Genomic DNA, 276,975 nt, shown 5'->3' on the forward strand with positions numbered 1-276,975 from the left:
GCCCCTGGGGCTCAGAGCCGGTCCCCTGGGCCAGACCCACAGTCCTTGCCGTCCCCCAAAGGCCCCACCTGCACAGTTTCCCGTGGCTGTGCCCTCCGCTCCCATGTCCCTCTCACTCCACTTAGCCCCACTGGCTCCCTGGTGATTTTTCCAAACAAGCCGGGCTCACTCCCGCCTCAGGGCCTTTGCACTTGCTGTTCCCCCGGCCTGGAATGCTGTTCCTCCAGAATCTCGGTTGCCCCCCTCTCCCCACATCCTGTTTGCTCAAATGCTGCCTCCTCCGTGAACTGTTCAAAGTGTAAGCACGGGGCCGTGAGTTCTAACCAAAGGTAGATTGAAGCACACACAGCCTTTGGGGGCAGAGTTAGCTCTTGGAGCAGAAAGGGGACCAGGCTTGTTGAAATCCAAGAACTAAGACCATAGAGAACCTTGTGCTCCAAGGGCTGAAGGGCCAGCCAGACTGCAGGGCAAATGCCTCTCCAGGAAAGCTTTGAAAACAAGAACTAAACCTTAACAGCCTGTCTCGGGCCCTGGACGCTTCACCTGTCCTCTCTGGGCACCCCGAGCCTTCCTACTCCCGTGTGGCCCCAGGCGCCCTGACACCAGCCACCACCCTGCCAAGCAGCTGCTCCCTCTGCCCAGCAGAGCGCCCCGCAGGGAGGCTCTGGGGGTTTCCGGCATGGGCTCCCAGAAACCTTAACAGCGCGGTTTCCTGCAGAGCCCCAAGAGAAGGCCAGGCGGCAGGGCTGCGGTGACTAACTCCTGGCTTTTTGTCTTGTTCCTCCGCATCGAAATCACACCCGTGGTTTGTAACTCATTCGGTTTCTATTCCCGCCCCCAAAATGCTAAGCAGAACACAATAGAGAGTGTACCTGTTCTCCTAGCGGATCTGACCAGCAGCCCGAGCGCGGGGAGCCCTGGTGCAGGGCCAGGCTCTGTCTGAAGCCCTGCAGTGGCGAGCCCTGCCATGCCCAGCTCGTGACCTCAGGACCATGCCGAGACCACGCCGTGCAGCCTGCGCGCCTCACGTTTGCGAAGCATTCCTGGATTCCTCATGCCCTCCCCATGACTCAGCATCCGCCTCATTTGACCTAAAGCTGTTTTAAACCCAGGACACCTGGAAAGCTGCCTCAGCTAAGACGTCCTGCTTGGATCCCCCTGCAGACCCGGGGCCGCTGGCAGGGAGTCCACCCTGCAACGTGAATCACCATTTAAAAATCAGGATTTCACCTAAAACCGCGGCAGACACGCATGGTTCCCCATCCGGGATCTATTTCCCCTTATTTTTTGGTTATGAATCCTGATTTTTTTTTTTGTCTTTTTAGTTGTTGTTGTTTTTGTTGTTGTTGTTGCTATTTCTTTGGGCCGCTCCCGCGGCATATGGAGGTTCCCAGGCTAGGGGTCTAATCAGAGCTGTAGCCGCCGGCCTACACCAGAGCCACAGCAACGCGGGATCCGAGCCGCGTCTGCAACCTACACCACAGCTCACGGCAACGCCGGATCGTTAACCCACTGAGCAAGGGCAGGGACCGAACCCGCAACCTCATGGTTCCTAGTCGGATTCGTTAACCACTGCGCCACGACGGGAACTCCATGAATCCTGATTTTTAGACAGAGCAGAGACGTACCAGCTAAAAGACTACATTTCCCAGCCTCCCTTGTGGCAAAGGAAGACTGTGGGATTCCCCATAAGGTGGAAGTGGAGTGGGCGGTGGGTCTTTTGTCACTTCCCCCCTCTCGGCTTCCTCCTTGGGAACTAGGATGAGTGGCTGGCGCTCCAGCAGCCACCCTGATCTACGAGTTCACTTTGAGGATGGAAAGGACGTGCTGGGACGACGCGGGAGGAAGGCAAGAAGCCTGAGTCTCCTTGGTGACTCCACGAAGCCAGGAAACTACAGCTGAACTACCTGCCCCTGACTTCGTTTCTATGAGGCTGAAAAAAACCAAACAGTCAGCTGCTTCCTTACGTGAACCACCGTACTGGTGGGTGTTTTCTCTTTCACGTAGCCGATCTAGTCCTGAGACACTGCTTCTCCTGAAAAATCACAGTATCTAGTAAGCTGGATATTTACTTTATAACAAGCGTTATTGAGCTGTAACTCACACACCGCACAATCCCTCCTTTGCAGGGGAGCCCAGAGCTGAGCTGCCAGCCCCGCCGTTCACTTCCAGGACAATTTCACCGCCCCGGCAGGGACCTTATTCCAGAGCAGTCACGCCTCGCCCCCCCCGCCGCCTGGCACAACCCACCCTCTGTCCCCGGGGTGACATCTCCTGCCCGTGGCCACCCCCCCTGCTCGGCACGGCACTTTCCGGGCCGCTCCACGCGGCTCCTCTCCACGGCGGGCTGGTCTCTCGCCTCTGGATTCCTCCACATCCGGGCACTCCTGCTGGGCTGCCACCAGCGGGACTGAGTCCCAGCCGAGGCCAGACGGGGTGCAGCTCCCCGACCTCCCAGCTGGGCCCCTCACCAGGCTCATGCAGGTGGCCGACACCATCGCACTTGCAAGCCTGTCTCCCCACAGATGAAGGGACCGAGGGCAGCCCAGCTCCTCCGCGCCCTCTGCGGCTGGCTGGTGTCCCCTCACGGGACAGGAGGGAGGCAGGTGCTCGGGGCCTCTCTTCCCCCCATCACTTCACACACTGAGAGCTGAGTGACAGATGGGGATTTGGGTCTCCGTTCAATGCCATTAACGGATGGCACAAGAAGTGGCAGCCTTAGGGCAGGCCCCAAAGCGTTTTCTTTCATTATCGTTACGATCCGGGAACCGCCCCGCACGCAAGAGAGCTGGAACCCTCTGGTCTTGATCCTTGGGAAGAAACTGTGACGGGGCGGGCGGGCGTCCTCCCCGCTTTCCAAACGAGACCGGGCTCCGCCGGACGGCGGACTGGCCCAGAGTCCCCAGCAGGGCCCGGCCCACCCCGTGCTGCTCCGAGGGTCTGTCGCACAGAACAGCGGGAAACGAGCACTCAGTCGTCGTCGTCTTCAAGGTCTGGGCACCCCCAGATCCGTGACCAAGGGCAGGTGGGGGGTTACACCCTCCAGAAACTTCTTGAGGGTCCGCGGGGCCGGGAGGCAGGCAGGGGGCCCACCCTGGCGCCCAGGCCTCCTGGGAGCTGTGCCAAGGCCTCTCGGGGGAAGTGAAAGCCTTGGTTCAGCCTGAGTCAGGCGTCCCGTCCCCTCTGAGCCTCGGCCCAGGCAGCTGAGTCTCGTGGCGGGACCGGCACTGCCCCCTCGGCCTCTTCCGTCCGGTCTCTCTCGGGCAGATGGACGGCCACCTCGTCTCGGGCCGGCGAGGCTGGGCCAGGCTCGTTGGGATGTGGCCGTACAAACCAGTGCTTTGCAATTCTTCCTTCCCAAGCCTGGGAAATGCCAACAGTTGGCAGCTTTGTCCTCTTTGGGAGGCCGCAGAAAGCTCCCGGGTGGGGGTGGGGCAGCGCTTAGGCGGCTGATGCCGCTCGATGCTGAGCCCAGCTGCCGCCCATCTTGTCACCTGCAGGGCATAAACCCAAGGTGGGAGAGAGGAAAACAATGCCGCTGGGGCCCAACCTTAGAGGAGGCACCTGGTGGACAAGGCCGAGTGGGAGAGAAAGGCTGACTGGGACCTGGTCCCCCCAGGATCTCGGGGCGCCCATGGTGGGAGACACGGACCGTGGCTGCGAAGGCAGGAGTGCAGAGGGTGACTGAGGGGGAGGAGCGGTCCGTTGCAGAGCATGAAGGAAGGCTTCCTGGAGGAGGTGCCCTTGGAGCTGGTCCGGAAGTTGGGAGGAGGGGTTCCGCAGGGTATTCTGGAATGAAGAAGGAGCTTAAGCCAGAGCAAGCGCCAACTCCTACTGAGAAAGGACTGTGGGAGAGAAATTGGGGGGCAAGAAAATCCTGGGGAACAGGGTCAGTGCAGCAGCTCCTGGGCTCACAGAGGGCGCACCTCTCACCCGCTCCTGGTTCAGAGAAGATTCAGACCCACAGACGCTCACCTGCCGGGGGAGCCAGCGGTGGGCCCGGCTCAGCATTGCCTTTCTCCCCAGGACCCAGGACCCAGCCATGACCAGGCCTGGAGGCCTCCACGGGCAGCGGGTGGTCAGCAGAGCGCCTCCTGTGGCCACTCGAGTGGCCCGGGCCTCCTCGTGGTGGAGGCCGAAGCCAACAGCGGTGTCCCAGGAGGGCTGGGTGGTGAGTCCCTGGGCCTGGGGGCAGTGCAGCCGGACTCAGGGACGGAGCGCAGACCACCTCTTCATGTCAGAAGCTGCGAGTCCGGGATTTTGGAAGACACCGAGGTTGCACGCCAGGGCTGCACCGCGGGGCCCTCGGGTGGACCCTCCCGGGCTGCACTCACGCGGCTCTCAGGTGTTGCTGTCTCTGCATGCTGCTGTCAGTGTGGACAGGGTACCTTGTGTCTCCTGGCCTTTGCTGGCCGTGTGAACACGTACAGGTGAGGCTGGGCTGCTCCTTTGGTGCCGCAAGGACGGCAGAGTCCGGGGGACTGGGGGTTGCTCCAGAAGGTGGGGGATGGGGCACAGGTGAGCCCCCAGGAGCGGGGCTCTGGGAAGCACCCTGATCAGAGCAGGAGGCCCAAGTCCTGCCTGCTGCTGGCGGTGGGCACGTCCTGGACCCCTGGAGGCCTGGGGCCCTCGTCAGCTCTAAGATGCTCAGTGTTTCCTGAGCGACGCGGGTCCTTGGCCCCAGAGGTACCCACGTGCTCGCGTTTGGGTCTGTTAACCCCTGGCGGCATCACGAAGCGCGGCCCGGGCACAGGCGGGGAAACCGAGGCTCTCCTGGCCCCTTGCTGGGGCGCCACCCTGAGGCGGGAGGAGGGTGTTGGGAGAGTCCTCCAGGCACCAGACCCGGCGTGGGGTGAACAGACATCAGCCAGGCAACCTCACTGGACCCCTGAGCCGGAGGAAGCTGCGTCCCAGTGAATTGATTCACAGGGAGGAAGAGGCGTGTGCGGGGCACTCACCTCCTCCTGCCTCGCACGCGCCCTCCTGGCCCCAGAGCAGCGGATCCACAGCCCAGAGACGTGTGGCAGGACGGGGAGGGCGTTTCTGCCCGGGGCGGGGGCGCAGGGCAGGTATGTGCGCCCCCCACCACCTTAGGGCTTTCCCCCAGAACCTGCGACCGTGGCTGCCTCAGGACTGGCTCTGTATCAGGGCCGTGGCGGGTGGACGGCTGTGCCCTGCTTTTTCTCTCTTCTTCCCCAAGATGTGTTTGGCAACTGCGTCTGAGGCCTCCAGCTGCACCTGGGCACAGCGTGTCCCCGTGGGCACCAGAGGTTGCCAGATAAGCATGGGGTGAGCTCGGATCCGCGCCAGCTGACACGAAACCTCCCTTGACACGGCCAAGTTACGTCACCCGGACCAGCAGGTGCCCCCAGACAGACAGCACGGGGCCTGGCAGGGACTCCGCCTCTGCTGGCACCTCCGCTCCATGGCCCCTGCTTTCCTGCTTCCCCGAGGTTCCCTGCAAGATTCTGCTGGAAGAGGCAGTTCTAAGAGGGGAGGGTGCAAACCGCCCGGCTGCCACCCAGTCACACTGCTGGACGGAAGAGGACGCGGCATTGCCCAGGGTCCCCGCCCGCCTGCACAGACCCAAGAGGCACCCCCCACCCCGGCTCATCTCCCTCCATCTGACCGACTCTGACCTGGCTGCGGGCACCCTGGCTGCGGGCAGGCTGCACCTGGCAGAGTTGTCTCCCAGAGAGACTAGCAGGGTGTCCAGTGTCCGTGGGGGCCCCATCCTTCCCCCGGGCCCCCTGTCCAGTCTCTCCAGAACCCAGGACTCTGGCTTCCTGATTTGCTCCTCCCCCCAGGTGCCAGGCTGGGACAGTGGTAACAGCCGCGCTCCCAGCGCGGGGCCTGACTTCCCGAATCTCCGAGCGAGCGGCTCAGACACACCTGTGTGAGCTCCCGGTCCCCTTTCCCAGGGGGAGGGGGGTCCTCAAACGAGTGGGAGGAAGGGAGGGAGGGTGGGGGTGGGGACAGTCAGAAGGCTCATGGGGCAGACGCCTGCTCCTTCCTGGCTGGGAAACTGAGGCCCAAGAACCCACCACCACGCTCCAGGACGTGCGCGAGAAGCCGCCTCCGACACCTCTGCCTCCTTGCCCCCGACCCAGGCTGTTTGGGGTCAGCAGGGGAGGTGGGCTCCAAGGGGGCTTGAGGCCCCAGAGCTTCGCCCACCTCCGCAGCTGCCTGGATCCTCGGTCTGTCCCTCTGTGTGAAAATGGGAAAGACGGCCCCCCCCTCTCCGGCAGTTGGGAAATTCAACTCCAGGCACAGGTCGCAGGTCATGCCAGACCCTGCAGCCCCCCGCCTGAGTCCTGGTCTTGGCTGGCGTCGTGCTCACCACCCTGAAAGGCTGATGCTGCCTGACCTGGCACCACCTAGCTGCCCTGGGAGCAGATCTCACAGCCTCGCACTCAACAGGGCCGGCGGTGGGGGGGCGCTGCCGTCAGGGTCCGGCAGGAGTCAGGGCGCTCACAGGAGGGTGTGTGAGGCTCACTGGTGACACACCAGAGGAAACATGCCCCAGGGCTGGCACCACCCCAGGCCTGAAAGGCAAGAGGAAGGGGCAGACCTGGAGCCCAGGAAGAGCAGTCACACAGCCCACCTGGCAGGGAGAGGCCCCCCCACTCCCTCCTCCTGCTGGTCAAAGCCGGAGGGCACCCAGAGCAGGGGGCTCCCAGCAGGCCAGCCCTGGGAGCCCGGGAGGGGCAGCAGCCGGCTGTCACCTGCTCCTGGCTCTGGGGGTTTTTTAACTTCACTGCCTGCTGGAGCAGGTGGCTTCGCCCAGCTGCCAAGGCCCTGGCTTGACCTTCTCCACCCCCTCTCCTTCTCCCCCTCAAGCTCCCGTTTGGAATCTGAAAAGGTAACTGGAAGGCAGCTGCTGCCAAATTGCCCCCTGGGCTCAGAAAGGGGAGGAAGCTGTGAGGCTGAGCCCTCACCCACCGCTGAGCGACAGAGCAGGCAGGGGCTGCAAACACCCCCCAGGCCCCCTGGACCCGGCTTCCACTGCCGCCCCCACCAATGCACCTGAGGCTGAGTGCGGACACAGGACGTCCATTTGCCCAGGTGTATTTTTAGAACCTCAGTCGTTCCTATTCTCGGCGCTCAGGCCTCTTTTCCAGCTTTTCCAGCTGCTTCGGATAAATGATCAAAGCTGGAAGTCCAGCTAGACAGGGGTGGCTCCAGGCCGGGGCCTATATTCCCTTCACACAGAGGGTGGGGCTCGCTCCTGCCTTGGCTCACCTCCACGGTGTCCAGTCCCAGCTCAGAGTGCAGACCAGATGCTCCGGGCAGTGGTGCCCCCTGGGGTGTGAGTGTGGGGACCCCCCCTCCTCCAGGGCACAGGTGACCACAGCATGAACCAGCCTGCACGGCTCTGGGCCTTTGCACGACGCCCCCAGCCTTGCCCTGCCTCGGGTCCCCCACTCCCACATTCACACAAGCTGATCTTGGTCAATGTCTCCAAGAGCCCCCCACCCCCAGGACCACCATGTACAGCTGTGTGGGCCGTGCACTGCCCAAAGCATCAGGCCCAGGGCTCCAGTGGTTGAAAGGCAGCCCCCACTCTGCCCTCCAATCCTGCATCTCTGGATGGCACCCACCTGCAGGGGGTGCATTTTTACCTTTGTACACTGGCACCTGTGGGCAGATGGCAGCCCTAGGCATGGGTGGGCTGTGCCCTCACGCTCTCCCCTGGCACCAGGCAGCTCTGCGTTCCCCTCATTCACACGTGACCTTCCCTCTCACCTCTGCGTGCCCTGCCTTGACCTGGGCTCCAAATGGACAGACAGATCACCCCCACCCCCTCAAGAGGACTCTTTGCCCCCCAGCCCCCACCCCCTGGCCTCTGGCCTTATCCACCCCCTCCAAGGGTTCTAGGCCCGAGCACCCTCGAGGTTTTCAGGAGGATGCACTCCCACTGGCTCCTGAGAGCTCCCCCACTTACTCCAGGCCCAGGAGGTGCAGCTCAGACCCCGACAGGGCCCTTTCCCACCCCTGCTTCTCCCAGGGGCTGTTTGCCAGGGGTGGGCCCTGCAGGTCCCCGACAAGCTCAGTACGCCTGCGTGCCTGTCCCTGAGCAGAGGGCCTGTGTAAACACCCCCATCCAGACCTCAGACACCCACGTGCACGCGGCTGTGCTCATGCAAGTGTGCACCCAGGGCCTAGTCCTTCCTTACCCTCGGGGAAGGGCGTCTATGGATAAACCTGGCGTTTGTGGGTCGTGGGGGAGGTCAAGCCGCCTCTGTACCTGCCTCTGGGCCCCGCCGAGTGACGAGCCACCGTCTGTTGCAGCAGCTCGTCCCGGGTGGTCTTCCAGGGCCTGAGGACCCTGGGGGGGGGCGGCGCAGGCAGGGGAGTGAGACGGGGCGAGGCCGCATCACTGGGCTCCCCTCGGCCATCCGCTGCTGGCAGCCTCTCCCCGCCCAGAAGAACGTTCCTGGCCTTCGGCTTCTTTGAAACCCCCTAGGTCCTCCCTTCACGTCTGGCCTTTCCTTTGTCGGCCGAGGTGAGCCCCCTTTCCTCGAGCTGTGGGGACCTAAGGAGAAGATAGGGCAATACAGCTGTCCCCAGCCAGGCTGCTCCCAGGGACAGAAGAATCGCCCGCAGACTGAGCTCCAGGGAAGCCCCTCGAGTGTGGACACAACCTAACCTAAACTTTCCGGCCACAAGGGTGGCCTGGGAAGGTCCAAGCGGAACTGTCCACCTCCAGGAGGCGACTTGAGAAACCGCCCAGGCAGCCTTGGCTGCGGTCACGCCGGTCCAGTCACAGCGCCGAAGCCAGAGGCCCTGAAAGAAGGAACGGCCAAGCTGGACTTCAGCAAAATGGAAACCTGGGCAGAAGACCACGGGAGGAGAGAGATGGGCTCAGCCGGAGGGAGGTGTGCACAGAACACACGGGACCAAGTTCTTTTTCTCAGTGCGACTGGGCGGCTGTAAGTGCAGCGTCACTGGGCGGCTTCCGACGGCAGGGCCTCATGGCTCACGGGCCGGAGGCTGGAAATCTGAGGTCGGAGGGCCATGCGGACGCATGAAACCGGGGCCACAGGCCTCTCCCTGTGCCCTCCCGCCGTGGGAGTGCCAGGGAGCGGGCTGGGGTCTCTGTTAGAAGCACCCGATCACCATGAGGGCTCCACCACCGTGACCTCAGCATTCCCCCCTCTGATGCCATCACCCTTAAAGTTAGGGCTTCGACATACGAATTGTGGGGGGAGAGGGGGCCGTGGAAACAGCCAGACCATAACAAACTCTTATGCAAAACACACAAGGACTCTTGGCGTGCTCATCGTGGCGCAGTGGTTAACGAACCCGATGAGTATCCATGAGGTTGCGGGTTCGATCCCTGGCCTCGCTCAGTGGGTGAAGGATCCGGTGTTGCCGTGAGCTGCGGTGTAGGTCGCAGACACGCCTCGGATCCCGCATTGCGGCGGCTGTGGCGTAGGCTGGCGGCGACAGCTCCGATTCAACCCCTAGCCTGGGAACCTTGGGGGCAGCCCCCCGCCAAAAAAGACAACAAATATATACATACAAATACTCTTAAAATGCAACAAAAAACCAAACCGACTAAGAAGCGGGCCAGTGATCTTAACAGACACGTCCTCAGAGGAGACAGCGTGACGGCCACCGTGAAAAGTTGTTTTACGTTATAGGTCGTCCGGTAAATGCAGATTGAAACGCCTGTGAGACCAGCAAACTCCGGAACCCGGATGCCCCCGCGCACTGGCGGGGACGTGGGGCCCCAGGAGCGCGTGTTCACCGCCAGGGGCGTGCGACTCGGGGCGGCCGCCGGGGGTGGGGACAGATGGGCAGTTTCTCGCAGTTAAACACGCTCTTGGCCACAGGAGCAGCTCGGCTCCCCTGATCCTTGGCATTCACCCCCTAGAGCTGAAAACGTGGTGCTGACGCTGACGCTCGGAGCTGGGGTGTCCTCACAGTCTCTCTGGGAGGGGCAGCCCTTGGCCAGCGCCCAGAGGCCAGCGCCCACACGCCAGCGCCCACACGCCAGCGCCCAGAGGCAGGTGCACTGCGTGCTGCTGCTGCACCCGTTTTGCGGACGAGGCTCAGGGTGTGGGGACACTTGCTTGTCTGAGGGCACACGCAGCACCCAGAAGCAGGATCTGAACCCTGAGCCAAGGGCGGAGAGGCTGCATGTGGGGTGTGCCGTAGCCCAAGCAGCCCCCGTCCGGCCCTGAGCAGGGACAGGGGCCTGGCCAGCCGTCAGCGCTGACGTTGACAACTGCGCTCATGTTCCCGCACCCAGGGAGCCTTTCGCTGAATCTCTTGGCACCGCCCAGCCTTGAGATGATGGCAATTAGCCCCAGGCCGGGTACTGGCTGTGGGGGAGGTGAAGCTTTGGCACCAAGGCTCACGGTGCACGGCCCCCCTCCCCGCTGCGCCCGCCCCCCCAGCCGGGGTCAGACAGTGCTCTGGGGGGGGCCCTCTCTGGCCTCTGAGCTGGGGACTCCATCCAGCCAGCAGTTGCGGGGGACTCATCCCTGTCCAGACGGAGACCGGCTTTCCCTCCTGCCCCATCCCCACAGCCCGAGCAGACGCACCGTTTGCCCCCTGAGGCATAGACACCGTGAGAGTCCTGCTCCCCCCAGGACAGAGCTGAGCCAGGACTCCGACCCTGGGGTCCCGACTCCAAGGCCTGGCCCCTTCTTCCCTGCCGGGGCCTCTGAGAGGGGCGGTCAGGAGACGGAGGGCCAGGGAGAGTGGGTAGGGACCTGGCCCCGGGGCCTGGCTGCTCAGCTCAGTGTCTTCAGCTGTAAAATGGAAATACTTGTTCACAGATTTCAGAGCAGCGCTAATCCCAACATCCAAAAACGGAGACAAGCCAGGGTCCATCGCCCGATGCTGGGTGAACAAGGTGTGGTCAGGGCAACAGTGGCTCCATTGAGCCCCAGAAAGAAGGAAGCCCGGATGCCAGGAGAAGGAGTGTGGCAAACACAGTGCCAGTGAGAGATGCCAGTCACGGGGGCCACCGACTGTATGATTGCGTTGACATGAAACACCCAGAACGGGCAAACCCACTTACAGAGAGAGCCGGCTGCCGCGGGCAGGGCGCTGGGAGAGGGGCCTAAGCGGGGCCGGTGTCCCTCGAAGACGATGAATGGTCTAAAACGGATCACGCTGGTGGCTGCCCAGCTCCGTGAATATACCAAAAGCTGTTGATTTGCACACTTTAAGTGGGTGGATTGTATGGCTTGGGACTTATTTCTCTCTAGCGCTGTTATGAAATATGGAAATGCTATTAATAACACCTGCCTCTTGGTGATGAAATGAGGCGACACAGGCACTAGGCCTGGCACACAGCGACCCTCGGCCGGAGCACCTGCAGGCTCGCGGCTGGGTGTGGTCCAGTGACAGCAGCAGCCCTGCATTTCTAACAGGGTCTTGGGCTGCCCTGGTGCCTCAGCATCCAGGTTTTAGCAGCTGCCCAGGCGGGTCCCGGGCAGGTAAATTTGGAAAGCACCAAACAGCAAGGATACCTCTGCCATCACACCAGGGCACACTCTCAAACTGAGAGAGCCCATCAGAACCCCAGAGGCTGGGGCCCACCTGCAGACTTTCTGATGATTCTAGGCTCTGGGGCTGCCCTGAGAATATGCATCCTAACGCCTCCCCAGGTGCTGCTGCTGCTGGTCCAGTGCCCTCACCTCCCTGGGGACCGAGTGAAGGACTGAAGGACACTGGGCATGACCAGGGCCTCACGTCACATCCGGTCCAGGCTTGGACCCTGAGGGCCCCACTTCCGGCCCCTTCCCAGAGCTGACCACCCCCGCCCGAGGAGGGGAGGCAGGCCACCCTACAGAGCAACCGCTCTGGGTTCCAAATAGGAAAGGGATTGGGGTGGGCGGAGGCCCTGGGACAGAGCGAACCAGTACAGGCTGGGCCGGCACCTGCCGCCTCCGCGCCCTGCCTGCTGAGTGTCTCAGTGGCCCTCGGCCGCCTCCCAACCCACTTGTTAAAACCTCCCACTAGGAAATGCTCTCTCGCCTGGATTGTTGGGATTTTTTCCTCTTAATGGAACAATGTCTATGAAGCAGATTCTAAACAGAGCCCTTGAAGACAGGATATGATTTAAGCCAACCCGACTCTACGGGGCGTGGGGCTGGAGGCGGACTCTGTGCTAACTGCGTCTTGGCCGCTAGGAGTCCACTCTGCAGCCGGGGGCGTGACCGCTGCAGCTGTCCTTGACCGGTTCCTCTGACCGGTTCCTCCCGGGCCTGACCACTGGCTCACTGTCGTCTGCCCCGCCCCCCTATCTGGAAGATCAGTGGCCCTGACGTCCAGGGCTGGCGGCCTGCTCCGAGACCCTGTCCCTGCTGGTTCGTGCAGGCCTCTCTCGGGCCACGCCCCTTCCCTGGGGAGCTGCTGGCTTCCTGGAAGGCCCAGAGGACATAGCCAGGGCCTGGGAGGGGGGTGACAGGCAGGAGGATGGGGTCTTTTGTGTAAATGAATGAAGACCAGGCTTGGCAGTAAAGACCCCCTCATTCACGCAGCCCCTTGGGGCAATTTTGGAAAGACGTCTTTCTCCCAAGTGCGGCTGGTGGGACCAGTACAGGCCATCTCGGCTCCTCTTGTCCCTGGGCCAGGCAACTTGTGCAGTGCACCATCTGAACAACGGTACTGGGAGCCTGTGGGCACGCCTGCCTCTCCTCCTTGGCACCATGCCAGTACAACACATGGGCAAACAGGGACCATCAGCTCATCACGTGCTCCTGTCAACCACATGCTGGGGAAACAGCCGAGAAAGGTCTGCTTCTCAGACCTTAAGCCCAACCTAACCCTTAACCCTTAACCCTGGCGGCCACCTCCCCCACCTCTGCAGCATCTCATGTGGGTCATGGGCCCACTGCCAGGGGCTCCGGGCTGCACGTTTCTGTCTTTCTCTGGGAAGGACTTCAACGTGCCAGTCAGCCAAGGAGTGCCAGTGTCAGCCACACAGAGGGAAGGCGAGCCATTCCGGCCACCATGGGGGAGCAGGTAAGGACCCTGGCGTGGTGAGAGGAGGCTTCCGTGCAGGATTCGCACCCAGGCCTGGATCGTGCCTCCCCCTCCACCGCTGCAGGGGAGGGCTCTGAAATCGCCCGAGTCAAGTGAGAATCACCTCATCCAAGCTCCTTTCTCACATGGTGGCAACTGTGGCACAGGAGGGGCAGTAGCCTGGCAGGGACCCCTGGGGGCGAGTGGGGATGCGGGGCCCGCGTGGGGTCTCCGGAGCTCCCGGCCCCGAGACGGGGCAGGGGCAGGGGATAGGATGCCGTTCAGTCAGACGGAACACAGGTGCCATCCTGCTTTCCAAACGAAACAGCTGGTACCCGGCTTTTACATCTTTAAATTCGGGTGTCTTTTTCAATGTTTTCGTCAGCCGGCTGTAAAAATAGAGCTGCACAGACGCAGGCAGGGCTAAGCCGGGAGCCAGCCTGAATATTCAGCTGAAGGGCGCGGAGCTCAGGAAAGCGTGAAGCCTGGTGAGTTAACCAGTGCCCCTGAGCTGGGCCAGCTGCTCGTTCCGTTTCCACTTCCCGTGCTTCCTCCCAGGCCTGGGAGCCGAAGGAGGGGAGCCGCTGCGGAAGGGGCGTAGGCTGCGTCTCTGGGTCCCAGCAGGAGTGGACTTGCCTCTTCCAGGAAGCCCTCCAGGTTTCCAAGAAGGTGCTTCACCTCCCAGGAGAGCCGTGGAGACCTACGTTCTCTTTCTCCCCGTCTGGGTCCTTCAAATACACTCTTTGCAGCTGGAAGCCCGCCTGGGGGCGGCCCTACCCGTCCCAGGAGTTCCAGGTGAAAGCAAGGACACAGGTCCTCCATCTCACCTCATCCTGGTTTTCATCTCTGTGAGGTGGGCAGGTTGATCCCAGCATCTAGGTGTTTATCTTCCCGCAGAGGCTCACCCGGCGTGACCAGTCCCGAGCCGGGCGCAGGTGTCGCTGAGCCAGGCGGGCAGGGACCTGGAACTGGAGGCCAGCGGCCTGAAGACCATGAGCTGAGGCTGGGGCAGGTGGAGGCCGTGCCCACCTCCGTTTCCTGCCCCACCCGCTCCGGTCGCTGTCTACACTCGCAGCGACTCCGGCCGTGCTCTAGCCCCCCTGACCAGTCCTCACATGTCTCTCTCTCTCTCCCATCACACCTACCACTTTCTCTGGTCTCTGTTTTTTTTTTTTTTTCTTTTCGTTTTTTTTTTTTTTTGTCTTTTTAGGGCTGCTCCCATGGCAGATGGAGGTTCCCAGGCTAGGGGTCGAATGGAGCCCTTCATCAGGGGAGGGACTCGTGGACTGGCTGCCAGGTTGGGTGTGTGCATGGTGCGTGGGCACTACCTCCTACCTTCACCCCCTGCCTGGGTCCCCGCATCGCACTGTGGGTTCTACACGCGCCCAGCCGCCAGGTCTGTGGTGATACAAACCACGTGATGGAGAAAGCGCAGGTACACATTCAGGCCAATTAATGGCATAGAAACAAAACCATAGTCTCTCAGCCGTGGCTCTAATTCCCCTGGGGTCGGCTCAGCAGTTCCTTTAGGGCTGCAGCCGTCGGGCAAGGTAGGGTCTAAAGACCAGCCCTGCAGGGAACCTCGCTCCGACCCTCCCCTGCAAGAGCCACCCTGGCTCCGGCCTGGCTGTGCTGGAGGCAGAGCTGTAACCCATGACCTTCTTCTCCCAAAGTCAGGGCCTTGCTGCTGTTCCCGGGTGCCCAGGGTTCTGCTTCAGCCCTGAGGAGAAGGCCTGCCTGTTTCAAACCCTCACTCCACCACCTCTGAGCTGTGTGCTCCTGAGCCGGTTGCTGAACCTCTCTGAGCCTTCATTTTCACATCCGCAAATGGGGACCATATGAGTATCTGCATCACAGGCTTGCTCTGAGGGTTAAACAGGATGAACTGGGCAGTGAGACCACTGCCCATGGAAGATGTGCCAGCCTCACCCTCGAGCAGTGCGGCACGGCCATGTGGTGGAATGTCCCTGGGTGGTAAAAGAATGACACTCTGACACCTGCTAGAGCACAGATGCACCACAAACAGCTTCAAACCGGCTCAACAGGCCTGGTTCTACTCCCACGAAACGTCCAGAACAGGCCAGTCTGTGGAGACGGAAAGCAGGCTGGTGGAGGGTTGGGGGAGGAGAGTGGGTTTGACACAGCGGGGAAGTGCTGGAACCGTGGATGCTGTGGTTCATGGCCAACAGATGCCCGGGGAATGTGGGGCCCTTCCCTCTGCTCCCGACTCTCTTTCCACTTCCCGTGCCAGGGGAAGGTACCCCCCACCCCCACAACACACACACAAGGGTCTTGGTTCAGGCAGTTAGTGCCAAGGAGGTTGGCAGAGGGCAGGCCTGGGGCCGGGCAGCCCTTGCTCAGGTCAGAGGTCAGGAGCTCAAAACTGCAGGGTCCAGGAGTTCTGGGTCGAGGGGGTGGGGACGAACCTTCAGCTCGCCCAGGAGTGAGAGCAGGAGCCCTGCCAGGCCCCCAGGCGTCCCAGTGCCAGGGCGCAAATTGCCCTGTGTGTCGGCCAGGACGTGCACCTCTGGTTTGCATGGAGCCCTGTGAAGGAGGGAGCCAGGAGGCGAGGCTGGGCCCACCAAGGGGTCCCCAGGAGAACAGGGACCCTCGGGGTCTCCAGCACCCCTGTCCTCCCTGGCAGTGCCCTCCTGGGCTGCCCACCTCTCCCTCCTGGTCTGTCCCTGGGGCCCGAACTGCCCCCAGCTCTGCTCTTCCAGGCACCATCCACTCAGCGGTCAGAAGCTGGCCGGGACCTGGCACAGGAGTTCTCAGAACCGGGAGGCAGGTCTGGTCCAGGTGACTGGCTCCCCGGGCCAAAAGTGGGAGCAGCCAGAGCTGGTCCTCTGGCACCATCTGGTGTCCATCTGTGTGAACTGCAGCTCCCGCACCACCGGCCCTTCATCCTTCAGGCAGGTGGAGCTGGGCAAGCAGGCGGCTCTCCAGGCTTCTCCACCTTGAACACCCGGATGACTTCCGGTGTCCTTCCGCCCCAGCCTCTGGGGCCAAACCAGCTTTGCCCAATGTAATCAATGGTGTTTTTCCAAAATTTCACCCCAGTTGCCTACAGTGCCAAGGATGTTGGCCCTTCCTTGAGTCACTTCGTTCCATCTAGTCCTGTAAGGAGCACCGCCTTGTGAGCCTGCAGGCCTGGCCCTCCCACTCCGAGACCCAGGCCCAGCACAGGGCCGCTCTGCATAAAAACCTGCGAATGCTTCTGCTGCCCAGACCTGCCCTTCATTCCTGCAGACAGCACAGGGCTGGGAGCCAGTGAGTGGCCCGACTCCCCACAGGAAGGTCAGAGGTCGGTGGGTGCAGAAAATCCTCCAAGTGGAAAGCAGAAGCCAGACACAGGAGAGAGGCACCCCAAGATCGGGGGTGGGGGTGGGGGCGTCTGGGGGGCGGTCGGGCACAGACCGAGGCCGGCCAGGACCCGCCGACACTCCTGACCCTCGAGTAGAATGATGGCTCGGTTGCCTGGAGGTCGTGAAGGGGTGGGTGTTCGAGGTCTGTGGCTGGAGACAGGTTTCCTGCTGGCCAGGCAGGCTGGACACAGGGTCCAAACGTGCCCGCAGGAGGCGCTGGACCGGGCGGGGCAGCAGGGAGCTCACGGAACCTGCCCGTCCTTCGCCGCAGCTGCCTCTGCCCCACTAATCACCCGCATCTCCATCGCGCAGGCGCACGCACGCACGCAGGCGCCACGCCCACGCGCATGTCTATTTCACCGCGCGCTCCCGCACCTGGTGCCCGAGTCCGGACCTGCCTGCCGTCAGAGGCTCCGGAGACCTCGCCCCGACTCCTCCTCCGCCACCCAGCGCCACCTTGTTTCACCGAGTAAGTCCCTTTCCTCCTGGAATAAACGTCCCTATTTCCTGCAGGCCTTGTGGTGGAGGCTGACAGCTCTGGAAATGGCTCAGGGAGACGTGGCTTTGCCCAGGCCCCACCCTCCAGGCTCCGGGCTCTCTGCCCCGCTCACTGCCCGGCTGCCTGCTGGCTCTTCCTTGCAAGCTCCGGGGGCTGAGCTCCGACCCCAGCCCTGCTTGCTGGGTGGCCCCAGCTCACCCATGACCCTCTCTGAGCCCTGGCTTCCTGGGCTGGTCGTGGGCAGGACCGAGCATATAAATACACTGGAGCAGAGGGCAGGTTCCTGACGTTATTCGCTACAGCTGATCACTGTTTGGACAGAAGGACGGTCTCTTCCCAGCCGAATGGTCTTTGGTGTCTAACTCAGGTCCTTCCCGGGAGCCTTCCGTTCACGGCGCCCACTCCCTGGGGGGCTGACACCCTCTGGGGAGGGTCTCCCTCGTGGTTGTCCCTGGCGAGGCTTGGTCATGTCGCCCGGTTTCCCGCCAGGCCCTGCGGTGGGGATGGTGAGAGTCCGCCCTTGGCCCCGCCAGCATCCCCATCCATCCTCAGCACCCCTTTCACAGGCACCCAAGGACCCTGAGTTCTTTCCTTCCACCACCAGAGGGAGAGGGGGGGTCTTGGGGGCCCGCTCCGGCCTTGGCCTTGCTGTGTGGGAGCTGCCTCCTCAGCCAGCTGGGGTCTCTGCTGGAATGTCCAGCCTCTTTCTCACCCTTTGCGGGACCTGGCCCACCCTCACTCCGCTCTCTCTAGGGGGGCAGTCCCCCACCAGCCAGCACCTCCATCTTCACCCCGCGGGCTCCAGCCCCCCCTTCCCAGGGGCACCGAGACTCTGGCCCAAGGCTGACAGTGAAGGGTGTCTCTCCCCCAGGTCCCCTGCCTGGGGCTGGAAACAGAAGGCCCATCAGCCAGCCCCCTGGGCTTCCGGGACCTGTGTTCCGCTTTCTCTGTCTCCCCTCCAGACCAAGGCGCAGGCCGAGCCCAGACTCTGCTTTGTGCTGGACAGCTGAGCCCGCAGGGGATTCTGGGTCAGGGAACCGTGTCAGAGCGCGGCTGCACCACTGCCTGGCACCACCGCCTGGCATGCCCTCAGCCCACCGGGTGTGTGGGGGCAGACACGAGAGGTGGTTACGAGGCCGGGCAGGTGCTTGTCAGCGTGCAGGAAGCGGCGAGGGCTACGGAAGGTCATTCCCGGGGTTGTGATGTTGGGACGGGTCCCCTCTGGGCCACTGTGACCCAGAAAAGTGAAGAAACCATCCCGAGTCTTTCTGCCCCAAAGCCCGGCTGGTCTGGGGCCACTGCTCCTTCCAGGGGCCCTGGTCCTCGAGCCCAGAGCATGGGCACTGTTTTCAAAGGGGTCCGTCTCCACTGAGCTGAGGCCTGCAGAGGCAGCTGGAGGAGGACAGGGACCCGGCTGACCCGTTGCCCACACCCCCACCTCCAATGGGGGAGGAGGGGCCGTAAATGGCTCAGAAGCAAAACATGTGCCTCTCAAGTTTCATGTAAATCAGGTGTGCCCTGCTGGACCCAAAGGAGCCTTAAAGCTCCGGTCCCGGCTGCCGCCACCTGGGGCTCCCTGCACCCCTCCCGCTGCCCCAGGACCGCGGCCAGGAGGCCTCTCCCCTCCACCACCCAGACCTCAGGCGGTGCCACCTGGGGGGAGGGGCGCCACCTGCGTGGCGGGTCCACACCCTGCAGTGTGACCAGACTCTCGCCCCTGCCTGTGGTGGCCTCTGCTCCTTAAACTCATCAGGCAGCCGGAAGAGGCTGCTGCCTCAGGGCGAGTGATTCCAGCTGAGGGCAAATGCGGCGGGTCCTTTAAGATCTAGGGCAGCGATGGCTTGCAAGGCAGGTCTCCGAGGAGTCAGCCTCCCCAGGACTGGGAACCTGTGCCCTTGCCTGGGCCTGGCTGGAAGCAGACCGGAGTCAGGCCCCGCCTGGGTGGGAGCGGGTGTGAGGGAGGGGCTCTGTGCTGCGTGGGCCCCCCCACCCCCGCCTTGCACCAGAGGCCAGGAGTGCAGGTCAGGGGATCTCACTGTCCCCAGGAGAGCACTGTCCCCCTGTGGCTGAGGGTCCAGTCCCCCGACATGGGGTCCCAAAGCCCACCTGGGGAACAGCTATCCCAGCAGGGCTGGCACGCGCTGGCCCAGTGACTGCCCCCCTCCCCCCCGGGAGTGGGGAGGGGTGGCCTCCCCACTGAGGTCTCTGCCTGAAGTGCCCCCCGCCCCAGCCGTATGTGGCCGAGAGGACCTGTCAGCGGCAGCAGGAGCCCCAGGACTGAAGCCAGGCCAGAGTGGGCTGTGGCTCCCAGCAGGCCGAGGCCGGGGTCCCAGGAAGTCCGGGGCTGGGCTCCACGGTTTGGCGACTGGCAGCAGGCGGGGAGCGCAGAGGGAGCGAGCCCAGGAGGAAGGTGATGCCCAGCGAGGTGCCTGGGACACACTCTGCCATCCCTCCTGGGAGCAGCACCCAAGTCCTGCTTCTCCCAGACTACAGGTGGGGACGCCCAGGACTCCTGCAGACTCTGCCCTGCTCGGGCCAGGCGGCCTCTGGACGCAGCCCCGACACACTCCTCGTCAGGACTCACCTGCCGTGTCACTCGCCCTTCCTCCTGCCCCCCCGACCCCGGGGCCAGGGTGCCCATCGCAGAGGCTGAGGGCCGGCCAGGGGGTCCCTGGAGAGCAGCAGGGGAGCAGGAAGTGGGCCAGGAAGCCTGGGGGTGGTGGCCGGTTAGAGGGCTGCTTCCCAGAGCAGAGGCCCTGACAGCCTGCTCCCCCGACTCGGCTCCTGGGATCCTGCAGGAATGGCCCTGCGGTGGGGGACCTGTGGGGCTGCAGGCCTGGGGGCAGCTTCAGGAATCCGGCACCAGTCAGCTCGGGAGGCGGGCCCAGGGGACACGGTGGCTGCCAGCTCCACCACCTCAGGGCCTGTCCCCTCTCCCGCCCCCAGAGCACCCAGGTGCCCGGTGAAGCTGCGGCCCCATCCCAGCCTTGCACCCGTGCAGGGACAGGCCAGAGCTGGAGGACCTTGCGGCAGGGGCTGGAGACCAGTGTTTATTGTTCGTGCCTCCAGCAAACGTCCACATCTGAAGGGGGGGGTCCGCTGTGCGGCGGGGGCAGAGCCCTCTGGGCAAAGGCAGGGCCCTGGGGTGGCCCCAGCCCAGGGCCTGGCGTGACGTGGAACTCGCTCGGTGTCCGCGGAGCCCAGGGCGGGCGGCAGGGGCTGTGGTGAGGGTGTGATGCTCAGCCCTGCGTTGCCTCTCGGACCAGGTGGCCGCTGGCACCCTCTGTGGACGGCTGTGGGGTGGGGATGGGGGCTTCCCTGAGGGAGGGGCCTGGAGCCCCTGGTGACAGCCTGGCCAGGCCCGGGCCGCCGTGCCCCGTGCAGGACCCTGGGCCAGCCCTGCCCCGAGGTCCGTGTAAGGCCCTGAGGGGGGACGCCGGGGGAGCCGGGGGTCAGCGCAGCTCAGCGGGGCCGCTTGCTGTCCAGGATGGCCCTCCAGTCGTCTGCCCACGAGTGTAGCCTGCGGCTGGGGGGCTGCAGCTGCGTGTGCCTGTTGTGACAGGCGGTGAAGAGGACGTGTTCCCAGCTGGGGTTGGGCTCGGCCCCTGTGGAGGGAAAGCAGCATCTCAGTCCTGCCCGGAGCGTCCTCAGTCTGCGGCTCATGCCTGAGACCAGGTCCCCCACCCGCCCCGCCCCCGCCCCCGCCCCCGCCACACAGCAGGTGCGCGTCCTGCCAGGCCTCTGCTGGAGGCGGAGCCCCACCAACACCCCGCCCTCCCTCCCCCGAGCCTGCGCTTGGCATGGGCCCCACAAGCCCCCAAGCTTAAACCCCTCGTGTCCACGTGCCCACACTGGCACTGCCCGTGGTGGTCCCGCCCATCATGTTTGGGCCTCTCCCCCGCTTCCCACGGAAGCGGGGTGTGCCCCTGGCCCCTCAGGGTCACAGCTCCCTCCGCCCACACTGTGCCCAGACCCTCCTTGGGAAACCATATGGTTTGGGAGGTCAGGGGTCGGCACCCCTGTACCCGTGGACTCCAGGTACTGACCGGTGTCGAGATGGGCGTGTTTCCCAAGCCAGCTCCAAAGTCATTAGGGAGGAACGCTGTGTTCCCACTGGAGGGTCCACAAGCATAGGATTTAGCCCCCAAATGACTGGTGGCTGTGGGCAGGGGAGAGTCTGCCAGAGTCCGCCAGCAAAGCGAGGAGAGCAGAACCCGGAGACAGAGAAACTCAGCTCTGACTCATGTGGTTTGAGCTCCTGGATCCAGCTGTGTCTGAAGCCCTCTAGCTCAGCTTTTCAGTTCAGTGAACCAGTAAGTTTGCTCTCTGCTTTTTAAGCCAATTCAAGCTTGGTTGGTGTGTTTGGGGGGACGGGGACACCCATAAGCCAAAGGGACAAATCCAGCTCCAAAAGCACCTTCCCCTCGAGAAACCAGGCTCGGCTTTGCTGCTCTACATCTTAGGTTCGGTCCAAATTCCTTTTGGAAAAAAAGGGTTCTGTTGCTGAAAACAAACGTTTGGAAGCCAGAGTCTGGCCCTCATTTTACGGGCGGGCCAGGCTTCCAGGAACTCACCCGGCCTCTCATCCAGGGCCGGGACCCCCGCGTCTGGACCCCCAGCGCTGCCCCTTCTGAGGCCGGCCGCCAAGCATCGTCCCCCAGAGGGAAGAGGCTCAGTGCCAGGCTCAAGGCCAGACAGGACGCCTAGCACACATCTGGCGACTGGGGTGGGGAGCCCCCGGGTCGGGGCTCGCGGCCTGGCCCCCCACGCCCGCCCCTCCCCCTCTGCGGGCCACTCGCCTGTAATGTCCACCCGGTCGTCTATGAGCAGGTCGGCAGAGACCACGGTCTTGTCTCTGGTCAGCACGATCTGCTCCAGAAAGTCGGAGCCCAAGTGCTTCTCCACCCAGGCGTACTGGAACGAGACGGCAGAGCGGGAAGAGGCCGTGGGGCCTGGGAGAGGGGCCTCCGCCAGGGCGGCCGCCCCCCCTGGGGACACCGTGGGCTCGCCCGTCCCCACGGCTACACAGCAGCAGAATCACGGCTCCAGGGGACGCCCCAGCCCGCCCAGCCCCCACGCCTGCTCCCAAGGGTGCAGGTGCGGCGCTCCTGGGAAAGGAGAGGAGGACGGAGCCCAAAGCATGGGATGCCCTCCAGCTGCCCTCCTGGCCACCCGCTGAGCTGTCCTCAGGAAGCAGCAGGTGGCGGCTGCGTCTGCACGTTTGGGGCGCAGGGAGCAGGGCTGGAGCCCCCACACTCCTTTCTCCTCAGTGGTTTCTCCCAGCAAAGGACCCCAGCAACTAAGCACGATGCCCTCTTCTTAGAAAGACCCCAACACAAAACAACACACTGTCCCCAGTGTGTTGGACTGCCCACCCGGCCAGGGCGAGGGCCCCCGTGGGCCTCTGAAGGGGGCAGGGCAGCCCTGGCATGGCCACACGGAGGTGGGCTGGCTGGGGCTCCACGTCTGCTCTCATCACCCCCCATTTAAGCCTCATGACATCCCGTGAAGTGGATTCAGGCCCCGGATTCATCCAGTTTCGTTAAAATCCACGAAGGATGCTTAGAGGAACACGTGGCCTACAGCGAGGACTCCATCGACGTGGCCGGAGCTAAACCTTAATAGCCCCAAATAGCACATCAGAAACTACGAGGGAGTCCCCGTCGTGGCTCAGTGCCTAACAAACTAGCATCCACGAGGACGAGGGTTCGACCCCTGGCTCAGGATCCGGCATTGCTGTGAACCTCCGTGCAGGTCGCAGACACGGCTCGGATCTGGCATTGCCGTGGCTGTGGCGTAGGCCGGCGGCTACCGTTCTCGTTGACTGGGAACCTCCATTTGCCTGGGGACCTCGCTATGCCTCTGCTGTGGCCCTAAAAAGACAAAAGACGAGAAAAAGAAAAGAGAGAAACTGCTAGAACTAGCAGTTTAGCAAAGTGGCAGGTCGCCGGGTCAATGTACATTCTCCAGGTTTGGACAAACGGAGACACACGTCCACTGGCAGGTGTCACACTGTGCAGCCCCCATGTTAACAGGTTTTGCTCTCTTTTTAGGCCGTGCCCGAGGAATGTGGACATTCAGGGCCAGGGATTGGACCTGGGCCACAGCAATGACAACGCCGGATCCTTAACTCGCCGCGCCGTCAAGGAACCCCATGAGCTGCAGCACCGGGTGGAATCTGCGGATGCAGGACTGCAGACCCCGACGGCTGATGGTGAAGTCACGCGGGTTTTCAACTCTGTGCGGGTCAGTGCCCCTGAGCCCTGCGCTGGTCACGGGTCAGCTGTGTTTTGGCGGCGCTAAGAGCCCTCCGAGCTCTGCCCAGCTCCCCGCCCAACCCTGGGAAGTCGCTCGTCTTTTACTGTCTGCGCAGTAACCCCTTCTCCCCAAAGGCACAGTTTTCCGAGCTTCACTGTGAGGGAGAAGCTGGGAAACCCACAGGTCGGTCACACGCACGGAGCCCGGATAGCTGAGCCGCGGGAGAGGGTTCCGGGCCGCGGCCTGGTCTCTGAACGGATGGCGGTGGCAACTCTCTTTACGGAGGTCCGTTTCCCTGATTTGAAGTTGTATCTCAACAAACCTGAGGAGGAGTTCCCACTGTGGCGCAGTGGTTAACAAATCCAACTAGGAACCATGAGGTTGCAGGTTCGATCCCTGGCCTCGCTCAGTGGGTTAAGGACCCGGCGTTGCTGCGAGCTGTGGTGTAGGACGCAGACACAGCTCCAATTAGACCCCTGGCCTGGGAACCTCCATATGCCGCGGGAGCGGCCCTAGAAAAGGCAAAAAAAAAAAAAAAAGAGCAACCCCCCCCCCCCCAAACAAACTTGATATAACAAACAAATAGTAGCAGGGGCACTGTTGAAAGGCTTCTGAGATTTCTGCCAAAGGGCCAGCCAGCCGGGCTTGGTCAGTTCATGTCCCACAGTCGTGTCTGCAACTGCTGGTTCCTCCAAACCTCTGCCATCCCTAGTTCTCAGCACTTTTAAGTGATTGTCACCCCCAGAGGGAGAGGTCACCGCTAGCTGAGTTTCTTTACCCGTGCAGTTAAAGGGATCTCGCGCTACCGCCCTGTTCTCAGGGAACTTTCTGTTCACGTCTGCAGCATCTTTTCCACGGGTGTTTGCCGTTTCTCCAGCATGTACAGCATGCCGTTTTCTCCTTTAAATCACCCCGCGGTGGCTACTTGGTGCACGTGGGCCTCTGTCACTGTCTCGGCCACGGCCCTCAAACGTCCCGCCTACATCACTGCAGCGGTGTCTGCGTGGGCTCCAGGCTGGGGGGTGTCCCACCGCCGCCCCGCACCCTGCCACAAGGAACCTCAGAAACACTGATGGGATTTACGACAGCTTGGCTTAAAAACCCTTAAAAGGCCTCTGGGTGCCCGTAGCTTTTGTAAAGGCCCTTCCTGCTCCCTCTGCCTCCCCCCCTCCAGTCCCCTCCCCCACCCCTTCGTCTTTGCTCCCCGGGTTCCCACTCGGAGCTCCCAGGGCTTTGCTTTCTCGTTTTCGTGACTTGGCTCACTTCTTACTTTCCCCAAGGAGTCCGCTCTGGCTTCCTCCCTGTGTGGCCACAGAGCCTGTGACAGCGTGATAGCCTCTCTTCCTGCCACACTGTCATCAGCTCCTGAAAGCAGAGAGGGCGTTTTTTTTTTTTTCAGCCGGGGAGGCCTAGCGTTGTAGCAGGAGCCCAGCAAATGTTTGCTGAATGACTGCCAACCAGAAAGCATTTACTTTTTTATTGCAAGAGTAACGGCTTACCAAAGAAAACTCGGGGGAGTTCCCATTGTGGCTCAGCGGGTTAAGGACCTGACGCTTGATGTCTCTGTGAGGATGCGGGTTCAATCCCTGGCCTCAGTGGGTTAAGGATCCAGAGTTGCCGTAAGCTGTGGTGTAGGTTGCAGAGGTGGCTCTGATCTGGCATTGCTATGGCTGTGGCGTAGGACACAGCTGCAGCTCCAGTTCAGCCCCTGGCCTGGGAACTTCCATATGCTGCAGGTGTGGCTGTAAAAAAAAAATAATAATAATTCGAAAATCAGGGAAATTTAGAGAAACAGCTATAGTTGGCAGAATTTCCTTCCTTCCTTTTTTTTTTAACTGATCACTTTTTAAAACATTATAATTAAACTGTACAGGCAATTTTGCACATAATTTATTTTTCCAGGATCCAAGAATGCAAAAAAACCCAATCAACCATAAAACGCTGTGAGGGTCCCAGCCCTCCCCCAACACCCTTCCCCAGGCCCTGGGGGAAGCGAGGAGAGGCCCAGCAGCGGGCGACTGACTTACCTTCTCGAAGGGACAGTACTTGTACATCTTGATGGGGCTCGTGCAGATAAAGACCTCGGTGCTGGGGAAGAAGGGGAAGGGGAGGCTGAGCGGCCATGCCACCCCCAGAGCCCAGCCCGACCCCAGAGCCCCGCAGAGACCCCAGCCCGGCCAGGACCCCAGCTTGGGTTGGGGGCAGACCCCGAAGGTCAGCAGAGCCAGCAAGGTGCCGCCCCTGGGCTGCGACAGGAAATGCCCCAGAGAGAGGTGGCACCAGTGAGGAGGCCCTTCAGGACCAGAGCCAGGCATCCCAGGACACACGTGGCTCTGTGCCGGGCCGGCCCGAGGGGCCCCAGAGCCCTCCTCGCCCCCGTCCCCAGCCCGGCGCCTGGCAGCAGAGCCGGCTGGTCCCCATGGCGCATCGAGCTGGCATCTGCCTCCGGAACCTGCATCTCTTGTCTCATGAGGCCCAGCTTGGGGGAGACGCAGCTTCCTGGTCCTTCTCTCTGGCAAGTCAGTCCTGGGAGGCCAATGTCCGGTCTAGGGCCCTGGCCCGAGGACATGTGCCTCCCAGCCACCCCCGTGTCCCCAGCCTCAGCAACGTCCGTGCCAACCTCGCGGGGCGGGTCCCTGACACTCAGCCTCTCCTGCCTTCTCCCTCCAGCCCTGAAACCCGGCCTTCCGCCTGCCCCCCAGCCCAGTGTTTCAGGCACAGGGGTGACAGGAGCCTCCCCCACCAGACGTTTCTCTAGGCAGCCGGGGCCACGGCCACCCACTGCTGCCACCTCCTCTGGCCACTCCTGCCCGGCCCTGGATCTCTGCTCGCTCACAGCCCCGCACACCCCACCTCCTGGGCCACCTCAACTCCTCCCATCTGGAGCCCAGAGATGCCCGAGCCCTGGGCCCTCAGGTCACCGCACCTGTCGCGCCCGGCCCCACAGCCACCCCTCCCCACACCGGTCTCACCCACGTGTCTGCTCAGTCCGAGGACATGTGCCTCCCAGCCACCCCACTCCCTGCCAGACTGAGGAGGCCCCTGCCCGCTGTCCCCCAGGTACCAGGCTTGCGTCCTCCGTGGCCGACTGACACGTCCACGCAGACATCTCACCCGCATCTCACACTCGGCATTCGACCCGCCCCCCCAAACCTGTGCTGCCTTGAGTTAAAGGCTTTACTCTGTGTATCCTGCTGCTCCAGCCCAAAGCCTAAAAATCACCCCTCTCCCACCTTTCCTCCGCCCACAGTAGCCACCGCCAGCCCATGGCATGGCCTCCAGCTAGGTTTTGGCTATTGTCACATGTCAAGCGCTCCTTTCAAGGACAGTTCATGGTGCTGGTGACTGGGGCACCTGTAGTGGGGTACACCATGCGAGGTGCTGTGGGGAACCTCTGCTCAGTGTGTGTCACCAAGGAGCCAGCAGAGCTCTCAGCACACCTGGCTTTGGCCTCGCTGCTCTGCTGCTGCACAGAAACACGTGCACAGGAACCAAGGTGTGTACTGCAGCCCCGCTGCGCAGGGAAAGCCGAGAAACAACTTAAGTGCCTACATGGAAATCATTAAGAAATTGAGGATACTGGAGTTCCCGTCGGGGCGCAGTGGAAACGAATCTGACCAGCATCCATGAGGACGCAGGTTCGATCCCTGACCTCGCTCCACGAGTTAAGGATCTGGTGTTGCCGTGAACTGTGGTGAAGGTCGCAGACGTGGCTCAGATCCTGTATTGCTGTGGCTGTGGTGTAGGCTGGTAGCCACAGCTCCCATTCGACCCTGAGCCTGGGAACTTTCATATGCCACGGACACGGCCGTAAAAAGACAAAAAGACCAAAAAAAAAAGAAAAAGAAAAAGAAAGAAAGAAAATTATGATATACACGCATGATAAAATACTCCACATTGTTTAAAAAGAATGTGCGTTCTGTACTGTTGATATGTAAAAATACCTAACATGTTGTTAAACTACAGAGTAACACACGGGACCGCGTTCCTGTTTGTTTGTTTGTTTGTTTAAAACCCCAGCAACTATTATGTGAAGATTGACTCAGAAGATAGCTGAGTGTGTGCCACGCGGGACTGATCCACGGCTGCAACCGAGAGAACCCCCAGCCCCAGGGGCCAGCTCTGGAAAGAGGAGACGGAAACAGTGTCAGCTCCGAGCACACGGCAGGGCCATAGGCTGCGCGACTCCGCCCGGACACGGCCCCGAGGCTGCAGGCAGGGAGGGCTTCTCTGAGGCGGTGACTCCTAAGCTGCTCAGAGTTGAGGATGAAAGTGATGCGGCCGCTTGAGGAACGAGGGGACGACGGTCCCCAGAGGATGGGAGGACAGGGGCCGTCAGACCCGGCGGGTGCAAAGGCCCGGAGGGCGCGGGCGGGGCGCTCAGGGCTCCCCTGCGGTGCGTCGGAGGCGGGGAGTCTTGGGAGGACCAGTGGCCCGACGAGGCGGTTTAACAACATCGCCTGGCTGCTGGGTGGCCCGTGAACGGGCAGATCTCTACAGATGCGCAGGAAACGCATCTTGACAGGTCTGCGAGTGCACACCCCCAAATCTTCCAACGAAGGCAGGGAGGGCGCAGGGCGAGAGCAGGGGAGAACAGGCAACGCACAGCTTTTTTCACGCGTCGTCACGATTTTTTTTTGAGTTGCTCCTCAGAATACCCTCCGGCGGTCACTGAACAACGACGCCGCTCGTTCCCACAGAAGATGCTCCAAGCACGGCGGCCTCGGCTCCCGGCCTCGACCAGACCCTCTCCCTCCCCTCGGCCACTGCCCCTCGTCCACCATGAACTTGCCCTTGGGGACGAGCCAGGTCCGGACGCACAGCACCCGGTACGAGGCCTCCCGGGGCGCAGGTGCCTCGGCTCCGGGCGCGCAGCTGGCCGCGTGGCTACTGACCAGCCCCCTCTCTCTGTCCTCGCTTGAGGCGCTGACCGGCCCGAGGGACTGTCCACCCAGCCAGGTGCCCAAAGGGAAGTGAAGGACCAATGCCTTTCGCCGAGTGGAATTTCTGCAAACGCGCACACGGGGAAGCTGTGCAAAGATGCTCCAGGCCCGAGCACACGGGAACAGAACCGCACCCTCCGCCCCTGACGAATCCCAACGCACCTACGCTCACGGAAAGCTCTGGAAAGTCGCCCGGGAAAGAAAGCTCTCCTGGGTGTTCGCCACACTGCTCTGGTCAAAGAACACTCTTCTCCTGCAAGCCGGTCAAACCCGCAAGAGGACAGCGGGACTGACGCGCTGTGCGCGGCCGCCGGAGGACTGCCGCATTGTCCCCCCCTTGCGGATGAAGAAACCGAGAAACCCAGAAAGATCTGTGACTTGCCCAGCGGCGGAGGGGTGGATTCTGGAGAAGCAGTCCCACCCCAGTTCTGACCAAGCCTTGACGGCCTTGCTCTCCAGCTCCCCAGAATGTGGCCCAGGGAATGCGGATCCAGACCAAGAATGGCGCTTTTCACAGCGTGGGCGCCAAGGCACACACTCTTCTTGGCTTCACCTGGCGCCTGCTGCTGCTGCTGGAAGAAGCCCTCCAATGCTCCTCCAGTGCGGATCAAGTTCAAATCCTGGACCAGAACAAAACAGGCTACCTGCCGGGCCTGGACTCAAGTCTAAGATGAATTGCTAACCAAACAAGCCTGTGAGTCAGCTCAGACTCTGAGCAGTTGGGGTTTCTCCGATGCCTATTCCTCGGGCTAGAGCTCTGACAACTGGGGGAGGCAGTTAGGTGTCACATGAAGGCCGAGTCGCACCCTATGTTTGACCTGTCACCGAGGTTGCTAAATTCAAGCAAAACTGTGGCCCATAAAAGTTATACCAACCTAGCAGCTCGCTGGTGGCCCAGTGGGTGAAAGACCTGGTGTTGCCACTGCTGTGGCTCAGGTTCCACCTTTGGCCCAGGAACGTCCACATGCCTCGGGTGTGGCAAAAAAATGTTTTTTTTTAAAGAAAAAAAAGTTATTGATTTCCCGTCGTGGCTCAGCGGTCACCAAACCCGATTAGGATCCATGAGGATGCGGGTTCGATCCCTGGCCTCACTCAGTGCGTTAAGGATCTGCCAAGTTGCCTTGAATTGTGGTGTAGGTTGCAGATGTGGCTTGGATCTGGTGTTGCCGTGGCTGTGGTGCAGGCTGGCAGCTGTAGCTCCGATTCCACCCCTAGCCTGGGAACTTCCATATGCTGAGGGTGAGGCCCTAAGAAGAAACAAAACAAAACAAAACAAAAAACTTATACAAACCTAGAAATAAATCCCAAGCTTTAAGGTCAATTGACTTTTGACAGGGAAGCCGAAAACCACTCAGTGGAGCAAAGAAGAGTCATTTCAAAAATGGGGACGGCTGCCTTTTCCTCACGCCATGTGCAGACTTAACTCCAAAGGATCAAAGACCTAAACGTAAGAGCTGAAACTCTAAAACTCTTAGAAATAAATCTTTGTAACCTGGATTAGGCCAAGTGACGAAAGAAGCAGAGAGAGAAACTGAGCTATATCAGAATAAAAACCTTGTTTCCAAAGATACCATCAGCGACATAAACACCACCCACAGACCGAGAGGGTCCAGCTGCAGGTCACACGTCTCGCGGGGACGCGTTATCTAGGATATAGACGGCACTCGTGCAAGTTAACAATTAAAAAAAGACAAATAACCCATTTGGAAAAAAGTAGCCAATGATGTGAATACATGTTTCTCCAGAAAAGATCTAGAGGTATTTAAAGAGTTCCCCAGAGCGTGTGCTCCACACCACGAGTCATCACAGAAACGCGCATCAAAGCCGCGGCGAGATCCACGCCACGCCCACGGGGACGGCTGGGATGCGAAGGACCACGACCCGGGGTTCCCGTCGCGGTGCAGCGGAGACGCATCTGACGAGGAACCCAGAGGTTGCGGGTTCGATCCCTGGCCTCGCTCAGTGGGTTAAGGATCTGATGTTGCTGTGGCTGTGGTGTAGGTCGGCAGCTGTAGCTCCGATGAGAAGACCCCTCGCCTGGGAACCTCCATATGCCACAGGTGTGGCCCTAAAAAAAAAAAAAAAAAAAAAGGGCCATAACCTTTTTGGTGTGGGGAGACAGTGAGACCTTTGGATGTTGCCTGTGGGACGGGAAAATGGTGCAGTGTTTTGGAAACTAGTTTGGCTTTACCACATGACCCAGGAGTTCCACCCCCAGATAAATACCAGGGAAATGGACACATGCAGCCACAAAACCCGTATGTGTTGCTCACATCTAATGCTCACATCTAAAAATTGGAGACACCCCGTGTCCATCAGCTGAGCAGATGGACAAAACGTGGCCTCTCCAAACCAAACATCGGAGGGAGCGCGAGCCAGCAGGGACAAGGAGTGAAGGGCGATTCATGCTGCAGTGCACACGAACCTTTGCAAACATTAGGCTGAGTGAAAGAAGCCACAGAAGACCACACCCTGGATGAGACGGACATAAAACAGGCAGAACAGGCAAAGCCACGGACACAGCAAGTGGGTTGACGTTGCCAGGACCACGGGGGGAGGGCAGCATGGACAGTGACTGTTCAGGGTCCGGGGTTTCTTGCTGGGAGAGGGCGATGCTCTGAGGTTGACAATGGTGATGCCCAACAGCCCTGTGGGCACCTGACAGCTATGCACCTGTGCCCTTTAAATGGGTGGTCCTATGGGACTTGTACCTCAACGAAGCTTCTCTTTTTGTTTTTTTGTGTTTTTTTGTCTTTTTTGCTATTCCTTGGGCCGCTCTTGCAGCATATGGAGATTCCCAGGCTAGGGGTCGAATCGGAGCTGTAGCCACCGGCCTACGCCAGAGCCACAGCAACGCGGGATCCGAGCCGCGTCTGCAACCTACACCACAGCTCACGGCAACGCCAGATCTTTAACCCACTGAGCAAGGGCAGGGACCGAACCTGCAACCTCATGGTTCCTAGTCAGATTCGTTAACCACTGCGCCACGACAGGAACTCCTCTTTTTGTTTTGTCTTTTGTCTTTTGAGGGCCCCACCTGCGGCTTATGGAGGCTCCCAGGCCAGGGGTCCAATCGGAGCTGTAGCCACCAGCCTACACCACAGCCACAGCAACACAGGATCCGAGCCGTGTCTGTGACCTGCACCACAGCTTGTGGCAACGCCGGCTCCTTAACCCACTGAGCGAGGCCAAGGATCGAACCCACATCCTCATGGATGCTAGTCAGGTTTGTTAACCACTGAGCCACAACGGGAACTCCAACAAGGCTATTTTTTCAAGTCCTCGGGGAAGCACTGTAAGTGCTGCTGGGCTGTGGTGGGGGGTGTGCACTAGTCATGGAGCGGGGGCAGCAGACATCTCCCTCCCTCCCCGCCACCTCCCAGGGCCGCCCCCTTTCCCAACAGGCCCCCCCCCACCCCTTCACACACCCGGCTGTCCGTGCAGCACCCATCACAAGCCAAGGGGGGGTCTGCATGTGCGTGAGACTCTGTTTACCACCTGCCCTCTGGCTGGACCGCACGCTCCTCGCGAGCAGGGAGCGCGGCTGTTTGCATGTGTCGCTGGGGCCCAGCGGCGTCTACCGAGTCCTTTCCCGGATGTTTGCAGAATGAATGAACTCTGAACACCCACGGCACCGGGTCAAGTTGCACTTGACGTTGTCTCCGGGTTCCTGCATCCAAACATCTTAACAGCCCAGGGACCGGCGAGGACGGAAAAGCACGGCCGCTGCCCGGGAGCAGCCCGAGGGACAGAGGTGAGCAGAGGTGACGGCGGGAAGAGGCAGGGACACCGGCCGGAGACAGACTCACCTCTCCAGGTTGGCCATCTGCTTCACAGCTTCCACAGCCCCTGGGAGAGGCTCGAGGTCAAAGAAGAAATTCTCCGACTCCCATATGCTGATGGCCTTCTCCTGAGATGACGAGACAGGCAGGTGACATCCAGGGTCCTGCACCCCCTGCCTGCCCCCTGCTCCTCACCCCCCGACACCCCCGCGGCCCCAAGGACAGAGCTGGTGTGGCTTCCAGCCCCTCTCCAGGAGGAACTGGGCTTCTGCAAGGACCGCGCAGGAACCAGCCCAGGGGCCGGGGGCTGTGGACTCTGGAGCCGGCTCTGCCGGAGGCCGGGCTGGAGTCGGCCGGCACAGAAGCCGACCGTTGTGAACCGGCTCCATTCCAACAGCTAGAGGCACCTGCAGACCCGGTCTTGCCCCCGCCCTGAGCACACAGGATGGGCGCCGGCGGAGGCCCATGGGCAGAGATCCGGGCTCCCTGGATCAGCCAGGACAGCTCTTTCTCTGTGCTGTGCCCTGATGCCAATCAAGACGTTGCTTAAAAATGGAGTTCCCGTCGTGGTGCGGTGGAAACGAACCCGACTAGGAACCGTAAGGTTGCGGGCTCGATCCCTGGCCTCACTCAGTGGGTTAAGGATTCAGCGTTGTTGCTGTGAGCTGTGGTGTAGGTCACAGACACGGCTTGGATCCTGTGGTGTAGGCTGGCAATTGTAGCTCTGATTAGACCCCTAGCCCGGGAACCTGCATGTGCCGTGGTTGCAGCCCTAAAAAGCAAAAAAAAAAAAAAAAAAAAAAAAAAAATTCTGCTGCTTTTAAAGTTTAAAAGCCAAAAACCCAGGCCCTCGCTTTACACGTGAGAAAAGTGAGGCTCAGCATGGGGCAGGGATTTACTTGCTGTCACACAGCAAAACGGTGGCTCCCAGCTGCCAGGCTAGGCATGTCCACCTGAGGATGCCGCCCAAATTCAAGTCTGCAGGAGGCCACACCCTTCCAGGGCCACAAGGATGCTCTCAGAACTTGGCCTCAGGGCCTCTGTCTCGCAGGGCGGGAAGGCACCAGAAGCCCTATCTCGTGTGGTCAGCCCCGTGTTCAGAGCTGGCGCCCCCCCTGCTCGGTGACCAGCGCCCCAGCCTCCCTCCCCCCAGCCTGCCCTGATACCCTAGTCAAGGCGCTTCCTCTCTCTGGGGTCAGTTCAACTGTCCTCACTGCGTAAAATTCTAAGTCAGTTACAAGGAGCGCTTCCTTCCCTCCGCCCTGCTCACATGGTGGCCCGTGAAGATCAAAGGGGACACAGACAGAGCGGACAGGGTAAAGCAGAGATGCCTCCGCGTGTGGGCTGGGGGCCTGGCTGAGTGCTCTCAACCACAGAGGCTGGGCCAGCTCTGCAAGGGGACACTTGGGGGTGTCCCTGTGAGCGGTGCTGGGGGTAAAAGGCGCAGGCGGCTCTGTTAAAGCCCCGTGGCCGGCAGTGTTCCCAGGAGCTCTGCTCCCAGGAGTTCTGTTACTTGGAAGACAGTAACTGGTCCCCCGAGACCCAGAGTCCACACTCTGGCATAACAGCCCGCAGGGCTGCTATCCTTTGAGAGCTGGGGGTGGCTTGGCCTCATCCCACTAAGCAGACCTGGAGGAAATGAGGGTCTATGAAGGACACACACGGGGCGGGGAGGACGCTCCTGGGCCTGCCACCACCACGGGGGGGTCTTCTCCAGGTTTAAGTTATGATGAGGCGTCAGGGCTGCGGGAAGTCAGCACCCCGGGCTCGAGGAAGGTGGCCTTCTGAAGAGAAGGGGCCTTAATGAAGAGAAGGGGCCCAGGTTAGAGCAGGATGGAGGGCAGGACTTTAGGGGGTGGAAGGACCTTGGCAGGCAGGCTGTTCGGGTCCCGCCTGCCCCTTACGGGCTGTGACTGGGGACAGGACAGGTCCCCAGAAGAGAGATGATAACATCTGCCTCCCTGAGGAGACAAAGTGGCCACCCGGGTTACAAAATAGGCCCGAGCAGCGCCATCCACTCCCCTGGCAGCCCCCTCAGGTGGCCAACTGAGAGACAGCAGCACACACTGGCCCTTTAAGCCGGGTCTTGGCAAAACCCGTTCCTTCCATCAAGCAGTTTCAATTCACACGTCAAGCTCTCTGTCTAGGAACCTGCCGGGATATGCTCCCTCCACCCACCGCAGACCCAGAGAAGCGCACTGCACCGCACGGGTGGCGGGCGGTGTGCTGAGCTCAGGTACTCAGGTGGGCTGGGGTGGGGGGCAGTGCATAAGCCAAGGAGTTGATCTGGACCCACCGGACACTGACTCCCTCTGTCCTGGCGGGAAGGCTCACAACCTCTCTGGGCCTCAGTACTACTGGCAGCCACGCTTGTGCTGGCGAAGGGCAAAAAGAATACGGTAATAGATGTTCAGCAAATCACAAGGAGGAAGAAACGGGAATGGGACCTGATGCCAAGTCCACCAAGAACGAAAAAGTCAGTTGGCGATGGAGCGTTAGAGAGGTTACACGTTCCGTTCTCCCGAATTTGGGGAAGCCCTCGATGACAGCCAACAGCTACAGAGCGCTGGGTCCCCCAGGACCCCCTGCTACCAGAGGACCACCCAGGGCGCGGGCGGCGACCCCCCAGGGCCACGTGGGCCGGGGCGGGGATGCTCACGCTCAGCCCGGGCTGCAGGCGGCCGTACTGCTCCGACACCCAGAAGCCGCGCCGGTCCTCCAGCGCGATGAAGGGCTGGTCGGGGAAGCGCGCTCGGAACTTCCTGAGGAAGCCGCCCTCGAAGTCGGCCAGCACGCCGTCCATGTCCACCAGCACCCGGAGAGCGCGGCCCCCGGGCCCGCCCGACGCCCAGCGCTTCCCCGCAGGCCCCGCGGGCCGGGTCGCGCCGCGGGGCCTCCTCGCGCACCAGCCGCGCAGCCGGATCATGGCCCTTGCCGGGCGCTCGCCGCGGGCACCGGGGCCATGACGGCGGGAGGAGACACCGTTCGCCGGGGGCGCGGGATGCGGAGGATGCACACCGGGCAGGGTGCGCGCGGGATGCGGGATGGCGCGCAGGGCGGGGTGCGCGCACAGGGCGGGGTGCGCGCGGGGGTACAGGGGTGTGCGGGGCCGGGGGCGCGCGGGGTACAGGGGTGTGCGGGGCCGGGGGCGCGCGGGATGCGCGGGGCGCGCGGGGCGCGAGCGCGCAGGCTCTGGCCCCAGAGCGAGGCTGCGGCCTCCCTGTCCTTAAAGGGACACGCGCCGGCGGAGGCGGGCCGGAGGGGCGGGGCTTGGAGGACAGCCCTGGGCCCCGGGATCTCCGCTCGCCCCTTCTCCCAGGACCCAGGACCTGGGCTCGCCCTTCCCAGGAGGGCCAGGCCAGTCTGTCTCCGAGGCTTTTACTGGGCGCTGACGGAGTCCGCAGCATGGACAAAGCCCTGCCGGCCTGAAACTTACATCTTAAAAGGGGAGACGAACAAAAAGCACAAAAACCTACAAAAGAGACAAAACAGCCTAAGGCGGTGACAGTGAAGGAACGAATCCAGGGTTGCGCACCCTGAACGCCGCCTGCTTTTCAGTGGGATGTGGGAGAGGCTGACGGAAGAACAAACGCCTTGCAAGTATCCAAAGCTGGAAGGAAACCGGTGACTTTGAAATGAACCCATCTGCAAATGTGGCTATGTACCCCGACAGAGCTTGCTTCCCCCCCCCCAAAAAAAAACCCCAAAAGCAGGATGATGCAAGAATGGGTGGTCAGGGAAGGGCCCTCGAAGGAGCTGACGCTGCGGCGGAGGCACAATGATGAGAAAGGGGTGCCGAGGCCGGGGCCCCGCAAAAGCCCGAGGCAGGGCCGACACCGCGCTCTCCCGGTCTGCAGTATTGCGCTCAGGCTTGCTCCCCGGTGCTCTGCCTCCGTGGCTCCCACGTAGCCAGCAAGCCCCCACCCTCGTGGAACTGACATTTTCGGGTCTTTGCGCAAATGTGTGAAGGAAGGGCGGATGGGCCATCCTGGGGTCAGAGAAGCAGAGTGGCACAGCTGCGGGGTCCCTCTGACCTGGGCCCCAACCCAGGCCCGCGGCAGGTCCTCAGCACCCGGGCACGACCTGTTCTTCTCCCGGCAGCTCTGGGATGCAGGGCTGGAGACAAGGTGTGCCTGGTCCCGGTATCCAGAACAAATGCGGGAATGCGTGACTGTGACCCCTGGCCCTGACTTTGTCACCTGGCGTCCTTGTCGCCCTCTTCATTTTCATTACATCAGCATGCTTTTCTTCCTAGCTTCATCGTGACAACTGTCACACACAATGTGACAGAGCTGTGGAGTGAAGACACGTGTGCCGCCCCCTGGAGGCTCCAGTTGATGGTCGGCTGTATTCGCTTTAATTTCAGGGCTTCCTCTGTCCGTCCACCCTCCTGCCCGGACAGCTGATGCCTTGACGCGTTTCACTGCAGACAGCCGTTCGCTTCGCCCCTGACCACATCTGCCCAGGGCGTTTTGAGTTCAATATATTTAAAGGTTAGTTTTACAGGGAGTTCCCGCCGTGGCACAGTGGTTAGCGAACCTGACTAGGAACCATGAGGTTGCGGGTTCCATCCCTGGCCTCGCTCAGTGGGTGAAGGATCCGGCATTGCTGCGAGCTGCGGTGTAGGTCACAGATGAAGCTCTGATTCGACCCCTAGCCTGGGACCCTCCCTATGCCACAGGTGTGGCCCTTAAAAAAAAAAAAGTTTCTGCTTTGTTTACTGATATGCCCTCAGTGCCCAGAACAGCCCTGGCACAGAGCATGTGCTCAAAAAATTCATTCCTCGGAGTTCCCATCAGGGCTCAGTGGTTGACGACTGAGTATCCATGAGGATTTGGGTTTGATCCCCAGCCCTGCTCAGTGGGTTAAGGGTCTGGCGTTGCTGTGAGCTGTGGTGTAGGTGGAAGAGGAGGCTTGGATCTTGTGTGGCTGTGGCTGTGGTGTAGACCGGCAGCTGCAGCTCTGATTAGACCCTCAGCCGAGGAACGTTCATATGCCGAGGGTGCGGCCCTAAAAAGCAAAAGAAAGGAAGGAAGGAATTCATTCTGCATTTGCTCCACAAGCAGCTTTGAGTGCCTTGAGCAGCACAGACATTATTAATCCCAAAGATACGGTTACTTGACAGCTGATAAAATTGAGACTAAGTGGCAAGACGTCACCATGTCTGGAGCAGCTGGTCCCCAAAGCCAAAGGCAGCGGACACGCGTGGGTGCCCCACTCTGCCCCCAGCCCCCCCCCCAGCCCCCCAGGCACCTGGTCCCACAGGGTCTTCACACAATTACCATGAGGCGGCGGATGTTAATCCGCTTATGCGGTGGAAACATCCAGCACAGACAGATGAACGACGTGCATTTTAGTGTGGTTGTTTTATTTTATCTGTTTTTGGCTGCATCCACAGCATACAGAAGTCCCTGGGCCAGGGATTGAGACTGCACCACGGCAGTGACCTGAGCCACACAGCTCGGTCTGGTGGCAACACCAGATCCCTAACCCACTGAAGCACAAGGAAACGCCTGGCATGGTCTTCCGTCCTCCCTCCCTCCCTCTCTCTCTGTCTTTCTCTCTCTCTTTCTTTCTTTGCTTTTTTTTGGCTGCCCTGCAGCATATGGAGTTCCCAGGCAAGGGATCAGACCCGAGCCACAGTCAACGACCTAAGCCGCAGCCGTGGCAACACTGGATCCTTAACCCACCGTGCCAAGCTGGGGATCGAGCCTGCATCCTAGCGATCCCATGAGGCTGCCAATCCCATTGCACCACAGCGGACACTCTGTGGTCATTTTAAGCAACAGTTCTGACCCTTCTATCTTCAAGAGGTGGGGCTGGGTTCCCTTCCCTTTGGCTGTGGAGTTGATTTAGTTTTTCCCTTCTGATGAGCAGAGCAGTGCAAGCCATGGTCTTGGCCTTCCAAGGGCACGTCAGGCCAGGCTTGGGGCCCTCCTGGCGCTCTGGCTCAGGTCACTCACCCCTCCACGTCTGAGGAGGCTCAGGTAGCCCTATGGAGAGTCCCCCAGATGGGGCACTCAGGCCTCCCGCCGATAAGCAGAGGGGAACTGAGACCTCCATGCTCCATGGCACCTGTGAGGTGGCATCTGGCTGCAGGTCTGCCAGCCTCATCATGCTTTCAGATGAGGCAGCTTTGGCTGACTTCTAGGCTCTGGCTCAGGACACCCCCTCGGCTGCTCTCACCTGGTACCCAGGAGCTGTGAGATAACAGGTGTTTGTTGTATCAAGCCTCTACCTTTTCTGGGGATCTTTTCACGTCCACAGACACCAGCGCACAAGGTCACCGGGAAGTGTCAGGACTGGGACGGAGGGCAGCCCGTCTGACTCTAAGTGTCTCCGTGTCACCGTGATAACCTGTCTTCCCCTGAGCCTGAGCGACCCATGCCTGCCAGGCCCCTGAGAGGGTCTCCATGTCCTGGCCACTCGGCCGGGGGCTGGCTCCCCATCCTGGCCCTGGGAGGCAGCGACGGGGCCCAGACGCTGGGGCTCATCTGCCAGGGTTTTAATCGCTGCCGTTTTTCAGTCGCGACACTGACACGTGTCTTCACACTCCGCTTGGCTTCCATGTCAGCTGGAGGTGACAGTAGCGTCTGCCTCTCAGGGTTGTGATGGAATCACACGAGTTCTGACACTTAGAGCATGTAGGACTGAGTCTTGCCGGCAGCAGACACTCCATACAGGTCAGCTGAATTGCCTGAGTGTGTTGTCTTCTATCAGCCAGCTGTGACGACGCACACACACCACACGCAGAGCACTGCCTGCTACCTGCGAGATACACGCCATCGCCTCCCAGGGCGGAGGCAGCTCAGAGAGGTGGATGGACCTCTCCCAGGTCACACAGCTGGCATTCGCTCAGCTGCCCAAGTGACTTCAAACCAATCCTTCCCAACATGTGACCCTCCGGCCTCTGCATTAACGCAGGTATTCAGCTAACCGGTTCTGGTGGGCAGAGAAGTGACACACTGAGGGCCTACTGTGTGCCCGGCACTGCGCGAAGGGCTTTCCAGAAGCCTCTTTCTTCACCTACATGCCGAAGCAGCAATTCGCTCAGATTAGCACACAAAAGGCACATAAAAAATTCTTGTTGGAGTTCCCGTCGTGGCTCAGTGATTAACGAATCCGACTAGGAACCGTGAGGTTTGGGGTTCAATCCCTGGCCTTGCTCAGTGGGTTAAGGATCCGGCGTTGCCGTGAGCTGTGGTGTAGGCTGCAGACGTGGCTTGGATCCCGTGTTGCTGTGGCTCTCATGTAGGCTGGCGGCTACAGCTCCGATTAGACCCCTAGCCTGGGAACCTCCACATGCCACAGGAGCGGCCCTAGCAAAGGCAAAAAGACCAAAAAAAAAAAAAAAAAAGTTCTTGTTGAACTGAAAATAGCCCAAAGCACACAGAAACTGGTGTTTCTGATAAACCGAATTATTCTGCCCTAGTGCCCAAGGTCCCCGGCTCCTGACCGAGGCTGCTGCTGCGTGGACCCAGGGCCTCTTCCGTCATCCAGGCTGGCACTTTGGCACCTCTACCAGCCAAGGTGGAGGTGACGGGAGAAGAAAGCTTAGCATCAACCAGCGGAGGGCAGGACCATACCGGCTGTTCTTGCTCTCTCTAGAGGGCAGGGCTGCTTGTCTTCGGCCCTGGCCCTGCGCTGGTCTATACAGAGGGTGTGTGAGCCTGAGGGCCTTTCAGGTGCCTGCTGGCCTTGCTCTCAAGACCTGAGGCCCCAGCCTTTCACCTGTTTTCATGGCTCTCCCTGCACAACCGACCTTTCTGCTTGCAGCCCTGGATACACCTGAGTCACCAGTGTACCCGTGCAGGATGCCGCCTCCGGTCCACTAACTGTGGGCACATCCTTCAGATGTTGCCAGCCAGCAGGGGGCTGTGCTGACCCAGCACCAAGTTAGCAGGGGCCCTGGGAAGAGGTGCTGGTGGTACCATGGGCTCCAGGAGCACATGGTTTGTCACGGGCTACCCCGGGGGGCGGGGGGCGGGAGTTCGGCCCAGGGTGGGAAGCCAGGACCAGCATCCCCGGCCCCCTCTCTGCATGTCCTCGTGCGTTCCCAGTTCTAGAAGCTCGTCCCCATTTCTCCTGGTATCTGGGACCCTCCTGTCATCGAGTTCTCTCCACGAAGGCCTTGCAGCAAACCTCAGACAGAGGTTTTGCCTTTGGCTTAGAGAGGAAAAATTTGGAATTTAGAAATCTCAACCAAAAAGCTGACTTTGAGTCAAATAACTTTTTTGTTCAAATTGCCGCTATCTGGAGCTCCTGTCCTGGCGCAGCGGAAACAAATCGGAGTAGGAACCGTGAGGTTGCAGGTTCGGTCCCCGGCCTCGCTCAGTGGACTAAGGATCTGGTGTTGCTGTGAGCTGGGGTGTAGGTCGCAGATGAGGCTCGGATGCGGCGTGGCTGTGGCTGTGGTGTAGGCCGGCAGCTGCAGCTCCAATTCAACCCCTAGCCTGGGAACTTCCATATACCGCAGGTGCAGCCTTGAAAAGATAAAAAAAAAAAAAAAAAAAAGACAAAAAACAAGACAAGAACAAAACACAGTTTACCTGGTGTGGTCCCTGCCTGTCTTTCCACCCCCCCGTCACACTGCCCTCTCCAACCACTGTCATCTCCTGTCCTCCTCCCTCTCATGTGCTCCCCCCCCAGTGCAGGGAAAGTGCACGCGCTCCTCCCACTTAGGGAAATCCCTACTCATTCTTCAGAGATCATTCTGTGTCCTTTCCTCCAAACGAAAAAAACGTCCCTGTCATTCCCTGGGTAGGTCAGTTTCCTTGTGTTTTTGTTTTCTTTTGCTTTTTTTTTTTTTTTTTTTTTTTTGGCTTTTTAGGGCCCTAGCTGTGGCATATGGAAGTTCCCAGGCTAGGGGTAGAATCAGAGCTGCAGCTGCTGGCCTACACCACAGCTCACAGCAATGCCAGATCCTTAACCCGCTGAGCAAGGCTGGGGATCCAACTCATGTCCTCAGGGATACTAGTCAGGTTTGTAACCGCTGAGGCCCAAGGGGAGCTCCCTTGTTGTATCATCTTCAAGAACCTTGTTTTATTCCTTCAGAGCACTGGTCTCTTTGCTAGGGTCTTTATTTGCTTGCTAGCTGCTCAGCAGAAGGCCCGTGGATTATGAGGATTCTTGTGTACAGTGTATCTCTAGCGCCTGGCACAGAACACTGCAGATGCTCAGGAAATGTGCGTTGGAGGAAGTTTAAAAGGTATGTTTCTTTACTCATTCCCTATCACGCACCAAATCCTGTGCTAAATCCTCAGGGGGAACAGGGGTAAGACAGGTATCAGACCTCAGGAACTTCATGCCCTGTATGAGCCATGGACATGGGATGGGTTCTGAACACATTTCCGCAAGAGTGCAAGTGACAGGAACAAAGTGCTCTGAGAACTAGCGGAGGAGGGACGGGTCCATCCAGACCATTCCGCGTCTACCCTGAGTGAAGACACACGTCTCTAGGTGTTGGGCGCGGCTCGAAGTGCTCTACGGGGTGGTGTATCGTGAGCCTTTTACAGACGGGGAAACAAGGGAAAGCAGCCGAGGAATTCGCCCAAAGTCACGCGGCAACTAAGTGGTAAAAGAGGGAGGTGAGCCCAGGCTGCCTGCCTGGCCGGAGTCACAGGAAAAGCCTCAGGGAGGCGGTGGGCGGCGAGGAATGGCGGCTTGAAGGATCCGGGCAGGTGGAAAGCGGCGGCTCCTTCCCAGCGAAACCCGGAAAGAAGGCGCCTCCCGTCAACGACGCGGAGCGGTTTCACCTGCGCACCGGCGAGACGGAAGGGAAGGCGAGCCGCGTCCCGCGCGGCCGCACCGGAAGCGGCTCCATGGAAACAGCGCCCCGGGCGAGGCGAGATCTCGCGGGGCCGGGGCGGCGGAAGTGACGTCACCGCATCGAGGCCCTCGGTGGGTCGCCGGCCCTCGTCCCGCGCGCGCCGTCTCCGCTGCCGGGCCGCCGGGAACATGGCCTCCGCCCTGGAGCAGTTCGTCAACAGCGTCCGCCAGCTCTCCGCCCAAGGTGAGGCGGTGGGCGCGGGCCGGCGGCCGGGGCTCGGCCGGGGTCGCGGCGCTCGGCGTCGGGGCTGACAGGCGCGCGCGAGCCGGGGGCCCCTCCGCCTTCACGCCGACCCCCGCCGTCGGAGTCCGGCCCCCTCCTCCATCCCCCGCCGCCGGGGCCCCGACCTCGCGGCTCCCCGCAGCCCCTTCCGACCCGGCCGCGCAGCCCGCCCTCTCGCGCCTCGGGGCGCCCGACCCTCGGGGACTCTGGCTCCAGGTTCCCTCCCGGGGGCAGGGTCGTGACCGTTGTTCCTTTGCCTCTAATTTTCACGCCGTTGGCTCGTTCATCTCGTCCCCTGAGTATCGAGCCCGGTCCGGGAATTAAAGTAATTGGCCGCTGCTGTGAGGTCCTTTTGCTCACGTTGCTTGTTCGTGAAATAGCCCCTCTCCGCTGAGTTGTTAGGGCTGAGTGGGAGGAACCGTTCAAACTGTAGGAGCGCCCGTGACCTTGGACAGGCACCCCTCCTCTGCTGAGTCTTGGCCCCGTGTGTATGCAGGGCAGGTGCTGTCCAGCTCGCCGTCCCGAGGTTAGCTGAGCTGTGGCGCGTTGCTCAGCGCGCTGTTCTGTCTCTTTCCCTCGTTACTGGTAGGAGTTAGGTTGGTGGTTAAGGCACAGCCTGGGAGCAATCCATTCGCTCATTTGTGCCCAGACCTTAGTTTCTGCTTCCCGCGGTGCAGGGTGCCTAGACGCCTTGCCTTGGAGTCCTGTTTCAGTCACTCTGTGCCAGCCGCCTGATTTCCCTGGGCCAGTTTTCTTATTTGCAAAACAGAACTCAGGCGGTGGATGTGAGCAGCACGCGGGGGGGCAGGCAGCTGCGAGCTTTGCACACACGCTCTGTGCAGTTGCTGCTGTAGGAGCAGTTGGCCAGGCAGGGGCACCTTCTGTGCCTCTTTGCCGAATAGCAAACGTGAATGCCTTTCTGTTTGCTCTTATTCAGGATTTTCTGATGGGGACCTTAAGTGAAGGGAACGTATCAGCTTTCTCTGGCCACCCGTCTGGCTGGGCAGATTTCACATGCTCCTCGTGACACTCAGGTCTGCTCTCCCTGCTTCACCGCCTCACTGCCATGTGGCTTCATGGCGACCCAGCATTTCTCTTAGGTCTCAACTCAGGATTGCTTAGTTAACTAGGGGAAATAATGGACTTGAAATCCCTGTTTCGGAGTTCCCGTCGTGGCGCAGTGGTTAACGAATCCGACTAGGAACCATGAGGTTGTGGGTTCGATCCCTGCCCTTGCTCAGTGGGTTAACGATCCGGCGTTGCCGTGAGCTGGGGTGTAGGTTGCAGATGCGGCTCGGATCCCGCGTTGCTGTGGCTCTGGCGTAGGCCGGTGGCTGCAGCTCCGATTAGACCCCTAGCCTGGGAACCTCCATATGCCGCGGGAGGGGCCCTAGAAATGGCAAAAAGACAAAAAAAGAAAAAAAAATCCTTGTTTCTGGGTGATTCAAATCATTGCAAGTGTATGTAAATTAGTGGGGGTTTTTAAAGTGGTGGATTATTTAACTGGAAGAAGCTACCTCATTTCTGCCAGTGAGATCGATAGGATTATGATGAGTTGGGAGTTCCCTTTGTGGTGTGGCGGAAATGAATCCTTAGTATCCATGAGGATGCAGGTTCTATCCTTGGCTCTGCTCAGTGGGTTAAGGATCCTGAGTTGCCGTGAGCTGTGGTGTAGGTCGCAGACACGGCTCAGATCCCTCGTCGACTGGCTGTGGTGGAGGCCGGCAGCTGCAGCTTGGATGCGACCCCTGGCATGGGAACTTCCATATATATGTGCGGGCGTCCCCCCTCAAAAAAAATTACAGTGAGTTATCTCCCAGTTCATCTTGTATTGTTACCTTTGGTTTTGTGTTTGCTTTTTTTTAAGGGCATGTGCATGTTCCCAGGCTAGGGGTCGAATTAGAGCTGCAGCCGCCAATCTGCACCACAGCTCACAGCAATGCCAGATCCTTAGCCCACTGAGTGAGGCCAGGGATCGAACCTGAATCCTCTTAGAAACTAGTCAGATTCGTTACTGCTGAGCCACAACGGGAACTCCTTGTGTTTTTATCTTGGAAGATGATACCTAAAGAGATCATGGACTTTTTTGTTTTGCAGTGAGTGTGATAATAATGGAATGGTTCCTTTATTTTTGGTAAAAATTTAAAAGTATCATAAGAAGTTCTAGAAAGTATCAAAGTAACTACAGTCACTTGGATTTTAAGCATTATGCTATAGAAGTGTTTTTTTAATGGGAAAAGTCACTCAGCTACTAAGTGGAAATAGCTGGTCTGGGTAGCTTGACGTTCAGAGTCAAAGACAACTATTGCAGGAGGACGTTTAGGAGGTTAATGCTCACAGGCCTATGTGTACCCTGCATTGTCACCAGAAAGCCAGCTGCTGGGATTCGGGAGCCCACAGCCTGGCCCTGGGGTCTGTCGGCAGAATAACCCGCCGAAACCGATGCGTCTGCGCCATCACTGAACGTTAGGGACGCGCAAAGCCAGCCCCAGTGAGAGCACCTTACACCTGTCAGAATGGCAGCCCTCACGAGCGCAGATGACACGTGCTGGTGAGGATGTGGAGAAGGGGGGCTCTTGGTGGGAAGGAAATCAGTGCAGCCAGGTCACCACAGGGAGAGTGGTGTGGGGGTTCCGCAGAAAACTGGGAACAGAGCAGGCGTACCATTGGGCAGTCTCACTCCCAGATGTGCGCATGTGTACACACACACGTGCGCGCACGCACACACGCACACGTGTATGTATATGTACATACACACGCATAGTCAGAAGGAAACAAAGCACTGACTTGGAAAGCTCCCTGCACCCCAGGGTCACAGCAGCAGCATTTATAGTCGCCGAGGCAGGGGAGCCACCTCAGCGTCCGTCCACAAACGGATAGAGGCGATGGGCGCGCAGGTAGTGGGACACTGCTCGGCCGTCAGATGATGCAATTTCGCTGCTTGCAACAACGTGGATGGACCTTGAGGGTATTATGTTTAGTGAAATAAAGGCAGAGAAAGTCAAATACTGTATGTTATCACTTACATGTGGCATCTAAAAAATAAGACCAACCAGTGACTAAAAAAAATCGAACACCTGACATACAAACTGTTGGCTACCAGTTGCCAAATTTTGACATACACATACAAATACAAATACAAATTTTGTGTTTGTATTGACATACAAGCAGACTCTTGGCTACCAGTTGCCGGGGGTGGGGGCGGGTAGGAGCAGGGGATTAAGGCGTACGGAGCACTACGCTACACATCCGTAAATAAGCTGCACGCATGTATTGTACAGCACCGGGAATATAGCCCAAATCAACCGTATCTCAAAAAAGAAAATTCCGGAATTCCCTGGTGGCTCAGTGGGTTAAGGAGCCGGTGCTGTCACTGCTGTGGTGCCGGTTGATCTCTGGCCCAGGAACTTTCACATGCGGTGGACGTGGCTACAGAGAATAGAAAGAAAATTCCGTGGAGGGGAATCAGTGAGTCAAATTGTGGGCCGGTTAGATCCTGTGCCTTGGTTGCTAAGGCAGGAGGTTGTGGTTTGGGGAAGAATCAGTGGACCAGTTAGGAAACGGACTCGTTTGCAAGCTGGTCGTTGATCGATTGGCTGCTAAGCAAGCTCTGTGTTCTGAAGCTGGAGGTGAAGCTCTGCACCCGACTTGACCTTGAATTACCTGCTGGGACCATCCCAGGTGACGTGCAGAGAGGACGAGTAGCTGGGAGTAGCTGGAGCTGCGGCCGGGGCCACCCAGGCCGACAGACGAGCGCTGTGGAGGCTGGGGGAGGTGGGCAGGGAGCGCGCAGCTCGGAAAGCAGCACGCACAGGGGCACGAGGCGAGGATGCGGGTGCCCAAGGGGAGCGCCCACAGGCGCCAGTACAGAGTGCGGGCTGGCAGGCACAGGGGAGGAGGCAGATCCTCTAGAAGCTGGCGAGGCAGGCCCGGCAAGAAACAGTGGGCGTCTGAACTGAGGCGGAGGAGCGGGAGGAGTGGGGCTGAGGCCTGGTGGCGCTTTGGGTGTGAGGAGGGTGCGGTGACAGAGCGGTGGGGAGCAGGGCTGGAGGGACGGGGGGAGTGGGGCTGAGGCCGCAGACAAGGCCGTTGCCCGCCCGCACCCTCTGGGCGCTCACCCGCCGTCAGGAGGAGCAGGAGCCGTCTGGAGGCACCTGCAGGTCTGGGGTGGGACGGCTCGCGTTGGGTTCGTGCCGGAGCTGAACCGCGGTGTCACTCCTGTTTTCCAGGGCAGATGACTCAGCTCTGTGAACTGATCAACAAGAGCGGGGAGCTCCTTGCGAAGAACTTATCCCACCTGGACACCGTGCTCGGGGCCCTGGACGTACAGGAGCACTCCTTGGGCGTCCTTGCCGTCCTGTAAGGGCATCGTCCTCTGGGCTGGCGCTTGCTCACGCCGGACCCCGCGCTTTCTGGCCTGGCTCTCTCGCTGTAGGAAGTAACCTGTGTGAACAGCATTGAGCTCCTTTGCACAACTGAAGTCACACTGTGGTCATCCCAGCTAACCATTGCTTCTACATTTTGTTCTGGGTGGTTTGTTTGGTTTGGTTTTTTTCTGCTTTTTAGGGCTGTTCCCGCGGCATACGGAGGTTCCCAGGCTAGGGGTCAAATCGGAGCTGTAGCCGCCAGCCTACACCCGAGCCATAGCAGCTCGCTATCTGAGCCGAATCTGTGACCTACACCACAGCTCACGGCAACGCCAGATCCTCAACCCACTGAGCAAGGCCAGGGATCGAACCTGCAACCTCATGGTTCCTAGTCGGATTCGTTAACCACTGAGCCACGACGGGAACTCCCTTGAATTTTATTTAAAAAAAAACGAATGGCCGTCTCAGCTGCGGGTGCTGTAGTTTGCACTTACCTGAACACGTAGATTCCCGTGGGCCTTGGGATTGCCACATTTTCTAACTGAGAACAGAGGGACGGTGGCGGGCAGGCCTGGGGACGGCCCTGAGTGAGAGCAGCGAGCCAGCGCAGCCTTGCTTTGAACTCCCTTCACGCAAGTTTAGGCCCTGTCCCCCACTGTTTGTTACATTGAAGTGTAGTTGATATACAGGTTTAAGCTTTTCTTAGACCAAATTAAGTGACGTTATTTCAGACTGTCTGTTGAACTCATGCGACTGTGTGTATTTGATGGTTGAATTCTCTTCTCTTGATGTTTCAGTCTTGTGACTTGGGATTTCATGCTTGGCATGAAAGCCGAGATACTTTAAACAGACTGAGAAGCAGTGGACCTCGAGTGAGGGTCCAGCCTCGCTTGCTCGGGGACCCCCGAGACAGGTGCGTCCACTGTCCCAGCACGAGGTCTGGCCTGTGCACTGCGGGACGGAGGCTTCCGGCCACGCGTGCCTGTTTGAGCACAGACAGTTTGAAACAAGTCGAAGGTTCTCGTGTTTACTCCCCAGATGCACCCGCCCCGTCTCAGGGACTCAGGAGCTGCCGCAGCCACGGCTCTGGGCAGCGCAGGCGTGGGGCGGGCCCTGCGGTGGGAGGCTCTGCTGGCTGGGGCTGCTGCCGAGGGGTCACCTCTGTCTTCTGCCGAGAAGATGGGAGAGCGTGACGCATGCGTGTCGACTTCCACACGTGTGTCTGTCGAGTGGGGCGACGCGCGTGGAGGCGTTTTGAGGCTCCGGGGTGTTTGACGTTGTATGCGAGTTGAAGGAAACCTGGGGAGAGCCCCAGCTTGTTGGTGAGGCCCCTCCCGGAGCCTGAGTCTCTGTTTTGCCAGATGCCAGGCATGGGGCCCCGAGCTGCTTATCTTTCCTTCTTTCTTTTTTTTAGGGCCACACCCGCGGCACATGGAGGTTCCCAGGCTAGGGGTCTGATCACAGCTGCAGCTGCCGGCCTGCACCACAGCCACAGCCACGCCAGATCCGAGCCGTGTCTGCGACCTACACCACCGCTTACGCCAACGCCGGATCCTTGACCCACTGAGCGGGACCAGGGATCGAACCCGCAACCTCATGGTTCCTAGTCGGGTTTGCTAACCACCGAGCCCCAGTGGGAACTCCCCATAGAAAATTATTCTTAAGAATGTTTGGGGATTCCTGGCGGTGCAGCAGGCTGAGGCTCTGGGGGCGTTGCTGCCGTGGCGCAGGTTCAGTGCCTGGCCCTGGAGTGTCCGTGAGCCACGGGCTCGGCCAGAAACAACCTGGTTGAAGGTTGGGTGGATGACCTGATACGTGGCTTCACGTCAGGGAGTTTTCTTTTTCGAAAGTTCTCTTTTGAGCGTGTTTGTCGCAGCCTCCGCGCGCGCGCGTGCGTTCCGTGTCTTGATCACACCCAGAGCCGGGCCAGGCCCGTGTCCCGGGCTCGGGGTCTTCACTGCGAAAACCGCCGAGGCGCCTTGGCCGTCCCAGCGTGTCGGAGGCAGGGTCGGCCCGGGCGCACGTCGCTTCCGCGAGCTGCCGTCGAGCCGGCAGGGCGAGGCGCCTCTCCTCTCTGCTCCAGGTTCGTGAAGTTCTCCATGCCCAGCGCGCCCGACTTCGAGACGCTCTTCTCGCAGGCTCAGCTCTTCATCAGCGCCTGCAACGGCGAGCACATCCGCTACGCCACGGACACTTGTAAGCACCGCCGTCTTTGCTCCCTTGGGCGGCTGTGTCGCGCTCTCGTCGCCCGTTCTCACTGTGTGGTTGTTGTTGTTTCTAGTCGCCGGGCTTTGCCACCAGCTGACCAATGCGCTCGTGGAAAGAAAACAGGTAAGGGTGCTCCTCGCGTCCCCGGGGTCTCGCGTGCCTCCAGCCGGCGCCGGACCCGCATCGTGGGGGTCACAGCTCGGGGCTGAGCGTCTCTCCCTGGAGAGCGAGGTCGGCGTGGGGGTTCCACGGGCCGTGCGGAAGCGCCAGGCCTTTGCCGAGGGCGCCGCCCCGACGCAAGCAGCAGCTGCTGCTGCCGGAGTTGACAGCTGCCACTCTAGTGCCCTTTATGTCGTAAAAGGCCACTTTTTACTGCGTTCCGCCTTTTAACTTGCGGTGCTGAGATCCTCTCAGGATAGCGGAGCGAGTGGCCTCAGATGCCCCTGCCCCGGACCCCCGGGCGGGTGCCCTCACCGGCTCGTCCTGCTGGCCTTTCTCTCCTGAGCCGTTGGAAGAAGGTTGCAGCCCGGGCGCCCCCGCCCTGAAGCTGCCATGACTGTTTCCGAAAGCTCAGGACGACCTCTCCACGACCTCGGGGTGGACACGGACGGAACCTTGACCGAGCCTGCCCTTGGTCAGAGTCTGCCCGTCGTTTCACTGACGTCCTTTAGAGCAAAGGAAAATCTCAGACCACAGGTTGGATTATGTTATCCTGTCTCTCTCGCCCCTTTTACTTATTTATTTTTCTCTTTTTAGGGCCACACCCTTGGCATGTGGAGGTTCTCAGGCTTGGGGTCAAACAGGAGCTGCAGCCACCGGCCTACGCCACAGCCACAGCCACCGCCACACCAACCCGAGCTGCATCTGCAACCTACACCACAGCTCACGGCAACCCTGGATCCTTAACCCACTGAGGGAGCCCCGAATCGAACCTGCGTCCTTATAGATACTGGTTGGATGTGTTTCCGCTGAGCTACGACAGGATAGTCCCTTTTAATCTGATAAAGTCTTTATCTTTTGTGGTAGCGACACCAGTTATAATTTGAATGTTGGAAGTTGAGCTTTAATGCTTGTGGTGTGAGCGAGACTGGAAGCTTGGAGCCAGTTGGTGTTTCGTAGGAGTGACACATGATTGTGCTTTGAGAGAGACGATTAGAGCAACTCGACAAGGCTTTACTGAAGAAGACGTGTTGGTGACGCCACGGTCTTGTGGTCACGCCTCCTCCCAGGCAGCCCGTTGAACCTGCTTGATTCTCGGTCTGGTTATTCCTGGTCTGGGCAGGAAAGCGGACTGTTCGCGTCTTGTGGTCTCACTGTGAACGGTCAGTCGCTGTCAGGCACGGGATGCTGTTGGAGAGAGTGTGCAGGCTGGGACTGCCCCGTGGGCAAGTGCCGGCTGCTCCGTGGGCAAGTGCCAGCATCCTGACCCACAGTTATGTTTCCTAAGTGTAGGTCTCATCTCTTGTAAATAATTGGGAAATTTCTGGAGTTCCTGCTGTAGCACAGTGGGATCTGAGGCATCTTGGGAGCCCTGGGACCCAGGTTCGATCGCCAGCCTGGCACAGTGGGTCGAGGATCTGGTTGCCACAGCCGTGGCTGGGGTTGAAACTGTGGTTCGGATGTGATCCCTGGCCCGGGAACCTCACTTGCCGCAGGGCGGCCAAAGAAACAAAGCAAAACAATAACCTGGAAATTTTTGTTTAACTGTAACCAACTGTTGAGTGTGGTACGGCTTTTGACTATTGACCTCCATTAATTTTGAAGCTTTGTGATTTTAAACAGTTGTGCTGAATTACTTTATTTTTATTTACGTATTTATTTTTTGTCTTGTTTTTTTAGGGCTGCACCCACAGCATGTGGAGGTTCCCAGGCGAGGGGTCCAATCAGAGCTGCAGCCGCCTGCCTACACCACAGCCACAGCCACACCGGATCCAAGCCGTGTCTGCAACCTACACCACAGCTCACCGCAAGGCCGGATCCTTCACCCACTGAGCGAGGCCAGAGAGCGAACCTGCAACCTCAATGATTCCTAGTCAGATTCATTTCCGCTGCGCCACGACGGGAACTCCCATGCTGAATTACTTTAAGAAAACAGTCTCTGGGTGTTCTCGTTGTGGCTCAGTGGTTAACGGAACCGACTGGGAACCATGAGGTTGCAGGTTCGACCCCTGGCCGTGCCCAGTGGGTTAAGGATCCGGCGTTGCCGTGAGCTGGGGTGTGGGTTGAAGATGCGGCTTAGATCTGTGTGGCCGTGGCTGCGGTGTAGGCCGGCAGCTGCAGCTGCGATTGGACCCCTAGCCTGGGAACCTCCATATGCCGCGGGAGCGGCCCTAGAAAAGGCAAAAAAGACCAAAAAAAAGAGAAAACGTTTTCTGACTCAACAGGGACAGAACTTCCTGTTGTTGCTCAGAGGAACTGCCAGTCGTGTTGCTTTGGTTTGTGAGTGGCAGCGTGGGGTCCGCGGTGCTGACAGCGGTGTTGTTCCCGGCAGCCCCTGCGCGGCATCGGCATCCTCAAGCAGGCCATAGACAAGATGCAGATGAGCGCCAACCAGCTGACCTCAGTCCACGCCGACCTCTGCCAGGTGGGCCGCCAGGACGTCGCCTGTGGCAGAGTGGGCGGTGGCGGGGTGGGCGAGGACGGTGGGAGTCCGCAGGGGTGCGTGTTGCCAGGAAGGGCGTCTTCAGGCTGCGGCAGGTACCTGTGGACGGCCGCTCAGCCGCTCAGCCGGGACCCAGTCGAGCGTGGGGTGCTGGTGACCCGAGCTGTTTTCTCGTGAGGGGCTCTGGCCCCCGAGGATGAACATGGTGACTTCCTGCGCTGTGACTCCAATCCTGAAGGCAGAGGGCAGAGGGCAGAGGGCAGGGGTGTAGGGAGGCCTCCCCCGACCCCGCTCTCAGCCCAACCCCCGCTCCCCAGCCCCCTCTCCTCGCCAGCCCCCACCCCTGCTCTCCAGCCCCCACCCCCTCTCGCCACCCCCACCCCCGCTCTCCAGGGTAAACCTCAGATGTTGCCTGCATGTGCCCTGGGCCTTCCCCTGGCACGGCCGCCTGCTGCTGCCCTGGGGCACCGTCCCTACCCTTAGCTGGGGGTCCAAGGTGGAAGAGGAGGAGCTGAGGAGAAACCTGGCTGTTCTCAGTCCACCCGGTCGGCAGAGGCGCGGTCAGCGTGGACCGTCGCGCCTCCTCGCGGCGGCGGCTCTTGCGAGGAAGGGCGGCGTGCTCTGAGCGCCGAAGGGAATGAGTGGCGCCTGGGCGCTTAGCTTCTCTTCCTCGGTGGAGCGGGAGCCCCGACTTGACTGTTGGGAGTTGCGGGCTCCGGGGCGGCTCCTCCCGCTGGCGCGGTGACTGGGCCCCTGTCCCCCCAGCTCTGCCTGCTGGCCAAGTGCTTCAAGCCCGCGCTGCCGTACCTCGACGTGGACATGGTGGACATCTGCAAGGAGAACGGGGCCTACGACGCCAGGCACTTTCTCTGCTACTACTACTACGGCGGCATGGTCTACACCGGCCTCAAGAACTTCGAGAGGGCGCTCTACTTCTACGAGCAGGTGGGCGCCCCGAGGGCCCTCGAGGGGCGGGGGGCCTGCCCTGCTGCCCGCAGGGCTCCGCCTGTAGCAGACAGACGCTCTCGGGGCCCGCGTTCCCCCGGCCTCCAGGAGTGGACGTGACGCCTCCCTCCCACCCTTGTGTCTGGAGGGCCACTTGGGGTCTGAGGCGGGCTGCAGCGTTGGCTCAGACCCGTGCCGCGAGAGGCGTTTGCCTGATGTTCCTGAGTCCTGCCTCGTTCCGAGCGCCTGTGAAGGTAATGAGACGCTCCTAGCCTGGGGGAGCTCACATTACTGGGGGTGCCAGGGTACACACTCACGCCCACACCTGTCACTGGGCAGTGCCTGGGCGAGTGGGGTTGTCGAACACGGCTGGGGGCCTAGGGGCAGTGACAGCACTGGAGGAAGCAACGGATCAGCTGAGGCCTTCCAGGCGACTTGACGTTGGAGCATAGTCACCAATGCCAGTTCTTCAGAAACCTGCAGACACGCACTGCACAGCCACCGAGTGCCAGCCTGTAGGCCAGGAGCCGGCTGGTGGGCGCACGGGTGGCCCTGAGGGACCGCCCCGGGCCCTGGAAGGTGTGCCGAACGCTCAGAGCAGGCTTCTCTCCGAGTAGCTGACGTGTAAAAACACCGCCTCTCGGGTTTCCAGATGGAGACTCTTAGCTGAAAACCCACTTATTTCCTCTTTCACCCGAGTGACAAGCACTGGCCCGTCTCCTTCACGTCGATGTGGGGTTTTTGTTTTTATTTTCTTTTGTCTTTTGTCTTTTCAGGGCCACACCCAAGGCCTATGGAGGTTCCCAGCTCCGAGTTGAAGCTACAGCTGCCAGCCTACACCACAGCAACAGGGGATCTAAGCCGCATCTGCGGCCTACACCATAGCTCATGGCAACGCCGGGTCCTTAACCCATTGAACGAGGCCAGGGATTGAATCCCCAACCTCATGGTTCCTAGTTGGGTTTGTTAACCACTGAGCCACGACGGGAACTCCTCGATGTGGGTTTTGTTTATTTTTATTTTTTTTGCTTTTTTAGGGCTGCACCCATGGCATGTGGGAGTTCCCAGGCTAGGGGTCAGAGCTGCAGCTGCCGGCCTGCACCACAGCTCATGGCAACGCCTGATCCTTAACCCACTGATTGAGGCCAGGGATCGAACCCGCATCCTCACGGATGCCAGTCAGGTTCGTGAATTGCTGAGCCACGACAGGAACTCCGGGCGCGATTGTTTTGAATTCTTAAGCTTCAGGAATCCAGGTGAGGGGGGTGGAAAACCAGCTGCAGAGTGGGAGGCGCTGTCTGCACGTCGCATTTCTGATCAGAGGCTGACATCCGGGGTGTACAAAATGCAGCAGTTCGAAACTAAACTTTGAACACGGGCAGTGGACGTTTCTCCGGAGATGTGCTGGTGGCCAGCAGCGCTAGTTATCAGGGGAGTGCAGCTCCGGGTGCCCTGCCCCCGGGCAGCGGGCCTTAAAGGGAGGCGCTGTCGGGAGGGAGCCCTGGAGAGGCGGGCCGTCGGCTCCCCCACCCCTGCCCGCGGGGACGGCCAGTGCTCTGGCTCCTCATGGGCAAAACCTGAAACTGCTGCAGGACCCAGCATGTCCACCCCTGGGAATCCGCCCAGGGGTCCGCTCAGAATCGGACGGGAACGTTCCCAGCAGCCTGGGTCTCCACCCAGCCCGGCCCTGGAGCCGCTGCAGACGGGCGTGCCCGGAGAACGTGGGGCGAAGCCGCTCTCAAAAGGGCCTGCCGTGCCGATCGCGTGCCACGGCCCCTGGGGTGTGGAGTAGAGGGAGCTTGTCTGGGGCTGGGCTCTCCTTTCAGGGCTGTGAACATGCCTGCGCTGGGGCAGCGGTGACAGTGGCACAGCCTGGTGAACTCACCAGACCCCGGGGAGCGGGACGCCTGCAAAGCGTGACGCCGCCGCTGCGGTCTCGGGAGGTGCCGTGTGCCCCGCCGCGGCCCTCACCGCGCTCTCCCCGCCAGGCCATCACCACCCCTGCCATGGCCGTCAGCCACATCATGCTGGAGTCCTACAAGAAGTACATCCTGGTGTCTCTGATCCTGCTCGGCAAGGTGCAGCAGCTTCCGAAGTACACCTCGCAGATCGTGGGCAGGTTCATCAAGGTGAGCCTCTAGGGAGGATGGGCGTCCTCCTGTCTGTCTCGGGGCGGCGCCCGCAGCGTCGGGAGGGCCCCAGGCGAGGGGTGGAATCAGAGCTGCAGCCGCCGGCCTCCACCCCAGCCGCAGCAGCGCCATTCCGAGTCGCATCTGCGACCTCCACCACAGCGCACGGCGACGCCAGATCCTGAACCCACTGAGCAAGGCCAGGGATTGAACCCGCCACCTCATGGTTCCTCGTCGGATTCGTTAACCACTGCGCCACGACGGGAACTCCCGCAAACTGCTTCCTTAGAGGACGTGTTGTGTCTGTGAGACCCTCTGCTTCGTCTGGAGGGTCCGAAATCACAGGCGTGCACTGGACGCCGGGAGGCTGGATTCCAGCCCGCGCACCCCGCTCTCTACTCTGCCGCCCGCTGTGCTCTGGGCGATTAGAGCTTTAGGTGTTTGAGGGCCTGTGCGGTTGGTCGTCTTCCACCCACGTGAGCCGAGATGCTCGTGGCCCCCGCCTCTGCTCCCCCAGCCCCGCTCCTGGGCCTCCTACTCCCGGAGCTTCCGTCTGTTCCCTGAGGACCAGCCTTGGGAGCACAGGAAGAAGTGACCTTTTTATGCTGCCTTTCCTGTACGGAACCCAGAACTTCAGGAGATGACTTTGAAAGCCTTGGTGACGAGAAGGCCTCTGCGCCCCTCGTGTCCTTGGCTGAAGAGGCTGCGTTTCGGGGGGTGGGGAGCGGCCCTGGGACCCCACGGGAGGGAGGGAGGGCGGGGCTGGGGCCGGCCTGCACGGCCTGTCGCAGGGGGAGTGCTTCTGTCCGCTGGGCCCTCGCGACTCGAGGGCGTCGGGGAGGGTGCCCAGGTCGATTCTGACCTGAATCCACGTGCGCCCGTGCCCTCGGGCCCACTCGCCTCCTCGGGGCCCTGCCCCCGGTTCTGCCGTTGAAGCAGGGCACCGTCCAAGGCACCTAAAGCGGCTCGGCCCCAAGCAGGCCCTCCGCCCAGCCGCCTCGTTCCCGGCCTCTTACCGAAGCCCGGCCTCTCCGCGGCACTTGGTGAGGCGCGCGCGAGCAGGTGGGGCTGAGAAGGGTGGCGGAGGCGTCTGTCCCAAAGGGGCTCCTGGAGCCGCTGCTGGAGAAGCCCCGCGGGCCGTGACGGAAGCCGCACACTGTGTGCTGCTGGGCAGCGGATTGCTTTGTGCTGCAAAGTAGATCATTGACCGCAGACTGCTCCGTAGCGAGAGTCTCCTTGGTTTGCAAACGAGGCGTTTGCTCTGGGTGAGTCATCGCCCGTTTGCTGACAGTGAGCACTGGTGAACGGGCCTGCTCCGATTGCGGGGCCGTCAGGTGTTCCTGTGCTTCCTGTGAAGGGTTCGTGGCTCTAACCCTCGAATCCGGCTGTTTTCCCCTCCCTTCGGGCCTGCAGCCTCTCAGCAACGCGTACCACGAGCTGGCACAAGTTTACTCGACCAACAGCCCCTCGGAGCTCCGTACCCTGGTGAACAAGCACAGCGAGACCTTCGTGCGCGACAGCAACATGGGGCTGGTGAAGCAGTGCCTGTCCTCGCTGTACAAGAAGAACATCCAGCGGCTCACCAAGGTGCGCGCCCCCGACCCCCGACCCCGGCCCCGACCCCCGGCCGGCGGCCCTCTCGTCCCACCTGCTGCCGAGGGCCGGGCCGGGCTGAGGACGGCCGAGTCCTCAGAGGGTGCGGTCGGTACCTGTGGGTCTCTCGGGGGCAGGTTCGGGGTGTTTGGAAGAGGGGGGGAGACGACTGGGGCAGAGGTGACGCGGAGCCCGTGAGCGGCCCTGGGGCTGACCTCTGACCCGTGACCTGAGAGCGGGCAGTAGGTGAGCCTTTTGAGATGAAAGTAGCGCTGGTGGGTTGATTGTGGAGAACATGCTCATCATCAAGAGTTGAAACGGGCAGGACGACGCGAGGAGGGAAAGCCTGCGTGGGCAGCGGGCCGCGGGCAGCTGCGGGGGGAGCTGCGGGGGTCGGCGGGCGCAGAGCAGCGGGGCGGGGGTTGTCTTGTAGTCGACCTAGCTCGGGTCCGGGGACGCAGCGGGACGGGGGGGGGGGGGGGGGGGGGGGGGGGAGGGGCAGCCGGAGAAGGGGAGGGGCAGGGGCAGGGGCAGGGCGCTTGGGAAGGAGCAGCCTTCCGCTGGCTCCAGGGAGGCCGCCCCAGCCTCCGGACCAACAGCAGGCAGCAGAGAGGCTGTGAAGTTACTTTGTAAGAGGAAAAGGAGGAACAGGAAAGACAGAACTCAGAGCCGTCAGAAGCAAATGTCCCCTGTCCGCCTGGGGAGAGCCAGCTTGACCCACAGGCTGCGAAGAGCGGACCTAAGGTTCAGGGTCGCCAGCAGCCTCACCGCCCGCGTTCTCCGTGCGGTCCGGCTGCCAGCACAGCCCCCCTGAGCCCCCGTCTCACCATCAGGAGGAGCCGTAGGCAGACCGCTGCACCGGGGGCACCGTTGCTGGGGTGCAGGTAGAAATGAGACCCCGGCGGGGATGGAAGACAGGCTTGTCCTGAAATGTGTTCTGCGGCGACTCTCAGCAGACGTGAAAGGAGGGCCCCGGGGCCTGAGCGGGGTCGCTGCAGGGGGATGACGCGGGAGTGAGCGCACAGCTGGCCCCGAGAGGTCCGTGTGGGACACGGTTTTCTGTGTTGGGTCCGAGAAGTCCAGAGCGGGAGCTGGGCCCGGCCGGCCTGAGGGGCCTGTCCGGTCCGTCCAGGCCGCCGTCCATGTGCCGATGAGCACTTGGCAGGGCCTGGGGAGGCCACCGCGGCTGCTGGTGGGCAGGGACGGTGCCAGGTCATGGAAGGGAGGCGGGGTCTCTGAGCCAGGTTAGGGGTCTTCCTCGAGAGGCCTCAGTGGGTGCCGGGTGCCTGCCTGTCTTGTGGCATTGCTGGCCGCAGGGCAGCGGGGGCCGAGGGGCTCTCGTGGGGTGTCGGGTCTGCTGCTCCATTTCCGTGTCTCAGCGAGCATCTTCTAGATTCCTTGCCTGTGCTGCCACAGACGCGTGGTGTGCTGGTCTGGCCGTGCCTTTCCCCTGTTCTTCAGCTTGTCGCCATGGCAGCGGGAGCCTGTGTCGTGTGACCTTACTGCACACCCTGGTCATGATTCACTCGGCCGGCCCTTGGGGTGGACGTTCCCGTGAGGGTCTACGTGTTTTTGAGGCGGAAAAAGGATAGTTCTGCGTATTCAGAAACGTTGGCTCTTGTGCTGAAGTCCTTAGATCTTTCTTAGAAGTAACAGTAGTTTTCATTGGCTGGGGCTCTGCTACTCTGTCTGAACTAAACGACATCTAGATGTTTTGGTCATTGGCTTATCAAGAATTTTCTTTCTTTTTCTTTAAATGTTTTTGTCTTCTTAGGGCCACAGCTGTGGCATGCGGAGGTTACCAGGCTAGGGGTCAAATCGGAGCTGGAGCTGCTGGCCTGCACCACAGCCACAGCCACTCGGGGTCCGAGCCGTGTCTGTGACCTACCCTGAAGCTCAGGGCACTGCCGGATCTTTAACCTACGGAGCGAGGCCGGGGATCAAAGCCGTGTCCCCATGGGTCCTCCTGAGCCACAGCAGGAACGCCTTATCAAGAACTTCCAGCATCAGAGCCTGCTCTGAAAATGCCGCGGTTGTGGATACTGCCAGCTGCCCTAACAAAAGAGCTCCTTTAGTCTGTCCCTTAACGGGGCGTTTGCGTCACGTCCCTGGCAGGCCAGTGGTCAGCAGTGATTCCCCTCAACTCCCCGTCTGTCCTCACATTCCGCCTTTGTCTTTCGAAGGATGAATGTGATTTTTTCTCGGTTTCCTGTTGTTTACTAGATGGCACAGAATTCGCAGGTACAGAGCTCGCCGTCCATTTCGCACGCCGCGGCCACAGCGTTTCTTTGCCCAGAGGCAGCCCGGCGCCACCCGGCACCTGGGTGTCCCCCCCCCCCCCCCCCCCCCCCCGAGACTGTCTGCGCCCGCGAGCACACCCGTTGCCGTGCGGTACTGGCGCACGGATGCGCTCTCGCACGGATGCGGGCGGGCTTGCTGCAGATGATGTTCGATGGCGCACAAGCCCCGCGTCGCATCCCCTGCGGCTCTTGAAAAGCATCCCTGCCTCAGGGCGTCTTTACAGGCGTGGGCGGAGCTGTGCTGCGCTGCCCTTGGCCAGCCTGCCGCCGGACGTCGTGGTGGCTCTGGCCTCTGCTGTCGCAGACAGCGCCCCGCGAATGGCTTGCATGCCGTTGACCTCGGTCGGCGTCGTCCGGAAAACCGACCCCGAGCCCTTCGTTCCTCCGTTTCGCGTCCTCTTCACAACGAGAAGCACCTTAGACGACAACGAAGAGCAGGTTCTCACGCCTCAGTGGAACTCTGCGCACTTAGCGAAGGTTCTGTCCTCGGTGCTTCTGTCTCCATTAATCGTCTCCTGCATTTCAGACCTTTCTAACGCTGTCGCTACAAGACATGGCAAGTCGGGTGCAGTTGTCCGGCCCGCAGGAGGCAGAGAAGTACGTCCTGCACATGGTGAGTGCCGTTCTGGTTTTCAAAAGTTAGCGAGTGGGGTTGGTGCTTCTGAAGGTGGCCGGTGTTGGTTTTGGGGGGACGCTGACGTGGACTCCCTGCCATCTTTGGGGTCTTCCAGCCCCGGGGACTTGTGTGATGGATGTGGTTGCGTCCTGTTTGTGCTGCTCGTTTGTGGTGTCATCGTAAACTTCGTCTAAACACTCCTGGATGGGGCAGATGCCTGAGGAGGAGGGGGCTCTGGCTCTTGCTGCCGAACGCCGGGGGATTCAGGCTCGGGGCGGCACCTGGTTGTAGCTCAGTCATCCTCAGGCTGCTCGTTCTCCTCAGATGGGCACTGGAGTGTGCCCAGTCCTGGTTGTGATGGGCAGCCTCTTTACTACCACCCGGCTGCCTGCTGGCGCATAAACAGCGCCATCCTTTCCAAGGCCGGCGGTGATGGGCAGTCTGGGCAGCTCAGCTGCACCGTGACAAGTGGACCGGTCACTGTCTCCTGCCAACGGCTTTGTTAGGAGTAGCAGTGCCAGGCTGGGATTTTTTAATTGGCGTCTCACTGTGTAACTTCATGGACAGGCTTTGGCTTGAGGATCCACCAGACAAACCCCTGGCTGTTGATGCAAATGAAGCTCACAGACCTGGAAGCTGCCTTGGAATCAGCGTTGGCAGAAAAAGCACCAGAAGGTGATGTCTGTGGCCGTGGAAGAAAGATGTGTCAGGGTCTCACATTTTACATGCAGATGTGTGGAGCTCCCATCGTGGCTCAGCCCGTTGAGAACCCAGCTAATATCCATGAGGACACAGGTTCGATTCCTGGCCTCGCTCAGTGGGTTAAGGATCCGGTGTTGCTGTGGCTGTGGTGGAGGCCGGCGGCTGTAGCTTTGATTCAACCCCTAGCCTGGGAACCTCCCTATGCCGCGGGTGCAGCCCTAAAAATAAAACCAATAAATTGCAAGGGCAGTGTAAATTGTATTGCACTGAAATTGTTTAAAGATGCAACCCAGGCACCTACGGTCAACCAATCTATGACAAAGGGGGCAAGAACACACAGGGGATGAAAAATAGTCTGTTCAGTAGATGGTGCTGGCAAAACTGGAAAGTTCCATGTGAAAGAATGAAATTAGAACCTTGTCTAACACCGTACGCAAAAATAAACTCAGAATGGAGTCAAGACCTCAAGGGAAGGCCAGCTGCTATCAGACTCCTAGAGGAAGACGGCAGAAGGCTCTCGGACATGAATCGCAGCAAGGTCTCGTTTGATCCACCTGCTGCAGTGATGACAGGAAAGACACAGAGAAACCAGTGGGACCTACTTAAACTCAAAAGCTTTTGCCCTGCAAAGGAAGCCATTAAAAAAACGAAAAGACAAGCCACAGAATGAGAGAAAATCTGCAAATGATGCAACAGACAAGGGCCTCATCTCCCGATACACAGACACGTCATACAATTCAACAGCAGAAAAACAACGGTTTCCAAATGAAACCGTAAGTTTTTCGATGACCTAAGTAGACATTTCTCCAAAGAAGGCATGCAGATGGCCAGCAGGCACGTGAAAAAATGCTCAAGATCACTCATTACCAGCGCAGTGCCAGTCGGAGCTCCAGTGAGTACCACCCCACACTGGTCAGAATGGCCACCATCAGGAAGTCCACAAACAGCACATGCTGGAGGGTGTGGAGCAGAGGGCGCCTCCTGCACTGCAACCCCCGTGGAGACCAGTGCGGAGATAGCGCGGAAAACGCGGTGTGGGGCTGCCTGTGAGCCCGCAGTGCCACTCTCGGGCGGCTGTCAGGACAGAACGCCCACGGGAAAGGTCGGTGCCCCCGCCCGTTTGTTGGTCCGAGTTCGTCCTAGCACCGCATCCACAACGGCCGAGACGCGGAGACGAGCCGGGTGTCCTCTGACAGCACTGGAGTGAGGGGTGTAGGTACGCACGGGGGAGTAGGCCTCGGGCGTCGGGAAGAGAAACGAAACGTGGATGCAGCTAGAGAGCCTCCTACTGAGCGCAGTCAGTCAGAGAGAGAGAGGCCGACACCCTGCCACAGCACGTACGCGCGGTGCCTGGGCCCTGGCACCGAGGAGCCCGTCCGCAGGCCAGGCCAGGCCAGGCCAGGGCCGAGGAGAGCAGGCCCGGTTCCGGGGCGCGGGGAGGGAGTGTGTGGAACGGCACGTCGGGGCCTTTGGTGGGGCTTTTTTTTTAGGTTCGATTGCTCCGTGAATTTTATTTATATTTGTAGGTGTACAGTGAGCATCACAAGGCAACTTTATAGCGTTTCCCTCCCACACCCTCGGTGGATCCCCCCACCCCCCAGCTTGTCTCACTGGGAAACCAGAGGCTTTTCAGTCTGTGCGTCCGTGTCTGTTCTGCAGAGAGGTTCATTGTGCCCTTTTTAATTTATTTATGTATTTATTTATTTTTACTCAGTGACTTTTATTACGTTTATAGGTGTACAGTGATGATTACAACCCAATTTTATAGCGTTTCCCTCCCACACCCCCAGCCCATCCCCCCACCGCCAACCCGCCTCCTTCGGAAACCAGAGGTTTTTCTAAGTCTGTTGCGTCCGTGTCTGTTCTGCAGAGAAGTCCATTGTGCCCTTTTGCCAGATTCCACATGGAAGGGACAGCATGTGGCGTTGGCGTCTCACTGTCTGACTGACTTCACTTGGCTTGATAGTTTCTAGGTCCATCCATGTTGCTGCAAATGCCGTTATTTCTTTCCTTTTAATGGCTGAGTAACTGGTGGGGTTTTGTTTGTTTCTTAGGGCCGCGTGTAGGGCATATGGAAGTTCCCGGGCTAGGGGTTGAATTGGAGCCGCAGCTGCTGGCCTGCACCACAGCCACAGCCATGCAGGATCTGAGCCTCGTCTACAGCCTACACCACAGCTCATGGCAACGCTGGATGCTAAACCCACTGAGTGAGGCCAGGGGTTGAACCCGCATCCTCATGGATACCAGTTGGGTTCATTACTGCTGAGCCACGATGGGAACTCCAGTTCGGGGTTTTTGGATGCAAACTGTTGTATCTTGAATGTGGGCAGTGCGGCCCTGCTGTACAGCACAGGGAGCTGTGTGATCGGGAGACTTTGCTGTACAACAGAAATTGAAGAAACTGCAGATCAGCTATATCTTAGTTAAAAAAAAGTTTTTTTCTCAAGATTAAAAAAACAAAATGGTGTAGAGGCTGGTGGCTCAGCAGGTTAAGGATCCGGGAGCTTCCGCATGCCCCAGGTTTGGCCAAAAAAACCCCCAGAAAACAAAAGACAAGGGGACTTGGCAAACATCCCATTATAGAAGCAAGACACAAAAGAGCGCGGGTTGTGTGATTGCGTTTCCGACACGTCAGGGTTGGGCACAGCCGCAGAGAGACGAGCGGTTGCTGGGGCTGGGGCTGGGGGTGGGGTGGGGGTGGGGGTTCCTTCCAGGGGCGGTGGAGCCTTTGGAAGCCAGGTAGGTGCTGGGCCTCCCACGTGTCATTTAATCTGCCCAACTGTTCGCTCTAAAGTGGATCACTTTCCTCCTGTGAGTTTTACCTCGGTGAAGTAATTCCAGGGCGGGGCGTGTGCCTGCGAGCGTTGCACCCCTTGGCACCTGGAGGGGGGGCCTCAGCCGTCCCAGGGGTTCCACGAGTGCGTGTTGACTAAACAGATGGCGCGTAGAAGCACACGCAGGGATTTCAGCTCTTTTCTGTGGTGTCCGCTGATGTCCGTGTCCCAGCCCTGCGGCTCCCAGTGCTCGGGCCTGAACCGCGTCCTGCCCTCTCTCTGGTAGATAGAGGACGGTGAGATCTTCGCCAGCATCAACCAGAAGGATGGCATGGTCAGTTTCCACGACAACCCTGAGAAGTACAACAACCCCGCCATGCTGCAGAGTATCGACCAAGAGGTAGGTGCCAGCCCGGCTTCTTGGACCGGTGCTTGTGATTTTGTCTCACTTTATGTGTTTGTTTATTTCTTGTCTCTTCTGGGGCCGCACCCATGGCACATGGAGGCTCCCAGGCTAGGGGTTGAATCTGAGCTACCGCCACCGGCCTATGCCCCAGCCCCAGCCCCAGCCACGCAGGATCCGAGCCGTGTCTTCGACCTACACCACAGCCCATGGCACTGCCAGGTCTTAACGTCCTGAACCCACTGAGCAAGGCCAGGGATCGAACTCACAACCTCATGGTTCCTAGTCAGATTCGTTAACCACTGCGCCACGACGGGAACTCCCGGTTGTGATTTTGTATTTGAAACACCGCCTCTGTGTTCCAGGGTAATTTTAGTTTTAAATGCGGCTCCTTTCTAAGAATGTCCTATTTCCCAGAAAGTCCATTTCAAACGGACGGCTTCAGACTCTCTCGGGTTGTATGTTCCACCGAAGTGGTGGGTTAGACTGCTCGCCTCGCTCACCAGAGCCTCCTTCAACCCTCAAGACACCTGAAGGGGCTTACAATTCGCACGGGGTGTTACTGCTGTTATACTGTCCACCCTCGACTCTTGGTAAAATGCTTCTGGGGCTCCCCGTCTCGAGTCAGGAGGCCCTCCCCCCGCGGGGCGGAGGCGGCTGGAGGAGGCTGGGGAGCTGGGGCCCCTGCCCTGCGGAGCTGGTGCTGCGCCAGGGCCGCTCTGGGTTCCGGACTGGCGTCGGGACTGGGCGGCAGCCTGTGTTTCTCAGCTCCGCCCAGGGACAGGATCGACGCCGCCGAGGCGGCTCAGAACCCGGAAGGCGGTGCTGCATGGCTCCCTGTGGCGCCACAACCCCGTTGGCAGTTCACAGGTTTTGAAAAACCTGAAGACGGGAAGGTTTTTTTGGTGACTCATTGGGTGGCAGATGTCGCCTGGACTGACACTTAGTGTGACCGTTTCTAGGTTCCACTGCAGGGTGCTCGTGTGTTTGGGGGCGCTGCCAGAGAGCCTCCTGGGCTGGGAGGCGACATGCACGCCCTCTGCAGTTAGCTTTCTGGGTCCAGAAAATTCTGGCTGCAGAGCCTGAGGGGCCCCGGCGCTGTGGCCCTGTGGCTGCCGCGTTGACAGTCTGGCAAGAGGGATGCGCCTGCCCGAGCTGCCCACTGAGCCCACGCAAACCCGCCCTCTGTGCAGATGCTGAAGTGCATAGAGCTGGACGAGCGGCTGAAGGCCATGGACCAGGAGATCACCGTGAACCCCCAGTTCGTGCAGAAGGTGCCTGGGGCCCTCCTTAGCGGGAGGTGGGCTGGGTGGAGGAGGAGCGGTCCCCACACCAGGAGTGTGAGCTTGGCTCCAGGTTGAGCGTTTAGTCCCGAGTTTCTGAAAAGCGCGGGGGCGGAGCTCACGAGACATACTCGCTGGGAGCGTTTTCAGACTCCAGGCCGGAAGTGAGTTTAGGGATGGGGTTCCTGGCATTGCCTCTGCTGGGGGGGACGGGGCGCGGGGCAGGTGAGAGACCGTGCCTGCCTCCCTCCCTCCCAGAGCATGGGCTCGCAGGAAGACGATTCGGGAAACAAACCATCCAGCTACTCGTGAAGCCGGCGTCCGTCTGGGTTGAAGAGCAGCCGTGGCCCTGGCCGAGGCAAGTGGGGTGAGGCCGGCAGGGAGGAGCAGCCTGCCTCGCCCGGACCTGGAGACCGGACGTCGCGTTTGGCAGCTCCAGTCCCGTGTGCTTTGGGAAGGCGTCCTCTCTGCAGACAAAGGATAACCTGTCAACCTTGCAAGGCCGGCCTGGGTTTATTTACCCTCAGGTCAATGTCATGGCATTAAATCCACCTTTCTGTTTAAATTATTGGAACACTGATGTGTCTTCTGTATCACTTTTTTTCCTCCGAGAAGTTTCTGCAGAACGCGTTCTTTGTGCGTCGAGGTAGGTCTTAGGAACCACAAGCTTTGCGCCTCAGGTTGCTGTCGGTTGTGTCAAAGGAAAAATAAAGCTGGGCGAGTCCCTCGGGCAGGAACCAGTGCCTTGCGGTTAGAAGCGACTGCGCTGGAACCCGAGCGATGCTGCCGTGCCCCTTGTAACGCGGGCGAGTGCTGCCCTCTTTGTCATCTTGAGCAGGGCGCTTTTGTGAGACAGGTGCCGGGTTTCCCCGCTTTTTCTTCAGAGGCGTCTTCCGATCATCCGCACATTCACGTTTTGATTATATGTCGGGCTCCTCCTCTGCAGACTCTGAAGCGCATCTGACTCAGGGTCACTGACCTCGCCCCCTCGCCCCGGAATGGTGTGGACGCTTGGTAAAGTGGGGTCAGATTCACCTGGAATTTGCAGTCACGTTTTCATGCCTAAAAAGTTGCCCTAGGAGTTCCCTGGTGGCTTAGCGGGTTAAGGATCTGGCGTCACTCCTATGGCATGGGTTCGATCCCTGGCCCGAGGAAGGGAGTCTGCATGCCGTGGACAAGGCCAAAAAAGTGGGTTTTTTGCCGTGGACCCTTGTGGCAAGGACTGCTTTGCTGTAGGAACGCAGCCGCAGACCGCCGGCTCCGTAAATGACTGGGTGAGGCTGGGGTCCAGCACAGCTTAGGGACAGACAGGCGCGGGCTGGCTGTGAGCCCGCCCCGGGACTCGGCTCTCCAAGTGAGCTGTGTCATTTTCACTTGTACGCCTGTACACCTGCCTGTTCTTGGGAGAGAGGAAACGTTTCTTCCGTCAGTGCGGCAAACGACAGCCCCTGAGTCGTTTTGTAAAAGCAATTGGACAGTTCCTGAGTTGCCTGTGCCTGAATTAAAGTTGCCTAAAATGTGTTTGAGGGGCCTAGTGGCTGTCGGCCATGAGTGTTTATAGGGAAAGGGTAACTCAGTGGGCTTCTGATGTGGATACTTAGTTTTTTCCCAAAACAGGGTTCATCGAGACACCACATCATTTTGACGCGGAACTCCCCACGCGCCCCGGCCGTCGCAGCGCCCGGGGGGCGCCCTCCCACGTCCTCTCCGGTGGTGGGGCCCTAGCTCTGCAGAGCCAGGGAGTGGGGCGCAGGCCCCGGCTGCGGCAGGGCTCCCACATGCACAGGTGGGGACCCAGGTCTGCCTGGCGCCTCGGCCACCCCCTAAATCTGCTCATCCCTTGGTGAGCCTTTTCCTTTTCTAATGCCTGACTAGTGCGTCCGCTAGATTGTTCTGTGAAACCGGTGGGTGGTCTCTCTCTTGACAGGTGTTACTCTTGAAAGTTCTCAGGGAGGCTGGTGGGCTCATTTGTTACAGGAAGTGACACTGAGACTCCCACCTGCTGCGCCCGAGGAGCGCGTGCTCTGGCTCTGCCTGTGCCTGTAACAAGTCACAGCCTCAGCTGCTCCTTCGAGGTGGTTCTCAGCGGCAGGTTGTTCTCTGAACACGCGCACCTACGAAGACCTGGAGCGTCTCGAGGGAGCGTTTGTGCCTAGGGAGTGAGGGCAGGTTCCGAGTCCCGAGGATGTGGCCCTCTGGATCCTGGGTGCTCCGTGGCTCGGCAGGTTACGGATCCAGCCTTGTCACGGCTCTGGCCCAGGAGCGTCTGTGTGCTGTGGGCGTGGCCGAGCAAATAGAAAATACTTGCTGTGGGTGAATGAGAGCCACTCGGAGTTCAGTACGTGGTGTGTGTGTGTGTGTGTGTTTCTGTCTGTGCCCGGCGAGCCCCCAGACAGTGTTCAGCCTCCAGTGTCGACTCTCAGGGGAACTTGGCCCAGAGTCTCCAGTTTGGGATGAGCTGGTGTAAAGAAACATCTCCGAGTTCCCGCTTTTGAAATGGTGGCAGGTGTTTTCGGAGCCAAAGACCGGCAGACGGGCCGCGAAGGGCTGGAGCTTCTCTGCCCTGCACAGAGTGCAGCGCGCCTTCCTCGCTTTGTTCAGGACATGGGAATTGCGGGTGGAATATGACCCCGTGAAAGATACCCCTGGCCGCAGTAATGGGAGGAGCCTCTGTACTCCGGCCGGCGACAGACCCTCTCGCTTCTCCAGCACCTGATTAGGCAGAGGGTCTTAAAAAGTGAAGTCCTGGCTCGTGAGCCATGATGTTCGCGGGGACCCCCCGTTCAAATTCCGCCACGGGTCAGTTTCTGATTCTCTCCTATCCCTTCTTTTCAGAAATTCAGTTTGGGGTTTGTAAATTTTTTTTTTTTTTTGGCCACACTCAAGGCATAGGGCAGTTCCCAGGCCAGGGGCTGAAACGGAGCCACAGTGGGACCTACGCTACAGCGGTGGCAACGCTGGGTCTTTAACCAACTGCCACGATGGGAGCTCCTGGATTTGTAAATTCTGAGTTTCTGGGTTGCACCATGAAAGCAGTGAATTTGTAGAAGAAAACTGCTATTTGTATGTACGTTCGAGCAGTTGCAAAGAGCCCAGAGTAAATAAATGGTAAATGAGGTACTTGTGAACAGGAAAATGGGGCAGGTACTCTTTGTAGGCACTTAAGTTACTTAATGGTGACATTGCTGCACAAAGACAAAATCCCATCTGTAGCCTTTCCTAAATCAAAAGCTGAAACCAGAGCACTTAGGCTAATTGTAAAAGGCATTTAATAAGCCTCCATCCTCCAAGGACTGCTTATTATTATCATTAGACTGAAAAGCAACCAGTTGGGATTTAACAAGCAGCTGGTATTGGATTAAGATACCAACAAGCTATCATATGGATTTAATTGGGGAGGAGAGATAATTTTTAAAAGTTTTCTTAAACTGCTCTGATAAAAAAAGGCAAAATAAACACTCGTTTTGTTTTAAGAGATAATATTGAATGACTAGTTCTTGCCTTGCAACTGGCCGGATACTTAGATTTAGATGCATTTGTCTGATAGCCCAAACCTCTGCAGGACGTACAAGTCTTGCGTGAGTTCCACCTTCTGACATATGACCCGTCACTTGCTTGCTGTCAAGCATAACTGAAAACCCAGGAAATACTATTGTTGCTGGAAGAGGTGAAAGCTTGGATTACTATTTATAACAGGAGATCTATTATAATACTCTTTAAAAAATGACGTGATTAGACATATTCAATCGAGGAGTTCCCAGCATGACTCTTGCGACTCAGCTTGTGACTTGGGGATTAATGAACCCGACTAGCATCCATGAGGACTCGGGTTCAATTCCTGGCCTCGCTCAGTGGGTTAAGGATCGGGCGTTGCTGTGAGCTGCAGTGCAGGTCAGAAGCCGCTGGGCTCCCACTTGGCTGTGGCTGTGGCGTAGGCCAGCAGCTGCACATCTGATTCAGCTCCGAGCCTGGGGACTTCCATATACTGCGAGTGCAGCCCCAAAAAGACCAAAACACAACAAAACACTAAAAATTGTAAAAGAACATTTGTCTTCTCGGTTGAAGCAGCAGGATATGCAATGGGATTTCTTCCCTTTAAGATGTTAAGCTCCCGTTAAATAAAAGCAGCATGGCAGCAAAGTTTGGGAAGGTTGTGTTAAGTTCTTTACTAGTGTGGAAATCAGTTGATCAGATTTATATTCAGAATTGCTGCTGTGTCATTTTCAGGGTGAATTTTGTTCACTGTGACAGATGTGGGAAATTTTTCTTTTAGAAATTGAAAGGGCGCAGACTAGGAGGCCGCAATCATTTCTTGCACCTTTCCACTAAGGCTTTCAAAAAGCATTTCACAAACTCAGTAAAACTCAGGCGTTGATGACAGAAGTAAACCTAGAACTCCAAATCAGTATATCCTTGTGGGGGTTTTGTTGTTGTTGTTGTTACATCCCCCACCCCCACCGCTGCCGCATTTTAGGGCCGCAAGTGCAGAATACGAGGTTCCCAGGCTAGGGGCGGAATCCAAGCTCTAGCCGCTGGCCTACACCACAGCCACCGAAAAGCCAGATCCCAGCCACCTCTGCGACCTACAGGAATCCGAACCCGCGTCCTAATGGCTTTGTTTCTTTCTTTGTTTCCGCTGAGCTGCGATAGGAACTCCTGTGTTACTGTTTGCTTCGGAAATTAGTTTTTGACTTATCAGCCAGTATGCTAAGTTCTTGGCTGTCCAATATCAAGAGGAACTGGATTGCTAGGACTAGTTAATAATGTAAGGGCAATAACTAGCCTCAAAACTCCATCCCCTGTAGTCCTTAATCTTCTACCACAAGGTGCCCATCTGCTCTTTGCTCGGCTCAGAAGTGACTCCCGTGATTTTTTTGTTTTTCTGCCGCGCTTCTGGCACGCGGAAGTTCCTCGGCCGGCGGTCGATCCCACAGCTACAGCAGCGAGGCGAACCGCTTCAGTGACAACACCGGATCCTTAATTTCCTGAGCCACCAGGGAACTCTCAGACCCGGTGATTTTACCCTTGGTCTGGGGCGGTCCATTGACACCCCCTCACTCTAGGCCGCCTGGCCTAACGCACTGAAGCCTTTCGGACTGACCACTATACAGTCTGAATAAAAGACGCCCAGGTTTTAGAAGATTATCTGTGGATAACTACAGTTTTTAGTGGCGCACACGCTTTCCCGTCCCACTTTCCCGGAGGCGCGGGCTTTCTGCGTCACTCGACGGTCTTCTCCCTCGGCGTCGCCCTATGTTTACGTCAGCGGGCGGACGGCCCCATGCTCGCACGCCCCACCGAAGACCGGTTCAATCGGAAATTTAACAAAAACTAATGGTGCAAGCAAAGGGAATTACAGCGCCCTTTATGGAGTCGCGACGTTCCCTTTTTTGTTTCTTTGGTGTGCACTGGGAATTCTAGGAGAGCTATATTTTTCAAGTTTTTTTTTAAAAGGTTCTTTAATTGAAGTACCCCTCTGTCCTGTAATGGTTTCCTCCGACATCCCCCGCCCCCCGTCTGAGCGGGCGGAACCACTCCGGAATTTTCAGAGGGTTAGCGGGCTGGGGGTAGTGGCGACGGCGTTCTGCTGGACTTCGGGGCCGCCGGGCTCTCCAGGCCTTCCCGGGGTGTGGCTCCGCGCGTTTCCTCCGCGGCCTGGGCGGTGGTACGGCCATCACCCCCTCCGCGAATTGGCCATGATACAGTCCGCGCCCCCACCCGCGGCTTGGGCGGTGGTGTGGCCCACGCCCCCACCGCCTCCGGGACGGGTGGCACGCACCGCACCCCCTCCGCCAGCCGGGCCATGGTACGGCCCGAGCCCCCACTACACCTCTGGGCGTTGGTACGGCCCGCACCCCCACCCGCGGCCAGGGCGGTGGAACGGCCTGCCGACCCTCTCCGCGGCCTGGGCGGTGGTACGGCCCACACCCCCTACCCGCGGCCTGGGCAGTGGTACGGCCTGCCACCCCCCGCGGCCGCGGCAGTGGTACGGCCCGGGCGAGTCACGCGCCTGGGGCCGGGCGCCGTGCACCCGCGGGGGGAGGAGGTGACGGCGCGGCCCCGGACCCCGAGGGCAGCCCCAGGGGCTTCGGGACTCCGCCGGCGCCTGGCGTCGCCCTGGTCTGTCCGGTTAGTTGACCCGCGGGTTCGGGGCGAGGGGAGGGAACCGGCCGGCGAGGCCGGGCTGAGGGGCGCGTCGGCGTCGCCGCCCCCGCCCGGGGTCCCGCGGGCCCTGGAGGTGAGGGGCCGTCGGGTGTGGCGGGTGCGGTCCGGCGCGCCCGGTCGGGGGAGGCAGGTTCGGCCCGGGGGTGGGTCGCGGCGGCTCCGGCGGGCCGGGGGCCGGGAGGAGTCCCCGCGGGAGGCGATGGGTCGCCAGCCGGGGGACACCGGGCACAATCCGCGGGGGCCGTCGGGGCCCCGTCTCGGGGCGGACGTGCGGGAGGCACCAGCTTGTCGGCGGTTGAGTGCCGGTGCCCGCGACGCCGCGTGTGTCCCCTGTGTGTACAGCGAGGCTCCGGGCCGGCAGCCGCCCTGCGCCGGGTCCTCGCAGCGTCGGTCCTCTGCGGCGGCTGGGGTTAACCCCGGGCCTGGGGCGCACCCCGGGAGGGCGGCATCGTCCCGCGCGCCGGCCCCGGCGGGAGGGCGGGGGTTGAGCTTTTGCGTGGAGTGTGAAGGGGAGGAGGCCGTCGGGCGGGCGGATGTTTCTGCCTTTTGCTCGGATCCTGGAAAGCCCGTCGGGCGCCCGGCGGAGACGGGGGTGGGGAGGGGGTGCCAAAGAGAGCTGCCCGCTGTTCTGGCCCCGGCGGCGGTTCCCTCCCCGCGGTGAGGCTTGGCCTGTGCTGCTCAGCTTCGGGCGGTGCCCAGGGGCTTCGGGCGGCGCCCAGGGGCTTCAGTGCCTCCTGGCCGTCGCCCGGCCTGGCTGGAGACGGGCCTTTTCCCGCTTCCACAGGCCCTGCGGTCTGAAGGGTGAAAGTGGGGGGATGCGGCCGCTGCCCCCTTATGACCAGGACTAGCAAGGAGCAGCGAGGACTCTGTGTCTCTAAGTATCTTACACTTTAGAAGGTCCCTTAAGTTTATTGCAAGAGATCGTTTGTGAAATGTTCCTGTAGAGGCGTGAACTCAGGCCTGTCTTTGACCCCAATGTCCCTTCTCCGTCAGTGGCTGCCTGAAAAGTGAGAACCACGGGAATCGCCAAGTCCTTTTTGGGGACATCCTAGTTTCATGTTGGCTGTGAGCCACTTGAGTTGTTGCTTGTTGCTGTTAGAACCTGCTGTGATTTTTTTTTTTCCTTTATCTAGAAACCCTCAGGTCCCAGGGCTGAAGAAAGACTGCTGTTGGGAAGCGGCCTGTCTCGCTTTGGCCTAGGCGCCATGCGCGTCCCGTGACTGCCAAGCACGGAGGTTGGTACTGCTGCTCTGCAGACGGGGTGAACCTCGGCCAGGTGCTGCCGCCGCGTGCGCCTCTCGCTGGCGAAGGTCTTACTCGTCGTTCTTTTTTCGTCTCTCACAGGAAAATAGGGTCTTTTCAAGCTTGCTGCCTTTGATTACTTTGGGTCTAGGTACCTTTTCTTTCGAGGTTTTTTTATTTAGGGGTCGAATCAGATCTATAGCTGCTAGTCTATACCACAGGCACAGCAACGCAGATTCCGAGCCAAGTCTGCAACCTACATCACAGCTCGTGGCAGCCCACGGAGTGAGGCCAGGGATTGAACCCACGTCCTCGTGGTACTAGTCTGGTTTGTTACCGCTGAGCCACAGCGGGAGCTCCTCCTTCCGAGGTTCTCACTCCATCGTGTTGCCTTGCTCCTTCTTCCACAGTGGGTTTGTTTTTTTTTTTCCCCCCATGCCCACGGCCTGTGGACGTTCCCGGGCCAGGGATTAGACCTGTGCCACAGCAGCGAGCCAAGCTGCCTCAGTGACAACGCCGGATCTCCAACTTGCTGCACCGTAAAAACTCTCACGGGAGTTCCTGTCGTGGCGCAGTCGTTAACGAATCCGACTAGGAACTATGAGGTTGCGGGTTCGGTCCCTGCCCTTGCTCAGTGGGTTCAGGATCCGGCGTTGCCGTGAGCTGTGGTGGAGGTTGCAGACGCGGCTCGGGCTCGGATCCCACGTTGCTGTGGCTCTGGCGTAGGCCGGAGGCTACAGCTCCGATTCGACCCCTGGCCTGGGAACCTCCATATGCCGTGGGGGCGGCCCAAGAAATAGCAACAATAACAGCAACTACAAAAAGACAAAAAAAAACTCTTACAGTGGGTGTTTCAGCCATTTACTTCAACCATGTCGCTTTTACCTTTTTTTTTTTTCGTCTTTTTTAATTTTATTAGGGTTGCACCCGCGGCACATGGAGGTTCCCGGGCTAGGGTCGAATCGGAGCTGTGGCTGCCCACCTACGCCACAGCAACGCAGGATCCATGCTGCGTCTGTGAGCTACACCACAGCTCATGGCAATGCTGGATCCGTAACCCACTGAGCGAGGCCGGGGATTGAACCTGCAACTTCACGGCTCCAAGTCGGATTCTTGAACCACTGAGCCGTGATGGGAACTCGGCCCTTAGCCTTTTAAATCTGGTCTGTTCAGCTTCTGTGAGTCCAGTCCTTCCTTGGTGTCCTCCGAGCCGGTGCCCCTCAGTCTGGTGTCTGCAGACCCCGCAGTGACCCTTCCACCCTCTGTGGCAACAGCAGTCCTTTCTGCTCGGCTCCTGAGTTCCTGTCTTTCTCCAGCGGCAGCGAGCGGGTGTCGCCTGTGTGGGAGACCTGTTGTGGAGGAGAGGACCCCTCCCCTGTCGGGGAAGGGGGACGGGCGAGCCGGGCCCCGGGGCCGATGAGGGGCCCCTCCGAGCAGGGCCCTGCGGGGGGGGGAGGCTGAGGGGTGACCGGCTGGGGTCCGTGGGGAGGGTCCTGGCCCTTTACCCTCGGCGCTGCCCTCTAGTCCTGCAGCCCAGCCCAGACTCTCCCTGACCTCGGGGCCCTCCCGCTAAACCTAAACGTCCTCCTGTCAACTGTCTGTCCCCGCACCCCCCCCCCCCCCCCCCCCGGCGCCGTCCAGGCCGGGGCCTGACTCACTGCCCACGGGCCGCCTCCTCAGAGGCCTGTCTCGTGGTGGGTCCTGCGGCTCCTGCTGTTTGGCAGGCACGGGCCGGTTGGCCCAGCGGGCGGCTGCGAAGCAGGTGGGCAGGCTGGAGAGCGGCCCTGAGCTCCCGGCAGCAGGAGGGCGACGCCGGCCCCGCCGTGCGCGCTCAGGCCGCTTGGTGCCTTGGCTCGGTCGGCCCTCTGCGGGGGCCTGGCTTGCTGGGCGACGCGCGCAGGGAACCTGCCCTTTGACTCCGTGGTGGGGGGTGGTGTCCCCAAGAGAAGAGGGCCGGCGCCCAGGACTCTCTCAGACGCCAGGCGCCTGAACGGTTACCAATGGAGCAGGGCTGTCTGGGGCACTTCCTGTGGTGACAGAAATGGTCCCCAGTCCACCCTGTTCCCTTAAAACGGTGGCCGTGAGCCCCGCGAGCCTGTGAGACGAGGACAGGGCTGCTCGGGAGGGCGAGGCTCCCGCTCCCGTCTCAGACGCGTGGGCCCAGAGAGTCCTCGTCCCTCCTCGAGCCTGGCTTCCAGGCCCTGCTGTGTCACGCGTGGCAGGTACGCTGGCCCGTCACTGTCCCCCTCTGGGCCTCCTCTGCCCTTGGGGGCCCGCTGGGTGCCCTGCTGCCCCCGCTGCTCCGCCAGGGCCCTGCTGTCCCTGCGGTCACTTTCTGCGCACGGGGTCTCTGTGCTCTGCCGCCCTGCCTGTCGTCTGTCACCTCGACGAGCCCTTCTTCCCCTGCGTCTAAGCTCTGGGGGCCCAGGTCCCATCGAGGTGCCCCCCGCGTAGCCCACCCAGCTCCACGTCGCCTGCCTTCCTGGTCCAGCCGCCCCCGTCTCCGCGCGCCCCAGTCCCGCTCTGTTCCACCCCCCCCCCCAGCCCCAGGATCCGAGTAAAATTCACCCTGATGCCGTTTCTTACCAGACCCCAGCAGGGGCGCTCTAATCTCTGAGAAAGAGTCGCGGGTGTCCTGTGGCCCAGAGGGTCCCTGGAGTTCTTGTAGTGTCCCGCCCCGGCCCCGCCTGTGCAGCCCCCACACCCCCGGGAGCCCTTCTGTCTAAACCCCTCCCGCCCCCCGCAGGCATCCTGCACCCGCGGGCCTGCCCTCCTGACGCGCTCACCGCCCGTGTGCCCCCAGGAGGTGAGCTCCGAGGGGCGGCCGCGACGGGCGGGTTCCCGGGGCCTGGGCCGCAGCGTCTGGTTCTCGCTGGGGGTCTGTCCTCGGCGGCCGGCTCGGCCTCCGTCCTCGCAGCAGGGAGCCTCCCCGTGCTCCGGGGCCGGCAGTGCCGTCGGGTGGAGGTGCCGGTCAGCACGCGGTGTTGCCCTCTCCCCACAGGCCTCGCGCCCGCCCCCGGACGCCATGAACGCCATCGTCGCGCTCTGCCACTTCTGCGAGCTCCACGGCCCCCGCACTCTCTTCTGCACGGAGGTGCTGCACGCGCCGCTTCCGCAGGGGGCCGGGAGCGGGGACGGCGCCGGCCAGGGTGACCAGGCCGAGGAGGAGGAGGGCGGCATTCAGATGAGCAGCCGCGTCCGCGCGCACAGCCCGGCGGAAGGGGCCAGCGCGGAGTCCAGCAGCCCGGGGCCCAAGAAGTCAGACATGTGCGAGGCGAGTGTCCCCTGGCCTTGGGCGCCTGTTCTCGGCAGGGGCTCGTGGGGCCTGGCAGCACGGCCCTGGGCCCTCGCGCTCGCTGCTCCCCTCTTGGTCCTCTCCTGTCGCGTGAGCTCTCGTGTTTGCGCCCTGCCCTGGCAGCGCGGTTGCCAGCCCCCCGCACACGCGCGTTCGCACACTGCGCCTCTTGGGCGTCTGGCCCCGGACCCTGTTGTCAGGGGAGTGTTCTCCTCTCGGGCCTGCCCTGCCGGCCGGGCCTCTCGGTGCAGCTTCGGGGCTGTGGATTGGAGATCACGTGTTCTCGTCAAGCCGCGGCTCCTCTCCAAGGACCTGGGCCGGGACTCGCGGTTGGGCGGGGTGGACCTGTCAGTGCTGTGTGAGAAGCATGCCAGCCGCCCTGGCTTGGTTGTGCCGAGGAGCCGACGGCGTGACGAGGTGGATTGATGCGTTGCTGGAAAGCACGGGGGGCCTGGGGGAGGGAGCAGGAGGTGACCGAGTGTGTCCCCTGGGGCGGGGTCCGGGCTGGAAGAGTCTTGGAGGACTCCGAGCCCTTGAGCTGGAGTGGCCTCGGGGGGTCCCGCACAGCACTGGCCTCAGTACCCCCCGTGCTGGTGGCTTTGTTTTATTGACTTCGTGTTTTAGGGCTGCACCCACGGCACGTGGAAGTTCTCAGGCGGGAGGTCCCGTCGGAGTTGCAGGAACTCCATGCTGGTGGCTGTGGAGGGCCCCAGCTGGACCGCGCAGAGGGTCTGGGTGTGTGTCCCCGGACAGCCGCACCGACACCACGGTCCCGTGGCTTCTCGGGGACCTCTGCCGCACAGTTGTGCTGGGACCCAGGACAGGCCGGCACGTCTGCCAGCCGCTCCTCGGCGCTGCCCCCCGGGAGGGGTTTCTGGGTCACGCGCCCAGGGCTCGCCCTGCTGCTCGATGCTGGTGGGTCGGGTCTGCTGCCCTTCGTTCCCTCCGCGTCCTGCTGCTTCCTGGTAGGAGGTGCTGGGGTCTTCGGCTGGTGGGGCCGCAGGACCCGGTGACCCCCTCGTGAGGGCAGCTCGTCTCCTGCGCCACGCTTGCGCGAGCGGCAGGGCGCATAGCTTGCTCCCCTGCCAACCGGCCTCCCCTGCTTTCTCGCGGGCAGGGCTGCCGGTCCCTTGCCGCCGGCCACCCCGGCTACATCAGCCACGACAAGGAGACCTCCATCAAGTACGTCAGTCACCAGCACCCCAACCACCCCCAGCTCTTCAGCATCGTCCGCCAGGCCTGCGTGCGGAGCCTGAGCTGTGAGGTGAGCGGCCCGGGCCCCTCGCGCTCCACGGGCCCCGGGCCCTGGGGCCAGCGCCGCCTCCGTGACCAGCGGAGGGCGGCTGGTGGTGCTGCCAGACAAGGCCGGCCGGGCCGAGCGGGAGCGGGCGGCCTCAGGGCTCCGTGTGCGCCCTGCCCTGCTGGAGGCTGGCCTGTGGCCAGCTTGGCGCTTGAAGCCCCCGGCCCTCGGGGAGCGGCTGTTCACGGACACGCTGCTCACGTCCGGTGTCGCCTCCCCCCCTCGTTGTCCCCGTCAGTCGCCGTGTGCTCTCCGAGCCGCCTGGCGGGGGTCGGTACGTCTCAGATATGCAGCTGCCGATGTCGCGTTCCCGCCTTAGCCTGTGTCCTCGTCACAGAGGATGCAGTCTGGGGGCAGCCGCTCCCTGTCACGGGGTCCCCCTGCTGAGAAGCACCAGGCTCCCTCGCTGCTGGTCCTGGGCGCCGGGTGCCCGCCTGGCTGCTCCCTGCGCCCCTGCTCCCCTGCTCAGGGCGGGTGTGTGCTGGACGGGGTGTCGGGAGCGAGGCCCATGTCTCCTCCGGGTTTCGTCACACGGTCGTCGCTGCGGGGCTGTGTAGACCTGCCAGCACTCCAGGGTGGCCCCGCGGAGCGAGGCTGCGACCTTGCGTCGTGGTTTATGGCTCGAGGTGGGAGGAGGGAGCCCGCCGGCCCTCGCGGTTCTCAGGGTCGCGTGTCATCTCTAGGAGGCGCCTTCCCTCTGTCCCCTCGCCCTTCCCGCTCTCCGCGGGGTTCGCCGAGGACGGCGTCCCGGAGCAGGTGTCCCCGTCCCGCAGGTCTGCCCCGGGCGCGAAGGCCCCATCTTCTTCGGGGACGAGCAGCACGGCTTCGTGTTCAGCCACACGTTCTTCATCAAGGACAGCCTGGCCCGCGGCTTCCAGCGCTGGTACAGCATCATCGCCATCATGATGGACCGCATCTACCTCATCAACTCCTGGCCCTTCCTGCTGGGCAGGGTGCGAGGGATCATCGACGAGCTCCAGGGCAAGGCCCTCAAGGTGACCGCGGACGGCTTGTCCCAGCCGTCGTCTCCCGGCCGAGGCGCGGGCGCCTCCTCCTCCGCGGGCTCTCGAGTCTGTGGTTCTGGTCCTGTGGGCTCCGACTTTGCTGCACGGCTGGCCTTGCCGTCTCTGGCCGTGACCTTGGCGGCCTATGTGCACGAGGTTGCAGAGCCACGGCCGACGTGCACCTGCGGCAGCAGGGCTGCGGCTCAGGACAGGCCGGTGGCACTCTGGTTACAAGCTCGTGTCTCGTTGATGTTCTGCAGCTGTCGGCCGGGGGGGGGGGGCGGGCAGCGGGGCGGATGGTCGATGGTCAGCTCGGCCGAAGTCGTGCTGCTTCTGCCTGCTGCCAGGCTCGGGGTGGGGCTGGAGGCCTCGCACCTCTCGCCCCTCCTTTCCCCGGGGCGGTCACGTGTCCCACCTCTGCAGCTCTGAGCGGGGGTGGGGGAGGGGGCCTCCCCGGGCCCGTGGAGGGAGGGGGACCCGTGCAGGGGCGGCTGCAGGAGAGCTTCCCGGCCGAGCCTCGTCTCCGGCGCCCGTGGGCGGAGCTGCTCTGCTCGCCAGAGTCTGGCGGCCGCCTCCAGGCTGGGGTGCCAGCTGGGCCCGGGCGCCCAGCCGGCTCTGACCCCCGGCCTGTGCGTGTCAGGTGTTCGAGGCGGAGCAGTTCGGGTGCCCCCAGCGCGCGCAGAGGATGAACACGGCCTTCACGCCGTTCCTGCACCAGAGGAACGGCAACGCCGCCCGCTCGCTGACCTCCCTGACCGACGACGACAGCCTCTGGGCCTGCCTGCACACCTCCTTCGCCTGGTAACGCGCCCCGCACAGCTGGCGGGGGCGGGCTCGGGGTGGCGGGGGGCCGGGTCGCATTTAGGTGGGACTCGCTTCCCGACGTGTCTTGTGTTTGAGCAGCCCCACCTGTGGCACTTGGCGGTTCACGGGCCGGGGACTGAACTGTAGCCTCGGCCCTGCTGAGTCCCTGCCTCCGCTGCCCCAGGCCGGGGGTCAGCCCCAGGCTCCCCAGCATCCCCGGCCGCCGCGGCCTGGCGGGAACTCCCTAGTGGTCTTTTCAAAGTGACGTTTCTGTGCCGGGACGAGCGGTCTCCCCTTTCTCGTGAACAGCGGGGTGCGTTGGTCTTGCACAGCCTGGGGGTCTGCACTTGCCAGGAGCCCCGCCCGGGCTCCCAGCGGAGTTGCTCTCCTAAGTCTTGGCTCCCTCTCGAGGCTGGCATGTCGTCGCCGGCTGTGTGGGGCAGTTGGATGGGACCTGCTTGCTCTTAGGACCGACCCCGGCAGCCCCCTCCCTGTGCTTCCTGCACGCGCTGTTTGTCACCAGTGTGCCCCTGTCGCTAGGCGCTGCCTGGCGGGAGGAGAAGGCTTGTCTCCGCCTTTTAGAGGGAAAGCGTCACCAGATCTGGGAGCGTGTTTGGAAACCACCCCGGTCTGTCTTCGGGCCGCAGGGGGTTTCTCCGCCCGCTGCAGGCTGCGCTCCTTCCAGGGACTCCCCCCCCCCCCCGCCGACCCGCATCCCTGTGCAGCGTCCCCATCAGGGCCTGGTGTGGAGGCTCCTCTCAGGTAGACCCCTGAGTGCAGCTCCCGAGAACCTGCACACTAAGGCGGAAGCACCTGGCACACAGTTCCTCCTGTCTTTTTTCCCTAATAAAGCGATTTTGAGAGAACAAGAAGGGGGTTCCCATTGTGGCTCAGCAGAAACAAACCCAGTTAACACCCACGAGGACACAGGTTCAGTCCCTGGCCTCGTTCAGTGGGTTGAGAATCTGCTGTCGTCATCAGCTGGGGTGTAGGTCCCTGCAAGGCTTGGATCTGGCGTTGCCGCGAAGTGTGGTGTAGGTTGTAGACGTGGCTCAAGTCCCGCGCTGCTGTGGCCGTGGTGGAGGCCGGTGGCTGCAGCTCCGATTTCACCCCTGGTCTGGGAAACGCCGTCTGCCTCAGGTGCGGCCCTCAGAAGCAAAAAATAAAAACAAAAATGAAAAGGCAGGAGGAGCCAGGTCAGGTGAGGCAGAAAGATTCTTTTTCTCTTCAGTTTGCAGATTCTCAGGAGCCTCACTCAAGGACTTCCCTGTCAGAAGTGTCCTCTTATTTAGGGAAATTTTCACACGGACTCCACGTGTAACGAGCAGCCCAAAGAGCTGGACGCTCCCATTGTCCTGCTTTAGCAGCTCCCTGCGTCTTTACTGCCCTTTTATGTTCTTCTCGCCTTTTCTTTAAATCCTTTCTCTTTTTTTCCTCTTTATCTTCTTTTTTTTTTTGTTTGCGCCTGCAGCGTATAAAACGTCCTGCTACAGCAGTGAATTGAGCCCCTACAATAACAGTGTCAGTTCCCTAAGCTGCTGGAACTCCCTTAGGATTTTGTGTGTGTGTGTGTGTGAGTGTTTTTGCCGTTTCTTGGGCTGTTCCCACAGCATATGGAGGTTCCCAGACAAGGGGTTGAATCGGAGCTGCAGCCGCCAGCCTCCGCCAGAGCCACAGCAACGCGGGATCCGAGCCGCGTCTGCGACGTACCCCACAGCTCACGGCAACGCTGGATCCTGAACCCACTGAGCAAGGCCAGGGATCGAACCTGCAACCTCATGGTTCCCAGTCGGATTCGTTAACCACTGCGCCACGACGGGAACTCCAGCCTAAGTTTTTTTTTAAAAGCGAGTCTTGGTTGTGTCGTTTCAGCCGTAGAGCCGCGGTCACATCCGTCCAGATGAGTGAAGTGGCCCGATAAGGCCACACAGCCCAGGCCGCGGTCCCTCTGCGGGCCCTGCCGCCGGGCGGACTGTGTGGTGGGGTCAGCGCCCCGCACAGGCGCTGGACCGTGCGGCAGGCTTCTCCGTCTAGACCCCGCCACCCCGACTTCCTGCCTTTGGTTGGAGGCCTGGGCTACGTGTGCTGTAGGGTCCGCTCGGGGCTTGCTCAGCCCCTTCTCTTGCGGCCGTGCTTCCTGTTAACCGTAGTCGGGGCGAGAGGCTGGCCTGCCCCCGGTCCAGTTCTGCCCCGGGGAAGGCGGCGTCAGGGACGCTCTGTTCCGCAGGCTCCTGAAGGCGTGTGGCAGCCGGCTGACCGAGAAGCTCCTGGAAGGCGCGCCCACTGAGGACACCTTGGTCCAGATGGAGCAGCTCGCAGGTGAGCGGGCGCCGCGCCTGCCGGGGCCGGGGCCGCGGGGCCGTCTGCACCCCGCCGCCCAGCGGGAAGCCCTCGCAGAAGCTGGCTCTTCGCACTTCACCTCTTTCTCGCCGTTTCCTGTCTCGTTTTCCTTGACGGCCGCTGGCGAGGGCTGTCGCTCGGGAGAGACTCAGGACGGCTTGGAGCTTTCGCGTCCCTGTGTGACGTGAGCAGCCGCTTGGCCTTTCTGACGGTGATGCATCCTTTGCCCGTTTCTGGCCGCTGCGTGGCAAACAGAAGTTCCCGGGCCAGGGGTCGAGCCCAAGCCACAGCAGCTGCGTCCTTAACCACCGGGCCACCAGGGACCCCCGTTCTCTGCGTTTAAACAGTAGAACCTTGTACGTCACTGCACGTGGCGGCTCCCGAGCCTTTCGGCATCGGGGCCACCCTCCCTGGGTTCCTGGTCTGCCGCGCTGTCTGGCCCGGCCCAGGGGCGCTGCTCTCCTCCGCGGTGAGGCGACTCCCCGCGGTGCAGACCCAGGGCTCAGTCCCCAGCCTCTCTGGGGTTGTGCAGGTGATTGGCTGGACGCCCTGGAGCCGTTCCCAGGTTATTCCTGGAGTCGGGGGACTTGCATCGTGTGGGGGGCAGCTGGTTCAGCCAGAGCGGGACCTGGTCAGGACACAGCCTCGCCTCCGGATTTGTGCCCACACGGGGTGGCCTCAAAGTGGGGGTGAAAGTTCCCAGCCTGTGAAGACGGCAAGGGCTGCCTGCGTCCAAATGTACTCAGGCGGGGAGCCGGGCGTGCGTGTCGGGGGGAGGGGACGCCCGCGTGCGGGGCTCCCTCTCAGGTCTGGGACTGTGTTTGGCCGCGAAGGTGAGCAGAGGGGCTTAGAGCACACGCTGGGTGGGACAGAGCCGCGTGACGTCCTGGCTCGAGGGCACTCGTGAGGCCCTTTGCCTGTGACGTGGCAAGAAGACGCTGTCATTTCCACGGGTGGGGAGGATTAGGTGACCTGACAGATGCTTCCTGTCTGTGAAGTGACCTCAGGACAGTAGGATGCAATGACACCAGGTGTGGCGGCCCTTGGACACTCAGTAACCACAGGCTGGTGTCGCCCTGTCGCCGGTGGCATCTTCCCGCCGGCTTGGCGGCCCACGCCGGGGCTCCGGGGTCAGCGAGGAGTGCAGACGGCGGGAAGCTTCTGGCCGGTTGAACCACGCGTGTCCTTGGGCCGTGGTGGCCGTGTGCAGGGCGCAGGGGACGCCGGCGCCCAGGGCAGCGCGGTGGGGACTGAGTCGGCGTCTGTGTTGCAGACCTGGAAGAGGAGTCGGAGAGCTGGGGCAGCCCCGAGGCCACAGAGGAGGGGGAAGGCCCTGCGCTGCCAGAGGCCGCGGGCGGCCGGGAGCTGGCCCAGCGCCCCCCGGACCCGGCCATGCTCTCCGACCGTGGAGCCTGGCAGCCGCGGAAGCCCCCCGTCTTCAAGTCCCTGCGGCACATGCGGCAGGTAGGTGGCAGGTAGGGGAGCCGGGTCCCCTCCTCGCGGCTTCTCCGTATCCAGCGCCTTGTCCTTCGGGCCTGTCGTGCGCAGGAGACGCAGGAACTTCCTGGGGGGCGGCTGAGGGTGGCGGTGGCCTCTGGGACGTCATTGAGGATACGGCGGCCTTTTTCAGGAAAGGCCTTACCGTTGGCGTCTCACGACGCATCATTCTAGACCCTTCTAAAGGAGTTGAACAGCACCGTGGGTTTGTGCACAGCCTAGGTGCCTCACACATTGAAAACGGCGTCCGTTCTCACAGGGAGTGAGAGACCCCTGCCGTGCCCACCCCAGTGCCGCAGGTGCGCCCTGGGCCGTGAAGCACGGGAGCGGAGCCTGCGGTGCAGCGCGTGGCGGGGGCCGGCGGGGCCGGCGGGCGGGCGGACGGCGCGCTTGCGGAGGCGGCCTGTCCCTTTTGTCGGGTGGAGTTGACTTTGACATCGAGCGTGAACCTATCAGAAAAGGGTCGTTTCTCTTCTGGACAGTGAAGTGGAGACTGACCTCAGGGCAGGGGGTCTGCGGGGCCTTGGGATGAAAAAGAGCCGCCCGTCAAAATCCACCCTCGATGCGGCCGCTCGCGTGGGTTAAAGCCGAAGAGGCTTTGATCCCGCCGGCTCGCGCTGACGTGATTGGGCAAAGCCTCAGCGTGTAGAGCAGGAGAGAAATGGACAAAAAGCCAGCACTTAACTGCCTCAAGTTTTTGAGAACAGCGTCGGGAAAAAGATGTTAACGTGCGCAGGAGCCTCGGGGTCAGCCTGCGCCCTCCCGCCCTCGGGCAGGTTCGCCCGGCCTCCCGGCAACGCTGCCTGTCCTGACCGGTCTCCGTTCACGCTGCGGAGGAAGTTTCTAGACCATCGACCGTGTCTTGCAGGTGCTGGGGGCCCCGTCTTTTCGCATGCTGGCCTGGCACGTGCTCATGGGGAACCAGGTCATCTGGAAGAGCAGAGACGCGGACCTCGTCCACTCAGCCTTCGAGGTCCTCCGGGTGAGCGGGTCTTTCTTCTTACGTGTCGGCCTGGCGGGTCGCCCAAAGCCGGGGGAGGATGCAGCAGAGACCGGGCGCAGGGTCGCGCCTGCGTCTCGGGTCCGCGTGTGTCTCCACCACTCCCAAGGGCGGTCGTCCGTGGTTTTCACTCCAGCCCGGGGTCCACGCTGTGCTGACGGGTGGCTGACCGTCCCGGCGGCCGCGCCCCCCAGCCCAGGGCCTCTGAGAAGCCGTCGCTCGGGGAGGCGGGTCTGGGCCCCCGCCATCCGCTGCTCAGGGCTCGCCGAGAGCCCCTGGGGCGAGGTGTGGCTGCCTCCCCGGAGGCCGAGGGGGCGCAAGGCCCAGGTCTGGCTTTGCGAGTGTGCGCGAGTGTGCACGCCAGCCCCTGCCGAGGCCCCCGAGGGCGCAGAGTGAACCGGCCTCTCCAGAGCCTTAGAGGCTTTTGGGGGGTGAGGCGAGAGACGGACGCCTGAGGTCAGGGCAGCGGGAGAGCTGACGTTGCCCAGCGGCGGGGGACCCGGGGGCTGCGTTGGCGGGGCCGGTTCTGAGGCGCCCTGTCCCCCCCAGACCATGCTGCCCGTGGGCTGCGTCCGCGTCATCCCCTACAGTGGCCAGTACGAGGAGGCCTACCGCTGCAACTTCCTGGGGCTCAGCCCGCACGTGCACATCCCCCCCCACGTGCTGGCCTCAGGTGCGTGCCCTGCGCTCTCCGGGCCCCGGAGCCGAAGTGTGGTGACGGGATCTTGGCTGTGGGTTCGAGGACGGCGCCTGCCGGGAAGACCCACGTTGCAGGACCTGCTCTCCCGGGGGCGCTGGGCCCGTTTTCTGTCCTTGAAGTGGGTGAGGGTTGGACGGCACAACCTCCTGTCAGGGTGGCTCGCTGGGGAGCGGTCCTCCGTGGGGGCAGGTGCCAGGCCTGGCGGGAACCCCTGCGGTGGATGGGGGGGTGGATGGCAGGGACGTCTGTGGTGTGGCCGAGTGAGGCTGCCCAGGTCCAGGCCTGCGGGACTGAGGCCTCCTTCCCGGGCCCCCCAGAGCGCAGGCCTGCGGGGCTGCCACCCCCTGAGCACCCCGGCTGGGGCGTGAGCGCAGGAGGCAGCGCGGAGAAGGCAGGCTCTAGTCCCAGAGACCCCCGCAGGCTGCGTGACCCCCACACAGCCCGTAGCTCCTCTGTGTCAGCTCCCGGTCGTGCGCTGGGGCCGGCCGGCGCCAGAGTCGGACATAGTGATTCAGTAGTTAATCCATGGGCAGCGCTGCTCTGTGGCCTTAGCTTCACGAGGCAGACGTGCGCCCTGGACGCTCACGATACACACAGAAGACGCTACACCCGGAGCGCAAACCTCCGACGGGAGCCCTGCCCCGTCTGGGTGGCCTGAGGTCGCGGGGGCCGTTGGCCGGGTGTCAGGAGCCCCCGGGCAGCGCCTCTGTGTTGCCGCAGAGTTCGCCGTCATCGTGGAGGTCCACGCGGCCCCCCGCTCCAGCCTCCACCCGGCCGCGTGCGAGGACGACCAGTCCCTCAGCAAGTACGAGTTCGTGGTCACCAGTGGAAGCCCAGTGGCCGCGGACCGAGGTGGGCGCTGCTGGGCAGGGCGGCCTCTGGCCGCAACGGGGCGGGGGGCTGCGGCTGCCCGCCGCCCGTGCTGACGCCCCCCGCTCTGCCCCGCCGGGTCCGCAGTCGGCCCCACCATCCTGAATAAGATGGAAGCTGCCTTGACCAACCAGAACCTGTCCGTGGACGTGGTGGACCAGTGCCTGGTGTGCCTCAAGGAGGAGTGGATGAAGTAAGCGCCGCCTGGGCCCCGGGCCGCTGCGGGGGAGGGGGCGCCGCTGCCCCGGGAACCAGGACCTGCTTCCGGAAAGGAGGCGGCCGCGGGGAGGTGGCGCAGGCACGAGACCAGGCGCTCCGCGGGAAGCGGCCGTTGTGTCCCGCGCGGAGTCGCGTGTCGTCGGGTTTAACGGGTCAGACGTTGTCCCGACTTCAGGGGATTGATGCAGGGAGGCCCCCGAGCAGCCGCTTCTTCTCCGAATGTAGGGCGCGGTTTCCGCTGTTGTCCTCCTGTTTGGACGCCCCAGCGTGGGTGCCGGCGGGCAGGCGAGGGACCCCGCGCCGCTTCCAGAGCTGCTGCCGGTCCGGAAGCCCCCGGGGCCCCTGGGCCCCAGCCCTGGTGAGGCTGCTGGGGTCGCTGAGTGTTCGGTCTCGGTTTCCTGCAGCAAAGTGAAGGTGCTCTTCAAGTTCACCAAGGTCGACAGCCGGCCCAAGGAGGACACGCAGAAGCTGCTGAGCATCCTCGGGGCGTCCGAGGAGGACAACGTCAAGCTGCTCAAGTTCTGGATGACCGGCCTGAGCAAGACCTACAAGTCCCACCTCATGTCCACCGTCCGCAGCCCCACGGCCTCCGAGCCCCGCAGTTAACCCCGTGGGCACCTGCTGGGGAGCGGGGGCGGCTGTCCTGGCCACGGAGCTCGGGTGCGCTCCCGGGCCGTCGCGGGCCGTCCCCCCGCGTCCACACGGCCCATGTGGAGCTGCTGCCGATACGGAGTGGGCGCCGCGGTGCCTGCGCTTGGCCCTCTGGGTGGGGGTGGATGGACCTGGCGCCGTTCTTGGCGCCACCCGACAGACTGTCAGCATTGTCCGGCCCTGAGGGGGGCGGCGGGAAGCCTGTGCCCCGGAGCCCCCTGCCCTCGGGCACCTCAGGCCTGTGGCAGACACGGATCTCCCAGCTCACGGGGGGTCCGTCGGGCCGCCTCAGCCTGAGCGCCGTGGCCGCGGTGTCGCGTCCTGGATCGAGGTCAGCGCTCGGGCCTTTCTGTCCCGGGATTCAGCACGGGTGTTCCGGGTTCCCAGTGTGTCCGCGCCTCTCGCTGTGGTGGTGGAGGTCAGCCGGGGCCCGATCCGTAGGCCTTGCTGGCGGTCTGGTCTTGGGTTCGGGCCTGGGAGGGGCCTCGGGGGTGGGGTGAGTGTTTCCCCAGCTTCGGGTCGTCCGGAAGTCACGCTCTGAGGTCGTGGGAGGCCGCCCAGCACGGCAGCTGGAAAACCACCCTGCAGCCTGAGGCCAAGCCCCGGTCTTGTGTGCGGAGGTGGTGGTTTGTGGAAAGGTCGAAGGAGCTTGAGACGGGCCCGGCTCTGCGTGGAGTTGAGAAACGCGCGTGGTTTCCGTCCGTGTCACTCTGCCCTTTGCTGCTTCTTGAGACACTGAGGTTTGGCGGCAGGGAACCCTCCGAGTGTCGGGGGTGGCTTGCGACGATTTCGTCGTCCCGGTGTACGTTTGGAAGAAGGAGTCACGGTTAGAAGCTTTCCCAGTGGTTTTGCTGATTGGTTCATGGTTTCTTGTGTTTAGTCTGTAGTTAACGTGAAGGCCGTGTTTGTATGAGTGGGCATCTGTGTCGTGCAGCAGCATCGAAACAATAAAGGTATATTTTTCTAAACGGCCGACTGTGTTTTCATCGGTCACGTGCCTCAGAGTTTCTTGCGGTCCGTCCCGGAGAACAGCACGGCTGAAGCAGTTCTGGCGGTGGAAGTGCTTCGGAGCTCTTCCCGGCTGGAGGCTCACACGTCCCAGGAGAGGACTTGGCAGGTGCTGGGTAACCTTCCGTCAGTTTCGCTCTTCGTGGAGGGTCCCACCTGCAGCCATGTGCACGTGCTCCTGGAACAGCACGCGTGGAGCTTGTGGGAGCACGAAGTGAGAAAGCCCCTGGCCTCCAGATGCCAGGGCTCCGTGCTCCATTGCCAGTTGCTGTTTTATGTATTTGGCTGGGGGTGGGGGCTGCCCCCACGCATGTGGAAGCTCCTGGGCCAGGGAGCGAACCCATGCTGCAGCTGCAGCCTGCACCACTGCTGCAGCAACCCTGGGTCCTTAACGCACCACACCACGAGGGAAATCCTGATGGCTGCTTCTGGTCAGAGTGCAGACCCAGAGGGAGGCAGCCGTGGGCTGGCACCCCCCCAAGGAGGCGAGTGCCGGGGGGGCTGGCACCCGCTCCCCTCCACTGTTTCGCTTTCCCCTCTCGGGCCAGACATTAAGGACGAGGACGCTCAGAAACCATCGCACGTGGAGTTCCCGTCGTGACTCAGTGGAGACGAGCCTGACAGAGGTCTGAGAGGATGCAGTGGCCGTGGTGCAGGCCAGTGGCCAGGCTCCGATTGGACCCCTGGCCTGGGAACCTCCAGGTGCCACGGATGCGGCCCTACGAAAAAAGCCGGAGAAGAAATTTGCGTGTTTGAGAAGGTTAGCAAGTGTCTGCTGCATACGCCCAGGTGAGGACTCAGCAAAGACCTGAGAAAACCCGGAGGCTCCTCTTCTGGCTGGTTCTTGGCAAGGAGCCTATAACAGTAAAAACAAAACAGACCCCCAGCAAACCGCAGGGGAGGGAGAATCTGGTGCCCAGAGCTGTCACGTTTTTAAATGTCCAGTGTTCAACCAAGAAGTTGGAGACCTGCAAAGAAACGGGAGGGTGTGGAGAACCTGTTGAAAGGAACCAAAAACAATTCAGAATCTGTCCCTGAGAAAGAAAGACTTTAAAACAAATCTCTTTTTTTGTTGTTGTTTTTTCATTTTTAGGGCCGAACCCACAGCATGTGGAAGTTCCCGGCCTAGAGGTGGAATCAGAGCTGCAGCCGCCAGCCTACACCACAGCCACGGTGACACCGCAGCTCCCGGCAACGCCAGATCCTTAACCCACTGGCCAGGGATCGAACCCGCGACCTCGTGGATGCTGGTCGGGTTCGTTCTGCTGCTGTGCCACAAGGGGAAACTCGGGGAAACAGCCGTCTCCCAGATGCTCCAAGAGCTGAAAGAAGGTGCGGAGAACGTCTTGTGTGGACAGAGCGAAACTCCCGAAGGGAGAGAGAGCCGAGAGTCAGAATAGTCTGCACCTGGAACAACCGTAACGGAAACGAACAGTTGAGTAGAGAGCCTCAAAGACGCCGCCGAGCAGCAGGGAGCATCTGGGGCCCTGAGGAGAGGCGGGACCAGAGCCCTGCCCGAGGCTGAGGAGCCGCAGCTGCCAGGCGGAGGGACGCCGTCCGGAGGGATGTGCTGCGGGAGCCTGAGGGAAGGACGCGACGGCCAGGAGCGAGCGAGGTTTCTCGAGGTGTGACTGTGCACGCGCACCGCGGAGACACTGCCTGTGAGCCCGGCTCCAGGCCCCTCGGGAAGGCAAGCACCTGCCAGGCGGGCTCACACGGGTGCTTTGGTTTCCCAGTGCACGTGAAAGAGGGTCCCACGGGGTTCCTTTCGTGGCTCCGCCGTTAGCGAACCTGACTAAGATCCACGAGGACGTGGGTTGGATCCCTGGCCTTGCTCCGTGGCTGAAGGGTCCGGCGTGGCCGTGAGCTGGGGTGTGGGTCGCAGACACGGCCCGGATCCTGCGTTGCTGTGGCCGTGGTGCAGGCCGGCAGCTGCGACTCCCTTCGACCCCTGGCCTGGGAGCTTTCGTATGCTGCAGGTGCGGTCCTAAAGAGAAAGAAAAAGAAACTTATGTCCACGTGATACTCTCGTCTGTTAAGTGTGCGACAGCGCCATCGTCTTTATAAAGCAAGCGGCGTGCGCGCTGTCCATCGGCGCGGCCTTCAGTGGGTTCGGGTCAGACGGCACTGATCACAGGCCCCGACACAGGAATGAAACGTTTGAAACACTGCACGAGACACCAGCGTAGGACGCACAGACCCAGCGTGAGCAGATGCCATCGGGATGGTGGTGTCCGCCGTCTGGCTTGACGCGAAGCCGACCGTCAGTCTCTAGAAAACTCTCGGCCGAGCTCAGTAGCAGAGCGAGGAAGGACCGTACGGAGCCGAGCAGGCGCCCAGCCGGTCTCCAGGAGAATCCCACCGAGACGCGTGACCAGACTCTGCAAAGACTCGGAGCAGGGCTGAGGGCAGCAGGAGGGCGTTGAATCGTCGTGGACACGAGAGGTCCCCGGGGAGGCGATGCGCAGGTTTCTGCTTGGGGCCGGGAGGCCGCAGGACAGCGGGCCGGCGGACGGGAGGTCTCAAGCGTCAGCCTCGACTCTTCTGTGGGGCAACGTGCCTGCCCTTCCACGTGAGGGGGCAGCGGAGACGCTTCCAGAGGAAAGCGGGGAGGTCGCGTTCACCAACCTGTCCTGCCCGAAAGGCTCAAGGGAAGCCTGCAGGGTGACACGGGAGCCGCGAGATGGCGTCTCAAAGCCGTGTGGAAAGTAAAGAGGTCCGCAAAGACGAATACCTAGGCAGTTGTGACACCGAGAATCACCACGACCGTGCCCTGCAGCTGTCCATGCTGTTTTCTATACCTTAAGGTACATTTAAAGAAAAAAATTAATGTAAAAGCTAGGGTCGCTATGGAGTCCCTTGGTGGCACAGTGGTTAGCGAATCCGACTGGGAACCATGAGGTGGCGGGTTCGGTCCCTGGCCTTGCTCAGTGGGCAAAGGATCCGGCGTCGCCGTGAGCTGTGGTGTAGGTCACAGACGCAGCTCGGATCCCGAGTGGCTGTGGCCCTGGCCACAGCTCCGATTCGACCCCTAGCCTGGGAACCTCCATATGCCATGGGAGCGGCCCAAGAAATGGCAAAAAGGCCAAAAAAAAAACCAAAAAAAAAGCTAGGGTCACTATAACTTTGGTTGATGACTCGAAATTGTATTGTATACACAACTCAGGGGACTGTACACTTAAGAATTATTGCTGTTTCGTGGCACATGATCTGTAAGGATGCAGCAGTCAAAAGGGTGGGGTGGAGCTGCGGAAGAAGCAGCATCGTCTGTTGTTGAAGTGAAGCTGCTGTAAGTTCAAATGGGAACGTTGCAACTTTAAGATGTTCAACAGTCTCCTCTCGGTAACCACAGAAAAGTTATAGGGTGTACGGAAGAGGAAATTAAGAAGTAATTTAAACATTTCACTCAAGAAAATCAATGGAAAAGAAGACAGGATGCAAGAAGTGAGAAAAATGCCTTAGGGCCTGTGGTAAAACTAACACCGTGACAGCTTAGTCCCTCCGATGCGTGATGACTTCAAATGTAAATGGACTAAACTCTAATCAAGAACAGTGGTTGGTGGGGGGAAAATGTAATTGTAATGTATACATGTAAGGATAACCTGACCCCTTTGCTGTACAGTGGGGGAAAAAAAAAAAAAACACAGTGGTTGGGAGTTGCTGTTGTGGCTCAGCAGCTTAAGAACCTGGCATCTATCCATGAGGATGCGGGTTCGATCCCTGGCCTTGCTCCGTAGGTTAAGGATCTGGTGTTGCCGTGAGTCGTGGTGTAGGTCACAGATGTGGCTCAGATCCGGTGTCACTGTGGCTGTGGTTTAGGCCAGCAGCCTTATCTCCAGTTTGACCCTTAGCCCAGGAACTTCCATATGCTGTGGGTGCAGCCCTAAAAAGAAAAAAGGAGAAGAAAAAAAAAAGATTTGTGTATTTACCTGGTTATATGCAGACACGTAGACTTTAAGTCAAAAAAGTTTTCAAGAGGGAGTTCCTGCTGTGGTGCAACTGGACTGGTGGCGTCTCTGTATTGAGGGGACAGAGGTTCGATCCCTGGTCTAGCACAGTGGGTTAAGGATCCAGCTTGGATCCAATGCCTGGCCTGGGAACTCCATGTGCTATGGGGGATTTTTTTTTTTTTTTTTTTTGCAGGATTCAAGACCATTATATGTTAGCAAAAAGCTTTCTGTAAAGTACAAGAAGACACGACAATTATAAGCATTCACACAACTAATGTGTGAAAAGGCAGAATCGCAGGGAGAAATAGTTCTGCACTAACAGACTCCGTCTCCCATTTATAGTAACGGGTATCGAGAAAACAGAAGATAAGGAAGCGACCTGACCAGCACAGCACACCAAGTGCCTCTAACACAGCACAGACCACTCTGCCAGCAGCACGCCCGGTCTCAAGTGCACGCAGACGTGTTCCACGACAGTCCGTGTTTTAGGCCACAAATGAAGTCTCAGTAGATTTTATTATTTTTATTTATTCATGTTTTGTCTTTTTGCCTTTTCGAGGGCCGCTTCCTTCGGTATATGGAGGTTCCCAGGCTAGGGGTCTAATTGGAGCTGCCGGCCAACGCCAGAGCCACAGCAACGCAGGATCCGAGCCGCATCTGTGACCTAAACCACAGCTCACAGCAACGCCGGATCCTGAACCCACTGAGCAAGGCCAGGGATCGAACCCACAACCTCATGGTTCCTAGTCGGGTTCGTTAACCACTGCGCCCCGATGGGAACTCCTCAATAGATTTTAAAATATAATTATACAAAGTATCTTCTCTGACGACAAGGCAAAGTTAGAAATCAATTACATAAAACCGGGAAATTCATAAAATTGTGGAAATTGAATAACACCCCCCCCTTTTTTTTTTGGCCACATCCAAGGCATAATGGAAGTTCCCAGGCTGGGGGTCATAGCAGAGCTGTAGCTGCTGGCTTATGCCGCAGCCACAGTCACGCCAGATCCTGAACCCACTGAGCGGCGCCAGGGATCGAACCCACATCCTCATGGATACTAGTTGGATCACTACCACTGAGCCACAGCGGGAGCTCCTAGACAGCACACTTTTACGCAACTGAGAGAGAAAAGCAGGAATCACAGTGGACATCAGAAAACCCTTGGAAATGAAAAGGATGTGCCGAAATTTCTGGGATGTGGTGAAGCCGTGATGAGAGGGCAATTTATAGCTACAGATGCTTCTGTTAAAAAACAAGAAAGCTCTTGGGAGTTCTGTACGCCAGCATCCTTCTAGGGGCTGGAAACAGAGTTACCTGTTCATTGAAACGTATCATCTTGTGGAGAGGGTAAATGATAAACAGCTTAAACCAGTGAAAATATTCCCTATGAACAAGCAAGAGGGAGCTCAGAGAGAGAAAGCAGTGCATCCGGCACTGGGGGGTGGGGAGCCCACCCCCTTCACCGGGCAGGCTGAGGCCTGAAGGAACGGAACGAGGAAGGGGCTGCGTCCTCCTTCCTGGGCTTGTCCCTCTGCTCCGGCTCATGGACACAGATGCGGGTATGCGTACATGTATTTATGCAGAGGGAAAGTAAGTTGAGGATAGAAAAACAACAGAGAAAGTCAAGAAAGCACGAATTTGGTTCTTCCAAAATCAAAATGGAGTTTCCATCGTGGCGCAGCAGAAAGGAATCCGACTGGGAACCTTGAGGTTGCGGTTCAATCCCTGGCCTTGCTCAGTGGGTTCAGGATCCCTCATTGCCGTGAGCAGTGGTGTCAGTCGCAGACGTGGCTCGGATCTGGCGTGGCTGTGACTGTGGTGGAGGCCGGTGGCTGTAGCTCTGATTGGACCCCCAGCCTGGGAACCTCCACATGCCGCGGGTGCGGCCTAAAAAGCAAAAGAAAAAAAGGCAAAACAGTGTGGTTTCGGCATTGGGACAGACCAGCGGAGTAGATGCAAGGGCTCGGAAAGACGAAGCCTCGCACACAGGACCAGACGATAGCCGAGAAGGGCCACGGCCACTCAGTGGGGACAACTGGGTAGCCACATGCAAAGGAGCAGAACCCACCCCAAAGCGTATGTAAAATTTAACCCAAAATGGCTCGGGGACCTAGATGTGAGACCTAAAACAGTACAACTCTTAGAAGAAAACAGTAAAATTCATCGAGCAGTTTTAAAAACAACAAGAAGAAAACGTAGGAGAAGATCTTGACATTGGATTTGTCACGTCTTGTTGGGTGTGACGCCGAAGGTGTAGATGACAGAAAAATAGACAAATTGGACTCCTTGGACATTTAAAAATTTTGCGCATCAGAAGACACCATCCACTGAATAAAAAGGCAATCCACAGGATAGGCGAAGATATTTGCAAACTGTTTATTGATAAAGGACTAACATCCAGAATGCACAGAGAACTTCTAAATTTCAACAGCAAAAAATGCCCAGTGATTTGAATGGACACGTCTCCGAGGGTGTCCAGGTCCCCGAAGGAGCACTTGAAAGGATAACAGCGTCACTAATCGTTGAAGACGAGCAAGTGCCCACGACCATGAGACACCATCTCGGACCCGTCAAGCGGGCCACCGTCAAAACACACGACGGCAAAACCGCGGGAACCAGCAGTGCTGGCGCGGGTGCGGAGGAACGAGCCCTTGTGCGCCGTTGGTGGGAGTGGAAGTAGCTGGGGGTGAGTGCCCGTCGGGGCACAGTGGAAACGAATCTGACTCGCATCCGTGAGGACGCAGGTTCCATCCCTGGCTTCGCTCCGTGGGCCAAGGAACCGGCGTGGCCGGGAGCTGCGGTGCAGGTCGCAGACGCGGCTCGGATCTGGCGTGGCTGTGGTGGAGGCCGGCGGCTGCAGCTCCGATTGGACCTCTGGCCTGGGAACCTCCACATGCCACAGGTGCGGCCTTAAAAAGCAAAAGACAAACACCAAAAAAAAAAAAAGAGTTCTCAAAAGATTAAAAATAGAATTGCCTTGTGAGCCGGTAATTCCACTTCTGAGTGTACACCCCAAAGGTCTGAAAGCAGCGTCTCCAAGAGACAGCCGTTTACCTGTTCATGACATTATCATCACTCTTACTGCTTTTCTACGGCCGCTCCCGCGGCACGTGGAGGTTCCCAGGCCAGGGGTCGAATTGGAGCTGTAGCCACCAGCCGACGCCAGAGCCACAGCCACGCGGGATCCGAGCCACGTCTGTGACCCACACCACAGCTCACGGCAACGCCAGATCCCCAACCCACTGAGCGAGGCCAGGGATCGAACCCGCAACCTCATGGCTCCTCGTCGGGTTCACTAACCACTGCGCCACGACGGGACCTCCCTAGAACAGCATCTTTAACGGCAGGCAGAAGATGGACGCAGCCCCAGTGCGGGTCAGCCGTTGAGGGGACAGCGCAGTGCTGGGGATTCACGTAGGAACCTATCGGTCGTCCTGGAAAAGGAGAGAAATTCCGTCACGTGTCACCACGGGGATGGACCTCGAGGCTGTCACACAAGGACAAAGGACTCCACTTACACGAGGAAGAGTCTGCATTACGGAGACAGAGCAGAACGGTAGTTGTCGGGGGCTGGGGTGGGAAGGGCAGAATGAGAATTCCCTTTGGCAGGAACAGAATTTCAGTTTTACAAGATGAAAAGTTAAGGGGGTGGATGACGCGTGCAGTATCTCTGACCTGTACACTTAAAAGTGGCTCAGGAGCTCCCGTCGTGGCGCAGTGGAAATGAACCTGGCCAGGATCCATGAGGACGCAGGTTGGATCCCTGGCCTTGCGCAGTGGGTTAAGGATCCCGCGTGGCTGTGAGCTGTGGTGTCGGTCACAGATGTGGCTTGGATCCCCCGTTGCTGTGGCTGTGGTGTAGACCGGTGGCTACAGCTCTGATCAGACCCCTAGCCTGGGAACCTCCATATGCTGTGGGTGCCGCCCTAAAGAGACCAAAAAAAGAAAGAAAAAAGAACGTGTAGGCAGGCCCTATACTGACTGGTTTTTCTGGAAAGCTTCGGGCCCCACCCCCAGCGTGAGGCAGGCCTCTAAGACTGTGCTGAGACCCAGATGAGCTGGACGGCGGCTCCGGGGACGGAAGTGGTTTTGTGCTTTTGCAGCGCCGCACACGCGAGCATCTCCTCCGTGCTCAAAGGTGGTCAAGGGCTTCCTGTTGCTACGTTACAGACGCAGTGCACACTTTTCCAAGGAAAGACCGTCTGGAGTGTTCGTTCAGGCTACTGGGCAGTTACCTCGTCTCTCCTAAGTTCTTCCATTTGTAATTCTTGAGAATAAACCACAATTCCTCGTGGCATCTCACACCTCCCGCGGCACACGGAGGGTCCCAGGCTGGGGGTCGAATCAGAGCCGCAGCTGCCGGCCTGCACCACAGCCCCAGCCACGCCGGATCTGAGCCGCCTCTGCGCCCTACACCACAGCTCAGGCAATGCCGGATCCTTAACCCGCTGAGCGAGGCCAGGGATCAAACCCAGATCCTTACAGACACTCTGTCGGGTCCTTAACGATGGGAACGCTGCCCTTTATGAGTTGCTTTGGAATCTCTTTCTACTAAATCCAACCTGAGTCCAAAGTTAGTTTCTCTTGGTTTGTTTCCCTGCATGTGGGGCAACCTGTCTTGCTTCTTTGCGTGTCTAATAAGCTTTGGTTGAAAACTGGGCTTTTTTTTTTCAGACCCGCACCTGGGGCACGTGGAGGTTCCCAGGCTAGGGCTCCGCTCGGAGCTGCAGCGGCCAGCCTGTGCCTCAGCCACAGCGACACCAGATCCTTAACCCGCTGTGCGAGGCCCGGGATTCCCCCCGCATCCTCATGGTTCTTAGGTTTGTTATCCCTGAGCCACAGTGGGAGCTCCGAGAGCTGGACGTTTTGGGTAACCGAGTGGCGCCACTCTGGGTTTTATTCTGTGTTTCCGAAGCTTGTTCTTGGGAAACAGGCCTGGACTGGCACTTCAGCACGTTTCTCTCTGCCGTGCGCTCGCTGGCGCGACTGCCCAGTGGTTTAAGTTCTTTTCATTCAGGGTCGCCCCTGAGTCTTTCTGATGGGACAGTCAGCAGGGATTTTAGCAGAGGGCTTACCCAAAGTCGCTGAGCCTGCGGGCCTCTGCCGGTCACTCTGGTTGTGGGTCAGGGGGTGCTCACGTGCCAGCTCCCCACTTGGCCAGGGAAGTGCCGAGAGCAAACTCGGTCCCTTCCTGATGTTCTCACTTCCAGGATCTCTGTCACGTTTCTGACTGATCTGCTGCTCGCCCCAAGCGCGACTGCCAGCTTGGTCAGGCGGCTTGTTCTCATTCTTTCACAACTCAATCTGCTTTTTCTTTCTTTTTTTTTTTTTTTAGGGCCGCACCTGCATATGGAAGTTCCCAGGCGAGGGGTTAAATCAGAGCCACAGCTGCCGCCTACACCACAGCCCCAGCAACGCCAGATCCTTAACCTGCTGAGCCACGGCGGGAGCTCCGACTCTACCATTTTTAGCCAGCAAAACTGCAGGGTTTTGCAGCCGGCCCCACACGGCTGAGAATACCGCTCTTGGCACCCGAGCCTGGGGCGGGGGTAGGGTGGTGAAACGTTGGGGGCAGCCCCAGCCACCAAGGCCACCTTCTCCGCTGCTCCAGCCTAAGTGGCTTTCCATGCCCTGAGGTGGTGTCGTTGACTCTTTCCCCCAGCTCCGTGTTCTTGCTTGTTTTTGTTTTTGTGGCATGTGGAAGTTCCCGGGCCAGGGATCAAATCTGAGCCGCAGCTGTGACCTGGGCCACAGCTGCAGCAACACTGGACCCTTGAACCCACCGAGCCGGGCCAGGGAATCAAACTTCCATCCCAGAGCTGCACACACACTGCCCGTCCCGTTGCGCCTCAGCAGGAACTCCCACCTTCTCAGTCTTTACTCTGATTTCATAAGACGGTCTCAAAAGAGGAAGCCACCTTGGGACATGCAGTGAGGAAGTAGGGGAGCCAGAATTAAACTCAGGAGCTCTATTTAACACGGTTTTATTGACGTACGGTTGACATACAATCAATTATGCTCTTTAAACCTTGTAACCTGGCACGTTTCACTTATGCGCGTGCCCGCGGAACCATCATCACCATCGAGGTGAAAACACACGCCCGCCACTTCGCGTCTCTCTGTACTTCCTCCCACCCCCCTGTCCCCCGCCTCTGGGCACCACGGATCCTCTTTCTGTCACTACAGTTTGCGTCTTCGAGGGTGTCATACAAAAGGAATCACAGAGCACGTGCTCTCTTTGTGAGTGAAATTCAGCCACGTTGTCGTAAATACGAAGTTTCTTTCTTTCTGTTGCGAAACAGCATCCCGTTGCCCAGACGCGCAGACGGTTATCAGTTGCCGGACATTCTGGCGTTTCTAGATTTGAGTGATTACACAGAATCCTGGCGTGAACGTCTGTGTGCGAGTCCTCGTGTGCGATACTTGGGGTTGTAGCAGGAGCGGGACAGCTGGGCCGTGTGGGAGGTCCATGTTTAGCATGTTAAATACGCTTTTGATTCGGAGTAACTTCAGCTTTACCCGAAAGCCGCTCCCACGCCCTGCGCAGCCACTCCCTCACTTGCGTGAGTGTCCTGCGTTGGTCGCAGTGCAGAAACGAACGCCGGGTCCTTTCGGTGAATCCCAAATGCAGATGCTATCTGGACGTCACCGCTTATTCCACCAGCATCGTCTTTCTGTCCCAGGAGCCAGTCCGGGGACCGCACTGCACTTAGTTGTCACGTGACAAGTCTGCCTCTCCCTCGTCTGCTCCGGTCTGTGGCAGTGTCCAAGCTGTTCCTTCTTTTCATGACCACGGCGTGAAGACCAGCCCGATGTCCCGGGGAATGTGTAACACGCTCTCCAAGCCGGCTCCTGAGGTGCCTCCCGTCAGGACGGAGCTGCAGCCTGGGGCTTTGGGAAAGAGCGTGCAGAGGCGGTGTGACCTTGTCACTGCCTCCCGTCTGGGCTGCGTGATGCGCGCCGCCGGCTCTGGTGACCTCAGCCAGCACTGCGGAAGGGGCTGCCTGCAGTTCTTTTCAGGGAAAGGTGACTCTCCTCTTTCCCCACTGTGGGCACTCAGTCCTGCTCCCGCTCGGAGGGCAGATCCCGTGATGCCATTCTGGAGGCGTGTCTACGTAGATTCCTTGGAATTCTTGCCTAAGGCATACCGTTTTCGCTCCAAATTTTTTTTTTGCCTTTTTTTTTTTAGGGCTGCATCCGTGACATAGGGAGTTTCCCAGGCTAGGGGTCAAATCAGAGTTGTAGCCGGTGGCCTACACCACAGTCACAGCAACACGGGATCCGAGCCAGGTCTGTAACCTACACCACAGCTCACAGCTCATGGCAACAACGGATCCTTAACTCACTGAGTGAGGCCCGGGACGGAACCTCATCCTCGTGGTTACTAGTCAGATTTGTTTCTGCTGAACCACGATCGTAACTACTATGATTTTTTTTTTGGTCTTTTTTCATTTTCTAGGGCTGCTCCTGCAGCATATGGAGGTTCCCAGGCTAGGGGACTAATTGGAGCTATAGCCCCCAGCCTACACTACAGCCACAGCAACACGGGATCCAAGCCGTGTCTGCGACCTACACCGAAGCTCACAGCAATGCCGGATCCTTAACCCACTGGGCGAGGCCAGGGATCGAACCTGTAACCTCATGGTTCCTAGTTGGATTCGTTAACTGCTGAGCCGTGACAGGAACTCCTACTACATTTTTTTTTTTATTCTGTCCGTTCCATCATTATAGAGTAGTATCTCAGGTTTTTTTTTTTTTTTTGTCTTTTTGCCTTTTCTAGGGCCGCTCCCTCGGCATATGGAGGTTCCCAGGCTAGGGGTTGAATCGGAGCTGTAGCCACCAGCCTACGCCGGAGCCACAGCAATGCAGGATCCAAGCCGCGTCTGTGACCTACACCGCAGCTCACAGCAACGCCGGATCCTTAACCCACTGGGCAAGGCCAGGGGTTGAACCGATACCTCATGGTTCCTAGTCGGGTTCGTTACCCACTGCGCCGCGATGGGGACTCCTAGAGTAGTATTTTATTCTTGGGTTATAATACAATTATGCATTACTTGTGTTGTTCCTCAAATTGTCCCTTATCTGTCGGTTGCCCCTGTGCCCTCTGGCAGCGGCCACAGGTGGACGGCAGGTGGGTGCACAGAGGCAGTGGGCTAGTGGGAGGTGAGCTCAGACACAAAGGGCGATGGCTGCTGAATACGCAGGCGCCGTGGGCGGCAGGCATCTGTTCCCAGTGGAAAGCCGGTGCCCAGGTGCGGTGCGTGACGAATGCACGGGCGTTGGGGGTAGTGCGAGCCAAGGCCAGCTGGCAGGCAGCTGAAGTGGGCGGCCTGTGGGGGAACGCGCAGGCGCAGTAGGTGGCGGGTGCGTGGCCGCGAGGTGCGAATGCGCAGGCGCAGTGTGGGCGGGCGCACCTGGATGCGCAGGCGCAGCAAGCCAGCGGACGGTGGACGTGCTGTCGCAAGGGGCGGCGGGCGCTGAGTGCGCAAGTGCGGTGTGTCGCCGGCGCACGTGGCCCGCGGGAGCGCAGGCGCAGGCGCAGTCTTCGGCGGGCGCACGTGGTGGGCTGGGCCTCGCCGGCCTTAGCAACATGCGGCCGTTACGCTGGCAAGTAGCGGCTGTGGCGGTCGCGGGCCTCGCGCTGGCCCTGGAGGCGCTCCCCGCACTGCTGCGCTGGCTGCGGGCCGGGCGACGGCGGCCGCTGCGCGAGGTGCTCTTCTTCCCGTCGCAGGTGACCTGCACCGAGGCCCTGCTGCGGGCCCCGGGCGCCGCACCTTCCGGCTGCCCGTGCAGCCTCCCCCACGGGGAGAGCTCGCTGAGCCGCCTCCTGCGTGCCCTGCTGGCCGCCCGCGCCAGCCTCGAGCTCTGCCTGTTCGCCTTCTCCAGCCCGCAGCTGGGCCGCGCGGTGCAGCTGCTACACCAGCGTGGGGTGCGCGTCCGCGTGATCACCGACTGCGACTACATGGCCCTCAACGGCTCGCAAATCGGCCTGCTCCGCAAGGCAGGTAAGCGGGGCGCAGGGCCGGGGGAGGCAGAGGCGGAAGTGGGGGGGTGTTTGTGGAGGGGTCTGAGGACGGGGAGGCTCGCTCGCGTACCCTGGCGGCTTTGCAAAGTCTGGGGAAATTCTAGGGCCTTATGAGCAGCAGCTGTGCAGAGCGTTTTACAAGGAGACCTGGGTGGGAGCCCCGGGGGAAGCAGGGCCTGTGATTCCCGGGGTTCGGTCTGCTGCCGCCTTCCCCTGACCCAGACGGCTTTGGGAGCCGGAGAAGCCTGCGCCTTGGGCATAGATCTGGGGGTGCAGCCCTGCCAGTTCAGGTTTTGGCTTTTGCAGTCTGAAGTGCTGTTGGTTTAGTCGGAAAGCACTTAGTAAATAGAGGGGAAAGGCTAGAAGCAGGTCTGCAAACGGAAGCTGTCGGGGCTGAGAAGTCTTTGTGTTCAGGGCACAGGTGCGCGGGACCAAAGGGAGGAAGAAGCTTTTCACCTTAAATTCCCCGGGAAACTTCCCTTTAGAGCTTCTGAAGCGACAAACTGTAATACAGTAAAGCGTATTTAGTTAATTTGCTTCTCCAGTTGCAGAACGACAGGGAAGTTAGGTCTCTCTTCCTGCCTCTCTTCTTGGAGTGGGGCCAGGTGAGCTGGAAGTTGGGTCACTTTGAAGACCTCATGCATCCTCCTGGGCCTCACCTGTGAGTCCTCCTGCTGCTTCCGTGTGGTGCGGTCCTGTGCGCTGCCCTCCACCATGGAGGAGGTACCGAGAGGGTCATTCCTGCACCGGCTGCCGCCTGACCTGTCAGTTCTGGTGGCCGCCGAGACCCGAACACGCGTGGGGCCTTTAAGATTTGTCCTGGCTGCTCTCAGCGCAGCCCCGGCCTCGTGCTGACCCGGGGAGTTGGCTCTGCGGGTGAGATCACTTGAACCCTCTGGTACTCCTCACAGGGTTTGAAGCTTCGTTTAAATACCGAGGATGCCCCCAGGCAGTCATGAGTCGCTCTGGTCTGTCCCTGCTTTTGATGGGGGAAGCTTGGGGGGTTTAGGCAGAGTGGTTTTATTTACTCAGTTTTTAGAGAGGTCTTGAACCTCAGGTTTGGGGGAACCCTCAAGGGTCCCTCGTCCAGACTCCATGTGCAGCTTGATCTTCCTCTGCTGGCACCCCGGCCATGGCTCACCCTCACTGGGCGAGCCAGGAATCTGTGAGCCATAGCTGCCAAGACCTTCCGGGCCTGGGACCCAGTGCTGAATGAGGAGGTCCCGCTGGGGAGGCTGAGTGGACCCAGGCGGGTCAGGAGGCGTGGTAGCAGGTGTGGCTGCGTGGAGAGCGGGCACAGCTGCTGGAGAGCCTTTCGAGCCTCGCGGGCGTGAGGAAGGGCAGGAGGCAGGAGGGGCCGCAGGGCGCACTTCTGCTCCTTGCCCTGGACGGTCGGAGGGGCTGGACGCGAGCTCGGCTTCAGGTCAGCCTGATCCCCCACCACCAAGGGCTGGGGCCTGCCCGGCCCAGCGCTGCCCATGCAGGCAAGACAGTGCTCGCAGGGGGATCCGGTTAGGGGCGTGAAACCGCAGCAGATGCTTTTTGCTCTGATGACCACTGGCTTTCCGGAAACCAGTAACTGCCTTGTCGGTGTGGTGGTGGGCCCGCGGGGCTGGCTGGGGGCCCACCCAGGTCAGGGGGCTGGGAGCCGGGGGTGGGACTTTTCCGCAGAGGAAACTGAGGAACCCTGAGAGCAGCGGATGGGCAACCCTGGAGCCTTCACCCCCCCCCCCCGCCACACACCCATGCTCCCTTTCCTCCGCGTCGCCGCCCCTGGGTGGGTTGAGGTGGGTCCCAGGCTGGCTCAGCCGCTGTCACCAGGCCAGGCGTGAGGGGTGCGTGGGGAAACTGGACCCGAGCGGCCGTCAGCGCCGTTGCAGCGTCCGCTCCTGGGAAGGAGCCCAAACCCGGCCGAGGGGCCGCGACAGGGCGGGGGGGGGGGCGGCGGGACAGCGGCTGCGACGTGTGGCTCTCCGCAGGCATCCAGGTCCGGCATGACCAGGACCTGGGCTACATGCACCACAAGTTCGCCATCGTGGACAGGAAGCTGCTGATCACCGGCTCGCTCAACTGGACCACGCAGGCCATTCAGAACAACAGGGAGAACGTGCTGATCCTGGAGGACGAGGAGTACGTGCGGCTCTTCCTGGCCGAGTTCGAGCGCATCTGGGAGGAGTTTAACCCCGCCAAGTACACCTTCTTCCCGCCGCAGAAGCAGCGGAGCCGCTGAGGGCGCGGGGCGGGGCCGGGGATGGGGCCGGCCCATTAAATTCTCCTCCTTTATTTAACCCGGCGGCCGAGAGCAGTGTTTGGGGGCGGTCGGAGGGGGCGGTCGCGGGGCGGGAGGGTCGGGCCCGCGCCCTCGGGGGCCTTCGCTGCTGCCTGCGGACACCTCCTGTTCTGCGCTCCGGTTCTTCCGTCCCCCCCCCCCCCCGCCCCCCGCATTGGTCTCCTCCGCGGCACCGGGAAGGCCCTGGCGCCGTCTGACGGGTCGGTCCGTGGAGCCGGAGCCCGCGGCTGGCGGGTCCGCTGCGCCTGGGCTTCGCGCCTGGGTCCGTTTTGGTTACTTTCGTCCTCTTAGTGCTGGGAAAGGGAACCTCCAAGTTGGACGTAGGCGTTCCCGTCGTGGCTCAGTGGTTAGCGAACCCGACTGGGAACCCTGAGGTTGTGGGTTCGATCCCTGGCCTCCCTCAGTGGGTGACGGATCCGGCGTTGCTGTGAGCTGTGGTGTGGGTCACAGATGCGGCTCGGATCCCGTGTTGCTGGGGCTGTGGTGTAGGCCGGCGGCTACAGCCCCGATTCGACCCCGAGCCTGGGAACCTCCATATACCCAGAGGGTTCAGCCCTAAAAGACCAAAAAAAAAAAAAGTCTGAGCTAGTAAGTAGCCTTCCTGAAATATACTTGCAATAAAATAAACTTCCTGCAGGGGGTTGAGGAGGCGGGACTAAAATGCACCTCCAAGGAGGCTGTTTTGTCCCGTTTTGTTTTGGTCGATGCCCAAAGAGACCAGCGCCCCGACCCGCGGCTGGCCTGTCGCGCTGGCCCTGACCCGAGGCAGCAGTGTCCGGGGTGGACCCTGCAAGTTCATTCGTTCATCTGAAGCGCTGTACTGGCTGCACGGAACTGGCTTTTAGAGGGACTGATTGCCTTAAAAGTAAGACTTTGTCGGGGAGTTGCTGTTGTGGCTCAGCGGGAACAAGCCCGACTAGTATTCATGAAGATGCCGGTTCGATCCCCGGCCTCGCTGGGTGGGTTAAGGGTCCCGCGTGGCTGTGGCTGTGGTGCAGGCCGGCAGCTGCAGCTCTGATCTGACCCCTAGCCTGGGAACCTCCCTATGCCTCTGCTGCGGCCTTAAAAAAAAAAAAAGGCTTCGTTGGGATTCACACACCATAAAAGTCACCGTTTTAAAGTGTGCAGTTCAGTGGTTCTCCGCGTGTTAACAGAATCATACCGCCGTCACCACTAACTTCAGAGCGTTGTTGTCACCGCAGAAGGAGGCCCTGTTTGTGGATTTCCCTGCTGTGGACGTTTGCCAGAAATGGGCCCCATGGCACGCGCCCTGGCCCTGCTCTCGCCCATCCGCTCCCCCGGCCTCACAGCTGAAGGGCCGCTCATGGTGCACAGAGACCACGCGTGCACACCGTCCTCACCGCGGACGTTAGGGTGGTTTCGCAGATAATGGGGCGGGGTCAGCGTTCACATCCAGCTGTGTCCATGGACCTGCAGCTTCGTGGCTTGAGGAGGGTGCACCTGGGGCTGGAATCGCTGGCTTCTACGACTCTGTTTAAGCATTTGAGAAGCCGCCAGACTTTGCAAAACAATTGAACTGTGTGTTACCTTCCCACCGGCAGTGTTCCAGGCTCCACATCCTCACCCACAAAAAAGGTGTTACCCTCCACTGTTACAACTTAACCCTTTCTGTCCACGCCGGTGGCATGCGGGAGTTCTGGGCCAGGGATCAGATCTGCGCCACAGCAGTGACAGTACTGGAGCCTAAACCGTGAGGCCACCATGCAGTTCCTGTTATTTACTTTTTATTACTCAGTTTATTCCATTTGTAGGTGTACAGTGAGCATCACAGGGCAACTTTATAGCGTTTCCCTCCCACACCCTCGGTGGATCCCCCCACCCCCCAGCTTGTCTCACTGGGAAACCAGAGGCTTTTCAGTCTGTGCGTCCGTGTCTGTTCTGCAGAGAGGTTCATTGTGCCCTTTTTTATTTATTTATGTATTTATTTATTTTTACTCAGTGACTTTTGTTACGTTTATAGGTGTACAGTGATGACTACAACCCAATTTTATAGCGTTTCCCTCCCACACCCCCAGCCCATCCCCCCACCGCCAACCCGCCTCCTTCGGAAACCAGAGGTTTTTCTAAGTCTGTTGCGTCCGTGTCTGTTCTGCAGAGAAGTCCATTGTGCCCTTTTTCCAGATTCCACATGGAAGGGACAGCATGTGGCGTTGGCGTCTCACTGTCTGACTGACTTCACTTGGCTTGATAGTTTCTAGGTCCACCCATGTTGCTACAGATGGCATTCTTTCACTCCTTTTAATGGCTGAGTAATACTCCACTGTGTGTATGTACCACCTCTTCTCGATCCACTCCTCTGTCGAGGGGCGTTTAGGTTGTGTCCGTGTCTTGGTTATTGCAAAGAGTGCTGCAGGGAACGTTGGGGTACATGTGTCTTTGCGAGTCGTGGTTTTCTCTGGGTAGAAGCCCAGGCGTGGGACTGCTGGATGCAGGGGGAATTCTGTGTTCGTTTTCTGAGGCATCGCCATCCTGTTTTCCAAGTGGTTGCACCAGTTTACATCCCCACCAACAGCGCAAGAGGGTTCCTTTTCCTCCACACCGTCTCCGGCACGTATGGTCTGTAGACCTGTGGGTGATGGCCATTCTGGCTGGTGGAAGGTGGCCCCTCGTCATGGTTTTTGTTTGTTTGTTTGTTTTGTTTTTGTCTTTTGAGGTTCCCAGGCTAGGGGTCTCATTGGAGCTACAGCTGCCGGCCTACAGCACAGCCACAGCAATGCCAGATCTGAGCCATGTCTGTGACCTACACCACAGCTCACGGCAACGCCGGGTCCTTAACCCACTGAGTGAGGCCAGGGATCGAACCTGTAACCTCATGGTTCCTAGTCAGATTTGTTAACCACTGAGCCATGACGGGAACTCCTTGTAGTGGCTTTGATTTGCTTTTCTCTAATAATGAGAGCTGTTGAACATCTGTGTTTTTTGGCCATCCGTGTGTCGTCTTTGGAGAATTGAGTGTTTAGATCTGCCCATTTTTTGATGGGGTTTGTTTTTTTGGTGTTGCACTGTGGAGGTGTTTGTAAGTTTTGGAGATTAATCCCTCGTCGGTCGATGCATTTGCATGTATTTTCTCCCATTCCGTGGGTTGTCTTTTTGTTTTGTTTAGGGTTTCCTTTGCTGTGCAGAAACTTTTAAGTTGAATTAAGTCCCATTTGTTTGTTTTTACTGTCGTGACTCTAAGAGGTGGATCTGAGAAGATGTTGCTGTCGTTTATGTGGGAGAGTGTTTGGCCTGTGTTTTCCTCTAAGAGTTTCATAGTGTCTGGTTTTATAATCTAGGTCTTTAATCCGTTTTGAGTTTATTGGTGTGTGTGGTGTGAGGGAGTGCTCTCATTTCCTTCTTTTCCACGTGGCTGGCCAGCTTTCCCAGCACCACTTATTGAACAAGCTGTCCTTTCTCCATTGTGTATTCTTGCCTCCTTTGTCATCGATGAGTCGGCTGTAGGTGCGTGGGTTTAATTCTGGGCTTTCTATCCTGCTCCACTGATCTAGATTTCTGTCTTTGTGCCAGTACCGTACGGTTTTGATGACTGTTGCTTTGTAATGTTGTCTGAAGTCAGGGAGCCTGATTCCTCCAGCTTCATTTTTCTTTTTCAGGATGTTTTTGGCTATTCTGGGTCTTTTGTGCTTCCAAACAAACTTTAAAATACTTTGTTCGAGTTCTGTGAAAAATGTCCTTGGTAGTTTGATAGGGATTGCATTGAATCTGTAAATTGCCTTGGGTAGTGTAGTCATTTTGACAATATATTGGCTCTTCCCATCCAAGAGCATGGGATGTCTTTCCACCTATTTGTGTCATCTTGGATTGCTTTCATCAGTGTCTTATAGTTTCCAGAGTGCAGGTCTTTTGTCTCTTTAGGTAGGTTTACTCCTGGGTATTTTATTCTTTTGGATCCGATGGTCAACGGGACTGCTTCCCTAATTCTCTTTCTGCTCTTTCACTGCTAGTGTATAGAAATGCCGTCGATTTCTGTGTATTCATTTTGTATCCTGCGACTTTGCCAAATTCATGGATGGGCTCTAACAGTTTTCTGGTAGAGCCTTTAGGATTCTCTAGGTATAGTGTCGTGTCATTTGCAAATAGGGATAGTTTGACTTCTTCCTTTCCAACTTGGATTCCTTTTACCTCTTTTTCTTCTCTGACTGCCGTGGCTAGGACTTCCAGAACCATGTTGAAGAGTAGTGGCGAGAGCGGGCATCCTTGTCTCGTTCCTGATCTCAGCGGGAATTCTTTCAGCTTTTCACCGTTGAGAAGGACGTTCGCTGTGGGGTTGTCATCTATGGCCTTTATCATGTTGAGGTGGGTTCCCTCTATGCTTCCCTTCACTTTCTGAAGGGTTTTTATCAGAAATGGGGGCTGGATTTTGTCAAAGGCTTTTCCGCGTCTATTGAGAGGATGATATGGTTTTTATTCTTCAGTTTGTTTGTGTGGTGTATCACACTGATGGATTCACGGATATTGAAGAACCCTTGCATCCCTGGGATAAATCCCACTGGGTCATGATGTACAATCCTTGTAATGTCATGTTGGATGCAGTTTGCTAGTGTTTTGTTAAGGATTTTTGCATCGATGTTCATCAGTGAACTTGGCCTGTAGTTTTCTTTTTTTGTGGAGTCTTTGTCTGGTTTTGGTATTGGGGTGATGGTGGCCTCATAGAGTGAGTTTGGGAGTGTCCCTTCCTCTGCAATTTTTTGGAGTAGTTTCAGAAGGAGAGGTGTCAGCTCTTCTCTGAAAGTTTGATAAAATTTGCTTGTGAAGCCATCTGGTCCTGGACTTTTGTTTGTTGGAAGTTTTTTTCATCACAGTTTCAATTTCAGTCTTGTGATGGGTCCATTCATCTTTGCTGTTTCATCTTGGTTTAGTCTTGGAAGATTGTACTTTTCTAAGAATTTGTCCATTTCTTCTAGGTTTTCCATTTTATTGGCATATAGTTGCATATAGTAGTCTCTTAGGATCCTTTGTATTTCTGTGATGTCCGTTGTTACTTCTCCTTTTTCATTTCTAATTTTATTGATTAGAGTCCTCTCTCTTTTTTTCCTGATGAGTCTGGCTGGGGGTTTATCAATTTTGTTGATCTTTGCGAAGAACCAGCTTTTCCTTTCATTGATCTTTTCTATGGTTTTCTTTGTTTCTAGTTCACTGATTTCTGCTCTGATCTTTCTGATTTCTTTCCTTCTACTCACTTTAGGTTCTGTCTGTTCTTCTCTCTCGAGGTGCTTTAGATGTAAAGTTAGCTTGTTTATTTGAGCTTTTTCTTGTTTCCCAAGATGGGCTTGTATTGCTATAAACTTTCCTCTTAGAACGGCTTTTGCTGCATCCCGTAGGTTTTGGAGTGTTGTATCTTAGTTGTCATTTGCTGCCAGGTATTTTTTAATTTCCTCTTTGATTTCTTCAGTGATCCATTCGTTGCTTCATAGCATGTTGTATAGTCTCCACGTGTTTGTGTTTTTTTTGCAGTTTTTTTCTTGTTGCTTTCTAGTCGTATAGCGTGGTCGGAGAAGATGCTTGATGTGATTTCAATTTTCTTAAAGTTACCGAGGTTGGATCTGTAGCCCAGGATGTGATCAGTCTTAGAGAGTGTTCCATGTGCACTTGAGCAGAATGTGTATTCTGTTGCTTTTGGATGGAATGTCCTATGAATATCTGTTAAGTCCATCTTATGGACTTCAGGGCCTGTGCTTCATTCAGGGCCTGTGTTTCCTTGCTGATTTTCTGTCTGGATGATCTGTCCATAGCTGTAGGTGTTATTGTCGATTTGTCCGTTTCAGGTCATTAGCAGCTGCCTTATATATTGTCATGAACCTGTGTTGGGTGTGTAGATATGGAGAATTGTTCTACCTCTTTCTTGGACTGACCCTTTGATCATCAGGTACCGTCCCTCTTTGTCTCTCATGGTGTTATTTTAAGGTCTGTTTTGTCTGATAGGAGCACTGCTGCTCCAGCTTCCCTTTGACTCCCGTTTGCGTGGAGGATTTTCTTCCATCCTCTCCCTTTCAGTTTGTATGTGTCCCTAGAAGTGAAGTGGGTCTCGTGAAGACAGCGTCTGTATGGGTCTTGTTCCTATTATCTTATTTTATTTAATTAATTTATTTATTTTTTGTCTTTTGTCCTTTTAGGGCCGCACCAGCAGCCTATGGAGGTTCCCAGGCTAGGGGTGAGTCGGGACTACAGCTGCCGGCCCACACCACAGCCACGCCAGATCTGAGCTGCATCTGCTACCTACACCCCATCTCACTGCAACGCCGGATCCCCAACCCACTGAGTGAGGCCAGGGATCACACTCACAACCTCATGGTTCCTAGTCAGATTCGTTTCCACTGCGCCACGATGGGAACTCACCTATTACCTTATTTTAAAAAATTATTTAAGTTCAGTTATAGCTGAGGTGTACTATTATGTAGGTTTTAGGTGTACAGCAGTGAGTCACAATTTTTTTTCTTCTTTCTTTCTTTCTTTGTTTTTTTGCTTTTTAGGGCCACAGCTGTGGCATATGGAGGTCCCCAGGCTAGGGATCCAGTTGGATCTGCAGCTGCTGCCTACGCCGTGGTCACAGCAATGCCAGATCTGAGCTGTGTCTGCGGCCTACACTGCAGCTTTCAGAAACACAGGATTCTTAACCCACTGAGCGAGGCCAGGGATCAAACGCACGTCCTCATGGATACGAGTTGGGTTCGTTTCCACTGAGCCACAACAGGAACGCCCTGATTCTCGACGTGTAAAGGTTGTGTTCCGTGTGTCGTTCTGAGAAGACGGTGGCTGCATCCCCTGTGCTGTGCTCAGCATCCTGTGACTTACTTTTATACACACAGGGGTCCGCACCTCTGGATCCCCTGCTCGAGTCTCGCCCCTCCCCTCCCCACTCCCGACTGGTAACCACTCGTTTGCTCTCTGTGTCTTTTTTTGTTTGTTTTCTTGTCTTTCTAGGGCCGCGCCCACAGCACAAGGAGGTTCCCAGTCTAGGGGTCCAATGAAAGCCACAGCTGCCGGCCCACACCACAGCCACGGCCACGGGGGATCCTTAACCCACGGATCGAACCTGCGTCCTCATGGACGCTGGTTGGGTTCATTAACCGCCTGCTTTCTGCGTCTTTGGGTCTCTTTCTTTTGGGTCATGTTCACCAGTCTCACTGATTCTGTAGATTCCACACAGAAGTGACGTCACAGCGTTTGTCTTTCTCTGACTTACTGCTTCACCAGGCAAAATATACGCCATCCATGTTGTTGCAAATGGCAACATTTTATTCTTTTTTTATCACTGGGTAATACTCTACCATGTGTTTATATGCACGTCTGTGTGTATGTGTGTCACAGTTTTTAATTCAGCCTTCTTTCCATGGACAAGCTCAGGTGCTTCCACATCCTGCTCTTGCAAAGGCTGCTCTGAAATGGGAGTGCACGTATCTCTTCTAATGCGTGTTTTCAGTTCCTTTGGAGATATTCCCGGAAATGAAATCGCTGAATCGTATGGTGGCTCTGTTTTTTTTTAGTGATTTGAGAACCCTCGGCCCTGTTTTCCCTGGTGGCTGCGAAGTTACACTCCCACCACCCCGTGCCCCTTTGGTCGGCGGCCCTGCCGCCACGTGTGATCCGCGGCCTTTCTGACGGTGGCCGTTCTGCCAGGTGTGAGGTGGTAGCTCGGGTGGTTCGCTCGGCGTTTCCCTGATGCCTAGCGATGCGGAGCCCTCTCTGCGTGTCGGTTGGCCAGCTGCGGGTCTTCCATTCAGGTCTCCTGCCTGTTTTTCACTCCGGTTGTGTGTGGGGGTTTTTTTTCCATGTTGAATGGTATAAACTCTTGGTATGTTTTGGATATTAACCTACTGCCACGTCATTTGCAATTATTTTTCTCCTCTTCAGTCGACTGTTTCGTTGATGGTCTCCTTTGTTGTGCAGTTTTTAAGTTTACTTAGGTCTCGTTTGTTTATTTTTGCTTTTGTTTCCTTTGCTGTAGGAGACAGATGTCAAACTATATTGGTACGATTTATGCCAGTCTTCCGCCTCTCTCCGTCTAGGAGTTTCACGGTTCCCGGCCTTCCACTTAGGGCTTCAGTCCATTTTTTAAAACTCGGGTGGTGCGCGTACAGAGTCCTGTTCGTCTCGGGTGGGCGGCCTCTGTCCCGCTCTTTTCCGCCAGGGTTTATCCCAGGCCGTGGAATCCGGGTCCCCGCGCCGTGCGCCAGGGCCTCCCCTCGAGCAGAACCGTTTGCACCTGCGAGTCCGCCGCCTTGGCAGCCGCACGCCCGTGCGGGGTTTCTGCTTTGTAGCTCAGGCCGAATGTGTCCACCTCAGACCCCGCCTGCACGAGCTGTCACGGACTTGACGTCACTCGGCGTGGTCATTCTAGGTCCATCCGTGGTGTCGCACTGGCATCGTTTTGTTCTTGGTCACGGGGAGGCTGTTCCGCTGGGTGCGCAGCACATCTGGGGACCTGCTCCTCCACCGTGGACCCTGCGGTTGCTTCTCTGGCGAGGCTGCTGGGAGGCTGCGGGTCACATGGGCGCAGGCACCTCTTTGCGTGGTGGTTTTCTCTGGGAAGATGCCCAGGACGGTGCGTGCGGGCTGTGGAGGGCGGTCCTGGTTTGGAGGGACCCGCCACACTGATCTCCGTGGGGGTCGTGCCGTCTGCGCCCCACCAGCTCTGGCGGTCCTTGGTCCGCGTGTGTTGGGGTTTGTCCTGCGAAGGATGGTCTGATTTCGCGCTTTTCCGGGAAGCGGCCTCTTCCCAGCACCCGTCTGACTCGAGCTGTAACCTTGCGGGACTGCGCTGCTGCCTCGGTGTGGGTTCTCCTTGCAGTTTCCGGATGACTGATGATACCGTCTTGGCGCGTGTCTTTGGAGATGGGTCTCTTCAAATCCTCTGCCCGTTTTAAAGGGGGTTGCCTTTTCCTTGCTGAGCTGTAAGAGTTCGCTGGGTGTCCCGGATGTAACCCCCGGCACAGGTGTGCTTTGCAGGGAGTTCCTCCCGCCTTTGAGAACCGTTTTCACGTTGTCTTTTCTCTTTCGGCCCCCCCAGTGGCCTGTGGAAGGTCCTGTGCCAGGGACTGAATCCAGGCTGGAGCTGCGACCTATGCTGCAGCTGCAGCAGTGCCAGCTCCCTGGCCCACTGCACCAGGCCAGGGATCAAACCAGTGCCTCCACAGAGACAGCCCGATGGTGAACCAGCTCGCCACAGTGGGAACTCCTCCTTGTACTTTCTCGATGGCATTGTTTACAGCATGTGTCATTTTGATACAGTTCAGTTTACGAGCTTTTGTTTTACCTGTTGGTGCGTGGGTGTCCTGAAAAACCATTGCCCAACCCGAGGTCACAAAGACTTGCTCCATTTTTCCTAAAAATCTCATAGCGAGGTCTATGAACTAACTTAATTTTTGTATGTGGTGTGATTGTAGGGGTCTAGCTTTATTCTTCTACATGTGGGTAGCTAGTTGTCCTTGCACTGTTTTTTGGCTGTTTTTTGGTTTGTTTTTGATTTTTGCTTTTTAGGGCTGCACCCACAGCATATGGAGGTTCCCAGGCTAGGGGTCTAATTGGAGCTACTGCTGCCGGCCTGCACCACCGCCACAGCAACGCGGGATCCGAGCCACTTCTGCGACCTGCACCACAGCTCCTGGCAATGCCGGATCCTTAGCCCACTGAGCGAGGCCAGGGATCGAACCTGAAACCTCATGGTTCCGAATCAGACGCGTTTCCGCTGCGCCAGGATGGGAACTCCCAGCACCATTTGTTGAAGAGACACTTTTTTCCCTGCTGAACGGCCTTGACACCCTTGAAAACATCCAGGGCTTGTGGATGTCACTGGCCTCTTGGCTCCGTCCCAGCCCCTGTGCATCCTCCCGCCAGGGCCCCACCCTCTTGGCGGCTGAAGCCGGGCTGTGTCCCCGCGCCCGGCTGTGTGAGCCCCCTTGTTCATTCCTCCCAGGACGGCGCTGGCTGCCCTGGGTCCCTGTGCGTTCCCACGTGGGGCTCGGGACCCGCTGGGCAGCTTCTGCACACGCAGGTGGGCTCCGGTTCGGGCTCCTCGGATCTGCGACCAAGCGGGAGACGAGTGCTCTTCCAGCGTCACTCTTCTTTGCGGCCCACGAACAGGGGGTGGCTTCCCGTTTAAGACTTTGATTTCTTCAGCTGGTAGTACGTGTGAGTCGTACCTTTCTTTTCACCTCTGCTTGCTTTTTATGGCTGCTGCGGTGTCACATGAGGTTCCCGGGCCAGGGATGGGGTCCCAGCCACGGCTGTGGGAGGTCCTGTTGTGGCTCAGCAGAAACGAATGTGACCAGCCTCCATGAGGACACAGGTTCAGTCCCTGGCCTCACTCAGTGGGTTGTGGGTTAAGGATCTGGTGTTTCGCCGAGCTGTGGTGTAGGTCGCACGCAGACGCGGCTTGGATCCTGAGGTGCTGTGGCTGTGGTGTAGACCGGCAGCTGCAGCTCCTATGCAACCCCTAGCCTGGGAACCCCCACATGCCGTGAGGGTGGTCCCAAATAGCAAAAAAAAAAAAAAAAAAAAAAGTGCTCATTTCACATTGTTGCCAGTGTGGAGAAATGCGAGTCTTGACTCCTGGGAACTTGCCGAGCGCCTTCATTAGTTTCAGTAGAGTTTTCGGGTGGATTCCTTAGGATTTCCCACCAACAGTATCCTGCTACGTGCAGGTGGAGGTAGTTTGGCTGCTGCTTTTTCCGTATGGGTGCCTTCCCTTTCCCTTCCTCATTTCTCTGGCCAGACCCTCTAGCCCAGCGTTGGACAGAAGCGGGAGGACAGACCGCCTCGTCCTGCTCCCAGCCTGAGGGGTGCGCCCGGCTCTCACTGCTGGGGGAGCTTAGCTGCGGGTCTGAGAGGTGTCCCCTCAATACCGACGGTGTTGCCGCACTGCTCGCTGGTCGGGTGTCCCGTCACTTCCACGAATACCAACTGATTTTATAAATGGCACTTAGGTAGCTTTAAAAAGGCAGCCCTTAAAACCATCAGGACACAATTGTATTAGACCAGCGTCCCAACGAGTGTGTGTGTACGTTTGAAAGAATAAATTTTAAAAATGGGTGAAACACCTGGGAGTTCCCATTGGGCTTAGCAGGTTAAGAACCAGACTAGTGTCCATGAGGTTGCGGGTTCGATCCCTGGCCTTGCTCAGTGGGTTAAGGATCTGGTGGTGGTGTGAGCTGTGCTGTAGGTTGCAGACGCAGCCTGGATCCCGTGTGGCTGTGGCACATGCCTCAGGTGTGGCCCTCAAAAGGCGTAACAACTGGGAGGTCTTTTGACAAGTGGAAGAGCACGGAAAGTGTGTGTTCTGAGATGTCTGTACTCAAGTTTATTTTCGCAAAGTTGTACGGATCTCCTACAGGTAGAGGCTGCCTTTAACTTCTCGGTCAGAATAGAAGTTTGGACCCTCACAGTCATTTTCGCATGCTGTATTTCAAAGGTTGTGACATTTGTGACGATGTTGTGGGGGGAAAAGCACTTTCTTCTTTTAAATTTATTTACTGGGTCACAACCAGAATCTTAAAAAAATGGAGTATAACAGGCGTTCCCATCGTGGCTCAGTGCACACGAATCTGACTGGTACACAGGAGGGCGCAGGCTCAATCCCTGGCCTCACCTGATGGGTTGAGGATCCGGGGTTGCCACGAGCTGTGGTGTAGGTCACACATTTGGCTCGGATCCGGCGTTGCTGTGGCTGTGACATAGGCTGGCGGCTACAGCTCTGCTTCGACCGACCCCTAGTCTAGGAACTTCCATGTGCCTCGGGTGCAGCCCTGAAAAGACAAAAGGAGAAAAGAGAGAAATAGCGGTGTGAGCACCGTGCTGTGTGTGAGATTGTAGGTCGTGGCTGGTGTGGGTGTGTATTCATGCTGGGTGGTCATGCTGTAAGGTGCGTTTCTCTTTTTCAAACAAAAGCAAAACTGTTGTAGATACGTCTTTTGCTCAAGGGACAGGCAGGGTGACAGGTATGGGAGGTTATAGGTCCTTTTCCTTGTCAGCATTTCCTGTTGTCTTTGGCCCCCGAAAGTTTCTGTAACTGAGCCAACAGACCTTGAAATTAGATCAGGTTGAAAAATGTGTCTTGACTCTTTCTTGTGTGTGACCATGTAAAATCACCTCATTTAAAATGCTGACAACCGGAGGTCCTGTCACGGCTCCTCTGAAACAAATCTAACTGGTATCCGTGAGGACACAGGTTCGATCCCTGGCCTTGCTCCGTGGGTTAAGGATCCGGCGTTGCCACGAGCTGTGGTGTGGGTCGCAGACGCGGCTTGGCTCTGATGTTGCCGTGGCTCTGGGGTGGGCCAGCGGCTGCAGCCCCCATTCAACCCCCAGCCTGGGAACCTCCATTTGCCGAGGGGGTGGCCCTAAAAAAAAAAAGCTAACAACTAACCCAAAACTTAAAAAGCAAATTATAAAAGTAAAAACAAACAGCTTAGAAACTTCTGTGATACTGGCCAGGTTTCTTATTTTTTTACCTCAAGCGTACTTTGTATGAGTCTTCCCGTGAAACAGACCTTACCCACAGCATGCAGAGGGTGATGCAAAAATAGTTTATTATGACATCGTTTTTGTAAAGTTAGGTCGTATTTACAGAGTAGAAATCGGCGACACCCATGGGACTCCAGCACGTCACACGGGAATAAACAGCTTGGCGGGGTAGCCCTTCGGGTGCAGTGAACAGCTGATCTGCGTCCTCGGAGCCCCAGCCGAGTCACGAAGGGCCCGCGAGCAGCTCCTCCCGCAGAGGCCCCTGCGCCCGGCCCCGGCGGCCCGCGAGCCCCGGGAGCCGCGAGGCTGGAGGCCGAGGCCCCTGCGCGGGACCGCAGTCGGCAGGCTGGGTGTGCGGGCAGAGGGTGCACACCCGGGGGTGACCCGAGCTCGTCCTTGGAACGGAAGCGCCCGACGGCCGAGCACCGCGCTGTGCTGGGGGTGACGGCTGTGAGCTCGTCCCAGGCCGACCGGGAACCTGGGCCCCGTGGCCGCCGTTCCTGCGTCCTGCGCCCGCTCCCCGGCAGCTCGCGTGGATGCTGAGCGGGGACCGCCGCCTGGCGGAAGCGCTCGCGCGGCTGCGGCGGCCTCCGAGGCTTCTCCAGTCCGTGGGCGGGCCTCGGGGAACCTCCAGGATGCCGCTCGCTGCTCGCCTGGCTTTGGGTCCTCGCCGCGCGGCGGGAGGTCGGCGGCTGCTGCGCGAAGGGAAAGCCGAGGCCGCGTTCCTGGCGCTCGGGGCGTGCACATCCGCAGGCGGCGCGCCGAGGTCTCTGCGCCCCGCGCCCCGGAACCCCTGCAGCGCGCGGCCCGAGCCGCTCTGCCGGGAGAGGAAGGCGGCGCGGCGGCGGCGGTGGCGGCACAGGCGGCCGGGCTGCGGGGGCCACAGCTCCGGGCGTGGGGGAAGCGCGGTCCCCCGGGGCAGCCCCCGGGCCCTGCGGCTCTGCGCGCGGCCCCCGCAGGTGGCCGCCGTCTGCTGAGGGGGCTCCGGGTTAGAGCAAGACCCCCACGACCCCCGTTCTCAAGCCCCTGCTGAGGACGAGGGGCAGGTGTGACAGAGGCCGTCGGGGCGGACCAGGGGCCCCTGTCCTCGGAACCATCCACTGTGGTGCCTGAGGCTGTCGTCCCAGCTTCCAAAGCCACGGGGCGTGAGGGGCAAACCGGCACTCACGTGCCACAAAAGCCCGCACCCTAACTCGGGAGTGCCCTTGACGCGGCTCCTGGCAGCGCCTTCCCCTTCCCGGGGCGGCCGCAGGGCGGAGGGAGGCAGCTGGGCTCCCAGCAGACGGAACTGGGTCCTCGGCCCCACGCGGCCTCGTCCCGCCCCTGCCCAGACCCCCACTCCCCTCCGGGCCCCAGGGGTCCCCAGGGGTCCGGCCCTAGGTGCCGGGAGCGGTGAAGGACGTGACCTTGGGCGGACCTCCGGCGAGTCCCAAGGCCTTTCCCGCCTCCAGAGCGGAAGCCTGGGCTCCAGCCTCTCGGCGGCTCGAAGGGAGAGCCCCCGGAGGGACGGCGTCGGGGCCCTGGGACGAAAGGCGGAAAAAGGGTGTGCAGGTGCCCGCCTCTGGAGGCTCGGGGGTCGGCGAGTCCTCGGCCGCGCTCCTTGCTGAGGCTGGAGGCCGCCGCGCCGGGCACCGTCTCCGACTCGGCCCAGGGGGCGGGGACGCGAGGGCGACAGCTGGGAGCTGAGATCGTGTCCAAAGCCAGTTGCTGTTGCGCCTCCACACCAGGGCTCAGCTGGCCCGAGCTCGGGGTGGGACACACTCAGAGTCGCTGGAGCTGGCAGAGAAGGGAAGCGTCCAGGTGACGTGCGGACAAGCCTTTTCTTCGCGTGTGGACTCCTCCGGCTGCTCCGCGGCCTCGTCCTCTGCGACCCCTCGGCAGGACTTGGGGTTCCTCGTCCTCTGTGACGATGGCGGCCCGCGATCAGGGTTTCGTTTCTGTGGTTGTGTCTCTAAAGGAAAGCGTTAAATGCCCAGCCTCCTCAGGACGGTGGCGAGCAGACTCGTTTTCGGGACGGTGACTGTTGATGGGCGCCCTTCTCGTCACTCTGAGTAGGAAGAGCTCTGAGCTCCTGGAAGAGGCAGGGCTTTACAGCGGAGGCCTCGCTCGGGGCGGCGGTGGCGGCGGCGGCGGCGGGGGACCAGGGCCACGCTGCACAAGGCGGGAAGGCGCGAGGCCCTCAGGCCCCGCCAGGCAGCGGGTAGGCGGCGTTCAGCGGAGCTCGGTGGAAACCTTCAGGCCGTCCGCTCTGCGCCGGGGCCTCGCCCGTCCGAATTCCGCCAGGCAGACAGGATCGCAGCGCGGCTTCTCAATCCCACAGGCCCCGCTCTTCCCGAGTCTGGCCCCAGGTGGCCTTGGAGCCGAGCGAAGGGGCCCGCGAGCCAGCGCCTGGGTCTGGACACCGCCAAGGCCAGGCTCCGCTCCGCTGGCCGGGGCGGGCCTGCCTCCCCTCGGTGCCCACCTCCCAGCTGCTGGATCCGTGTGACGTGGGCTCAGCTCTTCTCAGGCCCCCACTTTCCCAGCATGGCCTCCACCAGTCACCCCAGCATGGCCATGGCTTCCTCCCAGAGTCCCACGCAGTCCGAAACCTTAGACCACAAGCATCAACCTCCGACGGCCAGATGCCGTCTGGGGCCTCACACGGCTGCCCCGCAGCCAGCACGGCAGTTGGGAACAGTGGCTTTCAAACCCGCTGGGGCCCAGGGGGCCTTTGCAAGCAGTGGGGCAGCCAGGCCGGCGTCTTGCACGGTCACCGAGCAGGTGTCCACCCAAACCGCCGGCCGACCCGAGACGGTCGCGTGCTGCCCGCGGGATGCTCGCCAGGGTCCACTGCGGCGGCGAGCGGAGCCACACGAGGCGGCACTGACCCGTATGAACGTCTTCCTTCCAGGGGACGTGGTGACCCTCCCACCACGTGGTTTGTGCCACGGAGCACCCTGAGCTCAAAGTGTCCCACAGCCCCCACCCCCCCCCATGGCCCTGTCTCTGCCAACACAGGCACCAAACCATGCCCACGAAGGCAAAAAGGAGAAACACACCGCTCGGCCTCTGCGCGTGCATCCTTTCTTCCAGTGGCAAAACCCCTCCCCAGGGGCTGGGGCGCTGAGATGCTGACCGTGCTGTGCTCTCCTGCCCGCCTGCTCCCCTGGGGGAACGGCACTTGCCAGCCCGGAGCGCAGACCTGTCCCCAGCTGCAGGCGGACTTGGGTCTCTGGCACAGAGGCTGTGGCAGTGCCGGCTGCGTGCCCCCCGCAGCCCGTTTCTGCGCCCTAGACCTGACCGTCTGTCGCAGGAGGGGTGAGGGTGCCTGAAGCCTCACAGCCAGGGGTACCCACTGCAGACAAGTGACTAAGATGCGCGCCTGATCTTCTCCAAAGGCCCCCCCCCGCTCCCACACTGGCGGCCCAGTCCAGCGGCGGGGCTGCCTGGAGAAGGGCCTGCACAGGCGGCCCGGGAAGTCACGGCACCCCGCCTGCCCCTGCCCCGGACGACACCCCTGTTCTGGGAGCACACGCCCCTCTGAGCTCGACACCAGATGTCCCGTCCTTACTAGAGGCGACGCCAGCCTGTGTGGCTGGGGCATCTGCAGAGCAGAATTAAAAAAAGCTAATGTTCCCGTGCTTTCACAGCCACAGAAGGATAAGCAGCAGCCACGAGGGACCAGCATGGCTCATGAACAGGGAAGGCTGGGTGCCAGCGAGAGCTCTGCTTGTGCAGAGAAGCGGTCGCACCCCGGGGCCTCTTCCCGCACCAGCGCTTTCCCCAGGTGACCCGGTGTGTGACCCTGATCTAGAATCAGAGCAAGACGGTGCCTCCGTTTTCACCCCGCGGAAGCCGCGTGCCCAGGTGCTGCAGGGCCGGCTCTGGCATTCATCTGGAGGGGAAGATGCTGTGGGCAGGACTGGTGGAGAAGAGAGGCAGCAAGACCAGACTGACGCCCCCCACACCTTCTGCCACACCGCCGCCACCTCACTGCCAAGGTGGCCCCCACCTTCACAGCAGGGTTGCTCGTGCTCCGGGTCCAAGCAGAACTCATTTTCGTGGGGCTGTGGTCAGGATTTCAGCAAGTGCTGCAGCGTGGTGGCAGGCGACTCAGACCGCCAGGAAGGCAAGGCTGCTGCTGCAGGGGCCTCGGCTCCGACGGGCCCCTCAGGGGAAGAACACGTCCCAGGGGCCGGTTCTCATCTGGTTCCGACATCCTCGTACCTTCCCGACTCAACGCAGGGCTCCCGTCAACCTTCTCTGAGGCGGCTGGAGGCGGCTTTTCAGGAAGTTCGAAGAGACAGACGGTCTCTTTCCTCCCGTGAGTCTCTGCGAGCGTCCGTCCTGGTCTGCGGTCGCAGGCCGAGACCCCAGGCTGCGGGTCAGCTGTTGCTCTGGTGTGAAAAGACCAGGCTTCCTCATAACCGAGGAGGTGAGCGGAGGAAGGAACGAGCGGGGCCGAGTTTTGTGCAAGATTTAATAAAAAACAAAAATAGGAATGGCTGCTCTCCACATTTTCCAGGTTGTGGAAGGTCTACCACGGCTGTCCAGGGGGTGGGGGGGGGGGTGGTTCGAAGCTGCATTAGTGGAACAGGTGTCAAACGCTGTCCTTCTCCCAGGCCGAGAGGTGGGACGCGGGGGTCACCAGCCACCCCGGGGCCGGACTCCCCTGCGCCCCGCCACGTCGTGCCCTGTCGGCCCTGGGACCCGCCGCCACACGTCCCCGTGCTTGTCCTCTCCCAGTGACCCGCGTGGGCCCGGCCCCGCAGCGCACGCGGCGAGACAGAGCTAGCTTATGGACAGGCTGCTGGGCCTTAATACTGGCGGGAGTGCGGCGGCGACGGAGGGAGCCGCGGGGAAGAGCTGCTTCGGGGCAGACGGCGGGGGCGGGGGAGCGGCCCTCAGGCCGGGCTCTGGCGCATCCATACCCACAGTTCACCAGGACGACGACGACGACAGTGACGACGAAGGTACAGACACGAAGCCGCGCTGGGCGAGCCGCCGGGGCTGGGGAGGGTGTGCGTCCGAGGTGAACGGGGCAGCTAGTCTTGCTCCAAGTCCCTGGACTCAAAGAGCTTCAGGCGGTCGTGCACCGTCAGGCCTTCCTTCAGACTCTGGGGGAGAAAGAGACGGGCTCTTAGCCGGCGACCAGGCCAGAGGCGGCGCGGGGCGGCTGGGGCGGCTGGAGCGTTGAGGGCAGGCCGGGGAAGCCGCAAGCAGAGCCTTGGGCTCTCTGGGCAGGCGGGGGTCAGAGCGCTCGGCCGGGAGAGAGGACGGTGCTGAGAGCCAGGAAACGGCCTGCTCGGCCCTGCATGCCCCCAGGGGAGGCCCCGAGCTCGGGCAGGCCTGGCCTCCCTGTGCCCTGGCAGCACGTGCTCCGCAACCGGAGGCCCCGGGCGGGGGGGGGGGGCGTCCACTGGCTGCCCTGCAGGTGTGGGAACTCGCCGAGGATCCACGGAGACCGAGCACAGAGACCCGTCTTGTCGGCGCAGGACCGGGGTCAGGGGGAAGGAAGTCTCGCTAACGGGGGCAGTGGCCCTCGCCCGCCGGGCCCTCGCCCTCGCCGGCTCTGCAGCGCCGGGTATTGGGGCCAGAGGAGGAGCTCGGCTGGGAGCTGCCCTGCGTCCCCCAGTTCCCGCCTCCGCCCAGAACAGCTCTGCTGGTTTTCTAAATGAAGCTGCCACCGAGTGGTCGGAGGCAGGGGCCCAGACCCCACGGCCCGTTCTGGGGTCCTCAGCACACACAACCGCCACGGACGCGCGCCAGTCTCTTCTCAGGAGCGCACCTGCTTCAGGCCAGGGTCACGGTCTGCAGGGCAGCCCTGCCCCCTGCCACGCTGCCCTAGCTGGGGACCTGCCCTGGGTGGCAGGGGGCACTGTGCTCCTTGGCAGGAGCGTCTGCGAGGGCTGAGCCTTCGCGGGAGGCCCCCCCAGGAAGCATCCTCTCTGCCCACCCCCCCCGAAAAGCCGCCGACTTTCTGACCCGGTGGGGGCCAAGCCTCTCTGTCCCTCCGCGGGAGGCAGGTAGAGAAGCGCACACACAAGACACACATCGGTACCATCGGAGCTGCCTCGGCACCAGTTACAGGTTTGGTTTCCGGGGAAGTGCGTTCCTGTCTCCTGTGGGGGTGGGAGGGTTTCCACGCGCAGTCAGGACGAAGGGCCGCACAGACTCGGGCCCCGCGTCTGCTGACAGCACACCGCAGCCCCGGCAGCTCCGCCCGGGGCCTGAGGACAAGTGTCAGGGCCCTGTCCGCCTCAGGGCCAGCAGGGCTGTCCACACACCAAGTGCCAAACACGGACTCCAGTACGGCTTCGGGGTCCGTGGCCACACTGCCCCGACACGACCGATCTCGGCAGATCCTGCTTCGGGGACCGCCTCCTGGGCTTCCTCCCAGCCCCGCGGGGGCCTGGCCTCGCCCAGAGCCCCAGGCACAGCTCGGGGGGGGGGGGGGAGCCTGATGCGTCCCCCTCGCTTCCTGCCTCTGCTGTAGCCCTCTCCCACCAGAGCAGAGGTGTCCCCGACACACCGCGCCGCAAGGGCCCTCCCTGGGGTCCTTCCCCAGAGCCTTTCGTCTGCTGCACACGCCGTCGGCGGACAGGCCCTGCCCCAGGCTCGCCCGAGCAGGGTTTCCTCAGAAGGGCCTAGCAGAGCACTTGCCCTCTGTCACTTGGAGACAAAAGGCCCAGATCACTCGTGGCAAACTTACAACAGCCACAGGTCAGCCTCCAAGAGCAAGAAAAAGCAAGCCATCAGTAAGAAGACCATCAACCGAAGCGCCAGTTTTCCTTTGGCTGAACAGGCTGCTTTTCTGGTTAAAGGCGGAAGCCCACAGTCTTCAACATGCCTAGACCCTGTTTGGTTGTAAGTGACTCAAGACTGTAGGAAAATGAATGAAACCAAAATCAGTTAAAACTACTGAGAGGTTTCTTTTGGCTGCGCTGGTAGCATGCACAAGTTCCAGGGCCAGGGATCCAACGCAGGCCACCGCAGTGACACCAAGTCCTTAACCACTAGGCCACCAGGAAACTCCAACCTGGACTTTTTTTCTTTTTTGTCTTTTTAGAGCTGCACCCGCGGCATATGGAGGGTCCCAGGCTAGGGGTCTAATTGGAGCTGCAGCCGCTGGCCTGCACCACAGCCACAGCAACGCGGGACCTGAGCCGCATCTGCGACCCACACCACAGCTCACGGCAACGCCGGATCCTTAACTCACTGAGCGAGGCCAGGGATTGAACCCACAACCTCATGGTTCCTAGTTGGATTCATTACCCACTGAGCCACGACGGGAACTCCCAACCTGGACTTGCTTAAACTTTGTAGAACAAACTCCTCAGCCTGCCACAGACTCTGGCCCTGCAGCCAGGTTTGTGTCCCTCTGCGGAGCCCTCCCTGCTGCCCTCAACCTGGAGAATCAATTTGGTCAGACCACTGGCCGAGCTGGTGAGCCCACTCTGGAGGGACCCAGGGGCCCATGTCCTGTTCGGACGGCCTGCTGCTTCTCAGCCGGCATGCCGTCCCTGCCTCCGGCGGCGCCAGCCCCGTCACGCGCTCGTCCTGTGCCACTGAGCGGCCCCTGAGTTAGGTGCACGCAGCATCCGCTCCCTGGGCATCTGGGCTCACCGCCGCGGCTGCTTAACTGAGGGGGTGCTGCGAGGATGGGGGGTGCTGTCAGGCCCGCCTGTCAGTGGGGGCGACGGTGTCCCCAGAGGGCGTGCGCGTGCACACACACCCCGTCTGCCATGCACGTGGCAGAGCTGAGATGCTCGCTCTGTGTGGGCAGCCCGTCCAGCTGGGGGGAGCCCCCTGCTGTGGGGTCCCCCCTGTCAGGAAGTTGCGGGGCGAGGTTAAGAACCTCGGCTTGGGCTGTGCGTGGCTGGAGGGGGAGGGACGAGAGGGACGAGGAACACAGGTGCTCGCCTTGGAGGTGTGAGCAGTGCATGCAGGTGGCACGCCCTCGAGGGCGGTGGGCAGGCGGGTGGTGGTGAGAGGTGGTTTACCTACACGACAGGGGACCTGGAAGCGGGTCGCTTCAGTTTTCCCATGAGACCTGCTCAATTACGGACTGTCGGAGGAAAGAGCAGAAAACAAGACACACACGGTAAATCCTAAGTGCACCATGCGGGTCAAGGCAACCCCCCGCCCCCGCCGCCCGGCCTTCCCGCGGGGGTCGGGGGTACACGCTGAGGACGGGAGAGCACCAGGCGGGGGGCATCCGTGTTCAACAGGCCACAGGAGGAGCAGCCCAGACAGAGCAGGAGCGGCCACCGGGCGCTGGTCCGAGGGGAGCCTGACCCTGCGCCTCCACCGTGGCCGTCAGGAGACGGTCCCACAGCCTCGCCAAGGTCCCACAGCGTGTGCCGGGTAAGCGCGTGGCACCGGGGGGACCCTCCACTGTGACCCAGGGTGGGCTGGACCCCAGACTCACCTTGGACCGGATGCTTCTGATTTGTCGGCTGACACAGGATCGGTCTTTCTTCAAGAAGTCGGGGTTGCTTTTAGATTTCATTATGTCTGAGGGAGGAAGCAGACCCCGAGCTCATTCTGTAAACGCCCACACTTAAGATGTCCCCTCAAACAGGTAAGGGCACCCCAAACCCCCAGCCCTAAACCCCAAGCCCTCTGGGGCGGCTCCCAGGCTTAACTGAGGGGGTGCTGTAGGATGGGGGGTGCTGTCAGGCCCGCCTCTCAGTGGGGGTGACGGTGTCCCCAGAGGATGCGCGCGCACACACACACACCCCCCCGTCTGCTTGCTCTGTGCCTCGGGCAGCAGCGCTCCGCAGGGCTGGAGGCTTGGCCACGGGGCAAGCCCGCCGCCTCCCGGGAACCCCAGGCTGTTCTTGGGGTTCTCAACCGTGTCCCGCTCTCGTCAGAGCCGTGAGGTGTTTCCCCCTGTAGCGATTCCGACCGCGACTGCTGAGGCGGCCCAGTCCCACTCCCGCACTTAGCGCTGGGCCTCCGGACATGGGCTCCCCCGTCCTGAGTCCTCTCCTGCCCCCAGACCCCTCGTCTTGCCCGCCTGCCCACACAGACCCTCCAGCGGAGACACAGTGCGCTACGGGGGCCCTTGCAGGCCGAGGGCCAGAAGGGGCGTTTCTGGACCTCAGGGAGCCAGGGCACCTCTTCGGCGGGCAGCACCCCCAGCCTGCCCCTCATGGCCTTCTGCACATTTTACAGCAAAACCCCACGATCGGGAGTTCCCGTCGTGGCGCAGTGGTTAATGAATCCGACTAAGAACCATGAGGTGGCGGGTTCGGTCCCTGCCCTTGCTCAGTGGGTTGAGGATCCGGCGTTGCCGTGAGCTGTGGTGTAGGTCGCAGACGCGGCTCGGATCCCACGTTGCTGTGGCTCTGGCGTAGGCCGGTGGCTACAGCTCCGATTTAACCCCTAGCCTGGGAACCTCCATATGCCGCGGGAGCGGCCCAAAGAAATAGCAAAAAAAAAAAAAGAAAAAAGAAACCCCTCAGGATCAGGCAACCTGTGGGAGCTGCTTCCACCAAGTGAGTGGGTTTCTCAGGAAAAGGGGGACACAGTCTGTCGTCTTTGAACGCACGTGCTGTGTCCACCCCAGCCTCCGGGGGCAGGAGGGCGTCCTACCCAGGGGGCGCCGAGCTGGGGAGGGGGTCTGGCTGGGAGGCGAGTGCCAGCGACTCCACGCCTGAAGCACCCCTAGAGGCTAAGTGAGACCCCAGAGCCCAGGACTCACCGTATCCGGCCACGGGCGCGTCTTCCGGGGGCTTCTCACCCAGCGCTTCCGTCGCGGCCTTCAGCTGCTCCTTCAACCTGCCGATGTCGCAGTCAGCCTTCGCCCTCACGATGCTCAGCTCCGTGTAGATGTCTTTGTACTTGTCACTGGCGTACTTCTTGTCCTTGGGGGCAAAGACAGAGCAGAGGGTGCTTGCAGCCGGGCCCCGAGCTGCAGCCAGGCTGGTGCAGCCTCGACCCCACGGCTTGGATTCCTAAGTGACTCTGATGCCAAGCGCACCTGCGGGAGAGGGGGGGCCCCGCGGAGCCCACCCCAGGGCCCAGCTCCCCATGCCTGCGGGCTGGCGCTCCAGGAGAGCGGCATTCAGAACCACCTCGTGAAAACGAGATTTACTCCGGAGAAGCCTACGTGGTTCTCCGCCCGCCTGCAGCCCGTCTCCCAGGTCCGCCCGCGGGGAGACACGTTACCCGCAATGCCGTCTGCAGCTCGTCCTTGAGAGAGCTGATCTCCTGCTTTAGGTACTGAATTTCTGATTCCTTCACCCGCAACAACACCTAGAAAGAGCGAGAAGTGAGGGTCTGACGTGCAGCAGCAGAGAGGCTGCCGGAGTCCTGGGAATGGAGACAGGGCACAGAACGGCCCTCCCGCACCCGGTGGGCATGCGCGGGCACCTCTCGGCCCACCCCTCCTGGCACACAGCCCACAGCCGGGTGGGTCAGCAGACAGAACTGCAAGGCTGCTGACGGCTGTGACAGCACAGAGGGAAAGGGACAAGGAAGACACAGCCTTGCCCCGCCGCCCGAGCCGAGAGCCTCTTCCTCAGCCCGGGGCTGGGACCCGTGAGGGTGTCCTGCTGAGACCGCAATGCGGCCTCGCGCCCCCCCCCCGCCACTTAGGACGGCGTGTCAGGAAATTGTAATACGGAGAAGTTTAACTGCTCTCCTAAAAGGACGCCTTTTGTGTAAAATCCCATCATTCTGTCTTGAACCGGGCCTCCCGGTGCTGGTGACTCTGCAGCGGCCCCAGCCGTCTGGCTTTAGGCCGTCAGCGTTCACGGCGCGGGAGAAACGGGGGGCGGAAGGGTGGGCTAAAGGGCCCTCCACTGCCTGGCGGCGGACTTGTCCCCATGCGGCCTGGCGCACGCCACTTGGGGCCCTGTGCGCTCGCCGTCCCCAAGCTTGGGCTGCCCCTGGCCCCCCACCGGGCTCATGCGGTGGACCGGGGCACGCGGCCCGGCTCTGAGTACCTCTAGCTCGTAGGCGTCCTTGCCCTGCGCGAGAGGCGAGCCGGCAGCCTCGCCACTGGTGTCCCCAGTCAGCAGTGTCCGCAGCCGTGAGATCTCTGCAGCCAGGCGGTTGTTCAGCTCCTGGGGACGGCAACACAACCCCACGGCGCTCTGCACAGCTGCTTGGGCCCCCGTCCCACAGCAGCCAGGGTGGTGCCTGGGACACCCTCGCGGGAGCCAGGGACACAGGCTCGACCTCTCGGTGCAATGCACGTGCCACCCTCGCCACTTGCTTTCTGTGCCTTCTTTACAACTGACGGGGTCACCTCAGGCCACTGCAGTGACTAAGTGGGCCCCATCCTGCTGGCATGAAGCTCCATGTGGGCAGTCGTGAGCCCACGGGGGCCCCGAGCCCAGGCCCCAGGCCCCAGGTCTGTCAGCTTCCTGCCTCGGGAGGATGAGTGGTCCAATGCTGAACCCACAGAGAAGCTGTTTCTGTTTTTTGTTTTACTTCTTTCTCAGGCCATACCTGCGGCATGTGGAAGTTCCTGCGCTAGGCATCAAATTGGAGCTGCAGCGAGGCCACAGCAACACAGGATCTGAGCTGCATCTGCGACCTACACCGCAGCTTGTGACAAGGCTGGATCCTTAATCCACTGAGCGAGGCCAGGGGTTGAACCCACAACCACACAGACACAATGTCGGGTCCTTAACCTGCTGACCAGAGCGGGAACTCCCAGAGACACTTTCTTCAAACTAAACCTTCCTTGAGCTACTCTATCAGCCAGGTTTACGTGTACCTGAGTTTTCTAAGGAGCAAAAGCCACCTCTGAGGGAATAACGTGACAAAGACGAACGGGGCAGTGCACGGTCTCGAGGGGAGGCAGGCAGCGTGCCTGGTGGCGGCAGCAAGGAGGAAACCGACACGCCGGGGTCTCCAGAGGCCAAGGGCAGCGCGGCGGCAGCAGGAGGCCCCGGCCCCACCGGCTGTGCCACCCTGGTGGTGACGGACACGGGCAGATGCGCGGGGACGCTCGCGGCAAGCTGGATGCCGAGGCCCGGCCCCGCTCGGGCGGCTCACCTGGTTGTGGGCGTTGAGCTCCTGGTTCTCGCGCTGGCACTGCCGCAGGGCCTGCCGCTCAGCCTCCAGCGCCTGGGCCAGGTGGGCGTTCTCCAGGCACTTCTGCGAGTACTGCTCAGACAGCACCTCCAGCTCCCGCTGCACCGACTGCAGCTCCTCCCTGGGGAGAGGCCAGTGCTCAGTCCTCGCCCCCCCCCCCGCGTCAAGCACGAGGGACGACGAGACCCAACTCAGAAACAGCTCCGAGCGGGGGGGGGGGGGGGGGGGTGCAGCCCCCGCCTGTGCCGCTGGGCTCAGGCAGCTCCGGCCCATGGCGGGGGGTGGGGTGGGGGGGGTGGGGAGCTGACCAGTCCTCGGACAGAGCCCCCGACCTGGCCCACACCTGCCCGAGCACACGCTGCTTCGGGGAGAGGTCAGACTCATGACTTTCCAGCGCTAACTGTGGGGCCTCATGGATGCCTAGAACAGGGAACCGAGGACGAGGGGCCTCCGGCCGGGGGAGCACTCCCACCTGCACCTGGGAGACCCTGGAACAGCTGGTGCCGCCAAGGCCCTCGCAGCGGCCGACCAGTGGGGTGGTTCCACCAAGGGCAAAGCCCCTCCTTCACCCCTTGCCTCTGCAGAGGGCACCGGCGCACGGATTTCTTTTTTTTTTTTTGCTATTTCTTTGGGCCGCTCCCGCGGCATATGGAGGTTCCCAGGCTAGGGGTCAAATCGGAGCTGTAGCCGCTGGCCTACGCCCCAGCCACAGCAACATGGGATCCGAGCTGTGTCTGCGACCTACACCACAGCTCACGGCAACGCCGGATCGTTAACCCACTGAGCAAGGGCAGGGACCGAACCCGCAACCTCATGGTTCCTAGTCGGATTCGTTAACCACTGCGCCACGACGGGAACTCCCGCACGGTTTCTTAACAACTGGGGGCGGGGGGCTGTGGCCGATCAGGCCGAGTCCCCGCATCACGCACTAGACTGCGTTCCCCACGCATGAGCTTCCAAAGCAGCAGCGGCCAGTGGAGGCGTTCCAGGCACGGCCTCTGAGCTCGGGCCTGAGGACCGGGGTGGTGCTGAGAAAGTCTCCCGTGCTGCCTTGTGTTCGTCTGGTTTTACCGCCTGGTCTGTCTCAGTAACTGGCGCTCACTTGGGCTGGGACCCCAGGACGCTGCTGCCCCTCAGGAAGAAGGCTCTGAGCAGCCTCAGTGCCAGCCTGGGGACCCATGGCTCTGGCTCTTACGACGACACGGGGAGGGCGCTGTGCCCCACCAGCAGGGCCACCTCCTGCGGGCAGGGCCCGACTCACAGGTACTGCCGCCGCAGGGCCTCGATGTCGGCGTTGACGCTGCTGATCTGGGAGCGCTGGCTCTTCTCCAGCTCCCGCTCCATCTCCTCGCGGTGCGCGTTCTTCATGGCTTCGATGGCTGCGGACGGGCCGGCCGTCAGCAGCGGCCTGGGAGGCGAGGCGGCCCCCACGGCGCGTGCTCTGCCCGGTGGCACTCGGGCGGAGGGAGGGGTCCCCGGAGCGCCCCCCCCCCCCCCGCCAAAGGGATGCGGGTGTGCGTGCCGAGGTTCAGAGGAAAGCAAACTGAGTGAATGTCAACACTCAGGTCAAGCTGGAGTTTATGAAGAAAGGCCATCGGGCTGGACTGGCTTCCTGGAGCCAAGCCCTGAAGCTGCCGTGGGGTAGGGGGAGGGACACGAGCCCACAGCGGCCACCCTGCTCGGCCCCAGCTTCCTCGCCAGGGAGGTGCCGGCAGAGGCCCGTGCTGTCAGCGAAGGGGCCAGCGAGACTGGGACAGCCCCTCACGTGCCTTGCGGGGCCGGCTCTGGGCTCGCAAGCGCTCAGGGCGCCTACGCCCAGCCTCTGCTCCAAGGGAGCGGCCAGGGAATTCTCGTGGATGCCGAGGGCGCATCGCGGCTGTGAGGCAGGGTGGACGCCGGCCACCGCTCAGCGTGTGCCCGCCACCCTCCGACTGCGGGCCGGCTCCCACCTGAGATGGTGGCCGCGGTCTCCTCTGCCAGCAGGCGGTCTTTCTCCTCCCGCAGCTTCTCCAGTTCCCGCTGGTGCTGCCTCTGAAGGTCCTCGATCTTCTTCTGATGTGTCTCTTCCATGGCGGCAAACCCGCGCTCACACGTGGCCTGCAAGGTGCAGAAGGGGCTTTACCGACAGCACGGAGGCTCCGCGTCGGGCGTGACGACCCATCACGCCGCGATCCTGGCGCCCCGGGCTCCGGGCACGAAGATCACGCTCTCTGGCGCCGACGGCCACGCCGGGGGCCGCCGGGAGGTCGCTTGTGCTCCTACACCTTTCACGTCCTCCGAGTTATTTTAGAAAAAGGTGTCAACACCGTAAATTCTGCCTGATTTCTGTGGTCGCTCTGAATGCCTTATCTGTGCGGACAGAGAAGCGGCAGTGGACCGTAACATGGCTCATCTTGGACCTTCTGGAACTACTGCCAGGGAGGGCCGCTGGGCGGCGGTGGCTGGGGAGGCCGCGTCTGGACTGGGTCACACAGCTCGCTGCCCTCAGCACCGTCACAAACGGGGTGTCGGCAACAGCCGTCCACGGCGACGTGCCTCGGTCAGCTGCAGGGCGCCAAGGCTGTTCTGTGAATGACAGGGAACCAGGCGGCCCTGCCACTGGCCAGCTGGCCACCTCACCTGGTCACTTAACTGCTCGGGTGTCCACTGAGGGGACGAGATGAGGGCTTCTTTCCGAAGAGGCACGAAGGGGGGCCCTTGTCGGTGCCTGCACCGACTGCACCGAGACCCGGGACGCAGAGCCGCAGACGCGCTCTCCACACGTGTCTGTGCTGGTCTCCCGCCCAGCCTGAGCGTGGGGAGGACACCGGCGCGCGCACAGCCGCACGGAGCCGCCAGGAGCCCGGGCCTGCTGACCCGCAGGCCGGTGGGCGTGCCCGCGGCCGTGGGGCGGCCGGGCAGCTGCTCCGTGCACGGAGGCACGCTTTGGGTCTACACCCTTGCAAGGTCTGTTTCAAAGGAGGGCGGTGCCTTTGGGATCTTTATTTCTTAATTTTTCCATTAAAAGTATAGTCGATTCACAAGGTCGTGCCACGGCTGGTCTTTAAAACCTGGAAGGCGAGCCTGCAGGTTCGACGTGGGGAGGGGGGGTCCCCTCCCGACCTCCCAGCACGTGGTTCAAGCAAGGACACGGAGTGACCTCTGACCGTGCGTGGGAATCCAAGCCCGCGGTCAGGGCCAACCTCCCTGCATCAGACCTGCTGCCTGGAACGTGGCCTTCCCCGCCGTCCACTCCCCGGGCACCCTCCCCCGGGGCTCCATCTGGAAGCTGGCCGTCTCCTCTCAGGGCCCTCGCGCCCAGGACCTGCGGGCTCAGTGCGGCCTCTCAGGCAGCACAGCTGGGAGATCTGGTTTGATCTCAGTGCTTTAAAAACAAGGGTCAAAACTTTTTCTACAGAACCACTAAGGTATCTTTCAAGACTGGCTGCTTCTTCGGAAAGGACACGTGTTTAAAAAATGGCAAATCTATAAACAAATCTTAATTTTTAAACCAGTAATCCCTAGGGCCAAAGTTCCTCCTCCACCAGCCTGCAGCCATCCTAAGTGGGCCCTGACCCAGGCCAAAATCTGTACCAGCCATGGCTGTCGGCTGGGCCCCTGCGAGAGCTGTCTGCTGTCACGTCTGCATGTCCCACGGGGGCCAACCAGAAGGGGCACGGGCACGGGACAGAGGGCGCACAGAACAGGCACGTCTGAGCCCCAAGCGCAGCCATGTCCCTGCGTGTCCAGTGTCAGCACAAGGGGCCCCTCCCTCCCGGGTCCTCGCCGACTGGTGTGAGGTGCCCACCTGGGCCTCGTCTCAGTTGCCCCCCATGCAGACTTGCGGGGTGTGTGGACAGTGGCCAGGAAGCTACCTTCTCAGGCGCCCAGCTCTGCAGCCGTGCCCGCATGTACCGCCCGCCACACGAGGAGGCAGCCCCTGAAGCCCCCTCAGGCTTCACGGTGGCTTTCGAACCATTCTGACTGAGCAGTGGAAGTGCTCCCTGCCGCTGGGCACAGGCCAAGGGGCTGGCTCAGAGCTGGCAGAAGGGCTCTGGGACCCGGGGTAGCATCCTGTGGACGGCAGCGTCGGCGTAGCATTTGGCTGGAGCTGGCTCTGTGTGCCTGAGCCCTGGGGGGGCGGGGGGAGGGGGACAGAGGGCACGTGAGGAGACAGGTTGGTGGGGTACGCGGCAGGGTGGCGAGAAGCCCAAGAGGACGAGGCCCAGAAACCCTGGGCAGCACAAACTGGACGGCCCCACCCAGCCCAGAGCACCAGGGACTGAGGATCTCGCCCACCAGGGGCGTGAGACGGGGCAGGGGTGCGGGGGAGAGGTCACGTCTCGAGCCTTGGAGAAAGGAAGGCCGTGCCCACTTGGAAGCAAAGCCGCTTCGACGCAGCGCTGCCACCAGAGCCAAGCTCTTGCGGAGCCAGGGCAGGGGCGGCCCTCGACGCTGGGTGGCACACGTTCCTTTGGAAGCTCAGGTCTGCTCTCCCGGGACAGGAGAGGAGCTTCTGCAGGCCCAGGTCTGCACAGCTGGGAGGAGGGGGTGGGAGGGCTGCGGGGCAGCTACACGCCCTGCCTGGCCAGGCAGCCCGCGGAGGTGGTGGGATGAGCTGGGCTTCCACTCCCTCTGCCGGGCAGCGACCCCGAGCCAAGAACCGCCTCCCAGCTCCGCCCCGTGCTTCTCGGGATCCCCCACCGCCCTGCTTCAGCATCAGAACCTTGAGGCTCTCAAAGTCCCTCTGGCGCTCCTCCTGCAGCGTGACCGCACTGCCGGCAGGGCCCCTGTGCTCCAGCTCCTCCCGCGTGGCGTCCAGCTGGGCCTCCAGCTCCTGGATGCGCTCTCTCAGCCCCGTCACAGACTCGGCCTCCCCGGTGGCCGCCCGCCCCTGGCAGTGGTGCAGGGTCTCCTGCAGGCAGCGCAGGGTCTGCGCGTAGTGCTCCTGCAGGGTCCGGAGCTCCTCCTCGTGAACCGTCTGCAGCTCCCTGATCTTGAGCTGGAACCTGCCCTCCAGGGTCTGCACCTGCTCCACGGGGGGCCGCTCCAGGCCCTGCCCACCCCTGACCGGGGCACCTGACTGGCCCAGGACCGTGCCGGGCTCAGCCTGCGGCATGCCCTCCACTCTGCTCGGCTGCTCTGCCACGCTCCTGACCCCCTCCTCGTGCCGCCCTTGCGGGGCAGACAGACGCGCGCCAGGCTCGCTCTCCGCCTCTTCCAGGCGCCGCCGCTCCTGGCCCAGCTGGGCGACCCTGGCCTTGAGCTCTGCGTTTTCCCTCTCGACGATGGCAATCACTTGCAGATACTCGCTCTTCTGCTGGCGGAGAAGCTCCTCGTACTCTGCCCTCAGGGCCCTGACGGCTTGCTCGTGCTCCTGGCAGGGGCCCCCGCTGCCTGGCCGGGCCCCCTGGAGGCCCTGGCGCTCCTTTTCGTACTCCAGCCGAACCCGGCAGGCGGCGTAGCACAGCTGAGCCTGAGCGATGGCCCCCTTGACCAGGGAGGAGGAGAACCGCCCGAGGCCCCCCAGCCGAGCACTGCAGGAGCGGGTCCGGGGCGCCTGGAGGAGCTCCCGGCAGTCCCCCTCCGACCCCCCGGAGGGAAGTGAGGCCAGAGCGACCGAGATCTCCCCTAAGAGGCCGGCCTTATCTTTAAGCTGCAGGGCGAGTTCCTCCTGAATAGCAACGAAGGCCCCGGAGCTCTGGCGGCACCAGGGAGGGGGCTGCTGGGAGCCAGCGCGGTCCTGATGACCCGGGAGCTCTCCTGACGGGCTCCCGGCCCAAGGCGCCTGTACACCGAGGGCTTCTGGGACCCGCTGCATCCCTCTGTCGAAGTCGGGGGTTTGGTGCGCTCCCAGGATCTCCCCCAGCACGCGCTTGTGCTGCTGCAGAGCCAACTGCGTCCCCTGGAGAGTCTCCTGGATGCCCTGCAGCCTGCGGTGCAGCGTCTCCCTCACCGCGGGTGCGGCCAAGCTGAGCTCTGCCCTGACCCACGCGGCGTCGGCCCGGGCGGGGACCTGGGCCGGCGCGGCGCCGGCTGCCTCTCCGCCCTGTGTCTCCAGGTGCTTGCTCAGGGACTCGACCTGGTTCCAGAATTCTCCATCCACCAGCACCTTCTTAGCCCAGGCGTCTGCTGGGGCCCCGGGACAGACCTCGGCACTTCCAGACTCCAGGGGCAACCTCGCTGACGGAGAAACCTCAGAGAGGATGTGCGAGATATCTGATGTGGTGTTTTTCAGGGCATCTGATATTTGATTTATCAGTGCGGCCTCCAGAGCTATCTGATCAGACAGGAGCCTGAGCTGCTCCTGCTCCGTCGCTTCAGGCAGGTGCGCGGGCTGCCGCCAAGTCACCTTCCCTTCCTCCGAGAAACCCCCTTCCCCTGGCTGAGCCTGGGCCCCACCGTCTGCAGGAGCTGGCTGGTGACGCAGGGCCTGGATGGCGCCGACGAGCAAGCTCTCCACGCTGGCCAGGGGCCCCGCCTGGGCCTCCCGTGCGTCTTCTGGGCCGGCCCCCGGCAGGGACCGCAGCTGTTCCCGGCAGCTTTCTAAGCAAGCCAGGGCCTGACTGTTTTTCACCTGGAAGTTACCAAGCTCCCCGACGTGCTTCTGGACGACCTCTGCCCGGGCCTGTCTCTCCTGCTCCAGCTGGGAGGCCAGCGCCGCGACCTGGCGCAGGCTGGCGCGGAGCTGGTCGCGGAGCCGCGCCTCGGTGCCGGCCCACTGCTGGTGCAGCGCGAGCAGGGCCTCCTGGCTCTGGCCCTGCTGGCTCTCCAGCTTCACCGTCACGTCTTTGAGCTTCTCCTCGGTGACATAGAGCTTGGTCTCCAGCGAGTGGATGATGGCCAGGTAGGCGTCGGCGTCGCTGGTGGCGGGGAGGGAGCCGGGGGGGGCCTCTGGTGACACGCTTTCCTCCGAGGGCGACCGGTCCGGACTGGTGTCAGAAGACGTGCTGCTGGTCCAGGTCCTCTCGGACCCGTCAGGGTGGCTGTATTTCTGGCACTGGATCGTGGAGAAGCGGATTCTTTGCCTTTTCACACCCGGCGCTCCCAGGTCGGGTTTCGAGGGGCTCGGCGGGTGCCCCTCCCCGTCAGAGCCGTCTGGCCGCGGGGCCGCAGCGCTCTCTTCCCCCCTGGGGCCGAGGTCCCCGAGCTCCTCCCCTGGGGCCTCGTCCTCCCGCTTGGCGCGCCTGCCGCTGGCCGCCTCTGCTCCTTCCACAGGGCCCTGCGGCTCCTCCGAGTCCTCGTCGGGCTCCCTGAAAGCCTCGTCTTTGGGCCGGAGCTTCGCGTCCGCGTCCTCGAAGCCGCTCCCCAGGGCCACCGTGTTCACCAGCGCCTGCCTGAGGTCCTGCCCCTTCCTCTCCAGGGCCTGCTCGTGTGCGTCCCGGATGCGCCGCAGCTCCTCCTCCTTCTCCTGCAGCCGCGTGTGCGCGCCCTGGAGCTGGCCGGCCACGCTCCTGTAGGAGTGCTCCAGGCTCCGATAGTCGGCCTCCCGCCCCCTCAGCTGCTCCTGCAGCGCGGCCACATCCCCGTCGGACAGGGCCATGCGGCCCAGCAGCTCCTGGAAGCGCTGCCGGACCAGGTCCCGCTCCTCCCGGAGGCTCTGCACGTGCTCCGCCAGCTTCTGGATGCTGGCCTCCTTCATCTCCAGCTGCTCCTCCAGCCGGTGCACGGCCTCGCTGCCCTCGGACTTGGCGCTCAGCTTCTCCCTCTGGAGGACCTCCAGCTGCTGCTCGTGGTCCTGGAGCCGGTCCTCGAAGGCGCTGGCCCTGTCCTCCGCCTCCTTCAGGCTCTGCAGCAGCTCCTGCTTCTCCCTCTCGCAGCTCCCCAGCAGCAGCTCGTAGTTGCGCTGCAACTTCTCCTCCATGAGCCTCTGGGCCTGCTCGCTGGCGCCGAGCTGCTGGCTGAGGTCGGCGATGCGCTCCTGCAGCCGCTGCACCTCCTTCTGCCTGTCCCGCTGCAGTGCCTGCTGCCTCTCCAGGTCCCGCAGCTCCTGCGTCCTCCCCAGCAGCAGGGCCTCGGCGCTCTGGAGCTTCTGCTCGCTGGCCTGCAGCTGGGCGCTGAGCGCGGCCTCGCTCTGCTGCCGCTCCTCCAGCTGCTCGCGGACCTTGTCTCTCTCCAGCTTCAGCTCACCCTTGAGCTTGGCCAGCGCCTGCTCCTTGATGGCGAGCTCGGCGGCGGCGGTGCTGAGCCTCGCCTGGAGGCTCCGGATCTCGGCCTCGTGGTGCCGGATCGCGTCCTTGGCCTCCCCGTAGCTTCGCTTCAGGGCCTGGATCTGCTGTGTGATGAGCTCCTGGCGCTGGCACTGGGCCTCCAGCTCACTGTGCAGGTCCTGGTTGACTCTGTGGAGCCTCTGCCAGGCACCGGATGGGGAGGTGGCCACTTCAGTCTTAAAAAAACCGATTAAATACTGGTTAGTAACACTCGGGCCTCCCAGTTCTGAGTGTCACACCTCTGGCCAGGGTCAACCACAGAAAGGCTCCTTGGTGGGTCTGCCTTTTATCCTTCGCACAATTTGTTTTTCGTTAGAAAAAAATCCCAACAAATCATCTTAATTTTGGGTAAAGCAGCTGCTTCCAGGTAAACGGAAAACATGGACATTAGCATCAAAACAGCACTAACCGAATAGCTTCTAGGAGAAATAAACCAAACAAAACTGAATAATGGAGCACGCCGATAACAAGCAAACAAAGACTGCGGGACAAGAGACGGGGGGGGGGGGGGCATCGCACCCCTTTGTTTGTTTTGCAAAACAAAAGGCACAGCTCTAGACAACGAACCCCACGAAAGCGCAGGACCAGGACCGGGCGGTGACGAGGCCGCTTCCTTCTAGGACAGGGCAGAAGGAAGGGAGGCACCTGCGGGGGGATGTCAGCAAGGTGACATCGCCAGGCCTCCTGCGCCAGCGGAGCCGGTCCTCTACAGTGACAGGAGGAACTACTCTACCTGCAGGAAGACAAAACGAGGGGGAGAACGGAAACCGTGGGGCACACATGAGAGGGAGCAAACCAAACCAACCTTCGTGGCGTGGAACAGAAGAGAGGGAAGCGTGCAGAACAAAAGAAAATGCAACACAACGGAAACAAAACTGCCCAAACTGAAAGGCGTGCACACTGGACAGGATTAACTCAGAGGAGTGAGAACAGCTCAGCCTAGACGGGCCTGCCTGTGGCTCCCTCTCCGTGCGCTGGCGGGAAAGCCACAGATGTGACACTCAGTTACGGCAAGTTAGAGACACACTTCCCGACGTCCACACCGTGCCAGCTCCTGCTCCCGGCCGTTAGCGCAGTGCCCACCCCGAGCTGCAGGTCCTCCCGACCCTCAACCCCAGAGGCCCTCGCTCATTCGGACTTGCGATCAGAGACCTTTCAAAGCAATACATTCGACCCGGTGGGGAGGGGTCGAGGTGCCGGCTGAATGACGGGCTGGAGCGAGCGTCCAGGTCGGACCCGGGGCGGGTCCTTAGGTCAGCACCTGGTGTGAAGGGAGTTCCCGCAGGATGGTGGCCCACCCAGGGTTTAAAAGAGCCTCCCCAAACCTGGAGGGTCTAGGTGAACGACTCAGAAAGGCCTGGTGAGACGCACCCATCGCCAGTCCCTGGTGCCTCAGGGTCTGCAGAGGGCATGGCAACAACGTGGGCACCCCGGGCCGCGGCCACAGCGGGGAGAGAGGAAGCAGAGGGAGGCGCGAAGCCGGGAGGCAAGCGCGCCACCGTGCAGACACGTCTGTGGAGGAACTAGCACGGGATCTGGGCCCGAGAGGTGAAAGGGCCCCAGGGGAGCAGTGCTAGGTCTACACGGCAGGGCCCTGACGTGAAGGCCGGCGGCTCCAGTTCTCCGCCCCCTCGCCCGTCCTGCTTCTCCCCCAGCACTCACCCGGCGGGCACCTCCCCCAGCACAGCGCTGCCGGGGCAGGACTGCCATCCCGAGCCCTGACCCAGGGCAGGGCCTGGCCCGCAGATGCGGAGGTTTCGGCAGACTTTGCAAAATGTCACATGAGGAGAAGCGCCCAGGACCGCCGCCCGGAGAGCCTGCTCCGCCGGCAGGGTCGCCCAGAGGCCTGGCGCTTGGATTTGCATTTTCCCAGCCTGTACCCCACGGGCGCCTGGGGAGCTGCAGCAGCCCTCAGCCCTACCTGCAGCACGTAGCCCTCCCGGGCGCTCTGCTCCCGGCCCAGAGCCACCCTCAGCTGGTCCTGCAGCAGCCGGTTCTGCTCCAGAAGGTCCGAGGCCTCCTTCTGGCTCTGCTCCAACTGTTGGCAGAAAGACACATTTTAAAGCCGAGTGACAGTAACAGAAGCAGCGGCAGAGCACCAGCCCGCGGGACGTGTCTGACTGCAGCTGGGCTGGGCTCGCCAGACTCGCTGCGGGCCTTCCAGGGGCTGGCCCTGCAGTATCTGGAGTCGAGGGTCCAGCTCGGGCCACAGGCCAACCTGGCACCCACGTGATTTCCAGGCCTGCTTGAGGACCAGCAGGCGCAGGCCCCACCAGGAGATGAGGGCTTGGTGCTCATGGCAGAAGGAAGCCTTCCACCCGCCGGGTGCCCTGGGTGGCCTCCGCGCAGTCCAACAGGCCCCTGGGCAGGCCTGACTCCAGGCTCTACCTCAGCTTCGACACAGCCACGCCGTCTAGCAGGCTGACGGGAAACGCTTCCTAGGAAACCGTGTTGGTGAGACGGGGTCCTCAGAAGCGAGCTGCTCCTCCCTCCTGCTCTGAGTGGTTTTGAGCCCGGGTATCCCCTGCCTGCCCCCTTCCTGGACGTTCCCCGCGTGTGCCCTGGAGGTGAAGGAGCTGGGTATGCCGCGGGCTGTGCCACAGGCATGCACGGGGCCTTGGCTTTCAGGCCCTGGCCTGCCAGGTCCACTGCGGCCTGCTGACCGGCAGGCTCCTTTTGGCTCCTGAGAGCAACCCGGGTCGGAACTGTCGCTCTACTGCACTCTGCCTCTGTGACTGCACGAGCAGGTGCAGAAAATGAAGACAAAATCTCTGTGCTGATGCTAGTGATTAATGCCAGCCACCTGAATTTCACAAAGTGTGAAGGTGGGAAGTGGAGACAGGCCAAGGAGGCCAGGCTGTGACTTCCTCGGCTGCTCTCTTGCTAAGAGCAACTCTGAAGCGTGTTCTTTTCACCCCAGAAGGGGGCCATAATGCTGCACCTCCTTGGGCACGAACCTCTGTTCAGACTTACAAAGCCAGGGTCCAAATCCTGCAGACAGGCTTTCTGGGTACATCTTCACGGAGGAAACGGATGTCACAAAGGCGGGGACCAGCCGCCTCACCTCTCTCTGGGGAGTCTCGCTGCCCCAGCCCCAGCCGCCTGCCCTGCACCCTCGTCAGGTCCCCGAGGTTCCCAGGGCTGCCTGGTGTCCAGGGAAACCCAGCTCTGTTCAGCCCCTCTTCCACCCAGACCGCCAGTTCATGCCTGAAACGGGGCCCTGCAAGCCCACCAGCCTCAGCTCTGGCACCCCCGGCTCTGCATGGTCGACTCTGGTCCTTGGCAAGGCCCGGTGCTCCTCCCTGCCCCCTGCACACCCCTGGCCTGCGCTGCCTTCTGGGGACCTGTCTGTCCACCTGTCTGTCTCCCCGTGGGGGCCTCGGCAAGCCTCTGGTGGGCGGGCCGTCTCTCTCGCGGAGTTGGGCACGGGGGCAGCTGGGGAAGGCTGCCGCCTGGAGCCCGCCCGCCCGGCCCCAGCCGCCTCGGCCATTACCTCCTTCTCCAGCAGAGAGGTCAGCTCGTGGGTGGAGAGCCGGTCACCCCCGTCCTCAGAGGACAGGTGCAGGGGGGCGATGGGCACCTGCTTCTCCTCCCGGAGGGGCGTGGTCTCCACCTGATGCCAGCGCTGCTCGATCTCCACGTGCACATTCTGTGTCCGGAGCGCGGTGGTCACCGGCGGGCCCGGGCCCCGGTCGACCTCCATGCGCAGGGCTGCGTCGTCGGCGCCCAGCCCCTCGGCGCGCTTGCGGCGCTCCTCCCGCCGCCGCGCACGCTCCCGCTCCAGCTCGCCGGGCTCTGTCTCGGGGTGGGCGTCGGGGGGCCCCGGGGCGCCGCCAGCCCTCTCCTGGGCCAGGGCCTGCTGGATGGGGCGGAACTCGGCCCAGTCGAAGGTCTTGGAGCGGCCTTCCCGCCGGCGCTCCCGAGCCCGGCTCCTCTTGTGCTCTGGGTCTGGCTCCCTGGGCTCCCCGCCCTGCGTCTCCCGCGGCCTCGGGCAGGTCTCCAAGGGGGAGCTGCTGCGCTTCTTTTCCTGTGGCAACGAGCTGGGACACACACACAGCCTGTCAGGCGAAGTTCCTGGCGGCCGAGTGCCGGGCAGCGGGCCCAGCTCCCTGCGTTCACCACGTCCTCTCTCTGTTTGGCCGCGGCTCACGCAGGCAAGGGGAGGGCCTCGGCCCGGCGGAGCGGCCTTGGGGGACCCCGGCCCGGCGGAGCGGCCTTGGGGGACCCCGGCCCGGCAGCGCGGCCTCGGAGGGACCCCGGCCCGGCGGAGCGGGGCCGGCGGAGCAGCTGCAGATGGCCCAGGTGTCCAGCGGGGCCACCCTGGGAGGCTCCCCTGGCGGCAACGACACCGACGAGCGTCATGATGGCGTCTCCGGGATGATGGGGCAAAGGAGCCTGGCCCCACCCGGAGCCGAGGCCGAGAGCCCCAGCAGGCTGTGCTGGGCAGAGCCACCATCCAGTGAGGTCGTGTGGGAGGTGGCCTCTGTGGCACAGGTGTCCTGGGCAGTCCGTGGTGGCAAACAGAATGAATGAGACCAGCCACTCTCCTCAAAAGCAGGTAACATGCTCAGGCCTGTGTCTTCTCTAAACTACTCTGGTGGCTGGTGTGACAGAGGGATCAGAGGAACAGGCCCCGGACCACCTGTGGGCAAGTGAGCTTGATGGCCCAGGTGGCACCCACAAGCCCATGCCACACAGGGGCTCTCCTGAACTCCCACCTGGTGCAGGGGGCCAGAGGGGACAGAATGCTCAGGGTGCCTCCTGCCACCTGGCCATGCCAAGGAGAGCCCCAGTCTGTCCCCACAACAAGGCTTCCTGCACAGGGGGCTTGGGGGACCGGGGGGCGGGGGGGGGGGGGGCTCTGAGGATAAGATGCCAAGACCCCAGCCTGAGCAAAGGGGCCTCTGGACCGGCCCAAGCCCTGAGAACAGGGCTGGAAGCCCCTCTGGGCACAAGGGCTGGCCAGGGTGGAGCTCCAGGGAGCGCCTGTGTTTACGTGTGGCCAGAAGACGGGCCCGTGGAAGGGTGACCACAGCAGAACCCTGTGGCCTCCTGTGCCAGAGACAGCAACCCACGAGCTTCCGATTCAAAGCCAGGACTGACCTTCCAACGATGACGCTAAACTGACACCTCAGCCGTGTGAGGTGTCTGGACGCCACAAAGCCAGACCCGCCACTCCCTCCAGCAGAGGAAGCCCCCTGAAGCTCCCTGCAGACATGGGGCTGCAGTGCAGCTCGCTCCCACACCTGACACTGGTACCTACTTCTAGTACATTGATGCACTAAAAACCCATCTTGCCTGCAAACTTTAAAGGCCCATGAGGAAGAAGCGGGGTGAGGGGAGCCCTTCCAACCCTGAGATGCGCGGACCCTGGAGTTGGCTCCAGCAGGTCTATCCTCCCACACAAAGGCTACACCTGTCCCCGTGGGCTGTGTCCCCGACGGCGGGAGGTGCACCTCCTGAACCACGTGTTCTCGAGGCCGACCTTTGTGCTCTTCCGAGGCCAGATCCCCTGCCTGCCCCGGGACACCCCAGGCCATCGTCCCCCCGGCCAGGCCCCAAGCTGCCGCATGGGGCCTCCACATGCCCGCAGAGAGCCCTGGCCTCTGCTGCTGGCTGTCCAGACTCAGGAAGAGCCAAGCTCCTGTCATTTAACAGACAGCGGGGTGGACAGACAAGGTTGGGTGAAGAACGAGTGGAACGCGGCCTCCGTGCTGAGCGCGGTCAGTGCCCCCAGGAAGCGGGGGAGGACCTGACAGAGGTGCGACGCGGCCCCAGGAGAACTCAGGGACGCCACCACCCACGTGGCCTCCGACACAAGACATCGCTCGAGAAGCATTGCAAACTCCAGGCTGAACTGCGTGAGCCAGAGGCACTCAGGACCGATGAGGGGCCCCGAAGCGGCCCGGAAGCGTCTCCTCCGCTTCTAGTAAAAGGACTACAGCGGGTTTCCAACCACGGCCAGGAGGGGGCACGTGGCGAATCACAAGGCTCACGACGCACGGATGTTCACACAGGGAACAGTGTGGCCTCCGGCACCGAGGGCTCCCAGGAGGAGTCTGTCCTGGCTGCACAGGAGCCCGGAGACGGGGGAGCGGCAGGGAGAAGGAAGTGCTCGGGTGGGCTGTGAACGCGGCGTCTGGGGCTGCCCTCGCCCACCGGGGCTCAGCCCCGAGGCCCGGCGCCCACCCCAGGGAGACGCTCCGCTGCGTGCAGCGCCCACAGCAGCACAGATGCGGGGTGGGCAGCGGACGCTGGGGCGGAGGGAGCGCGGGGAGGCAGTGCCTGGGGCACCGGGGCTCACCTCGTCACGTCCGGGGCGGAGGTCGGGTGGACGTGCTTCACGATGGTCTGGATCCAGTTCCGCCGGATGCCAGACGTCATGGCAGACAGGGTGAAGGCGCCCTCCTTGGTCTGCACGAAAGACGAGGTGTCGGCAGGGACCGGCACCTTCCCGCCCCAGGAGGTCCCATGGGGAGCACTGCGGCCAGGTGGCCGTCCCCGGAGTGCACAGGGGCCCCCTCGGGTCAGCAAGGGCCAAGGGAAGAGCACACCCGAGGACGCCCGCTGCTGCCCCGAGGCGTCTGCACCAAGATGCTCCCTGTTCTGCCAGGGGCTCCCGACCAGAGGAAGGCGTGTGCGTGGGGCAGCAGCGGGAAGGGGGCTGGGCGGGCCTTGCAGGCCGAGGAGGCTTGGCGGGTGGCCGGGCAGGGAGCAGGCCCAGCGGAGGGCAGCCGCGCACAGCAGGCCCCGGGGGGGACCTGGGGGAGGAGAGAGGCAGGCACGAGGCTGGGCTCGGGGGCCGCTCCACAGGCTGAGGGGTCAGACGGAGGCGGGGTGTGCACAATGTCCCCGACTTCATGCACCCCTGCTTGGGTGAGCTTGTGGGGTGCCCGCCAGAGGGGCTGAGGGAGGGGACTGCATTCCATGGGAGCGGATCGCGGACGAGGGGGCAGCACAGCCAGCAGCTGAGGTGCGGCCTGGAGACACAGTCCCCGCGGTGCCACCAGGGGCGAGGGGGCAGGGGGGCAGGTGGCGGGCTGCGCGGGGCCCATGTCCTTCACTGCCTTTGCGGGCTCCTGCCAAGCAGGAGCGAGGGCGTCAGAACCGTTCCTCAGGCTAATCGTGAAAGGACCACGCGAGCCGTCAGCAGCGGGAGAGGGGAGCTCGGCACGGCCCGTCTCTGCTGGCGGGGCCCTCGGTGACGGCTGGGGTCGGGGGCTGCTGAGCTTGTGCGCACCGGCTCCCGCTCCCGGTGTTTCTGGAGTCTGATCGGCCGGCCTCCCCCCCACCCTCCTCTCGCACCTCTGCCCAAGGCCCAGGCCTCCACGTTCTGGTGCTTTCCACAGCCTCTCTGCAGGGCAGGCTCCCAACTCGGAACTCAGGGCTCCCATCGTGTCCCTCTGTGCCCTGGTGGGTGCCACTAAGTCTGGTGGCTGGGCCAGTGACAGCTTTGCCACTTGAGGTCTTAAAGCTCCCTAGTGACCCAGGCTGAGCCCCTCCAGGAAGCTGACACCCCCCCGCCCCCCGACGTAGACCTCTCAGTCCACGGGGCTCACGGAGAAGCACCTGAACTTGGGCTAAGCCACGGTACCCACCCGTGGGAAAGTGAAGAGGGCTCGGCTGATGGGTGAGATCAGCCAGGCAGCACGGGTGACTTGGAAATGCCCGGCCTGTGATGGCCAGGAGGGCACACTGGCACCTGTGTGGCCTAGGCCTTGGCTGCACTGCACATAAAGTGTCCCTAGAACAGTGAAGCTGCAGCCTGATCACTGATGGGAATGGCCTCGTCCCGGCAGGAGGCCCTGCCCAGAGGAAGCTGCTCTCGAAGATGGTGGGGTGGGGGGGTGAGGGAGGGGACTCATCGTGCGGCCCGGAGAGCCCAAACTGGGCGCTGTCCACAGAGAGGAGACCAGGGTTCCAGCTCCCCAAGCACATCCATTCCTCCTGCAGGGACGCAGGGCCGAAGGGCAGCACAGGCCACCGAGATCAGTGCCACCTCCAGCTCTGGCTTGGGGCCCCGCAGGCCGAGTGCTGTGACCAGTGGCCTGGGGGCTGGAGTCCTCTGAATGACTTCACTGGCCTTGGGGTCTGAACCTCAGTCTCCCCCAAGTGTCATTAACATCAGCCACTGCCACCTGCCAGAGCCACGCCAGGTCCAGACACAGCTGAGTCTGGCACCAAAGAGCAGACAAAGCGACGCTGCTGGGGTCCTGGCGCCGGGGGGGGCAGGCTCGGTGCTGACCAGCTCCTGCAGCCCTCGTGAGGGAAGACTCGGCTTTCCCCAAAGAGAGGTCTGGCCTCTGTCCCAGCTCCTGAGCCCATTGTCAGAGCGGGAGCTGGCCGGGCTGCACGCAGTGGGCGGGCCTCTGGGGGCAGGGCTGGACCTTGTGTTCCACCACGTGGGCAATAACCCGCCATGCAGAGGCCTCGTTCGAAACTGGCACAGAGGCTTGGGCCCTGTGCCAGGCCCGAAGCTCGAGCTGGGAACGCGAGCCTGAGGAGGAGCAGCTTCGCGTGCGGGGCCTTGCCACGCAGTCCACTTCTCCAGGCAGAGCCTCCCTCTGCTACTGCGACCCGACCGCTGGTCTCAAGCCTGGCTGCCTGCAGTAGCCCCTAAGCCGCCAGCGGCGATGAAGCAGCCAGTGCGAACCCTTGCATCTGTCTAATCAGATTTTTTTTTTTAGGGCGGGGGAAGCGCCTTGCTTGTCTGAGTGTTCTTCACAAGACTGTGGGGGAAAGAGATTTGTGGGCGGAGGCGTGACGGGACCAGGGGCAGAACGAGAGGCACCCCTCCAGCAGCCTGAGACTCAGCTCAGCGCCCTCCTCAGTGGCCCCAGCCCCAGCGCTTAAAGAGGCAGAGGAAAAGCTAAGAACCTCCAGTGACAAGAGGCTTTTAGACAGCCTTGACAGAAAGATGCTCACGCCTGTTTTTAGTTCCGATCACAGACTGGGGGTGGGGGCGGAGAGCTACAGGGCCGACGAAGGGACGGGACCGGACGCCCACACCGGCAGAAAGGCCCGAGGCCCCGCCCGCCTCTGAACCCCACCGCGACTCACGTGGATCTGAAAGCCGTAGTTTCTCTGCACGGGATACTCTGTGACGTCGCAACACGTGGACAAGTCAATTTCCCCGTCCAGGTCCGCGGCCTGCAGAGGAGGCGAGAGGTGCTCGGTCAAGGCCAGCGCCTGCGAGCGCTGTGGCTGGCGGGCTCGTGTGCTCACCGGCCAGGACGCTGCCCGCCCCTCACCGCCTAGGAGCACCAACACTGCCGTCTGCCGGGGTCCTGCCGAGGACCTCCCTTGCCGGGGACTCCCAAACCGCCCTAACCCGCCTAAAAACCGAGGACCCCAAAGAGCTTTCGTTTATGTGGGCTTTGTCGATGAGATGAGCCATACTTGAAATGAGCTGGAAAAAAGTACCTATTTACTTTTTAAGAACACAAATAAACCTATTTCACTTTTGAAATAAAAAGCATCATCTAAAAAGCCCGTAGATGTCTGCAAGGCGCTGTGATGCCTCGCGTCTGAGGCCAAGTGGACTGTCACGCGGCCCTGTCCTCCAGCTGTCCCCGCTGTTTGGGGCGAGGTCTATGTGGACGGCCTAGGCTGACGCGGGTCGGAAAGCGGGGATGTATCTGCACCGTCGTTTCAGGCCCTCGTGGCTCTTCTTCTTCGCCAGGCGGCAGTTCTGTGCTCTGCTCGGGTAAAGCCACGGCTTCCCCTGCTCTGGGTGGATCTCTTATCCACACGGGGTTTGGGGACGTCTTGTCGCCTGGAAGGTGCTGAGCTGTGCATGTCTCGCAGAGACTGATGCTCCACAGGTCAAATACCACGCTGCCCTGTCACCACCTACCCGGCAAAGAGCACGAGCCCAGGGAAGCCGGCAGGCTGGTGAACGAACACATCCGCAGAGGACCGAGTCTGCTGGGAAGCTCAAATTACTCTGTCACTGGTAACAAATCTGTTCAGTCGTTTTCCTGGAAGTAGTAGCCTCGCTGGGTTTATTTTCAAGAAAACAGCTGCCCAGCACCCAAACCGCGGGGGCTTCGGTCTGTCCATTGTTCTTCCGAGCAGAGGCAGTGCTCCCCGAGGAGAGGCAGCGGGCACGGTGGGCAGGGGCACAGGCCTCCCTACCAGACGCGGTCACACTTGGACATGCAGGACAAACGACCCAGGCAGACTTCCCATTTTATTATTTTTCTTTTTAGGGCCACGCCTGCATCTTGGGGAGGTTCCCAGGCTAGGGGTCGAATTGGAGTTGCCGGCCGACACCACAGCCACAGCCACACGGGGTCTGAGCTGAGTCTGCGACCTACACCACAGCTCACGGCAACACTGGATCCTTACCCCACTGAGCGAGGCCAGGGATCGAACCTGCCTCCCCATGGATACTAGTCAGGTTCTTAACCTGCTGAGCCACAGTGGGAACTCCAGAGTTCATATTTTAAAAACAGATTGTGGGAGTTCCCGTCGTGGCTCAGTGGCCAACCAGTCCGACCAGGAACCATGAGGTTGCGGGTTCGATCCCTGGCCTTGTCCAGTGGGTCAAGGATCCGGTGCTGCTGTGAGCTGTGGTGTGGGTCGCAGACGCGGCTCGGATCCCGCGTTGCTGTGGCTCTGGCACAGGCCGGTGGCTACAGCTCCGATTCGATCCCTAGCCTGGGAACCTCCATATGCCGCGGGAGCGGCCCAATAAATGGCAAAAACACACACAAAAAACCAAGCAAACAAACAAAAAACAAACAAACAAAAAAAAACCCCAAACAGATTATTAAACAGATGGGTGCTCAAGGGTCGAGCCCTAATAAAATCGGTACTTTTACTCTTCCGCCAAGGCCCTTTCTTCAGCATTGTAAGAGTGGCCGTGAAGGACTATGGCCACTGGCCATCTGCTACTGTGGCCGACGAGGCCAAGGCACAAATCATCAGTGCAAACGCCAACACAACAGAGAAAGTAAATGACAGCAGAGTTTCATACCAGTATTTTTGTTATAAAAAGCCCTGAATGGCTCCCCAGGGTCTGCAGATGCCTCTCTGAGATCGGCTAAACCCTTACCCATGCTCCCTCCGTCCCCGACTGCAGGTGCGCCCAGAGGCCTGCCACCCACACTGACGTCCCTGACGTCCCGCCCCTGCAGCTGCTTCGGCTCTGAGCACACGAGCAGCCCTCTAGTGCTGCACACTGAGGCGCTTCCGACCCCTTGCTCCTACAGAAGTGCAGCAAGGGCTAACGCAGAGCACGGATCTCTTTCGGATGTGAAATTAGCTGAAGGATTCCTGGATAGGAATGCAAGCAGTAAGATTTGATTTTCCGTAGGTGAAGAAAGCGCCCCTTCTGGTTGGTTCCACAAGGGAGTCAGAACGCTCAACTGGGACAGCCATGTTCGCGGCTACTGCCCGTCCTTGTCAGAAGACGAGGGACAAGATTTAGTTCAGTTCTTTAAAAGGCTCAATTCACCACAAAACCTCCTACAGAAAAAACAAAACTGTTTATCTTGACTTTTAAAATAAGACGTCTTTATTTATTTATTTATTTATTTTTGTCTTCTTAGGGCTGTACCCACGGCACATGGAAGTTCCCAGGCTAGCAGTCGAATTGGAGCTGTAGCCGCCAGCCTACACCACAGCCACAGCACCGTGGCATCTGAGCCATGTCTGCAGCCCACACCACGGCTCACAGCAACACTGGATCCTTAACCCACTAAGCGGAGCCAGGGGTCAAACCTAAGTCCTCATGGATACTAGGCAGGTTCGTTAACCACTGAGCCACGACAGGAACTCCTAAAATAAGACGCCTTTCAGGGTTTTTCAAAGAACAGAGAAGAGAAAACGCCAGTGAGAGCCCCTGTGAGCAGACGCCTGCATAGGTCCAGAGGGCCAACGTCCCTGCAGGGATGGGTCCTGGGAGAGGCGGGCCCTCTCGGGAGCCAATGCGAGGGGACTTGAGCCCTGGAGCAGCAGAGCCTCCTGATGCCCATCCGCCCAGAGGAGTGGAGCCACTCACCTCCTCAGCCACCGAGTCCCTGTAGAACCTCAGGCTTTGATCAGCAAGGACAAACCAGTGCTTCTTCCACTGAAAAGGAAGGGAGAACCAGCACTCAGCTCCCACCTTCTGCTCCGAGGCGACCCAGCCAGGGTCCTGGGGGACCCCCCTGAGCACAGCTAAAGCAGAGGGCCCCTCCTGCTGGTGGTTCGCACACACGGGTGACCTCTCCCTGGTGACATGGCAGCATGGACAGCGGGGGTGGGCGCTCGACCCCACAAAGTGGCTGGTGAGCAGTGCTGCAGCTCCAGAGGCTGCAGCTGCAGACGGAGCTGGGCCCCCGCAGTGGCAAGGGGGCTGCCAGTGGCCCCGGCCACCCCTTGGCTTAGCCGGGGGGGGGGGGGGGGGGGCGCCCACCTGCAGCCAGACTCCCAGATCTTCACTGTGAGTGGCAGGGAGGGAGCTCGAGTCTTCACGCACGGCCAAGGGGTTGACAGGGGGCGAAAGAAAAAGAACGGCTTGGCAGGCGCTCAGAAAGCAGGGTGTGGGCTGGGGCTGCGGGCTCGGGGGCCTCCGGGTGTGGCCCAGCAGGCTTGTCCTGACACACTCCCACCATCCCAAGCAGCTGCGAGTGGCTCCCTCCTCCTGCTGCAGCTCCCGCGCCCCCAGCCCTGCAGTTGCTACCCCACAGGCGGGCTGCTTCCTCTCCTGGGAGCCTGTGCTCTGGGGTCTGGAGAGGATGCTGGGGGAGGAGCCAGTGCTGGGGCCACACCCACGGCCTGGGGCGGAGACCCCGCGGGAGCGGGAGTGTGTCGGCACACGCGGTGCAGGGAGGCCGGGCTGGGGCTTCCCTGTTGCTGCCCCCGCCCCGCCCAAGGCCTGTCTTTCCAGGCAGATGGGCTCTTGGCCATGGTCCTGGTCCAAGAGACGAGGGGGTGAGCTGGAGGTGAGGACAGCTGGTGCCCCCACGCCCACTGGGGCCAAGGATGGCTGGGCCTCACACCTGCTCCCTGGTGCCGCAGGCCACTCACCTGGCCATCCTCGTACTGCTTGGTCAGCCAGCCTTTCTTGAAATTCAGCAGGTCGGGCTAAGAAAGGGAGAGGAAGAACAGTTCAGAGGAACGCCCCGAGTACTGCAGCTGCCGGCAGAGGGTGACAAAGGCGGCAGGCGTCTCTCCAGAGGACGGGGGCTCCGGGGAAGGGGCTCTTCCCCGGCCAGACCGGCCCGCGAAGGCCCTCCACAGGCGCCCGTCTGGAAGGAAGGATGCTGGGCCCGGGCCCTTTCGCCGTGAGCAGCACAGCTGGGCTGCCCGGGAGGCAGAGAAGATGGGCCCGCACAGAAGGGCTCGTCTCATGTGGAGGGAAGATGGGCAGCCATGGCAGAGGGGAGAGCGGGAAGTCCTCTCAGAAGCCACGGGAAGATGAGCAGAGGCCACGCCTGGCGTGGAGCAAGATGCGAGTCCGCCAAGACCCTCAGGCCACCGGGCCAGCAGGATGAATCCGAGTGTCCGCTTCCCTACAGAAGAACCCGGGCAGGGCGCTGTCCCTGCGGGTCCTCGGGCACCTGGGTGCTGGGCCCGAGGAGCAGCACGAGAGCACCTTCAGGGCCACCTCAGCCCAGCAGGGCCCGGCGGGGTCGCACACCTGGGCGCCAGCAAGGCCAGTGTGTAACGAGACGGGAACCATTGCTCCCCTCAGCCCCACGTCCACGTTCCTACAGCCTCCTTGACCACAACAGGGCTGTGCTGTCTTCTCCCTCCCTGTTCTGAGGACCCAGGACCACAGACCACAGTGGCGCTTGAGACAGCGGGTGCCACGTGGCAAGACACCTACCAGGCACACATGCTCTGGAGCCTCTGCTCCAAACGCACGCAGACTCCGGGGAAACCAAGCTTCCTCCAGGAAAGAAAGCCGGCTGCCCTGGCCCCGCCTAGAGGTCAGGGCGCGGCTGAGGTCCCCGCCTGCAGGTCAGGGCAGGACCAGCCCCGGGCTCCTCAGAAGGGTGAGGACAAAGCAGAAGGGCGTCTCATCCCAAGGCTCTGGCCTGCCACTCGGGGCTCCCTGAGGAGCGATGACTGTGCTGGAGCCGCCTGACCACCCCTAGCCGATGGCCACAGCTCCCACGCCTTGGAGCAAAGGCCGCTCTTCCTCCGCAGGGACCCCACGAACCAGACAAACACCCAGGGAGGGGGTGCTCCTGCCTCCAAAACATCACAAAAACAAACACTCAGAACAAGAAAAATGGGTTCCCTGCTGCGGCCCCGAGCCCCCAGAGCCGAAATGGTGCAGCCCAGCCGGACGGGCGCATCCACTGGACCTCGTGCTCAGGTGCCCTCGGAGCCCAAAGAAAGGCAGAAACACGGCCTCCGCCTCCCACGCAGACACGAGGGCCCATGTGCAGAGGGGGCAGCCTGTGAGGAGGTGAGGACAGAAGCGGCAGCGTCTCTGGGCCTGGGCTCACCGTCAGGGAGGACTCCGTGGACCTCCTGTCCAGTGACTTGGCTCTTCGGTGTGGAGACAGGGGGGAGGCCGAGGTGTCCGGGAGAGGCGCGTCGCTGGGGAGGTCCTGCGGCAGAGAGCAGCCGGTCAGCACCAGCCAGCCTGCGGCGGCCGGAGTCCTGGGAGGGAGGGCCGGGCTGCAGGGCCGACTTCCAGGCGAGGCGGGGGCGGGGGGGGGGGGAGCGCTGCGGCGTCCCGCTCCCCGGGGCCGATGGGACCTGCGCCCGGACTCCTGGTCCGGCGCCTCCAGCTTCCCGTGGTGGCTGCTAAGTCGCCCTTCCCTTTCCGACGCACTGGGCACCAGCTTTCCTGGCCCCCTGCCCCCAGCTCCGAGGCGTCACGGAGGGAAGATGCAGGGCCCCGCTGAGACCAGAGAGAACAGGGAGCAAGATGAAGTCGGATGCGGCAGGGCCACGAGAGGCAGGCGGCCTGGAGAGGCAGGTTTCAGAAGTGGAACCCACCGTAAGGACCGAGCAGAGAAGCGGGGCCGTAGCCTCTGCCCGAAAGAGAAAGGGAGGAAGGCGGGCCGCCCCCGAGAGCAAGAGAGGGCGTTGGCCGCGGCTCAGGATGGCAGCAGAGGCGCGGACGCCGGCGGGAAGACCCAGAGGGCAGGCCTTCCCTCGAGAAGCTCGCTCATCCGAGAAGGAGCCGAGAGACACGAGAATCGACGAAAGGGGCGCCCAGTGGGCTTGGGGCCCGAGTGCAGCCCCGTGGTGAACACGCACCCGCTTCCTGGGAAACGCCCTCTTCTCGCTGCGGCCCTGGCGCGTGTCGCTCGATGGCGAGGGCCCGGCCGACGCGTTGGTCTCCATGTGCTCTGCCTTCTCGATGTCCAAGGCCTCAAACTTCTCAATGACCTGAGACCTCCTGCAAGAGAGGACATGAGGCTGCTGAGGTGGAGACAGGGTCCCCAGAACCCGAGGGGACATGGTCACAGTCTCGGGGGCTCCTTGAGCCAACACCCCCGGCCTGGCCCACACGCGCCTCCGGGGCCGCGCACACCCCTCGCTCAGCCAGCTCATCGCCGCCGCCGCCGCTCCCCCACCCGCCCCGCAGCGGGAGCTGCGCAGGGGCGGCAGCAGCTTGCGGGCAGGGGCTGTCCTTCGGCTGAGCCCGTCCCCGTCCCCGTCCCAGCTCATCACCCCGTGTGTGTCCCCTCCCGAGCCACAGCTGGGATCGCAAGGCAACCACCACCTGGGAGGGCGCGCCACCCTCGTCACGTTCCAGAGCAGCCCAGGATGCAGCCCCCACCCCAGGGCGCCCCAACTGAGCAAGAAAAAGGCCCATGAATTAACATTTACTGCCAACAGTCAAAAGAATCAAAACCCAAATTAAAACGAGAACAAAGCGAGTTGATTTCTGTGAAAGGGTGGGCGGCATCGTCAGGCCATCTAGGCTGGAGCCGGAGCTGAGATGGGAGCGAAGCAGGCGGAGGAGGGGCGCGGAACGTCACAGCGACACAGCGCGAGGAGGTGGGCAGGGGCAAGACCTGAAAGAAAACAAGGCTGGAGAGTGAGTACACAGCAGAGGACCGCGGGTCAAGATCAAATCATGGTCAGTCAAAACCATCCAAAGAACTAAAGAAGCAAAAACCCGAGGTGACGACCGCGGAGGGAGACCAGCCTTGCCCCCGCGTCACGAGGGGCTGTGGGGGATGCGCCCCTGTGGGCTGCCCGCCCGTCACCGGGCCCGAGGCCTGTGCTCCCCGAGATGCCCCACTCCCCTGGTGGGAGGGCTCTCCCGCACCCGGGACCAGGGCCAGGGCAGCAAGGGCCAAGCCGCTGAGCCCAGGAGACGGAAGTCTAGCCCCCCAGGAAGGAGGTGGTGGGGGCCCAGGGCGGCTCTCCCTCGGGTGGGGCGACCAAGCGCTTGGCTCCTGGGTTCCTCCGGGAAAGCCGTGATGCTGGGGCAGAGCCCAGGCACCTGGCTCTCTGCTCCCACCCATGCCCCCAGGCCGAGCCAGGAGCCAGCAGGGCAGGCGCGGCCGAGGGCGGCCAGGCGGGTGGCAGGAGAGGGCGCGTGGCATGAGTGCAGGAAGCCAGGTAGCGGCGTAAGCAGGCTGGCCGAGGCATCCCGTCCTTGACGGTTGTGGGTGGTTTGGAGGAGGTCCCGGGCCCGCTCAGGCCTTGGAGCCGCATGTGCAACAAGAGCTCTCCCCATGGGCCCCGGCCTGGCCAGCCCGGAAGGGCCCTGGGGAACAGCGCCCGCCGGGTCACATGCGAATCGCCTGCCGCAGCACTGCCAGGGCCGCGCGGGGTCAGCTGAGAGGAGGGGCGCAGCCCCTGCGGGGCTCTGGTGAGCTGACCCTGGCTGACTGTGCCCAGGGGGGGCCTTTTAATCGTGGGTCCCCTGGAGTCCTGCAGGTAGGACAGCAGAGCCTCTCGGAGGGGCTAGTGATGGACAGATCCGCCTCCCCGGGTTCTAGCTGAGGGGCAGCTGGGACCACGGGCAGCTGGCCCTGGTGCGGGTCACCAGCAGTGCAACAAAGGCCACGCCTCCCCACGCTCGCTCGGCACTGGCTCACAACCCAAGAAGTGTTTCACAGGCTCCGGGGTCCGTCGGCGGACCCCTTCAGGGCCACGGCCCGTCCAAACTAAGCCCCGATGTCCCCCAGCCGGGCTCCTGGGCAGCTGCGCCTCTGGGGACGGTGGCCGACCTCCTGTCATCTGGGGTTCGGTTCTACACAGACATTGCAGGGCTACTCAGGACCAGAGAGCAGGCCTCGGAAAGTGACAACAGCCAGTCAGATGTCATCGGGGTCAGTAAGGAAGTGACGTTACAGCGTTAGGACACAGAGGTGAGGGGCTCAGGGAGCCAGCACAGGGGAAGGCCCACCCCCACGGTGGCAAAGAGCAGGTGGAAAGCAAAGCCCCAGAGATGCCGTGTACCCCGCGCCGCCAGCCGAGAGGGATTTAAGCCAAGCAGGTGTGCTGAATGTTAATTCTTTGGTCACCGCCAAACCAGGTGTGGCTGCCCACTCAGGGGCCTGCAGGACGCAGCGAGGAGGCCCCGTGGCCTCCTGCAGCCGGCAAGCCGTTCACGTGCAGTTACGTGAGTTAAGGACAGCCTTGGCCTCATCCCGGATCTGTCCCAGGAGCAGGGCCCTCCCGTTCCCGGGCCGGGCCTGGGCTCGGTGGCACAGCTCTGCTGGGCCAGGCTGTCCCCCTGAGGTGTCCCCTGCTTCTCGACCCCGTCTCTGCCCCCATGTGCTGGGATGGCTGCTGATGCCCCGGGCAGACAGACTGGCTGGGAGGGCCCCTCTCATGAGGACTTAAGCACGCAGTCTCCTTCTCCCCCTAGTCACGGGTCCCCAAACCTGGAGGGGACACCGAGGAGGTGGTGGGTGGTAAGCAGCAAGGGGGCAGGAGAGCAAAGCATCCTGTTCCCAGCCGGCCTCCTGGCAGGGAGCCCGGGCCACCCTGGTCTGTCCCTAGAGCGTGCCCCAACTCTGAGCTGGGCTTGAGCTCGGGGTGGACGGGGAGGACATGCTGCAGGTGCTTCTGGAGCCTGGGTCTGAACCTCCTTCCTAGAAGCAACCTCTTTGAAAAGGCGCAGAAAACTACAGCTTTGCTCTCCCTGCTCCCTGAAAGCATGCAGGTGCTCCAACGGCGGCAAGGTCCCCGCGCCTCCGGTGGCCCCCCCACACCCCGGGCAGAGGCTCCAGTCCAGCTGGGGGTGGACGCCCTGGCGGGAGGGGGCCTCGGGCGCTCTGGGGCAGGCCTGGGCTCGTAGGCCTCAGGGACGGAGCCACACTCCCTCCCCAGCTCTCGGGGACGCACAGGGGCCCCCACCCTGAGACCCAGTCCAGGCCCACGGCTCCACCTGACCCAGTCCCGGACCCACCTCCAAGCCCTGCCTCTCCCCAGGCTCTCGTGTGGACGAGGGAGGGCAGGGGAGAACACGTGTGTCACTAGCGTGTGAGAGTGTCCACAGAAGGCCCTGAGGGTGGGGAGGGCGTGCGCTGCGGTGCCCGCGCCAGACCCTCCAGCCCCCTCTTACCTCCGCTCGGTGCCAAACAGACGGGCCACCTCCTCCCTGCCCGGGCTCCGGGCCCGTGTCCTACGCTCCAGCCGCCTTCTCTCCACCTGGAAGGCTTCTCGGTGGCTGATCCTGATGGCCTTGGGGACGTCGGCCAGGGTGGCGTACTGCCTGCTGGCTTTGAAGGCGGAGGCGGGCCCCAGTCTCTCTGCTCCCTGCCCGCCGGTGCTGCCGGAGTCCACGTGGGCCTGGGGCCGGCGGGCCGCGTCCAGGGAGGAGCTGCTGCAGACCCCTCGGCCCAGGTGCTGTGGACCTGGTGGAGGAAGGGGACGACCCGGCTCCGGGGAGGGCGGTCCGGGGCCACTGTACCTGGTGCTGGGGGCGCTGGGGCTGGGAGGGGAGAGCGGCGGAGGCAGCTGCTGCTCCTCGGCCTTCACGTCCTGCTTGGTCTTCTCCAGGGAGAAGTAGCCGCTCTCCACCCGGACTTTGCGGCCACCGTCCACGCGGTCGCTGCTCGTGGCGCTCTCCTCTGGAAGAGCGGGGACGGGAGACGTGCTCAGCCTGCCGCCACCTCTGGTCCTGAGGCTCTTTCAAGAAGGGGTGCAGCCCACCCCCGGCCCTCCCTAACCAGCTCCCCAGTCAGACCAACAGGGGTCGCGGAGCTCCTGGCCACACACCCAGGAGGACCCCAAGGGCCAGCCGGCCGTGCAGGCTGAGCGCACGGTCTTGGAGGGCGGGGAGAGGGCTTGCGGCAGCGGGAGGGTGAACGGGCTGGACGTGGGCGGTGTGCGCTGCCAGAGGAGGGCCGAGCCGGACCAAGTGCATTCTGCCTGAGGGGCCAGGGCCAGTCTCGCTGGTCCCCTCAGCCCTAGTGACCTGCTTAGACAGGAACGGGGAGGCCAGCCCGGGTCGTGCAGAGCCCTCCCAAGTGCACGGAGGCGGAGCACCAGTGCCAACCGTCTCCTCCGCGGGGCCTTCCGCCCCCGCCTCATCCAGGGGCCGGGCAGGATGGGACAGCGAGGGCAGCGGGGCCTCTGGTGCTGACCAGCCCTGACACGAAGCAGCACCGGGCACAGGCCCCAGAGGCCCCCCGTACACGACCCCGAGGCACAGCGTCGTGGTCTCGCAGCCCCTGCTGGGCCCCGAGCAGGGACGTCCTCCTGCCTCACTGACGGGACCCAAGAGCTGGAAGGCGGGTCGGGCTCCGGGCCCCGAGTCCCAGCACCGACTCCGTCGGGAGGCCTGTACTAGTGCCGTCTCTGCGCTCTGGACTTACCGTCTCTGCTCTCCAGCCCTGGCTCCCGCAGGGTGCTGGCGGCAGGAGGCTGGCTCTGGCTTGGACTCTGGGCCGGACTCAGGCTGCTCCCATCTGACTGGTCCTTGGCCCGCATTTCTTCCTGCCAGAGTGTAGACTTGGTAGGGGGGACCTTCTCAGCACTGGGGATGCTGCTGCTGCTGCTGGTGACAGCCACCTTGGCCGGGCCTGGCTCCTGCAGGGGACAGTGGTGTCTGAGCAGGCCTGGGAGGACCAGGTCTGGGCTGCCTGGCTACCGAGGTCAACCACACAGCGTCAGAGGCCCGGAATTTCGGGAGGGAAGGCTCAGAACAGAGGTGTCCTGGAGTTCCCTCCATGGCTCAGTGGTTAACGAACCCAACTAGGATCCCTGAGGATGCGGGTTCGATCCCTGGCCTCGCTCAGTGGGTTAAGGATCCAGCATTGCTTCGAGCTGTGGTGTAGGCTGGAAGCTGCAGCTCCGATTCAACTCCTAGACTGGGAACCTCCATATGCCGCAGGTGTGGCCCTTAAAACAAACAAACAAAAAACAAAAAATACCCCAGAGCTGTCCTGCTTGGGCTGGAAGCTGTAGCCCTCGTGCGGCCCCAGCTTTGGGTGCCCTCGTGCACCCAAAGTGGCTGTGTCGGTTGGATGGGAGCCGGGCCAGAGCTGGCACGGAGAGAAGCACGTGTGGGAGGTGCTGGGCCAGACACAGGCCAAGGGCAGAGCGCACACAGAACCTCGACTCCAGGCTGCGAGCCTAGAACTCAGAGGGGCAGGGCTGGGATCCCCGCCGCCCAGCAGCGTCTGCTCACACCCTGGGCCCAAGCCCCTGCCCACCCAGGGTACCCGGGTGTCTGCTGCTGAGGGGCTGCCAGCAGGATGGCTTTGGGGCCCCCCAAAGTGAGGCACGTGTCAGCTGTCTTCCCCCAAATGTAGGGATAACATACAAATGGCCACTTCCCACTCCCGAGGTGGTGGCCAAGCCACATTCAACAGGAACCCGCCTTAATGCACCTCTGCCATGGACCCCGGGCAGGAGGCGTTAGAGAGGCCACAGGCGGACCTACCAGGACCACCCGCTCACTTATCCACAGCCACAAAACGCTGACCGCCCGCTGGGCTCTGGCTGCGCAGCACCCCCCAGCCCTCACCACGCACCCCGCAGGAGAGGCGGCCTGGGCTGAGGGGAGGCAGCTCACCGACTACGATAGGCCGAGTGGGGCTCTGAGCCCTGCCCTCCACCAGACGCCCCCAGGAGCAGGACAGAGGCCCGGGCGGGGCTCCACCTTGGATGGGCGGCCCTGAAGACACAAGCCCAGGTGCCCTGTGTCCCCGAATGAGAAGACAGGCATTTCGCTGGGTCCAAAGCTCCCTCCCTTCACTCTGCCAGGATCTCAGACCTGCTGGGACGGGAAGAGGCCGGGCTGGCCCTTCCCACGGCCCAGGACACACCCCGGCGCTCGTTCCCGTCAGGGTTATTTGCAGGCTGCAGATGCCCAGAGCCCTGACCGACGTGAAGGTTTGGGCTCCATGAGCAGAGCAGCGGTTCCCAACAGCTTCCCGAGGGCTCCACCACGACCAGCTCCAACCCCCCAAGGAAGCCTGGTCTTGGGGCGCCTGTTCCTGCGGTCAGCATGCCACCCTCGCTCACAGCCCAGAAACAACGCACCCGGGCAGAAGTCCCTCTGCGTGCCCTGCTGTGCCCCTTCCCGACAAGCTGGCGCCCCTGCTTCAAGGCCAGAGACCCGAGCTAGGATCCCTGCTGCAGAGCTGGAGGGGGGGGGGGGACCTGAAGACCACGGTCCCTCTGTTGAGGGCAAGCTGCCAAAAGGGGCCAAGGAGGAAGGCGCGGGCGCTGCGGCCATGATGCAAGCGCTCCCTTCTGCTGGCACGCTCAGAACCACGCTGTGGGGGCGGCACCGTGGTGCATGCACAGCCCTGATGCCTGGAGTGACCTCGGCACTGGGCTGGCAAGGGTGCCTGAGAGGCAGAGAAAGTCCCAGGCCTGAGATGCAAGGAGCCGTGACTGAGCTTGGGTACCAGACACAATTCCTAAGGGCTGCCTCCTCGGCCTGGCCCCCAACCTGGGCAGGGCTGGCTGTCCCCACAGGCCCCTCCCGACTCCTACTTGCGGGGCCTTGTCCCAGGAAACAAGGACCCTGGATGGCAGCCAAGGTCCACAGGGAGCTCACTCTCTTTCCTGCTTTTATGCTAGGCCTCACCCAGTCAGTGGGACGGAAGGTCAGTCTGGCAGCAGGAACAAAGCCACGCGCTGGCTTCCGGGGTGGGTGGGGAGGGGAGCCTGCTTTCTAGGTGAAGTCACTTTTCTTCTCCAGAGCAGATGGCTGGGTGGAGAAGAGGCCTTGCACGGGCCAGGCCAGGGCCACGTGGCACCGCCTCCACTCCCCACACTGTCCCTGCTATGGGGGAGGGTGCTGGACTCACGCCGACACGAACCCAAGGCCCCCCACCCCGTGCCAGTCGCTATGGGGCCGACACAGCTGCACGCTCAGGGCTGGCAGTGCCGTGATGGTGGGCGCCATTTGCCTGGCTGCTCAGAGGAGGTTCCCAAGCAGAGGGAAGGGAAGCAGCGGACCTGGTCAGGGGCCGCCATGGGCTCAGCAGGCCCCTCTCTGGAGGGTTCCACAGAAAGCCCTCCTCCCAAGCTCCGCAGCACGAGCCCTGGGCAGGTGCTCGGCGAGAAGGCAGGCTCTGACCTGGAGCAGGTGTGGCAGCGGGCACCCGTGCGGAAAGAGGAGGCCGCGGCTCACGGCACACACGTGGGGCCTCCCTCACGGCGAGAGGTCTGCTATTTTACATGTCTCTGGAGGACAGGTGAGAGACATGGGCCAGGAGCCTGAGCTGGGGAAGAGGTGGCAGGGCCAGCCTCCCAGAGTGCCGCCTGAGGACCGGAATGCCCTGCCCTGCACACCGGCTGGGGGACACGTGGCCCCTGGGCCACCTGAGCCCCAGCTCTGGGACTGGGGAGGGGAGGGGAGCGCTCCACCAGGCCCGGTCTGCTCGCACCCAAGGGGGGCTGCTGCTGCTTTCCTCCAGGCGCCTCAGCCCCAGAAAGGCCTTCCTCCCGAGCAAACGACTCTCCCGGGAGCCCGTGTCTCGCCCGCCTGCCTCCTCCCCACATCCTGGGCTCTGCTGGGGCCCCTGCCAGAGCCCGATCCTCATCCTCCCGCAGGCCTGGGGTCGGGGTGCCTCCATGGCCCCAACTCCCAAATGCCTGAACAGCCTTCTTGAAGCAGGACCCTGGGCTCTCCGCCTGCCTGAGCTCCCGGAGGGCAGGGGCCGCACAGCGATGCCCCCAGCTCCATTAGTTTGACCTGAGACGTTGTGGCCATAGGGCTCTCCCCACAGGCCTGTCTCAGGCTGCTGAGGGGCAGCCTGCACAGAGAGCCAAGCTCTCCCGTGGAGAGCCCCCACGGGGCTCACGGGACGCCCCCCAGCGCCGCTCCCCCGCCCCCAACAGCAGGCTTGTCCCTGACGAAGGCTCACAGCCCAACGCAATGCTCGGCAGCAAGGGGCAGGAGGGAGGGAGACCCCGCCACCAGACGCTGCATGGAGGAGGCTGGGCCCTCAGGCACCCCAGGGCTCTAGGAGACCCCCAGGGAGGTGGGTGAGCTCCCCACCCCTCCCCCCGTGACCACACGGCTCCTATTACCAACCCAAAGTGTGAAGCAGCGTCTGGGGGGACAGGACATCACAGGGGAGGGGACAGCTGGGAAGCGGGACAACCAAATTCCTGATCTGGGCCGGAAGTGATTCTGCACATGGAGTTGCCTTATTTGGAGGCAGGAGCTCTGCTCTGGTGCTGCTGCCAAGCCATCCCCATGGAAACGCAACATAACCCTAAACACCGTTATTCTGCCGGGCATCTTTTTCTCTCAAACCAGAAGCTCTGGGGGATCTGCCTGTGCCCGCTGTTCCCCGGCAGGAAGTGCCACTTTCGGTCTCCAGAAAGGACTCCGAGTGCACGCTGCCGACTTCTTGGCGGGGACACCACGCTCCAGGCGGGTGCTGGCCTCGGACCCCTTGGGGAGGCGGGGGCAGAGGGCAGACAGGGCCGCAGGCCAGCAGCAGGAGGGCCTGCGCAGCAGCCCAGAGCGGGCACGCCCAGGGGAGTCTCAGGGGCCCGCAGGAGAAGAGGGGCAGGACCCTGGCCACACACGTCCCTGTCCCGCCCAGACCTCGGCCGCTCAGTGAGGTCCAGAGGTGTCAGCAGGGAGCCCTGAGTCCCGGGGGAGGCCGCTTCTGGCAGGGAGGGTTCCGTCAGGCCCTGGGCTTGGGAGGTGCTCCTGGGAGCCCAGCGTCCGTCCTGTTCGCTCAGGCGGCCATGAGGTTCGAGCAGGGAAGGCAGAGCACAGAGCATAGTCAGGGCAGGGCAGAGAGGGAGGGTGGCATTCACAGCCGCCCTGGAGCAGGTCAGAAACCCAGCACGCTCAGACTGGCCTCAAACCAGCCTCCGCGGCTACCGATCCAGGAGCACCGCGGTGCCTACTACTAAACAAAATCCGCGGAGGAGCCGCCACGCAGCTCAGACCCTGCAGTCCCAGGGCCAACCGTACGGAGCACCAAGGCGAGCCCGGCACCTCCTTCCCTGTGCACAACAGCCCCAGAACTAGACATCAACGCCGCAAACCAGCGCCCCGAGCCCCTGCAGACCCCCAGGGGCGGGGAGGAGGAGAGCGGCCTCTAGGGAAGGCCTGCTCCTGGTGGGACCACCCAGCCACCTCCCACTCTGGTCCCCTGGGAGCTGTGGCCAGCTCAGAGCAGGAACAGGGTCCCCCGAGAGCCCCCCACTTGGCCAGGACACTCTGGGATCCTGCTGCCCGCTCCCCCTCAGCCTGCAGCCTGCAGAATCGTCTCTGTGGGACGTGGAGCTGAGCTGAGCCCCCTCCTGGACTGGGGCTCACAAGGGCCCTTGCTGGCATGCCCTGGGCCCCCCAGCGCCTGCTGGGACACACCCTGAGCTACTGCCGCATGCCTCCCGCCTGCGGGCTGGATGCCTCCCGGACCCACCTACGGCGGGTCCCCTTGTCCCTGTGGGGTCCTGTCCTGCGGCTCCGGGAGGAGTGTGCAGACCGCAGCCCACAGACCATCAGAAGGAAGCAGAGAGCACACATGGCTGACAGCCGCCTCGGCCCTGACACGACCCCTTCCGGTGCCCTCACCTGTGGCGTCGGGGGCTCCACCTTGCGCTTCTTCTTCTGGTTCTGCTTGTTGGTCCTGGGGTAGACCGCAAGCATCTCCAGCCACCTGGAGAGAGGAGTGTGCCAGTCAGAGCCTGCTCCCGAGGCCCAGGACTCCGCCTTGACGCTTTCTGCCTGGAGGTGCCCACCCAGCCTCCAGGCACCCAAACCGGGCAGGGCACCACTTGAATCAGAGCTGCCCCTGCCAGGGCAGCAAGTGCGGGCAGCACAGCCCAGATAAGCACAGGTCGTGCCAGGACCACACCTGGGCGCTGGCCCCGCCTTGACCACAGCACAGGTGGCGCGGGCTCTGTGCCAGCCTGGAGGAGGGCAGCTTCTGTTCCTAACTCTCCTCTGAGGCGGAGACCCTGCTCTATAAAGTCGCCCTCTCGGAGCAGAGCTGGCACGTGAGCAGAGAGGCCAGGGGCTGCACTGCCGGCCTTTGGGCCGGAGGCCATAGCGACGACCAGCACCCCAAGCCGGGGCAGGGAGAAGCCTTGTGTCTCTAGCTCTCAGAGGCGCTTCCTCGGCCTGGGATGGGAGCTGACCGCGGTCAGAGGCCTTCTGGGACAGCCCTGGGGGAGCAGCACGAGCGGCAAGCCGACTGCTGGTGGCTGGGGAAGCAGATTTGGGCGTGCGAGTCACGGCGCCCGAGCCCAGAGCAGGTGGTTCTCAGTTGAGGCACAGGACCCGAAGCCAGAAAGGTGGCCACGGCTGTATCTGCAGGGCAGCCCCGAGCAGACGCCCCCCCCCCCGCCCAGACCTCACGCAGCCTGAGGGGCTCGCATGCACATGTGGGGAAAAGACGTGCTTTCTCGCCCACCACAGCGGCTCAACTTCCTTTGGAAAATTCGCTCCGAGGCAGTGCACCTGCAGACGGCCCCCCTCAAAGCTTTCCCGAGGAGGGGAGACGTCACCTCATGCTGAGTCGGGGGCCCTGGGAGCAGGGGCCGTGGCCGGGAGGAGCAGCGCCCCGGCGCTGCCCTGCACCCTGTACCCGACGGGCTGGCAAGGCCAGCGAGCAGGGCGAACCCGTGAGAAGACGCGCACTGCTGACGAAACGGGGCTTGCGAAGCCCCCGGGCCGGCCCTGCCCCTCTGGGCGGTGCTGTGGCTGGAGGCTGAGCGACGCCGAGCCCGGGCGCAGGCGAGGGACCGCGGTCCTCGCGGGGACCCCTCGCGGAAGCCCAGCAGCAAGAGCCCGAGGTCATCCGGATGGGCCTCGGACGGTCTGCGTCCCCGGGAAGGACACGCGAGGTGAGGAGGTGTCAGGACACCGTGGCGTGGGCTCCTCAACTCCGAAGGCCGAGCCGAAAGGCAGGGGCGCGGGGCGGCTGGGGGCACGGGAGAGCCCCCGGGGTGAGGGGCCGGGCAAGAGAGCCGCCCACCCCCTCCCTCCGCTCGGCTCCCCTCAGAGAAGACCCCCGAGGAGGTCGGGGGCGATCGCCTGCTCCTGCCGGCCGGTCAGCCCGGAGGAAGGGCCTGCGCCTCCTCAGGGACCCACAGGGACCCCAGCCAGGCGGTGAGATGCCAAGGGCACCTGGCTCGCCGTCACCTGCCCTGTCACGTACTGTGTCACATGGCGCGTGTGGCAGGCCGCAGAGAGCGGGAGCAGGGCTCCGGAAGGCAGATGCTGCAGGGCCCAGAGCCCAGGCCCCCAGCCTGTGGGCTCCCTGAACACCAGGGCCCTCCACCCGCCAGGGCGTTCCCGAGCCTCTGCCGGGGCATGCTGGGGGGCAGGGGTGACCCGGGACTTCCTGTTCTTTCCTCTCAGAGGAAGGCACTGCCTCCGGTCGCCCCGCAGTGACTCCTGTCCCTGTGTGCAGGCACTGGGGACCTGAGGGAGGCGGGCACGGCTTCCACCCTCGAGGGCCCAGCACTGGCCGAGGCCGGACGAGCACGCGGACAAGCCCCTTCTGTTGTGGGCGCTAGCCAGGGGAGCCACATGGCTCGCGGGGAGGGCGTCCCGGAGACCTAGCAGCCGGCACCATGCAGAGTGGAGGGTCGCTGCAGACGCGGGGGGTGGGGAGGGGGGCAGCGAAGACACAGGGAGGGCGGCCCGGCCGCGGCCCAGGCGGGAGGGCTGGGAAGGGCCTTGGGGATGTGGGGCGGGAGGCAGCCGAGGTGGGACACGCTGTGGAGACTGAGCCCCTCGTGGCTGAGGGCGAGAGGCTGGGGGGCAGTGGAGCCGGGGAGACTGGTGAGAGTCCAGGAGGGGCTGCCAGGGCCGGCAGAGGGTGGCCCGGGGAGCTGGGTGGGCGGAGGCAGCGGGGCCAGGGTGTGGACAAGGGGGATGACGCGGAGGCGGGCAGGGAGCGAGACTAGAAGGGGAGACACGGGGCAGAGGGCGAGGGCCATGCCACCCAATGTGCCCAAGAGGCCTGGTCCAGGGACCTGCTGGCGGGGGGGGGGGGGCACACGACACGCGGCGCCAGCTCACCCGCTGATGATCTCCTTGGTCTCTGCCCGGATGAAGTGGTCCTTCTCGGGGGTCAGAATGCACAGGGAGAACTTCTGGCCGGTCCGGGCCTCCCCGTCCACCACGTCCGAGCACTGGTTCATGTTGATGGTGCCCTGAGGGAGCGTTGTGGGCTGCAAGGGCGAGATGGGAGGGCACTCAGAGGCCAGACAGGGGGCACTCAGACACTAGGCGGGGGGCGGGGGGGGGCCCTCAGAGGCCAGCTTGGGCGGAGGAGGCAGGGGCATCCAGCCTCGCCTCCCAAGGTGCCTCCTGAGCCTCCACAGCCGTGCAGACCCCAGTCAGAGCCGGGCACAGGGTGCGCCACCTCGGCCGGCCCTCACAGCCCACTTTCTCCTGACCCCTGCCCAGAGAGGCGCGGTGCCAGGCCTGCTCGTCCCAGGACATCCCGCTGGACACGCCTTCCCAGCGAGAACAACATCCCCGCTGGTCCGGGCGGTGGGGCTGCGATGGCAGAGGAGCCGGAAGCCTGGCTTCCGAGGGCACCTGGTCTGAGAGAGCAGGGAGGAAAGCTCCAGGGCAGGTGGTAGCAGAAGAACAGGAGTCTCTGTCGTGGCTCGGCGGGTTGCGAACCCGACTAGTATCCACAAGGACGCGGGTTTGATCCCTGGCATCGCTCAGTGGGTGAAGGATCCGGCGTTGCCATGAGCTGTGGCGTAGGTTGCAGACGCGGCTCAGATCCTGAGTGGCTGTGGCCGTGGTGGAGGCCGGCAGCGGCAGCTCCCATTCGACCCCTAGCCTGGGAACCTCCAATATGCTGTGGGCGTGCCCCCCCAACAAAAAAATTAGCAGGGTTATCTTGAGAGGCAAGGAAGCCAGAGAGGTGCGCGTCCTTGACGGTGGGCTGTGGGGCAGGCCGGAGCCACGGGCGTCATGAACGCTTCAAAGGCAGACCCCCTTGCAGAAGTGCCGCCAGGCTGCCTGGCCGGGGCGGGAACAAATAACACCCATGCCCCTGCCGTTTCTACCAGCCGAAGTTGTTAGACGCTGATACGAAGGACAGAAAACCATCAGCAAGAAGAGACAGTTTTAAGAAGTTCCTACTGAGGTGAAGGGTGAGGACCTTCCTAACTCGCAAGTGCCCCACAGGCTGCCGTGGGCAGGAGGCAGGTGGCCGTGGCTGCTGCCACACCAGGTCCAACGACGCTGGCTGAGGGCTGTCACAGGGAGGGGCGCCTCGGCGGCGACCCACCTCCACCGCCAGCTTCCCCACTGGGCCGGGCACTTCCTCTGTCCAATCCTGGAGAAGCAGCCGGGGAAGAAAAGGCTGCGTCCCCAGCGCCCCCTGCTGGCGCTCTGCCAGCAGCTCTTTGCCCTGGCCCAGGGACCCTGGGTTCCCGGAGTCACCCCTATACGGCCACTGGCTCTCTGGGCCACTGCAGGGGAAGAAGCGAGCCTCCCAGCTCCAGCCATCCTCCCTGGGTGCAGCTCAGCGAGGGAGTGGGGCAGGAGGGCCAGTGGAGAACCAAACCCACAGCGGCGGAAAGAAGATGCAGCCTCGCAGCACATTCCAAGCACGTCCTGCCTCATAACTGACCCCCGCCCCCCCCGCCCCCGGTTGGGGACGCGAGAAGGGATGCACTCCAGACCAAGCCAAGCAGCATCCTGGCCCCTCCCCACAAGCCCCCGGTGTGGGCAGGCCCAGGTCTGAGGGCTACCCACCCCCACCCCATTCCATCTACTGGAATCGAGTCGGGGCGATGGCAGCGTCGAGCCCAGGTCTGCTGCGGGCGCAGCAGGGGGCCCCATGGAGCCGGCCCCTCAGCGCTGCTCAATGGCAAGAGCCCAGGGCCGCCTGGCCTCCCCAGGATCACCGAGACTGGCCCCAGCCCTGCCTCCTGTGGCCAGAAGTGGGGGTGGTGAGGCTGCAATGACTTCATTCTTGCCGGCGGGGTGTCCAGAGGACGGAAGGAGACGGAAGGCACGCCCGAGGTCGCCCGAGGCTGGGGAGGGCTGGGGGTGACGGGGGCGACGGCTGGGGAGGACGGAGCTTCTGGCCAGGATGGAAACCGTTCTGAATTGGACTGTGGTGACGCTCGTACACAAGGCTGCTGCACTGGTGTCTACGCTGAAGGACAGTGGCTCACATCAGCACACAAGAGGGCTTCCTGTGGTGGCAGCAGGCTAAAGATCGGCACTGCTGCCGCTGTGGAGTGGTCCCAGCTGCAGCTCGGGTTCGCTCCCTGGCCCGGGAACTTCCATATGTCCCGGGGGCACCAAAGAAATAAAACAAAACAAGGCACGATGATGGAAAACAACGCAGTGGGTGTGCGGCCGGCCCTTCGAGGGGCCTTCGGGGCACGACCAGGCTCCTGTGGGGAGAGCAGCTGCCTGGGAGGTGACTGAGTCCTTCCTGGTGTCCGACTCCTAAGCCGCACCAGCACTGCCTCTTATGGCAAGAGCCAAGGAGCAGGCAGCTTGGGCAGAGGGTCCACAAGGGCCAACTTCAATCTCCTGGCCCTGAGGACATGAGTCCACCAGGAAGTCCTCCTGCCAGAGGTGACACTTGCTGAGAAGACACTCCCATCCCCAGGAGGCCCACCTTTCAGATCTGGCCCCTTCCCCATCCAGGGCCAGTGTGGGCATCCGTGGATCCAGCACCAAGGGGCCCCCAGGATGCAGGACAGGCCCACGCTGGGCAGCAGCCTTGCGGATGCAGGGAGAAGAAAGGGACAGAACCCCCCACGACACAAGGGCTCTGGGCAAGGCAGCAGCTGCGGCGCAAGCCACCTGCTCTGGGCATTGGAGGAGACGAACACAGGCTGACGCCAGGACGTTCCTTCTCACACCTGCAGGGAAGGACAAGCCATCGGCCCCCAGCCGGGGCCCATCTGCTCCTCAGATGGGCAGGGGGCACAGGGAAGAAGCACTCACCCCACAACCAGACCGAGTGCCTGCCACCCAGACCCTGCAGCTCACTCACTGGATCAAAGATCCAAACACAAAACACCACGAGCCTCTTAGAGACCAAAGGCAACAGCTTCGTAACAGGGACCTGACAGTGATTTCTTGCACACCAAAAGCACAGGCAACAAAAGACAAAATAAACTAGACTTCACTGAAATTAGAAACTTTTGTCCATATAAGGAAGGACACTATCAAGAGAGCTAAAAACAAACAAACAAACAACAACAAAAAAAACACTTAAAAGACAATTCACAGAATGGAAGAAAATATTTGCAAATCACATATCTGATAAAGGATTAGTATCGAGAATACACAAAGGACTCTCACAACTCAACAACAACAAAAAAACAAATGACAGGGGAGTTCCCATTGTGGCACAGTGGAAACGAATCTGACCAGGAACCATGAGGTTGCGGGTTCGATCCCTGGCCTCACTCATTGTGTTAAGGATCCGGCGTTGCCGTTGAGCTGTGGTGTAGGTTGCAGATGCGGCGCGGATCCTGTGTTGCTGTGGCTGTGGTGTAGGCGGGCAGCTGTAGCCCGATTGGACCCCTAGCCTGGGAACCTCCATATGCCGCAGGTGCGGCCCTAAAAAGCAAAAAACAAACAAACAAAAAAACAAACAATAAATGAACTAAAATCATTAAAAAGCCTTCAGGTAACAGATCTGGAGAGGGTGTGGAGAAACGGTAACCCTTCTCCACCGGTGGTGGGAATGCAAACTGGTGCAGTGACTGTGGAAAACGGTATGGAGGTGCCTTAAAAACTAAAAATACTTATGATACATTCCTGCAATCCTACTCCTGGGCATATCCTGAGAAAACTCTAATTCAAAAAGATACATGGCCCTCAATATTCATAGCAGCACTATTCACAACAGGCAAACATGGAAGCAACCTAAATGTCCACCAGCAGAGGAAGGGATAAAGAAGATGTGATGTATATTATCATGGAATACTACTCAGCCATGAAAAAGGGTGACACAATGCCATCTGCAGCAACATGGATGGACTAGAAATTATCACAGCAACTGAAGTCCGAAAGCAAAAGACAAATACCATAATATCACATGTGGAATCTAAAAAATAATACAAATGAACTTACTTACAAAAGAGAGAAAGACTCACAGACATAGAAAACAAATTTAATGGTTACCGAGGGCGAAAGAAGGGTGGGGGGAGAATTTAGAGGAGTTTGGGATTAATAGACATAAACCACTATATAAAAAAATAAACAACAGAGACCCACTGGACAGCACGGGAAATGACATTCGGCATCTTGTCAGAAACCACAATGGCAAAGAGGAAGAAAAAGAATCCGTATATACGCGTAACTGAGTAACTCTGCCGAACGCCAGAAACGAAGACAACATGGAAACCAACTACGCCGACATTTTTTTTAAAAGAGAGACAGAAAAAAAGGGGCTACCTTGACTGGCACTTCCCCCAAGAAGATAAACGACAGCTAAGAAACACATGAAAAGATGCACAGCACCGTCATTTATTTGGAAAAACGCCAATTAAAACCACAATGAGATACCAGTTCATACCTACGAAGATGGTTGCAATTAAAAAACAAACCAACCCTGAAAATAAGCGTGTTGATGAAGGTGTGGAAAACCTGCGGCTCTTGGATGCTGCTGGTGGGAGAGAAAAGGACGTGCCGCCACTGTGGAAAAGAGACCGGCCGTTCCTCGAGACCCGCAGGACCCTCTCATCGTCCAGTGACTCCACGTGCAGGCACGTACCCAGAAGGCACCCAGACAGGCGCCTGGACATCCGCGTTCCCAGCAGCATTATTCACAGGAACCAAAAGCTGGAAACCCCAAGAGTCCACTGAGGGATGAACATACAACAAAGTGTGGCCCGGAGTTCCCACTGGGGCGCTGGGGGTTAAGAACCCAAGTGCAGCAGCTCAGGTCGCTGCAGGGGTGCCGGTTCAATCCCCAGCCCAGGGCAGTGGGTTCAAGGAGCCAGTGTTGCCACCACTGCGGCCTGGACTCAATCCCTAGCCCAGGAACTTCTGCGTACCACGGGTGGGGCCGTTAAAAAAAAAAAAAAAAAGGCGAGGTCCACCCAACTATGGAATAGTATTCATTATAAAAAGGAGGAGTTCCCATGGTGGCTCAGCAGGTTCAACACCTGACTAGTATCCACGAGGCTGCGGGTGTGATCCCCTGGCTTCACTCAGAGGGTTAAGACTCCGCCGTTGACGCAGGCTGCCACGAAGGTGGCAGATGTGGCTTGGATCTGGCACTGCTGCGGGGGGCCGGCAGCTGCAGCTCTGATCCGACCTCTAGCCTGGGAACCTCCCTATGCTACCAGTGCAGCTCTAAATAGAAAAGAAAAAAAAGAAGCGAAGAGAAAAAAGAAAAGAGAAAATGAAAGGGGAGGAAAGAAGGCATGAGATTCTGACACCTGCTACCACATGGGTGAAGCCTGAAAACATATGTTAGGTGAAATACGCCGGACACGAAAGGAGAGACGTCAGTTTAGCTGGCACGGAGTTTCAGTTTGGGAAGACGAGCAACTTCCGAGGATGGATGGCGGTGACAGCCACACAGCAACGTGATCTGTGTGACGCCACTGAGCGGCACCCTTGAAAATGGTTAAGAGGTTAGGTTTTACGTTATCTGTTCCTGCACCCCAAGATCCAGGTGCCCAGGCCCGCCTGGACCCTCGCACTAGGAAGGACACCGTGGCAGGCCTCGACGCGGGGAGCCGGGCACCAAGAAACACCTGCGTGGGCCTACAGAAGGAGCCGGGCCAGCTCCGGCCCAACGCAGACCAGTGGGCACATACCTCACCTCCCACCCCAGCTTCCTCCTCTCCCCACTCCCAGTCCTCAGCTCAAGCTCAGGAGCAGCACCTCACACAGGCAGCAGGCACCCCAGAATCTTGCTGCTCCCTCGCCCATCGGGTGTCAAGACCACACCCCTTCTACCTGCACGGCAGAACCATTTTCCTGGAAGGCGTGGTGACCTCAGGTGCAAACAGCGTACAGGAGAGCACCCGGCAGAGGTGAGCCTTCTGACCTCAGCAGGGCAGGAGCAGCGCAGCAGCCAGGTCCGCCCCGGCCCCTGACGTGAGCCCGCCTCCTTCCCCAGAGGCAGAACCACCACCATCTGCCTTGAAGTTCTGCCCCGCTCCTCCTGGCTCCTGGGCCGGCCTGCACCCTGTCTCCACAGCCACCTCTGCTCCTGTGACTCACACCGTTTCGGAGGCCAACCTAGAAGCCTCCTGGGGGAAGGACGGACGCCTCACCTAAGCTCTGGGCTCAGACTGGCTCCACTTTACACCGAGAGAGCGCGCAGCCCCAGCACCCTCCTGGAAGCCCACGAGGTCACCTGGGAACACACCGGGCAAGTCTGGGTACAACACCGGCTTGGGGCCAGGGACAGTGTAAGAACGGGACAGACGAGGGCCACCCTCACAAAAGCTCACTTGACCCCTGCGGTGATGAAGGGCAAGAGAAGAAAACGACTCTCCCGCTGCAGGTCTGGGCGGGCGGCAGGGACAAAAGGGAAGCGGGCACAGGGCTGGGAGCTCCCGGGCAGGGGGCCGGCGTGAGCAGGGAGGCCCCCAGCGGGGATGAGTGGGGTCTGGCCTGGGGAAGCGGGAGGGCCGGCCTGCCTGCTGTTCTGGAACAAAGGGGCCCCAGCTGGCCCCAGCTGCGGGCCCCGCAGAGCCCAGAAGAAGGAGGTGGCCTGGCTGTGGCTCACAAGAGCACCCGACCCCGGGCGAGGTGCTAAGCTGATGAGCTCCGAGGTGGACAACAACCAGGGCTTGGCACTGGGCACAGCTGGATTCAGATCCCACCTCCAGGACGGACCACCTGTCTAGCCTGGGCAAGGGGCCTCGGCTTTCCTCTGTAAACTGAGGGAGAGAGATCATCTCTAGACGTTCTAGAAAATTTGTAGAGTTTAGTGTGAGAAGAAAAAGAAAACTCCTCTTTTGTTCCACGTGTGGCCTATATCCCCCGCCTTTGTAACACACAGGTCCTTTCAGACGAACAACACGAGGGACGGGGCTCCGACAGGCAGGGCGGCAAAGGATGGAGGCCAGGGGCCGTCTGGACGGCAAGATCACCAGTTGGCTCGGTGAAGAAAGCACGCTGCCACCTTCAGCCTTGGCTCCAGCCACCGCTGGGGCACAAGACAGGGCTGGCAGCAACCCTGAGAGGCTCCAGACGATGGCCCCACAGGTCACGGGAGCGAGGGAGACGAGCCCCAGGCCATCTGCCGTTGGAGCTGGAAAGGCCGCTCGGAGGCAGCCCGGGGCGGAGCACAGCCTTGCTGGGGCAGGAGCACGCCAGGAAAAGGCCAGGAGACAGGCCGGAGCCGTTCCGAGGGGCAGAGCTGGGCAGCTGAGGGAGGCCCCGAGGACAGACGTCGAGGAGGGCTGGGACTCAGTGTTCGTCTCAGATGCAGAGGAGAGGGCGCATCTGCGTCCCCGGCCCCATCACTTCTCAACACAAGCAGCTGTCTTGGGAGCTCTCCTGTGCGGCAGCAGGTTAAGGATCCGATGCTGCCACAGCTGAGGTGTAGATCCCTGGCCCGGGAATGTCCATATGTCTTGTGTGTGGCCCCCGCAAAACAAAAAACAAACAAAAAAAACCCCAGCTGCCTCTGGCAAAGACTCCCATCCATCAGACTGGAAGGGCCTGAGACAATCAGGTAGCCAGGGGACAAGGAACAGCCCCGAGGGGCCAGATGGCCCAAGGGCACACAGCAGCTGGGCAGCACAGGATGGCTTCCTGGAGCCAGGGAAGAAGGACGTGGCAGGGTGGGAGCCGAAAGGCATGCTGGCACCACCAACAGAGGCGCAGAGCCTCTCCTGAGGCCCGCGTGCCCTGGGCAGGTGCAGAGCCAGCAGCTCTTCCTTCCCTTTTCCAGCAGGGGGGGTGCAGGGCCGAGGCTCACACAGGTCAGGACTCAACAGAGGCCAGAAACGAACCGAACGTGGTTCCAGGGAGTGGTACGTGGTGGAGACCAGGTCTCGAGCTGAATCCTGCGGGAACAGGCTAAAAGGCCTCGGCTGGCTCCCTGGAGGGGGCGTTGCTCCGGGAGGGGCCGGGGATACAAGACAGGCCACTGCCTGCCAAAGGCATCAACTCCACACACATACACTGGAAACCCGGCCCGAGGGCACAGCACCCGCCACGGAAAGACGAGCGCAGACGTCAAGTCTGACCACAGCCTTCGGGAAGCACAGGGCAAGGAGGCCGGGCACAGCCCAGGCGGGTGGTAAAGGCTCCTCGTGGCCCCAGGACCAGGCTTGTCAAGTGAGGCGCCTGGGAAGAGCCAGGCTCAGAAGACGGGCTGCAGAGACAAGCTCGGCCGGAGGAAAGGCGGCACAGACACCGGGGGCTTCGGCTAAATGAACGCTCTGTCCCCATGACCTGAGGCTGGCACCACCTCCAGAGCAGACACATGACCATCAATGTGCCACTCAACAGTGATCACCCAGACAGCAGGCGCTTCTCAAGCACCTACCATGTGCCAGGCCCTACTCTGGGCACTGAGAACACAGCAACAAACACAACTTGACAACAATCTCTGGCCTGACCAAAAAAAGGCTCCTTAATGGCGCAGCTGGTTAAGGACCCGAGGGTGCCACTGCTGTGGCGCGAGCTCCGTCTCTGGCCCAGGGAAGCCCCAAGTGTCAAGGGAGCAGCCGCCTCTGGCCTCACAGAGCCGACCGTGCAAGCGAAACGGAGGAAGCACACGCGTGGGAGGTGGCGGTGAGGGGCTCGGGGGAGGTGGAGGTGGTTCCCAGGCAGCAGGGAGGGACTGAGGTGCAGGTCGGGGACAGAGGGACGGAGGGGGAAGTAAGAGGGGAGGCGCCAGTGGACTCAATCCTGAGTCGGTGCTGCTGCCTTGGCTTTTTTGTTTTGCTTTTTAGGGCCGCACCCACGGCACATGGAGGTTCCCAGGCTAGGGGTCAGATCAGAGCTGCAGCTGCCGGTCTACGCCACAGCCACAGCCACAGCCACGCTGGATCCTCAACCCACTGAGTGAGGCCAGGAATCGAACCTGCGTCTTCATGGGTTCTCGTCAGGTTGGCTTTTGTCGCGCCACGCCGGGAACCCCGCCGCTGCCTTGGTTTGATCAGCGTCTGAGAGAGAGTCCTGCAACCACAGTGCAGGTCTGAGAAGGTGCTGGCTCAGGCCTCAACAGCCAGTCCCCAGCGCCACCTCTGACTCGCCGCCGCCACCAGGCCTCCCACCGCAGAGGCAGCGACGGAGGGCCCTGGACACAGGTCACGGCGGCGGGTGCCAGGGCTCAGGGAGGAATTTCCGACCGTGACCCGAGCCCACTCTATCTGTGGCGTCGCTCCTGGGATCCCAGCCCCGTCCTGCGCTGGACGCCGGCTGGTGTCCCGGCTGGAGGTCAGGGTCCTCCCGTCCTCCAAGGGCGACTCCGGCGGCCCCTTTCCCAGCCCTGCCCGGCCGCCTGGCCTAGAAAAGCCTGCCCTTTCTCCCGTTTCTTCGGTGCTACTCCTTTACTTTAAAATAAGCTTTTAGCTCCGTTTAGATTCCCGGGACGCCGTGAGGAGCGCGGAGCTCTCCGTGTCCCCCGGTGCTGCCCTCCTGCCGGGCGTGCTGTGTCCGCCACAGGCTGACCCGCAGCAGGTCACTAGAGGCCGCCCTCCGCTCAGCTCTCCCTGTGCCCTCCGTCCGGGTCCGGGCCGGCACCCGCAGGCCGTTTCGCTGTCCTGTCCCCCCAGCTCCTCTCGCTCAGACGCGCCGGACTCAGTGGGGGGCCGGGGCCCTCCTCAGGGTTACACTGGGTGGGGGTTCGGCCAGGGAGCAGGCCCGTCCCTCTCGGCGCTGACCTCGGGCGCCTGGCTCAGGTGTGTTCGTCGGGCTTCCCTCCAGGGGTGTCCCCGTCCCCACTGTCCTCCACGCGGGAGGGGTGGGGAGTCAGCGCCACCTCCTCGGGGGTGGAGTCGCCTCCTGGATGGGATGCTGGGACTCCTCCTGCTCAGGTGACTGTTTGCTGCCCCCTTGCGTATCTCTGTGTTCAGTCAGTTCCCGGGGGCGGTGTGGACGCACAGTGTCTGTCTTACAGTCTGGATTATAATCCGACACTGCATCACGAGAGGCGGTGCTGTGGGTGCCTGGCACTCAGGGCTGGGTTAGCACCCAAAGGCCCCACCAACCACATTCAGAAAGAAAATGAAACCTCGGGCAGCCTGAAGGAAGGGGGGGATGGCAGGCCTCTCTTCTCCAGGGACACTGAGACGCTCACAAGACCAGGAAGGGGGACCATGTCAGGCGACTGCACCCCGACGAGAGCTGGGTGGGAGGTGACAGCTGGTGCCCCAAGAGGCCCCAGGGGACCAGCAAGGCAGAGAGACTCCCGCCTCCACAGCCTGGCCAAGAACACGGCAGAGGGGACGCAGCCAGCACAGGTGCTGCGCTGACCACAGGGCACACAGGCAGACACATCCTTCTGGTCAACCATGCTGCTGGGCCTTGAAACCAAGCGGCCTGGGCTGAGCAGGACCCACACGAGCTGGAAGCCCAAAGGGAAAAATCCTAAGACTTATTCCAAGAATCCAAAAGATCTAGTGACAGAGAAACTGGAACCTGAATCACAGGCATCCCCAGCCGGCCAGGTCTGCCGGGGGGGGGGGGGAGGGAGACAGAAAGTAACGAGAGCTTCCGGCAGGGACCCTCGCCTGCGGCCTGTGCACCGAGTCTGCCTGGAAACCACCAGGCAGGGCCGAACCCAAGCCCTTCCCTTGGCCCCCAGGATCGAGGGCAGGGGAAGACCGCTCTGTGGGCAGGTCCAGCACAGAGTCAGAGCAACCTGGACAGGGCCCAGCCAGCCTGGCTCCTCGCCCTCCTAGCGAACCTGGCAGCAGGACCGCGTCCCCGTGCTCTGCAGGCTCCTGGGCTCCTTCCCGGGCAGAAGGGGCGGCCTCGGACTAATGCCGGACCCGAGGCGGGATCCCCTGGGCCCTCAGCACCCAGCTCAGCACGGGGGCAGCAAGGGACCGCTTGGGAGGGGGTGCCCAGAGTGCTCCTGGGCCCTCCCTCTGAGACGGCCACAGCTCGTGCGCTTCTCCCCTGCTCACCATGCAGCCCACCAAGCCCTCGGGGCAGGGGCACTTCTGTCAGGGGACCGCAGGAGCCCAGGAAGCAGACACGCCCCAAGCCAGCACAGGCGGCTGTGAGACCCAGAGCGAGGGAATCACGGCTCCTTTCACTCCTCTGGCCACTGGATGGACAGTCCTGAGCACCGGCAGGGCTGGAGGGGATGCGGATGGGGCGCCAGGGACAGCAGCCCCCCGACGTCTACTCCAACGCGCCAGGCACCCGAGGTACGTGCAGACGCATCGAGCCGCAGCCTGGGACGGGTGTGCTCGTCCGTCCGTACGGTCGCCCCAGTGATTAAAAACCTCCCTTTGGGTGGAGGATGCCCGAGCCGGGGCTGGAATGATCAAAGACTAAAGCGTACCAGGGAGCCCTGCCAGGACACAGAGCTCCCTGTGCTGCACAGCCACGCTCTTCCCCGAGGACTGGCCCTCAGACAGCCAGAAACAGCCTCCCCTGGCCGGGGCCTCCCGAGGAGCACCACCTCCAAGTAGCTGATGCCCCCCAGGCCTGTCTCGGACGGGCCTCCCCCATGTGCCCTAGTCCCAGAGGGCTAGGGCACCCCTACCTCTCTGTGCCACAGACGGCAGCTCCCACCCCAGGGCATCCTCCGCAGGGCGCCTCAACCGCCCTGGGGATGGAGGGCAGGGCTCCCAGCGCGGGTGGGAGTGCACGCGCACCTCAGCTGACGCAGGACGAGATCCGCGTCCACTCGCGGACGGACAGTGAGTCCCCCTCTACGCTTCTGTGTGAGGCTTGTGGAACCCGCAAGTGGGGAACCCAGGACACGAGAGGACACAGAGAAAGCACGAGAACGCGGTGGGAACCTGAGCCTGTCCCACAGACGTACTGCAGAGCAACAAGGCCCCTTGCAGCCCCTCCCCACACAGGAAGGACCCCAACAGAACGAGCTTCTCTCCAGACAGGGGGCCATGCCAAGGGGCCCACAGTGGGGCCCAGGGAGTCTTCAGGAAACCAAGGCGGAGGCTGAGAGCAGAGCCGGGGAAGACAGGCTGACACGGGAGGGGTGGGCAGCCACCCCTGGAGCCAGCTGGCTGCCCCCGCCAGCCTGCTCGCCGCACCCCAAGGGTGACCCCAGGGAGACACGGCTGAAGGAAAACCATCGGGTCTCTGCCCCGGGATGCGGGACAGGTGCTTTGCCGTGGGTGGAGGAGGGATGGAGCAGCGGCTGGGCCTCAGCGGCCTCCCACCCAGAGCTGACAGCAGCCTTGGTCCGCTCAGCAGGAAGGAGGGAAGAAAGACGCAGCCGCCCAGTGACGAGGACAGCTTGGATGTCTTTCCGCCTGAACACAGGAGTCATTCTCTATCGGGAAAAGTAAAACAAATTCTGGAAATCCACAAGGCCAAAGGCTCGGGGCGGCGAAGCCATGAGTCCACGGCCCGAGCAGGCCCGCCCGACGCATCTCAGCACATGCATCCAGGAGGCTCTGGGCACCCTGTCGGCTACTCACACAGCTGCAGAGCAGCGTGGCCTTGAGCAAGGCACCTAAGCGCTCCAGGCCTCTATTTTTCCAGCTGCAAAATGGCTTCGTAAATGAGCCACAGGGCACAGAGCCCTTAAGAGCAGTTTCTGGCACACAGCAAGTGCTGTAAGAGCATTTGATAAGCAAATAACATACGCATTCTTCCTTATCACCCCAAGTTCTGCTCACAAGAACACATGTTCGGAGCCCCGTGAGAGGCCACTGCATGCCCATGAGGACAAGCACAGCGAGTGCAACGGGGGAGACGGTCAGTGCCATGCTGGGAGGACAGCGAGAGCCCGACGTTCTTATACCCACTAGTCAGATGGCGCAGTCGCTGCGGACACGTGCGAAGGCTCAAGAACGTCACTGGCACAGTAGGATAAGGATCCAGCACTGTCTCTGTGGTGACATGGGTTCAATCCTTGGCCCGGGAACTTGCACATGCTGCAGGGGCAGCCAAAAGAACCACCAGTGAGAGACACCACCCCACCTGGCAATTCCACTCCAGATACACATCCAAGAAAATGCGCTAGGGGTGTCCAGAGAAACCTGTCGTGACGTCCAGGGCAGCTCTATTCACAACAGCCAATGTGCGAGGAGCCCGGATGTCCACCAGCAGGTGAACACACAAAATGTAGCCCGTCCACACCACAAGCTGTTCTGCTTTAGGCAGGAATGAAATTCGGACACTGAGCTGAACACGGGTGACCCCTCGACACTCAGCACCGAGTGGGAACAGCAGACGGCAAGGCTGCACGTCGCGTGGCTCCGTGTAGGCCCACGGGAAGAAGAGGGAAGGCCACGGGTGGCTGGGGCAGCTGGCGGGGAACGGGGGGCCTGCTGAAGGGCTCAGGGCTCCGCTCTGCAGTGAGGACCGTGTTCGGAAATGGACCGCGCTGACGGCTGCTGGACGGTGTCCGCGCAGGTACGACCTGCGTGGTGTCTGAGCTCCGTCTCCACGGCACAGCGCGACAAGCGCTTTTGTGTGAGTGACGCGAGGAGCAAGCAGCCAGGCCAAGGCTTCCAGGCCACCCTCTCGCACCCCACTCCCGAGCCCCCTGGGCGCAACGGCCGCTTCTCCCTCACCTGCAGGTGTCAGCTGGGAGGACTGCGTCTGTCACGGGAGATTTTATATTAACAGCTAGGCCTGCCACCCTGCGCGCACCTCGTCTCTCACTGAGCTTCTGTCCCGGAGGCTTCAGAGACCCCTCCCGACCACCACGAGGCCCTGGACCGGGGTCCTCTCTGCAGCAATGCTAGCAGGCTGGCATCCAGGACACAGTGGCTGGGAGGAGGAAGGGGGGAGACGCATGCACACACACACCCGCTCCCGTGCATGCGCACACACGCGCGCGCGCACACACACACACACACACACACACAGGCCCTCACACCTCCCCACACAGACGGGAAGGGGTCTCCTCCTCACCTTCCCGCTCAGACCACAGGCCCCTGAGGCTCCTCCAGGCCTGATGCACTCCCAGCCCGGCTCCACCAGCGCCAAGGCTGCTCAGGCTCTCCTCCCCCCTCCCCGGTACCTGTGTCTGTGGGGAGGTTAGCCTGGAGCTGCTGGTGGTCGGGAGGAAGAGCCCCTCCCACGTCCTGGCTCAAGAGAAGAGGTGTGCCCAGGGTGGCGCAGCAGTTAACGAACCCGACTGGTATCCACGAGGAGCCAGGTTCGATCCCTGGCCTCGCTCAGTGGGTTAAGGGTCCGGCATGGCCGTGAGCTGTGGTGTAGGTCACAGACGAGGCTTGGATCTGGCCTTGCAGTGGTTGTGGCTACAACTCTGATTTGACCCCTAGCCCGGGAACCTCCATGTGCTACAGGTTCAACCCTAAAAAAACAAAAAAAAAAACAAAAACAAAAAAAAGAATTGGACTACGGCGGCTCAGGCTGCTGCTCAAGTTCAGTCCCTGGCCTAGGAACTTCCAGGGCTGTGCTGCGGGTGCAGCCATTAAAAACAAACAAACAACAACACTGGAGATGTCCCGAGACTGCCAGGTGACTGAAAAAACAAGCAAACAGCAGGGGACTTTCTTTCCAGCAGAAGAGCGATGGCTTGCATGCTGAGCTCACTCCACTACCACAGAGCCGGGTCAGGGCCGCCGCCAACCACAGGGCACCAGTGGGCTGGCCAGAGTGCATCGCTGTCCAGCCAACAGCCCTGGGCCAAGGCACAGGGGCATCGGCTGACCTTCCTTCAGCTTCCCCAGCCCTACATGCAGCCTGGCACAGGCAGGGCCTGACCCTTGCCTTGGGGACAGAGCGTGCCCGGGAAGCGCAGCTGCGGGACACTTCGATGTAGGGGAAGAGGTGGGGGCTCTGGTCTCGGGGGGCCGGGACGGCCCTGCACAGTTAGGAAGCAGCAGAGCTAGGCTTACTTGAGAGCCAAACGCCCACAGGGTGCCCGCCGCCCACAGGCCACGGGGACAGGCTGATCCCCAGAGGCATCAGGCCGTCCTCTCCCCTGTCACTGCCCCCAAGGTCCTCCTGGCCTTTAAGGACCCGCCCCAGCACAGCACACACCTCCCCTCCGAAGCTAATTAAATGCCTTGAGTTAATTTCAGTCTCTGGAGCTGCGCCTGGGATGCGCTACGAGGCGGGAGGGGCTCACTGGGTGACCTGGATGGCCACTGAAATGTCGGCCCTCAGCGCCAGTCGGGGTTGGGGGTCACGGGATGAGACCCCTCACTTGGGCTGGGAGTGCACCGGGCACGCTGGCCCACAGCTGCTGGAGTCACAAGACCTCCCTTCTCTTTAGGGACAAGTGGAATGACGGCTGTTCCCAAGAAAACACCCTGCCGCACGTCCTGCGAGATGCCCTGTTGCTAAACAGGAACAAAGACGCCTCCCTCGAAGACTGGATTATCCCCAGCTTAAAACACAACGAGGGCATCAGAAGCCGGGGAAATCGTGTGCAAAGGACCGTCGTCTGAGGCTAGGCTGTCAGGGGAGCGGGTGCGGGAGCAGGCGCCGTTCCCGCAGAGAACCAGGCGGCTGTCTTTCTCCGCAGTCGTCTCATTCCCGGGCAGCAGATGAGCAGGGAGACGCCGGCTCACCCCGAGGGACCCTGCTGGGATGGGCGCAGCCTGGACATCACCCAGCGAGCAGCCGCGGCCGGGGCAGGGGCAGGGCTGGGGCGGGCGGAGCAGGAATGGGCGCGCTCTCCACGTGAAAAGGGGGAGGCGGCAGGCAGGACCAGGGCCCTGGGCTGCCTGGGCGAGCTGGGGTACCTCCACTTGGGCCTCCCGTTTACTCAAAGTCGAGGCCACCGCCTCCCAAACAGCCAGAGCAGCTGCAGGGCAGCGGCAGCGGCGGCCGGAAGCCCCCCGCCCCCCCAGCGGCGCCCGGGAGGAGTCCCCGGGGCGACAGGAAGGCGGCGGGGGGGGGGGGGGGGGGGGACAGGAAATGGAGCTCCACGGAGGTCCTGTCCCGCATCACACTCATCGGAGAGTCCCCTCCTCTCCCCATCCCAGGGATGCCAAAGTTTAGACGTAGTGAGGGGCCAGCCAGCAGACGGCGGAGCTGGAGTTCAAGCCCACACACATCCGTCCGTGGATCCTCTGACCAACTGTTGTGAGGACAGAACAACTCAGGTTGGTTCTGACAGTTCCTCGAGGTGACAAGCCAGCCGACACAAGCTGTGGGCCTGCGCTGCCCGGGCTGGCACGCTGTGCTCCCCCAGGCCAGGCTTGTGGGCATCCAGGAGGGGTGGGGCGGCCCTACAGACCCTTCGGGATGCAGCGCCACAGCTTTCCAGAGTAACCTGTCATCACCCCACACCACACCCACCTGTGCCGCTCTCGGCCCAGGACAGCGGCAGGGCAGAGGTGGAGTCTGGCTGGGGGGGGTCACTGAAGGGCCTCTTTATGCACTGAATGTCCCCCCTCAATATTCCTACATTAAAATCCTACCCCTCGGAGTTCCCGTCGTGGCTCAGTGGTTAACGAATCTGACTAGGAATCGTGAGGTTGTGGGTTCGATCCCTGGCCTCGCTCGGTGGGTTAAGGATCCGTCGTGGCCGTGAGCTGTGGTGTAGGTCGCAGACGAGGTTCGGATCCCGCGTTGCTGTGGCTGTGGTGTAGGCTGGCGGCTACAGCTCCGATTCGACCCCTAGCCTGGGAACCTCCACATGCCGCCGGAAGTGGCCCTAGAAAAGGCAAATAGACCAAAAAAAAAAGAAGAAAAAAAGAAAAGCCCCTACCCCTCAACGGGAGAGCATCACAGGTGGGGCCCTGGGTGACTCGACCGGATGCGGTCACGAGGGTGGAGCGCTCGAGGATGGGAACCCGCGTCCCCTCTCTGCCAGGTGAGGACCCAGGAGCCACCTGGAAGCAGGGCCTCACCTGACCCTGGACTCTCAGGCTCCAGAACAATGAGAAACAAACAGTGTGGTTTATAAGCCACTCAGTCTGTGGTACCCGCTGCAGCAGCCTCGATGGAGTGGGACAGGCTGGCAGCAGGGAGGTGACGCCTGGACGGATTCCTCTGAACAAGCAATAAACCAAAAAGAGCCTCTCATCATTTCAACCCCCACAAGTTCCCATCAGAGAATTTTTCTGAATAGTCGGTTGGTCTTTTCATCTTTGTGGTGTCTTGTTTTTACAAAATTTGTACAATGAGTAGGTTACTTTTATAACCGGGAAAGACATTTGGAACAGCAAGCAGTTTTCGTGGTATTTGCTCTCTCGCGTGCGACCAAGCCCCTTGGTTTCAAGTCCAGTCCAGTCTCTAGCATTTTGCCTTATCTCCATCTTTGCTACAGATGTGCTTCATTTTAAGAAACCTGAAATTGGCAAATTCAAAGCTACAAGAAAAGTAAATGCAGGATGACTTCGCACCAGGATCCGGCCGCCACGGGTGCCTTTAGATGCGGCTCGGTTAGTCCGGGGCTTCCCTGTGGGGCCAGTGAGAAGGCAGTACGGGTGGCTCAGCATTTCTACGACAAGGGGGAGCTCAGAAAGACGGAGCTCGGAAAGGCCTGCGAGCAAGAGGGAGGGGCTGGGAAGCGAAAGGCTCTCAGCTGGCTCCAAGCTTGCCTGCTCAGCCGTTAGCATGGCTATTTTGGGGTTTCCGACGGGGAGGGGCGGGGGAGAGACATTCTTCCCACCACTGACAGCCCTGCTGGGCAGCCCCTTTTGCCCCGCTCCCCTCCCCGCCCCTCCCCTCCCCAGCCCCCTGGGAGGACGGAAGCCCACCCGGGAGTATTGCTCTCCTCCCCTTCCATCCCTCCCTCCCCTCTCAGGAGCTTGGCGGGGGCCCGGCCCACTGGCTGGTCTCTTCATACAGAGCTGGGAAAATGTGGAAGTCAATAGAGCCTCAATCAGGCAGGCATCCAAAGTTTGGGGCGGGGGGGGGGGGGAATGGGGAGGGGCCTGAGCTCCATGCAGGGAGACCCGGGGTGGACGCTTCCCACAGACTCCTCTTGGTCCGCACTGGCCAGGCCGCCGGCCCCCCTGCACCACCCCACTGGCCGAGGGAAGGGGGCTCGTCCCCCTTTTCTTCCTCCCGGGGCTCTTCTTGGAGCAGCAGGCCCTCAGAGTGTGGGCCTGGACCCGCGCGCAGTGGCAGCCCTCCAGACTCAACAAAGGCAGTTTCCCCTCTTAACTGTGGAAACTCGGCATTTCTTATTTATTCCATTCTGAGCCTGGAAAGAGCAGTGACGGGGAGGTCTGATTTCTTCCCCGAGTGGAGGGTGGGGAGAGCGGCGGACTCTGCAGGGAGGAGACTGGGCCGGAAGAAGCCCACAGATATTTTTAGAGACATGGGAATTAAGCAAGCAGGGACCTTCTGGGGCCAGAGACGCTTTTGTTTCAATCCCAGTGCTCCAGGCCTGGAGGCAGAGGGTGGGAGGGGGCAGCAGAGCCCAGGTAAAAGGCCAAACGCCCAAGAACCGAGAGCTCTGCCGCTGTCCAGTCTGCTCTGCGTTTGTGCAGGGCGGGCGCACGTCACGACTGCCCAGCAGCGCCGGGTGGCCGAGCACGATGGCCCCCGGCCCCTGCAGGGCCGCCCCCTCAGCAGCCTGCTCCCAGCCCCCAGCTCTCCCAAGTGCAGGGAGACTCGCCCCCCGCCCCCCACGGCTGCTGGTTCTGACCTGACTGCGATGGAATGAAATGGAATCTAAAATAAGGCTTTTCAATTATCTTCAGGCTGCCGATGAGTCAGGCTATTTCCTCAGCCCACTGAGGCCACAAATATGGTCTCGAACATGGGTGCCTCACTCAAAAAGCATCTCTACAGCCTCCGGAACAGCCACACAAGTGCGGGTACAGGACGTGGAGAGAAGAAAACGGAGAAGAAAAGGGTGACCTTGGACGCCCTCCCCGCCGAGGGGGCGAGCAGCGCTTCTGGAGCACGACCAGCGATCGATCACACTCCAGACCCAGCAACTCTGAGTCTGGGAACTTGTGCTGAAGCACTTTTTTTTTAAAAAAAGGAGGAAGGAAGGAAAAAACTTGAAAGCAACCTGAATGCCCACAGTCTGGAACAGTGAATACAGCTGCCTGGTGGCACAGTGTCCCTATCAAAGACTGTCCTTCCAAACCGGACGCAGGGACTGCGGCGTCGCTTCGGTGGAGATTCCTTCTTTCCACGCCCCACACGAGTCTCCAACTACACCCTGAGCAAACTGTACTTCTGGCCTTGGGGGCAGAAATCACCACTCCCCCACCCCGGCTTTGAGTGACCCCGCACCTCCAGGCCCCACCAGTCCTTTCCCAGGACACCCCTGAGCGGGCGGCGGGGTGGGGGGGGTGCTGTCTCTCTGGGCACGTTGCGCCCCACCCCCCTCCCCCGCGGTGGACCCCTCCTTCCCGACCAGAGACTAGGAGACCTTGGAGGGCAGGACACTTTCTCATCTGTATCTTTCAAACCCCAGCCTGCCCATGGCACACAGCGCGTGATAAGCGAACGAATACATTCAACCTCCCCTGGTCTGCCGAGGTTCCAGAGAGAGTCGTGGGCAGCGAGCTGGGAGTGGAGAAGGAAACACGACCAGGAACGCGTCCTGGGGTGAGGACGGGCCCGAGCCCAGAGCTCCCCGACAGCCTTTCTCAAGTCCGCCAGCGGGTCAGGCACAGAAGTGGCCCAGGCCGCGACCAGGGTCTTCGGGCTGGTGCACGGAGGTGACGGGGCCAGCCCGGCCCGCGCCTCCTTTGCCAGAGGAAGATCAGCGGGTCGCCCTCTGACGTCTCTGGAAGGGCCGTCATCTTTAACCCTTGGGTATCCAACCAGAGAATCTAGAATTTCAACTACCTGTGCAAGTGCCTCTTCCTCATGAAAGGTGTTAAAGCAAATTACAGCTGGAACATTTAATTCAGGAGGCAAATACGCCCCCAGTAGGTGTGTGAACACTCGCTCCCATGCACGCCACACACAGCCCAGCAGGTACACACAGAGCTATGTAGACCCAGGGACCAAGAGGCCCACGCAGGACCAAGCAAGGCACAGAAGCTAAGGGCAGCCTGGAAACAGAGCCACGGGGAAGGCGGGAGGAGGCGCCCACAACGGAAACCTGCATATGCCCCGAGCAGACTGACTCCTAAAATGGGGGGGGGGGGGCACCCGACAAAAGTGGCCAAAATCAGAGTCCCCTGGTGGTGCAGTGGGTTAAGGATCTGGCGCTGTCACCACAGTGGCTCAGGTCACTGTCGTGGCGTGGGTTTGATCCCTGGCCCGGAAACTTCCACATGCTGGTGTGGCCAGGAAAAAAAAAGTGGCCAAAATCACAGTAGCTGGTTCAAGTTGCCGATCAAACCCTAATAAAAAGACCACAGATCATTTTTTAAAAGTATAAACTCTCAGAGACAAGCTGGAGGGGCAATGTGGGATATTAAACAAATTTTGAAACACAGGAAGTGGCTGTGCAGGCAGAGTGACCGGGTAAAGCAGGAAAGCGCCCAGAGGGAAACCAGGAGGAAGCAGGCAGCCACCGTGCAGAACAGCAGCAGGCTCAGGGCCCAGAGGCCCCAGGAGGCAGGGTGAGAGCCGGTGGACAGGACAGCCCCCCGGTAAGGCGCAGTCAGGCCTCGGGCCGGCTCCCACCAGCGGCAACCAGATGCTCTCTGCAAAGGCTCTGGACCCAGGCCAGCCGGGGACGGGGGCAGGGGCTGGGGCTGGGGCTGGAAGAGTCCATGGACGTCTGCATCCTGAAAGCGAGGGCTCCTAACACCAGGTTCTTCTGGGTCCCCAGGTCTCCTCAGACTGCACACGGGAGGACACGCCAGCCCCCTGCCTGCCTGTCAGCCAGTCACCCACACACCCTACACACAGGCTTGTTCTCAAAAGCAGAGGTACAGCCAAGGGTCACCACTGAGAAAACCCAAGACCAAAACGGGCAGAGAGGGAACCGAGAAGAAGGCGGGTCAGGCCAGAGACAGAATCTCAACATGACTGAAATCCGAAGAGAAAGTACTGCATCCGTGAACCAGGAATAGGAAAGTACAAAAGGTGACACTTGGAGAACAGAAAGAGGAGCCCTGAGAAACCAAAAATATGATAGCTGGCGTAAGAACCAGCCTAGAGGTAAGCGAACAGGATATTCTGGAATCGGCAACGGAAGGGCTTACAGGTAAGGGTCGTGAAGTCTCAGGCATGACAAAGCGACGCAGGAAGACCGAAAAATGAGAGATGGCCCAAGAACCCAGGGCCCGGTGACAGGAGTCAAGACCAGGGAAGAACAGGACAAAGGAAAAAAGTACCAGAGGAAAACACACAAGACGACGGGCTGGGCCAGAAGGACAGGACCTTCCTCGCCGAAAGGTGCACAGGCTTCCGGCTCAGTGAGAGAAAACACATCCACACCGAGACAGAGCCTCCGGAAATTTTCGAACCCATGGGATAACGAGAAGCTCCTGAGAATTTTCAGAGAGAAAAGTCCATTTGATTACAAAGAATCGGGATCCTTCGTACATGGACTTCTCAACGGCAATGGTAGAAATTTAAGACAAAGAATGGTGCCATCAAAATTCCAAGGGAAAATTATTTCCAGCCTGACATGCTCGCAGTCCAGCTACCACCAATCAAGAGCGTGGGCGGGAAAGGCAGTTCCAGACACGCCAGGTGAAAAGCCCTTTTTCCTTCATGCCTTTCTCAGGAGGCTTCGCCAAGTGGAGAAGTAACCCAGGGAAAAAGAGACGGTCTGAGAAACTCGGGAGGAGGCGGGAGGCAGCTCCCGGTCAAGAGCGAAGCGCCAGGCCTGCAGGAGACCCGGTCCAAACAGGAGCCAGGGAGGGAAGGCTCCAGAGGGACGTGGCCACGGATTCAGAAAAGAGCCACCGACCTGGGACTTGCCCCCACTGAGAGGAGTTTTATGGTTCTGTCCGAAAGCTCAGAGTTCAATTAAGGTTAAATATAAATCAAACAAATGAAGGGAGGAGGGCAGTTATTAACTCAAGAGAAACCAACTGTGAAAGGAGCCCTAACGTGCTCTGCTGCAGGGCCACGCGGGCACCACCCACTTAACCCCAGGCGGGACTGTGCTGAACCACACCGGCAGGACGAGGGGCTGGGAGGAGAAAGACCCAATCCTGTGCCTGGTGAGCAAAGCCAACGAACACCTCCCCAGACTCTAGAAACAGCGGTACGGATGTGCCACCGACAAACGCGGGAGCGCCCAACCAGTCGGGCCCCCAGACCCTAAGCGGCCCCTCTGGGGCAGCCCCCGGCGGGGAGGGCACGCCTCTGTGCAGCGAGTGCTGTGGTTCTGCAGCAGACGTCCCACACCGCCCGACAAGGCTCAGGGTCCGGGGCAGCGGAAGCCATCTGGCTACCAGACCGTGGCAGTTCAGCCGAAAGCCGTGGTGCTGTGCTTGCCACACCTGGCACTGTGACCAGGCCTGCCCTCGACGGGGAGAGGATGCCGCGGAGGACACGCTGCAGGAAAGCAAGGAGACGACGGGGCCACCCAAAAGGCGGGGCGGAGCGCGTGCCAGGCACGACCGGCGGAGGGGGGAGGGTTCCGGGTTACTTCCTAGGCCCGGCCCCGTGCCTGCCCCTCCCTGTGTGGCCCCCCCTCCCCACGTGCAGAACAGGGGACCGCATCCGCGTGGAGACCTCGCTGCGCCTCTCCCTGGGCTGCGGCGATTACACAGAAACCGCGCTGGGTACACGGGGGTGAGGCCGTCTTCCTAACCTCCTCTCACAGAGCGTGAACTCTGTGCAGGGGACCCCAAAAGATCAGAGGTTGCCATCCTCCTGACACCCAGGCCACTGCTCTTCCCCCCCCTGCCCGCCCGACGACACAGCTCCGTGCCCACGATGAGTGCGGTGGACCAGAGCCACGAGGACCGCGCCTGGTCACACGCGGCCAGACTCCAGGCAGCGGGCGGCCCTGCGTGGAGGCAGAGGTGTGGCCCTGAAAGCTGCCCTCCTCCCCTCGGGCCTCAGCCCCTCATCTGTTGGAGGCGGGGTAGCCTAGCCCAGGTCTCCAAGGAGCTCAACCCCACTCCACACCCACCACCCCCGCCCCGCCAGGTCTGCTCCCGACACGGGGGCTAAGTAGGGCCAGGTGTGGCCAGCACACCAGACACGAGGCCAAGGCCCACGTCCAGGGGATGCCTCAGACACTGGCTGCCTCACGGGATGAAGAAAAGGAGGCACCCTAGCCCTTCACCTCCCTGGCACTTCTCCACGCCAGCGGCGAGGCTGTGGGCACTGAGTGCCCTGCGGCAGGTGTCAGCACCCACCACACCCTGAGGGTAGGACGACCTGCCACACCAGGGCCTTGGAACATGAACCAGTCAGAGCTGTGGAAGCGGGACTCTGCCCCCAGGCTCAGGGCAAGAAGCTCAGCTCTGCTGGAGGAGACCCCTCCCTGGGGCAGGTGGCCACTCCCCGCACGGGACCACTGGGAGGACTAAGTGGACCCCGTGAGAGGAGCTGGCACAGCTTCTTGGCAGGGGCCTGGGCACCGCAAGGCACTGTCAGGACAGCAGATCCTCACGGGTCAGCGGGGTGACGGGTACAAGCCCTACCAGCGGGTTCGGTGGGAGACGGCCGGCCCATCACTCACGGGAAACGCTGAAGGACGGCCCAGCTGCCCAGCCGCCCAGCCGCGGGTGAGGGACAAGCGGAAGCCCAGAGGGAAGGTCACCTGGGTGGGGGCGGGGCAGACGGCAGGTGCGGCCGCAGCCCAGCTGGGGCCCCGGCCTTGGAGCAGCACCTCACAGGCCCTTCTCTGCTCGTGGACCAGGGTGTCCCGTGGGGCCAGAGGTGGTGACCACGGCGACTGAGCCGTGCCTTTCAGGCCCTGTGGCTCTGGAGATCTGCCCTCCTCCCACACCCAGCCGTCCCACCGGCTCGGGGAGAACACCCCCCCCTGCTGAAGTAACACAAACCCATCTCGCCAACAGGACAAGCTGAGCGAGATCCCTGCTTCCCTCACCTCAACCTGCGGGCCAGCTTGATGGAAAGGACGCCGGTCATGCCATCTGCAGAACCGTCCCCTTTGAAAGGCTTCGCCAGAGCGACCATCAGAGGTCCCCAGTGCAAAGTTCCACCCGCCGCACACCACCTGGGCCAGGTCACTTCTCTGTCTCCTGACCTGGGGAGAGCCAGTCCTTACCCACGCTGCTCCTGCGCCCAGCTCCCTCAGGAAACGCGTGGTGCCCACGGGGCCGTGTGGACGCCTAGGTGGGACCCGGGCCCTCAGGATCAACCGAGAGCGGCCCATCGCTCTCCTTGCCCGCCGTGCCTGTCCCGTGCCACCCACCCCTGCCCAGACCTGGAGCTGAGAGGGGATGGCAAAGTGAAGAGGAGGCAGCCACAGCCTCTGGTCACAAGAAGTTCTACTTCCACCAGGAAGTGGCCGGCCCTGCCTCTGTCTCCAGCCCCGTCCAGGGCAGGGAGAGTGACTCCTGGTTGCCTGCAGAGGGCTTCCCGCCCACCTGGCAGGCACTCCTCTGTCCCACCCACCTGGCCCGTTCCTCGCTCACCACCGCTGTGGTCTGTCTCTCCTCTACGAGGCTCAGGCTGCCGCGCCAGAGATTCCCATGGAAAGCACGGAGCATCTGCACCGCCCCCGATCAGGCCCCCAGGAAAACCGTCAAGCCCTTCCTCGCCCTCTCTCCCCCTCCCCAGAGGCAACCCGTGAACCTGACCGCTCACCCGCACCTACTGGCTGGGCACCTGCACTGGGCCTCCCCGCCCGTAAATGACGTCCAGGCCAGGCCAGCTCTAGAAACCCCTCCGGCCCAACCCCCGGAAGTCTGCTGCGGTTTTCGCCCCCAAACAGCCTGTGATCAAACACCAATGGCTTCCATCCCCCGGCTGTTCAATACTGAGAAATGTCACCCAGGCCAGCACATGGAGTTGTAAGTGACAACAAAAATCTGCCAGAGGCAGAACAGTGCGCTGCAGTGTCTCAGGCAACCTGCGTCCCCAAGCCCCGCCCCAGCCTAGTGCAAAAGGCTCAAAGGTGCGCCCCTGTGTCCAGGGAACACCATCCGTACAGAAGGCCCCAGAGGGACAACGCGTGGAGCCCCTGGTCCCAGCGAGGCCAACAATGAAAGGAGTGTGAGACTTGGAAGCTTCAGCACTGCCCCCGACCTTATGACAACAGGGCAGCTCCCAGGCCCATCGAGGGTCGTCAGGGTCCCCCTCGGCTCTCACTGCACCATCTCCAAGCAACCTGGAGTTGACCCAAAGATGCCCTAGAGCAAACCGGCCTGCAGGCAGCCCAGAGGCAGAGCCTCGGTGGTCATCCACACCCACCCCAAGGGACCACACCCACCCGCGCCCACGCCTACTGCCTGTGTTCTACGAGTCATCAAGGAATGAACTGCCACAACACCTCTCCCGAAGTGGCGGAAATGATTTGCAGTTGTCATGATTAAGCAAAGGCAGAGCAAGGGATTCACCTCAGAGCCCAGGTCTAGAAAATTCCAGTGGACAGGGGTGAAGTACCTTCCAAGCTCCCCTGGCTGATCCCTCAACTCTCCCTGACACCAGCACCGCAGGCCGGGCCCTGCCAGCAACCCCTCCCGCCTCCCTTCAACTCTCCCCTCCTCACAACCTGGAAAGCTGGGTGTGTACTCGCCACTTCTGCAAGTGTTTATTTTTAAAAATTTTATACAGGGCCGCACCTGGGGCACATGGACGACCCTGGGCTAGGGGTGGAATCAGAGCTACAGCTGCAGGCCTACACCACAGCCACAGGGTTCTGAGCCACATCTGCAACCTACGCAGCAGCTGGCGGCAATGGCAGATCGTTGACACACTGAGCGAGGCCAGGGATCCAATGCACATTCTCCTGGATGCTAACTGGGATCGCTCCCGCTGAGCCCAAACAGGAACTTCTGCAAATGCTTCTTATTTTATTCTTTAGTTGTTATTATTATTATGATTTTGCTTTTGAGGGCCATACCCACAGCACGTGGAGGTTCCCAGGCTAGGGACTGAACTGGAGCTACAGCTGCCGGCCTACACCACAGCCACAGCAACGCCGGATCCTAACCCACTGAGCGAGGCCAAGGATTGAACGGGCAACCTCATGGATCCTAGTTGGATTTGTCTCTGCTGCACCACAACGGGAACTTTTTTTTTTGGCAAATGCTTTTTAGAAAGTTCATTACGTTGGGGGCTTCCTGTTGCGGCTCAGGAGGTTAAGAACCCAACACAGCAGAGCTTCTGAGCCTGCCCTCCTCTCACAAGCATCCTATCTTAACAAATCTATTTTTTGCCTATCAAAAAAAGAAAAGAGCCCAACACGGTGTCCATGAGAATTTGGGTCCACCCGGCCTGAGGAGACAGAGGGAGGCACGGGACCACTGCGAAGACTCCATCATTCTCCAACATCTCACGTGTTCACAGACCCCAGTTGTCAATGAAGTTGAGGGACGCCCCCATCTGTCTGGGCCTCAGTTTCTCCTTCTGTGAAATGGACACAATATCTACCAAGCAGGCTGCTATGCGCAGCACTCTAGAGACTGTGCCTCAAGAACAAACCCTGAGTGTTAGGGTGAGCACGCCATCCCCCCAACCCCTGTGACAAGGAGGACGGCCAATGCCCCCTCTTCCCTCCCAGAAGACTCCTCTGACTCCCCAAACCACCTAGCGCGCTGAAAAGCGGGCAGACCGTGGTCTGGATTTGCATTTATCTTCACGTGTCCACAGGTGGGTCCCAACAGGCTGTGAGCTTCACCACAAACCAAGAGTGACCTCCTTTTGGCCACAGGTCCTCCCCGGTGGCTCTCTCCTGCGGACACAACAGCCACCACGGTTACCACGAGTCAGCGGCATTGGGCTGCTGACAAGAGCTCCAAGCACGGCCGAGAGGAGCCCCGGTTTAGAACAGCGCTTCTCACGCCTATGCTTCTTCACACCGCAGGGAGTGGTGGCGTAACTGCAGATCCCGCGGCCCTGCCCTCGGGAGGTGCTGACGCAGAGGCTGCAGGGGGCCTGGCTGCAGAGGAGCGGGAGAACCTCAAAGACATCAGCAGGGCCGAGCTCAGTCCCTCCCCACGCTCCCTGGGGGCACAAGTGCATCCTGGCATCAAGCAACCACTAGGACTGCATCCCGTAGGAAGAAAACTGTACAGAAGCCAGAAGCCCTGCCTTCCAGCACTCAACGGCCCCCGAGAGTGGTTGGGCCAAGCCCACGACTTCACGTGCCAGCACAGGGACTGGGGGCGACCGCCCCATCCTAGGGGCTGACGAAGCCACAGCTGTCCTCGAGCAAGACCCGGCTCAGAAGGCCATGAGGCCTCCCTGCTGTGTGCAGCTCGGCCTCTGGGAAGGCGCAGGGTCCTGGTCTGTCCTGACTTTGCAGGAATCACTGGGGCGGGGAGTGACAACATGCCCCACGCGCCTGCCCCAGAAGCTTGGGTACGACTCCCCGCTGTGTCCACCTAGGAGAGACCCAGGAGCAGTGTGCTTAGGGGCAGGCCAAGTTCAACAGCACGAGACCTTCCAAATCTCTTTCCCAGGAAGGACATCCCGACACAGGCTCCGTCACGGAGGAGCCCTGAAGACGTTATGCTCCGTGAGATCAGCCAGACACAGAAGGACAAATACCACACGACCCCACTTACAGGAGGTCCCTAGAGGCGGCTTGTGCGGTGGGGGCTGCGCAAGGGGGTGGGAGGTGAGGGTTTCCCGGGGACAGAGGTCCAGCCTGGGAGGATGGACAGGGCTCTGGGGAAGGAGCTGATGGTGGCGCCCGACAATGTGCGTGCGCTCAAGGCTACAGAGCTGTCATCTTAAAAACGGCTGCAAGGGCAAATCTGGGAGTGGCTCGGCGGGTTCAGAACCCGACTAGTCTCCACGACGACGCAGGTTTGACCCCTGGCCTGACTCTGTGGGTTAAGGATGCGGCATTGCTGCGGCGTAGGTCTCAGATGCGGCTCCGATTTGACCCCTAGCCCAGGAACTTCCAGATGCTGCGGGTGTGGCCCTTTAATTAAAAAAAAAAAAAGGTAAATTTTTGTTACCTATAGTTTACCAAAATTTAAAAGCAAACAAAAAAATCCCTAGACCCTGTTTCCGCCTGGCTTCCAGGCGGAAAAAGAGAGAGAAGACGACAGCCGGAGATGAGACCGCCACAGCTCATCAGGCACAGTCCCCCCGGCGCTGCCGGCCTCCCAGCCCAGTGGGTTCCACCTGAAACCGGGGTGCCCGCACGTCCTCTGGACTGAGTGCTTCTGCAGTAAAGTCTTCGAATGACCCTGGGCCCTGCTGACACCAACACCCTAGCCTCACATCAGCCACCAGGAAAGAGGAAGGACGGGTGCAGCGCCGGGCGGAGCATGGCCGGCAGACGGAAGCAAGGACGGAGGCTGCCGTCTGGGTCTCCAGAGTCTCCACTCTGTCCGCTCCTGACACTCCAGAGGCCCAGCCAAATTACTCTGGCTCCCACTTGTCTGGGAGGCCGCCCTGAGCCCACCTCACCTCAGCTTGCATTTGAGAAATTTTTTTTCCTTTTTTGGGCAATTTGCCTTTCCTCCACACCCACCAGTTACAGGGTATGTGGGTGTATCGAGAAAGAAATTTCCCAAAAAAGGAAAAGTGATTCCCAAAGGTTAGTCCCATCTCAGAGCCGCCTGGAAGAGAAAGGCAACAGTCTGCCCCTGGAGCCCAACTGCCAGGCCCCAGCCCTCCAGGCAGGCACCCGCCAGGGAGCGCAGCCTGTGCTCTGCAGTGCCCAGCCGCCACCGCGTCCCTCTTGTCCCCACCTCATTCTCCGGAGCCCTCGGGAGGGCGCTCTCCCTTCTGCTGAGGAAGCATTAACAGCTGCGAGGCAAAACATCCTCAGACCCGCTCCTAGGAGCGCCCAGGCCCAGCTCCTCCCTGAGCCCAAAGAGAATCCGGCGGCACCTAACACACCGACACAGGGCATCATTTCAGCTCAACGAATATTTACGCGCTCAGAGCCACCAAACCCCAGGCCAGACAGTGCAGAGGTACTAAGATTCATGAAGGATCCAGCAATGAAAAAAAGTTACAGTCTACTCAGTAGGATGATATTGAGGCAAATCAGAACAAGTAGTCACAGTGCATACATGTCCAAGTAACAGTCTGAAGCAGATTGCGACTGGGTGTTAGGAGCCCAGCCATAAAATGCTACAACTTATTACATGCAATCCATTAGCTGGGAGGGACGGGGTGGCCGGGGCGCGAGTGGCTGCTCAGAGCTGCCTCTCCAAGACCCAGGCCAAGGCAAGGCGGTTAGGCAGGCCCAGTGGGCGGAGCTGCTGCAGGAAGCAGGACCTACCCGCCCACCTCGGCCCCAGCCCGGCCCAGGCTCACAGCCCGGCCCCCACAGTTCTGCCGGCCCTGTGGTCACCCCATGCGCAGGGACACCCGACAGAAGCCTCTCCACCCCAGGAACGAGCCAGCTCCCCCCCCCAACCCCCGACACCAACACACACAAAGCCGGGCCAGTCCGCAGGCTAGCCCTGCCCCCTCACCTCCCGCCCTCCTGGGAAATCTGGTGGGGGGGGGGGGGCTTCCCCACCTTTTAAGAACAGGGATGATAGCAAGTACAACACTCGAATTTTTTTTTTAATGTAAATAAGCCACTGACCAGGTCACCCAGGGGCTCTCAGCCTCGGCGCTGCGACACTCAGGGGCAGCTCACTCTCGGGCGTGGAGCCGGCCTGCGCCTCACACGCTGCCCCAGGCCGCTACCCACCAGCTGCCAAAGGCACCTCTCCACCCTCGTGCAGCTGTGAGAATCAAGGGCGACGCCAGACACTGCCGGGCAGCCCCGGGCAGTCAGGCGTGGCGATCCCCAGTCGAGGCCCACGCTCTGCTTCCAGGACCCCAAAGCAAGGAAAGGCTGGGATGCAGGCAGTGGGATCCGCCTGTTTCACGCGCTGTGAGGAGAGGTTCTTCGACAGCCCCGGTTCAAAACGCTGCCCACAGAGCCACACACGCCCAAGGCACAGGAAAAGGTGCTCAAATCTTCCGTCTCCAACCTTTTATAAAGCTTAAAATTCATCCTACCTCCAGCGAGTTAGGACAGACCCACCTCCTTCAGAGAAAAAAATCAAGAGACGAAATGGGTGGGAAAAGAAAAGCCAGAACCTTGCACCTGGTTGGTAAACAGTCAGTCAGTCCAGGAAGCAGGAAGCAAACCAGGTGAGCGGTGGGGCAGGACGGCGCCCGTACACTATGGCTGGGTGACCAGAGCACTAGCCCTACGGCCAGGAGGCCTCCGAACATCTAAAGGCACAGGCCACGCCAATCTCGGCAACGGCTCTGAGAGGAGCCCTGGGCTGCAGGGAGTGATCCGCGGCGCTCAGCCTGCACACGCCTGCCCAGGGCCACCGCCGCCTGCCCCTGAGGCCTGCAGCCCGGCCCGCTTTTCCCAGAGCCAGGTGCTCTGGCTGGGCCCAACCCCATCGTCCTTGAAAAGAACGACTTCCTCCCTCACCACCGACTCTCCCCCGGGACCACTGAGGATGCTCGGAGCAAAGGCCCGGGCTGCAGGCATCACTGCAACCAGCTGCCGCGGGCCCTTCTACCCTTCCGGGCTCCCGAGTAGAAGCTGCGTGAGAGCACAGAGCTGCGGTGCCCACCAGGCAGCCCCGCCGCCGGGAAGGGCCTGGCGCAGGCTGGGGATGAGGAGGGCGGCGCAGGCACTCACCATCTCGTCCAGGGCGTAGCGCAAGAGGCCGTGCTCGTAGAGGATGAAGAACCGGCGCTGCCATTTCTGCAACAGAACACAAGGGGGCTGGGTCCCGGCCCGGCCCCACTCGCCCAGCCCGAGTCCGACAAGCCGGCATCTGAGGGATGCAGGCTGCACAGCCATTTCTGGGGTAGATGGCAGGGAAAGCAGACCCGGGGTGGAAGAAGGTGCATTGTGAGCCAGGACTGGGCCAGGGAAGGGGCCCAAACACGCAGTGTGCTCCCCTGACCCTGACCCTAACCCCCTAACCCTAACCCCTGACCCTAACCCAAACCCTAAACCATAACCCTAAACCCTGACCCTAAACCCTAAACCCTAACCCTGCCTGGTCTTTTCTTTTGCCTTTTTAGGGCTGTACCCGAGGCATATGGAGGTTCCCAGGCTCGGGGTTGAATCAGAGCTGCAGCTGTCAGCCTACACCACAGCCACAGCAATGCAGGATCCAAGTGGCATGTGCGACCTACACCACAGCTCACGGCAATGCCAGATCCTTAACCCACTGAGTAAGGCCAGGGATGGAACCCGTGTCCTCATGGATACTAGTGGGGTTCGTCACCACTGAGCCACGACGGGAACTCCGCCTGGTCTATTTTAATGTGCAAGCTCCTCGCAGCGGCGATGACGTCTGGGTCACCCTCCTGTACTCCTTCCGCGGCAGGCGCAGAGCTTACCGCACACTACTGCCAACACTGGTTTTCTCCTTTACCTGACATGATACGGGATAACCTGACAATGCCAGGCACTGATTACCAACTTCTGAAAAAATCTGGAAAAATGGTATAGAAGACTTGTTCCAGTGATCCAGGGGAGTGCGAGAAATAGAAAAAGATGGCCAGCTGCAGCATCCACTGAGGAGGCATCAACAAACAAGATTCAAAACCGAGGAGGAGTGAGGCCGAGGAGGAACAGCCCCGACATGCAGGGAGGGCCCCACTGGCGAAGGGTGTCCCTCTCCGCCCAGGACCCAAAGGCCAGGCCACCGGGGGCCGATGGAGGCCAGGTGCACTGCCAGGGGACCGGGAGGACCTTCCCCGCAGGGGGCACCTGTCTAGAGCTGGTCCCTGAATCCCAAAGATCATCATGAAAATCCAGGACCTATTGTCAACATTTCCAAAAGCCCAGCGGAATTCGTACTTCCACCGGCAACAAGGCCACAGGAACGAACTAAAATACTGTGTCTCTGCTTTGGGCCAGAATTATATCATTTACACTAATGATTTTCCCATCAGAAATGGCAGTTCTGTATGATCTAAATATAAAACAGGAATGAGGGCTGCTCCCTGGTTACTGCAGCACTGGGACACAGTCGCCGCTGCTATCTTCACGCCCAGGCGGCAGCAAGAGGACACTCACACGGCCTTGCAAAGGGGACCTGCAGAAGGCTAGTTCCATACCGGGTGTTCCGACCTGGCTGGGAGAGGCAGCCTAGTCCAGGGAGAGGCCACCTGGACTCTGCCTGAGAAATATTTCCAACGCCCCTGGGTGCTGTCTTTAAAATCAACCACCTTCCAGAAGGAAGCCCAAAGACCCGAGACACAAAGCAAGTTCTGTGGGGTGTACCATTCAGGCCAGGGCGGCAGAGTCCCAGAGGCAGGACTGAGGCTCTCAGGGGAGCAGGGGAGGAGAAGGGAGCAGAGCTGGAGCAGCGTGCAGAAAACAGGTGCCTGGAGGGGAGCACGTGGGAAAGGAAAGAGTGACTTAGCTACAAGCCAGGACAGTGCCGGTCGACCACCTTGCTGCTCCAGCCCGGACCTGCCCTGGGCTGGTCCCCAGGAGACAGGGGGCTGATGCAGAGTCGGCTCTCAAGGCCCACATCCCTTTACGGGTGCTCCTGTGCTGAGCCCCCGGCTGGGGAGAAGGATGGGAAGGAGGGGCTTCGGGAAGCAGGGCCCCCGCTCTGAAGGGACAATGCACAGGCGCGCTGGACCACCCCATGGCCTTTTCCATGAGCTGTTTCTAGGAAGTGCGTTCTCATCCTGGATGGAGGGCCAGCCTAACTATGGACCTGAGGCTTTTCCCGTGGGACCCACTATCAAATAGAGTTCAGCAAACAGGGGTTCCCTGCGGATCCAGCCATCCCCAGATCCACGGTTCAACTCCCCATCCCCCTCCCCTCCACTCGGTCTACCTGCCCTTAGCAGCCCCCCCCCAGACTCCCCCCAAGAGTGCACCCTGATGCCCTTACCCGAGACCGATGCACCGGGTTGTCAAAGTCAGTCCCATCTGGAGCCAGGAGCAGCCAGCCGCCGTAAATGGGTTTTGCCTGGAGAAAAAGGCAGGGCAGGTCATCAGGGGACTTGGACAGGTTCAAGCTGGGGACAAACTGACAGGGACTCACTGGAAACAGAATCCACCTGTGCTCAGCACACGCCAAGCATCTCATCGCCTGGCCCAGCCCACCTCCAAGAAACACGGTCCGGAGCCAGAGGCTTGGGTGGGTCTGCAGCAGTGGCTGTGGAGCAGGGGATGCAACACCCAGGGGGAGCCTGAAAACCGGGAGGACACAGAAACACCCAAGACACAGCCACCTTCCTTGAGTTCCTGATCAAGCTACCAAGATGGGGAAACGGTAGCACTGTCTGCAGTAACCTGTGAGCGCCAGTGTGCAGGCAGGAGGCACACGGGCGGACAGCAGCAGTCGCAGGCCCTCATCCTGATGGTGCAAAACGGAGCGGAGGCTTTAGCAACCATGACGAGCTCTGGCCCCAGAGTCGTCAACCTGCCGGCCGCAGGGCCTTGGGCCACGGACCCTGGACTTCCTGCCTTCCCCTTTGATAGTGAGAGTAATGAAAATTTCACCTACGCCTCATGACATCTACGGAGGACTGATGCGATAATGCAAGGAGAGCACGGCACAGCACGGGGACGCACGCGGCCCCTGGGGAAACCAGTCCGGCAGGTCCTCAAGGGTACACTCAGAATTCCACAGGGCCAAGAACTCCACTCCCAGGTACACAGGCACCCAGGGAGGACGCCCTGTCATGGCTCAGCCGAAACGAATCTGACTCGCATCCATGAGGACGCAGGTTCGATCCCTGGCCTCATTCAGTGGGTTAAGGACCCGGGCATTGCCATGAGCTGTGGTGCAGGTTGCAGATGTGGCTCGGATCCCGAGCTGCTGTGGCTGTGGTGTAGGCTGGCAGCTATAGCTTCTATTCGACCCCTAGCCTGGGAACTTCCACATGCCACGGGTGCAACCCTAAAAAACAAAACAAAAACAAAAAACCACACACCCAGGGAGACTGAAAGCAGGTGATCAAGCCAAAACGTGGACGTGAAGTTCACAGCAGCACTATTCACAGCCACAGGGGAGAAACAGGCCAGTGTCCATCAACAGAGGAACGGATAAACGACACGTGGTCTAACCACACGATGGAATACTATTCAGTGATAAAAAGGCAGGGAGCACCGCCACGTTACAATGTGGCTAAACCTTGAAGGCATTATGCTAAGTGAGAAAGAGAGACCCAAAAGACGACATCTCGCAGGATTCCACTTCCATGGAAGGCCCAGAATAAGGAAATCCACGGAAAGAGAAGGCAAGAGTGGTTGCCAAGACGTGGAGGGAGCAGGAAATGGGGAGCGGCTGCTAACAGGTGTGGGGTTTCTTTTGGGGGTGATGAAAAGATTCTGGAATGAGATAGTGGAATTAGTTGCACGAACTTGTAAGAATAGCTGAAAACTACAAAATTGTATGCTTTAAAAGGGTAAATTCTGGAGTTCCCACCGTGGCACAGCGGGTTAAAGATCTGGTGTTGTCTCTGCAGCGGTTTGGGTTTGATCCCCAAGCCAGCACGCTGCACTGCTGAAGATGGCAGTTCCCTGGCCCGGGAACCTCCATATGCCGCAGGTGTGGCTGAAAAAGAAAAAAGAAGAAAGGAAGGGTGAATTTTATGGTATGTGAATTATCCCAGAAAAACTGCATGAGAAAAAAATAAATAACCCGAGCATTGTCTGGCTTATAAGAACTGAATAAATGTCAGCTATTCTTACACTTTTTTAGAGCCGAAGAGTCCCTCCATTCCGAGGCCCCTGGCCACAGGGCTTCCTCAGGAGCTGAAAGCAGAGACAGACTCTCAGGCTGCAGCTCCCGGTTCAGCCACGCCCAGCTCCTGAGGAAGCGGCAGGAAAGGCACAGGCAGGCCCAGGGCCCCGCCGCCAGCTGGAGGCCAGGAGCACAAAGGAACCCCCCACCCCACCCCACCCCCGCCTGCTGATTCCACACCGCGGCCATCTCTGGGGAAGGCCTGGGGGTCCTCTTAAGAGACGTTCCATTCGATGCTTCCAAACTGGAAGGCCTTGTCCCAACACCTCATTCTGAAAAGCTGCGGAATCTATCAGAGGTCACAGAGCATGCGGCTGAGCCTCTCTTCTTGGTTTCTGCAGGGTCCTCAGGCCCCCTGGGGAGACAGTGGCTTTCACCCAAGAACAGAAGAGGGGGACGAGGGGGCTGATGGAAGGAAATGAGACTGGCTTGGACAAAACCCGGGAGTGGGTGCCGGCAGGCAACCAGCGTCAGAGGGACTGCCCTGGAGGGCCTGTGGGGTGCAGGGCACGAAGCGCCACCCGGGCGGGACAGCAGAGCGGAGAGGTGGAGAGGTGTGTTTCCTCAGCCAACAGCAGAGGCACCCGGCCTCCCCGCGGCGGGCCAGTGCACTGGGCCTCTCTCGGCGCCACTGCACACCCGGAGCAGAGCCGCCACCGCCCGCACACAGGATGGCGGGGTCAGTGCCGGGGGACGACTCCCTGTGCAGATCTGGTCACGTGACTTCCCCACTTGGCCGCTCTGCTGGCAGTTCCCTGACCAGTGAAATCTGGAGTTGGATGCCAAGGTCAAGTCTCCTCTGATTCTGTCTGCTGGGACTGCACACCACTCTCCTGATTTTATAGGACTCTGGGGCGATTTCCTACCATCAGCTGTGCTGACCTGTCCTGTTCTCAAAAGGGGCAACAGGAGACCTGGGACTGGCACACGTCCCCCAGAACCGGGCCCACAACGAGCACCGTTATTCACTCAACAAACTCAGAGAGGCTGCCAGCCCACACCTCCCCTGGCCATGACCTCTTCATATGGATCACTGGATCACTGCAAAGGGGACCCTTTCCGGAGAGCAGGCCGTCCTCAAAGGTGGGAAGGCTGGGCCAGCACAGGGTGGGGGCAAAAAAAGAGGTGCTCCAACAGGCTGGGAAGCAGAGAAGGTTCCCCAAGAGCCCTGACCAGGGCAAATCCAAGTGACAGAAGGCAGGCAGTGGGTGCCTAGGGCAGGGGATGAAAGGATCACGGAGGGCGACAGCTACAGGGCACGGGCTTCCTTTGGGGGATGAAGAAAATGTTCTAAAATTGATGGTGCTGACAACCGGGAAGACACCACAAGTCAAGTGTACACGGCATGAGAGTTACATCTCAGTACAGCCGTTTCAAGGTCAGCGGGGCAGGGAGTGGAGCAAAGGGCTCACAGTTGGCTGACCCGGTGCTCACAGCTGCATGACAAGGACCTCTGAACGTCCAGCGTGCAACTAACTGCAGGGTCCTCAGGAGACAGGAAGGCACCTGCCACCCTGCACTGCCGTCTGAGGGAGGGACCTATGAGCAGAGGGCGGCCTGGGGTGGAGAGGACTTGCAGGGCTAAAGCACAGCGAAAGCAAAGCTGTGTCTGGCAGCGCGGAGCAGCTCAGGCCGGGGCCCTCCTTCAACCCATCTGTGCCTCGCCGACAACCTCCAGACCCTGCAGCCCACTTCGAGAGCCTGGAGAGCAAGCACGACCACCCCCCGGCCCCCACCGCAAGTTTCCTTTGGCTCAGGGGACCTGCAGTCCCCACCCACTGACTCTGCCTCGTCCCAGAGGTGCTCTGCTTCTCCCACCACTACTCAGACTCTCCGAAGGCGAAAGGAGCAGACCCGGCCACATCAGCCAGTCAGAAGCGCCCACCACAGCCTCGGGCCCCGTGGGAGAGGCTCACAAGGGGGATGGAAGGCTCCATCTCATCCTCTCCGGGGCAAGGTCTCTGAAAGGGCCAAAGGCTTCCTCTTCCAGACGGCCCCACAGTGACCTGAGCTGCCGACTCTGGTGGCCCAAGAGGGAGCCGGCCCTGGAAGCGTGCAGTCCTGTTGGTGTGCTCTGGCCGGGGGCTGGGGTTTTACTTTGAAGGCTGGGGTACAGGCGAAGCAGGTAGCTCTCGTCCGTGCTGAGGACCCAGAGCAGGGACTGAGCTCTGCTTCCTGCAGGCCGCCCGGGAGGAAGCGCACCCGTCCAGACCCCATGTAGGAGCCTCCCCGGAGAGCAGCCCTGCGCCTTGGCCCGGCCCTCACGCCCCCCCCCTCGCCTGGACGCTGCACTTCAGGCGGGGCTCTGGGAAGAGCTGGCGGCCGGGGCAGGGTGCTCAGCCCAGAGCCCCTCTGAAAGCGATCGCTGGAAATGTCTGCTTCCTGGGAGACGGGGTAGAGAGATGTACTGTTCACTATACCTCCACCACCTGCAAATAAGACCCTGGATCCCGCACATAAGACAAACCTGCGCAGACTGGAAGAGGCAGAGAGAAGGCAGAGGGGCTGGGGACCCCAAGACTCCAGGAGCAACATGGAGATGGGCACCTGTCCCAGACTGGGGCCCGAAGGAGGGGCAACCTGCAAGTGCCAACGGGCACAGATGAGAAAAGCCCCAATAAAAGCCTCTACTGAGCTCAAGGACCAGGGATGGGGGACAACCTGGCGAGGCAGAAAACGCTCCGATGACAACCACCTGACGCCAGCACACACAGAAGAGACGCGGCCCCACCCCCACCAGCAGAGGCCAGACTCCTGCCCACCAGCTAAGAGGTGTCCCGGAACCCCTACCAGGGCGGGCTCAGGCAGCCCCCACCCGCAGGAACAGCTCCCCTCCCTCTACCTGCCGGGCAACATCAGAGGAGGACACGGGGGGAGCTGAACCCCCCTCCCTGTGGCATAGCAAGGAACCTCCCGCCTCAAGCGTCAGTGGGACCCAAGTGAGGAGCCAGACCTCCACTTCCATCCAGAGGTAAAAGGCAGCAGCCCTGCCCCTGCTGGAGCAGTGTTAGAAAAAGCCAACGGAGAGAGAAGGGTCCAACACAGCCCAGAGTCACCTAACGGGACACAGAAATGTCCAGCTTTCAACGGAAAAATCGCCCTCATACCAAGAACCAGTAACTGAATGAACACAGACTGCTGACAGATGCCAACACCGAGGTGACAGGCAGGTGGAGTTATCTGATGACGATTCAGAGCAGCCACGCTAAAGACTGCAACAAGAAATTATGAACATGCTTGGAAGAGATGAAAACGAAGCCTGAGCGAAGAAACAAGGTATGAGAGCCAGGGCGAAAGTCTAAAACTGAACAATACAGTACCAAATAAAAGAGCGAAGCGGAACGGCTCGACAGCAGAATGACAGAGCCATGGAACGAACAAGAGAACCGGAAGACACGGCAAAAGAAATTATCCAGTCAGACGTCAGAAAGAAAACAGACTGGGGGTGAAAAAAGGAAGAGAAGAAGAGTCCGAGGGACCTGTGGGACTATAAAGAAGATCTAGCATTTGCGTCATCAGAGTCCTGGAAGGAGACAAGACGGGGGAGGCAGAAGTACACTTGAAGAGACAACGACGGAAAGCTTGCCCAATGTGGCAAGAGTGGCAACCTAGCAATTCAAGAAGCTGCGTGAACGCTAATGGATAAATCCAAAGAAATTCACACCAAGACACATCAAAATTATTTCTGAAAACTAAAGACAAAGAAAAAAATCTTGAAAGCAGAGAAAAACAATACTCATATGCTATAGGTACAGCCCCCCACCCCGAAGTACATAGTCTAAATATACCAATTAAAAGACAGACACTGACCAAGAAGATTTTTTAAAATGACCCAACTGCACAAGGTCTACAAGAAACACACTGTACATGTGATCACATGGGCTTGACAGTAAAAGAATAGAAAACACACATCTTGCAAATATTAATCAGAGGAGAGCAAAGTTGCTCTATTAGGATCAGATGAACTAGACTTAAAAATAAAGAAAATGACCAGAGACAGAAATGCATCGCACATAATGATAAAAGGGTAAATTCACCAAGAAGATAAAGCAATCCTAAATATATATGGTCTCTGCAACATAGCTGCAAAGTAATGTGACGTGAAAACTAAAAGGAGAAATAAATAAATCCACCATGATAGCTGGAGATTTCAACATCCTTCTCTCAACAATTGATAGAATAACTAAACTGGGAGTTCCCATCACGGCGCAGTGGTTAACGAATCTGACCAGAAACCATGAGGTGGCGGGTTCGATCCCTGCCCTTGCTCAGTAGGTTAAGGATCTAGCGCTGCCTTGAGCTGTGGTGTAGGTTGCAGACGTGGTTCGGATCCCGCGTCGTTGCTGTGGCTCTGGCGTAGGCCTGTGGCTGCAGCTCCGATTTGACCACTAGCCTGGGAACCTCCATATGCCGCGGGAGCGGCCCAAGAAATAGCAAAAAGACAAAAAAAAAAACCAATGAAACGAGAGCTGGTTCTTTGAAAAGATCAACCAAATTGATACACTTCTAGCAAGACTGACAAAGAAAAAGAGAGAAGACACAAATTAAAATCAGGAATGAAGCAAGAGATATCACCACAGACATCAAAAGGACAGCAAGGATATGCTACAAACAATTCTACAAGCTTTAATTTGACAACCTAGATGAAATGGACAAATTTCTTAAAAAAAAACACACACACAAAAAACAAAAACACAAAGCAGAGATCCCGTCGTGGTGCAGTGGAAACGAACCCGACTAGGAACCACGAGGTTGCAGGTTTGATCCCTGGCCCCACCCAGTGGGTTAAGGATCCATTGTTGCTGTGAGCTGTGGTGTAGGTCACAGACGTGGCTCGGATCCTGCATTGCTGTGGCTGTGGTGTAGGCCAGCGGCTACAGCTCTGATTCTACCCCTAGCCTGGGAACTTCCATACGCCATGGGTGCGGCCCTGAAAAGCAAAACAAAAACAAAAACAAAAACAACAGCCACCAAGGTTGTAGTACATAAGATCAGTATACAAAAAGCGACCACATTTCTATGTATTAGCAAAGAATATGTGGACATCAAAATTAAAAATAGGGAGTTCCCTTGGAGTTCCCGTCGTGGCGCAGTGATTAACGAATCCGACTAGGAACCATGAGGTTGCGGGTTCGGTCCCTGCCCTTGCTCAGTGGGTTAACGATCCGGCGTTGACGTGAGCTGTGGCGTAGGCCGCAGATGCGGCTGGGATTCCGAGTTGCTGAGGCTCTGGCGTAGGCCGGCGGCTACAGCTCCGATTCAACCCCTAGCCTGGGAACCTCCATGTGCCGCGGGAGCGGCCCAAGAAATAGCAACAACAACAACAACAACAACAAAAAGACAAAAGACAAAAAAAAAATGAAATGCTTGGGTGCAAACCTAACGAAATATGAACAGGATCCTGCATATGCTGAAAACTACACACTGCTGATGAAAAGCCAAAGAAAGTCTGAACAGATGGACTCGCTGTGCTCGCAGGCTCAGAGCGCCTAAGACGTCAATCATCTCCAAACTGATGCACAAGCTTAATGGAACTGCTAACAAAAGCTCGCGAGACCTTCTGCAGATATGGGTAAGATTACTATAAAATTCATATGGAAAGGCAAAGGAGCTAGAACAGTTTTTAAATAGGAACAGGAGTTCCCACTATGGCACAGTGGGTTAAGAACCTGACTGCTGCAGCTCAGGTGGCTGCAGAGATGTGAGTTCAATCCCCAGCCCGGCATAGTGGGTTAAAGGATACAGCACTGCCAGAGCTACGGCATAGGATGCAGCAAAAAAAAAAAAAAAGAGGAAGAAGAAGAAAGAGGGAAGAACCCATTCGTCTAAGTGAAAGGATAAACCACAGTAACCAAGACTGTGAGGTTTGAGAAGGTTAGACACAGAGATCAATGGAGCAGAAGAGAGAGCCCAGAAACAGACCCACATAAATATGCCCAATTTAACTTTTAACAAAGGTGCTAAAACTTCAGTGGAGGAGTGAGTCCTGCAACAAATGGTGCTGGTGCAACTGGGCATCATAGGCAAAAAATAAATAAATCTCAAACTTACACAAAAAAGTAAATCAAAGTGGAATACAAATTGCCAAACTGGACATTAAAATTAAAACTATTTGCCCAGAGTTCCCGTTGTGGTTCAGTGGAAACAAATCTGAGTAGTATCCATGAGGATGCATGTTCAATCCCTGGCCTTGCTCAGTGGCTTAAGGATCTGGCGTTGTCTTGAGCTGCAGTGTAGGTTGAAGATGCAGCTTGAATCTGGCGTTGCTGTGCCTGTGGTGTAGGCCAGTAGCTACAGCTCTGAAATGACCCCTAGCCTAGGAACCTTCACATGCCACAGAGGCGGCCCTCCAAAGACAAATAAATAAATAATAAAAATATTTGTTCTACTAAAGGTCCACTAGAAGAGTGAAAAGATAAGCCACGGAGTGAAATAAAATATTTGAAAACCACATATATAAAAAAAGACTCGTATCTGGAATATATAAAAAACCTCTCAAAACTCAATAACCCAATTAGAACCACCCAAACAACCCAATTAGAACATGGGCAAAGGCCACGCAAAGACGTCCCACAGAAGACACACGAATGACAAATCAGTACTGAAAAGCCGCTGAACATCATCAGCTACTGGCGAAATGCAACGTGACACCACGCGACACGTCACTGCACACCTATCAGAATGGCCCCAATTTAAAATGATGACAACTCCGAGTGCTGGGAAGGATGCGAAGACAGTCCATCACCCACACGCTGCTGGAGGGGATGAAGAATGGCACAGACGCTCTGAAAACCATTTAGTAGGTTCTTAAAACCCAAACATGCAACTACAGTATGATCCGGGAAATGCATTCCTGGGCACTGATTCCAGAGAAACAGAGGCTTCTGTTCACACCCAAACTGTGCATGACTGGTTACTGCAGCTTTATTCGTAGGGTAAAAAAAAAAAAAAATCCTGGAAGCAATGAAGACGTCCCTAGTGGCCAAGTGGTGCACGCCGTGGATCACGAGTAAACAGTAAAAGGGAACCAACCAGAGATCAGTGCTACCTGCGTGACTCTCCAAAGAACGATGATGAGTGAAAAAGCCGATCCCCAAAGGTTACATGATGTATGATTCCCAGGACATAAGTCTTTTTCTTCTTTTTTTCTTTTTTCGGTCTTTTTAGGGCCCTACCCATGGCACGTGGAAGTTCCCAGGCAAGGGGACGAATTGAAGCTGTAGCTGGTGGCCTATACCACAGCCAAAGCAACGCAGGATCCAAGCTGCATCTGCAACCTACACCACGGCTCACGGCAACACCAGATCCTTAACCCACTGAGTGGGGCCAGGGATCGAACCCGCATCCTCATGGCTATTAGTCGGGTTCTTAACTCTCTGAACCAGGATGGGAACTCCTGACATAACATTCTTGAAATGTGGGATTTCTAGAAATGGAGACCAGATCTGCGGCTGCCAGGAGCTAAGGAGGCAGTGGTGGTGGGTGGGCAGGCGGTGTGGCTGTGAGGGACCCCGCAGGGACTGCGCGATGCTGCTGGCCTGACTCTGATCCTGTGCTCTCCCCTTACAGGATGCTACCCCTGGGGGAGCCGGGCAGAGAGCACGTGGGATCTCTCCGGGTTACGTCTTACAACTGCAGGCAAAACGTCCATTACCTCAAAGGAAAAAGGTTACTTAAAAAAAAAAAAACCTCAAACCTATTACTTCCTAAATACTCCCTCTACCCACGCACAGGCCTTTACTGCTAGAAGGAGACTCATCGCAGCCCCAGAGCACAGAGGCTCCAGCCACCAAGGCCTCTGCAGTCCACAGGGCTCATCTCTAGACAAGGCCAGCCCTCCCTGGCTGGGCTGCACTGCCTGGGCCCACTGGCCTTCCCAACAGCTCCCTCTGGGCCCACGTGCACACATGCGTGCACCTTCTCTCGGGCCTGTGACTTGACTGAGGTGAGGTTCTCTGGCCCCCTTCCTCTCCCCACCGTCCTCGGGCAGATCTGGGCTGCATCAGGGACGGCCTGACGGTCTCGACTCAGGCCAAGTGGGCGGGCCGCAGGCAGCAGGGAAGGCCTTCACCTCCTGGCCTGCCTCCCACAGAGTCATCAAGCTGCCACACTGACGCTTCCCAGACACAAACAGGCCTCTGGACACAGCCGCCGAGCACAGCCCACTCCAAGGGTCCAGAACATGACACGCTCGGCTCTCAGCTGCACGTGGCCCGTCTGAGGCTCACGGAGTCGAGGAGGCAGTGAGAGGGGCTGAGCTCGCTCTTCTGTCCCCTCGGGTTCACGTACCCTCAGCGTGCACAGGGCACGGAGAAGGGCGAGCAGACACACCGCCGTATGGCCCCAAAGAGGGAGCACCCAACACTGACCAAGCAAGAACGCGCGCTGCCCCCGTCCTGAGCCCTGGTCAATGTCCCGTCATCCTCCAGGCCTTCCATCCCATCCTCTGGGGCCTCTCACTTCCAAAGCTGCCTCCCCCCACAAAACCCAACTACTCCACGGAGCAGGGCACCGCACTGTCCCTACACAGGTCCCCTCAAAACCCCACAGCCCCTCTGAGTACAGGAACCGACCCAAAGCCAAGTGTCCACGGAGCACCTCCTGCGGCTGCTCCCACCTCCCCCACCCCAGCTGCTCTCATCCCTACGCCCCCCAGGGAAGGACGCCACCCCCCCCACCTCTGGCAACACTCTGCTCCCCCGCCAAGGCCCATCTCCCTACTCCAAGCCTCCTCTGTTCCCGTCCTCGTCCACACCCCAGCTTGCCACGGACCGGAATCTCGCCCTGGTCGAGCGAGGTGTCCAGCGCAGGGCAGGGCCTCGTGACTGGGAAAACCATCGCGGGCGTGAGTCAGTGACACACTCGGGCGTCACACCGCACAGCTGAGCACTGTTCCCTACGTGCTCACTGGGTGCTGCTGGGCAAGCCTCCAAGCCACGGCCTGCGTGATCTGGCTTCCACCCTCGGAGGGCCCAGGTCACCAGGAGGAACCGGGCAGCACCCAACACTGGGGGCAGCCGGCACGCAGAGGCACAGGCGGACAGGCTGCATTGCAACCAGGCTTCTCCCTTTCCTGAAGCCAAGCTCCAACCAGGCCATCCCATGCACCCCACTGGCAAAAACCAAAGGCAGAGACACTGCAGGAACCTGGCTTCTCAGAGAGCAGCCACGTGGCCACGCGTGCGAGAACTACGACGTTTCCATGCTCCTGGCCCAGGAACCCCACAGCCAGAAACTGCGCCTGAAGAAATCACACAGACAGCAGCACAGAGCTCTGCTCAGGACTGGGGAGGAACTGGTGTCCAATAAGAAAATGGCTAAACGACTGCTGATGACTATTAAGCCACTATAACACTCACAGCCATTCAGTGGAATTAATAACTAACTAGGAGGAATTCAAGAAACCCTCTATCTACCTATCTATCTATTTCTTGCGCCCTCAGCATGCAGAAGTTCCAGGCTCAGGGATCGAAGCAGTGCCACAGTAGCGACGAGGTTGGATCCTTAACCTGCTGAGCCACCAGGGAATGCCCCAAGAAACCCTCTAGAGTATGGGCCCACAAAACTCCATCAAGCAGTGCTCCCTGCACAGAGCCGGGTGGCTTCCCTCTGTCTCCTGGGCAACCAGCCTCTTCTTGAGGCGTTTGGGAGAATTTCCCCACAGGCTGCTGTGAAACTGGAATCGGTCAAGGAATCAGAGATAAAAACATGAAGCGTGTTCAGTCCCCAAGGGGCTCTCAGTCTAGCAAGAGACCAGTCATGTGAACATGCAACCAAGGGAGGATGTGAAAATGTGATCCGTGGATTAAAAAATGCAGCAGGATGGAGTAAGATTAGGAGGCAGTAAGAAAATAGCTATTGTGGGAATTCTGTGGCGCAGCAGATTAAGGATCCAGCACTGCCACTGCAGCAGCTGGGATCACTGCTGGGGCGTGGGTTCCATCCCTGGCCTGGGAACTTCCATGTGCAGTAGGCATGGCCCAAAAAGAAGAAAAAAAAAAAGGAAAGAAAACAGCTATTGCATTCACTATTGGAATCATGAACAAGTCTTGAGTGTTTTATTTTTCTCCTTTTTTGTAAAGTAATGCTACTACGTAGCACTTTCCAGACATTACTTTTGACGAAAAGGAAGGGCAGAGGTTTTGCCTGCTCACGCCTGCCTGCATCCTGCCCAGGGCAGGGGCTTGATCACTCCTGACAGAAGATGAGTGAGGTCAGGGCACCCCTACACCTTACACTGCATCTCACCAAAACGACCTAACAGCTCGGCACAGTCAGTGGAAAGAACCCAGCCTGGGGGGCTCCCACTGTGGCTCAGCAGTAATGAACCCAACCAGTAACCATGAGGATGCAGGTTCAATCCCTAGCCTTGCTCAGTGGGTTAAGGATCTGGCATTGCTGTGAGCTTTGGTGTAGGGCATAGATGTGGCTCGGATATGGCGTTGGTGTGGCTGCGGTGTAGACCGGCAGCCGCAGCTCTGATTCAGCCCCTAGCCTGGGAACTTCCACATGCCACGGGTGTGGCCCTAAAAAGAAAGAACACAGCCTGGGAACCAGGAGGCTCAAGTTCAAGCCCTGGTTCTATGTCTTTATCACCGCGTGGCCCAGAACAGGACACTGTGTCTAAGAATCTCAGTTTCATCATCTACAATAAAAGGAAAATACATACATCCTTTCCATTAAAAAAATTTTAAATCACATCAGACACACCCACCGAGTCACTGAACGACCAACGCCTGAGAGTCAGGGACATAAACCCCAGCACCTCCTCAGGCCCAAGCACAGGGCCAGTGCTGAAACCAGGCAGGCCTAGAGCATTCGAGGTCAGGCAGAGGGACTCCAGGGCCCCTGACTCGGAGGGTAAGGGCAAAGCATGCGACCCCGCACAGGCTTGTCACATCAGGCCGCGGCTATAAACCCCACGCAGAGTGGCCATGTGCACAGCAGTTCTCAGGAACAGGCCCCCGCAGCTTCAGAGAAGAATCCCACCTGCGGGGGCCAGGATTTCAAGGAGGTGGGGCGTTGAGGAGCTGCCCTGAAGCATGAGGTGGGGCAGAGAGCCCCTGGCAGACGCCTCGCTGAAAGGTCTGTGGGCAGAGGGAGTGTAAACGCCGGCTAATCCGTCTTCTGTGGTTTGGAGGTTGGTTCCTTGCCCTTCTTTTCCCCAAAAGAGTTTCTGTGGAAGCGCTTCCACTCGCAGAGAAAACGGGCTGTGTCATAGTTTCTGCATTTCGATTCCAAAAGGAGAAATGAGGCCTGGGTAGCAGCCGTCTGGCCGTCTTCATACGCTTGTAAATAAATCACGAGCGATTCCAAGGTCGCCTGTCTTTTCTGGGCCGCGTGGATGGAAGTCGGTCAAGAGAAACGCGAGCCCACGTCCAAGTCAGTCTGAGGCCGTGCCCTCGCCAAGACCTCACCGCGTCCTGGCCGCTGGAAGCGCGCTCTGTCCAAACCCGCTGAACACAGAGGCTCTTCGGCGCGCGGGGCCCGCCTCCCGACCCCGAGCGGGCAGCACGGGACCCTCCGCCCAGCACAACCGGCATCGGCCGCCGCTGCAGACCCGCCGGAGGCCACGCACCGGCTCCTCCCCCCGATGCCACGTGGGCCGGACGGTGCTGGAACTCACCTCCAAGACTGGCCAAGAGCTCTCGGGCCCTGGAGAAAACCGTCCTGCAGCAGAACCCCAAGCCCACTCCTCACGCGGGCGCCCCCTGCCAGTGCCAGCGCCCAGGGCCTGTCACCTGCCACGGGAAATCAGCAGAGGACCGTGGGCCACTGCGAGGACACCCAGCCACGGGGCGGCCACTGCACACGATTCGGCACCATCAGCACCCAGGGCGTGTGACCAGGCTTCTGAGTGACAGAGGCTGCTGCTCCCCAGCTGTCAGGAAAGCATCAAGGCTGGCTCTGGGGACACACACACCATCTGACTGGGCACACCGAGAAATCATCTGAAGTGCCCGTCAGTTGCCTCTCTTAGTCACAGCTGTCCTACCCCTGCTGTCACCACAGCCAACACTCACGGCTTAGGAGGCGGCCGCTGTTCCAGGCCCTCTGCGCCCCCTCTTCCCTCCATCTCACACCCAAGGAAGCTGCGGGGCCTGAGTCAAGGCAACCTGACCCTACATCTTGCCTTGAACCATGAGCCACCTGTCAGCGAGCCGCGTCCAGAAATAAAGGCTCGCACCGTCCCTGCAGAACGTACGTGCTGGTCCAGGACTAGACCCCCAAGGAGAATGTGTGTGCAAAGACCTAACTGTGAGCACAGGCACCCACCTCCACCCAGAGGAAGCAGAGCCAAGTGAGCAGAGCACCCCCAGATTCAGCATCCAAACTGGGACACTTTGGGGGACGGACAGAGAGTCCACCAGTTACACCAGGACACGAGGCCCGGAAGAAAGTTGCAAGAAATGCAGTTTAGGAGTTCCTGGGCTGGCTCAGTGGGAGGAAATCTGACTAGCATCCATGAGGATTCAGGTTCGATCCCTGGCCTTGCTCAGTGGGCTAAGGATCTGGCATTGCTGTGAGCTGTGGTGTAGGCCAGTGGCTATGGCTCCTATTCGACCTCTAGTCTGGGAACCTCCATATGCCTCAGGGACAACCTTCAAAAACAAAAAACAAAAAAAAAAAAGGAGGAGTTCCCGTCGTGGCTCAGTGGTTAACAAATCCAACTAGGAACCATCAGGTTGCGGGTTCAATCCCCGGCCTCTCTCAGTGGGTTAAGGATCCGGCATTGCCATAAGCTGCGGTGTAGGTCACAGATGTGGCTCAGATCCCATGTTGCTGTGGCTCTGGCATAGGCTGGCAGCTACAGGTCCAATTAGACCCCTAGCCTGGGGACCTCCATGTGCCATAGGAGTGGCCCTAGAAAAGACAAAAAAAGACCGAAAAAAAAAAAAGGGAAAAAAGAAAATGCAGTTTACCCATTTTTGCTGCCAAAGATCAGGAGGCAAAGACAACAGAGCCACTGAGAATACCCAAAACGAGACAACACAAAAAGTAGAACCAAGGGGGAGGAACTCGGCTCCAGGGAGCAGAGTGGAAGGGTCTGGGAGGCCCCTGTGAGGACCAAGCAGGAGCAAGCTCAGCAGCCCACGTCGCCGAGTTCCTGCCATGGCACAGCGGTTAAGAACCCGACCGCAGCGGCTTGAGTCGCTGCGTAGATGTGGGTTTGATCCCTGGCCCAACACAGTGGGTTAAAGGATCCGATGCTGCCATAGCTTCGCCACGGGTCACAGCTGCAGCTTGGATTCAGGGCCTGGCCTGGGAACTTCCAGATGCCACGGGTGCAGCCATGAAAAAGAGAAAGAGAAAGAAATGGATGTCGGGGACATGCACGAGCCAGGGAGGCTGACGCCACAGGGCCTCATGCAGTGCCATCCATCTGGTAGCACGCCAGGGAGCAGGGCTTTAAAGGGGAGAAGGCAGGTCCCCATGATGCCATGAGGCCTAGCATCTCCAGGACCGCCTCCTCCAGAGCCCTAAACCTCGGGACAAGCTGCTGACAGTCCTACCTTTCAGCCAAATCACAAGTAGCATAGGGTTGAGACAAAGACACTATCTGGTGAAACAACGACCCAAACTCCAAATGATGTCATGTGATGCCCAGCTGCTTTCAGGACAGAACACAACCACGCTGCTGCCACACACGGGACCATGCCAGGCCCTAAGCCGTGTGTGTACAGACACGCACACAAAGGTATGAGGACAAGGCCAATGCCAGGTCCATACAGCATGCTCTGGGGGGCCTGGGGCACCAGGATGGCACGTACGACAGAGAGAGACTGTGGTGCTAGCTACACACGGGGAGCAAATGTCAAACCAAAAATGACAGAGAGACAGGAAACAAAGATGTCCAATAATAGTTGGGCAAAATGTGAATTACAAGCACAAATCAAAAACGAGGTGGGGTAATAACTGTTCGGGAGTATTTCTGTAATAACTTACCCTTTTGTTGGCTACTCCACAGCATATGGAGGTTCCCAGGCTAGGGGTCGAACCAGAGCTGCAGCTGCTGGCCTACACCACAGCCACAGCAATGCTGGATCCGAGCCGCATCAGTGACCTACACCACAGCTCTTGGCAATGCCGGGTCCTTTAACCCACCGAGCAAGGCCAGGGATTAAACCCACACCTTTGTGGATACTAGTCGGGTTCATTATCACTGAGCCACAATGGGAACGCCATTCTTTTTTCTTTATATTTTTGGCAGCCCCGCAGCATATGGAAGCTCCCAGGCCAGGGACTGAACCCATGCCGCCGTCATGACCTGCACCACAACTGCAGCAGTGCCAGATCCTTAACCTCCTGGGCCACACAGGAACTTCCTCTAATAACTTACTTTTGAGGTCTAACTCACATACCATACAACTCAGCATTCAAAAGCGTACAAGCCAGAGTTCCCACTGTGGCTCAGTGGGTTAAGAAGCTGACATGGTGTCTGTGAGGAGGCCTCACTCAGTAGGTTAAGGATCCAGCACTGCCACGAGCTGAGACCCCACTGCCACGGCTGTGGTGGAGGCCTCGCTGCAGCTCTGATGCATCTCACAGCCAGGGAGCTTGCACGTGCTACGGCTGAGGCCATGAGGAAAAGATAAGCCAAAGTAAGTGTGCAAGTCAACGGTGTGTGGTGCCATCCCTCACCACGATCAGCTCGAGAGCATCTGTGTCACCCCAAAAGACGCCCCATACACTCGAGCTGTCACTGCCCGCAGCCACCCCTTCCCCAGCCCCCAGCAACCACCCGTCTGCTTTCCGTCTCGCAGACTTGCCTGAGCTGGATGTTTCACACAAAAGGAATCAGAGAGCATGTGGTCTTCTGCGTCTGGCTTTTTCCACCGAGCAGATGTTTTCAAGGGCCAGCCACACTGTAGCGGGGGCTGCTATCTCACTACTTTTCATGGCCAAAAATTACCCCGCTGCGTGGATGGGCCACAGTTGCTTATCCATTCACCTGTGGGTGACACTGGGGTCATGTCCCTGTTTCTGGTGGCTGTGCACATGCGTGTCCAAGTTTGGTGACTGTTGTTAAACCTCCTTCAGGGGAAACCAACAAAGTAAACACCACCTGTCAAAGGGAGTCTGCAGAGTTAGCTCCTCAAAAGCCACAAAGGCAAACAGGTTGAAGGGGGTGCTGGACGGGGGTCCTGGGGGGCTCCCTGTAAGCAGGCTGGGGGGCCCAAGCTGGAAATCTCCACGTGCAGGTCTTTTGACACCCCCGAGCTGGAAGCAGAGGGGCAGCAAGAGGACAAGAAAGGCCAAGATGTGTTCTTTACCAGATGCCCTAAAACACAGTCACTGCAAAGGCTGTGCTGTAACTGAGGCATCTAAGTCCGTGGGGGATAACGTCTCATTTAACTTTAAAGACAGGGAAATTCCTGTCCGGCTACCAAACCCAAGGGGCAGGACCTGGTGAGGAGACTTCCATCCCAAAGATAAGAGATCATTTTCTTTGGAAGAGGAAAATTCTGAAGGTTGATCCAAACTTCTTCCCAAAAAATAGAATGGAAAAATCCCTAGTGTGAGACTTGAGACCCCTGGGGGCCTCCAAGAGTCCCCTGAATTCCCTTCCCGCCCACGTGCTCAGAGGGCACACCTGGAGCCCGGAATGCGATCCTCGTCCCCACCCTGGCTTCCCACCCAAGCCCAGCCCCACGTCTCCGGGGTCCTAGAGTGTATCAGGCACATGCAGTGACCAGGGGAAGACGGAGGTGGTCTTGCTTCCTGGCGGCAGAGCCAGGCAGCGGCAGAGCCAGAGGAGGACCACCTGCCCTGGCCGGCAGTCCTCAGCCGCCCGGCTCTCCAGTCCCAGCGACACCTGCCCCGCCCGCAGCGGTGCCCAGACGAGAAAGTGACACAGAGCACGACTCCTCTGAGCCGCAGACTCCTGTCTGCTCGGCCAGAACGAACCGTCCCCACCATGAGCCACGTGCCGCACCTCAGGGGACCCTTGGCAGCAGGAGGCCGGGGGAGCCAGCCCTGGAATGTGCTGGCGGCCCCCCTCCTCCACCCTGTGCCCACCCCAGCATTCTGAGCGGGGGCCTCGGCCTCTGCTCAGTCCAGACACATGTCCTCGCCTCCGCGTCCTCAGGGCAGCTCCCATCGAGGCATTTGGAGCCTTCAAGCAAACGGCCCAGCTTGGGCCAGACCAGAGGTTCTCAAAGTACGGCCTTTTTCAGGGGGCCCTAAGACTCTTTTAAGGGGTTCATGAGCCAAAACTATATTTTTAATTGTCACACCCGTAGCATTTGGAAGTTCCCACACCAGGGATCAAACATTCACGGCCACAGAGACAAGGCTGGATTCTTAACCTGCTGCGGGAATTTCAAGTCAAAAAAAATTTTGTATGTGTGCTTTTTAGGGCCACACCTGTGGCATACAGAGGTTCTCAGGGGAGGGGTCAAATCGGAGCTACAGCTGCCGGCCTATGACAGAGCCACAGCAACTCGGGATCTGAGCCGTGTCTGCAACCTACACCACAGCTCATCCAGCCACACCGGATCCTTAACCCACCGAGCTGTGGCACAGGTCACAAATGTGGCTCAGACTCAATCCCTAGCCCAGAAACTTCCATGTGCCACAGGTGTGGCCTTAAAAAATAAATTTTGATGTCTCAGTTTTAATTTCTACAGTAAATACCATGGATGTAACCCACATTAACAAAAGCCCTGAGTAATCAGAAGCATAAAGGAGCCCCAGCCACCCAAGCGCACCCCATCAGCAACTGGCCCCGTGTTCCCCCTGGGACTGATCACACCCCCGGCTCTCTGTCAGCCCAACACAAACAAGCCTTCATGTCCGTCTCTAGGCTTCTACTCAGAGCCTTTCTCCTCAACAACACTTCCTAAAGGGAAGAATCTCATGCCAGACTTTCCCCTGGCGGCAGCCCTACCGACCATGGAAATGAAAGACTCCGGCACACGCTGGGCAGGGAGACCCTCCTCCTGAGAGGCGAGCTCTGCCAGGGACAGGGGCCTGGAGAGGGGGCCGGACAGGGGTCTGGACAGGGGCCTGGAGAGGGGGCTGGCTCTACAACAGAGACAACATGCACTTGCGGGCGCCCTGCCCGCGCCCTGCCCCAGGTCCCAGCGGCCCCGAGGCTGATACATCAAACTACTGAGCACCTCGGGCATCCGACAGGAGCGCGGCACCCGCTGCTGGAGCCATACACCACTCGAGTCCTTTCGGATCCACCAAATGTTCCACTCCACTAAAAAGTACTAAGGCAAGACTAGAGCAAACCAGTGGTTTTCCAAGAGCCCTTCAGAGCCCCTGCAGAGCACGGGTGGGGCAGGCAGCTGGGGTGGGAGCGGCCTCAGGGGGGCGCCACTCCTGCCCTGGACCTGGACTTCACATGGCTGAGTTCCGAGAGCCACTTCAAGGGGCTCCGTGCTCCACAGCTAATAAAGCTTGAAAACTGGAAACAGGCGCGAGCAGGCCAGAGACCTCTTCCTCCGACTCCAAGGCTCTCTGGAGGCTGCTGGCTCTCCGCCGCTTCCATGAACCTCCCCACTCTGGGGTGCACCAGCGTGTCCCCACACGGCCTAGCCTTCCTCTCCCACCCCCTCCAGCTCTGCTCCTGCTTGGCAGCTGCGCTGAACTCCAGGAGGGGAACGGGGCTCCAAGGGGCCTGGCCATCCCCGCACATGGGCACAGCCCCTCCAGCAGCACCTCGCAGTCGCACGCAGACCCCAGGTCTCCATCCTGGACTCCTCCGCCCGTCCAGCACCATCTCCACTGCCCCCCCCCCCCGCCAGCCTGCAGTGCGGATGTCTGGCTGGACGAGCTGATTCCAAACACAGCTCACTGACACATTTCCATGGGGCCCAGCAAGTCCCTCCTGGTCTCCACCCAGAAGAAGAGAAAGGAGGTGTTCGACAAAAACACGCACACGAGCGAACGTTCCCAGCAGCCAGAGGACAGAACAGCCCAAATGCCACCTCCAGATGAAGGGGCAGAATGCGCTCTCTCCACGTAAAGGAACATTCGGCCATAAACAAGCCATGGACACTGCTTCACGCGACCACATGAACTCCTGAAAACATGCTCAGTGCAAAAAGCCAGACAAAAGGTTGCAATGTCCAGACTAGGTAAATCCACAGGGACAGGAAAAAAATAAGTCCACAGGGACAGCAGACAGATGGGTGCTGAGGGCTGGGGGTGGGGAATGGGGCATAACTGCTTACAAGGTGTGGGGTATTCTTTCGGGGTGACGAAATGTGTGAAATGAGAGAGTACTGGTGGATTTGGCGTATTGTGAATGTGCTAACACAACTGAAATGTCCATTTTCAAATGATTAACTTGACGTTATATAAATTTTGCCTCAAAACAAAACAAAACAAAACACCCCACACACAGTGCTCACTAGATGCCAGGCATGGAGGGGGCAGCCCACCCTCTCCATTCTCCCTCCCACTCCCCAGCTCAGCCACCCGCTCACCCCTCTGCCCACACACGTGCCCTGCAAGCCCAGTCCCTGCTCAGGGCCCCTCCCTGGCCTGTAGCCGCTGGGGGAAGAGCGGAAGCCCCTGCCCTGACTGGGCCTGACGAGAAGCCCGTGGCCGCAGGATTTTTGGAACATGACGCCACTCGTGGCAAAGGGAAGAAAGCTGGAGAGTGTGTGGGGATAAATTTCAGAGGCCATGGCTTGGCAGGAAAGTCACACCCTGACCCTCAAAAAAGCAGTGCTTGCTGGAGTTCCCTCGTGGCTCAGCAGGTTAAGAACCTGGCATTGTCACTGCTGTGCCTTGGGTCACTGCTGAGGTGCAGCTTCACTCCCTGGCTCAGAACTTCCGCATGCCACAGGCGTGGCCAAAACAAACAAAAAAGCAGTGCTTCCTATAAAATGACAGGTAGGACAGGAAAATGCGAGGGAAGGGGGGAAAAAAGACAGGAAATTTAACAAGTTCAGCCCAAGCGTTATCCTCCAACCCACTCTTCCCAGCACACACACACCCTCTGGCAGCCCCCGGCTCCCAGACTCTAGGGGCTAAGGGCCACACACACCCAGGGATCTAACATCCAGAGACCCCATCCGAGCCGCTCAGGTGCGCGCGGGGAGCACTGGGAGGCGGAGGTCGAGTCAGATGGCCTAGGTTTGCATCCCGGCTCTGTGCCTTGCTGCCTGGCCATTAGGCAAGTTACAGGCCCTCTTCTCGTCTGTTTTCTTCTCTCTGCCTCATCAGGCGGCTCCGAATACAAATGAGTTAACAGTGGCCTGGCACACAGCGATTATTGTCAGCTATGAATGCCACCACTGCCACAGGAAATACTCCCAGAGCTAGTCAACTGCTCCTTCGATTTAAGTATAGAAAACCACGCCGTGGAAGGTTGCGTGGCCCTGCTCCAGGAAGAAGCTAAATTTATAACTGCAGCGGGTTTCGGAGGGGAGGGAGATGAGCAGGTGAGAGTCAAGGACGACTGGGTGGCCCCACTGCACCGAGGCCGGGGGCGCGAGGACGTAGATCCCATCAACTGCTCCCAGGGGCGACCGCAGGAAAAGCAGCTTCTCTTAGTCCCCCTCTGACACTCCTACCCAAAGTGACTTCCCAAGTCAGGACCTGCCACAGTCACGCACAGGACTTGCACCGGGCCCTGCTCTGGGCCTGGCAGGTGCTCCAGGGTGGCCGCGGGGCTGGCGGCTGCCCTCCGGAGCAGCCGCCACCCTCTAAAGGGAGGTCTCAGGCTGACAGAACCCGGTCTCTCCACTTCTTACACTCTGAAAAAAATTTTTCTCTTCTTTTTAGGGCCGCACCTGAGGCATATAGAAACTCCCTGGGCTGGAGTTTCAACTGGAGCTGCAGCTGCCAGCCTGCACCACAGCCACAGCCATGCCAGATCCAAGCCATGACTGCAACATACACCACAGCTCACAACAACGCTGGACCCTTAACCCACTGAGTGAGGCCAGGGACTGAACCCATATCCTCATGGATCCTAGTCGGGTTTGTTTCCACTGAGCCACGACGGGGACCATAAAATTCTGAAAAGTTGAATCTTTATACTGAAGCAAGCTAACTGCTTATGGCCCTTCCAAGCCCGAGGGGCTCCTGTGAGGAAGCTACTGGGGTGGTGCTAGGCAGCTCAGCAGGGGAGGAGGCAGCCTGGGCTTCTGCTCTGTGGGCGCAGGGTAGGCAGAATCAGAGTGTGAGTGCCAGCTGCCCCACAGAATTGCATCACAGAGGCAGCTCCCGCTCTGGGTCCGTGCCTACAAAGCCAGCCGCGTCCACAGGGTGCCCGCTCCACACTCAAGCAGTTATAATTTTAGCACCAGCTGTTTCTTGCACCTTCCAGCATCCTCACAGGCACCCAAAGACAGGGGTATTATCGCAGCCTCCCGTTTTTAGGGGAGGGACACAGACACTTAAATCCTGTTAGCTTGCTCAATCAGCATAAAACCCAAATCTGGGCTGAAAGCCCCCGCCCTCAACCACCCCATTCCCTTTCGTGAACACGTGCAAGTGAAAAGTGGAACCGTGTCAGATTTCTAGGTCAGCGCAGCCCCAAGCGGAAAGCAAATGAATGGCCCGGCCCTACTGAGACCCGAGGGTCCCGCACGGAAAAGAGGCTCTGAGTGTGGTGCCCAGGAGGCCTGGGCTCTTTCTCTGGCTCAACTGGAACTCAGCAGCTGCTGGCCTGCCTTAGGCTCTTCCGCTGCCACCAGGCCCCTGGGAGGTGAGAGGCCTGTCTAAGGCGCACAGGCGTCTCCCTGACATACCTGCCAGACCAGGGCTTCAGGACCAGAGAGATCAAGGACACAACCACTCCCTGAGTCTCAATTCCTCAGGGGAAAACCTGCTTCCTGCTCAGGGCTGGACCAAAGGTGTGGTCACTGCAACAGGCCAGCAGCCTGTTCAGGGGACACGGGACACCCCACAGCTAAGAGACGTCAGGACCCGGGTGACAAACCGCGAAATGCTCTGCTTGTCCCAACCCCGCCCCCCACTCCAGAAACTCAGGAATCCAAGTCAGGACCAGGCCCTGATTCTGACAGCAAAGGTTAACACTTGTCATCAGACACAGGGAGGCCAAAGGAACTTTGGAAAATTCCACCCTGGTCTTCCTGTGACCCAGGCTGAACCTCTCTGGGTCTCAGTGGACAGTCCCTTGCCTGCTTAATGGAGCGGGGGGGGGGGGAGATCTCCAGGCCCGCAGGCCCTCCTCCCAGGGCTTGGAGTTAGAAGTCCATTAAACAGCCTTCGTTTTGGTGGCAGTAGCCCGGCCTCCTACTGAAACACACCAGGTTAACAAGTCCAAGTGGCCCTCCCAGGAGAAGGGAGGACAGGCACCTGGTCGCATGAAGGCTGGCGTGGGAATTGTGTGGAACGCAGCCCCATCCATCCCCAGGGAGCTCGGCGGCCTCGGGCGGAAGGAGGTCACGGCGGACACACCCCCTGATCCCGTGCCATGCAGGCTCAGGAGGACGCATCAGGCCCATCCGCTCACTCTCGCCCTGAAGCCCAGGGCAGACCACCTCAGGCCACTTGCAGGGCAGGGTGCACACGCTAAACTGAGTGACAGGAGGCAGGAGCCTGAAGGGTTACAGACGCCAGGCAAAAGCCAGGCTGCGGTTTCATGTGAACTAGGATGACCCTGACTGAGAAACCCAGCAAGCGTTTTGGAAGCTTCTAGTTCCAGTCTCCAGAGACGATGTGCCAGTGAATCAACCCGCTGGCTCTCTGGCGCCCAAAGGAAGCGACAGAATAGTGGGAGCCGGAGGGCTGGGCATGCGGGGCGTCCTCCCAGGGCAGCTGCGAAAGACCTGCAGACCACTTCACAGGACGCTCAACTGCTAAAACCAAGGGACCACAAAATCTAGGGCCGCGTTTTCTTTCTGTTTTTAACTCTGTAGGGCCGCACCTGTGGCATATGGAAGTTCCCAGGCTAGGGGGCGTATTGCAGCTTCAGCGGCTGGCCTACACCACAGCCACAGCAACGCCAGATCCGAGCCGCGTCTGTGACCTTCGCCACAGCTCACGGCAATGCTGGATCCTTAACCCACTGCGTGAGGCCAGGGATCGAACCTGCGTCCTCACGGATACCAGTTGGGATCCTGACCGCTGAGCCACGACGGGAACACCTACGGCAGAGTTTTCAGACCTGCCCCTCGAGGCCTCAGAAATGACTAGAGGTCCCATGGGCAGAAAACAGAGGGGGCTGAGAGGCTCCAACTGCATGTCACCCAGAAACCATGTCTCTTTTTCATGCACGATGTTTCCGTACAAATTTCTTCGGGTAAAAGGCTCCATGTTCAACTTATTAAGTTTGAAAACCACTGACTTGGTCCAACTCTGTCCTCTCAGATGGGAAAAGGGTGCCTGGAGAGTGAGTTTCCAAGGACAAAAGCCTGTTTTTTCAGATCCAGTGCTTCGAAGTCAGCCCCCAGGGCTCCCCGCCCCGCCGCATATAGGGACCTGGGCGTAGGCCACACCGCCCCGCCGCCCGTCTCCTTTCCAGCTTGCAACTCTCCCTCCTCTCTTTCCATCTATCTGGCAGCTTGGGGACAATTTAAAGATAAACATTCCAAGCCAAATTTCTTTATTTTGGCTTAAGAGCATCAGGGAGAGCCCAGACAAAGGCCATTCCCCACAGGAGAGGTGGTCGCGCGCTTCCTGGAACAGCAGTTACCACAAAGGCCATCCTGGAGCCCCCACGGGCCTGGCCGGTGCTCTGCATCTGTTCCATCAGCAGAACACTCCTTGTGGAGAGAATGTGGGCGCCAGCTTTACAGGTGGGAAACCAGGCCTGGGAGAATGTAAGTGACCTTTCTGGGTCAGCCTGCCACATCTGCGCCAAGAAGAGAACACAGGTCTTCAACTGCAGTCCCTCTGGGTAGCACGGGAACAGGAGCTCAGAGAGAAAGCTCACGTAGCGGGCTCGAATGCAAGGAGAAAAGCAGCTAGGATACGGCTGCAGACACTCAGCACATGCAGAGGGCTGTGCGGAATGCAGTCGCCACGTCCGGCCATCTGCCTGGACAGGCAGGTAGGCCTGCCCCCTCCCAGCCCACCCGCAAGAGAGGTCCCCTAAGCCCTGACTGGCAAGCACCAGGCCTCCTTCTGCCCTGGAGGGGAAGTAGTGATCAGAGCTCCAGAGCTCTCGGACACAGCAAAAGGAGTCACCAAAAAAGAAGGGACATGCAGGAGTTCCCACTGTGATGCAGCTGGGTGAGGACCAGGCATTGTCACTGCAGCGGCTCAGGTCACCTCTGAGGTTCAAGTTCAATTCCCAGCCTGGCAACTTCTACAGACTGTGAGTGCGGCCAAAGGAGGAAAAAAAAAAAGAATGGTGACAAAGAAAGCGTACCCCTAAAGCTGGCCAAAGACACTGAGAGAGATGCACACAGGAGCAGGAGAAGCGGCGCTCCAGGAAGCTTCTGAGCCCAGGCTGTCTGCACGACAGCCCACAGAGGAGCAAGAGCTCACGAGCACAGCTTTCCCAGACGGCGCGTCCCCCAGGGTCTCAGGGACCCAGCTGAGGGCCAGGCCGCTGCACCCAGACCTGCCCTAGTCACCACTGCAGGCACCAGCCACACACAGCTACTCGGCGCTTGCCAAGTGGCTAAGTCTGCACTGGAGGGGCTGGGAAGGTGCAAGTGTGTACGACAGCTTCTTTACACGTTGAAATGATGATATTCTGGACACCTTAGGTTAAATAAAATATAACTAAAATCGATTTCACCTTTTTCTACTTACTTTAACATGACTACTGGAAAATTCTAAATTACACATATGTAATACAGTTCCATTGGAGAGGGCTGGTCTAACCCAGGGAGGGTTGGCAAGCTATGCTCCACAGGCCAAATCCAGCCCATTAGCTTTGTCTTTCCTTTTCTTTTCTGGCCACCCCAAGGCACATGGCCTTCCCAGGCCAGGGATCAGATCCGAGCCACAGTCTCGACCCAAGCAGCTGAGGCAACGTTGTATCCTTAACCCATTGTGCCCGGCCAGGGATTGAACTGGTGTCCAGTGCTCCCAAGATGCCTCCAATCCCATTGAGCCACATCAGGAATTCCCCACTGGCTATTTTTTTAAGGCTCAGAAATCAAGAATGGCTTTTAGGAGTTCCCGTTGTGGCTCAGTGGCTAACGAATCTAAGAACCATGAGGTTGCAGGTTCGATCCCTGGCCTTGCTCGGTGGGTTAAGGATCCGGCGTTTCCGTGAGCTGTGGTGTAGGTCGCAGACGTGGCTCGGATCCTGTGTTGCTGTGGCTCTGGTGTAGGCCGGCAGCTACAGCTCCGATCGGACGCCTAGCCTGGGAACTTCCATATGCCGCAGAAGCAGCCCAAGAAATGGCAAAAGGACAAAAAAAAAAAAAAAAGAATGGCTTTTATATTTGCAAATGGTTATGTAAGTACCTTTGCAAGCTCCTTGAATTTGCCTGTGGAATTACAAAACCTAAAATATTTACTATCTGGCCCTTTAAGAAAAAATTTGCCGATCCCTAGTCCAGACTCTGGAAAACAATCAGATATTCACTCCAGTAATACAAGGAGCAAAGGGTAGGTTTGGGAGTTGGGGGAGAAGGGGGTGTGATTCTTACTTTTTTTTTTTAATTGAGGTAAAATTCATGTAACCTAGAATTAATTACTTTACCTTTCTTCTTCTTCTTCTTTTAAGGGCCGAACCTGGGGCACATGCAAGTTCCCAGAGTGGGGATCAAATCACACTCTGGAGACATGGGACCCGAGCCTCGTCTGCGACCTACACCGCAGCTCACAGCAAAGCTGGGTCCCTGAACCACCGAGCCACGCCAGGGATTGAACCCGAATCCTCATGCATACTTGTGGGATTCATTTCCGCAGCGCCACAATGGGAACGCCATAGCTTTTTTATTGTTGGCTGCACCTGTGGCATGTGGAAGTTCCCAGGCCAGGGATCAGACCCACGCCACAGCAGCGACCCACGCAACTGCGGGGACAATGCCAGATCCTTAACCCCACTGAGCCACAAAGGAACTCCAAAATTAACTGCTTTAGGAGTCCTTGTTGTGGCTCAGAGAAAATGAACCCTATTAGTATCCATGAGGATGTCGGTTCAATTTCTAGCCCCACTCAGTGGGTTAGGGATCCTGTGTTTCTGAAAGCTACAGTGTAGGCTGCAGACACAGCTCAGATCTGGTGTTGCTATGGCTGCAGTGTAGGCTGGCAGCTGTAGCTCTGATTTGTCCCCTAGCTGGGGAACTTCCATGTGCTGCACCTGCAGCCCTAAAAAGCAAAAACAAACAAACAAACTGGAGTCCCCACTGTGGTGCAGCGGAAACAAATCTGACTAGTATCCATGAGGATGTGGGTTCGATCCCTGGCCTCGCTCAGTGGGTCAGGGATCCAGTGTTGCTATGTGCTGTGGTGTAGGTCGCAGATGTGGCTCAGATCCCGAGTTACTGTGGCTGTGACATAGACCGGCAGCTGTAGCTCTGATTTGACCCCTACCCTGGGAACCTCCATATGCTGCAGGTACAGCCCTAAAAAGCAAAAAATAAAAATAAAAATAAAAAATTAACTACTTGACGGTGAACACTTCAGTGCCACTTAGTACATCCATGGTGTTATGTAACCAGTGCTTCCATCTAATTCCAGAACATTTCATCACTTTCTAAATAACACCAACCCCATCAGCAGGCACCCCCTGCCCCCCACTAACCAGATCCCCCACTAACCGGAACCTTGGCAACCACTCGTCTGCCTTCTGTTTCCAGGGATTTGCCTCTTCTGAACATTTCATATCAACAGACAAATCCGTGACCTGTCTCTGATTCTTCCACTAAGCGCCATGGTCTGGAGGGTTAGTCATGTTACAGCATGGCTCAGTATTTCATTCCTTTTTATAACTGAATTACATTCCTCTGTCTGGATATACCACTGTACTGGATTTATCCGTTTGTTCACGACGGATACTTGGGTTGTTGCTACTTTTTGGCTATTGTGAACAGTGCTATTGTGAACACACACACAAACCTGCTTGAATACCTACTTTCAATTCTTTGGGTCCACGCTAGGAATGGACTCACGGAGTCGTGTGAAAATGCTCTTAAGGAACTGACAATCTGACTTCCTCGCCGGCGGAACCATCGTACACCTTCCCGTGAGCAATGCACACGGGCTCCAACGGCTCCACATCCTCGGGGTACCTGATACTTTCCCTTTTCCTTCCTCTGCATCCTAGTGGGTGGAAAGCGGCATCTCATCAGGGGTTCAATCTGCATGTCCCTAACCACTACGGATGTTAACCATCTTTTCATGCGCTTGCTGGCCAAGTGTGAGGTCTGGGACTTCTGACATACCCCTTGCCAAACTACCCACCAATCTGTGAGGAATTACAAACCTTCTAAAAAGGGTGGGCACAAAATCCTCCCGCTGTTTCTGAGATGGCCATTAGGTCAAATGAGGACGATCCATATCCCGGAACTTCTAAGAAAATCATAGCAACGAAAGTTGATGAAATGATTCAAGAGATCAAGCGCTGGCCCCCCTACCTCAACATCTGGGATTCCTACCCCAAGGCCCCAGTAGCCCTGGCAGTGGCGCATGGGCCCAGCGAGGGGCGGAATTAGACCAGGAGGACTGGAAGAACTGGGCAAGATCCAGACCGACCCCCTCATTCTCCATGAGAGAAAAACCACCCAGCCAAGGTCCCGCAACAAAACAGCAGTAGACCAGGAACCAGAATTAAGTTTGGTGACTCCTCCCACAAAAATCGATGCCTACTGGTGCAGGAGCCAGCAAGAGAATGAAACATCACCTCAGGTCATGCCCCACGAGGAAGCCCAGGAACCCCAGCTGGGACAAGGACCTGGAAACCGAGCATCCTCAGTTCCAGACCTGCAGCTCCCACTAACCCCCAACCCCTCTGCTCCCCTCTTCCTGTTTCAGTCCACACAGCCTCCGGAGCCACCCCGCTCCCTCCCGTGCCAGATTCCACTCGGCCCTACTCCTCCTCCAGCCCCAGCCACCTCCACTTCCCTGATGGCCAATTTACCACATTATCTTTCACTCCGTCCCACTTGCCCAAACCTACTCCAAATATGCTCTCCTCGGCCACCGTTAAAGGGACTTTTACCCGGCCAGGTTTCCTCAATCCCCACCTCTGATCAACTGCCAACGTCCTGTCGCCCCGTCGCTGGTGTCTGGTGCCGCCTTCTCCCTGAACAGCACTGACCTGGAGACCTTTACTGACATTTGCATGATCTTTTTTTTTTTTTGTCTTTTGTCTCGTCTTTTTTTTTAAGGGCCGCACCCTCGGCATTTTGAGGTTCCCAGGCAAGGAGTCGAATTGGAGCTGTTGCTGCCCGCCTACGTCGCAGCCACAGCCACGCCAGATCCAGGCCGCCTCTGCAACCTACAGCACAGCTCACGGCAACACGGGATCCTTAACCCACTGAGCGAGGCCAGGGATCGAACCCACAACCTCATGGTTCCCAGTCGGATTTGTTTCCGATGTGCCGCGACGGGGACTTTACATGGACTTGTGGAAGAGCATCTATTAGAGCTTCTGCCTTTACCGAGAATTATTTTCCCAAAACACAAATCCAACAGATGAACAACCTAAGCATAAAAATAACTATAAAAGAATGAAGGAAATAAGAGGCTATACCATAAAGTTGCAAAGAAAACCTTCGTAAGCATGAGATTAAAACTACAAACTATAAAGAAAATGCAGACATTTAATTGCATTCACATTTAAAACTACCACATGAAAAAGAGAACTAACCATACATAAAATTAAAAACAGTATGTGACAAGTGCCAGATTGATATCTAGAGCAGGAATCAGCAAACCATGGCTCAAAGGCCAATCCCGCCAGCTGCCTATATGTGTATATAAAGTTTTACTGGAAAGATCCATACCCCTTAGTTTATGTCTTATCTACAGCAGCTTTACACAGAGGCTTTCGTGCTACAACGGCAAAGCTACCTGGGAGCCACAAAGATCTCGTGGCCCAAAAGGCTGAAATGTTTACTATGTGATCTTTTACAGACAGTTCACGGACGCCTCACCTAAAGTACATATAAAGCACCTACACATCAGTGAGGGAGAGAGGAGCCAATCCGAGAGAAAAATGGACAAAAAATATGAAAACCCACAAAAGAAACAAAATATACTCAATAAATATTATTAAAAGAGGCTTAAACTCACTGGTCATTGGGGAAATTATTAGAGAATTAAATCATTTGCTACCCAATCTTGGCAATGGTATGACACAGCCTTTTTTGGAAGACAATTTGGTGATTATCTGTTAAAAAAAAAAAATTTAAGGCATTTGATGTCAACCCAGCCATTCTATTTTTGGGTAACTGCCCCCAGAGAAATACTTACACTCGTGCGCGCATGCACACACACACACACACACACAAGCATGTAGAAAGCTGTTCGCTGAAGCAGTCACTGTTTATAATGACAAAACCAGGAACTAACCTTGCTGTGCATCCATAAAGGAATGGTTAAATTACGGTACATCCCTGACAGTACAAGATGCAAACAGTTTTGGTACGTTTATACATACGACCATGAAAGGGACTGTGAGATGTCTGTTAGGCAGAAAAAAAAATATGTTGCAGAGCAAAAATGCAGTAGAGTTTAGATTAAAAAAAGGTTTTTCAACTATACTTGAGCTAGTATGTATGCATGTCGAGAAACGCACAGGACTAGAGGAGAAACGCCTTAAAGAGGAGGTGGCCTCAGTGATTGCTGATCTATCCTCCAGCCTTGACGGTCTAAAATAAGCTCCGGGCGGGAGGGGCAACAGGAAGCAGGGACTTGGGGGAGACTGATGGGAACGGATTGGCTGAGGGCTTCTAATGGAGCCCTGAGGATGAGAGTAACAGGCTGGGGGAGGGCCGGATGCAGCGAGCAGCAGCTGAGGCTGCTGGCAGCGGCCCGAGTCTCTCTCCTCTTTTCAAGAGCAGCTTCTTCCTGAAAGATCCCAGGAGGTGGAAGCCCGGCCTAATCTCTCCCAGCACAAATAACCCCACTCATTTCAGAAACCACCATTCCAGTTGTGCCCTGGAGGGCCCCCACTTCTACTGGGAAGAAGGAGAAAGAGTAACACACTGGAAATTTGCTACACCTCCTCCTCCTCTGAATCCACCTAATAAACAGATTTTTTTTTCAACAGATTTAACTCGAATATGCAGATTCCATTCTAGTCCACCTAAATTTAAGAAATGGCAAACAAGCCCCATGAGGTGTAAACACGCAATTGAGGCAGCTGCCCGGGATAACCAGAAAACTCTCCGAGAATAACCTTGCCAAGCCCAGAAACTTCCTAAATCCAAGTTTACGGGTCTGTAAGCAACTTTCTGTTTGCTTATTCTTTGAAAAGTTTACGAAGGTCTCATGCCTTGCTTTTCACAACCGCCTGGAGAGGGGGGAGAGCCAGGGACCCCTGCTCCCAATTTATGGGAACGGAAAGGAAACTATCCAGAGGCGAAGGGACTTGCTCAAGGTCACGCGGCTCAAAGTGACAGCGGAGACCAGAAGCTGGATCTCCCGAGTCCCGGTCCGGGACCCGCATCACCGCCTCCGCGGCCGCCCGGAGAGAGGCCCGCAGCGCCGAGGAGGGGCCCTCGGAAGCCCACCGCACAGCCCGGAGCACGCCCAGCAAACAGCTCCGCGGGCCCTCGGGCGCGACCCGGGCTCCGCGGCCTGGCGGCTCCGCTGGGCGCGGGGTTTCAGCGGCCGCGAGTCTCCGGTCAGGGGGCGGCACGTCCCGGGCCGCCGCCGCCGCCGGCCCCGTAAGCGCCAAGGCCGGTGGGCACTCCAGCGGCGGAGGAAGGGCCAGGCCGGTCCGCTCGGAAGCAGCGTGTCCGTGGCAGGAGCGGCCGCAACTAGGTCAGCGGGGCCGCAATGGGAAGGGGGCTCCCCGGCCTCGCTCAGGGCCGCCCGGGGACGCTCGGGGAGCACGGCGGCCGGGAGAGGACGCGGGGCGGGGGCGGGCCGTCGGGCGCGGCCGGGAGCCCAGCCGCGGAGGGCCCGGCGCGGCGACCCCGGGGCGCCCGGGAGAGACGAGACCCCGCTCCGGCCGCGCCGCCCGGCCCGAGTGCGGCCCCGCGCTTTGTTCCCGCGCTCGGCCGGGCGCCTCGAGCCGCCGAAACGCATGAGTCACCGGGCGGCGAGCGCAGGGCGCCGCTTTGTCCGCCCCGCCCGCCGCCCCGCCGCCCGCCGCCCGCCGCCGGCCGCGGGCGCTCACCTGCGTCAGGTCCTCGTCGTTGAGCAGATGCGACTCGCGGGGCTTGAAGCAGTTCTGACACTTGCTCTTGTTGAAGATGTTGGCCTGGAATTTCCTGCACGGGTTCTCCTTGGCGGCCGACATGGCCGGGCGCGGGCTCAGGCCGGGCGCCGCCGCATCCCCGGCCGCCGCCTCCAGCCGCGCACGCAGGCCGGCGCCTCACAGAGCGCGCGGCCCCCGCCGCCCGCCCGCGCCGCCGCCGCCGCCGCCGCCCGCCGGCCCCGGGCCCATGGACGCGGCCAAGCGCGCCCGCTCCCGCTCCCAAAGCGCCCGCCGGTCGCCGCGCTCGGTGCCCGCGCCGCCCTGGGCGCCCGCGGCCGCAGCGAAGGGGAGCGGAGCGCCGGGCGCACTCGGGGGCGGCGGGCGCGCGCGAGGGAGCGACAGGCCAGCGCGCGGGGCGGGGCCGCACGCGGGGCGGGGCCGCGTCCCGGCGCGATTGGCGGCCCAGCAGGCCAATGGAAGCCGGGTGCCGCGGCTAACAAAGAAACCTTCCGGCGAATGGGAGCCGGGGGAGGGACAAAGGCGGCCGGGCGCAAGGTAACTTGTGTAGGCGGAGAAAGGCGGGGCGCGGCGGGACGTTCAGGCTTGGTGGACGGGCGCGCGGCCGCCGGCCCTGACAGCTGCGGGGGCGGGGCCGGCGGGGGCGGGGCCGGCGGGGCGGGGCGGGGCCGGCGGGCTGGTGCTGCAAACAGCTTTTCCAACCTGGCTCTCTTGCGCCCACGTGGAGCGGATTAGCTTGACACCCACCGCACCCACTGTGCGCGGGCCACGCGTGGCGGTCGGCAAGGCTGCAGAGTGTTACAAGTGCTTGATATGCATGAGCTCAGTGAAGGCGCACAGCCTCCCCATCACCATCCCGTTTTACACGGGCGGACACTGAGGCACAGAGAAATTAAGACGAGGGAGGTAGGGTTTCAGGGGGTGACTCAGAGACATCAGCCTGGAAGAGCTGTCAGTTCTATTGCGGGAGATTAGTAAGGGCTGACGCGGTGCCAGGTACTGAGCCAGGCACTCCTGCCCTCATTACGCACTTGAGGAAATTAAGGCTCCAACGCTTCCAAGCAATTTGTGCCACGTAGTTCTACCAGGTGGGCGAACTGTCCCTCCAGTCCTCCACCGTCCAGTCTCCGAGCCAGGAGACCACTTAGAGAAGACTGAAGGAGGTGTGGACAAAAGGCTCAGCAGCTCAGAGAGGGAGTCCTTGGGGCAATTAAAGAGGAGAGGAAATTCAGGCCGAGCGTGAGTCGAGAGGGGCTGGGGTGGAGGTGGAGGAAGAAGGAGCAGGACTGACCACGCTGAGGCGTTCGTGAGGGCCCGGTCATCCAGGGCCCTGGGGTCCAAGCCCAGGCTGGTAAGGTCATCCTACTGGCAGCGAGGAGCCCAACGCCGGGGTTTCCAAATCAGGGCTTGAGCCAGCTCAGCCCTCGCAGAGGAGGTGACACTGAAGCATGTGCTAGGGTCGGTGACAGCAGCTGTTGCTTAGAGAATGGAAGGTTTTCAGAGAAGCAGCGAAGGCTTCCAGAGCTGTGTACTTTTCCACTGAGCCTCCTGCAAACATCCCAGGGAGGCGGATGTCATGTTCGTGTAAGAAAGTACTTTGCTCCAAAGCGAGCTGAAGAACGGTGAATCCAAGTCCCGCGGCCGCCTGTGGGGAAGGCCAGCCCCAGCCTGGCCGGCCCTTGGCCCTGGGCGAGTGCCTTCACCTGCCTGCTGCCTCCGTTACCTCATCCACAAAACTGGCATGAGTGTGTGCTTGCTGTGAGTGTCACATGATATAATGCTTGTAAACGACTTAGCACCGTGCCAAAATGTTAATTGGTGAATCTAGGCAAAGGGTGTTTATTGTCCTACCCTCGCGGCTTTTCTGTGGGTTTAAATTTTTGCAAAATAAAAAAGTGTGTGTGTGCAGTGGGGGAGACAGACAATTCTTGCCTACACAGAATACTCAGAAACTGATACCACGGGTGGCCTCTGGGGAGGGAGCTGGGTGGTTGAGAGGTGACCTACTTTTAATTTTCACTGTGCGCCCTCTTCTTTCTTTGGATTCAGTGTTGTGTGCATGTATAACTTGTTCTAAAATAATTTTCAAAAGTCCTACCCATGCCTCAAGGTCATCTCACAGGCCCCGTCCCTGAAGCAAATGCCTGTCGTGTTCTGCTCAAGTCTGTGGACACATCCCCGGGCGGGAGGGTCTGCAGGGGGGGCATAAAGAGGCGTTTGATTCAGGCCAGCTTGGAAGAAGCTCACACGTGAGCAAATGGAGACGAATTAGAAGGCAGGAGTGCCCACTGTGGCACAGCGGAAATGGATCCAACTGGCATCCGTGAGGATGCAGGTTCGATCCCTGGCATCGAGCAGTGGGTGGGGGATCTGGCGTTGCTGCGAGCCATGGTGAAGGTCCCAGACTTGGCTCAAATCTGGCACTGCTGTGGCTGTGGTGTAGGGCAGCAGCTGTAGCTCCGATTGGACCCCTAGCCTGGCAACTTCATATGCCACGGGTGCAGCCCTAAAAAGAAAAAGAAAAAAAAAAATCCAAAAAAACAGAAGACACACAGTCAGATTCAATCTGGGGTATAACGGGGTCCAGACAAGGGCACCCAGCTCCGTATGCAGCTTCAGGGAGGGCTTCTTGGAGGAGGCGGTGCTGGGGCCAGGACTGAGCTGAATGAGATCCAACCAGGAGAAGGCGAAGCGAAGGCATCCCAGACAGAAGGAGCCCGGAGAGGCGGGAGGGCCGGGGAAGAGTAAACGGATAGTGTGCCCAGAGGCCGGGCCCTCGCTGGATAAGATACCTGCTACAACAGATTGGACATAGGCGGTTTTACAGAAAATCACCCCCTGAGGCTGAGGACATTTAAAATACTTGCCTATGGTCCTAACACACACCCTGCAGTGAGGAGCCAAGCCCGCACAGGCTGGCCCCAGAGCGGCCCAGGCAGTGGGAAACCATTAGCGGAAGTTTTTGTGTATTTATTTATTTATATTTTTAATTGTTTTTAGGGCCGCACCCGCAGCATAGGGAGGTTCCCAGGCTAGGGGTCCAATCAGAGCTGCAGCTGCCGGCCTCCCACCACAGTCACAGCACCGCAGGACCCGGGCCTCACGTGCGACCAACACCACAGCTCACGGCAACACCTGGTCCCCGATCCACCGAGCGAGGCCAGGGATCAAACCCACATCCTCATGGATACGAGTCCTGCTCGGACGCCGCTGCGTCGCAAAGGGAACGCCTATGAGCTGAAGGTTGTAGCTTGCGCTCCTACACAAGGGCAAGTGGTCTGCACATGGGCCAGAGGTGACTGTTGCAAACGTGAAGGATGAGGAAACAATGACGGGAGCCCTGGGAGCAGAGAAGGCAGGGGCCTGAATCAGGGCCGTCCGCGGGAGGAGTTCGGAGTGGAATTCGGAAACATTTAGGAGGCAGAACAGGTGCGTTCAGCCCTGCGCAGGGCTACTCTCCCAAACATGGCCAGACCGTGAGCACCTGAGGGTGAGGCTGGCTCGGCGTGGCTGCTGCGTCCCCTGCCTACTCACTGCCTGGCACCCAGGAGGCGCTCACACCGTGCGAACGAGCCGAAACAGCCCATTCCGTCCTGTATCGCCGTGTGCCACACCAGACTGTAAAACCCAGGCAAACAGCGTCTTGCAGCCCCGTCTTCCATTCCCCGCATCCTGGGCCTGTGCCGTGGGCAAGGTCACTCACGCCCCGTGACCACAGAAACTTTCACGGGCCTGCGCACGACCCTGGGTCCGTCTCGGTGCCGCACGCAACCCTCAAGTAAGCCGTGAACAAAGAGGCACGCAACCCAAGCTCTCCCACCTGGGCCTCAGATGCGGGTCAGGCCTGCTCTGCGCACCTGACAGCTACTCGTGGGCGGGCAGGACACGTGCTCGCGCACACGCGCCCCTGTGTGCATCCACCCCTAGGTCCAGTTACAGAACCACCAGGTGGACACACACGCAGGGGGAACCCTCCTGGATCTCTGCCACCCCCGGCCCTCGAGCCACGTGGGGAGGGAACCTGCCTGCGGGCGTCCGTCTTTTCTCACTCAGCTGTAGATCCGTGGACCCCGTGGTCTTCTGTGTGTCAAGGCCTCGCGCTGTGTCACCATCTCCTAGGATCCCAGTGTAGATACAGTTTGTCTGGCCACGGTCCCCTGGCTGCCTGCGCAAAGGTGTCCGATCGGGGCAGGCACGGCTCAGCTCATAAGAACATCCTTCTGTTGGGACCACCCGGGAGAGGGGAGCCGTGTTTGCTGAGTATTAACATTAATAAGAAATGCCAGAAGGTTCCCCCCCCCCACCACCGCGGGCTTCGCTTCTGCAATGGACAAGATTCGCCGGGGTCGGTGCTGCTCAGCCCACTCACCAGGCTGCCTCTGAAGAGGGCACCTGGCTCGGGAGTCTGTGTTTCAAGCAGTGTGCCAAGCATGTCTTATCTCCAGGCAAGTTTTGGAAACAACTGTGGCTCTCAAATCCTGAGGGGTTTAAAAAAGGCCTCCTTTGTGTCCCCATCCCCAGATATTCTGGTTTAATCGGCATCTGGAAAAACTCCTCGCGGGCTTTAATGCCTGTTCCGGGGCGCGGGCCACTGGGGCACGGGCCGGCGGAAGCTGGGAGGTGGACAGGCCTAGGGTGGCCCCAGGAGAGATCACACGGCTGCAGAAAACCACCCATCCCGACCGAACGAGCGACTCAGCTCGGGTTCAGAGCCTCTCACGGTTCCCAGCCGACCAGGCTCAGGGAGCGACTCTGCTGGCCTTGCCTGGGATCTCGGGTGGGACGTGCTGGGCCTCTGGGGGCTCCATCTGGGCCACACCCTCTCCTCGTGGTCCCGGAGCCTCTCCTTTCTCTGAGGCCTCTCCCCACATCTCAGGGCTCCCCAAAGTGTCCCAGGAGGGAGGAAGCAGAAGCCGCTAGTCCTGATGCCTGGCCGGACCCTGGCGCCGTCCCTCTGCCCCCTGTGAGTCAGCACAGGCCACCGAGACCCGGCGCGAGGAGACCACACGAGGGGGTGGGTCCCCGGGAGGGCTTCCTGGGGCCCCGCTTTGAGACCGGTCCCCACAGATGCGCCTGCGTCACAGGGTTGTTGCAAGGAGCACATACGCTACAACACGCCCTGCTTAGAACGGCACCTGGCTCATGGGGGGGGCTCTGGAAGCGCGCACTGACCACACGTCTCGCTTCCTAGACTGGGCCTGGCGAGCCTCGTCTGCAAAGAGCCAGGTGCTGATACTTCGGGCTTTGTAGGCCACGTGGTCTCAGTTGCAAGAACTCCACTGTGGTCACCTGGGGACATTCATCCACAATACGGGAGTGAATGGGTGTGGCTTGTTCCAATAAAGCTTTATTTACAAGAAAAAGCAGCGGGCCGGCTTGGGTTTCCTGTCCTGTCGCCTGAGCCTCCCTGTCCTCCCTGTCCTTTCTCTCAGAAAGGCCCGTGTCCCCGGTCCTGGTCTAGCCCTGTCTGCCGTCGTGTCACCGCCGGGTCTGTGCTCTATGCTGGGCGCCGGGTTCTGTCACATACCATCTCACTAAGCCCAACGACCATGTGGGGACAGTTCTGGACCAGGTGGTGCCTGGCAGGGGGTCCTTAGTACCCCCCACCCTCAGCAGTCCCCCAAGCCTCCCTGGGAGAAGGTGCACTTCAACTGCCAGCCGGGATTAGCATCACTCCCAGTTTACAGATGAGGAAACTGAGGCCCAGGGAGCTCAAGCACCTTATTCAAGGTCACTCACCGAGCACATAGGGAGCCAGAATTCAGACGTGGGAAGCCCGGTCACGACCACGGCTCCGCACAACCCCTGCCCACGGGCTGCTCAGAGTGTGGGGAGCTGGAGCCCGCCCTGCCCTGGGGCTCAGGATCTCGGAGGCCCCTTCCAGCTGTGACTCCTAGATGCGTTTCTACTGAAGGAAACGATGACAAGAGTCCTCAGATATTTGCGCTGAGAGACACTGTCAGGCCCTGGGCAGACCGGGTCCAGAGAAGGGCCATTTAGCCGTTCGGGCAAAATGTTCAGCCTGCACGCCCTGTGACCCAGTGATTCCGCTCTAGAAACGTGGGTTGTAGAACCGCTCGCGCCGGCACACCCAGCATGCTGTGCCCAAGGAGGGCCACTGGGTCATTCATTGTCCTTGAGAGCAGAGACGCGGAGACGCGCTGGCTGTCGGCCCCTGGAGGATCAGATAAATAAATGATGGTTCTCCGATACGGGGCGGACACCGAGCCATTAAAGAACGAAGGCGTTGAAGTGGCCAGCCGTCTGCTCGTACGCACAACACAGACACACATACGATTTGCGTGGGGAATGCCCGCACACACGCCCAGGCTGCTGTCGCCAGCCGGGGAGGGGCAGGAACGAGGAGTCTCATCCACGCCGCAGAATCACATCGTGTGTAAGACTTTTGTGAGCGAACATTTGGTTTTTACTAACAGAGAGTCGTAAGATGCCCATGAGTGCGCCCACCCACCCGTTGCCAGCTTCGACCACCGCCAGCCCGGGACGAGCCTGAGTCCAGGCTCCCCGCTGCCGCCTCCCCGCTCATGTTATACTGAAGCAAATGCCCCTCGTGCCGCTGCCTCCATGAATATTTCAACATGTGTCTCTACAAGATAAGGCGTATTTTTTTTTAAAGTAGCCACAATACCATTATCACACCTAAAAAAATAATAATTCTTCAATATCATCTAATGTCCAGTAATTTCCAGTTATGAAAACATGAATTATTTTTGTGATAATGATAATAAAGAAAGCCAGTCCGAGGGCTGACCGGCACAACTCTCCTGCAGGTTTGTTTAGGGACACGTATCACAAGCCTTAAAAATGTGCTTATCTCAGACCAGCAATCCCAACCCGTGAATTTATTCTAAGAAAACAAGATGAAAGAGGGAAGCAGACTGTTTGCCGGGCGGGCAGCGCCTGCCACAGGAAAGTGGCTTGGAAAATATTTGTTGAATGGGAGGCTGAGCTACAGTGTCGTTCTTTGCTGCTTTGTTTGTCAAAGGAAAAGGCAGCACAGCAGACGCCTGAGACACGAGGGTCCCAGCTAGACAAGTGACGGCAGCTCCGCACACGGGGATGCTTCCGGTCGTTGAAGGTCAGGCCGTGGTGACACGCGTGGATACGCCAAGACCTGGCGTGGCTGGACTTGAGGCCTGGCAGCCAGAGAGAGGAGGAGGAAAGGGCAGAACGGGGCTTGTCCAGCGGGGGAGCCCAGCAGACGCGCCTGCACGCGGACACCTGCAGCCACAAAACCTGTGATGTCACAGCGCCCACGAGATGCAGAGAGACGGGCGCGCCGGGGGCTCCCCTCCCCGCAAAAGCGCTCCCCGCGTGTCCCTGTGGGAAAAACATCAGACGCAAACGGAGCAGCGGCACTCGACAACACCCCGAGCCGCGCCCTTCGAAACAGTCAAGGTCACCAGGCAGGAGGAAAGGAAACAGCTTGGCCCGAACATCAGGTGGGGTCCTGGTCAGGGGCTTAGACCAGGGAAAGGGCAGTCGTCGAGCAACTGGCAACGTCCTAAGAAAGCCCTCGCTTAGTGATACCTTACAAACGCCAGCTTCTGCTGTGCCATTGTCAGAAAGACACGGACACGGGGGAGCTGGGCGAAGAGCAGAGAGGAGCACGTTGTGTTCTTGCTCATACGTCTAAATAGTTCAGGACTTCCTGTCATGGCCCAGCGGAAACGAATCCAACCAGGAACCATGAGGTGGCGGGTTCGATCCCTGGCCTCGCTCAGTGGGTTAAGGATCCGGCGTTACTGTAAGCTGTGGTGTAGGTTGCAGACACAGCTCGGCTCCGTCCGGTGTAGGCCAGCAGCTACAGCTCCGATTTGCCCCCTAGCCTGGAAACCTCTATATGCTGCGGGAGTGGCCCAAGAAATGGAAAAAAGACCAAAAAAAAAAAAAGAAAAAAAAATCTAAATAGTTCAAAAATGTAGAGTTATTCTAAAGAGTCAGACGGTAGATATTTACTAGCAGAGAAAGATGTACTGCCGCATATTCGGGGGAATCTGGTTGGGCCGGTGCAGTTTCCGCTGAAGGAGCCCGTCTGTGTAAGAGAGTCGCTAACAGGCTGTGTAGGTGCGCGCACACGTGCAGGACAGCCGACTTCCGGGCTGCAGCACCCAGGGCTGGGGGACGAGGCCCCGGGCATCCACGGCCCTTCTAGGATGGGCAGCAACCGGCCCCTGCAGGACTCGGAACCAGGCCGGCCGGAGCCTCTCGTTCTCCAAAAGAAATCAAAGTCTAAGCTGTTACCCAAATTTCTAGGCCCTGCTCGGCTGTGGGGCGAGGCCTCCGGGGTCACACGGCCAAGGAGAAGGGGCCGGGGAGGCAAGAGGCGGGCCACACCAACGCCACCGCCAGACTGGGGCCTGGCGTGCGGCCAGCTGGCCAGGACAGGGCAGGCTGCAGCTCTTCTGGCCACCACTGCATGCGGCCAGGCGGGGGGTGGTTTGCTTGGGACCACAGGCCGGGTTCTGACCCTTGGGTGCTCCGGTCACTGCGGGGCCGTCAGTCACCCTGTGAGGAGGGAGTGACACGTCCGCGGGTGTCCACATCTGCATCTGCGCACATCTGGGGGGGGGTCTGTCTGTGACGGTGTGAACAGGCCCAGCCACGTCTGCAGCATGTGCACGGCCACCTTCACACGCGGGTCCATGAGTGTGTGTGTGTGTGTGTGTGTGTGAGTTGTACAGACGCACACATCTGTGTGTCTGCTGTATGTGTGTGAGCGGGTGCTTGCATGAGTCTGTGGGGGCCGCTGCACTGGCTGGCCGGCCCCAGTGCCCACGGGTCTGTGTTTCTGTGGGACTGCATGTGCGATTACACCGTGTGTGCACGTGTCCGTGGGCGCACACCCACGTGTGTGCTCTGTCTGGTTGTGTTTGCTTGTGTCTCTTGTATGTATGGGTATCTCCGTGTGCTGTGAGCTGTGGTGCGGGTCACAGATGGTTCAGATCTGGGGTTGCTGTGGCTGTGGTGGAGGCCGGTGGGTACAGCTCCGATGAGACCCCTAGCCTGGGAACTTCCACGTGCCGCAGGTGCAGCCCTAAAAAGCAAAAAAAAAAAAAAGAAGAAGAAGCAGCACGTGGGGCCCACACCCCCACCAGCCCCTGAGCCCCGGGGGGAGAAGGGCGAAGGTGGGCCAGCCGCAGAGTCCGGGCCTGGAGGCCCCAAGTCCACTCTGCACACGCAGTGCAGCCACCAGTCTGCCCTGGCGTGGAACCGGGGGCCCATTGGCTTTGGCCTTCAGAGCGTCTTTGATCCAAGGCACAGCCCCTTCAGCCCCCCCCCCCACCTCATCATCCATCCCCGTGAGGGCCTTTGTTCTCGGACCGAGACCAGACCGAGCTGGGGAGGTTGGGGAGATTGAGGCGATGGGCAAGTGGGGGCAGCCGGGTGCATAACGAAGCAGGAAGCCTCAAGAGCCTTAGGGCAGAGGGCCCCTTGCAGACCTTCTCAATTTACAGATGAGGACGCTGAGCCCAGAGAGGGCAAGATCCTGACCTGAGGGCACACAGCAAGTCCCCAGCAGAACGAGCCTTCCTCTCAGAGACCTGGGTAGCTCCAGGGTTCACAGCCTGTAGGAGTCGTTCATTCACTCATTCCACAGCCATGCGCTGAGCACCTACCACAGCCAGGCCCAGTTCGGAGCCCTGGGGCTATAGGCACAGACAAGACAGACACAGTCCTCACCCTCAGGGAGCTTACGCTCTAGTCGGAGAGACAGACAGTACACACAGAAGACAGACCAGGTCGCCGTCGACACTCGCCAGCGCACCCCATGCATCGCTGGTGCGGCTCCGGCCAGAGCACCCAGCAGCCGAGCTAGTCTCAGCTCCGGAGGACGAAACGTCTCCCAGCCGCAGTAGCCGCGTCGGGCGCCCCTTAGCCAGGTGGGCACTGTGCCAGGCAGTACAGAGAGAGGACACCTCCTGTACAGCGGGTCCGATGGATGGCACTGCACTGCAGTGAAAAGGGGCTGGAGCGCTGTCGGCCCAGGACCGCGAAGTCTGAGCTGTCCCATGAGAAGGAGCCACCACATACTGCGTAGCAGGAGGGCTCAGCAGGTGCAAAGTCTGTGAGGGAGGAAGGGGCAGGGCGTGTTGAAGGGACAGAAGGGACGGTGAGGGGAGGGGGCAGCGAGATAAGATGGAGCGGAGGATGTCGTTGGGGGCCCTGGGCTTGGATAAGGAGTTTCTGCTTTATTTTCAGGGTATCAGGAAGCCATGGGCTGTGGCTGAAGCAGGGAAGTGACATGGTTTTTAAAATATGCGGAGAATGGCTTCACGGTGGGGGGGGCAAGAATGGAAGGAGGGAGGTGCAGTGAGAATGCCATTGTGTCACAGAGAGGAAGGTGACTATGATTTGGGTGATAAGGTGGGGGAGGGAGAGCCACCAGTCGTTCCCCAGACCTCAGGGTCCTGGATTAAGCCATACCTGAAGCTAAGGTTTGCTTCATCCCCCAAGCGCCCTTCTCTCCCCTTGGCTACCGGGCACTGACTTGAGCACCCTCGCCAGGACCACCCACCTATTCCCCCTCCCCCACAGGCTGCCCGAAAACCCTCCAGTCCCTGGACGGAGCGCCCGGACTGGCTCCCGGGCTCACTCGGCACCCGGGGCCCAGCTGCCTTCCAGGGCCTTGCTCCTCTCACTGTGTCCTGAACTGCTAAGACAGGCCCATCTGGTTGCCCTGGGTCTGTGGGAGGATGCTTCAGGCCACGTGGTGTTTCGTTGCCCTTCCGCGCCACGATGGTTATCTTGGAGCAGGGCGGGAGGCGGCAGGAGCTTGCCCTCGGCCCAGGGGGGCCTAGAAAGGAAGCTGAGGCCTCACTTCAGGAGGAGGGGCTTTGGGAGTTCCCTCGCTGCACAGCAGGTTAAGGATCTGGTGCTGTCACTGCAGCGGCACAGGTTCCGTCCCTGGCCTGTGAACGTCCACATGCCAAGGACTTGGCCAAAACCAAACCAAAACGAAACAAGAGGAGGGGCTGTGGTTCCATCTGAGGAGATGCCCTCTCTGGAAACAGCGGATGGCATGAGGACGAAGGTTTGACCCCTGGCCTTGCTCAGTGGGTTAAGGATCCAGCATTGCCCTGAGCTGGGGTGTCGGTCACAGACAGGGCTCGGATCCCGCGTGGCTGTAACTGTGGTGGAGGCCGACAGCTGTAGCTCTGATTTGAAACCTCCTGGCCTGTGGGAGAAGCTCCGAGGCTTCTGGAATGAATGGCTGGCCCAGGGGACACGGGCTGGCGGCCACAGTTCACACAGAGGCCACCGTGTGCACACAAGGCACCCCGTGGCCTGGAGGGAGGGTCCCCACTCCCCCTGGATCCCTCAGAGCTGGGACAGGTGAGCCCCCCTCCAGGTGCACTGGGGAGGACACGGCGGGGTGGGGGGGGGCAGCGGCTGGCCGGGCTCTGCCCTTAGCCTCAGGCCTCCACTAGCTGCCCAGCCCCACGGCAGGTTTGACCTCACCTGTGACCTCTCCGGGGTGCTGGCCGGTGGTGCGGAGTTGGGGCCCCTGCAGCTGTGCCCCGGGGCCAAGGAAAGATGCACAGCTGAAAGTGGGGCCTGCAGTGGCCTCAGCCGGGCCACCTGGCAGACAGAGCCCTGGGCACCCAGGTGGCTGCCCAGGTCATGGTCACGGGGCTGCAGGCCTGCTCCCTAGGGTGCCTGGCCACGCCCTGGCCTTGCATCAGCCTGGACGGGCCGGGCACGGAGGCAGGTCTGTCCAGGCTGGGGTGAGGCCCCGCCCCCAGACGGCTGAGTGCAGGATGGGCACTCTCTGACCTTTTACCTGCATGCAGGAGACTTTAAAATGAGAGCATGAAAGCATCACCTGCTATGAAAGAACGTGTGTCCCACGCCCCAGGCAGCCTGTGGGAGAAGTGACCCCCAACACGCCTAAGAAGTGACCCCCCAACACGCTGTCCTCACCCCACTTTGCAGGAGGGGAAGCCGAGGCCTAGGGCACCTGCCCCAATGCTCAGAGCTCGCCCTCACACATGCCCGGCCCCAGGTCCTGCTTGCTCTTATTTATTTATTTATTTATTTATTTGTCTTTTGTCTTTTTAGGGATGCACCTGCAGCATACGGAGTTCCCAGGCTAGGGGTCTAATCAGAGCTGTAGCTGCTGGCCTACGCCAGAGCCACAGCAATCTGGGATCTGAGCCGCATCTGGGACCTACACCACAGCTCACGACAACGCCGGCCGGATCCTTCACCCACTGAGCGAGGCCAGGGATCGAACCCGCCACCTCATGGTTCCCAGTCAGATTCGTTAACCACTAAGCCACGACGGGAACGCCCTGGGTCCTGCTTGCTCTCAAACGGCGCACCCAACAGCTCCCAATCGCAGCAACATCGGCCGCACCCTGGAGCCCTGGGGGGGGTCCCAAAGAGGGGGCTGGGACTTGGGGCGGGGCCTCAGCTCTGTTCCACGGCTGCTGTGACTCCGGGCAGGCCACGTCCCCTCAGAGGCCTCACCGTCCTGCCTGTAGAGGGAGGGGTCCCCATAAGTGCTGGAAAGTCACCAGCAGGGCCGCTCAGAGGAGCCGCTGGGCCCGCGCAGGAAGCTGGACCCAGACCTGCGGCCTCCGCGGAGCGGCAGCTACAGGTAAGAGGAGCAAAATGAGTCGCCCTGAACAAAGACACACCGGCTCTGGAGCCTGGCTTGGCTCTTGCTGCACCTTGAACGGGCGGCCTTGGTCAGGCTGTGACACTGCCCGGTGGGGCCAGACCCTCTGAGCTCGGGACGACCCCATTCATGGAAGGACGGGGTCCTGCAGCGCTGAGCTCAAGGTCTGGCCCAGCGACGGCAGCGGCATCAACAGGGAAGACGTGCGCGCCACGAGCCGCGTCCCCTCAGTGCTCGCGGGCAGACGCGGGACCCTCAGCCCCACCAGCACCTGACTTCCCGCTTCTGCCCTCCGGGCTGTGCCTGCCCCGCTAACGTCCCTCTGCGCCCTGTCACCACGAGAGGGGCAGACAGAAGGGCTGGAGTCGCTGCCAAGGAGGGGCGTGAGTCCCTGGTGGACGCCCCATCCCTGTCCCACTTGCACAGGGGCCCCCAGACCCTCGTCTAAGAGTCTGCTTTTAAGGAGACCCACTCGAGAGCGCTGACCACTGGCCTGGGCATGGGATGCAGAGGCTAAGAACGGCCCTGACCAGGTGCAGGCCTAGCTGCCTCCAGGACAGCTGGACACCAAGGCTCTGCGGAGGGCAGGGGCCTGCTCTGGCCTTGACCCTGACCTGGCCACCCTCCTGGTCCTGGGCTGTGAGCGGCCACGCCACCAGAAGTGGCAGCACGGGGCGGGGGGTTTCGGGTCGTTTTCAGCTGGACTGAGTGGCTGGTACTGGCCCTGGGGACATAAGATGTGCCCCCCCACCACCACTGGGGCGGGGGTAGGGGGAATGGAGCCGGGTACCCCCAGGGCAGCTCCAGATCTAGAACACCCTTGGGACAGAGGCTGCCTCAGGGCAACCCCAACACCATCTCGGGGCCCACAGGGCTCTGAGCCCCACTCCCAGCCGATGGCAATGCCTGAGGCTGAGTGGCCTTCCCTGATGGGTTCCAAGGCTGAATTTTGTTTTGTTTTCTGGCCACAGCCACAGCATGTGGAAGTTCCTGGGCCAGGGATCGATCCCGTGCCACAGCAGCGACCCGATCGAAGCCATGGCCATGACAACGCAGGATCCCTAACCCACTGTGCAGCAGGAGGACTCCCAGGGGCTGTGTTTTGAGTTTCCTCTTCTGCCTCCATTTTTCCTGCCTATGCTCTCTTCCCACCCCTGGGGCTCTGTGACCTTCATGGGGCCGCAGGCTCTTCTGGTGCTCGATGCTGGGAACATAGGGCCCAGGGCAGTGCTGCATCAGGCATCTGGGTACATGTGGCGGCGCCCCTCAAAGGGCCAGGGAGGTGATGCCGGCCTGGACTCCAACAGCCATGGATGCGTCCAGTGCATCCTCTGGACTCTGCGCCAGTAACCACAGCACGGGGCGCGCTGAAAACGTCTCCCTTCTTGGAGATGGGGTCCTTCCAGGGATGATAAAGTTAAAATGAGGCCATTGACAGGGGGGCCCTAATTCGACATTACAGATCTCCTTACAAAAAGGGAAAACCTGGACGCAGAGACAGACCCATGGAGGGCAGACGTTGAGAGAAGAGACCGGCAGAGACCCTGCCGGCCCCGGGGCGAGGCCGGGCGGCTCCACCCCTCTCGGATCAGCGGGACAGGCCGCCGACCCCTCCACGGGCTCCGGCCTCCAGACAGGACACAGCAGGTTTCTGTGGGTGGAGCTGCCGGCGTGAGGTGCTCGGGCCCAGCAGCCGCAGCAAACCAGCGCCCGTCCTTATCGAGATATAATTCACACATCACAGAAGTCCCTCGTTTAAAGTATACAATTCACGAACAACTCGTGCAGCTCAATATCAAAAAAAAAAAAAAAGCAAAGAACCCAATCAAAAAATAGGCAGAAGATCTAAACAGACATTTCTCCAAAGAAGACAGACAGATGGCCAAAACGCACATGAAAAGATGCTCGATATCACTAATTATTAGAAAAATTTAAAAAAAGAAAGAAAAAAGAAAAATTCAAATCGAAACGACAATGAAGTACGACCTCACACAGGTCAGAATGGCCATTATCGAAAAGTCTACAAACATTGGAGTTGCTTGGCACAGCGGAAACGAATCCAACTAGGAACCATGAGGTTGCAGGTTCAATCCCTGGCCTCGCTCTGCGGGTTAAGGATTGGTGTTGCTGTGGCTGTGGTGCAGGTCACAAACGTGGCTCGCATCTGGCGTTGCCGTGGCTGTGGTGTAGGCCGGCAGCTGTAGCTCCAATTAGACCCCTAGCCTGGGAACCTCCATATGCCACATACGCCACGGGTGTGGCCCCGAAAAGACAAAAAAACCCCAAAAACCATTGGAGTTTCCATCATGGCATAGCAGTAACGAACCTGACCAGTTTTCATGAGGTGGCAGGTTCGATCCTTGGCCTTGCTCGGTGGATTAAGGATCTAGCATTGCCATGAGCTGTGGTGTAGGTCACAGATGCGGCTTGGATCCAGCATTGCTGTGGCCATTGCAGCTGCAGCTGGGATTCTAACCCTAGCCTGGGAACTTCCATATACTGCAGGTGTGGCCCTAAAAAGCCAAAAAAAAAAAAAAAAGCCCACAAACATTCGATGCTGGAGAGGATGTGGACGAAAGGAAACCCTACTAAACTGTTGGTGGGAAGGAACAATGGTGCAGCCACGATGAAGAGCAGTGTGCACGTTCCTTAAAAAAATAAAAATAGAGCTACCGTACGAATAGCAGTCTCACTCCTGGGCACATGTCTGCAGAAAACTAATTGAAAAAGACACACGCGGTGGCCAAAAACACATGAAAAGATGTCCAACCTCACTCATGATTAGAGAGATGCACCTCAAAACTGCGGCGAGGGGCCACCTCACACCAGCCAGAATGGCCATCACCCACAGGTCTACAGACCATACGTGCCGGAGACGGTGTGGAGGAAAAGGAACCCTCTTGCGCTGTTGGTGGGGATGTAAGCTGGTGCAACCACTTGGAAAACAGGATGGCGATGCCTCAGAAAACGAACACAGAATTCCCCCCGCATCCAGCAGTCCCACGCCTGGGCTTCTACCCAGAGAAAACCACGACTCGCAAAGACACATGTACTCCAACGTTCCCTGCAGCACTCTTTGCAATAACCAAGACACGGACACAACCTAAACGCCCCTCGACAGAGGAGTGGATCGAGAAGAGGTGGTACGTACACACAGTGGAGTATTACTCAGCCATTAAAAGGAGTGAAAGAATGCCATCTGTAGCAACATGGATGGACCTAGAAACTATCATGTTAAGTGAAGTGAGACCAAGAAAGATGAATATCATATGATATTACTTATATGTGCAATATTTTAAAAATGATACAAAAGAAGTTGTTTACAAAACACAGACAGACTCACGGAGTTTGAAAAACACCTTTGGATACCAAAGGAGGAAGGCGGGGGAGGGACGGGTTGGGGGCGTGGACTGGCACGTGCACCCTGCTGTCTGTGGAGGGGCTGCTCAGCAGGGACCTACAGTACAGCTCAGGGAACTCGACTGAACCTGCTGCGATAATCTACATGAGGAAAGAGTCTGAAAAAGAATCCCTAGAGAGATCGTGTGTATAAAAGTGAATCACTTTGCTGCACAGCAGCAACGAACACAAACTGTAAAGCGACGACACTTCTGTAACATGTTTAAAAATGAAACAATAAATAAAGGTGCAATCTAGTCCTTTATTCGGCTCAGAGCTGTGCAGCTCTCGCCCTGCCGTAAACTGGCACGCGTTGCGGCGGCTGTGGTGTAGACCGGCGGCTACAGCTCCGATTGGACCCCGGCCTGGGAATCTCCACGGGCCGTAGGTGCGGCCCTCAAGAGACAAAAAGAAAAAAGGAAAATTTTTTCCTTCCACGAAGTGGGCCTTGCCCACCTCCACCCCGCCCTGGACACTCCCGGGCCTGCTTTCTGTCTCTGCGGATTTGCGTGTCCTGCCCATTCCACGGAGGCGAATCCGGTACCCCTGGCCTTTGGGGATGGGCTGGTGTCCCTGAGCAGCTGTGCTCAAAGTGGACCACGTTGTGCTGATCCACTCACCCTTTGATGTGCGGTCTCATTTCTTAGAGAGAAGGCCCAGACCACGGCCTCAGGTTCACATTCGATGAACGCGCAGGGTGAGAACGTGAATGTTTGGTATGTTTCTTTACATGTTCCTGACGTCCCAAAGGTTTCCTAAAGTGTGCGTGTGTGTGTGTCTTTTGAGGGCCACACTGCGGCCCAGGGAGGTTCCCAGGCGAGGGTGTAATCGGAGCTGTAGCTCCCAGGGTCGAACTGGAGCTTTTGCTGCCGGCCTGCACCACAGCCACAGCCACGCCGGATCCGAGCCGCGTCTGCGACCTACACCACAGCTCAGGGCAACACCGGATCCTTCACCCACTGAGCAAGGCCAGGGATCGAACCCGCATCCTCATGGCTCCTAGTCAGATTCGTTAACCACTGCGCCACGATGGGAACTCCAGGTTTCATAAATTTTTAATGCTAATCAATATTTTTTATTTTCTTAAGTATTTTGGCCTCCCCATGGCAGATGGCATTCCCGGGCCGGGGATCAGACTCAGTGATATATTTTAAAGCTCTGCCGCTGCCAGAAGAGGCAGCGAATGCGTCCGGGTCCTTGAAGAGAGGTAACAGCTGCTGAAACACAAAGCAAAGATGGTCCAGACTAAGGAAGAAGGAGAAGGGTTCCTGAAGCTTCCCCGCCAGCCCCAGTGTCACTGCGACGGGGAGGCTCCTCCACAGCCTCGGCCGGACCTCCGCCTCCACGTCCTCGGCTGCCTCCCCAGAGGAGGTGTGGGCATTTCCTGAGCGTGGTGGGCCCCCCTATGGGAAGGGGGCAGCCAGGGTCCGATGGCCCTGCCTGGGTGCCCGGCCACACAGCCCTCCCTCCCCGCTGAAGGCCAGCCAGACTCTGGGGACCAGCCTCGGGCACCGACAGGGAGCCTGGTGAGGGGGTTACCCTCATGGGGTGGTTGCCCCACGGCCAAGCACCCCCGGGCACCTCATGGGGTGGTCGCCCCACGGCACGGCCAAGCATCCCCGGGCAACTCAGGGAACAGGGCTCGGAGGTCAAGCGTGTCTGGGCATGCTGTTCAATCCACCGCGCCACCAGCATTTATTGAGCACCACGTGTGTGCACGATTGCCTCCAATTGAAACTCAGAGGGCAAGCACTGGCCAAGGCTGCTTGGGGGGTGGGGGGGGGCGGGGGGAGGCACAGGCTGGGCTCCAGTTTCTCCCACACCCACACTCCTGGCACCGGCAGCCGATGGAAGGCCCTGGGCCTCCCGACGCGCTCCATCATCAGCCCCGCCTGTCTGCAGAAGCATTTTCTGGGCATGTGTGGCCAGGCGTCCGAGCAGAGCGCGGGTCTCCTCGACCCCGGGTACATCCCATCCCGCTTGCCTTTCACAGCATGGAAATCTCGGCTTTCCACCCAAAGTGAAAGAACGGTGCCCAGGCGGTGGAATTTCAGGCCTGGCAGCTGACAGGCAACCCCGGGCCGAGAGGAGAGGCCGGGCTGAGGCGGGGCAAGGAGTGGCCCTGCGCCTTGCCCCCCACCCCCGGACGGGCCCGGCCCAGACAAGCTGTCGGGTCCCGTCCTCTGGGGAGGAGGTACAATGGTGCTTCTCAGGAATGGGCTTTGAGGGGCCAGGATGGGGGCGGCGGGCGGGGCAGAGCCAGCTCCCTCCCACGACGCTGGCATTCTTTCCTCGAAACCTTGCAAAATAAGACTGTGGCCTCCTTCTGCGGCCGGGCACTCCTGGCATCCCTAAAATGCAGGGCCGCTGCCCCACGGCGCTGGCTGCGCAGCTGAGCCCGTGGGCCCCGCCCACTTCATCGCGTCCCAAGAATGCTGTCATCTGGCCACCCACAGCCTTATCAGCCTGGCCTTTTCCAGGACTGATGGGACAAAGGGCGTGGGCGTTCCCAGGACTCCGAGGGGCGCGGGGAAGGCCGGTCTCCTCCCCAGGTCGCCGATCCGAGCGGGGGCGGGACCCCGGTACACCCCCCACTGGAGGGGCCACTGAGGCCTGGAGGGGACAGGAGCTGCCTGAGGTTATGACAGGCTCGTTAGTGAAAGAGACACTTGCTCTGGGCCATGTCCCTGGGGGAGTGCGCACCAGCCACGCAGGCACGTCGGGGTCCTGGCCCCGATGGAAGTCGGGTGGCTGGGCCAGGGCCCTGGCGGAGGCCCCGCCTGGAGGTGACGGGCGGGGGGCGGGGGGGGCCGGGACCACTGGCTGGCCTTCAACCCCTGTCTGCCCAGACTGGCTGGAGGGCTCTCTAAGGGTCACCTCGCTCCAGTTTTGGTGCCTGGAGGGCAGAAGGGTCAGGCAGCCCGTCCAGACGGAAGCAGGAGGAGGTGAGGTCACGGCCAAGGTCGTATCGCCTGGCCTCCCGCATGGCTGGAGTCCGGCCGAGGTAAAGCAGGGGCCGGCGCCTCCCAGGCCACCACATGGCTCGCCCGCCGTCCTGGTGTGTTCTGCTCCTGGCCAGCGACACGGGAGCTCCACAAACCAAGCTGCCAGAGCACAGAACACAAGGCCCGCGTCAGGGCATGTGGGGGACGGGGACAGCCCAGCATCAGGGGCTCCTCCTCCCCCCTCCCGTCTCTGAGCCTCAGTTTCCTCGAGTGGGAAGGGGGAGGGCAGCTGTGTGAGGTCACTTGTGGCCCCCTCCCAGGGCCTATGTCATCAGACGGGTCACAGCCTGGCTCCCAGTCCACCTTTCACTCGAGTCCTAATGGCACATGTTCAGTACTGGCGGCCTTTCTGTCCCCCCCACCCCCCGCCCCGGGCTCCCAGCTCCCCGAGAAGCACCTGCCCACCCTGCCAGCTCCCCCCGCCTGCCAGCCTCCCTTTTGGGGTCTCCTAATCCTCTCTTTCCCGCCTCGGGGCCTCTGCACTGGCTGTCATCCTGCCCCAACCAGGCTTGGCAGCCACGCTCTCTGAGCCCCACCTGCCCCCATACCTGCTCCTCTGTCCTTGGCCCACAGAGCTGCCCATCTGTCCCCTCGAGGCTTTGAGAAGGGACAGAACACCTGCTCGGAGTCTGGCTTCCCTGGGAGCCCATGGGGGCAGGCCCGACCCCCACTGCCCATCGCTGTGCCCTGGGCCCCAGGCTGGCGTCCAGTACCCGGGGCAGGTTCAGAGGTAACTAACAAACTCCGGAGTCCATCCGGGGTTTGCTGCAGAGCCAAGGACCATCCCAGGGCATGGCCCCCGGGCAGAGGGAGTGGGCTCTGTCTGGGGTGGGGGGGCAGGACGGGGAAGGCCTCTTTGAGCCTCTTGTCTGACACCACCCGCCCCCAAGTGGGTGGACTGAGGTCCCAGAGGCCTTGCACCCAGCAAGACAGGTTCCCAGCCGGTTTGGCAGGATTGTTGTGGACGCAGCCCTGCGGAACGGCCAGTCCTGACACCTGTGGCCTGAGTCCTCAGGCCCCCGACCTTCTCCGCAGGAACCACACCCCAACAACACCCACCGGGGCTGCGGCTGCGTCACGTAGAAGGGCCAGATTCTGTGGAATCTGCAGGTTAGGAATATTGAATCACACCTCCCGGCTGCGGGGGCTCGGGGGGGGGGGGATACACGAGGGCTCTCGCACAAGCTCCAGTTGGTTACAGGAGCCACCCCTCCCACCACCCCCGCCCCCCGCCACTGGCACTGAGACAGCTTCTGAGTGCAGGTGGCCAAGGCGGAGGGAAGGCGGTGGTGAGTGGCTAGGGAGGAGACCTGGGCCACCGTCGGGGGCACCCTGGCTCCCCACCTGCACAAGCCCCCAGAGACCCCAGTCCTGCTTGCCAGCCAGCAGGCACCAACCTGCCAACTCGCACCAGACGCTGGCTGTGGCCGCTCCCGGCTGGGGGTGACGGGAGAGTCCTGGCCGGGGGTCTCGGGGAAGTCCTCGGAGGAAGCCTTCTGAGGCTGCGTGAGGCAAGTGCTTTGCACTGAGTCATCTTCTTCCCCCCAGAGCAAAACAGGCCCATGCAGCCTTTAGGGGCGCCCTAGGCGTGCTCCCACAACAGCTGGGCTCTGGGCCCTGCATCTCCTCCACCCAGAGGCAGCCGGTCCCTGAGGGCCCCACAGGCTCTGACCTTGAGGTTCTGGACAGTCATCAAGGGACACCGGCCGCCCACACTCCCGGAGCTGCGAGCACAGACAAGCTCTGACCACCGTGGTGGCCAACGCCTTCCCCAAGGAGAGCGCAGGACCCCCGGCCAGAGAGGGGATGGGACAGAGGGAGCTGCAAACGTTTGGCAGGCCCGCCCAGAAGTCGGGGACCAAGAAGTCGGGGCGCTGCGGAGAAAGCAGGGAGTCTGGGCTGGAGGGGGAGAAGACCCTGCTCAGACCCTTCCCCTGAACCTGCACCTGGAGAGGGAGGGCAGACACAAGACGCTTCCTTAAGTCACTGCAATTCATTCCAGTAAATTAAGCCAAACGAAACAAGCAGGGCTGTACTGGGAGCTTGTAGGATGGCTCTCGGAAGCAAAAGAATAAGTGGAAAGAACATGTCTGGCCAGAGTTTTAGGACACAGAGCTCTCGTGGGCAGCCTCGGGAAGAACATCCTTCTGTTCCCATCCTTGCGTCTCAAGGTTGAACTCAAGGTTCCAATGTTCATCCTATGTAAAGAGTTTCTCCAAGCCAACAAGACAATCGAAATTGCAACAGAAAAATGCACATGAATATGAACAGACAGCCCACAGAACAGGAAATGCAAATGATTCAAGCTTTTAAAACGACGCTTAGTCACATTCAAAATAAAAGTGCAAATTGACACTAGAGTCCAAGGCCATTTTTCACCCGTCAGATCGGCAGTGATCCAAAACTTTGATACCAGTGTGCAGGTGGGGGTGTAGGAGACAAGCTCTCACTCATTACTGGGGCACGGGGGTGGGTGAACGTTTTTTACACACACACACCCCCCCCACGCACACACTCGCAACCCGTGGCACATGGAGGTTCCCAGGCTAGGGGTGGAATCAGAGCTACAACTGCCGGCCTACGCCACAGCCACAGCAACGCCAGATCTGAGCCACGTCTGCAACCTACACCACAGCTCACGGCAACGCCGAATCCTTAACCCACTGAGCGAGGCCATGGATCGAACCCAAAACCTCATGGTTCCTAGTTGGATTCATTACCACTGCACCACGACAAGAACTCCCATACACATGACTTCTGACCTAAAAACTCTCCCCTTGCGGCTCAGTGGTTAACAAATCCGACTAGGAACCATGAGGTTTGGGGTTCGATCCCTGGCCTCGCTCAGTGGGTTAAGGATCCGGTGTTTCCCTGAGCTGTGTGGTGTAGGTCGCAGACGAGGCTCGGATCCTGCATTGCTGTGGCTGTGGCGTAGGCTGGCAGCTACAGCTGTGATTCGCCCCCTAGCCTGGGAACCTCCACATGCAGCGGGTGTGGCCCTAGAAAAGGCAAAAAGAAAAAAACCAAAAACCAAAAAACCCCCAAAAGCTCACCCCTAGGAATTTATCCTGCAGGGGCATTTGCATGTGTACAAATGATACCGGGACATGGATTTTTACTGCAGTCGTTTTTTGTTTTTTTGCAGTAGCGGAAACTTGGAAACAACTTTACCCATCAGTAGAGGATAAGACCTTAGTAACTTGTGTGCTCAATGAACACCGCAGCTGCTAAAAAGGGAGCATGAGTCGGCTCTCCCAACTCTGATCTGGAGAGATCTAGATAGCTGAGTGACAAGAGCCAGGTCAAAGGACACAGCGTGGTGTCTGCCTGCGCGTTGGTCAGCGCCTCCGCTTCCTGTCTTGTACCTCGGGACCCTCACCTGCGTGCTGCAGCGGCTCCTCTCCGGGCTCGGCCACCTGGGAATCTTCAGAGGGGCTGTCCCCAGGACCCCACAGCTACCTGCCCACCCCTCCAAGAGCTGGAGGTGCCACCTCCCCCAGGATGGCCCTTACCTGGCAACAGGTGGGAGCGACACTCAGCCTCCTGGCTCCGCTTGGTCCCTGGAGGCCTCTGCCTGGCTCCTCCCTTCTCTGTCTGCAACCCCCCCCCCCAGGGGGGGCATTTCCTGAGCCAAACAGGCCAGGGCTGCTTCTGGGATGTACAGGGGTGCATCCCCCCTTCTTCCTCCCTGCCTCGCACAGCACCCACTGAGGCCCGTGTTGTGCCAGATGCACTCCCCAGAGTGCGAATCACACTGACCAAAGGGCATTAAAACTGACAAACATCGCGGACGAGCAGCCTGTCCGTGCCAGTCGGTGGGGCAGCGCGGCCGCCGTGTGCGCTCATCTGCTCTGTCCCGTCTGGTTCGCCCAGCAGCTCTCCCGGTGCAGATACGGCAGTGACTCCCAGTTACAGCCTGGGATGGCAGGTGACTGGCCTCAGGCCCTGGGGTAGGAAGAGGCAAGTGGTTCTGAAGCCTTTGCTTGGCATCTCCCCCCCCCCCCCAGGGCCACAGGTGCGGCATACAGAAGTTCCCAGGCAAGGGGTCAAATCAGAGCTTCAGCAGCCAGCCTACACCACAACCACAGCAACGCGGGATCCGAGCCGCGTCTGCAACCTACACCACAGCTCATCCGGCAACACCGGATCCTTAACCCACGGAGCGAGGCCAGGGATCGAACCTGCATCCTCATGGATACTAGTCAAGTTCGCCATGGCTGAGCCACGACGGGAACGCCCTGAAGCCTTGGTTTTGACGCCTGGCTCCACCACTGAACTCATCTCCACTGCTCCACTGAAGACAGCCAGATGTGCTCCGCTTGCGAGGAAAAGCTGCATCTTCAAAGCGGGTAAAACAGGGGAAGGTCACTTCCTCCCGCAGAAGATGCTCGACTTGACAGTCATCCCTCACACGCAGACCCAGGACCAGAAAACCGACGTTCGAGGTGGGCAGAGCTCCCGGGCGCAGCCTAGTTTGCAGACGTGAAGGCAGCGCGACCCGGGAACGGCACCCCCCACATACAGGGCCGGGCACCTTGGGCAGGGGTGCGGCGGGGAGGGGCCGGACTGTCACACGCTCACCGCAGGGCTCCGTGCACGTCAGCCCTGCTTCTTCTCCGCGACCCCGGCGCCACCGGGACGTCAGGAGCGACCCCTCGCTCTGTCCTGACGCCGGGAAGGCGAGTCAGCCCTGTTTGAAGCGGCCAGAAATGGGCTCCTGCAGGAGGACGCGCCCATGAACCAGACGTGCCACCCGCTCCGCCGGAGAAGCAGCCATTCGTCCCAAACGCCCACGGCCACCCCAGCACCACCCATGTGACCGAAGAGCAGCAGATTGCAAAGGGACAGTGGTCTTGACCTCCCGGGGTTAAAGATCTCACTGGGGCCAAGGTTTGCACAGCCCGAGCCGGGCCAGAGGCAGGGTCCAAACAGCACACCAGCCAGAAGCCACCCGAGTCCTCGGAGGCCCTGGCCTGAGCTCTGCCCACACAGATGAACGAGCCCTCGGCGCTTCTCCCCGCGGAGCAGGGCTTCACTCCGAGCCCGGCCAAGGACAGGCTGGAGGAACAGGCCACTGCACGGGCAGCCCGGGGCCCAGGAAGCCGAGAGACGTCCAGAAAAATGTACCTGTGCTTTCCTGTCCCTAGAGGGACGCCAGGTCCTCGGGGCACGGGGTTGGGATGGCCCTGAGTTGCAATCTGGTTCTCAGGCCCCGCCATGCGGCTCCTGGAGAATCTGGGCTCCCGCGCCGAGCACCTCGTGAAACAGTCTGAGCCCGGCTGAGCCGCAGGCTGCAACCCGCGGCCCGCACAGGGTCCGACAGCTGCCCTGCCCGTCTCCACCGCCGGCACGGCCCCGCCTGCCCAAGTCGACCCCGGAACCTACACGTCAGGCAGGGGGTCCCAGTGCGCTGACTGACAATCCCTCTCACCAGGCCCTGGGCTGGGGCTGGCACAGAGGAGGCTGCAGATGGACGGGGTCGGCGACGGCTGCCCGAGCCCCACATAGAAGGCACAGCCGGCCCTCGGCGTCTGGGACAGCCCGTTTCCCAGATGAGGAAATAAAGGCTCGGAAGGGAGAATCAAGGTCACGCAGACGTGCGGAGGCTGGGGCTTCACCCCCCCACCGCCAGCCTCCACTCCCCCTGGATAAAAGCAGGAAGAGGGGGAGTTCTTCAAGTGGCTCAGCACCTTAGGAACACAACACAACGGCCATGAGAATGTGGGTTCGATCCCTGGCCTCACTCAGCAGGTTAAGGATCTGGCGTTGCCGGGGACTGCAGCATGGCCCTCGCAGATGCGGCCTGGGTCCTGCGTGGCTGTGGCTGTGGCGGAGGCCGGTGGCTGCAGCTCCCATTCGACCCCTAGCCTGGGAACCTCCACATGCCGCGAGTGCGGCCCTAGAAAACTTAAACAGAAAAAAGACGGGAAGACAAGCTGCCTGGCTTTGGCCCAGGAGCCCACAGGGGGGAGCGCGGGGGCCCTGAATCTTCTCTCTGCGGCACCCAGGTGTCCCCGGGGCCTCCGTCCTGCTCCTCCGGGGGGGGGGGGGCGCATAGGATGTGAGGGCCCCAGATCTGTGCCCTGCAGGCCATGGGCATCAGGGGGCTGGGAAGTTGGAGCCGGTCCCCTCCAGAGCCCCCCTGCCCCAGAGGTTCTGTCTACAGAGGCCAGTCCCACACGTGACTGACCCAGCACCTTCCAAGGGGCAGCCCGTCCATCCCTGGCCGAGGGCAGGTTTCTGGGCAGCACCTCTCAGAGCCTCGGGATTCCTGAGCACTGAACGCAAGCAGAGAAGGCAAAGGAACCTGTGTTCCTCACACAGCTTTTTAAGACACAGAGAAGCACGTCAGAAAGATAAAATAACCCACCACTTAGAAACAACTGCCTCCCCCACCCCGTACATTTTATGATGACGAAGTTCGAGCACCCAGAGCAGCTGGAAGACTCGGGGGCACCTGCCCCCAGCCCCTGCCGTGGAACCATCACTGGTCATCAAGACGCAACATGCCAGCTCAGCACGGCCCCGACGGCCCGCTGCTTACTCTAGGGCGGGTGCACCGCGCACGCCGCGTCCCTCCCGGGCCACGGCTGCTGCGGCCTTTCCCTCTGTCTGGGTGCTTTTCTCGTCCAGGTGTGCTGGGTGGCCTCCCGGGGGGCCCCGCCACCTCCTCCCTCCTGGGTGGCTCCCGGGACCCAGGGCCAGGGCTCGGGGCCGGGGAGGTCAGTGTGGGGTCCCCCTCTGTCCGCGTGCGTTCCCGCCCGGATTTGCGGTGAGCAGACTGGGCAGCCCCCAGGGCAGGGGTGAGGGGCCAGTTTTGTGCTCGTCAGTCAAGCCATGTCATGGAAGGAATGTCACACTGGAACATTCTCAGAGCCATAAAGATAGGCCCGGTTGGCCTCAAACCAAACTCAAATCGGTCGGAGGGAGATTTCGCAACTTCCTCCAAAGGAAGCCTCCCGGCCGGCCGGGCCTGCTTGAAAACAGACCCGGCCCCTTGCTGCTCCCCCTCCGAACCCCTGCTCCCGGCCTGGCAGGTGGGACTCACCTGGGAGCCAGGTGAGGCTGCGGGTGCGGCCGGCCTCCCGCTCAGCCCACGCCCCGCTTCCGTTCCCTTCCCCTGACTCAGAGGGGAGGGAACCTGGCGCCTCTCGCCCTCACCTCCTCGACCCCCCTCATTCCTGAGGAGCCCTCTCGTCCCGCCGGCCCAACCCCCGAGAGTGAGGCTGCAATCAGCCTCTGCCACGGGGCTCAGACCTCCGGGGAGACCCTCCCCTTGGCCTGCATGTCACAGGGAGAGGCGTTTCGTACATCAATCTCTGTGCAGAGCAGGGGTCCCCACGCTCAGTCCCCCAGCCCCCCAGGACGGGGCCAGTGGAATGCCGTCAGCCTCGGTACACAGCCCAGGAAAGCCACACGTCGCAAGGCTCCTGGGCCACAGCATGGAGAGCTCTGGCCTGGCTTGGCCCCAGAGGACACGACTGGCCAGCTCTCAGCTGGACGGGAAGGAACTCGGCCCTGTCGGGACTTAGGCTCCAAAAAACTTAAAAATGAGTTAAGGGAGTTCCGGCTGTGGCTCAGTGATAACAAACCCGACCAGGACCCATGAGGATGCCGGTTCGATCCCTGGCCTCACTCACTGGGTGAAGGATCTGGCGTTGCCGTGAGCTGTGGTGGAGGCTGCAGATGCGGCTCGGATCCCGAGCTGCTGTGGCTGTGGTGGAGGCCGGCAGCTGCAGATCTGACCTGACCCCGAGCCTGGGAACCTCCATGTGCTGCAGGTGCGGCCCTAAAAAGCAAAAAAAAAAAAAGAGAGAGTTAAAAAGCCGTGTAGAATTAACATGTCATCGAGCAATTCCACTCACAGATGTGAATATACCCCCAAGAACCGAAAGCAAGGACGCAGACACTTGTACCCCCCGAGGTCACAGCAGCACCGGTGCCATCGAAGACAGAAACACTCAAGTGTCATGGACGGATGAACGGACGTCAAAAGAGGGTCCATCCACACAAGGGAATATCGCTCAGCCTTCAAAAGGGAGGAGAGTCCGGCACAGGCTAGAGTATGCGGGAACCCCGGGGATGGCAGTGCAGTAAACGGACACAGAAGGACAAAGACAGCGGATGCCTCTCGCATGGGGTCCCTACAGCTGTCGAATCCGTAGGAAGCGGAGGATGGGGGTGGGGGAGGGTGCTGAGGAGGGGAGGGAGGAGTTTAACGGGGACCAAGTTTCAGTTTGGGAAGATGAAAGGGCCCTGCAGGTGATGGAGTTCCGGTCGTGGCTCAGTGGTTGATGAATCTGACTGGGAACCATGAGGTTGCGGGTTCGATCCCTGGCCTCGCTCAGTGGGTTAAGGATCCAGCATTGCCGTGAGCTGTGGTGTGGATCGCAGATGCGGCTTGGATCCTGCATTGCTGTGGCTCTGGCGTAGGCTGGCGACTACAGCTCCAATTAGACTCCTAGCCTGGTTACCTCCATATGCCGCAGGTTCGGCCCTAGAAAAGGCAAAATAAAAATTAAAAAAAAAAAGGAAAGAAAAGAAAGGGCCCTGCAGGTGAGTGGTGGGGATGGTTATGCAAAACCAGGAAGGTACCTGATGCCTGTGAACTGAACACTCAAGATGGTTAAGATGGCACAGCTCAGGCTCTGCCCCTGTACGAATAGATGTCGGCATCAGGTGCCCCAAGAGTTCCTCCCTCGCCCTCCTGCTCCCAGCTGAGCTCCGGTGCGGAGGGCTGGGACCTGTGGGCTGATGAAGTCTTTTTCCAGCCACTAATTGCTGGACAGAGTCCGACTGCGGACCAAAGGAACGGGACCCCTGTATTCAGGACGTAGGCTCAGCCGCGCAGAACAGCAGGGCTTAAGCAGCGGGGATCCACCTGCACAGGGCGTGGAGGCAGGCGGTGCAGGGCGGGTGGGGACGGGGGGTCACCCCCAGGCGCCCCTCCTGTCCTGTCCTCGTAGCTGGGATGCTCCCCCCGACCCAGTGCCCTTCCTCAGCAGCAGGGGAGGGAAGCAGGGAGGGGGGTACTTCCTTCCTGCCAGACACGGACACCCCGTCTCCAACTGTACACGGTCTGTCCCCTGCGCCCGGGAGGACGGCAGCTGCATCCCATCTTGCCATGGCGGCCGGGGGGCACACTGCTCGGCAGCGCTTCCAGGGAGGAGCTGTCACAGGAAGGGCAGTCGGCCGATGGCCTCCAGCTGCAGCGCTGGCCTGGCCAGGCCCCTGCCAGCCCTCCCTCCATCAGCTCCTCGGTGGGCTGGTCTCCCCTCCCACTCCCTGCGGGGCGGGGGAGGGGGGGGCAGTGGCTCTCGCATTTCTAGCTGTTCTCCTTGGTGACTTTACAAGTGACCTGGAGTGGTGTCTTTGCTCAAGGCCAGCACCTTGCAAAGAGCCTGGCACCCAGCAGGTACCCTGCAGCCCTCCAGAGCAGACCAGCCTCTGCCAGGGCCCCGATGGTGGGCTTCCCTGTCACGTGAGCCGGGGCCCTTTGCCAATGAAAACAGGAGGGGGAAGTCAGGGCCAGGCTGACTGCAGCCCCACGGGGCCCCCTTCCTGGCACCTGCAGGGCGGGGTCCCCAAGCCCATAGTGGGCAGGGGGCAAACAACTGCTCCTGGCCTGCAGACCGCCCTGGCCCCCGGCACCCGGGAGTCCCAGTCCTGGGAGCTGAGAAAAACAAGGAGGTGCCCCCGGACCCGGGCCCAGGGCGAGCTGCCCCCCTTCCCGGCCTGGGAGCCGGCCTGGCGAGATGGGGTGTGTGCACAGTGGCCTTTTCCCTCACAGCTGCTCCGTGTGTGGGGACATTTCCCAGGCCGTCGTGCCAGCTACTCCCCCGGCACCAGCCAGCAGGGAAGAGCAGCTGCCCAGCGGCTTCTTTGTCAGAGAAGCACAGGGCTCTTCGCAGGAGCTCACGCTTGCTTCTCCGAACTCCTGCCTGACAGGCTGGTGACAAGCCTGCTCTGCAGGTGCAGGCAAAGGGAAAGACGTGGGGCGCTGGTCTGAGAAGGCAGGAAGGAAGCACCAGCAGGGCAGGCCATCAACCATTCTAGATCCTTCTGGATGATTCCCTCCTGGAGAAACAGGGAGCCTGCATGCTGACCCTTGACCTGGGCGAGTCGGGATGCACAGGTGGGCTGAGCACAGCTGTCAGACCAGGGTGTGACCCGGTGGCCCTGAGGCCCCAGCAAGGAGGAAAGCCAGAGGTGGGTTCCAGGGCAGTGGACGGGGGGGCCTGGATGGAGCCCTGGCTGCTCGTGGGGGGGAGGGGGAGGGGGTGGCCGCCTGGCTTTCCACGAAGGGCCAGAGAGGACAGGACAGGCGGGGAGTCAGTCTAGAGAGAAGGGCAGGCCAGTCCGATGAGGGAGGCCCAGAAGGCAGCCTGACCGGGGAGCTCCTGACACAGACACCAGAACTGGCCGAGGGGAAGGACAAAGCGGATTCCATGAGCATGAACCGCTTCCAAACGCCAAACCCAAGACAAAACAAACACATGCCCCCGCCCCACCCACAGGGCTGACATGTCTACACCCTGTCACCCAGGACGGACAGAGGGTGAAAATCCACCGTGGAAAAAGATTGCACAAATCAGCAAGAGAAAGGCAAGCCAACGGCAATTTGGGAGATACACCAAGAGGTGATGTGCAGAAGTGCCAGCAGCTGTAGAAGCCTCATCCCACAGTTACCCTGCATCAAAGAAGCAAGAAACCAAGGTCCCAGGCAGCTCAGCGCGTTAAGGATCTGCGTTGTCACCACCGTGGCTCAGGTCCCTGCTGTGGCAGGGTTGGATTCCTGGCCCAGAAACTTCCTCATGCCGCAGGCAAGGCCAAAAAACCAAAAACAAAATAAAGCAAAAAGAAGCAAGAAACAGAGTTCCTGTTGTGGCGCAGCGGAAAAGAATCGGACGAGTACCTGCGGGCTTGCCGGTTCGATCTCTGGCCTCGCTCAGTGGGTTAAGGATTCGGTGTTGCCGTGAGCTGTGGTGTAGGTGGCAGATGTGGCTCAGATCTGGTGTGGCTGTGGCTGTGGTGCAGGCCGGCAGCTGTAGCCCCGATTCAACCCCTAGCCTGGGAACCTCCATATGCCACAGGTGTGGCCCTAAAAAACAAAAAACAAAAAACAACAAAAAAAAAAGCAGCAGCAGCAGCAGCAGCAGGAAACAAAAGGACAAGACACTGGGGCCCATCAAGTTGGCACAGACTTAAAAGTGAACTTGGACGCCATCAGGGAGGTGAGCCTGGGGCCAGCGGGCAGGGGGCAGAGTCAGTGGGCACGGCCACCCGCCAGCTTACAGAATCATCACACCTGTCTCCCTTCGTCCCCCACCGTACAGAGCACCCCGGGGGGAGAACTCGCCCTGGTGTATAAAGGTCCAGACGCACGGCCTGCATTGGGCATCGTGGGTGAGGCTGAGAAGTTGGCAACAGTTCGCATTTCTGTCAAGAGGAGAATCCGTACCTTACAGTGGGTTCACAATAGAGGACACAGCACAGCAGCTGCCAACAATGGGGTGGATTTCTGGGCCTTGGTGGAGACACGGTGCTGAATGCAAGGGGGCAGGTCGTGGGACGCTGTGCGGAGCGTGAACACACAACCCACGTGATTTCCAGGGGCTAGAACAGTAAGAAAATACGTAGGCAAAGGGGTGCAGGATCCACGCCAGCGTGACAGTGGCTGCCACTGCCGGTGAAGGGGGGCAGAGGCAGAGTCCAACCAGGGGAAGCCGAGTCCATCCAGCCTGAGCTGCAGTCTCCCAATCAGGGGCCCTCAGGGCTGAGCCTGTGCCCGGGGGCCGTTTTCTAACCCCCACAGGTGCCACGTGGGGAGCTGTCTGTCTTGGGCAGAAGGCCAAGACTTGGGGGTCAGAGCTGCTAGAACATGTTCAGCAATGTTTGAGGTTTTTTTGTTCTTTTTTGGGGGGGCCGCACCAGTGGCATGTGGAGATTCCCAGGCTAGGGGCTGAATCAGAGCTACGGCTGCCGGCCTCCACCACAGCCACAGCCACGCAGGATCCGATCCGCGTCTGCGACCCACACCACAGCTCATGACCATGCCAGATCCTTAACCCACTGAGCAAGGCCAGGGATCGAACCCAAAACCTCCCTAGTCAGATTCGTTTCTGCTGGGCCACAATGGGAACGCCAATGTTTGAGGTTTTTAAAAGGAAAATATTTGAAGCCCTTTTATAATCACACAAACAAAACACTTTTTTTTTCTTTTTGGTCACACCTGCAACATGTGGAAGTTCTGGGTCCAGGGATCAAACCCGCGTCACAGCAGTGACCACACCAGGTCCTTAACCCACTGAGCCACCGGGGAACTCCATAGCACTTTTTATGTGGGGGCTCTGGAGTGAGACGGACCTGGGCTTGAACCCCGGCGCCATGGCTGACCAGCTTGCTGCGGAGCCAGCCACGCTGCCACCTGGGCGTCATCCTCCCGCCTGTTAGCGGGTGGTGGGCGTCACGTTCTGCCCATTTGCTAACCGAGCTCTGAAGTTTTCCCGGGAGCCACCACAGGTGCATGGGTGCTCTGTACCACCTGGGGGCCAAGTTCATCCCCTTCAGGTCTGAGCTCACAAGCTGGGACCTGGCTGGGCAGGTGACACCCCAGGGCCTCCGTGGCCACACGGCTACATCTGGACCCAGAAGCCCCACTCTGTGACTTTTGGTGGGACAGCAGAGCAGCCCCCTTGCAGAGGGCTGTGTGGACATGGGAGGGCATAGGAGGCACCGAGAGAGGGGACACCACGGGACCCAGGGCCAGCGACCTAGCCCCTGCCTGTGTCCCCTTGGACCTCACAGAATTCACCTGCCGAATATGCTGGTGGGACCTGCATATGTGTGACGCAGCTGGATGGCCAGAGTCCCCCTCAGCCGGGGGCGGGGGGCTGGTTGAGTGGTCACAGCCCGGTCCCTAGGGGTCAGGGTCCACCCCTGAGACATGTTCTGGGTGGGGGGGGGCTCCTGGACCTCCCCCAGGGCACCTGCTGGTCGATGCACCCGCACCCGCCCCTTCTGTCCCTCTCTGCCTCCCCCGCCACACTCTGCTCTCTGGGGTCTCATCCCAAATATGTGCATTTGTGGGGAGCATGGACTAAGGCACTGAACCCACAAGCCTCTCTCATTCCCTTCCTCGCCCTCCGCCACCTCCTCTCGTTAAGCCGGCTGGGTTGATCTCTCAAACTTGCAACCGAAAGAGCCCCGATTAACGTCCGATTGCAATGGTGACAACTCGCTCAGGGACTGATCCTAAAGAGCCCTCCTGTGTGAGCGAGGACAGCGTGTGGGGGAGGCGGGACAGGTGGGGTTCCTGCTGCTGCCCCGGGAAACAGAGAAAGCCGGGCCTGTCGGCGCTGCTTCGGGGTGGGTTTAGGCTGCCTGGCAAGACGCGCGCTATGCACCCTGCCCCCTGCACCACCCAACGCTCCCCAAGTGCCACAGCGAGGGTCACGCTCAGCAGTGAAGACTCCTTTCGAGGCCAAGCCAAACGCCAGGGAGCACCCAGCCCTTTCCACTGGAGGTGGCACACGGATCGGGCCCCCCCCCCGCCCCGGGCTGGGCCTGCCCTGCTCTGCGTCTGCCCAGCGGAGCCACCTCCACCTCGGCTGCTGTCACCACTGCTTCCGCACGAGCTCAGCCCACACACAGAAACATGCACAAAGCGTTGTCACACAGCACGACAAATCCTGGAGAGTGAGCAGCTCGGATGAGAAGCAGAACAGGACCGGGACCCAGAGCCCCTCACCTCCCCCGGCACCTCTCCCAGGGGTAACAGCGTCCTGGCTTCCCACCCATGGCTGTGACCTTCATGTTCAGAATGAAACCACACCGTCGAGAAGCCTCTGGCCCTACTTCCATGCTGGACGTCACGCAGGCAGGAGGCACCTGTGTTTCACGAGCAGCAGGAGACGTGGGGTTACTTCGCACACACACAGGTAAACACACACAATTTACCCCTTTACTGCTCCTGGACGTCCGGTTGCTCCCAGGGCTTTCCCGCTACTCTGAACAAGGGCTGCACTGGCCCTTTGCTTCTGTGATGCCATCATTAGATGGAGGCTGGAGGGCCCGCAAAGGGAGAGGTTGGATTCTGTTCTCTCTCGTTCCCGCCTTTCTGTGCAGAACCAGGAAGGCCCCAGGTGTCACCTGCCCCCACCTGGCCCTACGCCCGAAGGCAGAATTCTCCAATTCGCTTAACAGGCCTGGGCCCTGGGCCTGGTGTAGTATTCTCAGCAATGTAACGCGCCACTCACTCAAGTCTCAGTGAGCAGGACCAGGTGGCCCTGTTGAAGGAGGGGCCAGAAACAGAGAATCCGGTTTCCCTTTGGACCAAAACTGTAGACCTACGGTAACGTCTACACTAGTGAGGACATGGACGTAGCTTTAAGCAGCAGAGACCTGGAAGATAGTGGTTGATATAAAATAAAGGTCTCTTCGCACAGGTCAGTGAGGTCAGGAACTCCTAGGACAGGCATGACAGCTCCAGGGAGTCCTCAGGAACCCACAAACCTCTGTCTTTCTGCTCTGCCATAGTTAGGGGATGCCATCCTCAAGGTCACAAAAGAGCCACTGGAGTGCCAGCCATCACATACCCAGTCCCAGGCGGGAAAGAAAAGGAAGAAAATAAAAGCAGCACCCAGAAGCTCTTTCGGAGTTTTATTGGAAATCCTGCCCAACCGCTTCTGCTTGGATGTCACTGGCCATCCCGTTTGCCAGGAAGTGGGAAATGTAGTCTTTCAGCTGCTCATCTGGTCACCTCGAGAGGAGGGGAGGTTGGATTTGGGCAGGCAACGTGCAGCTTCTTGCTCAACTTCCTACCCGAGTTTTCTTCGGCCTTATTTGGGATCGTGAGCAACACGGAACTCTCCAGGGCCAGGAACTGCTAGAAGCAAGTGAATCGATTTCTGAAACAAAGCGCTTTACACAGGCTTTGCAGGTGTCACAGATTCTCCTTCTTCCTAGAGCCACGCAGCTCCCCCGGGGAAGGGGACCGGGGCACAGCCTCTCCTGGGGAACCGCAGGCGCTCTCTGAGGTCACCGACAAGGAAGGTTCTGTTATGCGGTCACGTCAGGCGGCTCAGGCTCAGTGGGGGGAGACTTAGGCCTGCGTGTTCGGCTGGTTCTGGAAGCAGCCTCCAGCCAAGTATTTGTGTGAGTGGTTTATTCAGGAGAAGCCCCAGCCTCAGCCTGCTGCTTCAAGCGGCTTGGGCATACACTCCATCTCAGGGGAAGTAGGTGGCACCCAGGCTTTCAGACTTCCCGCTCTTGTCAGCCAGGAGCTGAGGGCCCCCGGGACACCCCAGGCTCAGCGCCTCTGCTCCAGGAGCCCAGGTGAGGGTGCAGGGCTGCGCCCTGGTGGAAGCACCTGCAGCAGCCAGGTGGGGGAGGGTCTGATGGGGGGACCTGGCATGAACCCCGCTCACACACCCCTGAGAGGCAGGGGCGGGGGGGACCAAAGCCCAAGGAAGGAGCGTGACCCGTCCAAGTGTCAGAGCTGGGACGTGGCCCCTGACCTGAATGTCACCAGAGACCCAGGTTACCCAAGGCAGCCTCACTCCTTCCCTGCTCAGTCAATAAACCAGCAAGCACTTGCTGACTGCCTACTGTATGCAAAGCCTGAGCCGGCCCTGTAGACGGGGGCACCTGCCCTCGGTGTTCCTCCCGGGATGAGCCTCAGGCTCACCCTGTCACTGTCCCCCCATGATGTTGCAGGAGGTGGGAAATCTAAGGTGTAACCTGAGTATGGAAGCTCTGTGCCTCCGGAAATGCGGGCGACGAGGCCTGAGCGGGATTCAGGAGAGGTGGGCTGGCGAGGCCTGTGGGCTGAGCCCGGCATTAACCCAGTGGGACCAGCTTCTCCTTGGAGTGAAGGGGTGACTTGTCACTGAGCAGCCTGTGGTTCAGGAGGTGCAGCTGGGAGAGCCCTGGAGGGCTTGTGGGCGCATCACAGTGGAGGTGGGGGCTGCAGGCTGGCAGAGCGGGAGCCCCCACAAATCCCAGCTCTACTGGAATTTTACCACTGATTGGCTGTGTGATCTTGGGCAAGTTGATAAACCTCTCTGGGCTCCATTTTCTTACCTATAAAATGAAAGGAGGCATCTTGGAGAGCTTGGGAGGGTTAGTGAGTTACCGAAAGGGTAGCTGGCACAGAGCAGACTCCCACAGGGACGGTGACAGTGGTGGTTCATGTAGGGCAGGCCTGCCTGGAGTGGAGGCCCTCCCTCCTGGCCTTGGGAGGGGAACGTCCTCCACGGGGTCCCGTCCTGCCGCACACAGGAGTTGGACCCAGATAGTGAGGCTTCAGAATCCTGGTTCTTAACACAGTTCTCCTGCCTAGAGGAGGTGCCACGGGCAGCCCCCCGTAGGCAGCCTCCCAGGATCTAGTGCAGTTATTGGCCCGGTTGTTGTCTAGGTGGAAAAAACCACACTTTGAAGGCCCCTCCTGGATCCTGCCTCCCAGGACTCCACGTTGTAGTCACAGGTGGCCTGGCGAGCATCCTTCCTCCAGTGAGGCAAAGAGTTTCAAAAGATGTAGACACACTCGGAGTTCCCATGATGGCTCAGTGGGTTAAGAGCCCGATTAGTATTCATGACGACATGGGTTTGATTCCCTGGCCCTGCTCAGCGGGTTAAGGATCTGGCATTGCCGTGATGTTTGGTGTAGGTCACAGACATGGCTCAGATCTGGAGACGCTGTGGCTGTGGTGTAGGCCGGCAATTGCAGTTCTGATTTGATCAATCCCTAGCCCCCGGGCATCCGTGTGCCAGAGGTGTGGCCCTAAAAAAAAAAAAAAAAAAAGGATGTAGGCAAATACTCCTGGGCCAATGAGGTCCTCTAAGAACCCCCCACTCTCTGCCTGTCACACTATCCCTCACCGATGGTCTTTCAGTTTCTATTTGCATATCTCTGGAGACAGTGGGCTCACCACCTATCGAGATTGCCTTTCTAATCATTTGAAAGCTTGTCTCTATCCTGAGCCTATAGCTGCCTCTTCGCTGGCCTGGCTCTGCCTTCCAGGAGGCAGTAAAAACGTGCTGGCATATGGGAGGGCAGAAGCCCGGACAGTGTGACCACAGAGCTGACACCAGTTTTTGCTCAGCGGGTCTTGGACTGCTGGGCTGCCAGCAGACCAGGCAGAGCAATTCTTCACCTCTTCTTCCTCCTCCTCTGCCCCCAAACGCACCAGGCAGCTTTGAAGCCTCTGTGTGTCACACGAACACAGTTACATAAACATTACATGTGCAAGATTTCAAGGATCGTAAGTGATGATGTTTCAAGGTAAAAAGGTTCTTTGTCTTTTCTCTTTTTTTTTGCAAGAAGACATCTGAATATGGAGCCTTTTTAGGAAGAAGAGTGACAGGCGGGGGTGGTTCTGTTTCGGAAGCCTGCCTTCCCGGGCTCCCCCGCTCAGCTGGCCGCCTGCAGGATGAATCTGCGGCAGATCTGAGCTGCTTTCCCGGCTCTGGGTCTGGCATGCACGTTGCAAGCACAGGCCACACTGCTGATACCGCGGTGCCTGCTGGATCTCCGACAGGGGCGCCCACGCTTCCAGGGGCCTGAAGAAACAGGCACTGGGAGGACAGAGCCTCCCACCTGCACTTGCACACAAATGTTCAAAGCAGCGTGATTCACAGGAGCCAGACGGTGGAAGCAACCAAGTGTCCATCCACAGATGAGCAGAAATGGGGTCCACACCAGCAATGGGAGGTTGGGCGGCCTTCAAAAGACAGGAAATTCAGACACACACACACGCACGCTACAACGCGGATGAAGCTGAAGACATTGTGCTGAGCGCGATAAGCCAGACGCGAAAGGACAAACACTGCATGATGCCCCCTCTGAGACACCTAGAGGTCCCATCCACGGGGACAGGAGGAAGTCCGGTGGACAGGGGCTGCGCGGGGCGGGGGGGACTCGGGCTTAAGGGGGCCGAGTTCCACTTTGGGAAGATGACACAGCTCTGGAGGTGACGGTGCCACGGGTCGCCCAACACCCTGCACACCTAATGCCCCCAAAGTGAACCCTGGAAAACGTTAACACGGCGAAGTCTGTGTTCTGCGTGCTGTATCACAACGAAAAAAACGGAAACCACCCCCCAAATAAACACCAAGATCACCCGGGGTTTCGGGGCTGTCAGTCCTCCCTGGGGGCGGAGCCCCCCCCCCCCCCCCCCGCTCCGCGAACTCCAGCGTTTCCTACGGGAAATTGGGAAACCGAGGCAGGGAGAGGCGTCGGCGCGGGGGCGGCGGGCGCCAGGCTTCAGTCTCGCCGCCCGGTCTTTGCCTCCCGGGGGGCCAGGTGTCCTCGGACCCCGCGCCGGGCTTGGAGAGGGAGGACGGCGGGCTGCGCGCGCGCCCTCCCAGGGGTTAGACGCCCTCCATCCTCACGCAGGTGGGTGGGAGCCCCGACAAGGGCCGCGGCATCGGGGACTGACCCGGGCGGAGCCTGCAGGGCGCTCTCCACGCCCCGCGACCGTGGATCACCCGCCGCACCGGCCACACCGGGTCGGGGCCGCCGAGCGGCCAGGGCGCCACCTGCTGGTGGAGGCGGGGCGGCGCGCGGGGCCGGCTTCCTCCCGCCGCGGGGCTCTGTGCGGCCTCCTGGGCGCTGAGAGCATCAGACAGAGCTCCATTCCCTGGCAGTGCGGAGGGGAAGAGACCCCTCCGAAAGCCAGGGGCGGGGTCGTCCCCGGCCTCCCCAGCCCGCATCTCTGCTCCTGCGCCTGCGCCCACGCTTCCCTCTTCCTGTGAGGACGCAAGTCATTGGACCCGGCACCGCCTCGTGTCAGCTGGATCCCATCTACAAAGATCCCATTTCCAGGCGAGGCTACGTCAGAGGCCAGGCACGCTGTGGAACCCGGCAGAGGCCTCCCCTGATGCTGCCTCCTCCAGGCAGCCCTCCCGGACCCCTGGGACCAGCCCTGTCCTCCGCACCCAGCACCTCCCTGCGTGGGACGCGCTGGCTGTGAGGCTGTTCCTGCCTCCCCTCAGCACCCAGGGCCGAGGGCCGGTCAGGGCCCCAGGCCTTCTGCCCGATCCACCGAAGCAGGAATCAGACGGCGTTCACATGGCAACAGGACTTTATTTCCCTCTTATCAAGGCACCGTCATGGACGCCTAGACCCAGAAGGTTCCAAATGGAATTTAGGATTTAGAGGAGGACTCGGGAAAGAACTACCAGATCTCTTGGTATAGCGTGTTTCCTAAAGGAAACCTCAGGAGGGCCTGCTTTTAACCCAAGTTGCTTAGTGAAAGGCTACAGGTGAAGCAGTTTAAGGCAGGACACAGGGTACTGCGGCCCTTGGTGTTTAATTCTTGAACAGGTACAGGTCCCTCCAGCCAACAAGGCCAAAGCGACACTCGGGATGGTTTTGCTTCAGGTGCTTATATGGGACTCGATAAGGGCTTTTTTGTTTTTGCTGCTTAGGGCCACACCACAGCATAGGGAAGTCCCCAGGCTAGGGGCCAAATCCAAGCCGCAGCTCCCGGCCTGTGCCACAGCCACGGCAACGCAGGATCTGGTGTAGGTGTGACCTACACCACAGCTCACGGCAACACCAGATTCTTAACCCATGGAGCGAGGCCAGGGATCGAACCTGCATCTTCATGGACACTAGTCCGGTTCGTTCCTGCTGAAGCACAATAGGAACTCCAGCGGGGATGTTCTGAACAGGGGAGTGGATCTCTACGCAAAGCACTTACCATACACGACCAACCAGCAAGCGGGCCCGACTACGCAAGCAGCCAAAGGGAAACCGACACGCAGAATCGTGCTTCTGAGATGAGCCGCTTTGAAATGTCAATCAAACGTGGAAAGCGCCAGTGTTCCCACTGTGGCTCAGTGAGTTAAGAACCGGCTGGAGCAGCTCAGGCTGCTGCAGAGGTGTGAGTTGGATCCTCTGCATAGGCTACAGCTGGGGCTCAGAGTCAGTCCCTGGCCCAGGAACTTCATGTGCCTCGGGCACGGTCATTTAAAACAATGTGAAAAGGGCCGAAAAGAAAAAAAGAAGGGGAGTTCCCATTGTGGCTCAGTGGGAACCAACCTGACGAGCATCCATGAGGACGCAGGTTCGATCCCTGGCCTCACTCAGTGGGTTAAGGATCCAGCACTGCCATGAGCTGTGGTGTAGGCCACAGACATGGCTCGGATCCAGTGTTGCTGTGGCTGTGGTGTAGGCCGGCAGCTGCAGCTCTGATTTGACCCCTAGCCTGGGAACCTCCATATGCAGAGGATGTGGCCCTAAAAAGACAAAAAAAGAAAAAAAAAAGAAGAAGGAAAAGTTACATCAGCACACTGTGCCCCATTTCGGAAATGGGGGGGTGGGACCTATTGCTGACCAACCTGACCCAGCCAGCAAGGAGGCCTCAGGCAACCCCTCTGGCTCTGGTCATAAGAAAAAAAGCGCTTATTTGAAGCAGAGACCCTCGTGATGACACGGAACAGCAGTTGGAAATATCAGTCAATCCTGTCTGTAGATGGCGCTCCAGTCCTCCTGAAAACCACCCTGGGAGTTCCCTGGTGGCACGGGGGCTAAGGACTCAGCATTATCACGGCATCGGGTTCGATCCCTGGCCTGGGAGCTTGCACATGCCAAGAGCGTGGCCAAAAACATTAAAAATAAAATAAAACAAAAACAAAACCAGCCTAAAGTGGTGGCAAAACCCTGGTTCCCTGGCAAACAGCATATTTCAACCTCCACAGCTGGGCATTCAGGGACTTTTCAGCTTCTGGCTTTAAAAATGACACTCAAATATACATTGAAAACTTTGCCCACATTGTGGATTCCTTCTGGAGGGGTCCCTGAGAGTGGAATTCCTGCCAGAGGGAAGAACAGCACTTGGAGTTCCCACTGTGACTCAGCGAGTTACAAACCCAGCTAGCAGCCATGAGCACAAGGCTCCGATCCCTGGCCTTGATCAGAGGGTCAAGGATCTGTGTGGCCGTGGCCGTGGCGGAGGCCGGCAGCTGCAGGGCCGATTCGACCCCTAGCCTGGGAACCTCCGCAGGTCCCTGGTTCGTCCCTAAAGCAAAACCAAAAAAGGTAAGACTACTTTTTAAGCTCCTTGATCAGAGGTTTCCTACTGGTGGCCCCAGAGCCAATATGGCTCTCAGCTGAGTTTGATCTCACCTACACAATTTGGTTTTCTTTTTACAGCTGCACCTGCAGCATATGGACGCTCCTGGGCCAGGGATAGAATTGGAGCTGCAGCTGCCATATGACACCGCAGCCACAGCCACGTCGGATCCGAGCCCCATCGGCGATCTACGCCACAGCTCACGGCAATGCCGGATCCCTGACCCGCTGCGCGAGGCCAGGGATGGATCCCGCATCCTTGTGGACATTATGTTGGTTCTGAACCCGCTGAGCCACAGTGCGAACGCCGATCGGCCCACACCATTCTTTTTCATGCATGCCAACATTTACAAGTAAGACTATTTCCCTCTGGAATTCAGATTTCTAGCTTATTCTGGAAAATCAGAGCTACCCAATCAGTGTAACAACCACATGAACAGAATGCGGGCCCAAACCGCACGATCACCTCAATGGGCAGAAAAAATGCACTTCACAGAAGCCGACACCCCTTATAAGGGAAACCGTTTCCCGAGTGGAATAAAGGACCCCTCCTCAGTGTGGTAAAGGACATTCGTGCAAAGCCTAGAGCTGCCAGCCTACTTGCTGACGAGAGGCTGAAAGATTTCCCGAGGCAGGCACCAGATAAAGACGCCCGCGTTCACCTCTGCCCTTCCACGGAGTGCTGCAACTCTTCCCAGAGCAATCGGGGAAGAAAGAATCCAGAGACACCCCAACTAGAAAGCAAGGCGCAAAGCCACCTCCGTCCGCAGACGGCGTGACTTTCCCTGAGGCCCGTCGAAGGGTCAGTAACTATTCGTGCAAGTGAATGAATTTAGCAAAGGTGCCGGGAATGCGACCGATGTACAAACACTGGCTGTACCTCTACACACGAGCAACGAACAATCCCAAAAGGAAATAAAGAAAATAATTCCACTTGCAATGGAAACCTGAAGAGTAATACACTTTAGAATAAATTCGACCAAGGAGGCACGCTGCAAACTACAAACATGGCTGGAAGAAATTAAACACGACATAACTACACAGAGAGACGTCTTGTGTTTATAGACCAGACGACCTGATCTTGCTAGGACGCAATACTGCCCAAGCGATAAGCAGATTCAACACAGTCCGCACCACAATCCCCCCAAACCCAAACCCAACGCAGCCAGGAGGCCTCCCGCGGCACAGAGGGCTAGGGATCCGGCCTTGTCACTGCAGTGGCTCCGGTCACGGCTGTGGTGCGGGTTCTGTCCCTGGCCTGGGAACTTCCACATGCCGCGGGCGTGGCCAAAACAAAAACCGAAAAGAGATTCCCAAAGGGCCTCTTTCTTCAGAACTGGAAAAGCTGATCCTAAAATCCGGGTGGAATTACAAAAGACCCTGAACAACCAAAGCAGTCTTAAAAAAGAACAAAACTGGACGACTCACACTCACTGGTTTCAACCCTACTACAAAGCTGCAGTAACCCAGAGAGAGGTGGGCCGGCACTTGGGCAGACCTAGAAACCAGCCGAACAGACTGAGCCCACAGGGAAACCCACACGTGTGTGGGGCCAGCTGACTCTTGCTGTGGCGCCAGGGCCACTCCGTGTGGAAAGAGAGTTCTCTGCAGCACATGGCTCTGGGTCAGTAGGATACCCACCCAGGAGAGTGCCAGTGGACCCGCACCTCACCGTCCAATGACTAAATACCTCCAAACGGATCAAGGAGGGAAAAGCAGAAACGAATTCGACGAGCATCCATGAGGATGCGGGTTCGGTCCCTGGCCTCGCTCAGTGGGTTAAGGATGCCGTGAACTGTGGGGTAGGCTGCAGACGAGGCTCAGTTCCCAAGTTGCTGGGACTGTGGCGTAGGCTGGCATCTATAGCTCAGATTCGACCACCAGCCTGGGAACTTCCATATGCTGCAGGTGCAGCACTCAAAAAAAAAAAAAAAAAAAAAGGATCAAAGACCTAAGTGTTAAAGCAAAAACTATAGGAGTTCCTGGAGTTCCCGTCGTGGCTCAGTGGTTAACGAACCATGAGGTTGTGGGTTCGATCCCTGGCCTTGCTCCATGGGTTCAGGATCCGGCGTTGCCGTGAGCTGTGGTGTAGGTCGCAGACGCAGCTCGGATCCTGAGTTGGCTGTGGCCTTAAAAGACTAAAGACACACACACACACAAAGTAAAAACTATAAAACTCTTGCAACACCAAGGGGAAATCTTCATGACACTAGATTCAGTAAAGATTTCTCGGATATGACACCAAAAGCAAGGCAACAAAAGAAAAAAGTAGCCAAATGAGACTTTATCTCAAGTAAAAATGTTTTTGCAGCAAAGCACCCTATCAAGAGATAGGCTGACCAGAGTGGGAGAAATATTTGCAAAGCATGTAGCCAGCAAAGGTCTAACGTCCAGAACACAATAAGAACTCCTACAGCCCAACAAGCCCATTTAAAAACGGACAAAGGACCTGAACGGAGATTTGTCACATGAAAATGCGTGTAATGTCATTAAGGAAACGTTTGACCATCAAAACCACAGTGAGATACCACTGCACACCCACTAGGATGTCTGTAGGTGTTTGGTTTTTTGGTGGTGTGTGTGGGGGGGTCTGGTCTTTTTTTATTTTTATTTTTTTTTTAGGACCGCACCCTCAGCATATGGAAGTTCCCAGGCTAGGGGATCAAATCAGAGTGGTAGCTGCTGGCCTCCACCACAGCACAGCCACAGCCACACAGGATCTGAGCCGCATCTGCAACCTACACCCCAGCGCACGGCAATGCTAGATCCTTAACCCACAGAGCGAGGCCAGGGATCGAACCTGCATCCTCATGGATACGAGTCAGGTTCATTACCGCTGAGCCATGATGGGAACTCCTGTTCTGTTTTGCTTTAAGGAGAATAATCAGTGCTGGCGAGAATGCGGAGAAGTCAGAGCCCGCCTACATTGCTGGTGGGAATGCAAAAACCCGCACAGCCGCTGCGGAAAACCGTTCGCCAGCTCCCCACAAGTTAAACACAGAATTACCGCGTGGCCCCACATCCCCACTCCTAGGTGTGCACCCCAAAATGACTGAAAACGAATAAAACAAACGCAAACATGCAGAGCAGCATTAGTCGCAGGGGCCAAAAGGTGGAAACAACCCAAGGCCCATCGGCTGATGACCAATGACACACAGACGTGGTCCCCCGGCACCCTGCACTCGAGTGCCTGTCCAAAAGAACGAAGGGCTGGCGTTCCCGTCGTGGCTCAGCGGCAATGATCCCGAGCAGGATCCATGAGGACGCCGGTTCGATCCCTGGCCTGGCTCCGTGGGCTACAGGTCCCACGCCGCCGGGGCTGTGGTGGAGGCCGGCAGCTGCAGGTCTGATTTGACCCCCTAGCCTGGAAACCTCCCTATGCCTCGGGTGCACCCTAAAAAGACCAAAAAAAAAAAAAAAAGGAATGAAGTGCTGATCATGCTACAAGAATAAACCTCGAAACCATGCTAAGGAAAGAGGCCAGACTGAAAACCACGTGTCGTGTGATTCCATTTATAGGAAATACCCAAAACAGGCACTCGAGGCAGAACGCAGATTCGTGGTTGCTGGGGGCTGAGGGGAGGGCGACGGGGGTGGGGTGGGGTGGGGTTGGGGGGACGGCTGGTGGGCACAGGGCCCCGTCCCAGGGAGGTGAGACAGGGTGGAAGCAAGCAGAGGGGACGGAGGGAGTGGAGTCGACGCCACTGAATCGCACACTCGGAAATGGCTGCGATGGTGAACTTTACCTCGGTAAACATTTCTAGAAGATCACAGCTGCCCCTGTACAGAGGCCGTCTCTGTGACATGACCCGCCTGGCCCTGGGCTCTCTGCTCTCCATTCACCAAGCCTCCTTCCACACCACAGAGGATGGGGGAGCGGACGGAGGATGGGGGGAGCGGCGTTTTCTCCCCACCATGGGCGCTTGGACGCTCCCTTCAGAGGGGAGATGAAGGTTCAGAGGCGTTAAGCAAGGACACACAGCCAGCCAGCACAGAGCCTGTCCTGAGCCCGGGGGCCTCCGCCTCACAGAGCAAAGGCTGTGGCCCCGTGTCAGGTTCGGCAACCCTGAGAAGCAGACCAGGCCCCTTCTGAGGGCAAATGCCCAGCTGGGTGAGGGACAACGACTGGTCAGGCCTCCGCGACTCTTGGCCAGCGTCCTCCAGCACCTGCGGAGGAAGAGCCCCCGGGGCTCTTGCTTAGAAACCTCCCGGCCATGTTGCCAGCAGCATTTTCCTAATTTTGTGCGACTGCCGGCAGCTCATGTGGTCTCTTTCATATAAACATTCATCCTCTAAGCACCCGGAAAATACCTTCTGCTGTAGGCACCCATTACAGGTTGACCTAAACTAAAATTCTTTTTTCTTTTTACAGCTGCATCTGCGGTATACGGAAGCTCCCCGGTTCGGGGGTCGAATCGGAGGCACAGCTGTCACTACCACCGCAGCTTGTGGCAACGTGGGATCCTTGACCCACTGAGTGAGGCCAGGGATGGAACCCGCATTCTCGTAGACACTAGTGGGGCTCTTAACCTACTGAGCCACGATGGGAACTCCCTTAGGTATTCTAAATACTTGCCTAATACTGTTGCTCCCTCCATGGATGGACGAAAGCCAGTATCTAGTACGAGGAACAGTCATTAACTTGTTTTTACCAAGCCCGACGCCTCCCTCTGCAGGCTCGCGCCTCGACTGGAGCCGGGAACGTTTGGCAGAGCCTCGGGAGGAAGCAGGAGGACTCTAGAGGCCTCGGGGAAGCAGCTGCAGGGCAGCCCCGCGCCCAGGCCTGCGACGCAGGGGCCACAGGCGAGCCGCTCGCCCCGAGGCGAGGCCCGCGGGTCTCCCTGGAAAGCGGGCAGCCAGCTTGCCCGCCTGGGAGCGGCGGCGGGGAGGCGCGTGTGGGCGTGGCCTCCGGGTGAGCCCGCCTCTGCGGGGCGGGGCTTCCGGGGAGGCGACTTCTCAGCAGAGCCCCGGGGGCGGGGGCCGGGGCCGTGACCTTGACCGCCACACTGACGCTGGGGAGGAGGTGCGGCGGAGGTGGGAGCCGTGCTGCGAGCACAGGCCTCAGGGCCTCGAGGCCAGCCCTGAACATGAGCTTGTATTCTGAGCAAGAGACGTGCGTTTCCAACGCACAAAGTCACAGGAGGGTGTAGAGACTGTGGGAGTTTGGAGGAATAGAGGTGGCCTGGCCTGGGGGACAGGGCTGCGGAGCAGCCCAGGAACCGAGCCAGGAGGAGGCAGCGGTCACCGGGCCCAGAACCTGTGTGACTGGAGCCGGTCTGTGCCCGTTGGCCCGCCCCGTGGTGTCCAGCACCCTCAGGCTGAGACCCCCAATTTTTGTTTTGTTTTTTTTCCAGGGCCACACCCACCGCATATGGAGATTCCCAGGCGAGGGGTCTAATCGGAGCTGCCACAGCAACGCCAAATCCTACTGGTATCTGCGACCTGCACCACAGCTCATGGCAACGCCAGATCCTTAACCCACTGAGTGGGGCCAGGGAGCGAACCTGAAACCTCATGGTTCCTAGTCGGATCCGTTTCCACTGAGCCACGACTCGGAACTCTAAGACGCCAGATTTTTAATTTTTTTATTTTTTTGTTACCTTTTCTAGGACCGCTCCCGCGGCATATGGAGGTTTCCAGGCTAGGGGTCAAAGCGGAGCTGTGGCCACTGGTCTACGCCATTGCCACAGCAATGCGGGATCTGAGCCGAGTCTGCAACCTACACCACACAGCTCACGGCAATGCAGGATCCTTAACCCGCTGAGCAAGGCCAGGGATCGAACCCGCAACCTCACGGTTCCTAGTTGGATTCGTTAACCACTGCGCCACGACGGGAACTCTGAGACTCCACAGACTTTTAACTTAAATTGAATGTGCGTGTAAATCTCATAAGAATCTAAAGCCCAAGCTCGATTCCAGGCCAGCCGCTTCCACCATACCCCTGGGGGCTCCTGGCCCTGCCTTAACCAGAGGGTGCCCCACCTGCCTCCCCAGGCCCTGTCCCCTGAGGCCCTAACCTCAGGGTCACGCGATTCTCCGAGTTAGCAGTCAGCAGATCTTGCCATTTACGAAAACGATCATTTTCTGTTTGCGCACCCGTCTTGCTCTCCACCGGCCCCCTTGGTCATCAGGTCACCAAACATCTGCTCCTTTTGTGACAGAAGCGTGGGGGACTGGTCATAACGAAACTCAGGCAGCCAAGAATACGCAGGTTGCTAATTTGAACCCAAAGAGTGAAGCTCTCTCTCGCTCCTTACCGTGTAATTTCAGTTTTCAAAAACAATACCCCCCACATGCAAAGTTCTCCGAGGGGCTGTGGTCTCCGGCACGGTCTTTGTGCAGCGAATGCATCTGCTTGTGCTTCAGCAACGTCTCGTCATCGTCCCACGCCGTGGGGTGCCATTGCTGAAGGACGGCTGGCACAGAGCCGTGGGCGAGGGGGCACCAAGGCGGAGTGTTTGCACCAGCGGCGGGTGTAGACCAGGCTGTCCAACATCAGCACGGTACCCGTCCGGGCCGGATCCTTCCTTGCTGCGGGGCCATCCCGGGCCTACGAGGATGTTAGGTAGCATGGCCTCCCCCTGACGCTGTCCTTGGGACGAGCAGAAATGTCTCCAGACACTGCCCCCTGTCCCCTGGGGGGCAGAGTTGCCTGGGTGGTAGACAAAACCTGGGAAAGGAGGAGAGGGACGTGCCAGACTCCGCGGCCACCCTCCTAGGGAGGGAGACGCAGAGAGCCTGGCCCCCAGCAAGCGAGCGGAACCCCTAGACTGCGTTCCCTGCGGCGGACTAGGTCTCGAACAGGAGAGACTCGTGCCAACATTCACCTTGGACGTTTACTGTTCTGCCTGTCAGGCCTGGGGCGTGTGGACAAATAAACAGAGAAGCTTATGCATTCACTCAACAAACACTTGCCAGCTCCGTGCCAGGCAACGTTCTCAGCACTGGGTGTATTAGGCAATGTTCTCCAGAGAAACAGACCCTCCAGAACATATACAAATATATTTAATATATAGATAAATATAAATATATATATGTATGTATCCTATTCATATGAACCAGCAGAATATGTATACGTATATTTATACATATGTATCCTATTCATATGGAAATGCAAAGAACCTAGAATATCCAAGACAACGCTAAAAAGCACACAGTTGCAGACCTGACACTAGCAGATTTAAAGCTACCGAGATCAGGAGAGCTTGGTCGTGACGCAGCATAAAGAGGTCAGGGGAACAGGAGAGAGCATCTAGAAGCAGACCCACACCTCTGGACAAGAGAATTTCCTCAAAGGTGCAAAGAAAACTCAGTGAAGGAGAGTCAGTCACTCGACAGATGGTGCTGAAACAACTGGAGTCTGTATCCAAAAAAAAAAAAAATGTGGATCCGTATGTAAAAATGAATACAGACTGGAGTTCCCGTCGTGGCGCAGTGGCTAACGAATCCAACTAGGAACCATGAGGTTGCGGGTTCGATCCCTGGCCTCGCTCAGCGGGTTAGGGATCTGGCGTTGCTGTGAGCTGTGGTGTAGGCTGCAGACGCGGCTTGGATCTGGTGTTGCTGAGGCTCTGGCGTAGGCCGGTGGCTACAGCTCTGATTAGACCCCTAGCCTGGGAACCTCCATATGCCACGGGAGTGGCCCTAGAACAAAAAAGACAAAAAAAAAATTCTGAAAAAGAAAATATGTATATGAGTTCCTGATCGGTTCAGCAGGTTAAGAACCCAACTAGTGTCCATGAGGATGTGAGTTTGATCCCTGGCCTAAATGGTTCAAGGATCTGGCGTTGCTACAAACTGTGGTGTCAGTCGTGGATGCAGCTTACATGTGGCTTTGTGGCTCTGGTGGAGGCCGGCAGCCGCAGCTCTCATTTGACCCCTAGCCTGGGAACTTCTATATGGCATGGGTGCAGCCCTAGAAAGACTATCTATCTGTCTATCTGTCTGTCTGTCTGTCTGTCTGTCTATCTAGCTATCTATCTATCTGAATCCTTGTGCTGTATGCCTGAAACTAACACGATATTGTAAATAACTACTTCAATAAAGATAAATTTAAAAAGAAAAAACATAAAAAATTAATACAAAACATAGTTAATATACCACATACAAAAATCAACACCACAGGGGTCACAAACCTGAATGTAACACCTAAAAGTATAAAACTTCTAGAAAAATATATGTGAAAACTTTGGTTAGGCAAAGATTTCTTAGGAGTCAACACCAAAAGCACAAACCATAAAAGAAATGGTCCATGACGACACAGGTTCGATCCCTGGCCTCGCTCAGTGGGTTAAGGATCTGGCATTGCCGTGAGCGGTGCTGGAGGCTGGCAGATGGGGCTCCGACTGGACCCCTAGCCTGGGAACTTCCATATGCCACCACACAGCCCTAAAAAAAAAAAGACAAAAACAAAACAAATGAAACACTTCTGCTCTTTGATAGATGCTGTTCAGAGAATGAAAAGACAAGCCACAGGCTGGGAAAAAATATCTGCCAATCAAATCTCTGAGATTCAGAACACAGAGCAAACTCTCAAATCCAATAACTAGAACACGTGCAACCCAGTTTTTTTTAAGTGAGCAAAAGCTTTGAAGAGGCTTCACCGAAGAAGCTGTGTGACAGCAGGACGCACATGAGAAGATGCTCCACAGCGTCTGACGGGAGGAAACGCAAATTAAACCGGGGGCGCCGCCTCCCTGCGTGCGGGTGGCTGGGAGCAGCCGGTCAGAATGTGGATGGTGTGGCCATCTGGGGGGAAATACGGCAAATCCGGACATTTTAAACATGTGCCTAGGAGTTCCCGTTGCGTCTCAGTCATTAACGACTCCGACTAGGAACCATGAGGTTGCGGGTTCCATCCCTGGCCTCGCTCCGTGGGTTAAGGATTCAGCGTTGCCAGGAGCTGTGGTGTAGGTCGCAGACGCAGCTTGGATCTGGTGTGGCTGTGGCTGTGGTGTAGGCAGGCGGCTACGGCTCTGATTTGACCCCTGGCCTGGGAACCTCCCCATGCCGCGGGTGCGGCCCCAGAGAGCAAGTACATAAATGAATAAATAACAGTAAATAAATCAGCATGTGCCTGCGACGAACAATTCCGCTCCTAGACGTTTACCCCGGGGAACGAAGGAATACCACCGCGCAAGTCCACACCCCAGCGTTGGCAGTGGCTTTCTGAGCGAGCTCCCGGGCCCGGAGGTGTCAGCTCATCCACAGATAACCTCGCCTGCCCTTCCCAAGACACCGCGATGTCGCTGCAACCCCTGGACAAGCGCTCACCCCGAGCCACCCAGGTCCCAGTCCCTGGGCCTGTGAGCCTTCCCTTGGGGAGAAAGGGATTCTGCAGACATGATGACGTTGTGGTCCCCAGGTGGGGAGGGGCTCCCAGGCTATCCAGGTGAGCCCGGAGCGTGATGGCAGGTCATGGGGCTGGAGGAGGAGGCGGCCGCTGGCTTGGGGAACCGGCTGTTGCAGCTCTGGAACCTGGGAAGGTGGGGGGGACCCTCCCCAGAGGCCCTGGGAGGGACCAGCCCTGCCCCCGCCGCCTCCTGAGCCCGCCCATGATGAGCGGGGCCTTCTGGCCTCCTCGACGACGACGAGGGAGTTAGTGTGTGGTGTTTGTCAGCCCCAGGTTCGCCTCGGCCATGAACCCCTTCCCCGACCCACACCCCAAATCCCCGTCCTGCCCCGTCAGGCTCCGCACACTCTACGCTGTCCTGTTTATCTTGTTCGCTGCCGTCTCTCTAGGGCGTCCTTGAACTCCGAGGGGGTACAGCACTTGGTCTGTTTTATCCCCACTGTCTTCCCAGCCATCGGGGTGTGTAGTCGGGCTCAGCAAACTCCGTGCTGGAATCCAGCGGTTGAACACGTGCATGCAAGAGTTTAACATGCAGAGGGTGCAAGAAATAACTTGCCAAACTCCCAAATGGGCCTTGTTTACAACTGCTTGCGTGTGACAGGTGCTTTCCTTTCTTTTTCTTTTTAGGGCCGCACCTGCGGCTCATTTGGGCCAGGGCTCGAATCAGAGCTGCCGCTGCTGCCACAGCCACGCTGATCCTTAACCCACCGAGCAAGGCCAGGGATTGAACCCACATCCTCACAAGCACAACTTTGGGTCCTTAACCAACGAAGTCACAATGGGAACACCTGTTTTTCTTTCTGGAGACACAGAGCATGGCGCACGAAGCCCCGGGTCCTCTGAGCAGGCCCAGGAGGCGTTTTCCTTCCCTGGAGAGGAACGCTCGTGCCGTGTGGTTTGTGCGTTTCTGGTCTGTTTGGGTTTTTTTGTTTTTTTTTTTTTGTATTTTACATCTGTAGGTGAGTGTGTATGGATGTTGTTTGGGGTTTGTGTTAACAATGCACACACACGGCGCCCCTTCTCCTCCTTGTCTCTGCGTTTCTGAGAGACCGTCCCCCTGGCCCTGCTGAATGACCTTCTGACATAAAGACATGTTGCCTCGCGTCCGCACGGTTCCCTGTTGACGCCTCTGCAGAGATGGGGCGGCAGGTGGGCGCAGTGCCCGAACAGGACAGAACTGAATGGCATGGGCAGGACCAGCGGGCACACCCTCGCACCTGTTTGGCCCCAAGGTCCCCGCAAGGGGCCGGGCTCTGTCAGCAATTTTGCAAGACCCCCTCCCGTTTGACTAAGGAAGTAGGTGACTA

At 59.9% G+C, this 276,975-nt stretch overlaps 5 protein-coding genes and 1 long non-coding RNA gene across 16 annotated transcripts; 3 read left to right on the forward strand and 3 right to left on the reverse strand.

The window, feature by feature from the left end:
* Positions 1–19,888: 19,888 nt before the first annotated feature.
* On the reverse strand, positions 19,889–34,898 carry NT5M (5',3'-nucleotidase, mitochondrial). Its single transcript, XM_047758160.1, has 5 exons — positions 34,494–34,898; positions 31,862–31,962; positions 25,137–25,197; positions 21,651–21,765; positions 19,889–20,456 (listed from the first exon to the last, which is right to left on the reverse strand). Exons 1-5 carry the CDS (start codon positions 34,758–34,760, stop codon positions 20,314–20,316), a joined length of 687 nt encoding a protein of 228 aa, XP_047614116.1. The 5' UTR covers positions 34,761–34,898; the 3' UTR covers positions 19,889–20,313.
* A 6,796-nt stretch (positions 34,899–41,694) lies between these two features.
* Positions 41,695–64,375, forward strand: COPS3 (COP9 signalosome subunit 3). The gene is made up of 12 exons (XM_047756772.1): positions 41,695–41,846; positions 46,115–46,244; positions 48,336–48,448; positions 48,534–48,583; positions 50,952–51,044; positions 51,828–52,007; positions 53,996–54,136; positions 55,550–55,723; positions 58,556–58,642; positions 62,408–62,521; positions 63,718–63,798; positions 64,066–64,375. Exons 1-12 carry the CDS (start codon positions 41,792–41,794, stop codon positions 64,117–64,119), a joined length of 1,272 nt encoding a protein of 423 aa, XP_047612728.1. The 5' UTR covers positions 41,695–41,791; the 3' UTR covers positions 64,120–64,375.
* Positions 64,376–69,381: 5,006 nt separating this feature from the next.
* Positions 69,382–85,862, forward strand: FLCN (folliculin). Of its 4 annotated transcripts, none has more exons than XM_047756838.1 (15): positions 69,382–69,613; positions 71,106–71,207; positions 72,388–73,436; positions 73,961–74,020; positions 74,216–74,488; positions 75,627–75,773; positions 76,583–76,804; positions 77,454–77,614; positions 79,845–79,936; positions 81,231–81,421; positions 82,323–82,436; positions 83,004–83,127; positions 83,875–84,006; positions 84,112–84,217; positions 84,648–85,862. In XM_047756838.1, exons 5-15 carry the CDS (start codon positions 74,240–74,242, stop codon positions 84,847–84,849), a joined length of 1,740 nt encoding a protein of 579 aa, XP_047612794.1. In that variant the 5' UTR covers positions 69,382–69,613; positions 71,106–71,207; positions 72,388–73,436; positions 73,961–74,020; positions 74,216–74,239; the 3' UTR covers positions 84,850–85,862. The 4 variants fall into 4 exon arrangements, with proteins under 4 accessions (XP_047612794.1, XP_047612791.1, XP_047612792.1 ...); XM_047756835.1 differs by lacking the exon at positions 69,382–69,613 and adding an exon at positions 69,690–69,936; XM_047756836.1 differs by lacking the exons at positions 69,382–69,613; positions 72,388–73,436 and adding an exon at positions 69,690–69,936.
* An 11,948-nt stretch (positions 85,863–97,810) lies between these two features.
* PLD6 (phospholipase D family member 6) lies at positions 97,811–101,166 on the forward strand. Its single transcript, XM_047758774.1, has 2 exons — positions 97,811–98,858; positions 100,858–101,166. The coding sequence occupies exons 1-2, from the start codon at positions 98,444–98,446 to the stop codon at positions 101,106–101,108; spliced, it is 666 nt and encodes a 221-aa protein (XP_047614730.1). The 5' UTR covers positions 97,811–98,443; the 3' UTR covers positions 101,109–101,166.
* A 12,528-nt stretch (positions 101,167–113,694) lies between these two features.
* MPRIP (myosin phosphatase Rho interacting protein) lies at positions 113,695–226,559 on the reverse strand. Of its 7 annotated transcripts, none has more exons than XM_047756583.1 (25): positions 226,149–226,347; positions 194,102–194,179; positions 191,875–191,940; positions 161,253–161,404; positions 158,796–158,880; positions 153,610–153,823; positions 152,355–152,862; positions 149,081–149,222; positions 148,318–148,422; positions 146,888–146,944; positions 145,878–145,946; positions 142,931–143,020; positions 140,175–140,284; positions 137,364–137,910; positions 135,792–135,908; positions 130,387–134,046; positions 127,631–127,778; positions 126,943–127,060; positions 125,643–125,802; positions 124,583–124,702; positions 123,804–123,890; positions 123,337–123,499; positions 122,059–122,144; positions 121,635–121,695; positions 113,695–118,744 (listed from the first exon to the last, which is right to left on the reverse strand). In XM_047756583.1, the coding sequence occupies exons 1-24, from the start codon at positions 226,269–226,271 to the stop codon at positions 121,663–121,665; spliced, it is 7,038 nt and encodes a 2,345-aa protein (XP_047612539.1). In that variant the 5' UTR covers positions 226,272–226,347; the 3' UTR covers positions 113,695–118,744; positions 121,635–121,662. The 7 variants fall into 7 exon arrangements, with proteins under 7 accessions (XP_047612539.1, XP_047612538.1, XP_047612543.1 ...); XM_047756582.1 differs by having other exon boundaries at positions 121,631–121,695; XM_047756587.1 differs by lacking the exon at positions 130,387–134,046 and having other exon boundaries at positions 121,631–121,695; positions 152,703–152,862; positions 226,149–226,559.
* Positions 226,560–259,885: 33,326 nt separating this feature from the next.
* LOC125114319 (uncharacterized) lies at positions 259,886–261,832 on the reverse strand. Of its 2 annotated transcripts, none has more exons than XR_007131756.1 (2): positions 261,321–261,832; positions 259,886–260,121 (listed from the first exon to the last, which is right to left on the reverse strand). It is a non-coding gene; the product is annotated as an uncharacterized LOC125114319 (long non-coding RNA). The 2 variants fall into 2 exon arrangements; XR_007131757.1 differs by having other exon boundaries at positions 259,886–260,124.
* Positions 261,833–276,975: the final 15,143 nt, after the last annotated feature.

The sequence above is a fragment of the Phacochoerus africanus genome, chromosome 14 (genome assembly GCF_016906955.1).
Source record: "Phacochoerus africanus isolate WHEZ1 chromosome 14, ROS_Pafr_v1, whole genome shotgun sequence".
Classification (NCBI taxonomy): domain Eukaryota; kingdom Metazoa; phylum Chordata; class Mammalia; order Artiodactyla; family Suidae; genus Phacochoerus; species Phacochoerus africanus.

Excerpts from the sequence above, each read along its gene's own strand:
- COPS3 (XM_047756772.1), top strand. The coding sequence starts at position 41,792 with ATGGCCTCCGCCCTGGAGCAGTTCGTCAACAGCGTCCGCCAGCTCTCC. Across the intron at positions 51,045-51,827 it reads TCCACGCCGACCTCTGCCAG|CTCTGCCTGCTGGCCAAGTG; the intron begins GTGGGCCGCCAG and ends CTGTCCCCCCAG. Across the intron at positions 54,137-55,549 it reads TCGTGGGCAGGTTCATCAAG|CCTCTCAGCAACGCGTACCA; the intron begins GTGAGCCTCTAG and ends TCGGGCCTGCAG.
- FLCN (XM_047756838.1), top strand. The coding sequence starts at position 74,240 with ATGAACGCCATCGTCGCGCTCTGCCACTTCTGCGAGCTCCACGGCCCC. Across the intron at positions 82,437-83,003 it reads CAGCCTTCGAGGTCCTCCGG|ACCATGCTGCCCGTGGGCTG; the intron begins GTGAGCGGGTCT and ends TGTCCCCCCCAG. Across the intron at positions 83,128-83,874 it reads CCCCCACGTGCTGGCCTCAG|AGTTCGCCGTCATCGTGGAG; the intron begins GTGCGTGCCCTG and ends GTGTTGCCGCAG.
- MPRIP (XM_047756581.1), bottom strand. The coding sequence starts at position 226,271 with ATGTCGGCCGCCAAGGAGAACCCGTGCAGGAAATTCCAGGCCAACATC. Across the intron at positions 146,945-148,317 it reads CCACGGAGTCCTCCCTGACG|CCCGACCTGCTGAATTTCAA; the intron begins GTGAGCCCAGGC and ends TCCCTTTCTTAG. Across the intron at positions 134,047-135,791 it reads GGGAGGGCTACGTGCTGCAG|ACTGAAGTGGCCACCTCCCC; the intron begins GTAGGGCTGAGG and ends GGTTTTTTTAAG.
- PLD6 (XM_047758774.1), top strand. The coding sequence starts at position 98,444 with ATGCGGCCGTTACGCTGGCAAGTAGCGGCTGTGGCGGTCGCGGGCCTC. Across the intron at positions 98,859-100,857 it reads CGGCCTGCTCCGCAAGGCAG|GCATCCAGGTCCGGCATGAC; the intron begins GTAAGCGGGGCG and ends GGCTCTCCGCAG.
- NT5M (XM_047758160.1), bottom strand. The coding sequence starts at position 34,760 with ATGATCCGGCTGCGCGGCTGGTGCGCGAGGAGGCCCCGCGGCGCGACC. Across the intron at positions 31,963-34,493 it reads GCCTGCAGCCCGGGCTGAGC|GAGAAGGCCATCAGCATATG; the intron begins GTGAGCATCCCC and ends TCGTCATCTCAG. Across the intron at positions 21,766-25,136 it reads AGTACTGTCCCTTCGAGAAG|TACGCCTGGGTGGAGAAGCA; the intron begins GTAAGTCAGTCG and ends GTCTCGTTCCAG.